The following is a 288,358-nucleotide window of genomic DNA, read 5'->3' as shown; positions in this document are numbered from 1 at the left end:
GCCAGTCGAGTTTTGCAATTTATTTTTTGCTTCAAAATTTCATTCTGGGTTGATTTCTTTAACCGATTTTTTTAAATCGGTGCTTTGCTGATAATTATTGGAGCTACTACGGTTAAACCTTTTTTTTCCGAGTGAAGCATCTTGAATTTGAAACTAAAAAACGGTCTCTATAAACGGTCTCTACGAAGCTCTAATCTATAATCTGTCTTTTTTCGAAGTTTTCTTAAATTCAAATCTATTTCTGCATTTGTTTAGGTAAGCCTCAGCTATGGTATGTTGAACCAAAGAAAAAAGTCGCTGCACTCAGCTGAGTAGCAGATATTAGCAGCTAATGTCACTTTTTTATCAACTGAACATGCTAAAATATGTTGGAAAAAGAATTTCAGGATGACACAACAGAAATTTTTTTTTTCTATCCCCACTCACAAAAATGAACTTTTTTAAAAAATGATTTGGTTGAGACAATAATTTACTTTTTAGTAAAAATATCGAAAATAAAATAATTTACCTGAAGAAAAATAATTTACTGCCTAAAATTCCCCGTAGAGCTAAGAAAGAGAACGGTTTTGGGAAACGTTTAGATTGATGTGCGGTATATATAACACCGCTACCTGAATGAAAACATTGGTGCTCCTTGTGGGCGAAAACTAAGAGGTGATGAACGAAACACAAAACCGTTGAGAAGCCGAGGTTTATTCACTCTTCATATATGAAAAAGCAAGTTTAACGGTAAAAAAATTTTTTTGAGGCTGTTTTGACCACGATTTTCGCAAACCTGTGTAGCTGTTGAGAGAGAACCAGATTAATTTCCTCCCATAAGTTATCCTTATCAATTTGTAATAATATGTTGGAAGATAACAGAAGGCACCATTTAATTGACAAAAATTTCTCTTTGTATTCAGTCACAATATCCAAATCGGGCAGTAATAAGCGATATAATTGATGTATGTGTAGCGCTTCTTTCGTGTAGTTTCTTTTTTATAGTGAGGTGAATGCAAGTTATATAAAAAGTCCCTGTTTTCAGTTCGTGATCAGTTTCTTGCAACTGACCACATTAACAGTTCACAAATTCACAATACAAATATATAATATAAAAAATCAAACATATACACAAGTACAATAGCATACACAAATTTAAACATACGTTACACAAATACAAACATACAATACACAAATGTATGCATATAAAACTAAAATATATAGTATAATAATAGACAATATACAGTATAATAAACGAATGTATACACACGTAATACAAACAAACACTTTGTAGCCTCAAGGGATTGAAAAGTCCTTCCAGAATGCCCAAAGGAATTAGTTATTAAATATATTTTTTTATAGCAACAGCATTATTATATTTATTAGGTATGTGTTGAAATAAATGCATTTTGGTTTTGTATATTTTTGAATGAAGTTCATTGCTTATTGTGAAGCTCAATATAATGTAATTATCATGCATCTCCCTATCATTGTACTCTTTACTTGTACTGTGCTCAATACTTTTTTTAATGTATTCTTATAATACATTCATCAAAAATGATTTAAATTATTGAATTTATAATAGTAATTTATTAGTATTTTCGGAATACCAATAAATTAAACAATTTTTATTTTATTGAATGCATTGGACTCGCATAAGTATAGACAAGTCCACAAATTAACATGCACGTCTCCCAAAGGAGTATTTAAGAAGATGTAGATGGGAAGTATCACCTAGTATCACAACTGTAGACGTTCGTGAAATGCCATGAATCTTCCAACGTGTACGTGATTCACTCCGTCGCCGATGTTACGCCTGAATTGCAGCTGGTAGTGGCTCATTTGAGCATTTGTTGTGAAATTTTCGGTAATAAAGGTTCTTTATCTTTTATTATTCGTCTTGACTGTGTTTTCCATTTTCGTCACGCGGGCGCACTCTTGCTACTTGCCACTTGCTTCCCGATCCTACATGGTATGGTGAAAATTGTTTGTTTTGGCGAGTTCTATCATCCCTTAGAATTCTGACCATCGGTTTAGTTGCACCCTATATATTTATTTTCGTCATCTGCATCTAATTTGCTGTTTGAGTATGAAGACCTCTTATTATTCAAAGTTCAATGCCTTAAACTTTGAATAATAAAACCGATACGAAATTCAGCTTTCTTTTCTAGCCGCTGAATTTTTGCCTAAAGTAATCCGATGATTATGCGGGACATAATGCGAAAAATTGTTCGGAGAATTAATTCCAGATTTAAAAGATCAAAATAATGCATTTCCAAGCTATTTTCCTGTGAAATTAAAATTCATTTTTACGAAAAATTATCTTCGTGAGGAGGGAAAAATGCATTTGCATTTGGAATCGGTGGTCGAAAATACATCAAGAACAGCTGGTAGATTCAGAGCAATTTTTCCCTAACGGAAAATTTTCAGGCCTGTGCTATCAAGTTGTATAACGTTCTGCGACAAATCAATTGCTTTATCACGGAAAAGTATCTTTTTCCCGATATTTTTTTTATCTTTGGCTGTAAAAATATGGCATGTATTCCCCTCCGTATATTTTGAGTCTTGTAACTTTTATATCAGAGATCATTGGCACTCACACTGCCAAGGAAAGGGTCTCAACGTGACGTCTTCAATAAAGTTTTTAAGAAATTTTCTACTCATACCACTCATTTAAAATGTAAAAAAATATTTAATAATCTCCGGCAGAATCATTAAGAATCACTAAAAACAATACAAATACTAATATTTTGATCACCACTGCAGACAAGAATAAGTATAAAAATCAAACAAAACCCTAAAGTCTTAGAATGACATCATCCAAACAACACGTGACCATGTTAAGGTGACCTTGAAATCGATAGTGGACTCATCGTCCTCCACTGATGTGCAATCGAGGGTTGTCGATCCTAATAATAATACTAATAACAAATCAAATGAAAATTATTCAAGAAAAATATCATAAAATAATTAATCAAGTAACTGGTATTGAGTGCTGACGACTTCACGTGAGGGACTGTATGCACGAATACCACGCGTTTGTGTTCCACTAACCGTGCAATATAGAGAGGCAAGTTAAAAGTTGCGTCGTATTACATGCAAAAATTTATTACACAAAAAAAAAAGCAAAGAACAGAAGAAATTCATCAAGGGATCTTATATCCATTAGGCCACGAGGACGCACCCAGGCGCACGAGTGGTGCAGGGGTGAGATGCTGTCTTACCCCATGAAGGTTACCGTGAAGATCCGCGGTTTCGAACTGGGGAAAAACATACAAAAACAAGTTCTTTACCTACTGTCTCTGTGGCGACCGCTGATATATGCCACCTTCATTTCCCACTTAACTCCAATAACAAGTAAGTTGCCGTATGCGATATCCCTGTAGTTGGAGTGTGGTAAAGTAGAAGGGATCCATACTGGTGGATATATATACATATATTATATGAGTATACAAGTGCTGTGATCAATTGTACGATTTATGTATAACACATCGATGAAAATAAAAGGAAAGCGTGAGAAAAACAAAAAAAGCAAGAAACGAAAAAGGGAAGGGAGAAAACAAAAACTCTACCGTCCCACTCCACTCGGAAGCCATTTGCTGAAGTTGAGAGTCTAATGCCTCTACTTCAGTGCCTCACATGACACAGTGCATGAACTACGGAAGGAAGGCAGAGTCATGTCTCCAATGGTGTAGATCAGTTCCCCAACCGTTTTTGTCCTATCGCCCCTTCTTTAGAAATTTTTTCTCCCACCGCCCCCCAAAGCAATATAAGCCATAGAATCCTATGTTATACCCGTAGCTTCTACCACCCCCACCCTGGAACATTCCATCGTCCCCCACGTTGGGAATCACTGATGTAGATGGCAGCATACTTTAGCCCGGTTTGCAAGGGGGCCTGGGTTCGATCAGAACCTCCTAGAGATAGGCCTCCGCATACTACTCGTGACGTCAGCAAGTAGTTCATTTTCTATCATAATATTCAGGGAAAAAAATTCCCTGCTCGTACCAGTATCATCGTTGCGCGGAAAAGAAATAATCGGGCTTGGAATTGGCAATTTCTACATTCCACATCCAATCACCATGCGGTATTTTTTTGAGCCAACCAGGAAGATTCTACGCCAAAATAAGAAGAAACGAAATAGGATGCTGTGGTTCAAAATGTGGCAAACTTGCTAGTTAGTCTTAATGACGTTACATATGAACTTGGCAACCCGTGCGGAGGCTTTCTATTTCTAGAAGGTGCTAGTTCGAGTTCCGGTGGAGATCAGATGATTTTTCTAGCCGAGCTCAATTCGACATAACATCCCGAAAAAAATATGTGTTTCCTTAAAAAATAACTTTTTTCAAAAATCGAATGTTTGTACATTGAACTATCACATCGGTTTTTCCATCAAGCCATAACAAATTTATACCATCGAATCACCAAAGGCCTTTCAAACAATTATTCGTTATAAAAATATATAAATTCGTGTGAAGTCTGGATATTTATGAAATACGCAAAATAAGCTCTTTTGCTGCGTAAGAGCATCACACTATCTTCCCATACGTCCATTATTACACAATGCGAAGTCTATGTCTTCACGCTCTGCATTGTCAGTTTCAGTTATTTCCGGATAACTGAAGCCATTTAAATTATTCATATTCTATGTAGAGAAAGAATGATTTGTGGTTTCATCCAATCTTCTAGCCAATACTAATAAACATTCCCCTTCCTTAATACAACCATTTCTAATAATAATTCATGAATTCTACAAGAATCTCTATAACGATATCAACTCTGATTCTCCAATGACATCAATACTTTTCTTTACTTACGGATTCGTCGTCTCGCGCCTTTTCGTGAATTTATTATTATAGCATCTTAATCAAAAACACCTTACGCATCTGCACCTCCCACGAGGAATATAATTCTATTTATATCGGCTGAAGCAATGAGATTAAAAGCGTGAATCGGAAACTCAATTTTTGAGATGAATCATATATCAAGATTAATGTTTAGTTACTACAGAAAATTCTCATTTTTACGTAACAAGATTGCAATAATTTAGTTCCTCTATTTGCAAGTTCAATCAATACACACCAATTGGACATTTTCTATGTCTTAAATTCATTACATAATATATATACATGTGATATAAACTGAAGAGCCAAAAAAACTGGCACAGGCATGCGTATGGAAATAAAGAGATATGGAACCAATCATAGTACGGCGCTGCGGTCGGCAACGCCTATATAACACAACAAGTGTCTGGCATAGTTGTTAGATCGGTTACTGCTGCTACAATGGCAGGTTATCGAGATTTAAGTGAGTTTGAACGTGGTGTTATAGTCGGCGCACGAGAGATGGGACATAGCATCTACGAGGTAGCGATGAAATTTGGATTTTCACGTACGACCATTTCATGAGTGTACCGTGAATATCGTGAATCCGGTAAAAAATTAAATCTACGACATCGCTGCGGCCGGAAAAAGATCATGCATGAACGGGACTGACGAAAATCATTAAACGTGACAGACGTGCAACCCTTCCGCAAATTGCTGCAGATTTCAATGCTGGGCCATCAACAAGTGTCAGCGTGCGAACCATTCAACGAAACATCATCGATATGGGCTTTCGGAGCCGAAGCCCCACTCGTGTACCCTTGATGACTGCACGACACAAAGTTTTACGCCTCGCCTGGGCCCGACAACACCGACATTGGACTGTTGAGGACTGGAAACACATTGCCTGGTCTGACGAGTCTCGGTTCCAATTGCTTCGAGCTGATGGACGTGTACGGCTATGGAGACGACCTCATGAATCCATGGACCCTACATGTCAACAGGGGACTGTTCAAGCTGGTGGAGGCTCTGTGATGGTATGGGACGTGTGCAGTTGGCGTGATATGGGACCCTGATACGTCTAGAGACGACTCTGACAGGTGACAGGTACGTAAGCATCCTGTCTGATCACCTGCACCCATTCATGTCCATTGTGCATTTCGACGGACTTGGACAATTTCAGCAGGGCAATGCGATACCCCACACGTCCAGAATTGCTACAAAGTGGCTCCAGGAACACTCTTCTGATTTTAGACACTTCCGCTGGCCACCTAAATCCCCAGACATGAACATCATTGAACATATCTGGGATGCCTTGCAACGTGCTGTTCAGAAGAGATCTCCACCCCCCTTACTCCTACGGATTTATGGACAGCCCTGCAGGATTCATGGTGTCAATTACCTCCAGCACTACTTCAGACATTAGTCGAGTCCATTCCACGTCATGTTGCGGCACTTCTGCGGTCTCGCGGGGGCCCTACACGATGTTAGGCAGGTGGACCAGTTTTTTTGGCTCTTCAGTGTATATATAATATATATACAAAGAACACAGAAAACCATGTTTATAAAGATACTTCAATCATTGAAGTATTTTTATAAGCATGGTTTTCTGTGTTCTTTGTTCCGTTTTCGAGGAACGACTTCAGATCGGAACGAGTCCGGAACAATAGGCAGCCTTCCATGTTCGGACACGAATGGATTTCCACTTCATATTCCACACACACACAAACACATACACACTTCGATTCGTGATATATATATTTGTATTTATTGCATTTCAAAGGATTCTCCCCAATCATTCGAGTCTCATGTACGATGTCGGTAATTATTTTTCGGGTTTTTTTTGATAGAAAAACAAAATTACATTCTGTCACGGAAATGGAACAAGTACATAGAATGAAATCGTTATGCCTATTGATAACACATATCTCTTTGTAAAATGTTTTTTAATCGCTGTTGTTGAACATGCATGTAAGGTTTCCATAAAAGTGTATTTTTCCAACCGTGAATTTTCTTTACAGTAATTTCCATCAGTAGAAGACTTGAATAGGTACTTACAAAGCATGGCGAAGAGCAAATAATACACTCTGAAGATCGATAGTTCGAATAATTTGTATTATATATGACCTCACCACATTCTCTCTCAACATCTGTGTATTTTGGCTCCTTAGATTTGTATTCAAAAATGTGAAGTGTTAGAAACTCCTTTATATATGTAATCAGTTTTACCGATTTGTATGCACATTTTTAACTTAGTTTATACTTAAGCGCTGACTTCGAAGCAATTTGTTTGGGATTTTTAAAAATTTGTGCAATCTGTTTTATTCATATTTTGGCATCAGGTGATAAGCGAGGAAGAAAAGTGCTAAGCCCCGTAATAATGTGAAACACTTAGAAACTAGTTAAAAAGTGGAGTAGCCTAAACTATATGCAGTCAAAACTGAAAAGTAACAACTTTCTCCATTTTAATCAAGAGCAATTCAGAATATTATTTAAAAACGCGTGTTGTACAGTTGATCCTTCAGGTGGTATTTGAAATTTTTTTCCTGATCCGCATTATAACTACAACAGTAGAAATCACTAAACCTTCTATAAATTGCCGCTTATTTTCATAAAGAATATTAATTGTTCCGATAATGTCTCTCACAAGCACTCGAGATGGCAAAGAACGAATCAGTTCGAAGGACAACACAGATTTACTTCACATAACAGCTATATACTCGTATTTACAAATAAAGATTTGATGAAACACGCTGAAACAAAGACTTCTCTCTCACATACGAGATATCTCGTCTCTTCAAGAAATTTCAACAAACTCCTAGTTCTCTCCCGGCGGTGCAACTAGTATATTGAAAGAGAAACGCTTCGAGAAAGAGTTCTACCATATTCCTCGTAAGATCTTTACACTTCTTTTGGCGCTATGACATCGCCAAATCATCGGGGCTGTCGCCAGACACCGATGATTTGGAGAAAAATTTTTGCCAAGTTTGTCATCAATTTGGCAAGATGTACAGAAAAATACATTAATGGTTATTTACAGGCAAAAAATGACATTATAAATGATAAATAATGATTATTTACGTATATAATAGTAATATATAATAATTAAAATATATGGTATATATTATTATTATCATATAGGCTATTAGCCGGTGGGTTTTTTTTTCAATTACTGGGAGGATTGATAATGTCATAAACCATTGTAAGAGCATATACATGTCTGAAAGGAATTGTTAGGGAACCGCGGTAACCCCAAAAAAGTATATATTCCAAATTTCATTGTTGAGGCCGAAGAATCATTGTTGCCCGACAGTTTTTATCCCATTTCGGGCATTTCAGCCCAGTTCTGACGAACGTTTAAAATAGTCTACCGTTCAAGTCGGGGATCCGTTTGGTACGTATGCAAAATTTGGCGATGATGAATCTAAAATTGTAGATTTGTATGGAGAACATACACACAGAGAGAGATACACAAAAAATCAATTTCATATATATACATAGATTATTATAATAATATTACATCATATATTATTTTATAATAATATACAGTATAATAAAAAATAATTTTCGTACCAATACGTGAGCTGATATAAATGGTTTCCCTCCAACATATCATAAAATAATAATAACAATAGATAAACAAGGAAAGAAAAACACTCGTTTTCTGTTATTTATGCTGCACGTATAATGGTATACAACCTCGAAGGGAAAAGAAACACATCCTTTTACACCTCCTTCTGGCGGACATGAAATACATTAAAGTCCTACTCCATGGGACATCTGAAAAGTGTCCGTTAACGGTGAGTGACTGTTCGGGGAGTTTCCATTGCATTTATACAATATAACGATAACCATCCTGCCTAGCTGATTTTTGTACCTAAAGCCATCGATATTAGAGTGACTTTGCGTTTTACGTACAATAATAGAGTCGGCATCACATTAATCGATAGCAAACAAATGCATGCACAGCTTTTCTTATCTCTTGGAGATGTGCGCGCTTATGATAATAACCCTAGAGACAAAATAGATGAGAATTGGAAGTGTTGGTGTAAAATTAGTTTTTTAGTATTTTCATTCATAGTCTAAAAAATTTCACATTTATTAGAGAAAGGTTGAAAATGTAAAGATTTGGATTTAACAATATACTAATCATTTAATTTATTATTTTTCGGGATTGCCACTGTCACAGTTGAATCGAATGCATTTTTTGATGAGCATTTCTCATATTATATTAAAATTTTAGAATTAACCGCGAAATTTTCATTCCTATTTACACTCCTCCATGGAGCACCGAGCACATAACATATCGCTCCTCTATGCAAGTTATTTTTGTAACATGCGTGTATCCATCCGTGTTTCAGGCAAAACTTAGATGGTAAGATAAAAGAGGTAACTAACCACCTGATTGAAAAAAGTGAAAATTTGAAAATTCATGCTTCTAGCATGAGGGGGAGGATATAATGTCCCATAAATTCGTAAATAGCTTAAAAATTTACAAAAATTAAATGTATTGCTTTATTTGAATACGGTTTGCAAAAAAGATTTCTCATGAAGAGCGATTATTTTTGGTGCAGAAAAATATTGTCAAGTTTTTGTCGATAGAGAGCGCTAAAACTGTCGGAAGTGATTGGACTTGAACTTTTCTTCAATATCTTCTGAGTCCTAAACGTTCGACAGCTTCAGATGGTGTTTCTTGGCTGAGGTAAAACAACTTCGCCAAATTAGTGCTTCGTCCATTAATTATCACAATAAAAAGCTTACGTAAAGGGAGTAGCCGGAAAATTCGAAAATGAGCTTGAATGCCGCTTTGAATTTTATAAGATACCGATTTGCATTTCTCCAGTGATTTTCTTTTTTACTGAGAAACGTTTGAACTAAAGTTTTTCCCCTGTACTCCAAAAAACTCTCCTTCGTGAAAATGACTTTTTCGTGAACCACATTCAAATATACCAACTCCTTCCATTTTTATAAATTTTTCAACTATTTATGAATTTATGGGACACCCTGTACATGTAAAAACACACTACGAGAGGGAAACAAGTCTCATTATTCGAAAAAATATTTTTTTCTGATTAATGGATACGAGTGACCATACGATAGATCAAGTGAGCAAATATTGAAAAATTTGAAGTGATTTCACCATCCTCGAGACGAGATATTTAGAAGGAACATACAACAAACACCACCAATATATGAAGTTAAAGGTATTTTAGTTAAAGTCAACAGAGAACCAAAAAAAAAAACCCTAAATTTCTTGAATATAATTCCATTCGACCGCCAATATATCTACTTTTGCATAATTACATTTTTATGGAAATACCGTGAAGCTTATGTTTCCGAGATTTTCGTAATATCGAACTTCCCTCATTTGTGAACTTAATTTAAGAGGTTTTTGAATTGATTAAGAGAGATCGAATATCTCTCTCTCTCTCTAACACCAAGCTGTTAATATTAAGGCATTTCCTTTTTTTGACCATGGATATAGCCTACGAGGGATCTTATGTAATCGATGTGAGAGGAAGCCGAATAATTATGCAAATACTAATTCTTCACATTTTCAAGTGAGATGAAGCACGAAATGAGGTGCGTCGTATATATTATAATCGCACATGCTCATATATAAAGCCCATTGCACCTATATGTGTTTACATCATACTGAATATGCAGCTCATGTAGATTCAAATATGAAGGGTATATTGAAATCTTTTTTGTTAGCATCTAAGCTTCGTATTGATTCATTACGAAAACTCTATTCTCACTACGGTTAGATGATATATGCAAATATTTCATTGAATTTTTGGTGGCATACGTATTGGGGAACTTCCGTGGAATCCTATTATGGGTCGTTCTTTGAATTGTTGGATTAGTGGAATATTAATGCACCGCGGGTTGAATATCTATGCAATTATTCCCACGTAATATCAGACTTTTAAGTTCTTGATTTCAATAACCATAATTCAAATTGACTTTCCAAAATGTTTTCGGATGACGTTCATTAATGAAGATTTTATACGGGGTGATTCCATACTTACACTTTTTACTGGCGGGCCGTTGATTCTATAGGCATAATTACAATTGGAAAAAATATCCGAATAGCGTGTGGAACACAGATATGCCATTCATGTTGCAAGGTGTTGTAGAAAAATTGACTTTTTTTATGTACACTCTGTCCTCAGAAAGGAAATTAGAAAGTTGTTGATATCGGAGGAAAGTTGGGAAAGAAAAGCAGAATCTAACGGACAAGCTTATTATGCTGTTCTTTCCCACCTTTTCTCCAAATTTTAAATTTAAATATAACAGCACCTAGACGCGTGGAATGTTTTTGCGGGCCTCAAGAAAGACAGGACGATAACTTTCTAATTTAGTTCTTGAGGACGGGGTGTTCATATAAAAAAAAATTAGTTTCTGTATTTTAATAACTGTACTAGCCCTTACAATATGAATGGCGTATCTGAGTTCTACACGTTATTTGGATACTTTCTCTAATTGGAAGTATGCCTCTAGGATCAATGGTTCGCCAGTAAAACGCGGTAGAGGAATTATAGAATCATCCTCTGTATGTTGTCGCATTATGTAGGGGACATTATGAAATTTAAAACAAGAATCTCGAAAGCCACGTCATTGGCGGAGATAGACATCAAAGGCTGGGGGGGGGGATGATGATGCTTATTCATATGCATGTATATGCACCGGCTCCGTCATTGTCGCTAGGGGAATCGGCCCCCCCCCCTCCCCCCGTATCTCCATGCAAGAACCAACTGCAACCACGTGAGAAAATAAAACTATAGAGTAAAAGAAATTAACACACCACTCAACTTTGCCAAATGTAAATTTCGCCAAGTATTTCACTATGAGTGCGACGTAATGGTTCAACACTTATTTCGACTAATCACGATACGCTAATTTTGTATTATGCAGCTAGGGATATAGGGTTTGTTCATACGTGTCCCGGGTTACTATTACTAACCGTAAGCTACTTAAGTGAGCTGGAAATGTGCCGCAAGCTATGCAAGTGACCTTTAACAGCGCCGCAGGTTACTTAAGTGATCTGCAAATGTACTGCGAACAATTTGAACGAACTTAATGATCTGTAAATATATAACGGACCACATAGGTGCTCTGGAACTGTGCCGCGGATGCTGCAAGTAATTCGGAAGTGTAAAGTGACCGTACAAGGACAGGGTACCAAGATTAAAACCGCAGAAAGACTGTGTGTGTGTGTGTGTGTGTGTGTGTGTGTGTGTGTGTGTGTGTGTGTGTGTGTGTGTGTGCGCGCGTGTGTGCGCGTGTGTGTGTGTGTATGTGTGCATGCGTGCGTGCGATTTCTAAAGTCAATTTAGACGAGTAAGTAGAATCAGTAGTAATTTTTTTTTCAAAACTTATCGAAGACGTCACCTTGGGACCCTTTCCTTGTTAGTGCTTTAGTGACAGTAAAAACTCAGTACTTCTGTGGAAAATTCCATGTGAAAACTTAAGTCTACCGAAAGTATACATATTCGTATCTCAGACAAATTTTTTCAGGTCGTCACCTTTCACGAATTTATCCATTCAGCCATAACTTCGTTCGAAAATTTAGTTTTTGTTTTGTGAAACAAAATATACGTAGTAATAGACCCCCGAAGTAGACATTTTGATGAATTGTGGTGCATTTCAGCAGAAAATTCCTCTATCTCATTCTTATAGTTTTGTTCAATCTATGTTTAGAGACGTGATGTCTCCCACGATGAGTGCTTTCTTTTCTCCGAAACTAAGAAAAGTGGAAGGAATTTAAGCGCACGACAAAAATGCCGAAAGTTGTGAATATCTTCCCAGGATAAAGAGTTAATGGGATGTTGAAGTGAAAGAGAACGATATATCCTTTCATCCTAGGATTAAGGAATTTACTTCAACGTAGAAGGTTTTTGTGTTTGCATTAAGAAAAACGTCTACCGGTGTAGAATATTCTTGTCCTATTTAGAAGCAATACTTACTACACGACTTATTTCATGTAGTTGAGAATTATTGAAAAGAAACAGAAAAAAAAAGCGTTTCCAGACAGAATTAAGTATTTAACTTTTATTCAAACGTTGATGCGATGAATACTAGAAGTGATTATTTTCCCCGAGTATTTTCTTTTAATAATTCTCTACTCAAATGTGGAATTTTGAAATACTTCATTTGCATATAATATGTTTAGATGAAAGTAATTTTTCGCTGTGTGATATTAAGAAAGAAACAATACAAAAAAAATACATTGAATAGAAAACCCACCCCGATAATAATTATATTATATTTTATATTATATTATATATTATATATATATATATATATATATAATTATATTATATATATAATATATACTTTCATATGCTGAGGAGTCTGGGAACGAGGGTTCTTTAACGAATATTGGTTTCCAATTTAAGAATTCCTCTGATTCCTTTGTCAATTTTACTTTCCTCCACGATGAAATTCTATTGTATATACAATCTATATATTACGGTAAATGTGGATAATCGATTATTATGCATACTTACCAATCGTCTTGGTAAGTAAGTATGCGTTAAGGGGATAAATTTAACACTTTTGCTGGTGAATATGTAAAATTCCCAAGCGTTGTTGGTGAATTTGATAAATACTTGAAATTTATCGCCTTTATCTGTGATTATGCATAGTGTAACATGCGAATTTGATAAATGTGAAAAAAAATCCAAATGAGTGTAGTACGTGTGATGAATGTAGTCGGACCCCATATATAATAACAAATTTTGCGATCGTACCTTGATAATGCGATGCAACACATGTATGAATTATCATGTATGGTATCATCATAGTGTCATACAGTAAGATTTATCATGTTTACCAACGACACGACGCTTGGGTATTATGCATAATCACCGGTAAGAGTGATTAATTTAGGGAAATTTATCAAATTTACCAAAATGCTTGGTAAGTATCTGTTTAAGTCTATCAGGATGTCATAATGCAAACTCGAGAGCACGCGTAGAAATTCAAGATATTTTTGGACGAGCCTCTGGAACTTCAACAGCTTGATTTATTTGAATAGAATGTTTCGTGATCCGAACGTACAGCATCAACGACAACCTGAACATTGTTTCCCATGACATCTTTTTAATGCGAGGCAGTAAAATCTCGAGTTATGAGGGAAACGGAAGGGTAGAGAGAGGGTGTTTCAAGGTCGCACGGGACTAAAAATACATCCAAACACGTACAGGTAATGGTCAGGACGTGATGGAATATTGTAATTAAATATGAAATACGACGAGCAATTTTTCATACTTATTTGCATCGGAATGCCGCGTTAATGAGAACAGGCTCGGACGTGTGTTCTCCTCATCATTCAACTCTCTAACATCAAGGCATGACAAAGAGGAATGAATATCATCAGCTACCAGTGATATACATTTGTTTTGTAATATGCGATGCATGTTTTCATGAAAAAACATTCTTTCTCCCGATTTTTTTCTTCCCTCTCTCACGCATTTTATCACGTGCTGTCACGCAGAATTTACTGGTTTTTAACCGAACACGGATACCACCTGGAACTGAACGTGCTTATTTTACTGTGTTACTTTATTATGCTTAGCGGGATATGATGTATAGTCTTGAGAGAGAGTATCAAATGACATCACGAGCATAATTAGCGATTTAAGAGAAAATACCAGAATGACAAAAAAAAGCAAGAAAGAAATACAAAAGGATGCAAAAATTAACGAGGTTGGATGGTCATGTAGAAAACGTTTGCGTGCGATAGAAATGCCCCTACTAGAGTATCTATCAACCACGGTCCTTCAGATGTTCTTCTTCACAGTCCTTCAGATCATGTGCACTTGCTTGTGTGTCAGCAGATCCCTGCAGGAGAAGTTAAACTGCAGCAAGTGAATGGCCGGCCTTTAACGAATACATTGTGTTATTATTATGTTGTTAAGAGGATAAATGAAGATTGTTGGCTTTCACCGAGTTCTGCTGGTCTGATACCTATTGAAGACATATGGGATGCTGTCAAGAAAGATGCATGCTCTTAAGATCCTACTCCTGCCATACAATGTGGGAGGCTGAGCAGAGGTCATGCATAACTTCGATATTTCATGGGAGATGGGGACTCGCTTACCTATTTCAAGGGTAAGATATCTCGTCCTAGAGTAAATGAAAGAAATGCATTCGAGAACCCTCTGTTCTTTTCCTCGTCGAGAAGTTTCATCAGTGACCCTATGAATGGGGATTTTTACCCCTTTAACTCAGCATTATTGTTTTTTCTCTCGCAATGGTTTGACGAGAAAAATCAAAATAACACGCAAAATGTGGGTAAGGGTGGCTTATGTGATTGAAAAAGAAACGGAATTTCTGCTCCTACCAAAGTTTTTTCTGAACTGATCTTAACTGATCACAAACATAGCGGTTTAATAGAATTATCACTGGTACTTCAACTACACGTGGTTAATATTTGTTGCCAGAAGCCTGTAAGTAAAAAAGCTAAACTTATTTCCCAAAGTCATGTCTGCGATTGTGGCTTCCAACACTTCCTTTACTACGCCGCATTGCCACCGTCATCAAAATGAAAGAAAGGGATGCCATCCGTCTTTTGTGTGTGACTGATATTACTAATTTCCATTCTCACAAGATTACGCTATGACCAAGACCGTATTTAGGCGTGTAACACATATGCAAATGCTCAGTGACAAATTTTTGGATTACAGTTTTTTCCAATGCTTTTGAGGTTTTTAGCAGGTATTTCCTAAAGTCAACGGTTGCAGAGATAGAGGATGAAACCCTGAAGGTTTGGAGAACTTGGAAGTTGTAGAATCTAAACCAGTACTATTCAACCTATTTCTACATACGGACCGATGAAATTAAGAGAATATTTTCGCGGACGGGGGAGAGAAATAATGAACTCGTAAAAAAATAATAGTGATGGCAAAAAAAATCCCAAAATTCGGGTCCTATAAACATGTGTTTCCAATTTTATATTCTACTAATTGCGGGAAACAGCGTTGAGCAGGGACTCCTGCTGCCCGACCATCTGTTATAGTTCTTGAAGTAAAATTTGTCGGTAGATTTAAAACCGATGTGTAGCATGAAAATTAGCAATAGGCTACATCGTAACGTTATGATACCGGTATCAATTTTCTTTTATGTTTGCCGCAGATTTCAGGAACCATTCGTATTCAGAATATGAATATAGCTGAACTTGAAACTTACGAGCGGTGCGGTATTTTGTGGTAGGCAACTCACTACGCATTTTTTTGTTAATTTTTTGTGGATTTCAACAGGAGTTTTAGTGTAACAATAATGCGCTCTATTGTTATACACAAGAGAAATAGCTTTACGTTAGGAACACTTGCACCTATCAAAGCCAAATATTATATAATTTATGTATAAATAATGTAAATAATGTATTATGTATAATTCTCAGTCAAATTGGTTGTTGTTTATGAACTGGTGTGCAGCATGAAAATTATTAATACGTGGTATGATGCCGTATATTGTTTGTTTTCAACTGTTTACGGCAAAAAAAAAAACCGTGAGAGCTGAGATCCAGTATATGTTAAATTTTACGATTATACATATAATTCACAATTTCTTCTATTTAAACTAATGTATGGATGCTTTTTTTATTTTTGTCGGAATGCTCAAAACACTTTGTAAAGGTTTTCGATACTTTTAGTTTGTTTAAATTTGAGAAAATGTTGTATTTTCACATCAATATCCAGTTTTATATAATGAGCAAGTTACTTGAAAAATATATACTATACGAAAATTTGAAACTCACTCTTTCCCACCAGGGAAATAATTTGATACAATTCACGGCTCTTCATTATCAAAAATCAAATTTATACTGTTTTTATTTGAGAAAACAACAACAGTATTAAATCTGCTGCTCTTCAAATACACGAAACAAAAAAAAACAAAAAAACTACAGTCTAAAACTGGAAGCTCGACTATTTGCTTTCTTTAAATAGCATCGAATATTTGGAGAATGTAAATTAATGATTGTTCGGTGAACAATAAACTGATGCAATAAACATGTATATTTTGTTTTTTGTATATCGTATACTAAATCAAAAAATAATCTCACAAAAAATCGTATTCATTGAATTCCATATCGAAAATAAAAATATTCAAACAGTAATCGGAATTTATACGACATCGACTACGAATTTAAGTTGCGTTTCGTAAATAGCAAGCATTAAAAGTATTTTTCAAAAGTTCTCATTTATTCAGTTTTCAAATCCATTTCGGTTATTAACGGGGAAGAGGGGAGGACGTTTACATCACGGTACTCCTTCTCTTAATAATTGTGGTCTAGCAATCTCTAACTTTCTATGAAGTGAAAAAAAAAGCAAGAAGGAACAGATGAAGTATCTGCATATTTTACGAATAAAATACGAGTATGTATTCGCTCTTCTTCAAGAAATTTCGCAATCGAGCGAAAGAAGGCAATGAAACCCGTGTTCATTAAACATAAAAGCGGAAGTCAAAACCTCTCGTGTTTCAAACTGCAGGCTCAGTCTTACCAATTAGATAGACGAAAAACGACCGAACAAACTTTTGATAACTTTTATTTTAAGAAGACAAGCCTCCACTCACAAAAATGATAAGATAGTAATACGTATACAGGATGTCCCAAATTGTTTGTACAGAAAATAACTCTGCAACCGTTGGTTTTAAAAACGTACCTTCAAGTTCAAAAAGTTTTCAAATGATGTGCAGTTACTCAAAATCTCAAAATTTGTTTGAGGGGGGGGGGGGGCATATACATACAGAAATTACCTTTTTATACACAGTCTCCGTATGGTATTAAATTACAAGTATTATAATGTGTAAACCTCGCTTTAAAAAGTCATTTGCAAAATATTTCATATTTTTAAATGCCGTATTTATCGAGATATTAAACATATGAAATCATCATTTGTAACTTTAGGCATCAAAAAATCATCATTTGTAACTTTAGGCATCAAAAAATCATCATTTGTAACTTTAGGCATCAAAAAATCATCATTTGGCAACTTCTCACTATGTTGGCAAGTTTTCACTTGCCGAAAAGTTGTTACTTTTAAAGACTGTACGGAAGTAGAATGAATCCAACCACTTTATTGTTTCGTCCCCAATAAGTAATAGCAATTGCATTTTTTTACGATTATTTTTGCAATTTCGTGATTTTTACAACATTAAATTTAATTTATGTTCCGCGATTTGTGAACAACTCTCAATCATTAGCGATAAATGCTGAAAAAACTTCAAAACCAAATATCTCCTTGATTATTGCATTTAAAAATATGCCATTTTTTGTGAATGACTTTTTAGAGCTGCATTTGCATTTTATTAATTGGACGTTTCAGTACGCGGCGACTTATAAAAAGTTTCTTTTTCCTTTTTTTTGTATTATATATACGACCCCATCAAACAAATAAATTTTCTACGTCAACTGTATGTCATTTGAAAACTTTTTGTAACTGAAAGCAGTGCGTTTTTAAAGTCCATGTTTGCAGAGATATCCACTAAGCAAACAATTTTGGACTTACTGTACATATACATGTTGCTGCCAAAGCCCGAAATTGTCCATTTCGTGAACTGGCAGGTTCAGTTGACCCGGCCAATGTCTGAATTCGAACTTTCACCTTGCTTTGGGCGGCATCTACATATCGATCCCTATGATTTGACGTCATCGTCATGTTGACGTATTTTTTTGTGATAATTATGCCCATTTATAATTACCCATAGCTAACCATAATTATCATGACAACCCTAACGATCAAATAAATCTGAATATTGATATACTGTGATCCATATACAGTATAGGGATGTAATGGGATCGACATATAGTGGCCGGCCAAATCCCAGTGGAAGCCCAAAGTTCGGACATTGGCCGGATCAATGGGCCAGCCAGTTCGTGAGCTGGACAAATTCGGACTTTGATTCTAACATATACACCACATATATCCATTCCAGGGAAGGAAAACTTTGGAAACAAGTTCTTTACCTACTGAGCCTGGGGCGACCACCGATAGATGCCGTTGGAAATTGGCGTATGGGGATATGACCGTAATTGGTGTGCGGTAATGTAGTGCATTGTGTTTTTATGTATATTAACGTTTTGCCTCAATTGTCAAAATTTGTTGTTTCCTGTTATTTTATATTTTTTTGTTTTGACATAAAAAATTTCTTATTATAACGCCATTCCTTTTATTTATTGCATAGACATTTGTTTGCCTGTAGATTGTGAACATGTACTTTTCCAAAATCCATTTTGATTTTTCTTTTCTATATGAAACGAATTTATTGATTTGGTTGAATTTTGAAATATTCTTAAGTCCAACTAAATTTTATACGAATCGATCTATTCCCTTTATTTATATGACGATAGACCTCCAAAACGCGAACAATACCAATGCAAATGTTGATGCATTATACCAGATTACACTAACCAGCCGATCTCAATAAAATGAGTAAAACACACCAGACAAAAACAACCTACTCGCATATAATCAATCCTCTGAAGTAAGTTAATATGTGAGATATTTATATGCCGATGTGTGAGAGGATGCACGTTGCGTAAAAGCACGGGGGGAAGGGGGGAAATGTTTTGGATTTCAATTCTGGTATATTTTCGTTTTGTTGATAATTACTTTTAAAAATACCAACAAAATCTTTCATGCTTTTAGTCTTTTCGGTAGTTTAATGTTACGTTGTGAAGAAACAGGCGTGACGTCGGTTACAAACTACGTCATAGCTCTTTTCTAGCTGGTTGTCGGAGTGAAATTAAATCATTGGTGGTGGAAGAGAGAGAGATTATTATGCAAATTCTCCGGAAAAACTTTAAAATGAGGTTAGAAATTTACTATTTTGTTGGCCTTTACGAAGATGAATATGAATGGCCATGGAAGCCTAATTCTTCACGTGAGGAGAACTCACTACAAAGAGATGAACTTAAAAAGCGTTTTATCTTGAAGAATAAAATTATACCAGTGCGAGCAATTACTAAGAAGAAAGAATTCGGAAGAGTTTTTTTTTTGTTATAATGGTTTTGTACGTGTGAAGAGCTATCCATACGTCAAAGACTATCCACATTTTAGCCATGACACATCTTTACATTTGACCCACTGTCTTTGTTCGTACATGATTGGAGTAAATGCAGCTGTGGTGGCATAATCAATGTTTGATCGCGGTTTGAACATTTTTGAACTTGCAAAAAAAAGAGTACATTTATTACGATAGATAATGGAAATATAAAACGGTTTTAACATTTTTTTTATCAGTTCGCAGTGATGAGCAGAACAAACCTTGCAAGGGGGGACGACGTCATTCTCCGCTTCCATACGAAGGTTTTTAACAACTGACTATTGCGAAGATATATTTTAGATAAAGAGAAAATTCAACTGCCCCTGCGGGGAATCGAACCCACGTCCTTTCAGTTTCCGGGTGAACGCCCTAGAAAGTCGCCATCTGATGACAGCGTCAGCAGTTGTGAGCTTGGCCTGAATCTGGTCCGGCCGTCCATGTACGGTCCCTTTCAGTGTACACGAGCTCCAAGGAAAGATTGAGAGATTCGGTGCCTCTGTAGTCTAGAGGTCTAGGGAGTGGGTTCAATTCCCCGCAGGGGCAGTTGAATTTTCTCTCTTTCCAAAATATATCTTCGCAACATCCAGTTGTTAAAAGCCTTCGTAGAGCAAACCTTACCGTCACCACAGTGTTGGTCGACTGAAGTTGGTTTCCTGTGGTCCCAACTACGAGTCGCGAATGCGAGTCCATCTCCTAGATTAAAAATTGTCTCGCCACAGAGAGCAACAGGCCTATAAAAACGTGCCATTATTCAATCATTAAACTTCACTCATAATTAGAAATCAGATGACAGTGTACTACACATATCAAACATTATACAGAAACAACTTTACGTTAGGTTCACAACAAGGACACGCACATCCCAACATGTACCAATTCGGTAGAGGTTCACAGAAGATTGTGGACGAAGTGCATGTGTGGTTTAGCAGTAGTAGTGTTGAACAGACGATCTGTATTCATTACTGTTGGCTGCGATACTTATTTTAATTCTCTTTAATGCTTCTTCTATTACGTTTTCATTGCTTTGCGTCTTCAGTTTTCCGCTTAATCAACTAACAATAACTACAGCTATTTTTCTTAAAAGGTAGAGCCAATATGACAATACCAATGACATATGCGAGTCAGCTCCCCAATCACTGAATTATCATCTTTGGCAATGATTTACTATATTTGTTTATATATGTACAACACAGTTTCAATGTAATTGGTATGCTGCTTATAGTATTACAATAGAAATTTAGTTTTCATTTTATTTCAAAAAACTCGACTTAATGGGTTTTTTCAATGATTTCTCCAGTAATTAGCATCCTAAAAACTATAAGAAACACTAATTATTTTTAAGAAAGTTTTTTCATCGCAGACCTGTGTTATTATTCGTATGAACAGAATAAATTACACAAGGCATACGAAATTATCTTCTTTATTCGAGAAGCAATGTTTTTGAGCGTACAGAATGGTAAAAAAAAAATCATACTGCATTAATTTTTTCATGCCGTGTTCGCGTATAGTTCTTTTTGTCGTTATGTCGGCATGTTGCAATGTTCCATCTTACATTTTAGGCAGTGACATCTATTGACTAGAAAGTTCTTTTAAATTATTCACTCATTCTTTCCGGCTTTCTCTTCCTTGTAAAGCTCATTCTTTATAATTTTACTTTCTATTCGCTAGAGTCACCACTTAAGATATACATAATAGATACGAGCGATATTTTTATCTTCTGCAGTGCACGCGTGTGTGTTGTTCCGTTCAAACAACCCACTCTCACAGTATCTGAAAAATCCGCATCAAATATTCAGTACGTACCTACGCTGCAAGCAATAAAGTTAGCTATAGTTATATATATATATATATATAAAGATAGAGAGACATCTATATACGTATATGTGTGCGTGTGTGTGTGCGTATGTGAGCATACTACACGGCGATAGGTGGATGCTTCTCTCGCTGAGGATTGTACGTAATTTATATTTGTACTCCGGGTAACAGGGACGACAAGACATGAAATTTTCAGCAGTTTCTTTCGTCTTTACGGAAGGTTAATTTGTTGATCTGCTCGAAAATAAGAGGGCAATGAATCGTTTCACTTAGTGATTGAACCTTGGCTGTGGTGGATAGAAAGCGAATCTATACTCGGCGTCGTGTAGGTACCCGAAAAAAGAAAGAGTCTATTGTGAAACAGCATCACTATTAATGATTTCTGTATCCGGTGGTCACTAAAAATAAACGCATCGATTGGAGAAAGGGAAAGGAAACGCTTAATATGTTGTGATTTCGGTGGATCGCTCGAACAATTGCTTGCTCGGATGTTAAACGCACCTTAAAAATATTCAACAAATAAAAAAGACACGGAATATAAAAATTATTTTAACGTTGATATGTAAATTCTCTCTTCCAAGGAAATATCTATGTAAAAAACTGTACAGCATGTCCCGAACTGTTTGCACAGCCAATATCTCTGTAACCATTGACAATAGAACGGGGTTCGTAGGTTTTTGACGCATGACATTTTTTGACAATTTAAACCACTGTTTAAACTGTCAAAAACCTCAAAAATACTGCTTTTCAATATAAAAATTCTCGCTGATAATACACATATTGATTGCGTGTAATGGTTGTAGTCAGTATGGTATACACAGAATAGATATTATTGAAAAGTAATTTTCTGCTCGCTATACAGACTTATTTTGGACAATATATACGGTTTTATTTTTGTAAAATATAAATTTGAATAGAGCGCAACGTAAAAGCTGAAGGAGAAACTATGGAACTATATATTCGATGTTTTTCAATTCAAGACGATTCTCGACGTCCGAAAGTTTCTTCAACTGCTCACATATGTGTATTGAAATAAACCATTTGCTGTACGCTTTTCATAACAGATAGGTCTTTAAAAAATTCCTTTATGTCGTATACGTAAGGAGATTTCTGTTATTACCAAATTATCTAGGTGGCCACTGATACTTAAAACAATATCCTTATTGTGCATAACATTAAAATCTATCTAGCAATCAAAATAACAATTTGTAGGACTAAAATGTTCTTTAATTTGGCAGTGCTAGCTTGTATATATGATGCATAAGAAACTCCTATTTCTTATTCTTAGTGTAAAAGTAAATATGACTAGGTTTGACTATGATAGGGCATATTTACTATATGCCCTATAGCCACGTATAGCCGTGGTTCCTTTTTGCAATTTTGGGTCAACTAACGTCGGTCGTTTAATTGCATTATCTAACCCAATAGGTAATTCATTTCTATATTTACTAGCATTTATCATGTGGCGATTTCCAGCTGAAGCTGTATTTTAAACGTACAAATCCATGCTTTGGGTATCAAGTTCAGCCAGCTGTTTTTCTTTTTCTTTTGAATGAAAATACTGGATTTATACAACCTGAGCTAAGATATTTTTAGGTGAGAATAAATGAGTTAAATTAGTGTGTTGATAAATGCTGTACGAGAACGAGAATTTTTATTATGAAATAAAATTTTGGACATCACAGAAAATTTTGAATATCAAAATAGAGAACATTTTATACTCAGTAATTATGCAGAAATTTAAAACATAAAACACTTTAATCCTCATAAAATTAAGCTTTTCTTGTGTGCCATTTGACATATCTATCCGATTAAAAAAAAGCTATTTGACAACATTGACACTAAGATTTTGACTATTTTAATACCGAATAAGTTTCTGAGAAAAAAACTAACCGATGTCTTAACCACATATATTTCGAATAAACAGCTCTACACTTAGTCAATTGAACACAGGTAATCAGTAGTTTAGATAAAATGTACCATAAAATTATATTATGCGTTTTAGACGTCTGTCAAAAAATTTCAAAATTGCAAATTATAATTATTATTTTGTTTTAGCGCACTGTGAATATTGTAGTAAACTGTCATAAATACTGTGTTACATACGATGTAATAAAATAGTGTTCAAAATTAAAACGTAATATGAAAAAAAAGTAAGTTTCCCATCACGTTATATACCTATTGTGTTCGAAGCATTATCCAAAGGCTTTCATTTAGATTTTTGGACGGTTTTTGTGACGGTTTAAACCAGTTTTTGGCAATTGTCGTGTCAAAAATCTAACCCATCTTTAGAAACATACTTTCATATTATAAAAAAGTTTTCAAATGGCGAGCAATTATTTCAAATCTCAAAGTTCGTTTGAGGGGTCGTATACGTAAAAAAATTAACTTTTGAAACAGTCCCCGTCAGCTGTGAGTTCCAATTATTGAAATGTATATCCCGCTCTGAAATGTCATTTGCAAAATATTTAATACAGTAAAAGTCGATTATATAACGAGTATGGCTTATAAAGACTATCCCGATATAAGGAGTGATTGTCAAGGAACTAACTTTACGAGAAACATCCGCGAATCGACAATTTTTCCTGTGATTGTAAGCTGTCGTTATAACGGAGTTCTAGTGAATTTTATAAATACAATATCTATCGAGATATTTGCTATTAGATATTTGCAATGTTTGTCGAGTGGTTAGGGAACTAGCCTCTGACTATGCAGATCTGGGTTCGAATCGTTGCACGGCAGGGATGAAATTATTCCAAAAAAAGTAAGTTTACTAATAATTTCCTTGGGAATACGGGCTGATCACGTTTTAAAGAATACAAAAGGTATTAAAATAAAATCATTACGCTGTGAAAAATTATCACTGTGCAGGTACGCTTTCATGGGATCAAAGGTTGTCATGCTTATGGAGTATATGCAGATAATATGAAATCAGCTACATCTTTTTTATTCACAATAAATAACAATTACATTTTAACAACTATTTTGACAATTACAATATTTTACAATTCATTAAAATTGTATTACAATTACAATTTACATTTCGCAATTCGTGGACCGCAGCTTCAACCATTGGAAATTGATACTGGAAACTTCAGTCAAAATATCATCATTAATATTGAATCCAAAAATCTACAGTATTTGTAAATGACTTCTCAGAGCCGCATTTACATTCATTAATTGGAAGTTTTAGCACACGGGGGTCTGCATCTAATAACATAAGTCTATATTAGAGATATGGCGGGGGTCACGAAAAGGAAAATATAGTCTAACGTTGGGGGAAACTGGATTAAAATAGGTTGAAAAACACTGAATTAGACTTATGAAGATCATGTTTTTTTTAACACTTCTCTCTTTCCAAATATGTTACGCCTTACTCGTGTAATACGCACGTAACATCATCCACTTTGGATCGCAAGAAACACGAAATTTTGTAAAATATGGCATATATATTTTTTCTGTAATTATATATATTTTTTTTTATAATTTATATATATATATATATATATTGTAATTTTATTTTATTTTGTTTGTAATTTTAATACCGCGTATGAGGCTCTGTAATGTTGTCACTCCTTACATCATCGTGAGCTACATAATAATAATATGAAGTAACGCCCAGACATGTTAGTCTTGTTTCAATATAGTGTTACAAGTTACGTCAGTCGCAATCACACTATGAAATGTATCAATTTCGAAGAAAAGAAGGAAGATCTCAAATTGTTATTAGTAAGATAATATTTCAAGGAAATTAATCATTTTAAAAAAGGGTTGTTGGTACAAAATATATTTTTTTTTGAATTCGCGAAAATAAGGAACTTTTGTTAGTAATTACACATGAAGGAAATATCAGTTTATAAGCTATATAAGCTATGATTCTATAAGCTATAAGGGGAATTATAAATGGCGATTTGACTAATTTTAGATTTTATTGATAACTTCATTCTTCCGAATAAAAAAAAATATATCTCATTATCTTCACGCTCAATATATTACTCACTATATTAATCACTCATTATATCACAATTATATCTATATTTTCCACTCAAATAAATCTTCTTTTTTTAATTTTAATTAAATTCAGTGATAATATTATTCGGGCTTGTAAAATATTGATTCGATTATCTATTATTCAAAGTTGAATGCCCGCTTGGGTATGGGGAATTTGAAACTACTAAAAGGAATACATAATTCAGAAAAAAATATTACAGTTAAAAACATTTCCATGATTAGTTAAATTAACTATTTTAGAATTAATGAAAGAGAAATTTCAGAGTTAATGAAATCTTTCAATAATTTGAAGCTAGCCCCTGTTTGATTCGAGGCCCTGGCTCAGGCCTCGTGCGCCCACCCGTTAAGAACCCACTGACTAGTCTCACAAATTTCGAAACGCTAACACTTTTTTAATTAGAAATATTTAATGAGCATTAATTATAGACCCATGGGTTGCGAAGTTGATTGTGCTGTCGATTTTGAGCCGCTGCTAAATAAATGTTAAGAACTCCTCCCCCCTACGGAAACAAAAGATTTGCTGCTTTTACGAAATTCAGAATATTTAAGAAAAAACAAAAATTGAGCCAAACTCTATTGATAATAACAAACAATGTAACTTTTTGCGAAGGTTTTTAACAGCTGGTTGATGCAAAAATGAATTCAGGAAAGAAAGAAAGTTCAGCTGTGTGTGTGTGTGTGTGTGTGTGCCCTTGCAGGGATCGAACCGACGGCCTTTCACTTGTTCCAGCACATTCCCTATCCGTTAGAGGTTCCATAGGAATAGTAACGTGGGAGTGTGTCTGGTTTTTCAGGCCTCTCACTTGCCGAGTGAGCGCACTGGACTACAGAGGCAACGAATCTCAATCTTTCATTAGAGCTCGTGTGAGCTGAACGGCACCGTATATTGACGGACGAACCTACTCAGGCCAGGCTCACAATTGCTGACACTACCACCAAATGGTGACTTATCCATGAGTAATGCCCTATCCGCTTTCCATATAAAGTTTTTAAACAGCTGGTTTCCAGTCTTCTAGGGCGCTCACCCGGCAAGTGAGACAACATGGGTTCGATTCCCCTCCAAGGGCACACACAGTTGAGTTTCCTTTCTTTCTAAATTCATGTTCGCATCAAAACCTTCCTATAGAAAGAGAAGAGAGACATCATCCTTGAATGTAACTCTTACCTAACTGCTAAATTTCCATTAATTTAGCACAAAAGTATGGAAAATCTGGACTAGAGATGTATTGATCAACGAAATCTGGAGATTTCTAAACGGCTCACAACGTCACTTCAGGAGCTTATTTTTAAGAGAGGGACATTTCCATTTTTTTTCAAAATTAAATTTTTAAAGGTTCCTGAATCTTTGGGATGAGCTCTATCGGATTATGCAACAAGGTCGATTTCAATGGAAATATTTTTGGTAAAAATTACGGTGTTAAAGTCGATCGTTTCTACCAAAAACGCGAACATATTCATTTCTTTCGGTGATTTTTGGTAGAACCTCTCGATGAAAAAAGGCCACCCATGGGACCTACAATTTTGTCCCCGTTAATGGATAATAAAATACATCGAGTCCCGTCGATGTAATTCGAAAAAGTGACGTTAGTGGAGGTGTCCGCTAACAGGAGTGTCCGTTACGAAAGTGCCCAATGTAGAATGATCGTATTTCTTATGTTAATGACAAGAGTGCAGTAAGGGTACCTTTCTGGGCTAGGTAAAACCTTCTAGAATCAAGAGGTGACGTAGAAATTTCCAATTTTTTAGACATGATCAGTTTCAGTTTTAATCAAAAGGTGACATTTCCACTTATTTTCTTCCAGAACGGAACATATCCAGAATAAAAATTTAATTAACTCCCTTGAATGCTGATCAAGAGAAACATAGTATTTACATATTCTTCTATCATGCCCATGTACTATCTGGTGGACTATTCTCTACTTTTGTAAAGCAAACCAATTCCGAGGGAATACGTCTTTTACTTCTACTGTAAATCTAGCAAAATTGGAAATGTCCGCTTTTGAAAATAAGCTTCTCACTTAATCTAAGAATCGAACAATAATCGAACACGCAATGTGTTTATTACTAATTGCAGAAAGTTAATCAAATTTCCGAAGGGTGAAAAAAAAAAGAGATATCTTTAAATGGAATTGAAACCCTCTCGAGAGTACGCTAAGTGTCTGGACAAAATGCATTATCTACCTATCTCTGATCGATTTCTCATAATATACTTTATATCTACGCGAACTGATAACGACACGGATCTAATTTATTTCAGTAATGGAGCGTATCTCAAAGCTCCGCGAGACTGAACTTTCATTAATTTAGTGTTTAGCGATCTTATTTCCATTTTGAAACTGAGATGTTCTTGAAGTTTTAATTGAGCAAGCGTAAATCAGCTTCTAGAATCGGGAAATGGGTCGCGATTCGCAAACTGATGTCAGATTCAGGTGCCGGAAAATTTTCTCTCGATCCCGTAACACCGCAGATTTGTTATAGTAATGAGGTTGCTGATACTTTATGTCTCAAACTTCTTTAAAGGCTGAAATGCTTAGATATCGTAGGAACGTCATAAATGTTCATAAGTATCACAAAGAAACCAGATACATTTTATATTCATAGACAAGAAAGTGAAATTATCATATCACACGTGTAAAATAATCTATACATATAAAATAACATATCCCGACTGACTGATTCATTAATTCATCTTCGCCGAGCCGAAACCGCTGAAGCTCTAAACATGAAATTCAGTGAGTAGTTTTATTTCATGATGAAAGGACTTACTGAAAAAAAAAGTATTTTTGAAATTTCACCCCTAAAGGGGTCACAAAGGCTTTAAAGGTTGTATACAGGCATAACGTAGAGCCGATGCCACTGAAACTATAAATAAGAAATTCGGTCAGTATTATATTTTATAGTGCAGACATTCACTAATACGGAATTTCCGAAAATGCAAACCCCAAGGGAGAGAAGGATAGGTTCAAATGCTGTATGTGTGTGTGTGTGTGTGGGCGAATCATCGCAGAGTAATTTTCAGATTGCCGAATCCACGTGAGCGAAGCCGCGGGTAACAACTAGTCATAATACATGTGTGAAATAATCACAGTACATGTGTAAAATGGTCATGATTTGCGAAGCATTTACCAACAACAATCCGCCGCTACGCCATTCACCGATAGGAAAATTCACAGCTGGGAGAATTCACCGATAACTGTTCATCATCAGTGAATGAGCGATCGAGTGATTCAGCAAGTTATGTTAATAAGTGACGAGTGAAGTAAAAGACGAGTGAGTGAAGTGAAAGTGCCCCAATCAGTAACTTTATGAGCAGCCAAGTGGGTGGGTGAATGACCATATGAGTGACCGATCGTATGAATGATCGAGTGAGTGATCATTTGAATGACCGAGTGAGTGATCATTTGAATGAACGAGTGAGTGATCATTTGAATGACCGAGGAGTGATCATTTGAATGACCGAGTGAGTGATCATTTGAATGAGTGAGTTATCGTATGAATAATCAGCCACCGAGTAAGTGCGTAACCATATTAATGATCGAGTGAGTGAGTTACCGACTGTATGAGCCATATAAAGAGTGACCGTATGAGGGAACAAGTATTTGTGTAAGTGAGCGATCATAAGAATGAACAAGTGAATGGCGGAGTGCAACTGTCGGTTCGTGTGGGAATCTGGCTGGGCTGTAATCGTGAGGATCAAGGTTCGGACCCCGTTGACGCATAGTGGTGATCGGCTAAAGCTGGATTCCTGCGGTTCTCGAACTTCAAAGACGAATGCGAGCCGATCTTCCATTTGAAAATGTCTCTCCGCAGAGAGCAGGCAGACCTTCCACATGGTACTAAGAACTGGAATACGTCAGAACCATGCATATACATACATTCACACAGTACGTTCTGACAAGTAGAAATTCCTCAGAGGAATGTATACGAGGCGCATGTTCGGTTAAGTGGTAGTAGTGAATGGTGGAGTAACCGAGCGAGCCAGTAACCGAAATGAGTGACCCGGTGAGTTAATGAGTGAAAGTATGAATAAGCGAGTGAGTATGAATTTTGCTCACTCAATCTCACTCACTTGCTCATCCACCCATTCAATATGTCAGTTGGTGCGATGAGTTGTTCGTCTTATTCATGAATGGCGTGGCGTAGAATTGTTGTCGGCAAGTTTTCCGGCGATGGATTTTATACACACGACTAATCAGTATCGACTGATTATTCATGTATTTCTGGGAGAACTTTAAAATGATCATGAATCGCTCCGTTTCGAATAAGACGTTTGTAAAATGCTTTAAAAGATAGAAAAAGCTAATTTTGCAAACAGCCCAGAAAACGTTATATTCTCCAGGTGTAATGTAATTTCTTTTCCCAAACGTCAAATACTAGTTACCTACAATAACGAAGATGTGCTAAGGCGTTTATATGGCGAAAGGGTATCCCTGATATGGATCGATTCGTCATTGTATATTCCACTTTACATATACAGATTTAGTTCAATTATATATTCAGGGTGCATAAGCAACACGACGTGCGGCATTTCACTGGCGAACCGATAGTCCTCTAATCATGCTTCCAATTAGAGAAAGTATCCAAGTAACGTGTAGTACTGAGATATATGCCATTCGTGTTGCGAGGGGATGTGGAATTATATTAAAATAAAACTGGTAACTGTTTACACCTTCCCCGTGTATCCAAATGCAAATACAAGGCCACAACAGGCAAAATAAACGAGGTGGCTGAGGAAAAGATGCGCATAACAAATATGGATGTCATGTATTTCTAAAGTATAGCAACTCCCCCCCCCCCCAACCGAAAATGCAATTACAAAAACTATAAACAATATATATACATGATAAAATATTATACAATGCCCATAAAATGTATTTATGGATGTCTTATTCTAAGCATGGATAGCTTCTCGATTTACCAAATCCAATTCGAAAGTTGTTGCCCTGTCTCTCCTGATGCCATCTAAATAAATTTCATGTTTGTGCAATATTTGAGATATTTGAATTCGGACAACGGAGGGAAGTTTAGAAAAACCATTTTATCCGCATTTAACGGCGTTTTTTCAGGAACTTTCCTCCGGTTTTCGAATTTGAATATATCAGCGAATTCACTTAGAAAAGTTGAATTATTTTCAATTGACATCAGGAGAGACAGGGCAAAAACTTTCGAATTGGTTTTTTGAGCAGCACAAAGTATGCGTAGAAAAAGACATTTTTATTTTAATAGCAACACGTTGCCACCCAACATGAATGACACATATCTGAGAGTACTACATGTTGCTTGGATACTTTTCTAGTTGGAAGCATGCTTCTAGGGCCAACGATTCTTCAGTAAAATGTCATATGCCCTGTTACTCATGCACCCTGGACATTCTATTCACAATTTCCTTGTTCTATATGACTTTAATAATTCGAGAAAAAAAATTCGTGACATTATCATCTACTTTTCCTAATACTTTTATCCATTATAAGAAGAGGAGTTTTTACGATAGTACATGAGGTTTCATTACAATTATCATCCGGTATCAAGATGCCATACTGGTACAAACAGCTATATTTGTCGCATGTAATCTTCACAATTTACCCGTCCTTCAAGTAGTATATCTTACCTATATTTACGAAACATGCAATCGATCCCCAGAATGATCGTTATTCAACATTTTCTAAACTTTTTAGAGGAAAAATAAACAATATAGAATACTAGCTATAATACCCGGCGTTGCCCGGGTTTTCTTCAATGAGGCTTTTTTTGGATCACGTGATATCTCCCTCTCTTTTTCTTGAGGGACGTACAAACCGTGTCCAAGTTAACCAATATGGCGACTTCCTGCGCGATTCATGAAATAAACAAATCTAGATTTACACAGAAACGTAGAAATGATATATATTTTTATTTTTTTAAGGGGCGCTAGGTATTTCGACCGCCCCCCCCCGAACTTCAAGTTATCCATCTGTCTGTTCCAGCTTCCAAAAATCCTTAGTTAAAGCTGTGGAATTTTTTCGATGCACTTTTCACGGGCTCATAACTAATTTTAAAATATCCTAACCCACATGGATTTATGCAAATAAATATCAAAAGAGACAATATGGGGACATTAATTTTCATACTTGAGAAGATATAAATGAAATCAATGACATTGCTTGAATATCCAACTCAAAAGTATAGGTTTGGCATATTTACTTCATATTTAATCTCCTGGGCTTCGTATATCTCTAAGCGAACTGAATATTTTAAAAATCGAGAACTCAATACAATTTTAAAAATTATTGATGGGGTGAAAATCCCACTAATTTCCGCATTTCTACAGTAAAATCGACAATTTTAGCACTGATTTCTATGAGGATCACCCTTTTCCTGACTCTCAAAGCGATGCTGATGATGATTATGACGTCTATTCAAAAAGCCTCATTACTGAGAGTATATTGAAAATGTGGCAAACCATTATAAAGGCATAAACTATCATACATATACTAACAGGATTAAAGAAGTGACAAACCGTTGTAAAGGCATATACACGTCTGAAACGCATTGCTAGGGAACCACGGTAACCAAAGTAAACGTTCGGAAAGTGATTGTTGAGGCCCAAAAACCATTGTTGCCGGACAGTTTTTTGCCCATTTTGGGCATTTGCCCTGGGCTGACGAAATTTTAAAGTAGCCTATCGTTCCAGTCGGGTCCCATTTGGTATATATGCAAAATTTGGCAACGATGGATCTAAAATTGTAGATTTGTATAGAGAAAATACACACACACAGACACACAGACAGACAGAAAATCAATTTTATATATATAGATAGAAATGGTTAAAGAGAGCTGATGTGATTATCAGTGATTATCCATAATCGCCGATTATATTATGCATAATCAACAAATCATCTCTGTAAGAAGTTTTCATAAATTTGAAACTTTTAACGGTGATTATGCGTAATTTTCAAGTAAAGTTGGTAAGTATGATAAATATGTGAAGAACGCGTGCGGAAATGTCACTTAAATTCAACCATTTATCAGTATCACCCGTAGATGATGGGAGCGCTACACATATGTTGCCATGAAAATTAAATTAAGTTTATAAAGAAAAAAAATATGTAAACATAAACAATATCACCGATCGAATCCATCATCCTAGACCCAGTGTTTCCCAAAGTGGGCAATATCGTCCTCTGGTGGGCGATGGAATGGTCCAGGGGGCGATAGAAGCTACAAAATATCAAATAAGATCCTTTGGGTTCGCTTGAGTTGGGGGCGATGAGCAGTGGCAGCGGATGCGTTTCGAAACTGCAGGTGCTCGTCTTTAGTTTTATATCGGAAATTATAATTTCTGAATTAATTCTGGGGGTGCTCGGATCCATGCCACAAATTACCGTGGGTGCTTGAGCACCCACAGCAACCCCCCGACTCCCACGCCACTGGCGATGACAGAAAAACATTTCTGGAAATGGGGGCGATGGAACAAAAAGTTTTTGAAACTATCTCCTAGACCAGTGATTCCCAACGTGGGCGTTAACGATGGAATGTTCCAGGGGAGCGGTAGAAGCTACTGGTATAACATAGGATCCTATGGATTACATTCCGTTGGGGGCGATGGGAGAAAAACGATTTCTGATAGAGGGGGCGATGGGACAAAAAAGGTTTGGGGAAAATATGTCCTAGACTGATGTTTGAGCAAAATGTTCCGTAAATTAAATTAATTGATGAGTTATCATATATATATACTAATACGAGCTGGGAATTACACAAAAATACCGGTAAATGTGAAAAATTCGTTAAATTTATCAAACATAACAAAGTGGTCTGAGAGAATACATGATTGTTGGATTTATGAAATTTACCCTAATATATATTTCTTAGAAACCATCAATTCATGTTTCCATTTCACTTTCAGAAATGCATTTATAGCTAATTTAATGTGTAAATCAAGTACAAAGAATTAGCAAGATCATAATCTACTGGACACTGGCTGAAACATTTTTAGAAGTGGAAAAAAAAAATTGGCTTTTGCCGGACATCTTCAAAATTGATTCATACCGTATCCTTTCAATAGCCGGCATGCCGCATAACTCGAGGGACATAAGCTTTTTGAATGTTGAGGTTTGGTCTGTTCCCGACATGGCGGGAAAAGTAAGGTTTAATAAGTATGACAATGTGCATTTAGTCAATTCAATGGATTTTTGAAATAAAAATATAATGTTCAAGAATATTCCAGAATTTGTGATTCAAATTTTCCGGCCTCTGGATCTTTTTCGCTGTTTCCTAGCTCTCAACAATATTTTCCATATACGAAAGAGGGATCATCCCCTTATGAATATTTTTAAAAATTATTTCGAAATCTTCGGTGGGCCGGATAGAAACTATAAGCAAACAATAATTTGCCTCTAATCTACGTATACAATCATAAATCAAATATATGATCCGATATCGCATATTAAAATCCTAAATTTATATTGAAATCATAAATCGAATATAAAACCCATTAATATCATCTATATAATCATAATCGTTGTCATTTTCGATTCAATGAAGCTGTTCGATTTTTCCAAGACTCGAATTATTTACCAGTGAATTAAATAAATTTTTCGATCCATAAAGAATGAGATTTTTGTAGATTGATACACGCGAATAGTAAATCCATGCTCACTCGTGTCTTTCTAAGAAAAGTAGTCGAGAGACCTGTCTGACGACTTGAACATGTTGTATCAGTACCATATAACAAAAATATATATAGAAAAAACGGGACTACCCAGAAAAAAAATATATATATCTTTTTTCTTACCACAGTCCCGACAATACACGAAAATAAAAACTCGATCGTACAACTTGTTGACAGAAATCGAATTCGATCACAGTGACATGTAAAAAGAAAAGATATCAGGGCAAAAAATACAGAAAAAGAACACAGTCTTTCTTCTATCTCATCGATAGCCAAGACAACCATCGGGTCCGTCTCTCAGATCATGTTACGGCCATGATGAAGTGTAGATAGGAACAAAAGAGAAAGCAAAAAAAAAAAGAAAAGGAGAGAAGTAATAAAAAAAAAATAGTTACGTGCTGAGAATGGTTCGCGTGTAAGGTATTCTTAGGTTACGCCACTTACTCGAATTCCCAGTTTCCTCCTTTCTTGTGATCTTAAAATAGCCAAAAGTACAATAATAATAAAGAGGGGAAAAAAATGAGGATAGCAGCAAAACAAGGCACGTAAGGGGACAACGGCTATTGACTGCATACACACATTACGTATTAACAAAGAGAAAGGACAAGGGCTTAAGTTCTATTTTTAAGTATCAAAGGCTATCGTCTTTATGTTCTCGTCGTAAGAGAAGTAATACATTAAGATAAGGACAAAGAAAGAATATAAAAAGCATGGGAGAAGAAATATGCATTTTTGCCTTTTAAGGGTAATTAACATTGTGCATTAACATAGGAGATGTAAAACGTGGGGTTGGGAGGCAAACCTGCTGCTACTTCCGTATATGGAGTTTTGCCAAAACATCAATCTCAAAGGAAACTGGGAGACTTCCCTTTCATGTTTTACTTATGGTATTTTATTATTATTATTTTAAGGTGTTGTTGTTAACGAACGTTTGCATTTGGTGTAACGATCTCTTTAGCGAATATATATTTATCTCATAAAAGTACTATCGTAAAAAAAGCATTATTTATCATACATACTCTTTGAATCGACGCTCTCGTAAATATCTCATTCTAAAATCGATATAAGTTCGAAGCGAGGTCAGGCACGTGAGATATTTTGGTAGAAATTTATACTGAAAGTAAATAATTATGCCTGTGACACTCTCTCCCAATCAGTTTTTCATGGCACTTCAGGGGAGTTGCCGATGTTTCTTGTTGAAAAGCAGGGGTTTTTAGCCTTTTGTGGTTCATGAACTCTTTGCCAACACTAAGACGAAGGCCAAGGCCCACCGAACACCTTTAAAAAATAATGTTCTCCACATAATCACGTAAAAACAATAGGTTAAGAGCTGTCTCGACCCTTGAAGCCGATGTTTCAAAAATAACTTCAAAAAATATTTCATTCCATTGTAACAAATTTCAAGAAAAATACGGTTTTCTTCCGGGGTATTGACATTTGGAATTCTCTGCCATTGAGTGTTCGAAATAAATCATTAGCATTGTTCAAAATCACTGTGTTAACTATCTCGTGAAAATCCCTTGGAATGAACAGTGCGCGCGTGCTCCTCTGTACGTATGTACAAAAAGAACTTGTTGTTATTCACTGATATAAAGGAGGTTTTCTTTTCATTCACCATCCCCTTCATTCGCCAAAAAATTATTTTCTTCAAATATTATCTTTGTGAATCTTTTTCCCTTTATACACATTCTGTTTTTTTTTTTCAACACATGTTCTCTGTAACCAAACTGTTGAAGTGACAATAACGGATTTTCTTATCGGCGTGGGGTCTTCCATTCGTGTCGTTATCAGTACGCCTACTTTATCCATACCTTTTTATCTCTTTCCCCCACATCAACAAGCCTTGTGAAGTGACTAACTTGGTCGTTCTTAGAAAATTATTCTTTTCGCTGTCTCATTCATCTGAACTAATTATACAACCGATTATGAGCTTTTCACGGAAACTCAGTTGAAACACCTTTGATTGTGAGAACATTCCTTCTTTTTCATTAACTGCGGTTAGTAAAGTACTGCAATAGCGATGTCACATTAACAAATTAATGAATGGGAAGACAATAAATGAAATTTAAACAAATATTATGAAATGAAAAATTAATTTAACGTGATATCAAATTTCCTATATTAAACAATAATTAATTCGACAGGTAAATTTGAATGGAAACAATAACTCGATTTGGTTATATAGATAGTTAAAATCAAGTGTAGATTCTATTTATTTTAATTTTTGTTTTTGTCTAGCTTTTTCTCTCCTTTCTATATTATTAAAAATTTGTCATTGATTTAAAGTGAAAAAAAAACCGTAGCATGAAATTCTCTTATATCAGCTTTTGGTTGCCATAATTCATTTTCTAATTCAATAAATAAATATATTTACACCTATTTGGCCGTCAAACCAAAAGATACCCAGGCCACATCGCCATATGGCAATATCGGCTCAATATCACCTATTTGGCCGATATACTTCGTTCTTTTTATCTTTCTTTCATGTCGAAAGAAATAAGAAGATATATGTGTTTCACTCTTATAAAGATTTCGTCATAGGGTCGAGAGCATTTTACTAGCTTTTAGCTACAGCTCTCTTCTCTGTCCCAGCTTTCTTCATCACATTATGTGAATTAACTGTTCTACCCCGTGCCCATTCAAATATTTTTTTTCTTTTCCTTTGCATTTTCTTTCAAATATTGTAAAATATGTAATTTTTAATTGTAAACTCTAATTTTTACAGTATTGTCGTAATTCACTGGGGACAAATAAATTATGTTATGTTACGTTACGTTAGGTTACGTTACTATGTTATGTTATGTAAATCAAAATCGAGTCACTCGGTAAATATGTAATTTCAAAAAAAAAGAAAAAACAGTAAATTATATTGCGAATGTATACAAGTATCGTTCACTAAGGAGCAGTCCAGGTTGTGGTGTCGCAGGGACTTCTTCCTCTGATAGGGCTATCAATAAACGGAATAGCTTACCTCCGGGAGTCGTGAATTCTAACACAACTGAAACGTAATAATTTAAGAAGAAGTACGATATACACGTTGGGGCAAATCGAGAAGCTATGCATACTTAGAATTGAAACAACTATAATATATTTTTTACGGGCAGTGTGCTATATATTATTAATTATTAGTTTTTCTTTCATGATATATGTTTTTATATTGGGTTGCTCTATTTTGTAAATATTTGACATCCATTTTTTTTTTTTTTTTTTTTTTTTGGCATAATTCTTTCAGCCACCTCATTGGACAATTTGTCTGTTGTGGCCTTTGTATAGAGAAAAACACTTTGAACGCGATTTTCTCAGATTGCAATTTCTGAGTTCAAAAGATTGAAAGGAATATTTAAAAAACTACTGCGCACAACACACAGAAATTCTAGAGTTTTGCAGAAATGCTTATTCAACATGTGTTAGTAGAACGAACGTCGAAGTTTCATATCTGACTATTCGTTAAAATTTTATAAATTTTTAAAGCGCAAACAAAAATATATCGAGAATATTTTTAAAAATACCTCCTACTGATCAATTGCAGAATCGTATCTCAGAAAATCGTGCTTGAAATGTTTTTTTCTCATATACATTTCTCATATACAATTCACTCTGTAATTTATCACTTCTTTTATTTTGAAAGAAGAAATCAGTCGATTGACAAGAAATTTTATGCATTTGATTTGCAATTTGATCAAATAGTCATTTTTGAAAAATCTCCTTCCGTGGTCGTGACATCCCTTGATAGTTTCTTTATTGAAGCTCACGGACTCTCTGATACCTCACCAAGAACTCCGCGGACTCGTGGCTAATAACCACTGCTATAAAGGTAACCAGTGCCACGAGATATTCGAAATTCCATTCTTAAGTGTACCATGGACGAGAAAAACATAGAAATCAGTCTCGATTCGAAGGTTGGTCGTGGACCCGTTATATACAAGGCGATTGTAATTAAATTTCCTGTCCTCTGAATAGTTTTTCTCATAAACTACTCATCCGAACACTACCAAATTTTCAGGATATCTTAACGAGACCATGGGAGAGAGGTTTAAGCAATAAAAATACAATTTTTCACCACCAGGTGAAAAAGTGGAGCTTTTTATTGAATTTTTCCTTTTCCCATGGATTATATAGAGTATATACCACGTTTCAATGGAATACGTTCTCCATAACGAGTGCTACATAGGTCTGAGCAGTGTCAGTATATTGAAACTACTCAGAGCTATATAGCGTGCATTCCAGGACGTATCCCATTGAAACTTGGTATACACGCTTTTATAGTGCATGGGAAAAGGGAAAATCCAATGAGAAGTGTCATATTTTCACCTGGTGGTCATAAATTGAACTATTTTTTTATTTCATAAATCTCTCCCCTTCATGGTCTATTAAGATAGCCTAAAAAATTTACTGTATTCGGGCAAGCGGTTTCTAAGGAAAACTACTCACATAAAAGTTGATTCCTGTGAGACCCTGTACCAAGTGTCTGTAAAAATCCATCTCTTTCGTGTCCAAACGTGCCTGGAATTGAACTCCGGTCTTTTTCAATCTGGGCAAGTGCACTAACCAATACACCACACAGACACAGCTACTTCTTTTTTCATTTTAAACACGCACAGTAACGTGATGCAGAGATCAGCGTATAGCCTCCACCGGGAATCGAAACCCGATCGCCGATTTGTGAAGTAGAGATAATCCAAATACATTGCAAAGCTTGTATGTGAAGAGGTTAGTTAATAATAATTAATCATTTAAACAATGTGCATTATATGTAGCCAACCTGTGTAGAGTTGAAGGTCATATTCGTGATTTAAAACTAATTCTGTAATTAAGATAATAAAATTTATCTTCTGCATTATTTCGAAGGTATTGTGAAGCTCTTGATCATATTTTTGTCCTACGCAATCGTTTAAGGCCTATTAGACCGGTACATTACCGCACCATTTAACGCCGATTTGAAACTGTTGCGCTTAAATTCAGCTTCTTATCAATTCCGTTGTTTTCTGAATTTTTTCCTAATTGAAAATAAAACTGTTCAACGAATAGCTGGTAGGCTAACCATTGTACTTTTTGTGCAGCTATGAAATTTTGACTAGAGAATATAAAAAAACTCTGAACACTAAAAACGATTTAATTCGGAAGGAATGGCTAATTCTTGTCATGGTATTATTAATTTATGAACACGTGCGTATACCTGGCATGAGAAATTTGCTTTCGACACATTAATTATTTTCGAAACTTCTTTTTCTTCATGAACTGCTGAAAAAAAAGAAACAGAAACATTTGGCTATCAAATATTCATTTCTACATTTTAAGTGAATTCTTTTTTTTTTTCCTAAAAAAACATTTTTACCGGGAAAAACAGAACTTCAACAATAATAATAATTTATAACAAAATGTTATAGAAAAAAATTATTGGAACTAGAAAAGTAATGAATAGTTTTTCTGTTGCAGACAGTGATCATTTTTCCTAGTTACACGTGTATTTCCCTAAGGCGACAGACTTTTTTTTTACCAACTAAATATTTCCTGTCTGCAAATAAATATTTAGTTCAAGCATATCTAGTAATCATAGAGCCATCAATAGTAAAAATGTGAAAAACGGAAATTCATTTCCAAGTTTTAAGAGAAAGTTCTGTTTTCTTATCACGTATATATCATAGAATACATTAATATTTTCGAGGGGGGCAAAAAAATCATTTTTAATTAAATTACTTCTACGAGAAAACAGATGAGGAAAAACTAATTCCTTGAATCACATAATAAAATAGAATTACACAAAACTTATGATTGAATTTTCTCCTATGTAAAGAAACTTCCATTATGTGTTCAATGTGTGAACTTTTTCAAAATAATTTTTCTTTGTATCTCATGTAAACTTATATTATTTCCTTTTCATTCACGTCTTCTTTCATTAAGACATTTTTCCGACTTGAATACGTATTCAAGACCTCTCTGCCTGTAAATACCCTAAAATATAGCGTCATGAAATCAAACTTAGTTTTCGCTTCAAAGATTTTATATGCAATATACAATAGACGTATATGTTAATGATTTCAGAGGATAGATTGACAGTAGAAATGTTATACATACTGCTCTGAACAATTGGGGGATATGTATTACGCATTTTAATGTATTAAAATTATTTATTTAAATTTATTAAATTTATTTATTTAAATTTATTAAATTTATTTATTTAAATTTATTTATTTAAATTTATTTATTTAAATTTATTTATTTAAATTTATTAAATTTATTTATTTAAATTTATTTATTTAAATTCATTAAACTTACTTATTTTAAATTTATTAAATTTATTTATTTAAATTCATTAAACTTACTTATTTTAAATTTATTAAATTTATTTATTTAAATTCATTAAACTTACTTATTTTAAATTTATTAAATTTATTTATTTAAATTCATTAAACTTACTTATTTTAAATTTATTAAACTTATTTATTTTTAATTTATTAAAATTCATTTGATGACTCTTTGTGAATATATCTAACAACTCTTTGTGAATATATCTAACAACTCTTTGTTAATATTTTATCAATATGTCAATATGTAATTAAAATGTTTAAAAATCACAATTAAAAGAAAACTAAATTTTCCCTAATTGTTTTGATGTCAATATAATGGACACAAAACTTTGCTTATATCCTCTTTTTTCCTTCCACATACTTTCTTCACAAAATATTCAGGATAACGGCCAATGTCGTTGCCGACAATTACATAATGTTTACGAGTATAACTATTTAGTTGCAACAATTATATATTCAGGATGATGATTTTAAATGGATCTCACGCAGTGATATTTTAATGAAAAAGATTAGAAAATATGCGGTGATTATTTACAAATTCAAAAACTTTTGATGTCGATGAACATTTTTTTAAAGATTTATTTTACGTATGGTTATATTCAATTATTAATTATGCAACTTGTACTTGGGGAAGAACACATTACGAGAACACTCGGAGATTAGACGATATACAATGTGATTCCATAATTTCCCTTGCCGCATTTCACTGCTGAACCGTTGATCCTGTAGGCCTACCTTGAATTAGAAAATGTGTATAAATAACGTGAAGACTTCAGATACGTCATTCATATTGTAAATGGTTCGTCGGCATGTCGGTGCCAAAGTGATGGTCGGCTGAAGTAGGTTTTTGTGGTTCTCACTAATACGAGCTGATCTCCCCTTTGAAAAGTCTCGCCACAGTGAGCAACAGGACTAAAGCAATACAAATATACAGCCATTACACTCAGCTCATAGCTCGAAATATAGATGGCAGCAACACTATAACAAGCATTACACTGAAAAGAACTTCACGTTAAGATCACAACACTCAGGAGTACACTTAGGAACTCACTTTAGGATCACACACACACACACAGCTTCAAGCAATATGATGTGAATCTACTTTATTGTCTCTGTAATAATCACTATGTCAAGCAAATCTTCAAACTTCTACTACTTCACTGTACACGCACCTCGTACACATTTCTTTGAGGGATTTCTTACGCTGTGGTGGTCGAATGGTTATAGTGACGGACTCGCGATGCGAGGATCCGGGTTCGAACCACACAGTGGTGGTCGGCTGAAGTTGGTTTTCTGTGGTTCCCAACTTCAAGGCGCAAATGCGAGCCGATCTCCCCGTTAAAAAGTCTCGCCACAGAGAGCAACAGTCCTACAACGATAAATCATTCAATCATAACACTTCACTCATAGTTAGAAAAACTGGTGGCAGATGGCAGCACTACACATAACAAACATTACACAGAAACAAACTTTACGTCAGGTTGCACTACACGTACACGCACATTCCCGCATGTACTGATTCGTTGGGGGGGGGGGGGTTCGTTGGGGGTTCCGCGGGGGGAGAGTGCATTTGTGGTGTAGCAGTAGTATGTAGGGCCTCCAAAAAATGGCTCGGGGATCCATGATGTTCTTAAGTCAGCCACCTCGTTGGGCAATTTGCCTGTTGTGGCGTTGTATTTGTATTTGAATCGGTACAAGCCAGAACAGAGTTGTATGTGTGTACGTATACGCGTGGCCTTAACGAATTTATATTGTCACAGTTGTGCTTGTTCCGTGTCTCTGCTGGTACTGCCATGTGTCTCCCATATTCTCAATTGATAAACTTTTCAACTACATCCGCAGCCGGTAGGAATGCTATTACAGATGAATTGTCGTTGCTCTAAATTGTTTCACGGTGAATTATCGTAGATTCGGAAATTCTTTATTTCTCACAAACCACGGTACATTCTTTCACCATGAAAACTTCATCATATAATTTATGATTCTTTAAATTTTTTAAAACTTTCAGATTTTATCTGCATACTTTTTTAAAAAAAGCTCCCAATATTTAAACTCTCTTAATATCATGTATTCTACCATAACTCTCCCACGACAGAGCAATGAAGTTTCATGTAGTTTAACTCATTTTTCTGATTAAACTTCAATCGATAAGAATTTGAAATAAAATGTGTAGGGTAGCAGGGAAAGATATTACACAGAACTCATTAATCAAATACCATCTGACTTGGATCATAAGCTATTCGAGAATATTAATGAAATCTTACGTAATCAGGAATGCTAATGAAATTTTTCTCTTGGCTTTTCCTCCACACGTAGTATAATAATCGCAGATGACTTTTCTTTCATATCAAATTTCTTACTTTTCTCCTTTTTTTTCTATTCCCATTTATCCTTCTTTTGCATTTATCTTGTAATTTCGTTCTTATGATTACGACGCTCTGGTCTCTTACGGTGCGTCTTCCGTTTTTTTATAATCCCTTTAATATATGGATTCTGCATCACCCTTTGATCAAACAAAAACTTAATTAGACGACTTGAATGAGACATGCGTATTGAATGAGGTACACGTTATAATATAGACAAGTATAAAAGAAAATTTTCTCGTCGTGACCTAAAAGATTTAAATAAATACTAAATCAAAGTAATTTGAATTACAATTTGTTCGCACATTGATCAAATCGCACTGGACATTTTTCATATGGGAATCGAAGATGATTATTGCAATTATGAATTTTTCTTAAAAAACAGAACTAGACAGAGTGTTTTAAGCAAACTAAAAAGAAAAGCTTAAATTTGATTAACTGGCTTTCTTTTATTTATCGCCTTATGAACAAAAAAAGTCTGTTTATTTAATGAAGTTGGCGCACAATCGTGGCCTATCATGATTTCCTTTTAGACAGATCTGTTTCGTTTAAGAAACATTTAAAAATTTTTCTGTTCACTTTAGGCAATCAATTGTTTCTTTATCTAATGCTATGGGTATTTTTATACGATTTAACATGAGCATTTAAGATTTTGATTGTTGGTTATTTTTTACTATAAGTTTAGCTTCAACAGCATGCAGTTTTTTCAACGATGAAATTTACCCCTACTTTGCGCAATACTTTAAAAATCATTTTAATAGGAAATTTTCTATTAAAGTATGTAATATCTTGGTGTTGAGAGACACACACATGAAGTTTCAAGATATTTGAAAATTTTTCCTTATCTGACAAAAAACTTAAATTTGAGGAAAATATCATTTTAATGGAAAAATATTAGCATAAATATATGACCATTTGATCATATTACGGTCATTTTCTGCACACGAGGGCTAATTAGACTGGGACCTACAATTTATTGCCGATTCCGAACGGCAGCCTTTTCTATACTCACCGAGAAGTTGGTGCGCTAACCCCTCGGCGTGTGACTCCCTGCTGTAGCAATCTTTGTGTGGTCATGTCGCACTACTTGTTGTATCCTGTGTCAGCAAAGAAAGTTTCTGACAAGGACTACTACGAACCGGGTATCGAACTCGCGACACCTCTAAACATCCTTTGGCACTTTAGGCAAGTATCTTATCGACCTGGGCTACCGTGCTCCATAAATATATAATGCCTGCGAGAAGTTCGTATTAAAATATGTTAAAATATTTGTAATGCAAGTATAACAGAAACTCAGAAACGGACGCAGAAAATTTTATACTTGAAAATTTAAATATATCGGATACCGTTAGAAGGTAAATTCAGTCTTCTTCTTTCACGCGCGCGATTGTCGTTTTTCCTTTCTTTTCATGTAGTGTGAATTTATTCGTGTGATGTGATGTTAAAACCTTTTTATTGCGTGTTACCATCGTCCACTATACTGACAAATTTATCATCATATTTATAAGGTGTTAGCCAAATGAGATCTATTTGAAAAATTGTTTAACCAAATCGATACTTTTTGTGAAATCTGGTAATTTTCTCTCCTCCATTGTTAAGTGAAATCTTTTGAGGGAAGGTGCATACAGTGTCTGGTGTTTATAACCTTGCGTCACGTTTTGTTGATCATATGTTGATGTATAAAATATGATAATATTTTTGAGTTATTTTAAAATTTCATCGAAACTTGTCACCGTAAAAAGCTTCAATGAAGAATGTAAAAAAAGGTAGCTAGATGAAGGTGGCTGGTGGACACAGTAAATAATAACAACGATTAAATTAGAAACTTTTTATAAAAATAATTATTTTATGAATTGACATATTAAACATAATTTGTGGCTGCGGAAATTTTTCTCTTGCATTACGCTGAATGTTCATAGATTTACTTTAAGTTGTTACAAGAAAGATTTCGATGACTTTGAAATTTATCCCACCCCTGCAATAATGTGATGGCATGCATATTCAATATAACTGCACTGGGGAAAAATTACTGCGAGATTTTAATAAAAATTCTCCATTATAACGGAGATTAAAGTTTTCGATTTTTCCAAATTTTTGCCACATTAAGGAGTCAAAAATAAAAAATTCTCAAATTTTACTATAATTGAAAGCACGGTTTAATATAAAGTCTGGTTTTTTTTTTCATAAATATTCCTTAATCCTAATTCTCAACCTTTTTTTGACTCGCGGGGCCCTTTTAAGTAGAAAAATTCTATGGCGGAGCCCCGTATATGCCACCTTTTTAATTATTCATCAAAGTTACTGATTTATTTTTACTATTTAAAAATATTTATAATTATTTTTTTAATTTTACTGTTTTTTTTGTTTTCCTCGAGTGGCCGCGGAGCCCCTGGAAAGTGCCCAAAGTGCCCCCAAGTGCTCCGCGGAGCACCGGTTGGGAACCGCTGTTTTAATCTATTGCAGTGATGATACTATCATAACTAAATTTTCCTTTTTATACATAATCATCATAAATAAACTCAAATGTTTGACCGTTAACCAATGACTTTTCAAGTAATCATCATACTCTAACTGTATCTAATACAGATTTTTTTGTTTTCTTCACATTTATAAAGCCGATAAAATCCCTTAAAGCAACACCATCGAAATCCAAAAGTGAAGTATTTATGTGAATTTGTTTTAAACTGACGCTTTTTTGCGCATGTATTTTATCGCGAAAAAGTAAAAACTCACAAATTATTTTTGATACTCCACAGTCATCAGATAAAATACTGATTCAAAATGCATTTTCAAGCAGTAAAAAAGTTATAATCCATAAAGGAAATACAATACAGATATTTATTTATCACTTAAACATGTTTCCATTAATTTCTTTACAGTTTTTTCTTGGAAATAATTTTTTTTCTACTAAAAAAACACAATAAAAAGCTGCATTATGTTATCTTAAAAACATGTCCACATGGAAAAACGTGACACCTTTGTTCATTAACGAGATCAAAATTAAAAATTTCAAATGAATAAGATCATAAAAAAGATGATTAATATTGCATCTTTAATTAATACTACAATTTTTTTTTCCACACGGGGGAAAGAGATATTTGTATCAGATAACAATTAACTGGCATAGAAATTATAAAAAAGAACACTTGTAAGAAACTTGGTCAGACATTAAGAAAGTAATATCAATTAAATGGAGATTTCTAGCAAATAATTTGATGAAAAAAATATTATAACCCAATTTCAATTAAAGAATTCAGAACCTCGAGAGGCTGATAACGATAGAAATTCGTCTTTAATACTTCGTTTTCTTAGTAGGAAATTAATTTAAATTTTCAGTCGATTCATCTCTTCATGATCAGGGATACCTGAATAGAAGAAATGGGGGGGGGGGGAAGAGAGAGAATTGATTTTTCGCTTTTCAAAAGTGTTAACCGAATAAAATTTTCCTTTTTGCCATTCTAAAAGAACAAAAATAAATTCAAGCAATTTAAAAGATGTTGCATGAATTAACATTTGAGGGGAGAAATGTGAAAATTATTAATTAAAATACAACTTATTTCTATTGGTTTAGAATTTATTCCTTTCACATTTAAATGGTTTCCTTTCGTAAATAACGTTTAGAATTATATAAGCATGTTTTTGAGTGGAATAATTGACGAAATTGTTGTGGATAAAAATTTTGTTATCAATATATTGGATATTCAAAAAAGAAGTTCTCAGCAGCAATGCAGTTCCCCAATGCTGTGTGGCAGGGGTGCGCATCCTCCGGCCAGCTGGTCAAACGTTACCAGCCAAGGGGGTCCATCCGGCCCGTCAAAGTTGTTCTGGTAGGAAAGCATCAATACACACGAATAATGTCCAGGCTGACCATCATCTTTCAATTAAAATACGCGATATCGACAAAAAAGTTGTCAAGGCAAGTAAAGTTGGCACCTCTCGCTGAAAAATCGTCAATCGCGGAAAATGATGATTACTGTAAGTCAAAATTTTATTCATCAAAAATGAGGAAATTCTAAGCGAGCCAACCTAGCAGGGCTGCCACCAGGTGGCTACGTTGTCGTCCTATACTATGGAAAGAAATACCTTGGAAGAGTTGATGTGTCTTGGTTACCACAATAGAGGAAAGAAAAAGTATTATGCTTGGCCCAAAAGAAAAATTTGTATAAATTACCGCTTGTAGTGAATGATGTTCCTTTGCCTGAGTTCTTGTGTTCTTAACGGTGAGAATGAATACTTAGTGGACATGAAATGCTTAACTTTGTTGCTTACTTGCGGTACCAATGCATTAAGTAAGTTTTGTGTTTTAAAATGCTATGATATTAACAGTAGGTAGGGAATTTTTACCTTGCTCATGTAACTTAGTTACTCATTCAACACAATTTGTTCATAACCTACGTACTAATGACCATGTCCAGCTGAGATTTTTTTCAAGTTTGGAATACCTACGTTTGTGATGTTAAATTAGAAGGCTTAAGCTGTGAAAAAAATTGAAAAAGACAACAAACAACTCAGTTGAAAGAGGAAACTATTAAAACTGATTTAAAGACCAAGTTTGCAACGACTGAGACTGCTTTAATGGCCGATTTGATGGCTCATTTGTTCTACTGTATTTGAAAATAGTCTTTGAAAAAAAAGTGGGGTTGGTTGGCTAACTTGACTTGATGACTTTTAAGCACTCTCAACGTCTGAATGTTAAGCAATCAGGAAAGAAATAAATACCATAATGTCTAGCCGGTGGATGCGTGTACTTTCCGTAGACACAATCAAAATTGTCGTAACTCAACCACACTTGCCCTCAAAAATAACAAACCACAAGCCATTGCCAACTAGCCCCGGTTTCCCCTACTGTCAATAATTTTGCTTCACATTCGGCAACTTCCAAAGATATTTATCGAAGTAAAATTTTAAGAAATTCGTGAAATCGTATTTATGTTCTTAGATATGCTATCGTTTATATATTCTGGAAATATTCGAAACATACGCTGGGTAAGCATTCTCATACATGCACGTGTATAATCTATCATCTCGACGTGAGAACAAGATATATGGTGCAGCATAGGGATATAAATTTATTTTTCATTTACTGAGAAACCACTTGTTTGCGTAAATCGCCCACATGTGTGTTGGAGCTCATGTTCGTCTCCGATCTTATAAACATACAAAATAAAGTAGGAATATTTTCCCAGGAACACAGTGTTCACGCCCCTTCCATTGCTTACACGGAATATATTGTTTGACAATCAAGCGTAAAAAGGTTTTTCTTGGAATAAAATAGCTTTTTCCTTTTATTTATTTTTTCTCTCCTTGTCAGTGAACTTGATGCTGGTGACCGGTTCCAGAATATAAGGCGTCGTGTGTAAGCATTCTCCTCACGTACCAAGATGTCATACAACGTCGCCATAAAGATCGTAGCGTTCGGTGAGAAATACATATAAGGAATAAGGGGAAAAAGCACGGTCGGGGGATAGAATATCTGTGCACTCAGCCTCAGAACGGACCTGTTACACTATCCTAAAAGCCCCATGTGACGGAAACGAATCGATTTTCCAGGAACTGCGAGAATCAGAATCGAACAAAAAAAAGGGGGGGGGGGAATGAAATCGATTGGAAGAAACCGCTGAAGAAGGTTAAGAAGAAACAATAAAGCAAGAAATAGGCACTATTTGTTTCTTATTTTCTTAGGATTTAGTCTCTATGTATAAAATTAATTTCTTCTGTCGAAAATTTCGAGCATTACACCCTCCTCTCATTTCTTTAATAATCGAGATAATTTTCAATAGATCGGAAAGTTTTGCGCCAATTATTTTTATGCTCTTAAATCTAAATTATTTTTGAAATTCATTTTTAAAATATATTTAATCCTTTAGTGGACAATCATTTAAATATCCAGAGGAAAAAAACTTTTGGTGGGGGGAGGTTATACTAAGAAAATGAGGTACCCTGAATGCCATTACATAACAAAAAACAAATTGTCAATATTTATAAAATTATGAGATGTTGCACTTCAGACTGTATTTGAATTATTTGCACAGATTTAAATAGTTTAAAAATGTCCGTTATTGTTTGCCAACTTACTTTCCCCATCACTGTTGAAGAATGCACAGCATTATATCTCCTTCAAACATGATATTGCCCTCTAAAATGCGATGATCAAATACCGTTCTTGCTTGGCTTGCCAAGATAAAAGAAACGTGTACATTTCAGACATTCTGCTGGTTATTCAAGAAACTTCATGAACAGCTAGCTCCCAATGAATGATTCAGAACTGCTTAGAGTCATCAATAACGAACTAGTTCAAAATATAAAGAGTGTCTTTACGTGAGAAATATAAAAAAAAACCCATATTGCTTTTGAGAGCATGTAAATGATTGAAAGGTTTTTGCACAATACCTGTTTGAAGATTTAACTATCTCATGTTGAATCTAAAAGATTTGCTCTTTTGTATCTAAAGGGTGGTATCACAAATGGGTGCTTAATTATTTCGAATAGGTCATAAAAACAAGTGCGTAAAATTTGGAGTAAATTTAATTAAATTTTGTTCGCCAGGGATATTTCAAGATATTAGTCGTGACGAAAAACAAAGTTGGAGAAAACGAGAAATGAAAATAAATGATTTCCTGTCGACAACCATATTTTTTTTAATTATCTGAATAGAAAAATAACTAAGAAACATATTTTTATCCTGTTTGTTTTAAAATATTTTACAAATATTTCGCTATTTTTTTAATCTAAACAAAAACAAACTAATCGTTATTTTCAGGATTTTGAACGTCTGTATCCCCTTAAATGTCTCAGACTTTGTGGGGGGGGGGGGGGGAAATTACAAAAAAAGCGAATGAAATACAATCTGAGAATGAATACAAATAACTAACAAGAAAATAAATGTATCCACCAAAATCTCTTGATCAATAAGTTTCATGACCGTGAATTCACGTGCACGTGTCTCCAGAATTAGAATGAAACTGATATACTCATTTCTTTTTTACGAGCATTTTATTATTTATTTCAGGAAGAAAATAATTGGATTGATACAAGAAAATGTAGTGTTTTCATTACCATTAATTATTCTTTTATAATTCAGAAAAAATGTCAATCCTTCCATTTTCTTGTTCATTATTTGACTATATTTAAATGATTTTATTCTTCGATTATTAGGAATCTAAAACGTTTTTTTTTCTTTGTGTAAACAGGTGTTAAAGAGATTCCTTTTGGTTATCAGTGATGAATATATATTCTATTAAAAAAAACTTTTATCAATCTTTTTGAATAAACTTGACTAGTATGTGTATATTTTTTGAGAAATTTGCAAGTAAAGTTTCTAGATTAATGAAAAAGAAATATTTTTTAAAAGTTTTGGGAGAATCATTCTTCTGCATATCACAAAAATAATCAGCGATGAGAAATAATAATATGTTAAATAAATAAACCACAGTGTTTTTCTGCCTTTGGTATTTCCAATGAATGTGATACTTGAAATATAGAATGTTATTTATGAATTCAAGGTTTGTGATCTTAAAGCTGAAACATTTGCAATGTATTAAAATAAATAAAATTAATATGCATCTTTAAATAAATGAACTGTGGAAATTACATTATTTTAAGAAGACCAAAAGTTCTTTCAAGTAAGCTAAGAAAAAACATTTTTTGCGCGCGCGCTGAATGCTCTAAATACACAAATTGATCCGAGACTTAAAAAAATATGGTCAATTCTTTGGTATGATTGCTTCAGCTTTTTTTACCTGTACAAATAAAAATACAAGGCCACAACAGGCAAAATGCCCAACGATGTGGCTGAGGAAAGAATGTCCATAACAAGTATGGATGCCATATATTATTAAAATACAGAATCCCAATTAAAAATGCAATCGCAAAAACTGTAAACGGTATATATATGTACATGATAAAATATTATACAATGCCCATAAAATGTATTTATGGTTGTCTTATTCTAAGTTTGGATAGCATCTCGATTTACCCTAACATTATTTCTTTTTAAACGTGCCAATTGTGTCAGAACTTACTACCCCCCGGGAGTAAGCTATTCCATTTATTAACAACGCTATTAGAGAAAAATTCCCCGCGACACCGTAACGTACATAGACTTAAGATATAAATAGACCGCGCACGCTATTCATAAAACTTGTCGAACGTGAAGAAAAGATGAGCAGTATTGTCAGGGAAAGAACAGGTTCTGCGCTATTACATTTGGCGCGTTTTCGCAGAAGCTAGGATGTTGCTGTAACGAAATTTGACTCAATTCGATCAAGTTGATGAACACTTTCCTTCATTTTTTCAATGAATTTCACTCATTTTTATGTGAAATATTTAGGGAGTATCAGATTTGAAAAAATAAATTCTATAAAATAAACAAATATTGGAAAACGGAACAACGTATATGTTGTAAAGCCTAATTCATTTATATTTTTAAATATTCTCTTCATTCACTTTGTCGCTTTTAATTTCGAAAATTTATTTATACTAGGGGTTATTAAAACAAAAATATATCTTTCCAGAACATTACAATTACTCTATATACTCATAATTAATGTATAATTAATTATAATGCATCATATTATGTTATGTAATGTAACACATTCACACTCATACCATATTCAGTCATGAAATAATATTCAAACAATAAGAAAAAGTTTCATTTCTAACATTCCTGAAAAACCTTTTATAACCTCATCACACAAAACTGTAAACACTTACAATAATATTTCAGGATTAAAATAGATTTTACTCAAGAAAATTACAGAATCTCATCATCAATTTCTCTAAATTATAAGAATTAAAATTCCATGTAGAGTATATATGTAATAATTTAAAGTGTGTATATATATATAATATTTTAGGATATAATATTTCATATACATAACATAATATTTACACATGTCACATATATATATATATATATATATATATGACATATGTAATCTCTTCGCTCCAAAAGTATGCATATGTTAATCTTAATTTAAGGTATTAAATCGTTTTTAGAATGATTCTTTTTCAAGATAACATCTGAGGTACACAATATATGACTTCAGGTCTTAGTACAAATATTGACTCAAAAAATCAATTGAATAATTAATTTTCTTGTTTGAAGCGGCAATTTCACATACAACAAACATAAATTAATGAATAAAAAAATTTCTTTTCTGTAATAGTTTTATGTCAGGTGTGAAGAGGGGTAAAAATACTATTATTTTTAGAGGTTGTTATGCATTTTTATGCAAAACTGCAATTGTCTAGGGGGGGGGGGAGTTTTCCTCACATTCTATTTAAATAGAATATTTTTCATAAATTTCTCCTTCTGAAAAGCGTATTTTCTTCCAAGTTGAGCAAAACTCGAATGAACTCACTAGCTCGCCAAATCTCGCCAAATCTTGCGGAGACGTATATTTCAGTTAAAACTTCATAAAACTCACAATTTCAATCATTTATTGCCAAAAATTCTATTAAAACATTTAATAATGATTCATGACATTTGAATTTTACCAAAACTTGGAACTTTAATTGAATTAAATCAAAAATGGAGTCGTTAAAAACTGAGATTACGTCAGAAATCCATTGCATCGTCAATTTAATATTCCAATTTTTAATTTATAAGAAGAGGAATAAGCAAAAAAGTATTCCCTTGTGAAAGGATACTGGTCCCCCTTTCCTAAACCGCTCAGAACATCCGAAAGCTGCGCAAGTGTTGGCCATTCTAATCAAAAATAAGACAGCGCGTGTAGATCGTCATACGAGTAGCCATAAGGAAAGCATTGCCAGCGAGATTCCCTGACCAGCCTTTCGACCGGAGTCACGTGACTCCGGATCTTTGCTTCACATTGTAACCCCTCGCGCGCACTCTATAGTATTATTACTCTGTGGTAACGTAGAATTGTTCCTTACCAATCAATATTGGTGCCCCTTGTAAAAGCAGTTGATTGACAGTGTTCTAATAATTCATGGTCCATCCTATCCACCACGTTGAAAATTTTGATCACTTCGATCATATCTCCCCGACGCCTGCGTTCATCCAAATGTAAACATATTCAAAAAAAAAAGAATTCTCTCTTCATTACTCAACAATAAGGACACTCGTATCTTTTCTCTGCACCCGTTGAACCAATTCTATGTCCCTCTGTAGGTATGGTCTCCAAAACCTTACAGCGTACTCCAATCCGAGACGAACCAAGCCTCGGAGAAGCGGAATGATGACTTTCGAAGAACGGGAAGAGAACTTTTAGAAAATGAAACCGAGCATTCTATTTGATTTTTTGACCACCGCTGAACAATGTTCAGAAAACCTAAGCCGCTCGTCAATGAGAATTCTCAAATCGGTCACCATAGTTGCATCCGGGATAGTGACACCATTCTACTCGTAAGAACACCGTGGGTTGTACGAACCAAAATGAGCGACCATGCACTTGTCAATGCTAAACTTCATGCTCCATTCCTTTGCCCATGTTCTAATAATGTTCAAGTGGGTCTGTGAGCAACTCCCTATCGCTTTGATTCCCAACTACCCCTATTAGCTTCATGTCATTTGCGAATTTGCTAACAATCCCATCGATACCCTGATCAAGTTTATCGATAAAAAGTGAAAAAAGTATGGGGGCTAAAGACACTTCTTTGAGGAACTCCACTAGTGACGTCTAATCCAATCAGAGAATTCCCCATTCACCATAACCCGTTGTGATCTATTTCTCAACCACGATTCTATCCAATTTAGCAAGTTGTCCCATTCACAATCTCGAGTAAAAATGTTTCAAGAGTTTACCATGTTAGACCCGATCAAATGACTTCTGGAAATCAAGGTAAACTTCATCTACATTTTTGCTCTTACTCAAAGCCTTAGTCATGTGATCATAGAAGCAAAGGAGGTTAGTTACACATGACTTCCCCTTTCGGAAGCCATGCTGATTATCGGACAATACACTATTCTCGTCTAGCCACTTCACCAATTGATTTTTGATAATAATTTCCAAAATTTTCAAGAGGAAGCTCCTCAAACTCTCTGGACGATAATTGGACACAGCCTCTCTCCTACCCTTTTTAAATATCGGAACAACATTAGCAAGTTTCTAATCCCTAGGGACGATACCCTCAGCAACACTACTCCTGAAAATCTGCTCTACTGGCCCCAATAATTCATTATTACATTCCCTGAAGACCCTAGGATAGATATCCTCTTGTCCTGTTGCTTTGCTCGCACATATATTTTTAGAAGATTTAGGACCTCCACATATTCCACTTGAATAACGTTGAGGATTTTATCACTGCGTGCAACACCCGTACATTGAATATCGTATTATTTACTAAAAGCCGACGCGAAAATGTCATTGAAAGCACTATACATACCTACATTGCTCTCTACCCTAGACCCTCCTATCGAGAGGGGTAATTGCCCCCTTACATCCATTACTAGTGCATACCAAAAATGATTTTATTTTGGGTCGGAGCCATTGTTGTCTGCCAACCTAGACTCAACTTCTTTTTAACTATCCCTTATCGTTTTCTTCAACGCTCTTCTTTTATCAGAAACAATGACACCACCTCATCCACTTTTATACTCTCTGAATGTTCTTTTCTTTTCAAGATAAAGGTTACGCACGCTATCCGTGAACCACAGATGGCAGGATGTACAAACACGCTTTTTTCGAACAAAGGGTATGACGTCGGGCAAAACAGAGGACAGCCTTTTGCACCAAATTCTTCCTATTGACTTACCACCCCAACTGTGACTCCAACCGGTCTTTGAAAACTTCTGCTAACCTCTCTCTCAAACATTATTCAAACATGATCCTGATCGATAAGATTACTTTTAGATTACTTTATACATTTCGGCACTTCCCATTGCTGCACATCGTAATTCGTGCCCAGGATTCATTTTGAACAAAGAATTCAAGTCAATAAATTCTTAAACAGTGAATTGGGGTGGATGATGATTTTTCACTCGGCTAATATTTATGAAATCAATAGATTTTCTGGATATTATGCCGAAGTAAACTTGGGAAAAAACGCCACTTCTCTCCACTGGTAATCGGACCCAGGACCTCTTGCATACCGGGTAAGAGCTTATTGAAAAACAGTAATGTGACTTGCTGAGTAGAGATGGCAGCCTATTTTTTGAACTTCAGCTAATGGCCTCCAGGTGGCGGCAGAAAAGATGGATGATGATTTTTTTGCTTGGCTAAGATACATGAAATCAATAGGCTTTGTGTGGATATTTAAAAAATCATCATTCATCTCTGCTGCCTCTTCTGGCAGCCATTAGCTGAAAAAAAAAAAAAAGAGGCTGCTGTCTCTACACAGTAAGTCGACACTGTTACATGTTTCCGAAAAAAAAGAATGATATATTTGTCAGAATGCAAGAGATCCTGGGTTCGATTTGCGGTGAAGAGAATCTTATTTTTTTATGTTCACCTCGGCATAATATCCGGGGGAAGGCCTATGGATATCAGTCAATTAATGTATTGCAAGAGAAAGATTTTCACGAATAAAACATTAGGGGAATGAACAAGTTATTTTCATTGTATGAATTAGACAGAGAGTATTGATAGAATTATACATTATGTAGAAAAGTCTGTGTCGCTTCTTTTGTTTCCTCACGTGTTTTTTTTTTTTTTTTTTTTTTTTTTTTTGCACTTCTTCGTTTCTTTTTACTTTCTGCTTCCAAATAATTAAAGGCATTTTATAGTGAGGAAAATTGCAACGTCTTCATCCACAAGAAAAGAGACATGTTTGCCGAATAAACCATCCGTATGAGTAAAGACCAAGGGAAAAATGGCTAACCGGCAAAAGCTTTCGTGGGTATATGTGTGACTATCCCAAACATTTCCACATTAATTTCTGTACAGCATTTTCACAGTTCCCATTGAGTTCTGATAATAAACTTTTATGACTGTTTAATATTTCCTATACAATTCTGTATTTCATTATTGGCATATCATCGAAATAAGCGTTGAGTGCATAATCTTTCTGAAGTTATCACTATGAAATTGATGAACGGTTTTGTAGTGATTACTAGAATGATAGTTCCCAAACATTAATCGGAATTTACCCACCAGATGAATTTTTTGAAATTCGGGATGTGTCTCGAAAACACTGGGAAATTTTTGAAAATTAATTTTTCCGCAGTATGTTGATAGTAAAGCTTCGGACGCTGAAAATACTGAATATTAATTAGCTCTTATTGCTCACAGTTCACACTTTTCGTCGTTTACTGTTTCTCGTGATCCGTGCATAAGATTCACTTTCAACGAAGAACGTAGGTGAATAAATTCTTAAACAGTCCATAAACGTGTTGCGGAAGCTCGATTTTCACCAATAAAACTTTAGGATCGGAACACGTTATGAGTTAGATAAAGGGTGATGAGAATTATACATTATCTAGAAAAATATTTGATTTGCTTTTTTTGTTTCTTTACGTTAATTTTTTTTACTGCACTTCTTTGTTTCTTTTTACCTTCTGTCGTTCCCCCAAATCACACTAGGCAGCAGCCATTTTGTATCTGGCATCAATTCTTATGTATTTTTGGGTGTAGAATCCGAATATGCTAATAAAAAAGCGCTAACACGTAAAGTTTTTTATGTAATTAAGATTTTTAAATATATTTTTTAACGGTTTTTGGGTTGCTTGTGTAATTTCGTGATGAAATACATTTATAAAATTAAATCTGTGACTATCCTAAGCTATTGTAATCACACATACTACACAGTGAGTGTAATTTGAAAAGAACTCAATCACAAATATCACATAAATCTTTCTAAATAGCAAGCTGAACTTTTGAGTTCTGGGTAGGAAAAAATGAAGCTTTCTGCTGAAAGAACGAAGATTCAAGTTTCAGATCAAAAAGTGACAGTTTTTCCATACATTTTGATATGCGGAATTCAATCAGTGTGTGTGTTTCAATATAAAAAGGCTGATGATTGAAATGGGTGATTAGTATAGCCAACAGGAAGGGGGTGACTGTTTATTGATTCAAGTAAAAGCAGCTTAAAAGCAGTATTATTGTATGCTTGTAAAGACTTGCAGTGCCTGTGGCTTATGCAGTGGACGAAAGAGAAACATATGAAGTCATGACTCTGCTACAGTGGGGAAATCAGATATGAAGATCATTAGTGTGCTGCAGATATGTTGTGATGGTTGTTGCCCTTTTTACATATTCACGGGGTGGGTTCACAAAATACTGCTGCTGCCTTTTCTGTCTATGGGACAGCAGGGACACCAAAAGCCACTACGAAGCTTAGGAGTGGCCCGTAAGAAAATCATATATTATTGGAAAAGACAATGTAAAAGAATACTCCACTGGTTGAGCCATGTAACAACATTTTACTTTCACTTCATATCCAGTTGGGCTTAATTGAGAATTTCATAACAGCTCTTGATAAAACTCAGTTCTTAATCATCCGCAAGTTCGAAACATTTTCAACTTTCCTGATGGGATCCAAGATGTCACTATAAATTCACTTTTTCCTCTGATTTCTTTCGAAAATTTTAGGTGCTTTTAGTGATTAACAACGTGAACGTTTTTACCAAGGCATCCTCACTATGGAGCATCGTTGTCAGACATATCGGAACCCTTCAATATGATAAAGTATTACTGTTAGTGTCAAGTCAGGGAGATTTATGATGCACTTTACAAGAGGAAAAACAGTTTCAATTTCATCTTATTTTTCCAAATCAAATGAACCTAAAACTTTTGAAGTATAAGGTTCATTTTTGTATTTTTTTACTGAATTTTTTACTGAATTCAGCATCCCCAAGTTAGATAAATCCACCTATTTGTTAAGCAGATACAGAAAAAAAACTATTATATTGACTAGTGTAATTACAGGTATCTTAGTAAGGAAGGAGTAGTTGCAACAACGTCTTCATCTACAAGAAGAGACATGTTTGCCGAATAAATCCTCTGTGTGTGTTTCGTTTTAGCGAAGACCGAGGGGAAAAATGAATAACCGACAAAATCATTCGTGGGTGTGTGTGTGACAAATATTTGCAACATCGTCAAATAGAATACCTAATCTCCAATGGCAAAATATAAAAAAGAAATAAAACGATATATTTCATGAAACGTTAAGGAAAAATATGTAAAGAATATGACATATATTTACACGGATATATTCAGAAAATTATCCAGCGGTGGATGAAATGAGCTACACGTGGATTCTAAGAAGCTCATCGATTTTTCTGTTTGGATTTGCTTAGGTGAAAATAAAGGAACAGATTATTTACTCTGATAAATAATTCAAAAGACTGTTTCAATTAGTTTATTACTCCTATGCAAATAGCAAAATACGAATGAATAATTTTAGAGATATTTAAATTTTGAAAAATATTTTTCTCCTCTACTTCAATTTATTTGACTTGAGATTCGTTGCCCCTTTAAAATATTAAAAAATTTTTTCTATACTCATAAAAAAATTAAGATTTTCATGCGACAAAAACCATTTTATTCATTTCCAGCTCTGTTGATAGCCAAATAATATATTGTGTGACCCATGTTCAAACATGAGTTAAACGCATCGAATTAGTTTAATTCAGTGATGGCATAAGAGTTCTACTTAATGCTTTTGCGAATTACGAAAGTCTCACTTGTATATATCCAGTTCCGAACACCTAATTAACCGCAAAACTTGAATAAAAAACAACAACAACTAATAGCATTACGGAATACAAAAATAAATCAGAGCAAGTAGTATATATATAAACATATTGCTATAAATAACCCCTTTTCCCCTCTGCTTCTCAGCCTGTGCTGTGTTTGTGTATTCTCTAAAATAATAGTGAATTACGAGAAGTCCGAAAATAATGTTATTTCCTCTTAAGGACTGAACATATTTCGTTGTAAAATTAAAAATTAAAATATAATATAATTGGAGTTTTTTCATTGAATTTGGAATGGATTGTATAGATTTCGGAAACACCAGGCTAACTATATTACGTATCGTTGTATTTAGAATGCTTATTTCCGACTCAATATTTCAAAATGTTTGTCGGTAAAAAAAGAATTATACCGATTGATAGATTTCATATCTCAGGGAAACATCGTATTGGAAATATTAATGATATATTTAAATAGCATATTTCTCCATAGCAAATACGGTACCTGAGGTGTTTGTATTGTACTTTAGAACTAATAATGTGATTTCAAAACCCGCATTGTTATTTTGGTACAATGTATTTGCATTCTTTTTTCCAGGTTGCATTCTTCAATAATTTAGTTGCTTTATATTATCATTCTTTCTCTTTACTGCTCTCATCGTAATTTGGCTAGAATAAAAATTTGCTTGTAATGGAGGTTTCATTGAATTGAATTGACGGTACAGCATTCGATACGTTGGTTTCTAAATGCCGTTTTCATGCACGTTTCGTTGATTTTAAAACCGCCTTTGACTCTATTGACCACTCTACAGTTTTTCAAACTTAAGAAAATTTGGGTGTAAGCAAACATTTTATACTTTGATCAGTCTGACAGATAGCATAAAAGCTGCTCTTTTTTCTTGTTACATAATCAATATAATCAATCTTGTTAAACTGCTGGGGGAATCTCACATTGTACCAATTTATACGAACTCCAAAATTTTGTACATTGTCTATTTTACAACGAATGTACGGTTGTCCTTGCGGTTTCTCCTCTGCATGCACCGGCAGAGAAAAATCTAAATTTCGAAAAATTCCTGCTTTTATAAAAAATTTAAAATTAATACCTGCAAAACCAAGCTTATGTTTTTCAGAAAGAGAGGCAAGCTCGAAAAAATCTGAATTTTTTTTTGAGGGCCAACCTTTAGAGGTAGTCGCAAATAACGCACATTTGGTTGTTTCATTTTCCTACTCGGGTCATTTTCATTGGCAAAATTAACTTTTCAATCAAAAATCAAATCAGCAATTAATAGTTTTACCCATTTTAGCTGAGGCAAAAATATCCATACCCTCTGTAGCATTCAAACTCTTTCCTTATCTTGTTCTTTCAGTACTTTCTTACGGTTTGGTGATCTGGTCCTTTTCTTATCTTGAGAAACTTGAACAGATCTTTAAAAAAGAATTTGTCAAAAGAATTTTTCACTTAGACAGAAAAACTCCGTTACATATGGTCAGAGCGAAACTTGGGCAACCTCACATTTCAGCACTTCTTACAAAATTTATAGGCCTATTAGGCCTATGAGGCGAGTAGAATCTAAAAAATACAATTGGCTTGTAAATTTGTGAAAAATAATTTATTACAGTGGGTATTGTTTTTTTAAGGACTCAAGTACCATGCAATACTATATTCCCATCATTCCAAACGCAATTAACACCTAAATTTTAATTGCGTGGCTAATATCTAGAACAATAATTTTGCTCCCCACTACAAACAACTTTAAAGCAATTTTGGTCTTGAAAGCTACCTCACTGACTGCTATGCTCCGCCATAATTTAAAAGAACTCTCTCGCAAATTCCGTTTTGGTGAAATAGGTTGTTCATAAACAAGAGAATCTTTGAAATCAGTTCGCAAGTTTCGTGTACATATTTTAACTCCAATAAATTTGAAGCCTTGGCTCACGTACTAATGGCATGCTTAGCTTACAATTCCTTCAGATGCGAATATTTCGGCACACCCAGACATACAACCTCTTTCATTGCCTTTCTCAAAAACGGTGAACCAAAATCAAAATCAGCCATTCCATATGCTGTCTAATATAAATATTCTTTAGAGACCTTTTTGTGGACTGAATCTTTCACTTTTTTTCTTTTCTCTCTTCACTGTTTTTTTTTTTTTCAATTTTTACTCACCAACATGACATGTTGCAAACAATATACGCATATTTTACTAACCATAATTATTTAAGCTATAAATCTCGCAAACAGAAGAGTTTATTTATAATAACTACTTTTTTTGTGTTTTCTGTAAAATGATTATTTGCGATTTCTTCTTGTACTATTCTTGTCGCACTGTATTTGTTATTGTTTCCATCTATTGCAGAGGCTTTTTGCCTAAATTAATAAAGATTATGATGATATGTTGGTTTCATAACCATTCTGGCTACAATTGCTGCATATGCACCGGTATCAATTTCTTTTTAATGGAAAAAAATATAAGTTTCTGATTACTTTCTCTTTTATTCTCGTGTCGTACTCAAAATCTTTTTTTTTTTTTTCAATGTCTTTTTTTTATTTCTTAATTCATTTATATTTTTTTTCGTTCAACTGCTTTGAATTCGGATTTGAACTTTCATTCTTGGGAATTGGTATCTATGAAAGAAAATTTTCTAATAAAAGTGCAATATTCGCAGATATTAGAATTCAAAAATCGGAGGAAAAGTTGGAAAAAAAACAGCGTAAATAATGGAAATAAGTGTTTTACGTTAGTTTTTGTTGTTCTTTCCCAACTTTCCCCAATCAAATATCTAAGCAGAAATTGCACTTGGAAACGTGAAATTTTTTTTGTTGGCCTCAAAATAGACAGGAACAAAACTTCCTCTATGTGGGTTTTTTAAAACAGGGCGAAAAAATAAAATGTGTTTTTTTTTTTGAATTCTAATAAGTATGCAACCCCTCTGAATATGAATGGCGTACGGTGTCTGAGTTTCAAAAGTCATTTGGATAATTTTTCTGCAGGTATGCCTTTAGGATCAACGATTCGGCAGTAAAATACGGCAAGGGGAATTAAATAATCACCCTGTATATTTATAAAAAAAAAACCCGTACAAGTAATACACACCAGCAAATACTGTAATTATCATTCAAAAACATAATTAAAATAGTTATCATTTTTGATCCACACAAATACCAAGTTATAGAAGATTTTAGTTACAGAAATTATCTGAATATTAATAATCAAGGCTCACGTTACTTTTGTTGAGTAAATGAGTAAGAGCAATCTTTTTTTCGACATGCACGTGCTCTCCCCGACATGCACGTGCTCGCAAATATTGAGACACAAAATGCAAAAAATATATATTTAGAATGACAAAAACAAGACACACAAAAATAATTTTACTTGGAGTAAACTTATTTCTAGGTAACCTAGTGCCTGTACTAGTCACCGACTGTTGTTTTCATGGCAAACCTAGCGTGGAATCTGGCCTGACTCAGTGTTGGCGTAATACTCTCGTCCCAACGGAACACGATAGGCATATCAAGAAGAGAAGAGACGGATAAATATATGTATATAATATATTAAAAAAAAATAAACATGGTTATATCTCTCTCATGGGTTTAATTCTATTTTACTCTTTTTGCTTTTCGAATTCTAGCACGATGCTGTCATATTCAAAGAAACGTTTTGTAATTTGAAACACCTTTCTATTTCCCTATGAAAAATAATGATAAAGACATTCCTATATATCATTAATAATTAATGTAAATAATTAAGATTTTTTTGGTCGATGTTTTAATGTAGATAAGCAAAGTGTTTCTTGATAATGGAGGGGACAAAAATTTTCTTCCCTTTCTAAAGATAAAGCTTATTAAGCGCGATGTCATTAGTGGAAAGCTCGAATTTTCGAAAAGATCTCCTCTAAGTATGTGTTAGCGTAATGCATTCCCCATATCCCACCGCACTCTGTATCACTGTGATGGAAGAAAAAAAGAAGGAAGCAGATAGAGAAAAGAGATTTTAGGTTAAAAATAGAGGAGAAACCATATATATATTTAGAATTAAAAAAAATTGTCCTGGAACAAATGAGTAAATCAATGGACGGAGCAATGTTAGCCTCTAATGAATTGAGACTGGTTTTACGTAATTGCCTCTGAATGGGGTTTTAATGTTGGGTTTAGTGGCAATGAGTGAAATCGATAAAAATCACTCTGGGAATCTAAAAAAAAAAAAAAGAATAACTGGGAAGACGTGTTTCCAAAAAATACTTTTATAGGTATCTTTCATTTTCTTAGACTTTTTATCAAGCTTTTAATATAAATTACTGATTTGAAGAAAACCTCAAACTTTTTATGCACTTTCAAATCTTATTTTATTTTGATTGAAAGCTTTCAATTTTTTATTCTTCTCAGATAGAGTTGTATTTTTTGTCTTTTATCAGATGATATAAAATGAAGTGATACACATCATTGAATGTGTTTTCTAGAATGCGTATCATTGCTGGCCTGTATTGCGTGTTAATGTGTTATGCCAAGTATAGGTCCCCGATTATCCGACTGAATATAATCTGAAGAGCCAAAAAAACTGGTACAGGCATGCGTATGCAAATAAAGAGATATGGAACCAATCAGAGTACGGCGCTGCGGTCGGCAACGCCTATATAACACAACAAGTGTCTGGCATAGTTGTTAGATCAGTTACTGCTGCTACAATGGCAGGTTATCGAGATTTAAGTGAGTTTGAACGTGGTGTTATAGTCAGCGCACGAGAGATGGGACATAGCATCTCCGAGGTAGCGATGAAATTTGGATTTTCACGTACGACCATTTCAGGAGTGTATCGTGAATATCCGGAATCCGGTAAAAAATTAAATCTACGACATCGCTGCGGCCGGAAAAAGATCATGCAAGAACGGGACTGACGAAAATCATTAAACGTGACAGATGTGCAACCCTTCCGCAAATTGCTGCAGATTTCAATGCTGGGCCATCAACAAGTGTCAGCGTGCGAACCATTCAACGAAACATCATCGATATGGGCTTTCGGAGCCGAAGGCCCACTCGTGTACCCTTGATGACTGCACGACACAAAACTTTACGCCTCGCCTGGGCCCGACAACACCGACATTGGACTGTTGAGGACTGGAAACACGTTGTCTGGTCTGACGAGTCTCGGTTCCAATTGCTTCGAGCTGATGGACGTGTACGGGTATGGAGACAACCTCATGAATCCATGGACCCTACATGTCAACAGGGGACTGTTCAAGCTGGTGGAGGCTCTGTGATGGTATGGGGCGTGTGCAGTTGGCGTGATATGGGACCCCTGATACGTCTAGATACAACTCTGACAGGTGACAGGTACGTAAGCATCCTGTCTGATCACCTGCACCCATTCATGTCCATTGTGCATTCCGACGGACTTTGACAATTTCAGCAGGGCAATGCGACACCCCACACGTCCAGAATTGCTACAAAGTTGCTCCAGGAACACTCTTCTGACTTTAGACATTTCCGCTGGCCACCTAAATCCCCCAGACATGAACATTATTGAACATATCTGGGATGCCTTGCAACGTGCTGTTCAGAAGAGATCTCCACCCCTCTTACTCCTACGGATTTATGGACAGCCCTGCAGGATTCATGGTGTCAGTTACCTCCAGCACTACTTCAGACATTAGTCGAGTTCATGCCACGTCGTGTTGCGGCACTTCTGCGGGCTCGCGGGGGCCCTACACGATATTAGGTAGGTGTACCAGTTTTTTTGGCTCTTCAGTATAGAACGGACGTAACTCGGATAATACGAACCTTACGGTTTATTGAAATACAGTCGAATCCCGTTTTACAGGATACCGTTATAACGAAAATCTCGTTTTAACGGACACTCTTTTGACCCCCCCAGATAAGTTTACATATGGGCAATGAAAAACCCTGGAATTTCTTTGTAACGAAAGTTCGTCATAACGAAGGGATTTCTCCTGTCGCTTGGAGTTCGTTATAACAGGATTTGACTAATAAAACCGTAAATGGTAGAAATAAAAATTTATTTCTAATAATTATAAACAATGTTCCTGGGAAAATTTCTCGCTTAAAAGGATCAAATGAATGCATAGTACTATACAGGGTGTTTCGTTAATGGGCCGACAAACTCAGAGGGTTGTTAGTTGCCTGCATTCGTTTTTTCGCGATTTTCACCCTCTCAGCGTGGTTTGCGACACCATGTTCCATTGCGATTTTTGTTCCTCTTGATGCCTACTAACAACCCCCTGAGAGTTTGTTGGTTCATTAACAGAACATCCTTTTTATAAACAACATGTAATATTTTTGCAGTGTTCAACATTTAGAAGATTACTTTACGTACTCTAAAAATTAGTTTTCCAATGCAATCGAGGAGATTCTTAAATTATTCATGGAGCATCATGGCACTCGAGAGCATCAAGTTTGATATGTTTGTTTTATTCAGGTTTATAAGTTTATCTGCCTCATAGTCATACTCGTTCGAAAAAAAGAAAAACAATTCATTCATTTCCAAGAGTTTCGCTAGGCAACGCATGCGTTTCTAAAGAAAAGCCTTAGCCTATATGAGTGAGATATGCTGCTATGACGGTCAACTCTGTGAAATGAACTTTGGTTTCAAGGTGTATTAAATATTTTCAGATATTCGTCAAACAATACGTGAATTTTGACAAAATACATATTTTTTTAAACAACTATAAATATCAAGCTCTGAACATATAGCAAAGATCGTAATTCATTGCACAGCTAATATTATCGGAAACGCTGTTGAAAATTGTCACGAAAATAAATTGCATAGTTTATGAGAAATTAAGTTCCGAGTGCAATTAAGTAACGAAAAACGAATCATCAGAAAACACGTTCGAAAATTATTTGTTGACTTTGAAACCATTTCCCCAAATGAATTAACTAGGCTATAACTTCATTTTTACTCGTTGTTTGCATAACAGTAAAATAATTTTGGATTCCCTAAATGAAATTCTCTCAAATAAATTTTAAAAAAAAACAATTTTCGTAAAATTCGTCATTTGAAAGTATTCAGTTGCCTTAAAAATATATTTTTTTTATCGCAGTTATTATATACATTCGGTATTGTATAAACGCGTATCTATCCCTTCTTCAAATATGTCAGCAATCGTTGTATATCGTTGTATATCGTCATTACCAAAGAAATTAAAGAAGCAAAGTATGTATAGTGAAACTTCGCTACAACGATACTCGATATAACGACAAACCCCTCTACAATGATCATTCGTTTGGAATTGCCTATAGTCTATTATCAAGGGTTCCTCCTGATATAACGATATTCTCCTAACATAAACTCCCGTACCCTGATATTTTTGAGGAGATTTTGAAATCGCTATAGCGCGATATTTTTTTATATTTCGGTCGTGTAATATCCATCACGATGTATTTTTAAATCCGTCATTTATTTTAATTCTTCCAAGGATGTCTAATAATATCGGTATTTGGTACCAACTGGACAGCGAAAGTGTTAATGAAGTTTTCGGTTTTACCATTTTTCTTCTGATACAACAAAGTGTATTGCGATGAAAGAGGCAGTACTCTCTCAGAGAGGCAATGTATCTGAACTTTTTATGAACTAATCAATTAAAATTTTTTGCTTCGAATAAATACCCAAAAAAGAGCATTGTTTGGTTATGCTAACAAAAATTTGAACAAAATGTAACAACTGCATATAGCAATTTGATGGCAGGTGACAATAATGTTTCCTCTTGATACAGCGCGATAGACCCTCTGAAACATTATTTTTCTCGGTCTGCAGAATATCGTTATATCGAGGTCTCGCTTTAATATGTCAGCGTCATTTCCAAAGAGAAATAAAGAGTGAGAATGCGAATTTTTTTTCTGTTCTTTTGTTTTCTTTCCATTCCGGTGAAAACACTGTTTCGAAACATGATAAACCAGTGTGATAAGTATTTATTATTTGCCAAATAGGAAAAGTTCTCTAAAACCTGTTTTCAAAGAACAAGCCCATGCCACGAAAGCCACTTTAATCCTCAAAATACGAGTACAGAAGGATTAGACGCGCGGGCGTTGGTTTCTCAACATTCGCGTATACGGCGAGTTTTGTGCTAATCTCATCGACAGACAACTTTGATGTCTAATCTTCGCAACTTCCGGGTCATTCCATTTACTTTCATCACCAACACACCAGCCGCACACACACACACACATACGCGTCGTCCGTTGCGCAAACCATTATTCATCTTCGTGACTCTTTTATTTGGTGAAGGTTAAATTGCGACGAGAAAACCAGAAACACTACTCATAGTTGTCGTCAGTAACAGAGCGAGTGGATTTAATTCGAACGAACTCCCCACGCAAAGTCAAATGCACCAACATATTTCCTCTAACATCGCAACCGCTTCTCGCAATTTAATAACGTATCTACGGGCATAAGAAAAAACAAATACGTGTCGAGTATCGACAAATGCAATATTAACTGCATTTGCTGCGCTTATATATTTTATATAGCTGGAAGACTAGAGAAAATCCCTTTGGAAACCGAAACATTATTTTTCCAGTCTCTGATGGAGTGAATACTTAAGTATTCTCACACTCTGAAAAAGTGAGCTCGATTGAATAACATCTGCAGTTTTTCTAGTATTTGAGGCACGAAATTCACATAACATTTTACTATTTGAATTGCCTATGGCATTTTACTTTAATTTCGAATTATTTCGAAAAACATTTCGTTTTTACTTCAATAAAATATGAGCAAAGTTTTTTTCATATCTCGCTTTCTTACCTTTTAAAAATGATCTCATTCGTATCTTTGTTGATATCAATTGCTCTAATTGGTTGAAATTCTTAAAGATAATTCTGTAATATACGGAGATATCCAATGTTCACAGTTTAAGCAATTAATATGATGGTGATTTTCTTTCATATAGGTTTCATTTGAGAATATGCAGCTCTTTCTATGCCCCGCCCCAAATGATCAAAATTTATTTTTTATGCACAAAATCTTTAAAAAAAATTTTAATATCGGAAGAAAATAATTTTATATATATATTATTATAATAAATTTATTTTAATTTCAATGCTATTTTGGAGAATAATTTTCAAACTTTCTCTTCGATCATTTTTGTCGCACCGTGGTCATTTTTTGCACAAGAGGGCCAATTAGACCGGGACCTACATTTTATTACCGATTCCGAACAGCAGGCTTGTTTTTTTTTATACTCGCCAAGAGGATGGTGCGCTAACCCCTTGATATGGGACTCCCTGCGGGTTCAATCGTTTTTGTGGTCATATCGCCGTTTCTGTTGTACCCCTGTGTCAGGAAAGTTTTTCTGACAAGGACGAACCGGGTATCGAACTCGCGACACATCTAAATATCCTTTAGTACTTTAGGCGAGTATCTTATCGACCTAGGCTACCGCGCCCAAGCTTTCTCTTTAAGAAATTCATTGCAATTCGTCCTCTAAGCCATATATGTTCACTCCGTGGCTCTTGAGGTTAGCTGATATGGCAAGGCACCTCAAACCTAATTTTGTGAAAATGAACCAAGCAACACATTTACACATCGCTTGAGTGACCCACAAGTGGCACAAATCCAGAGAATTTAAGCGTGCACATTCACAGATCACTCAAGTGACCTGCGTTACAGTTCCAGAACACTTAAGCGGGCCGCAGCACATTTGGAGATACCCTTAAGGGACACGTGGCACAGTTTTAAAGTAATTAAGCTGCCCGTAGTGCAGTTCTATATCGCTCAAGTTATCCGCGGCATATTTGCGGATCGATTGGGTGACGCGCGGCACAGTGGCACAGCACTTAAGCGGCCCGGACACATTTACACATCACTTAAAGGATTCGCGGAACATTTAGAGATCAGTAAAGTGGCTCTATGGAGGACTCAATATGGGTGAAATATTAGTTCATGTGCCCCCAAGCTCGTTTTTGGCACACTCAGTAAAGATGCCATTAAGAATGTTTCATATCCCTAAAAGGGCTGAACACTTAAGCGGTTAAGCATCATTCAAACCACCCCCCCCCCCGTCGTCAAAAGTCAGCAAATCCGGAATCATCCCCCCCCCCCCAATCGATGCTGGCGTATTTTATGAATGATCCCATATACACGTAACGTATAAGGTAATTTTATAATTGGAAATAAAAAAATCAAAATTTTAGGAAAAACTTATTAAAAAACTTATTTTTTTAATTTGTTATTATTTTTTGAAATTATGATTTCTTTACATGTAAAAGTACGCTGCATCGCCAAATTCAATGGATGATTTTCCTCTATGTATATATATATTTGATTCGTTCATGGTAAATCGTCTTTCATTGCTACAGGCATAGCCATGAAGAATAAATTTTATTATTTATGCGCAGATACTTGACACTATATCCTTTTTAGTCCTGAGGGAAACTTTGAGATTTTTACATTTTTTATACCTGTTTTTAACTTGAAACTACTTAAAATTAGTTTCTAATGACAGATGTGTATAAATAACTTACTACCAAATGTGTTCACAACTTTTACAAATAATTTAAAGGTGTCTTTGAGCATTTCATTTAGCTAGGTGGAGTTTTTGCAAACTACTGTCAAATGTCTCTTACAGGTGACGCCAAGACAAAATAAGGTATATATGCATGCGCATACATTACGTATAATACTAGTATAAGTGAAAATAAAAACATTCGTATAAATAGTATATGCATGCATGTATTCATTTGATGCGAGTTGCCATCATTTTGTTAAAATGGATAACCTACATAAGCTTATAATACAGGGTGATTACATAATTGTCTTTGCCGCATTTTACTGGCAAACAGTTGATCCTAGATACATACTTCCAATTAGGAAAAAGTATTCAGATAACGTGTAGAACTCAGCTACGTCATTCATGTTTCAAGAGTTTGTATAATTATCATAATAAAAGAAAATAATATTCTCTAGGATACCCTGTCCTTAAAAAAAAACAATATTCACTGAGATATTGAATTTCCAAATTCAGAAGAAAGTTGGGAAAAAACAGCAAAAACTAACTGACAATGCTTCTTATTTATGCTGTTCTTTTCCTACTTTCCTCCGATTTTTGATATTCCACAATATCTCTGCGAATATTGCACTTAGAAACGTGCAATTTTCTTTGTTGATCTCAGGGCAAAAATTTTCTAATTGGATATTTGAGGACAGGGTGTCCGTATGAAAAGTTAATTTTTTTTATTTTAATAACTATACAACCCCTTGTAACATGAATGACGCATCTGTGAGTTCTACACATTATTTGGATAACTTTTTTTTTTCTAACTGGAGGCATGTTTCTAGAATCAACGGTTCGCCAGTAGAATGCTGCAAGGGAAAGTAAGTAATCGTCCTGCATAACAAAACTATATCATATATAATGAAAAAAATAAATTATACATTATGCATATATATATTTATTCCAGAAGAGATAAATTTCAACTGCAGCCGTTGCGATACATATCTCATATTGCATTGGAGAAACCTCACTGAAACACAGAGAAGTTTTAATTGCGCATAGCTTTAAACTGGAAATACAAATACAAATACAACGCCACAACAGGCAAAATGCCCAACGAGGTGGCTGAGAAAAAGATGCCCATAATAAATATGTATGGGGGGGGGGGGGTCATATATTTCAAAAATACAGCAACCCAATTAAAATTGCAATTACCAACAATATATATATACATGATTAAATATTATATATACAATGTCCATAAAGAATTCTTATGGTTGTCTTTCAAGAACTGATATAAGAGTAATATGGAAATGAAATTTCATGTTCAAATTAAAACAATTAATTTATATACATGTGTTTCAAATGTTTTGAAAATTGAAAAAAAAATTGATTACGGCAGTAATTTTTGTAGATATCAATAAAGATTATAATATTGAAAATAATAATAATCAGAATATTTTAATTAATAATATGAAGTAGCGCTCTCTCTTCATTTCGTATTTAAACTTTCGGGTTTATATGAATACAAATACGGAAGCAAACAACCATAATAGGTAAATTTCCCAACGGTACGACCGAAATAAAAAAAAATGCCTAAAAAAATATTGGTCACTTTAGTTTTTATTTCATTGAATTAATTACTTTATGTTCCCCAAATTTAAGGGCTATGTAATTTATCAATTACAAGAACGTTTTACTTCGAATACTATCAGAAATCTATGTAGCTTCATGCATAAAATAATTTAGCTTCTTTTCCATTATATGCTAATCAGAACAGCCGAAATAATAGGTAAATTATCATCCGAGAGACTCACCATAATTATTAAAATTAAAATGCGACGTCACATACATTCAGTGATGTCAAATACGCACGCTATTCCTAGAGAGAGCATCGATAAGAAGATGGAATTAAATATATATAGGCTTCAAAAAAAAGAAAGATAATGCATAGCGAATTAGGGACCATTCAAGTATTACGTAAGCAGATTTTTAGCCATTTTTGACCCCCCTTTCCTTGTCAGCAAAATTACGTCAGCAGCTTAGAATATTTCATGTCTTCAAAAAGGGTGGTTGATGACGTAAGCAACCTTCAAACCACCCCCCCCCCCTTGTCATCAAAAGTCAGCAAATGATATTATGCATCAAGAACAAAACTTGCCATAGAGCATGGTATCGCAAACCATGTTCGGTCTGCGAAAATGGCAAAAATACTAATGAAGGGTGTGACGTAGAGTGAGACAAAAGGGCCAATAATAAGTAAGAAAACCATTCATTTGACAGCGTGATTACAACACAGGCTGTGATGTGCATAAAATAAAGTACAATAATAGCTACAAAAAAAAATTAAAATAAATATGTACCAAAACCATTTACTCGACAGCATGATTGCCATACGGCCTGTGCATCACAGTTCAATGTCAAAAAGTAGACGAAGAGAAGTGATTACAGGAGGTTTTGTACTGGTTATTTTACTTTATTTTGTACACCACAGGCTGTGTTGTAATCATTGTGTCAAATAAATGTTTTTTGTTTACCTATTATTGGATTGTTCCAAAGGCTGTATTTCTGTGATTTCCACCGACGAAACGTGGTTTGCAATTCCATGTTCTACGGCAATTTTAATTCCTCTTGATGATTAATATCATCCCACTGAGTTTGTCGCCACTTCAAGGCGACAAACCCTGTATATCTGTGTTTGAAACTTTTTTAAATATTGAAAAAAAACCCTGGTTACAACCGTAAATTTTTTAAATAGTAATAATAATCACAACTAAATATAATGATTATCTGCATGTTTCAATGAGTTTGTTCAAGATTATACAAATACAGAAGAAAGAAAAAGACACCATTACAGGTTAAATTTCCAACAAAGTGGCTAAACTGAGTAAATAAAAATAAGAAATTTCTATAAAAAAATATGGATATCACTACTTCGATCATTAATGTCATCGAGCAATTTTTACTCCGCCATCTTAAGCTTTCCTATCATTTTTCAATTATATCAACGTTTCAAATCGAATATTGCAAGAAATATATGTATCTTCATGCATAAAATAATTTAGCCTCTATTATATTCTACGGTGAATCTGAACAGCCGAAATACCGAAATAGTAGAGAAATTATCACCCGAAACGCTCGACAAAAATAGGTGAATCAAAACGTGACGTCACACATCCAATGACGTCAAATACGAATGCTAATCCTGGAGAGTAAGAGAGCATCGATAAGAGATGCTAGAAGCAAATAAATATATTTATGCTCCCAAGATTATAGGAAATGCATATCGAATTCGAAAAAAGAAGAGAGAGAGAATTAAGGTATCCGATTACGTTGAAAACGTTAATTTCAGAGAAAATACAAATTTTTATTTTTATGGAAGCCTAATTTCTTGTGACACTAAAATTTGTCTTTTTTTTTATATGACGCTTAGAACCGAAGTTACGTCCTGTTTAGTGTGTGTAGCGTTTTCACATACAAGTATCTCACGAATAAAAACTTTAAACGCGTGTTAAGAAGAATGCTGCTATTTTTGACATTTCACTTGAGTTTCAAACGTGATTTCTAAAAATATATTTATTGTACCATTACGAAATTTTAATATGATATTTTGCTATACATCGTTAAGTTTATGAATCAAAATCTATGGTCTATCGCACATTTATTCGTCTAATCACAGTAGTTCATGGACGATATACAGAATGGAATTTAAAAAAATTCACACGTTCATCAACAGATTTGAGTGTAACTTATATGAGCATACCATATAGGCTTTTAATACTTAAATGCTCTATTTTTTTCGAGATGATAATTTTTTTTATAGTTTGTATTTTTCACATATGGAAAGTGTGAAAAATCTTTTAAAAGAAAATCTATCCCGAATTGTAGGGCTTATACAGGGTCTTATTGAAGGCGGGGATCCTCAAAAAATCACCTATAAAATAAATCTATTAAAATATCGTATTTTAAAAAAAACTAAATTCTTTGTGATTCAAACTATGGTATGAAAAAATTCGGGTTGCAAACTTCAACTAAAGAAAAAAATTCAAGCAATACATTCTAACAAATCACAGCCACACATGCTCTGCAGCTAAAAATTGTTGTCTTCGTCGGCAAATAGAAAATATAAAATGGAAATATATAAAAGGACCTCAGCTTACTCAGCTTATGTGCAAAGTCGATTCTGAATTTTTATCTTCAAACTGGCTGCAGTAATGAACGTCTAAAGCAGGGATTTTCAACGTGTGGCCCGTTGGCATCATTTGTTCCTTAAAGGTTTTTGTAGTAGCCCACCGATAATTTTTTAAAAATGGTTGAAGACATTGAAAAAATAATAATTTTTCAGAGTAAATGAAAGAAACAATTTTTTTAAATAAATGAAAGAAACAATTTTTTTAAATAAATGAAAGAAATAATTCCGAAAACAAACTGGTGAAAACTTAGAACTTGTGAAACAAATAATTTCAGATTTAGTGAGAAAAAATAACTTACAAATCAATAAGAGAGAAAAAATGTTTCCTATTTCTGATAAAAATTATTTCACAATCAATAAAAGAGTAATTGCATAATTGTGGAAAACGAAATGATTTCATGATCTCAAGTGAATTCAAGAGGGAAAATAATTTTAGAATTACCGATTACTTTCTTTAATTATTTTGTTCCTGTTTAATTCGGAGCCCCACTGGCCTCTTCTGTTAAGATGTAACTAAATTTCATGAGTTGGTGGCCCGCGAACTTCGCGGGAAGTTTCAACTTGGCCCACCATTCTGAAAGGTTGAAGACTCTCCCTCTCCCCCAACCCCCTGATGTAAAGGGTCCTTTGCATATATGCAAAGCTACGAATTTGAAGGTTTCATTTTGGTTCATAACTTGCACCCTCAATAGCTGAATGTACTGTGAAAATAACAAAACTTTCCTTTCACAGAATTTTTCTGCAATCGTGTTTCGAATATTACATGAAAAAATTTAACATAAAAATCCCGTTCCCATAGAAAATGAAAAAAGTAGTTCAAAATTTTATTATTGTTTTCATCGTTTCGGGACATTTTATAAAAAAAAAAAGTGTTCTCGAACGTAATCGGGGGGGGGGGAATAGTCGCTTTAAAATTGCGAAGATTCGTACGGATAACAAGTGTCGAGTGCGATCGTGATTGAGCTAGATTAGATAACAGAAGAGATCGGGGAAAAAGGAAAAGAGGGAGCAAGAATGAAATCTCGCAAGTGAGACAGATGAGAATAAAAAAAAAAGAGACAAGACTCAACCGGTGGTAAAAGCAGGGCGCGCTGCTTGCTCTGCTCGCAACCCATATACGAAAAAAAGAAACGAAAGGGGGTCTTTTTAGTGAATGGGTTCCACATCGCGTGGAGCGCAGACAAACCAGAGGATACCGCGTGGGCGAGTTGCGTTGACGAATAAGCGGCACCAACATTTCCATTTTTCCCCACACCGGCCTATCTGACCTTTTCGCCGACGAGCCAATAACAGAGCTCCGACGATTTGCGCAAGCCGTACGTTTCCGTAGGCTTCAACTCACTCACTCTCTCTCACATACACACACACAAGAAACCAACATCGCGCAAAACTCGTCTCTCTCTCTCATTTCCCACATACATACAAACACGCAGAACTATCTTTCCTGTGTGTGAGTGTTTTCGTCTTCACGTCAAATACAATAGACGCTGTGGAAGAGCCTGAAGCATCAATCAGCCAACTGCTACTCGATCGACCGGACCCTTTTTTTTCTGCCCCTGTTGCCGTTTTATTATTATTGTCGTCGTCTTTTTTTTTTTAAGACACAATAACGAAATTAGTCGGGTGGAGAAAGCCGTTTTTCCACCGATACACGAAAAACTGCCGGCGAGTCGACGGCCAGCGGCCGCGAGAGTTCTTGCAGAGAAGCACCGAATACTCCTCAGGGAATTTGTGAACGCTTGAGAGAGTAACGACGTGAAGGAAGCATCAAAAAATAGGAAACGAAACATTTTTTTTTTGCTTTTTTTGGCGATTATATTAATGGTTTTTGTCCAAGGAAATAATTAAATAAGATTCTTCTCTGCATCTGTTTTTTCCACCGACACATTTTTTTTGCACAATATTTCTTGAACGTCGAAAAAAGGTTAACGGAAATTTTGAACCATGACAGGATATCCCAGTCTATTTTTCTTAATCTTGTTGATGTCTTTGGTCGGAGACATGAGTGCGGCTCAGGATCCGAGTTCCAGACAGAGTAGAAGCAATCTGTTCGCTGCTCTGAAACCTCCTCCTAGACACAGGAAAGTGTCAACGTCTTCTCTTCTGGACTCTGTCCAGCTCAAGGAATCGGACCTGTTGTCGAGCGTTGTTGACGATGAGGAAGACGATTTGGACAGACAGTATCGAGTGCCCTGGAAGGACTTAGAGAAACCTGCTTCGTCGTCCCGCGATGAGAGGGGAAAGAGAGGCAAGAAGGGGCCACCGAACGGATCGGGTCCTGGTGGTTCCAAAGGCGGTAGCGGAAACAACAACAAGCCAAAGACGAAAAACTCACCTTCTAATATGCCAGTTGCTGTTGGTACCATCACGGCTGGGAGAGATACACGGAACCCTCCTCATCGCTATGATGTTCCGCTAATCGGTAAGTTGTTTTTTTTTTCTAATTCTTGCTTGTGATTTTTTTTCTATTATGTATTTAATGCATTAATTATAGAAAATAAATTATACTTCTGTGCCTAAGATGCATAAGATGCATAATATAAAAAATTATTCCGATAAATTTTTGATAAAAATTAATATGGATGTTTCTTGAGTGTTTGCAGCTGTGGAGTCAGATATATAAAAGAACTTTCAATTCAAATTTTATATGTTACGAGAGTATGATTTCAGGTTTCAAATTGAAATAGAGAAGTGTAGTAGAAAATAAACCAAGAAAAGGAAAAAATCATTATTTTCACCATTCCGAATGAATTACCATATAAAGTCCGATTTTTTTCTAAATTTATAGGAAATATTAAAAGTGCGAAACCTGTTGTCACAGTTGACTTTGATATTTGATGGAGTTGATCAGAAATCCAACATTCTGAGAGATATGATTAATGTTCAAGGTTCAGTTGAAATACGGTTCGAAATCTTGATTACCTACGTAATATTTTTATAACTCTAATATTTCATTTTTTCCATGTGGGGGGTTGTGGGTACTGATGGGGGGGGGCGTACGCAGGATCGATTTATGGAGTGGGCTTAACGAATTTGCGGGGGGCGCACAACGAATTTCTTCTTGAGAATTTTCAGTAACTGACCTTGAAAAGGCCTTTTAAATCAACAGCAATTAATTAAAATGGCATATAAAGGGAGTTTCGATAATTTAATTATCTTAGAGATATTTAGAAATATTTGTAATTTTAAATTACGCCTCCCTGCGTACACCTATGGGTTCTTATAACACTAAATGACCGATAAAAATTTCTGCCACTGATCTGAATCAGTTTCTATCCAAAAGTAATATGCTTACCATTTTTTAACTTTTTTTTTCTTTGTGAGACAGCTATAATAAAAGTCTTCAATTGCATCACTTAAAGAAGATAAAGTTATCTTCCTGGCTGTAATGCGATGCATCAGTCGAAAGGCAAAAAATGTTTCAGTTTTAACATAACAGTCGATACAAATAAGAGAAAATTACGGTACTTTTGTTTTTTGAAATTATTGTTTATGCCAACCGAAGGAGAAGCATGAATTTAGTTGCACCCACGTATGCGAAATTGAAAACACATTACCAACAACTGCGAGTTCGATTGCATGCTGACGTGACCCAAGAAAAATTCCGTGTATACATCTTATTTCTATATCTCTTCAAAAACTAGTTGTCTTTAAATAATGATATTTTTCTTTGATCGTGACTATACTTATCTTTGAAAAAAAGTAGAACTTTTTCTTTGAAACATATATTATTTTCTGTTCTCTTACAAACTCTCGGGAACAGTTCATTGTTTCCAAATATATATATATATTATTTCTCTTAAACTTTTTTTCTGGTTACGATTAGATTTTTAAAAAAATTCTGAATATGTGTGTGTTTTTTCAATCAGCCACCATATCCCATTCTAAGAAATAAGAGAAGTAATTTGACATTTTTTGATCAATATCTTTAAAATTTTCGGAAAAAAAAAATTGGACGGTTGGATAATTTTGGATTTTTGAATGCTATTTAAAAAATTTTCACATTTCTAAACAAAAGTAAGCTTTTCAAATCCGGAATAGACATGCATTATTGCAGCCAATTGAAGTACAGTGTTTTGTTATCATATCTCTCAGAGCAGAATTTCGTATAAATTTTATGAAATATTCAATTTTCGAATATATTTAAATGATAAAGTTTTTCGATATCTTCGTTTAGATTTTATACGTTTATTCAAAATTCTTCTGCCAAAAGCCAAAAAAAAAATCATTTTGATATTCATGAAATTACTATGATTAATAAATTACAACGCAATTTTTTTTCTATACAGCGTTTCTGAAAAAATTTCCATTTCTTGTACCAAACTTTATTCCGAAATTGGGAATCGGATACTGTCTTGTCATATTTTTTCCAACGGAACATTAATTGAACATCTCATTTATGAAATTCGAAACATGAAAAAATTAAAATTTTCATCAATGACGTTTTTTTACGATCTTTATAATGACTCCCACTTATCTTTAGGATATATTTAGTACAGTCATCACATTACGCAATAAGTAAGTCCAGTTCTATTTCACAGAAAAATTCATCTCTCGGGCATTATAATTTTTTGTTTATTTTACTTAAGTTTTCAACGTTTTACATGATAAAACTGAATTTAAAATAAAATAAACTTCTCTACCAGGTTTATGATACGATCAATACATCGAATAAACTTCCAAAAGTTTCAAAAATATCTTATTTTTCCAACTAGATCATACCATTAACTACGATAAATCCCTATAAAAAAAAGCAATAATAAGATAAATCATAGTGTCTGAAATCTGTCTGGTCTTGGAGTTTTGTCTTACTTTCAAGACACGAAAAACATGATCCTCTCAATTTTTTTCCATATCTACTATAACAAAAAATAAATAAATTTCATCCCATACAGAAATTGATTTTTTTTTATTATATATTTATAACCGTAATATTTTTTTTCCTGACCTTTCAAAGAGAGAAATCCGTCCACATGATGGAGATCCATCATCATATACCTTTGAAGACATAAGAAAAAGTCAAAATTTCATACAATGAACATGACTTTCCTCAAAGAAATTTTTTTGAGAAATAAAATAATTTATTTTCATTCTTTTGTTTTGAAGCTGGATTAAAAAACTTTTTGTTCCGTTGCAAAATATGGAATGTAAATAAGAGATGATTAATATCAATATGCAGTTGTTTATCTTCATGAAAAATATTCTTCCTTCAATTTTTATCCTCTTTATTTTATTATGATTTATTCAGAAGGAGAAAAAAAAAAAAAATTTTTTTCATCTTTTTTTTCGTCTATTAAAGACATAAACCGATTATTATGGAAATTTATGTCGAAAACAAGTTTTGTTAATTCTTTAATTCCATGGCTGAAAGTTTTATAAGGAATTAAAGAACGCAAATGCACACAATTAGTAGTAATTATCTCGATGCTGATTTATTTATTTTTTATTTATATTGAAGAATTGTAACAGTGAAAAAATATTTACAGTTTTTTTTGTAATCTGGGAAAATATTTTGAGACATCATTCATTATTTATGACTCTATCATTATCATTCTGTTTTGGTTTTGCTGATGTATCGATTGAGGTTTCAGGTCACAGTGGTATTTTTAGAATATGGATTTGATATTGGAGGGAAGTACAGTACAGTCGAACCCCGTTATAGCACTTCCCCCTTCGTTGTAGTGCCACACATTGTCATCGAACAAATCTTCCATATAGGGGATTATAATTTACAGAACCCGTTTTAACGTCATCTCATTACAACGCCAACTATTTCTCGGATTTATACAAAGTCAATGTGCTATTTTCCTAGAAAACTTCCAAATTTCTTCTCTTCTTTCATTCTGCTTTATTTTATTTTTTTTCGGAAAGGAGTTAAAGATTCACCCTTTTTTACTCTGCTGTTATTTTCAGTCAGCATGACAACAGCTGGATGCAAATGACTTATAAAGAATAAAGATTGGTGTGGTGAGTCAAAAAACTCAAAAGAAAAAGGGTGGATAATGGGACGGGGGGTCTAGAAAGCACATTTCTCATGTATACCGTACTGCAATTTGTTCAACATTACCAAGATAAGTTTTCCACCAGTGCATGTTTTTTACACTCTGGTCATTACATTCCGAGTGATAGAGGTAGTCATTAAGAAATCATCTCCCTCGATTCACATCGAAAAACGAGTTGTTCTTCAATACCTGAAAAATTGGAAATTTGTGATTACCAAACATGTACGGGGATAAAAAGCAAGGCAGCCATTATTTTCTTATGTTCATTTTGAACATGTGATTTTCATTTTTTTACTTGTAAAATGTGTCGCTAAATTTATGCAGAACTAGAATAATTTCAAAGGTAAGTATATGGTTTTCTTAAATTTTATATCAAGAAATATTTAAGTAACTTATTAAGTAACGCTATTCGAACATGATCCGATATAACGCCAAACTCGTTATGGCACCCAAAATTATTTAGGACGGATGGTGGTGGCGTTAGAAACGGGATCCGACTGTATATTAAAAAGCGTTGCCGAAATATTTCAAAGATTGATATATTTAGTTATGTTTGTATATATATATATATATATATATATATATTTATGTATACAAATTCAAGGATTTATAGATACAAGGTTCCGTATTAAGACTTGCAGGACACCCTGTATAGATAAATCCGTTAGATGTGGTATTAATACATGGATGAAATTCATTTCTAACAAATCAGAAAATATTAGCAGGAAATAGCTGAGATATTCAGCTGTGAAGATGGTATTTATCTTTTTGACGTTTCATCAGTTATAGTGGATGATATCTGTTAAAGTGGCAAGATGTCAATGAAGAGATGCTATCTTCTCTTGTAGCAGTGATTCTCAAAGTGTGCGTCACGACTCCTAGGGGCGTCGCCAGCCTTTGTCAATGACGTCGCGGTGAGCTGTCGAGATTGATGATTGCCTATTCAGAGCTTTGAAGGGAAGGTTTTATTTAGACTATTGTGGAGAGCCGCGGATAAACATTGTTATGGCAAGAGAGCCACAGATGGCAAAAGTTTGAAAGCCTAAGTGTCAGTGGGTATAGTGACGGGGAACATAAAATATACAGTTTATTATCCTTGTTGAATGTATGTAAATACGAGAAATGTCCGTACTCTTGTTCTCGGAAATTCAATTTCTAAATATTAAATGAAACTCCGGGGTTATTTTTCTCGATCGTAAATTTGTTAGTCTCATTGTCTTTTCAAATATATTATTTATGGAACATCTACGGAAAGTCATAATCAGCCAAAACCTAGACCTACAAAATTAGTCTCAGAATGATTTAACTTCTTTTTTTTTTTTGAGCTTCACTTTCAACCAGATTACGCAAATTGTTGTCAGGGTACGATGTTTAAAACCTGAAAGGGTTTCTCAGTTATTTCGGATGATAATTCACGGGAAAAGATCATCATAATTTCTTAGAGATTGTATTATGAAAATTCCATCGAACACCTACAATAAGCTGAAAGGAAAGGCTTCATCTTAGAATCTTCAATTTCTCCTTAGAACCACTGATTCCTAAATGTCTCGTCCATATCCCCACTCTCCGCCTACAACGTTCCTGTATCATAAAATATTCATACTTTTATTAATATTTTCATATACACTTCTCAAATATATTTAGCTAGACACTTCTAAATCTAAAAAACTCTCGCATGCCTTATTATGGGTGGATCGAGCAAACCTTGAGAAGCATAAGTACGGACAAAGGATCAGGATCATAAGCTCTCCCTTATGAAGAACTACAAGGCTGATTTTAATTAAATTTCCCGTACTCTGAGTAGTTTTTCCTCGCACACAAACTACTCATCGGAATACAGCCAGGTTTTTTGGATATCTTAATGAGAGTCCATTGAAGAGAGATTAAAGAAATAGCTGAATTTTTGACCGCCAGGGAAGAGGTTGGTGCTTTTTTATTATGTTCTACATTTTCCCATGGTGCATATAGCTTATATACCAAGTTTCAATGGAATACGTCCTCCCTCCAGAATGGGCGTTACATAGATCTGATCCATGTCAGTGTACTCATGGGTGCTACATTGGTCTGAGCAGTGTCAGAGAGTATTGAAACTACTCGTACGGTTAAGTCGTCACGTCGGCTGACTTGTTTTCTGTGGTCTCCAACTTCGAGGCGCTAATGCGAAACGATATCCCCGTTAAAAAGTCTATCGACAGAGAGCAACAGGTCTACAATGGTACAAATATTCAATCATTACACTTCACTTCTGAAATATGGATGGCTGCACTGAAAAATCAGACACACAACACTAAATACGCACTCAGACTATTATGTACACACACTCACACTTCCGGCACAACTCACTCGGTAGTAAATTTCCCACGACGATAGACCGGAGTTGTTCTTGGTTTGAAAGAAATAAAGAAAAGGAAGTGGTAATTTTTTTTTAAACATATTTTACACTCCCATGCCAAACCTAAGTTTATAGAGGTTGCGAAAAATACAATATTTGTACTGTTTTTAAACCGGGAAATTGCCGTTTCACAAATGTTTCACATACAACTGAATATGCCCGAGAAGATTTATTAAGAACCTCTGTGCAGTCAAAAATTGTACATCCCCATGCTCAGCTTAATTTCATGCAGGTTGAAAAATATAAGAATTCAATTTTGATTTTTTTTTAATTAAAAATTTATCATTCTGTGCAGTTGCAAATATGGCACATACCTAAATACAGCCAAGGTGTGGCTATGTATATGCACCTGATCGAAAATAAAAACGTTTCAACCTATCCGAGTAACTCAAATGTCCGAACGCAACCATCACAAACAAAATTCAGTTCACGTTTGGATGTTTTTCCCATCTCTTTCTCTCAACCCCTTCTTATTGAAAATCCGTCTCAAGGATAAGGACCTGCTGTCCTCCAAAGCGGTTGTTACAGTAGTGGATGAATGAATGAATGAATATGAATGAATGAATAGGGGGGAAATAATGTTCTTCTTTCTGAATGAAATTCTCTCAGCCGGTAGAGGAGCATTACCAGAGCGTTGAATTTATTCCGGCACGTCATCTCACGCTTATTTATCGCGAGCGTTTCATTTCCGTAAATGATCCTGAAGTAAAATCGAGTGAAAATCATCAGCGGCACGACATGATACAGCATGAAAACAGAAAAAAAATAGTGTTCGTTGTCGTCTTCTTTTCGAATCACGCATCGGAAAATCGGAATTGGGAAATCGGTTTTCGTTTGAGGCATTCACACGAACGAAACGGAAGAGAAAAACATGAAAGGGAACACAAGAAAAAATCATTTGTGACCTTTTATATATACGTCGACGGAAATCGAAGCGACCAAGAAAAGAGACTGTTGTGGGGAAAAAAAAACCTACAAAGATCCGTTATCATTGACAATGCATCGATTGCTCTCGTTAAAGGTTTGATACTCTTACCGCAAATACCGAGAGATTTGTATTCAATCCGCACGTTTTTGTCGGCAGAAAAACCACACGGCGCTTTTCGAGTATTGAAAGATATTCTGGTCGATATATTAATGCGTTGTGAACTGATATTAATTTTTATTTAAGGAATCCGGTGTTAACTCTCTTGGCACTTTTCTATAAAATGGTAGTGAGGGAACTTTAACAACATATTTTTTAAATAAAGTGTCACAAAATTGGGAAAAAACAATAACTAATTTTGCTTTTTTCTATGAAGCCTCTTTTATGTCAAATTTTAAGCAAATGCCATGTAATATTGGAAACACGACTGCAAAAAACTCTATGCATGAAATGCTTTATTATTTTCACAGTACACTAAACTAGCAATGGTGCAGGTTATAAATCAAATTTTAAAGGGTACGCTCGTAAATTACGCACAAATCTGTTGATAATTTCGTTTAACGTATTGCGCGTGTATAAAACCTAGACAAATACATATGATAGACCTTAAATTTTGGTTTATAACTTTAACAATACATGCCAAAATATCGTATTAATATTTTGTAATGATGCAATCCATATATTTTTAGCAATCATGTTTCAAACTCAAGTAAAATGTGAAAAATAGCATTCTCTGTAAAAAGTGCTTAAAGTTTCTAATCACAGATTTACTTGAGGTAAAACCGCAACAGTAAAGTGGGCATAACTCTGGTTCTAGGCATTAGGGCCATTCAAGTATTACGTAAGCAGATTTTCAGCCATTTCTGACCCCCCCCCCCCTCCCCCCTTGTCAGCAAAAGTCAGCAAAACACTGCCCCCCCCCTCAACTAAATTTCGTCAGCAGCTTAGAATATTCCATATCTTAAAAAAGGGGCGGTTGATGACGTAAGCAACCTTCAAACCCCCCCTCTCCCCCCTTGTCATAAAAAGTCAGCAAATCCGAAACCCCCTACCCTGTCAATGCTGACGTAATACTTGAATGACCCCTTATGTAAAGAAAACAAAGCATGTTTTGGAATTACTGGAGCTTTGATGAAAAATGAATATAAAATAAATCGATATTCTCTTTCCAAGTGGAGTTTTAAACGAGTCGGATAACTTAAATCATTTTGTTGCTGAAGAAATTTAGAAAAATATAATCATTAAATAACATTTTTTACCCTCTCAGTGGTATTGACGAGGTATCTCGCCTGCTTAAAAACTTCTTATTTTAGCATTGGCTGGCCCAGATATTTTAATTTCTCAATGGGGAACATTTTTCTCTTACCTTGTACGACTGAAAAAACGGAGAAAAGCCTACTTTACTAAACAGATGTGAAATTTTGTATGGACTTGGTGATTTCTACTATATCGCAGAGAGGGTTGATAAAATGGAATTAAGGTTACCTTGTTATGAGCTCTCTACAGCCAAAACTAATCATCAGACGACTGCAAAACGTTAGAACTGATTTAATGAAATGATACGAAAGCAATCAAGAGCAAAAAAAATCAGTTTTGACATTCACCGCCAAAGGGTATCTCCACTGAAAGTTGTAGTGTACACGATATTTTTTTTTTCACAAACATGTAAGCAAACCACTCATGTATCCGAGCACCGCTGTGGTGGTCGAGTGGCCATAGTAACGGACTCGCATCGCGAAGATCCGAGTTCAAACACCACCGTCGCTACAGTGGTGGTCGGCTGAAGTTGGTTTCCTGTGGTTCCCAACTTCGAGGCGTAAATGCGAGCCGATATCCCCCATTAAAAAGTCTCGCTACAGAGAGCAACAAGCCTACAACGATAAATTATTTCATCATTACACTTCACTCATAGTTAGAAAAACTGGTGGCAGATGGTAGCGCTATACATAACAACTATTACTCAGAAACAAACTTCAAGTCACGTTTCACTACACGTACAGTCCAAAATGTACCAATTTGCTAAAGGTTCCGCAGCGGAATATGGACGAGGTGCGTGTGTGGTTTAGTAGCAGTAGTGTATCCGAGCATCTACGGCAGAATCATTTACACCTTCTCATTTCTGCACTAAATACTATGACATTTTTTTCTTTAAGAACGTGCTTTGCTGGTGAAAAATGTTTATGAACATCATGGTTCTACACGGAAAAACCATGCAAATATTTTTGGCAGTTGAAGCGGCTCAAAAAATTTCCCCCATACCTTAATTAATACATTTCTTAAGTTTCATAATTATCTGTTGAATACCTACAGTTCATAAAGCTCAAAATAAGGCCACTCTAATTATATGTCCCTTGTATATCGGTTGAAAACCGAGCAATGTTCAGCAATGCTGCAATGAATCACCATAACTTTTAATAGAAAAAATGCTGGCAAACATTTGATCAATGCATTAAGCATTTGTCACTAAATCATTGAAAATGTCTTTGATTTAGAGAGATCACCGGTTTTTCTTTGAGATTAAAAGGGATTTTCATTAACATTAACCACATCAATTAATTGGGACTACTGCTTATTAACGAAGTAGTCGAGATAGCCAAAATAACTATATACAGTCTTTGTCTATATAAAAATAAAATACATATTAAAAAAAATCTTAACCATAAGAAACCAATTTGATATTGTCGTACGATGGAAATAGTTTCGGAACATAAAATTCATCTTCTTCAGAAAATTATAGTTGCTGGTGAGAAATCCGTACGAAGTATTACCCGGAAACTCATGATTTCATATTTATCTGCAGATCGTGTTAAATTCATTGGAAACACGACTAAAAATATATAAATATAATAAAATGAACTTGGCCATTAGATACGAGTGAGAAATTCCGGATGTTTCTGCTCTGAATAGGAGAAAGAGTGAGAGAGAGTTGTGGAAGAGAGTGAGAACAGTGCCTAGGGGTTAAAACTCTTCGACGAAACGGTTACTGGAAAAGGATAGTTTTCGGAACTTCTACAGAAATGGAAGATCCGGATATAAATTGGAAATCCTTGTTAAAGGACATCCATCACTTTCCACGGAACGGAAAACGCCGCTGGGTTTGCCTGCCCTTTCGCACCAACCAACATACACAGATAAGGGGAAGAGAATTGCTTCCGAGACCCCACCTCCCTCAAAATTTGCATATTCCTCTGTGGATATTATCATTGCCTGGGATTATGATAGATTAGTTAGCACCGGCTGATGGTGGTAATTAAAGTTGTTCATTTCCAAGTTGTTTTCAGTCATTCTTTGTCATTTATTACCTGACGTCGGCGTTATTATCGTCTCTATCGCGAGGGAAGTGACTATCCCTATGTTACTAACTATCGCTGATAGTTTTCCAGTCCTATACATACGTGCATCGGTATGGATATTTTCGACTCGTGATAAGACGAGGTGTGAGCAATATTATTTGCTTTCTATCAGAAACTTGAAGGAATAATGTGAGTAATTATGACAGTTGCTGCCTGTTATTCCCCTCCCCCGAGTGACCCCTCAAAGGGGACTCCCATTGTTGATTGTTTATGTTAGTCCCCACTCACCTCTAGATTGTTTATTTTAGATTGTGTGAAAACATTTTTCTCATTTGTGGCAGTATTCGCTCGCATATGCATATATATTCAACGGCACCAATGCTGTAATGATGCAAATGGTCCCACCTCCCAGTACCCTTCAGAGGGACCCACTCTATACAGGGCTATCATTTGACTTGTTGCACAAATATGTACTACTAGTTTTTCTTATTTGACTGCAACCATTATTTTTATATTTTTTTACTTTTGATCCTTTTTTTCCTCTTTCTTAATCGTTTCTTCTTTTTTTCCTATTCCCTTTGTCTTCCCGGTTGGACTACCGGCTAGAGTTTTTCCTGCTAGACCGTGCCCTCCAAGGCACTGAGCTAAAATCGCAAATACGACAAAACTTGGTCATGCTCGGTTTATTCAATTCAGTTCGATGACAGGAGCTCGTTTTTCAATGGTGGTATATAACTTCAAATTTATCCTAATCATTTTTTTCTTCTTCTTTTTTTCTATTATCTTGGCCTGCACATGAACTCTGCTTTAATTCCATTTTTAAAATTGATTCATAAAAAGTAATTGAATTCCTTAACCATGCTTCAAAACCAGTATGATGATGATGTGTCCTCAAATAATTGAAAAAATCACAAAATAAAAGCTCTACACGGAATAAAAAGTTTTTGATGTTGGTCTCATATTTAGTTGTCATATTTCAAATGGATTTGTGAGGAATTACATCGTAGTTTACTTTTTTTCCCTCGTGCATTTACATGCCCGATACAATCCATGTTTTTTAGTAATTATTTATGAAACATTATATTACTTTACTCATTATTATGTTACTTTATCTCGTTCTTTCTTCTGCTTTTAACACTTTTCTCGTGTCTATATCTATTTTGAGTTTTTCACATAAATATATAAATAAATCTCAAAGAGCCTTACAAATTTTCATTCAAGTTTCAAAAAACAAACTTTTTACATTTGAAGAATTATATAAGTGAAAAATATTTTCTTTTCAACATTTTTGAAACTTTGAACATCGTCACTGATTTCTTGCATTTGTTAAAAAATTTTAAGTGCGATCTACTCTACTATATACCGACCTGAAAAATAAGAAGATATATCTACAAAAATGATTTCTTTTCAAGCGTTACAGCAATACACGAAAAAATCTGCACCTTTCGAGAAATAAATCATTCAGGAAATTTTTTTTATGTCAAGACTCCATGTGCACAGTGGCTAATGTGGCACGCGTGGCTTAGGCGGGTCACCCAAGCAGTAATGAACATTTGAACATTTCATCGTTCATTTCTTCGAACGAAAATTTCATCATCCTTAAAAATATACACCAATTTGGTAGCCAATAGTATTTGTTAGTCATTTTTTTGTCGGCATCCGGAGAGACAGGACGACAACGTCCTAATTGAGTTTTTGGGGCACACGGGGACTGTATAAAAAGTTAATTCCTTTTATTTTAATAACTATACATCCCCTTCAAACATGAATGGCATATCTGATCGCTATACGTTATGTGTGCGGACACTTTTTCTAACTGCAAGTATACCTCTGGAATCAACGGTTCCCCAGTAAAATGCCATACGCACTGTCTGCCATATGCACCCTGTATAATCAGAGTAGTGACACTCTGATTGAGATCATCTCTCTCTTGGGATGTTTTTAAATGTATATTATGTGTCTTTATATTACAAATGCTTACTGAAAACTAGAAACATCTCGAATTTTTTTTGTTGGGTGGTACCTTCAGTAAAAACCGTATGTTTTTTTTTTAAAAAATGTTTTCACTTATCAAGCATTAAACAATTTTTTATATAACTAACATTATTCATCCAGTTGTTTTTTTCCCGCTGAACTTGGTAATTTTTAATTTTATTTCTCTCTGAAGAAAAACATCAAAACGCAAATTTATTTTTTAAAATAAATATTGATCACATATTTACTGGGGAAAAAAATTATTTCTATAGCAGATAGTATACCATCATAAGCACACAATTCATTCTGGAAGGGAAATTACCCTTAGACCATCAATTAAAAATTCATTATTCTCACGAACATAGTGTTTGATCAAACATCTTCAATGATACATGCATGATATTCAAGAATGTAGGTAATACTACTGAGAAAAAAAGCTAATAAAACGAAAGAATTCCCATTAGAAACGGTACCAAAATGAAGCAAAAAAAATGATCAAAATCCCCGTAAAAGAAAAAAAACAGTTCAATATTCGTAAATCCTTGCTAATGAAATTTCTTGGAAATAAATCGTCTCCAACTAGAAAAAGTACTTCTTAAATATATTTTTTTTCTACTATTGTTATTTATTATATATTATTTAACCCCCTGTGGGAAAATCCATTCTTTTTGGCAGATGGAGTTTCCAACATATTACTGGAGGAGAACATACGTTTGCTCAAAAAAAAATAAAAATAAATTTTAATCTACTTTTCTTCCTTATTATTTTTTTATACTCTCCCCCAAAAACTTTCATTCGGTAATAATAATAAGAAATCCAGAAAATAGGAAACAGGAATCGAATGTCTTTTACCCTCTGTATGAATCTTTCTTAACTGATTGTCCCTTGGAAGAAGAAGAACAAGAAAATAGATATTGAATTGATGATGAGAAAAGACCTATAAGAGATTATATTTTCTTCTTCTTTTTTATGTTATCTTTATATTTCATTTTCCCCGTTTCGTTTTCTGTTTTCTAGTTTTTCATTCACGTACTTCTTTTTTTGCCCCCGTGTAGAATCTGTCTCCCATGTTGACTGATGCAAGAATTCACATGATTGTTTTATTTTTGTTTCTAGAGGGAAAAAAAATTAAGACTGTTACACACGATTGTTATTTATGTATTAGGTAAAATGTTTTTTATAATCGATGGAACATAAAATTTATATTGAATATTTTTTTTTTTACATTCAAAAATAATTATTTAAACTTTTGTTGTAAAATTTTTAAAGTTATTGATAAACTTTTTGTGCAGGAGAAGCCATAAATTCGTAAATAATTAAAAATTCATGAAAAATTGTAGCAATTGATATGTTTGATTGCGAATTTCGAAAATTTTGTCCTAATGAAGGGAAATTGTCTTTTTACTACGGAAAAAAAAATTTTGTTCAAATTTTTCTTGGTAGGGGACTGCCAAGAAAAATGGATTTTCTTGGTAGGGGACTGCTTAATTTTTCTGTAATTGGAGCTTACATAAGGTATTCATTGGGATTTTTACATTGATAAATAAAATTATTGTTGAAATTGTTTCACCTCAGCCACGAATCCCACGAACGTTTCAGACACAGAAGAGATTGAAGAAAGGTTCCAATCCCAACTGCTAGAACTTTTATGCAGAGATCGCTATCAACAAAAAGTAACCCCCCCCCCCCTCGAGACAATAATTTTTCCGCAAACCGCATTTAAATTTACTTATTCCTTCACGTTTTATGAATTTTAAACTATTTGCAAATTTATTGGACACCCCTGTATATTTTAATTGTATCGCAAGTTAGATGTTAGTCACAAATTAGAAGTTAATAGACTCTTATTTGTCTTATCACCTGTTTCACAAAGTTTTTCCATCACCTCTCAGAACTAGCCAACCCATTGTATTTCATGTTGTAGCTATAATTTGTGTGCGCGCGTGCGTGTGTGTGTGTGTGTGTGTGTGTGTGTGTGTGTGCGTGCGTGCGTGTATCACCCTCTGGGTTTCATTCCATCAGGGAAATCTTTGGAAAACATTGGTTTAAAGCCAACTTCTGACGGCTGAGCTTCCGATAAACTTTTAAAGGTGAAGGAAAATCCTCGTATCTGCCCACATGATTGCGAAACGGCAGGAATAGAACTTTTTCAAGTCGTTTTCAAGAGAATTTCGAATGATTTTGTTTTGGAATTACCGAAGTTATAGGATCTAACTCACACTATTCCCTATCGAGAATTGATCTGAAAACAGTCTTTGCCGTTTACTAGGATTAGGCGTGTTCTTTTTACAGATAATAGCATCAACAGACATTTTATGACGTCTGTCACGAAAGTTAAAAAGATCTCAATTTTTAATTGGGGAAACAAAAAAAAGTCTCCAATCGGTTGATTTTCCATTTTCTTATTATTGACACTCTGTATACAAGACGTTGGAAAAGAAATATTGCATGCCTATTTCTTGAAGTCAAGTATGAGAATTGTGCGATGTAGTTTATGTATTTGAAGAAGAAAAACACCTATTAATAGTTTATTAAATATTTTCATCACACATTTCAAATTTTTTAGCGCCTCTTTCTTTGTAGTTCTACCACTTAGATCCGATTTTTTTCAGAAACTGGGAAAGCTTGAGCCGTTAACCTAAGCCAGTGTTTCTCAACCTGTGCCTATGAGAACCTCTTGCGTCCTGAGATTTTCGAAGGATGCCACGTATAAAAAAACAACTAAAACAATTGGGATAGGCTGCGTCATAAACGCGACCGCAAATTTTTGACGCATGAATACGTTCTTTAGGCCTACTTTTGCGTGGTAGGTACTGAAATTATAATGAAATTGGCATCATTAGATTCTTCTTTGTTGTATCTAATATGTTTTTTATTTGCGTTGCGAACTTTCTGAGATATAGTGTAAAACAATTTCGTTACGAAAGCGGACCGCAAGTCTGATCCCCACGGCAGAAGAGCTATTAAAACCAGAGTGTTATGATTGGATTCGTCCTAATCACATCCACCCGCAGACATTCAAAACACAAATATGCTCTGAATACTTGCTGAGATATGCGTGTTTAAATTATTTCATTAATAATTCACACAACTTTTTGCGAATGTACCCAGTATCGTCAGATGATTTAAAAGACGTATTCTCGTCACAAATTCTGTAACAGGTCATTCAGGAGGCCCCAGAGAGGTGCGAAAGAAATAGGTATGGAGAAATAAAGCATTCAACGCTGTCACCGGCGCGCTGACGAGATATCTCGCCTTCTTTAAAGCATTTCATTGTAGCGATGGCAATTCCAGATACTTTGTAAAACTGATTTCTCAATGTGTGTGTGCGGCACGTATTTCTCTATCCTTTCTTTACTTTGCACCTTCTGAGAATCGGAAGAATTCCTACTTCATAGAAAAAGATATTGTATTTTATATGGGGATTAGGAATATTTTCTATGCTGGTTAAATTCTTAAATGAATTATAGTTGATAAAAGAAGGCCCATTAGTAAGGCCCAACCCTGTAGAAGAAATTACGTTTAGAACCCTATCAAAAGTTAGTCTGAAACCTTCGACGGCGCATACTAGATACTTCGACGAATCAATCTTGACATTGACTTCATTTATAAAATTTTTGTGCATTTATAAATTTACCGCGAAATCACTTTCATAAGTAGAAAGGGTCTCATCCCTGGATAGTTTGGGTCCAGTTAAGGCGTATGGGTTGGAGGGGGGTAGCGCACAAGTATAAAATATTGTCCCACAGAGGTCATAAGCAATAAAAGGTTTGGAAACGGTGACCTACACAATTCCAAGAATATTTTTCCTCTGCCAGTCACCAATATAATGGCTTGTTCTGTATACATCCCACAGTAGAAACGTGGCATATGGCTAAGATCAAACACTTCCTACACAACCAATGCACCCTCCTTGAAAAACTTTCATGCACAACATTAGAAAAATATCATGTGGTAGGCCATCTTGTTTAGAGTGGGTACGAAAGGAAGTAAATACAAATGTGTGGTAGGAAACAAATACATGTGTATTTTTTTAAATACTTAAACAAATACAAAACAAAAACTTAACAATTAAAAAAACAGCATTGTCGCAGAGCCATATAATTTTGCATCTTATAAATATCAACACGAAAAAAAAATTTTAATTTCGTCTAAACGGAGTTGTTATATGTTTTTCTTAAACAAGAGTGAAATTATTTTTACTGGTACAAAGAAAAATGAAAGAAAGAGAAAAAAAAATTGAAAAACGAACAAGATCTCGACGAGTTTTTGGATTGAAATCTTTTTCAATTATTTTTTTGTGTATCGATATAGTTCATTTTTTTTCTCCTTTTACCTTCGGCTAGGAAATGATACCGCACGTGGAACAGGAAAGAAAAATAGAATTAAGAAGATCCATCGATTTAAAAGTGGTTTTTCGTAATTTCATCTTCTCGATAATATCGCTACATTATTTTTTTCCCCTCTACATCTTTTTTCGTAACCGTTTTGAAAAACTATATTTTCCTCTTTATTTCTCGAGCTTTTATTTTTTAGTTTGACAGTCCTTGAGAACTTCTATTTTTCGACTTAAATAAAATAAAAGTAATAATATATGAACTAGAGTGATTGAAATTTTCAGGAAATTTACCACAGAACGCACATATCATAATATAGTGGGGGTTTTTTCTCGAGTAGTAAAAATTAACTGGAAATTTGAGTAGTTTAGATAATATTTCACGTGGTTTCTTTCAGTATGTATAAGTTAAATTTGATTTTGTTACATATATATATGCTTACCCTTGAGCTATAATTGAAAGTTATATTTCTCCGAATGTTCATACAAGTCTATAATCGATATTGTTGCATTCTGCATAAAGATATGAAAAGCTATCACATATTTATTAATTTTGTGGAGATATATGAGAAGGGATTTATATATTCAAATTTTAAATCAAAATAAGTTTTCATATCGTAATAGGCACTTTTATGTTTTTTTCTATAGGTAAAATAATTCTGATATGTATATTATTTTGTTATAGATATGACTTTTAGATGTTATAGATATGACTTTTAGATGTTATAGATATGACTTTTAGATGTTATAGATATAACTTTTATAGTTGCGACTAATATCAATTAGTAGTTATTTATCCTCATGCAAGATATACTTTTTCTGCCATTTTTATTCTCTTTAATGCATTACGATTTATTTATAAAACAGATTTTTTTTCACTCTTTTCAAACTGTTGAAGACATAAACCGATTATTATGGGAATTGAAATAAAATTTATATTTATTTTTTTTATTTCTGATTTAAATCTAAAGGTTTCAATAATAATAATAATAAAATAGTGAATTAAAGAAGCGATGAAGCAATGCAAATCTGTTTATCGTTTAGTGAAATACTTAATCCGTTTGGGATAATATATTTCCTCTTAAAAAAATATCTACTTTTGAAACACATTTTTCGTAAAATAAAAATCTATAATGTTCCTTCACGTAAAGTACCGTGTTTCTTAGCGTAGGCATCTACTACTACTTAACCGTACATTCACTTCATAGAAATGTCTCTGCGGAACTTCTAACGAACCGATACATGCAGAGACGTGTTGTGTGCGTATGCCTGGCCATAATGTATTTATGTTGTCAGAAATGTTATTTTTCCCGTACTTGTGTACTCAAATGTCCATGTTGAATGAGTATCATGTTGAGGATCTACCTGATCTCTGTAGTTTCCAGAGTTGGTGGTTTTTTTTTCGTTTTTTTTTTGGTGAAGTAGGCTCGCATTGGGGCACTGGAGTGGGGCGGTGGTAAGCTGTCCGTCTTCCACTATGAAGGTTACGATCAGGTCCATGGATTCATATCCGAACATAAAACGTCAGAAGCAAGTTCTTTACCTACCGAACCTGGAACGACCACCGATGGATGGAACCTCCATTTCCCACCCAACTCCACTGGTTGAAAATTGCCGTGTGTGGTAAAGTAGACTCGCATTAGTGCCTGAAAGTTGGAGAATCGCAAAAAAATCTGCTTCAGCCGACCATCACTGTGCTACCAACGACGTGCTCGAAGCTGGTTCCTCACGATTATAGCCCAGCAGAATCCCTACAGGACCGCAAAGCGGCTGGCGTAAGCACCTCGAAAAAAAGTGTTTTTCGTTCAGCTGCAAGCACCGCACCTTTTAGTATGAAAATTGATTCCAAGTTATTTTTTTATTTTTGCATCATAGCAACGAATATTTGTCAGATAATGCTCGCTGAATGCTCAGAACCAATTCTGAATTCTTTAAATTCAGTTCAGTTACTTGATACTACTTCAGTGTTATGTGATTATGGTTATAGCCAATTTCCTGGACACAATTTCTTGAAGCAAAAAACAAATTAACGTAGGTGCCGCATTAGTGTGAATCCGTAAGATTCTAAAATCATGTTTCTCAATACCCAAGTGCAACTGCGGATATTAAAAGAGATACGGTAGTAAGAATTATTTGTATTTAAGATGGATTCTCTGAGCTCTTATTCGAAAAAGGCGTAAATATTTACTTTGAGGAAAAATCTAGAATTTTCATTTCAGTGTGTATGCTTATTTCGATAGTCACCGACAAAATTTTTTGTCAATTAAGAGAGAAAGCTTTCCTGTCATCTCCTGAGAGATGAAGATTCTCGGCTCAGTTAACCACTCTCATTTCTCTGATATTTTATTCCGACAACAAATATTTTCTAGAATCTCAGACAAATAAAAACCAAGGGGAGAGAGACAAAAATCAGGAAAACGGATCTTGTAAAGGTTCGAATGAATTTCCGGGAACCATAATAGCACTTAGGAGAGCTATTTCAACATCTTCCGGGACGAAATAGCATAAGAAAAAAAAATAGAACATTTCTAGAGCTCTCTCGCATGTTCCCTTCAAGTTGTGTACGTCAAACATGGATACCCATTAACTGGGCAGGAAAAATGCCTCAAAGGAAAGAGGAAAAGAAATAAAAACGTCTTTTCGTCGTGGAGAAGAATCTAACACTTTTTTTCCGGGATGCAACGGTAAGTTCATTGTATTGGCCACATCTTTTGCTTGAGTGTATAAATGGGAATGGATATTACGGGAGAGGATTACGCAGTTGATTGGATTGTTTATTATGATTGGACTGTTTTACGTGGAATAAATAACCGAAAACATAAAAAATTCGACGATATTCTTTTCGCTCAACCTATAAATATCAAAATATATCATTTTGCAGCATTTGGAATGTTTCTGAAGTCCAATCATTTATGAGAAATTCAAATATTTGCTACTTTGAGATTTTAAAAATGAGATAATACGAAATTTCTTTATGAAATGAAAGGATCATGAGCAGGGATGCTCAACCTTTTTATTCGGTGGGACAGAAACTATTATATATATATATATATATATATATATGTATGTATATATGTGTGGTGACCATATGACCCGTATTTTACGGACTTCTGTTGAAATAATTTTTGCCCTCCCGATTTTGAATGAATTTTACTTGAATTTTCAATTCTTATTGAAATCAAGGAATGGGATTGTTTGTCAAACATATACTTTTTTTTAAGAATTGCATTTTAATTGATCGTGAGTTGCACATGCAGTTCTCGCCATAACCAATTTTTCAGTAATTTTAGCCATAATTGGTATTTTTGTTTCTTTTTAACAAAAATATTTTGGCTATAATTGGGAACTTTATTCCACTTCGACAGTCTTTTTTTTTTTGGTAATAACTGGTGATGGTCCACGAGGATCCAGATTTCTCGTATTTTGCATGAAGGAAATACTGTCAGTTTCATTCTACTAACACTTTTCTACAAGAACACCTTTCGCGGGCTGTAGGGAACCCCTTGGCAGGCCGCATTTCGCCCACGGGATGAAAATTGTGTGCCCCTGATCAGGAGAGTCTCCGACGGGGAAGTTTGGTGAAGTGTGAATTATGTTTTTCATAAATTTTCATTGGTGTTTTTTTTTTGTTTTTTTTTTTGCTCTGGGAGACCCATGCTATGTGTGATCGAGATAAATTTAGTTGCGCTTTAAGTGACCATATTATTCTCCCCCCCCCCCCTCCACTTTTTTCACTTGGACAAATCTTTCTTGAGATATTTTTTTGTAAAAAGAATGTCCTTTGTAAGATGATTGAGTGCAACTGGAGATTTTCTTTTTTCTTCTTACATCATTGTTCCTCAAGCTTTTTACAACTGTGAACCGGACAAAAATATATAAATAGGAGAAATAATTTGCGGACGGACAAAAAATACGTTAACAATATGTAGACTGCATTTTATTTATTAAATCTAAGATTATGTAGCGGCTGTACATAAATTGGGCGAAATGTTTTGCTGACCGGTACCAATCTTTGCACCCAGAGGAGAAGAACACTGCTTTACATTATCTCTTCATCCCGTACATTTTACTGTTCAGCTCCTAATTTAATTTTCAATATCGGAATGTAATTGAAAACTCAGCAGACAGATTTATGTCTATGCACCCCAAAATTTCACAGGATAAGCCGTTATTGATAAGTGTTCTAATTGTGCGGTATTTTTAAAATATCTCACGGTGCAATATATGCCTGGCCGATATCCGGCACCCTAAGGTTCAGCAACACATTATTTGCTTACCGCTGTGCAAGACTCTTATTAGCTGGACGACTACGGTATCGTCTTGATGAAATTCAGTGGGTCTCTGGAGAATTTGAATTTATTACATATAATTCGCTTTAACTCAAGTCGGGCAGTCGCTACACGTGGAGAGCAAAAAATTCAATAATCGAAACACTTCATCAGACGTGTTCACACTCTGATATACACGAAAAATTTACTATTATTTACTTCCATCATTACATTCAAAACTGAGTATTATGTATTAAAGTATATTTCCATAGTAGATTAATTCTAAGGATAGAATCGATAACGTGCGAAGTGGCCCCTTATTGTCGAAGTGAATAATGGAAAACGATTCGGTCGTTCAGAACATCACGATATTTATTTATCCCGGTTGATCCGAGCACGTATCCTCCTCATCCTTCCAATAAATTAGCTCCTTATGGCACGAATCACAAGCTGCGATTTCTCACAGTGCTACGGCTGAGTATTCAAGGACCTCAAAATTTCCTGAGTATAAGTTTTCCTATCTAATCACACCTAATAATAAAAGATTCCTTAAAAATATGAGCACAATATCTAGATGATACAGATTTTTTAAAAATGCATCTATCAGCTAAAAAAAAGTAAGAATTTTACTGAGATTTCCAGTGTTGTGCGTAGGAGACATACCCTCCAGAAACATGAAAACCAATTTCCGATCTGAGATTTTCTACACGATAATCGCATTAGAACCTGTCCTCAAAGGTGCACTTGAACGCAAAGTAAATATCTTTATAGGTACTAAATAACTGTACAATACTAGGAGAGAGATAATATTATATAAATAAATAAATAAAAACACTGAGAGAAATAACAGAAAATGGAATAACGTGTATATAGCGAAGAGGGGGTAGAGAGGAAAACAAAACAGCTCCTCATTCTTTCGGAGAGACTACATATATAAAAAAATACTATTACAGAGAACGCAAAAGCAAAAAGAACACATAAATCCGCAGGCAAAAAGCTCCAACCTTTTCTGGTGAACCACCTACAACACACACACACACACACTACTGCCCACAATACTGCAAAAAATAATAATAATATAAAAAGAACCGTCAAAGTACTTTCGGTCCATAAACAAAGAGGCTCCCTTTAGACCACACAAAACACATACACACACATATGCACTGTCTTCCTGAGCTTCAATATTCTTGGACCTTCCATAATAAATAGAAGATCCGAGCCATATTTATCGCCTGTGATGTTCGTTTCTCCCTTTTTTTTAGCTACTCTATTTTGGTAATGTCCCTTCTACTATATCTGATATAGTATGTATACGACCATGCATATCATGTTTCAAACAATACACTTATTTTACCGAGTATACCCAGTACTAGTTTATACATCAGGTGCTCTTTGAGACATATTTTCAAAATACTGCATGGTGCCTTCCGAATCTGCCGTGAATTTTTTACCATATGGGTAGGTTCCAGAATCCATTCCGAACCATAGAAAATGGTGAAAGGGTATTTCTGTCGTGGCTTTCGTGAATGGTCTCTTGTGTACGGATTCGTGCATAGTCGAACTGGTTTATAACAAAATCGACGATTCTGAGAAATTTTGTCGTTATAACCGAAGTGCCGTTACAATCAAGGTTGATTACGGTGATAATTATCATCCTAATCATAATTCCCATAACATATTTTTTATGGGCTTCTTTTTTTTTCAGCCACTTCGTTGGGCATTTTGCCTGTTGTGGCCTTGTATTTGTATGAAAAGAAGAAAGCGGCAAAAAATATATCGTTATATCTGAGGTTAAGGGACATTTCATAGAATAGTTGGGACGGCCAAAATTGCGGAAATGTCCCGTAAAATATAGATCATGTGGTCATCCATAATACACAAATTTCTTTCCCTCGAGCTGCAAAAATAGCGCATATCTGACCCGTGGACTGAAAAAGTTGTGCATCCCTGTCTTGGAGTATGTAGATATTTTTTTGTATGATACAGAGTGAAGACGAGAATACATTTTAAAAATTGTTAACTAATCAACTAATTGACATAAAAAGGTGTGGTTTTGCACTAAAATGCTTATCATGGCCTAATTTTGGGTTATTTATTTATTTGGTAAAAATTTCAAGTCGGTTATCTACTCCAGAGTTTCCCAATGCTTTTTTCTGAATTTTTTTTTTCTCATGAAGCCCACCCTCCCCCCCCCCCCCACACCAATGTATGCCAACTCATAGGATCCCATATCATACCAATAGCTTCTACCGCCTCCGTGAACGATTCCATCGCCACCAGGGAACGATATTGCCCATTTTAGAAAACACTGATCTAGTCGCGTCTAGAGAAATTCACAATTTGATAACTAAAACACCAAAAATGCTTATAAAATTCAAAAAAAAAAATCGAAGACAAATAACCCAAACTTTTGCAAAATACAGCTCTACTCAGCTCAACAAAAATCTCGTCCTTTCAGACGTTAGTCTCGTAAAAGAAATGATTTATTCATTCATTTGCTTCAACTGACCAAATATTTATCCCACCGCTACTGGCCGAAAACATTCAAGAAGAAAAAAGGGAAGAGAGGATTTCTCAAAGTTTCATCTCTTGGCCATTTTACAATCCCTGGCTATAAGATACTTTCAGTGATCCATGTCCTGCTTTTTACCCCCCCCCCCCCTTCCCCACAACATATAATGTATACTGAGCAAGATGGGGGTTGGATTGATACCTTTCTTTGTTATGCACAGATTTATTCTCCTGACGAAACCCACCGCCAATGTATGAACGTACAGTGGAACCTCGTTTATACGACGAAAGGGCCGACTTGAAACGCCATATAAATGCGTAAGTCACACAACTGATAGTTCTTTTTAAAAAAATGACCTCACCCACCCCCCACCCCAACAAACATACATAATATTATAAAATTCATGTGTTTAATAACGTCTCCAATTCTGGTATAAAAATTATTTTAATCATAGCCGAGAAAAAAATAAACAAAAATTGAATTTTAAAATCGAATTTCAAATTGCATTGACAGAACATCACTGGCAATATTCGAAAGAACTGATAGTGCACGCGCGCGTTTACAATGGAATTTCCGTCCCTCCGGAGAACGACAACGCTGAAAAAATTGGGAGAAAAATTCTGAAAGGACATATGGCCGTCTTTTAAACAACATAAACCTGTTTCTTTGGGACTCGCGTTCTCAAAAACAGGCAACAAATCAATCCTTTGAGTGTTCACTCAATCTTAAAGGTCATATGGATATTTGATATTATTTTGATTGTTTAATATTGGATTTATATATATTAATTTGGATTTGATATTGTTTAATGATGGATATTTGATATTTTCCTATACGTCAACAATCCCCCAAAACTATATGGCTTTTGCGGTGACAATTTTTAAGAGCTGTTTCAGCAACTCGTTTCCGCTTCCACAGAAATCGTGTGCATTTCATGGGTATAAATGACGTTTTTTTTAAAGATTTGAAGTTCGTGTCGAAGTGAAATCGTTGAATAATTGAGGATTTATGTCGAACACATAAATTATTTTAACTCTTTATGTCCGATATTGTGAAAAGTAAAACAAGATGAAAATTATAAAAACTTAAAATAAAAATAGAATTGTAATGATAATAATAAATAGTTATCGAGGAAATTATTTGGTAAGTCATTTTAGTTCTGATTAAAGACAAAAAACAATGTTTTTGAAACAGTTAATTAGTTCAAAACACATTATCTAACCTGGTACTTCAAAGTACAGTCATGATAATTATAAAGGTTTAATTGGCAAATATTGAAATATCCAGAAAAAAAAAGTTTTGAGGAATTATATAAAGCAAAATGAGGTACCCAGAATTCTATTACATGACAACAAAAAATTATTGCCAATATTAAAAAAAAACATGAGATGTTACACTTCAGAGAACACACTGTACTTGTATGATTTTCATAGATTTAAACGTATTAAAAATTTCATTTATTGTTTGTCAACTTTCTTTTGTATCATTGTTGAAGAATGCACAGCACTCTGTCGTCTCCACGCATGCTATTTCTCTCCAAAATGCAAGGATCAAAAATCGTTCTTGCTGGGCTTGTCAAGAAATAGGGAGACATGTTTGAGCTTCTGCTGGCAAGAAACTTCGAGAAATCTCGCGAGTAAAAATCGAATGTTCACCAATTTGTGCTTAGAAGCATCAATGCCGAAACGAGTTGAAAATATAAGAAATTTAATCGTAATAAATGAAAAAAAATCACGTTTTGCTTGAGAACAACATCGCCAAATAAATAGTCAACATGGGAATCAATCGCGATCGAAGCCAAACGTCGTACAAATGGGAAAGTCGTATAAATGAACGGCGTATAAACGAGGCTTCACTGTATTTCATTGTAAACGTCTCCATGAATATTTGATGTGGTTAAGGAATCTGTGAAGGGGAAATACGGATTGTCCATTCAACCAGAATGACAGCCGCATATCATATTCTCACTGAAAGTTTCGACAGCTGGTATGGTCATCCCTCGTTGCATAATCACTATGCGAATTATATATATATATACACACACACACAACATACATATATATATATATATATTTATTTATTTATTTATTTCCCTTTTCTCCACGTTGCACAATTTTTTTCCACCATCTTCTTCGTTTTCCGTCTGTTTATCCAGTTCCTTTTTATTTCAATGGAACATTTTTCTATTTTCATGTTGTGAATGCTTCACTTGTTTTCAGTGTGTTATGCAACCCGTATTTTCTTATCGTCAATTTTTATTTGTATATGTTTAGTTCAGTCACTTTTCTGCCTTTGTTCCCTATCTGTTCACCCGACTTCATGTGGTATTCGTATGTTTTTCTTGTCGTTGATAAATGTCACACAAGAAGAACCTACTGCCATGCTCGAAGGAAGTAAAACTGTCCTGTTTTGAAAGATGGATTTTCAGCTGACCTTATGCCAATAAAAAAAGGCACGTGTAGCCTCGAGCGATCTAATGTCAAAATCAGTTGAAAAGGACAATCTATTATTGGGTATCTAGTACGTCTATCATATCCAGATTTTCACTTTATTCACACATATCTAGGTATACGTTATTTTCTTTGAATGAGATCCCGAATTCAATGGAGAGTCTTTTAGGTTTTTATGTCGCGTGTGTGGTCATGTGTCTTCTCATGTGCCTTCTACAGCTAACGTTGTGCTTCTCCCGACGGCTTCTACTTCGTTCGATAAACAATTGGAATCGGTTTCCTTTTGATTAAATTTCGAATATAAATACGCGTTTCAATAAAATAAATTGAATAAATAATATGTATTTCAATCAATTGAACATCGATTCTTTTTCTTATACGGTGGAAAATTTCCGTTTATAGATTTTGAAGTCGTTATGTTACGATGAAAGAATAGATCGGTAATTATGCACGATTGCCTGTTATGAAGCGTAGCTACCAATTGTTTTGGTAAGTTTGGACAATTATCACTTCTACCGGCAATTGTGTATAAATGAACACAAATAAGATATAATTATGATAAATGTGATGAATTCGGTAATTGGGAATAATCACCGGTTATTTTGCACATAACCAACGACTATTTCGATAAGTTTGATAAATTTCGTTTTTTTATTTTATTTCAAATACATACACACACGATGAGACAATGGCACGCACCACTGTGGTGGTCGAGTGGTTCGACCACTCGACGAATTCCACCGAATTCCATAGTGACGGACTGGCATCGCGAGGTCCCCGGTTTGAATCACGTTGATGCGACAGTGGTGGTCGTATTGTTTATAAACAGTAAAAAAATAATAAAGAGCAAAAACAACGAATAACGATATGAACTTACCAATGAAAATACCAATAAAAAAAAGCAATGAAGACAAAAGGAAAACATATATACTCTTTGTGACCTGTTGGCAAAATCGTTCCATCAACGATTTTGCAATCGTTCCATCAGGTCCAGATGAAATACGTAATTTGAAATCTTTACACAGCGTTGATTACTATGGTATTTTAGATAGTTGTATATAGTATTGCGCGCGTTAATCTAATCAGAGAAACAATCAGGCGGAATACTGAGAGATCACAGTATAAGCTTTTTTATGATAAAATTCAGATTTTTTTTTTAAACAGTGTGTGTGTGTGTGTGTGAATCTTACTGTATTATATCTGCATAATTTAATAATTTAAGTTCTTTATTAATTGACAGAATGTCTTTTGTGGAATTTGCTAATATTAATTGCATTGTTAATGCTATGGAAATAGTTTAAAAAATTTTGGTTGTATTTACAACTCAACGTTACAAGACGAAAGTAATGTTTGTTTTTATCTTTTCTACATTTATTTTCCTTCAATTTAATCTTCACGGCAAAGTGATTGTTGTGTACGTTCTACGTACGGAAAAAATAAATAAACTGATTGAATGAAGAGTACAGAGATGACCTATTTTTTACATATTAATCATGCACTTATCAACTTCATTTGGGAGTTATGTATAATCCTCGGTTAAAGTGGTACAAGTGTAGGAAAATTTATCAAACTTTCCTAGATGATTGGTGAATATGTATGGTAAGCGGCGATTGAGTTTATTTCCGATTTATCACATTTACCGTAGCATAATCATTAAATCATGCTGATTAGTCCAATGAACAGGGAAGAAATTATATGAAAAAAAGACATTCATCTAATTGTTTATGGGAGTTTTCGTTTTTTTTTTAATTCATTTTTTAATATATTATTTAGGATTTTTGGGTTTGTAGCGTGTTCCCAAATGTGACGTGAATGATAACTTCAGATTCAAAAGCCAGTGGCTCCAAGAAATTGCACACGAACATTATACATACATATATAAATCCTAAATAATATATTAAAATGTGATCAATTGGTTAATATACGTAATAACCAGTTATTATGCATACTTGCCAATTGTCTTTTTAAGTTTGATCAATTTTTCACATTTACCCGCGAATATGCATAATAACCTAAGCGTTGTTCGCAAATCTGATAAATACTTGAAATTTATTGTCTTTATCTGTAATTATGCGCAATACACGAGTGTAATTGGGGAATTTCATAAATATGAAAAGAATTCCAAATGAGTCTAGTATGCGTGATGAATATAGTCGGACCTTTATATAATGATAACGAATTTGTCTATCGCACCCCAATAGAATGATGCAATGCATGTATGAATTGTCATGTATTGTATATCATATGTTATGATTTATTATGTTTACCAACGCCACATTGGTACTATGTATCATCGCTGGTAAAATTGGTAAGTTTAGGGATATTTATCAAACTTACCAAAATGCTCGATGATTATGCAAAATAACAGGGCTTATTATGCACAATAACCAGATTTATACCATTTACGGGAACATATATATTAAAAAATGTTCAAATATCAATTATTTAATTTGCACTAACATAAATTTATTCACGAAGCTTTTTTCCGAACGCATTAGTTTCTGACATGAATACAAAATATCGGTGATTATTGAAGGATAAATTTCATTCTTGAAAGATCCGGTGCATACTTTGAGCAATTTTTTAGGTTGATGATTATTACCTTTACCATGCATCAAGGAACTCAATAATGCTTAAATTTTCATAAAATATTTTTCTTTTAAGATTCATCAGAATTTCCGATATTTCTCGATACATTTACGTGAATTATGTTCACCTCTTTGAAGCAAGAACTGTAGCATAATAATAAAGTTAATTATTTGACTTTTTCCGATCATTCCAGAAAACGCGTGAATATTTTAAAGCGTTGATAAAATGATACGAAATGATTTCTTAAAGCAAATTTTCTCAAGAAAATTCGTGATTTCTTCGTGACCAAAGAGGTAATCAAGTAAAATTCAAATCCTTCGGGCATTACACTTAGGTATTTCGGTTAATCAAGAGGGGAAATTTCGTTTCCATGTCCCCATTCTGAAGATCCTGCGAGAAATTGTTTATGCGTTAATCAAGTTAATTCTTCGCAGCAATTATTTCACTCGATTTGCTCTCCCTCCGAATTTGTTTGTTTAGCGTTTTCGAATCCGTCTCTGTTCAAGAGCTCTTGTCTCTCCGAAGCATTTTCGTGACCTTTTCCCTTTTCCACATTTTTGCCTTCACACGTTTCTCCTTGAAAAATTCAATTTTCCGAATGCAAATGCTACTACGCATTCAGAAAGCGATAAAATTTATTCGCGTCTTATCTTTCTTTTCCTATTTAAGGCTTAGAAATTTGCCCAATTTATCAAATGAGTCGGATTTCATTGAGTTACTAGTAAAATTAATTGTTGCATCGGAAGTGTTATGAATCAATAAAATTAAGTAACAATTGGTAACTATAACCCTTTCAGACCACGAGCATTTTTTCTTTTGGAATTTTTAAAATGTTTTTGTATTTTTGATACCCAAGAAATGCATTAATAACAAAAAAATGTTAGTAAATCTTTATTTTTAAAAATTTAATTTTTTGTGAAAAAATAATTCGCTTCATTCAAATTTTTTTCCGGCCAAAACAATGCAGTTTATGTTCATCTTCAAAAAACAAAATTTCCCAGAATTTTGTTGCTAGATTATACACTTTTCCCGAATCACACTTTTCATGAAGACACGTTCTCCTGGAAACCATCTTAACCCTCCCCCCCCCCCGAAAGTTCAACTTTAAGTACTGCCCTCTGATGAGAGCCCCAAAATTCATATATTCACCATATTTGCAGCTAAAAACTTACACAATCCTTTAAGTCGGGGCTCAACTCCCTGAAGTGAAGAAAAAAATCTACAGTGAGAAAACACAATCGCCACATTTGGGACACCAGTGTCTGGGGAGGGGATAATACAGCAGTGTGTGTATTCTGAACATGAGGCTATATGCCCTCCTTCCGGTCCTATGATAGTCTGGGGGGGGGGGAGACCAGAGTCTGGGTGAAAATCAGGTTAAGGGGAGAACAATGGCAGGTAAATAAGTACACACACACACATAAGGCTACACACTGAGAGCTATGGAGAAACAAAGCTTTAAAATGAAGTATAGTGAGAAACAATGTGACTAATCTCAAAATCCAACAGCCACAGCCCGTAGAAATCGGACGACCTTAGCGCATGAGCTCATGACATGGGGCCCAGGGCTACAAGTCTCTGCGTCAGCATCCTAGGACGTGGGTCTTGGAAGCCTTTATCTATAATAAACTTCAGATGCAATACACATGCAAATACAGACAATTACACAACAGGGAGGCTGACAGGACTCGAGTTTTATGACTCTGGGATGGACCCATGTATTTTTTTTTAAATTATGTATACAGTTGAATCCTGTTATAACGAACTCCAAGAGACCGGAGAAATCACCTCGTTATAACGAAATTTCGTTATAAAGGAACTCGAAGTATTTGCATTTCTCCTACGTAAACTTATTTGGGGGATTAGAAAAGTGTTCGTTAAAACGTGATTTTCACTATAACGGTATTCGTTAAAATGGGATTCGACTGTATATTAACCATAAAACAACACGGGGGGGGGGATCTGTGAAAGTCTTCACCAGGAGGCCCACCTAAAATCCTTCTCTATGGGATTCACTTGAGTAGTTTTGAAAAAATTTCTTTGAGATGTAGAAGAAATGCAGATCTCTCCATTTCTATTGTTTTGCGGATAATCCGAGTTGCTCTCGGTCCCGTTTACTTCAAATTATTGAGACTCTATTGTACGTGTATGTTCCCTGACATCTGTCTTCTAAAGACGAAACTGGCAATATCACACAACTTTTTGAAAAAAAAACATATTATTTGTTTTTTTTGGCCTTAATTAAAACTAAAATGACTACCAAAAATTTTTCATGGTAATTATTTCATTTTTCCATAATTGTGGTATTGAAAGGGTTAACGTTTCCCGATCATAAATACTTTTCACGCTCAACGTTTACTTATCAAATTATGGGGAAAGAAAGATGTTATATAGCTCAGCGTCTTTGCTCAGTAGGCGTTTATAAGCGAACCCAATGACGTCACCAATTTCAGAGACCACGTTAGCTTTGCGTGTCTAAGACCCATAGTGAAAATGAAGAGAAAAGAAAAGGGAGGGGGGGGGGGATCTAATTCTAGATGGAGAATGGCGTGATTGAAAGCGTCTCATCATTAATCTTCAAATAAAAGCTTCTGGTCTTCAGCCAGTACGCATATATGTTCTTTCTTCTCTACTGAAAGAGTTCCGTTCTAGAGTCAAAAATAACTCATCTGTTCAAATAACTATTCAAAACTTATTAACAGGTCCGATATTTTTCCCGCTTTACTGAATAGTCTTTCCTCAACCCTTCTCCTTATGAATTCGATGTTGTATTTCTTCCGCTAAAACAACTCCTGCCTGTTGCGTGGGCAACATCCAGAACAAACTCTTGAGGGGTAGTGACCATCTCACGCACAATTACACGCAACCGAGTGATTCATTATGTATGCATATACGTATACATTAATATTTATATTATTATGAGGCGTAAGTTTATTGTTTCGCCTATTTAAGGGGTTTTGTTGAAAGAGCTGTTTTATATTAAAATAAATAGATTATGCTGTATGGTTTTGGAGACCATACCTTTGGAAGGACGTAGAATTTGTCGACTGGGTGAAGAGAAGAGTTGCGCGTGCTCTTGTTGGTTTGAGCTATGAAGAGAGACTTCACATTTCTTAAATATGTTTTCACTGGAAAAACGCAGATGTCGGGGGGGGGGGCGGAATTTACAATTTTTAACGGGATGGATATGATGGACCATGAATTATTAAGACACTTTGACAAATAATTCGAGTATCAATCGAGTACTTTGACAAAGGGGCACCAGTATCGATTGGTGGCCCGGGAGTCTCGAGGTTTCTCAAGTATCGAGCGTTAAGGGACAATTCTAGATTGTGGTGTCGCAGGGAATTTTTCTCTAACAGGGTCATGAATAAATGGAATGGCTTACCCTTGGTTGTCGCGAATTCCACCACAATGGACACGTTTGAAAATAAATGCGATATTGATGTAGGAATTATTCATATATTCAAACTATTCATATTTTGATTGGGCAACCATAATTTTTTATGGACAGTGTATTATTTTTCTCATAACTATTAGTAGAGTCGAAGTAGATAGTAATTGGTTAATTAAAGATTTTGGCTGCTAGCAATTTCAATTTAAAGACAGTGAAACAGGTTTCACGTAGGAAAGTAAAATTTTCCCTATAACGGTTAACTTAGTTCCTTTTTAGATCCATAAATATAGAAGATACCTGGGAAAGTCAATAACAAAATTTGTTGAGATAATTAAACAAAATGGTGTTTAGAGAGACAAGACAACAATTTTCTAACTAGAAGTTAGATGACAGGGAGTACAAATATAAAAATTCAGATTTATTATTTTATGACACTGTATTTTCACTTTCAAAACTGGCACAGGGTGATCCCTGAGCACATTTTGAGCATTTTTTAAACTAGCATTTTCTAAACCATATCTCTATGACGAACGGTTGATGACATGAATACCGAATTAGGATGTACAAGGACACTGCATATATCGAGTGTACACTCTTTCATATGCACGGCATTCTAGATGGGTTGCAGTTACAGTACGCAGTTCCATCTGCTCCTTCGCACGATGCTTGTCATTCGAAACTGGGATGTAGTAGCGATACTTTGTATTGGAAACTGGAATATAGGGATGTATCGAAGAAACTGTTTAAGTTATTCATCATGTGTTGCGTGGTAAATATTTTCCACTAAATAGGTGATGTTGTAAATAAATATACTTCTTAATAAAAAAAAGGTTTTTTCATGTTTTTAAAGAAATTTTAGTGGTTATATATGGTATATTGGAGCTACTGACTTCAAAACTGGTGTTGGTTTGGCCGACTTGGATCTAGTTTTTGAAATAGTGCATACTCCCCACAGTGTGATTTGTATGCTGCTTATGTATTACCATCGAAATATAAATTTCACTTCATCTCAAAAACTAGAGCCAATCTGACAAAACCAATTCCAGATTCGAAATCAGCGCCCCAAAATCATCCTTATATGACCGGAATACCTTTGAGAAGACAATCACTGTTGAGTAGTGATGTCATAGACTAAATGTCATTACAGAGTGAGAGGAGCAATCTAAATAAGTTAATAAAAATACAGCCGACAATATGACTTAGCACCCAAACCTAGCTCAATAGAAGCATTTGGATAAAATAAATCTCAAATTAAAACAACTAAAAAAAATTCTTTGAAAGCACCTGTGTTCGAAATTTAAATGTCGAAATTTCACAACTTATTATAGTATTGCAAATGACCTTTTAGACAATTCAAACACACGCAATTCAAATGGAAAAAAAATTAAATCACCTCAAAATAATCAATCTGGCTTTATAATGAAACAACAAAAACTAATATTAAAATATTTTTCCCAAGCTTTTGATAAATTTTTATTTTGTTTGTTTCGTTTATTTTATTTCATGTTAAAGTAAACGTAAACCCTCTCAAATTAACAGAAACCGTGTAACTATATTCATCGCGGCATCAAATGTCACGAGATACATTTTTTTCAGTGCGATACAGAGAAATTTTTTTTTCTTCATCAGAATTTCTCTTCTTTCAATACATGAAATTAATATCGAATACGAAATTCTTTCATTTGGGTTATTGCTAAAGACATTTTCCGTTGAGAGAGAGAGATTTCCCCCTATTCTGAGATATTTATATACACGTCAGAAAATGAGACTTGGATTAATTTGGAGGAATTGAAATCCTCCTACTTGAATAATTAAATGAAATCCTAGATCACATACTACTCCACTTAATGTAAATTAAATCGCGTGGGAAGGTGAATCCTCCTGCTTTTCTTTTCGAACGTTTTTAAATTCTCGACTTTTGGAATTAAATGTTTAATATAGGCGAATGAGTTAAAGAGTGAAAAGATCAATATCGTTGATCAATGCGTCAACTGGATAATATTGTGAACTATAATGTCGTGACGTTTGTTATTTTCTTAAATTATAAGATAAGAATCTCTAACTACACAGTCGACAATAGTTATAACGATCCCACCGCCCATCCTTCTGCAAAAAAAAAACGCGTCGTTATATCAAAAGTTTTATAAATAAATTATTTTTATCCATATTAAGACCGAATAAGGCTAATACCATATTATTTGTTTCGTCATAATGTAAGCAGTAGCAATGGAAATATATCCGGTAAAAAAATAATAAAAAGATAAGCAGTAAATTAATTTAAGATCCAATTTCTTTTGTCAAATAAACTTCAGGACGAATTTTGTTATTTCTTTGCAAAAAATGAGCGTACCAAGTTCGGAGCTTTTTAATTGAGTAAATTTACTTCGTACTCGTTATATTGGATTGAAAATAACACATGGATAGGAAGAAATTTGAGACTCGGGAGAATTTTGGATCGTGTTTGTTTTAATGAAAGTCGCTGTAAAGCAGAGTAGTTATAATGAGCATCAACTGTATTTCGTTGTTCTCAAATAAAAATTTATGTAATATTCAATATCATGTTATCGTACGTAAATAATTCAATCATTATAATACACAAGACCAGGGGCAAAGGGGGAAGCTCGTGCCCCTGGCGGCAATCTTTGGAGCATAAAAAATTGTAAGGGGAAACAAAAACACACACACACACACCATTATAAAATTACCGAATTTTACAGTTTATGGGACGTAAAAATCAAGTAACCCCTCCCTCCCGTGGCCAGCTGAAAAAGACTAGCTGAGGTCTTGATAATACAAATACAAATACAACGCCACAACAGGCAAAATGTTCAACGAGGTGGCTGAGTGGTAGAATACCTAAATTTAAACAAATCGTTAATAATTTATTTCTGAATAATTGCAATGTTCTAACACTTTATTTAAGCTGCGAATCAATTATAGAACGTGTATAGTTTGTTAACATTATAATATGGAATAATAAATATTATTCCTTCAGTAATTATCCATCTATGATCGTTGTAATAACAATTGCAACATTACCATTGTGAAATTCTGTGTTTTTTAACGATTAGATTTCTGTGTTATTATTTGTATCTGTTCTCATCAGAGTTGCTAACATAATTAAAATGAGGTGAAATGAAAAAAAAAACCAATCGAAATGTTACCAATAACTCGTTGATTCACCAATGCATTTCGGAATTTATTACCAAATAAGTTTCTATTATTTACTATTGGGAAATATTCCTCAATCCCGCGTACATATGATAATATAAATTATATGTGTGCATGTACACTATAGCGCGTTTTATGAAGTTTCTATACAACGATCAAAAAACGGTATTTGTGATTTGTAGACACCATGTATATTATTTTTTGAATTTATAAACATAGCATATAACACACACTTCATATGTATTATTTAAAAAAAAACGAAGCATATGAATTGAATGAAGTCAAAACTATAAAATCGCATTATTCGTTGCGCAAATAATGATTTTTGAAAATGCAAATTTTTGAACATACATGTACCTGATAGCTTCATTCAGATTTTAATAATACATGTCCACATAAATAGCATATTGAAATATTTTCTATCTTTTGTTGTTGCAAACCTTCTAAAATTATGATAGGAATTCGTGTTGACAAATATACTTTTTTTATAAACATCTATATTATCGAATTTCCTTATTTTATTCTCACTCTGAGGATAAACATCTAATATTATGCTATAAATCTTTTATTTATAAGGAAAAATAAAGTTGAAAATATTAAAAGAATAAAAAAAATGAGAAAAATGAAAAAAAAAATGATTGTATATTTTAAATCAATCAAAAGATATCCATATTATACTATCCAGTTGAAAAGAGGTAGCACAAAAATGATAAATAACAAACATATATATATATATATATTCTCGTTGTATGAATATATATGTATTTTATATGTATATAAGTATTGGTAGATATCCGTTTCTACTGCATACAACAATTCGAAACCGTGATCTAATGCATATGTATTATTTCAACTTGTCTAGAGAATTTTCCCCCAGGGTGAATAAATGTTCACAGCTTTTCATCATATATGAGCATTCAAACGGATAAATTTTCGTTCTTTTCTTCTTTCACAAACACGCACGCACACATAGATATATATATATATATATATATACACATATTAAACTCATCTTCCATTATCAGATATATTTTCACGTAGTTTGCATTTAAATTGCTTCTGTTTGAATTTTCATTAAGATCTTGGTTTTTTTTCTTTTCGCATACATTTCTTTCCCCCGTCATCGATCGTAAATGTGAAGTTTGTTCCTTTCGTGCAGTTCAAAGTTATTACATTATTGGCTTTTCTGGTTATATTCGGCGAAAGTATTATTTAAAGCAGTTTTCAAACCAAAAATTTGTCTATTTGTATTTTGGTAGATGTATATAAATTAGTATGTATGTTACGGTAAGTATGATAAATCGTTTATTATGCGTAATCGTCATTCGTCTCGGAAATTTCGATAAGTTTATCTTTTTTACTGGCAATTACGCATAATACCCGTCGTTGGTGAATTTGATACATACTAAAAACATTATAATTTTACCGGCGATTACACATAATACCCAAGTGTACCTGGTAGATTTAAATACTTGGCATTTACCACTGTATAGTGGTATTTTCACAGTTTGGCAAATGGGGAAAAAAAAGTATTCCAAAATGATTCTAGTATGTTTGAATGGGAAAAAACTTGAGCCGATATAGCAAACTCTTATTGAATAAATTTTGTGGCTTTACAATCAAAATCATTATTTCATGATAAAAAAAACCGTTAAATCAAAGAATTTGTTAAAAGGGAGTTCGTTTTATCGGGGTACGTGCGTAAAATTTGTTGAGTAGAAGCTTATTATATTGGGGTATGATTTCAGAATTCGTCAAATAAGAGTTAAAATCATTGATAAAAAAAAGTTGTACTCGTAAAAAACGTTTGTACAGGTTGCCCTTAAAACTTGCCAACCTGTACAAACCACAATAATACAGCTGTTGCTGAACTGATATTCACCAAGTAACCATTATGGACCTGCTGGAAGGACATTCAATGCCCTTGAGGTCAATAGTTTGTGTATTTTATGTTAGAATGTGTATAATATGTATATATATTTGTGTGTGTGTGTGTGTATATATATATATATATATATATATTGTATACATGTTTGTAATCTTCGTATTTGTGTACTTAAAAAAAAGTAAGGATAATTATAACTAAAAACATACTCTCCAAAAAATCAACTCAGTTATTCAAGAATCTGTTCAGAGCATTTACTAAACATTTTCAAGCAAGTAAATCTGCTTGTAGAACGCAAAAGAACAGTGGTTATATGAAAGTAAAATTTTAACCTGGAAACGTCCTGCGCTTTCACTGATAAAAGAGATAAATTTGACTTTTTTTGTTGACTGTGGTGCTTAAGCCAACAATTATGGTTCGAATGGTTCAAATTAAATTTACGAAATTATATTAATTAGTTGCATTAATAATAAACTCGCAATTACCTAATACATTAATTATCACGTATAAGTAAATGGATCATAATATACGTCCATCACATTATACAAATTGAACCGGTTCATAATAATCCAAATAATATCCATCAATCTCAATTAAATGTCAATAAAGAAGGCAACTGTTAATTTTATATCCATCAATTTATTAATCTGGATTAGCATGACTCTCAAATAAACTCTTCAATTACAATAATGGTGCGATAGTCATATACTAATATGACAAATGATAAATGTTTCCATAATTATTTAAATGTCGTTTCAACCTCGACTGTGAATTAAAAAAATATATGTTTATTCATTAATTGGAAATGGATTGATTTTATGGTCTATACTAACACTGCTCCATAATCAAGATTGCACAATAATGACAATGCGAGTTAATCACCTACCGGTTATAAAAGCTAATTATTTCTATAATTATTTAGATTTAATTTTCTTCACTGCTTATTTTAAATAATGGAACCCACGAATTTTACAAGTTTGTTCAGTTCTGTAAATTAGTTAATTTTGTTTTCTAATTGAAAAAAAATACTCGAACATATGAGATTTTTGAATTTCTAAGAAAAGAACTTTTCTTTTCTTTATGTTTGAAAGCGATGTTCTCGATGGAATCGCAAATAATACTATACTCTCATAGAAAAAAATTGGTAAGAAAAGCTTTTGCGAAAATTGTGGAAAAATCGAAAAAGCTCTCTTAATTCCAATTAGAAGTTTTATCCGAGTCTTATATATTTTCATTAGTCACATTTTTAGCAGACACTCGAAGACGCATTTTACGTTAGAGTCTATTGCGTTTTAAATTAGTTTATCGAGAACGTGTTTAATTATTTTGCAACTCTAATTAAATTCATTTTCGCTCGCATTCAAAGACAGTTAGTATACGTACAATAAACAATGTCTGATACGGATATACCGATATACATATATATGGGATGCAGGTATATATAGGCTAGCTAGGGAGGAGTATTTTTCCTGCACTGCGTCTCCATTAGAGTTTGTTCGAGATTTTGAGAAGGAAAGTTTTCAAAGAACATTAATCCTTTTGCTGTTCAGCATAGCTTTTGAAATGGAGGACTCCTTCCTCCGCATCGTCTCGACTTGATGATTATCTCTTTCTCTTCGTAAATTATCATTGCGAAACATCACAAAAGAAGTCATGTTCTTATTTTGGTTTCCAGCATTCCGCACCGAAAATGAACTGAGATAAGAATAGTCCTGCATTCATAGAAATGTTTCCATCTCTAGGCCAACCAATATATTTAAGTTATCCGGCTAACTTTCTTGTCATTTTCTTTTCTTTAATATGGTACTGGGGTGATCTTTAATAAGATTTTCTGATAAAAAGTGTCCCGAAATGATAAAAACAATAATAAATTTTGGATTACCCATGTCACTTTCTATGGAAAAATCATTTTTATGTCAAATTTTAAGCAAAATTCATGCGAAATTCCAAACACGATTGCAAAACATTCTATGAATCGAATGCTTTGTTATTTTCACTATGCATTTAGCTAATAATGGTGCAGATCATGAAGCGAAATTTAAAAGATTGTATGATATTCTCATAATTTACACCCAAAGTGCTGATGTACGTTTGAATTTTTGGAAATTTCATTCTACATTTCATCTATAAAACACTGTAATTAGACAAATATGTGTGTATAAACCTTAGATTTCGATTCATGACCTTGGCAATATATAGCAGAATATCATATTAAATTTTTTAATGGTATAATGAATACATTTTTAGTAATCGTCTTTCAAACTCAAGTAACATGCCAAAAATAGCGCATTCTTCGTAAACCGCGTTTATAGTTTCATTCGTGGATTACTTGTATTTAAAAACACAACCCCCTAAAATGGACATAACTTCGGTTCTGGTCGTCTTATGAGCAAAACAATCCTGTTTTGGAATCACAAAAAATAAGACTTTCATAAAAAATAAAAATCGATGTTTCCTCTCAAAATGGCGTTTTCAACGTAGTCGGATACCATGAGATCATTTATAGAATAATAGCAAATCAACTATATTGATAAACCTACATTATAGCAATTTGTCGAATACACATTGTGGATAAGAAAGTATTGTGAACACGTTTTGAAAATTAATAACAAACAAACCGATCGACATGAAAAGGTACAGTTTGCATTAAAATACTTTTTATGGCATAGAGTGTTTTCCTTTTATTTAAAAAAGTTCAAATTTATTCACAGGTGACACTACAAAACAAAAAACGCGATAAAACACTTAGAATGCAACATAAACTAAAATGTGAATAACTGACTCGTCTGGTTGCAAAACTCGTTAAGCGCCAACCTGATTTTTTTTCAGAAAGTGGAAAAGAAACTTTCGTAGAGTGTGTTGTTTGAGCTGACTGATTGAAATTTAAAATTTTAACAATATAAAATTAACATTTTAATTTAAGTCAGCTCGAAATTTACTCTACAAAGTTACTTTTTCAATTTCTATGAAAAAAAATGTGGTTGGCGCTTAACGAGTTTTGCAAGTGGTCGACTCAGTTATTGTTTCTGAATGCTGTAATTACGTTGCATAAAATTATCACATTTCAATATTAGTGCCTCTTTTAGCTCGAGCTACATCTGAACGGGTGAAAATGTGGTCATGTTGAAATATGGTAGTTTTATGTAACAAATTGCCACAAACATTAATTAGTCACTGTTTTCCTTGCATTTTATGTGTTATGTCGAGTTTTTCCGTTTTACAGCAGCACCTGTGAATGAAATTTATAACTCTTCCAATTTATCGAAAAAACACCTGGTGCAAACCGCACTTTTTTTTCCAATCGGTTGATTTTTTATTAATTTTCAAAATGGGTCCAGGTGTTCACGTCTGTCCTGCATTTCAAGGACATTTTTTTCAACAATAACAAGTCAACCATTGTATAAACCTACATTATATGCCTGTATTGAATATATAAAACTGTCGTTTCTCATACCCCCAAGGATTGGGACTGACAGGGTTCTCGGGGCAAATATTATTGTTTGTGCTTTTTTATATACACTATATAGGGGGAGCTAAAGATCTCGGCCTAGGGGTTTGGGTGATCAGAGTGGCTAAAGTGATCTTGAAATGTTATAAATAAGAAAAACTAGAAACATTTGGAGTTTAAAAATCTTTCATTTTTTTAACCATTATTTTTTTGACTGAGATTAACCACTTGCCTGGCATGGCCTTGTCACACTCGGGCATTCGCTTTTTCCCGGAATTAATTTTCCCGAACGTAGAACTGGCATCGTAATCTTCGCCCTCAGAGGACGCTAACGAAAAGCAAAATATTAACTAAATTCTATACAAACGATATGGCTTCATGTAACAGTAATAATAATACATATCTAGATACATATTCTTGTTGAGTTACAGTGGCATAATCTATCTAAAAACTAGATTATTCATATTCCATGAAAAAAAATTCAAAAAAGAGCTTTTGAAAAAACAATTTTTAATTTCAAAAAATGCCAATAAGTGAATCAAAGTTTTGAGATTTTTAAGTTGAACAATTAATTATAATATATTTTCTTATACTTGTCTGTTATTCACTCGGCCATAGACACATGAATAGAATAAAAAATTTTAAAAAACTGACATTTTCTGTAGAGGAAAGAAATGAAAAACCCATCAGGCAAGTGGAAAAAAAATTGAAACAATTATGTCTCTTCTGCAGAGGCAAAAAAAATCAACATTTTTTGAACAGATACTGTTTTTCAACAGATATTTTCTGGATATTATGCCGAGGTGAACTCGGAAAGAAAAATCATCTGGTCTCCGCAGGGACGCTTTTACTTCACATTCTGAATTTTTCATGCCCCAATTGTAAAAATAAATTCCCTTAATAATACATGTATCGTCCGCACATATTTCAGTAAGATAGCTCAGATACAGGAAAGACAGGTATCTATTTTTTTTAAATTACTTAAAATCCCAAAAAAAAACCAAGATAGTTCGATGCGTATTTTGGTTTTCCAATCACAATCTAATCGCGATCTCTAGTCACGATCTACGATCCCAAGGCAAACCAAATTTAAGATGAAGATGAAGCCGTCTGAAATACGTTTTTCTGAAGGGATCGTAAACTCTGAATGATGGGAGATGGTTTTTTGTACTATTTTTAGTACTGCCTGGATCAACAGATGTACATACACATTACGAATATATCTATACACATACGTATACATCAACATTTAGAAAAAAATTCCCTTATATATGTTGTAAGATAAAAAAAACAGGCAGGAAGAAAAAGAATTCACAGAGCTATATCTACGGGTCTTGAATAAGATTACCGAAATCTGTAGAAAAAAAATATATGTCCCCTTTTTTCTTTTCCAAAGAACCTCTAATCCTTGATGAAAAAAAAAAAAATATATATATATATATATATAAAAAGAACCCTTCAGCAATTCACTTAAAATTCATGGAACGTTTACCTTAAAGTAACGAATGAAACGAGGAGAAACTCCAGTTTAACGTTGGAAGGGTTGTAATTCCAAACATGGTTTAGTAGGACCATTCCGAAAAAATAAAGGTCTCCTTTTTTTCATCTTATCTTCTAAATTGAATTAGCATTCTAATTTTGATTTATCTGCTAGGTTTGCGTTGAATTTTCGAAGTAATAAATAAATTCAGAATACGTACTTTTGTATTTCGTATCACTCTCCTGGTTTTGAAAATTATAATACGAAATTTTAAAATGTAATTTGCATCATTTAAATATAATATTGTTTGTTTCATTTCGTTTATTTACGATTATTATAAGAAAGAAGCAGCAAGTGCCTAACGTCGTTATATTTTAATTTATTTTATTAGTAACGGTTTCATAATCAAATGAATAATTTTTCGAAAAGGAGCAAAATTATTTAACAAATAAAATAAGAATGAAAATGGAGGATTTATTCTGTTGAATGAAAATTCCCTCTTTTTACGATTTTTTTCTCATTCAGTCAGCATATTTTACGGGTACAGTATAAATGTGTCATTACATGTAATAAGTATAATAAAAATATAGTAATGTTATAGGTAAATATAATGTATTGATTGGAAGGATTGTAATTCCCAACATGGTTTAGGACCACTCCGAAATGTCTCTTTTTTTCTCATCTTATCTTCTAAATTGAATTAGTATTCTAATTTTGATTTATCTGCTAGGTTTGCGTCGAATTTTCAAAGTAATAAATAAATTCAGAATACGTACTTTTGTATTTTGTATCACTCTCATTGTTTTGAAAATTATAATACGAAGTTTAAAATGTAATTTGAATCATTTAAATATAATACTGTTTGTTTCATTGAATTTATTTATGATTATTATAAGACAGAAGTAGTAAGTACTTAATCTCGTTACATTTTAATTTATTTTATTAGTAACGGTGGAATTATTAAACAATAAAATAAATAACTGTTCAAAAAGAGTAAAATAGCCCAATGGAATGTTTCTCAACCTTTCGGAAAACAAGGACAAGTGAAATGTCTGAAGCAATTTTACGAACCAATTGTATCCCGTATTAAGGACATTTTGCTTGTTCCTGTTTTTTTATGCTTCATTTGTCCCGTTTTCTTAACGATACTTGTTTGAACTTAATACTTATGAATAAACACTAAAGTCGTAACACCCACAGTGTTTCCGTAACATAAATTACATTATTATAATTATAGCAAATTTTATGAATGTCCATCTCACATATTTACCAGGTTTACGGTTTTTTCCGAAATTTTTAACCATTTTAATTACTATCAGTGATTGCGCTTTCTTTTGGCAGTGTTTTTTTTATGGCAATTGGCGATGTCTCGTATTTTACGGATTTTTAAGATCCAAGTTTATCGAATTTTCCTGAATGAAATAAGGTCATCGGATCATCTGAATTTTTTTTCATTATAAATACTGTATAAACTTGTTAACTACGATTTGTAGCAGCCCCTTATTTCCACACCTTTCAGAAATTTTATCAGAATTAGCACATTGCATTTAAAATAATGAATTGCTATTTTTGGCAATATTTATTGATGTCCCGTATTTAATATCACAATTCCTGCATATTCTCCTTGATGATGTATGAAGATATAGTTTTTTTATTTTTTTTTAAACCCGCCTATGCGTATTACTAATATCAATTACGACGGGTAAATAATTTTATCAAGTCTGCCTGTGGACTACATTTGTCATCGTTGCGGACCATAGGTTGAGAAACCTTTATGAATAAAACAAAAATGAATGAGAGGACTGTGTTGTGTTGAGTGAAAATTTTTAGAATTTTTTTCTCCATTCAGTCAGCAAATTATACAGGTATTAATGTGTCATTATATATAAGTATAATACGGGGTGGGCGAATGTTTCCGACGTATTTTAAAAATTAATAAAAAATCAACGGATTGACATAAAAAGTTGTGATTTGTACCAAAATATTTATCCGTCGAGTATTTTTTTTAATAAAAAATAAGGAAGTTCAAACTTTCACACTCGCACATGCTGTATCATGAAAAACGCGATGTAACACATAAAAACGCTGCACAAACTGTGCATAACTAATATTTATTACGATCTGCATTACATTGAACTATTACATTTCAATGTGAGTGCGGTTTTTACTTTTATTAAAGTTGGTTACCGCAACTTTTTTTTTTTGCCACTGTAAGTTTGTTATTTAGCAATTACGACAATCATGCAAACAAACGTATTTTACAGGAGAGGAATCAGAAATCAGCCAATACTTAGCAAGTACTCTTATCATATATTTCGCATACCTTTTACGACAGGGGGAACATAACCAAGGTTCCTTGGATAGGTTTCAAGGGGACTGTGAGCTTCAATGAGAAAACAATGGACTTCTGATATATATAAGATAGGTGACTTTTTTCTTAGCCCTAGATATAAAAAAAATCACTCGACACATAATATCCAGAAAATATGTTTCCTTGAATCAGTTTATTCTTACTACATTACAGTGTGCTAGATATTCTTCTCTGAAGAGGTACGCGATCATCATTTTACTCGCAAAAGGCGACCGTTGACTTCATCCCACCAGTAAAAGCAGTGGCTCGCAAATTTTTTATTACCGTGATCCCTCTTTCGATATTAATGAGACACCCTCCCCCATTTCGGCAAGAGTTTTATCAGTGACACCCACCCCTTCCTTCTTGTTGTAGTCAACATCATTCAAAATGAAAATGTGGTACTGCGCTGCCATTTGATACTAGATAATTTTCTTGATTTGTTTCTATGCATTCATAAATAAACTATAAACATACATTGGGTGCGGTAGCACAGGTCGATAAGATACCCGCCTAAAGCACCGAAGGATGTTTAGAAGTGCCACGAGTTCGATACCCGGTTCATACTTATCAGAAACTTTCCTGACACAGAAGTACGACGACATGCCCACAGAAAAAGATTACTACCGCACGGAGTCCCACACCGAGGGGTTAGTGCACCAACCTCTGGGTGAGTATAAAAAAAAGCTTCCGTTTGGAATCGGCAATAAATTGTGAGCCCCGGTTTAATTATCGATCATTTTATCCCTCGTGTATCACGGCACAGGAGGGATAAAATGATCAAAAAAACATATATCTGCCAATCGCACCAGTAGAATTTTATTATATTGCATAATACACACTCACATGCTACATAACTGAGTTAAGAGTTAAGGAATTATATTGATTTGTTGTATTTTTATTTAATGTGCGAAAGAGGGAAATTAATTTCGTACAAATTTTTTTTTTTGCTTTTGAAAATTTCCTCACCATCCCATAGTTCATGGACTTTTCGAATGACAGTTTTAAAACCCGTATAAAGAGTCAGTGAAACACAAAAGTTTAAGAACCTCTGTTCTACGCAGTGGTATCTCGATCAACATACGTGAGCAAATTAGCCCTTTAATAGGCAAACATTTAAATTACCAGGGATGAAAAAATTTGAAAGCTTACATTATGCAAAAAGGGGGGGGGGTGTACCCTGAATTCGCTATTACATGACAAAAAAAAAACAAAATTATCAATATTTAAAAAAAACATGACATGTTGCACCGATTTGATTTTCATACATTTGAACGTATTAAAAATGTCATTTATTGTTTGTTAAGATTGTTTTGTATCATTATTAAAGAATGCACAGCAATATGTCTCCTCTCACATGGTATTTCTCTCCAGAATGTAAGGGGTGAAAAATCATTCATGCTTGGCTTGTCAAAAAATATGAGACACGTGTGTCTGTGGGCCATTCTGTTGGTATTTATAGAAACTTTATGAACTGCCCATGAGTAAAAATGTTCAGGATTTGATTAGAAGCTGCTCAATGTCGAAACTTGCTCAAAATATACAATGTCTTTGTTTGAAAAAATGTAAGAAAACCATGTGGGTTTTGGGAGCAACACCGTCAAATAAAAGGTTAAGTTGCAAGAGCAAAAAGCATTCCCTGGAAATATATCAGCTTCCGGGCAAATATCGGCTTACGAACTTGAAACAACCAGAGAAAAGCTCATTCCTCACACGAAAGTTTTCGAAGATGTCAATACTAACAATGATTGTATTGTGTACTGTATATGTCTCGTACATAAAACCACTACCTCAATGGTAGCAGTTATGCTACCAATTCACTAGTGTTGACATTGTTCAAGTTTGAAAGAGAATATTAGATCTCCATTGCATTATATGTATGTATGTATTTTGTATGTAAAAGTTTGTTTGGAGATAAAAAATTTTCATGATGCTAGTAAATTTTACTAACAAATTAAACTCGAAACTCAAGGTAAAACTGTGTAGCATAAAATTATACAGTCATGCTCAAAAATTAAGCAACAAACTAATAATTATTCATTGGAATAGTATGAGGATCTGAAAATAAATCGCTATTGACCCACATCAACCTACATGTCTTCACTAGAGGTTCAGAGATGGGAGCGCACTAATGAGATGACATCCTTGCACCATATGTTCACGCCATTTCTTTCTGTCACGGGACCAGATGCTATGTTTATGGACGATGATGCAAAAGTTGACCAGTTTGTGTCGTCGAACGTTACATTCAGTCTGAAACGTTGACTCGTATGGAATAGCCACACATTGCTTTTGACTTGAAAACCCAATAGTGATTCACTATTCATTACACATCCATTGAGAACATCAACTGCTCTCCATGGACCTTCCCAAAACCTCGGTGAACTGTTAACAAGTTCTTCGCTTAAATGGTCCCTGATACCGCAAAACATCTTTGATAATCTTATTATTGGTATGGATCGACGTTGTCGAGCCTGTGTATCCAACATAGGTGGTCATATGCCTTGACTCAACTTCTCCACTGAATGTTTTGTGGCTAAACATATGATTGTTTCTTTCTATTTTGTATCTTCTATTTTATTTTGCTTCACCCTATGATCTGTGTAGCCTCCAACAAAAAAGAATTAAATAATTCGATTTTATAAGCATTTTTAATTTTGTTGCTTCAATTTAGAGCATTAGTGTATCCATCATTGAAAAACATATATATAATGTTTTTCCCGTACATAAGATTAGATTAGCGATGAGGTTGAACAAACATGTATCTCATAATTTGTTGGTTCCTTTCTATTCCTCCTGTTTGTTTTCCGAGAGCTCCAAACGTTTCTTGTATTACACAAATATTTTGCGATTGTTTACACTATCTGCTGCTCGTTATTTTAAATGATGCGAGGATACAGTGCAAGCTAATACGATTAAATTTCAAGTTTTCCAAAAACAACTACATTCTTCTTTTAACGTTGTTATACAACGACCCATTCCATTGATTAGAGTCATCTCAGTGAAGTTTTAATGAGTCCATCCTAGATCTTTTTTCTTCTTTTTTTTTCTACAGAGTCGGAATAAATACATCAGGGCCGTGAAAAGAGCAATTTGTATTTCGTTGTGTGTATGTGAGCGTGTATTCGAGCGCGGGAGTCAAAATGACTCCCAGATGAGATTCCGAACATTTTATTGCCTTTTCCGTGAAGGCTTCCCATTCAATTGGTTGCTTCCCTTCCATGACTTGCTTCTGTTGGTTTTTGCGTGGGTGTCTTCTTATGACCATTCAGTCGTTTGGAAAGAGACCTACCGTGCACCGCTCACAACTTTAGTAATAAACTTTTTTTGCATCGCTTACTTCTGTTTCACTTTATTTATTTTGTGTTGCTTTTTTCCTTCCCCTACAATTTAATACTGTTTCCCGCTTGTTCGACCGAATTCTTTCATCAATTCCCGATTTATTTCTTTACGTGTACTTTTCCCAAGAATAAAGGAAAATTAGAAAATAAAGTTTAATTACTTCATTAGTTATTCAATGGAAATTTTTTTTCCTCAGTACATTATGCAGCCAAACAAAGGGCATTTGATAAGCAAAGAAAATCTTTATCAGATAGCACCACGATCTTTTTTCAAATGTATACAACTGTAAGTATGACTCTTCACAACTTGTTGCAACAACTTAGAGCACGACTCTCTTTGTGGTTCGTGTTTTTAAAATTCGTTCCAAATACGTGTTGTAGCAATTACTCTGAAGATGTATAATGATAAGTGCCATGAAGCGAAAAAAAAAAACCATTTTTATTTAAAATAGATTTTAAGCTACACAGATCAAAGCTGGGGTGGAATAAGTTCATGCAGACTCTGCTCCATTATTAAAGACAATTTATTTTTTCTTCGACTAATTTAAACAGCTCGCATGTCTACCGAAGATCTTCCTATGCGTCCGTTTCAGGCCACCGCTCTGGAAAACATTGAAAAAGTCCACGGTATCATCATGGAAGATCTGAGATTGAAATTGCTTGAGATAGCTGATGGTGAACATCTCAATAGAACCGGCTCACCATGAGGAAACATTGTGTAAGGTGGGTGCCACGATGGCCGATGATTGATTGAACGCGAATCAAAAGACATTTCATAAGAAAATTTGTTTGTATCTAAAAGCTTTCGGCGTTGATTTTTGGCTGTAGGACAAAATATGGATCCACCACTACAAGCCAGTTAAAGCAGTGAATGAACCGTGGTGAAACGGCACCAAGCAAAGCAAAGACTGTTTTGTGTGCTGGAAAATTGATGGCCACATTTTTTAATGATTTTCAAGGCAATGCCTATATAGACTACCTCCAGAGGGGTTAGACATTAGTAAGAGAACAAACATTATGCCACACTTTTAAAAATTTGGAAAAACGTCTGCCTGCTGGTGAAGAGGCCATTTGGCTCAAATAAAGTCCTATTTCACTAAGACAATACTCCATCTCACAAATCCATCATTTCAATGGCCGAATTGCGTGAATTAATTTTTGCACAAATGTATCAACCAATGCATTCTACAGATTTGGCATAATATGATTTTTTTTTGTTTCTTAACTTGAAGATTTGGCTTGGTGGAAATTTTTTTTCATCAATATAGATGTCATCGCAACTATAAATGACTACTTTGAGAAGCTAGAGAAAACGTGATTTTCTGACGGTAAATTCGGAAACCATGTTCCACAATCGGAAAATCATTGAAGAAAATGCGTGTAGTTTGGAGACAATGGTAAAAATAAAAGAGTTCGTCCAAAAAAACTTTTTAAACACTCTTTTTAACTTATTTTTCAAACTTTGTCATTCTAGATACAATCATAACAGTGATAAACATAGAATTTTAAATATTTTAAATTTTCTTCCTTTTCAGAGCTGTCAAGAGTGCTAATTCCCTAAATGAAATAAAATAATTTTCTTTACTTTCCTTTGTTCTCTCATAGTTCTCTCAATTACCTTCTTAAATATCCTATACCGATACCTTATTATAACAATTATGATACTGTCAAATTAATATTTCTCACTATAAATTAATTTATTAAATACTTCTTATTCCTCAGATTGTTGAATACTGCGAGACTGTTGAATTCCACGAGCATTATCAACGTTTTAAATAAGGAACGTTTTGAATGGTTTCTTTGAAACCAAATTATATTTAATATAATTCGTTTTGTTGTTTTTATTGGTTTCGTATAATTTGATTTGTGGCTCAGTTAAATCGAATTTTTCAAGCTGAGCATTAACAACAGTTATTGAATAAACCGCAATTATTGGACGCGGAAAGTGCCAAAAGCATTTTTCATTCTGAACGGTAATGCGACAAATAATCGATAGAATCCAGAGTATTCACATTGTTTTAGCTTTCCTCTTCCAGCCAATATTTTCCAGTATTTCGTAATCTGATTTCATTTGGGGGATTAAATTTTATTGTATTTTACTTTTCACGTAATCTAAACAATCGTGCAAATGGTCTTAAAATAGAGTAGTCTTCAGAATCGCTCTCATATTTTGAAACACAAACTTTACATGAGGAATGAATTGACGTAAATAACACTGTAGTCAAAATGCATGTAATATTTATTTACATACATTACTTGTGAAAGGCAGGTTCAGTACTTATATGTATAACAAAGAAAATACAGAGATGTGCTAAAAATGAATAAATGAAGCAGGTGAATATTAACTATAAAAGAAAAACAAGAAAGTTTTAAAGTTTTAAAAACTTCACAAGTTAAATCAAAATTACAATTTACAAATTTAAGTTTTGAAATCACAACGACAATCAATATACTGAAAAAATATTTTTAAATACTAAGAAGTTTTTTTTTAATTTTTCAATGAATTTTTTTTTATTTATACAAAAATTGCCACGTTTTCAAGACGAATAAATTCAATTGGTCGAGATTAATTCAGAGCCGTCATCACACGAATCACACGAATCAGTCGTGGAGGGGTGTTGTTTATGTCTGGTCGTCCGAAGAGTTCGCCTTTGTATTTGCTGCGTCCGAGTGGTCTTTGGATACGAATTGTTGGGGAGCCATATATTGCAAAGTGTTGAAAGTCTTGTCACGACTGAGATTAATAAAGCCTGTCCAAGCTGACGAAATAGGTGCCGTGTTTCTTCCATCATTAACGAGGAAATTCTGGCATGTTCTGATGAAGTATCCCTCGAGAAAATTCAATTCAGAATTGTGTGTTGGTTTTTTAAAAACAAACGCTTTATCAAAATCAAAATAACGTGAACGTTGGCAAAAGTGTTGGGCAATAGCCGAACTATCCGTCTGTCCCTTCTCAACATGCTTTCGGTGTTCGAGAACTCGAATATTTAGATTTCCCCTAGTTTAGCCAATATATCCATTTTCGCAATTCTTGCATGGGATGAAGTAGATACTAGATTCTTTGGATGGTGAAATAGGATCTTTCAGACCACGAGATCCTGATGACGGCTCTCCATTGAAGAGCCGAAACGCGTCGACCATTCGACCAATTGAATTTATTTGTCTTGGAAACGTAGCAATTTTTATATAAATTAAAACCAGGCAGAGTTTCTATTTTTTTTTTTTTTTTTTGTTATAATGAATTTTTTGTTCATTTAGCTTGTTTTAACGAATTTTTCATTGTCACAAGTCAAAATTCAAAAGTCATAGTTTATGCAGTGATGTATTACATCAAACAAAAATAACGAACTGTAAAGAATCGCATAAAAATTCTAACATTGAAGTTTAATATTGAATAAAATTATAATATCTATTATATAGGCTGGTTTATAATCACTAATAAATTATAAACACTATAAAAGTTTTACAAAAATTATTTTATAAAACTTGACAAATGTAACTAATAAATCTATTACAATCGAGTGAATGCAATTGATAAGCTAGCTTATTGGTTTTATTTGTCGAGTTTAATAAAAGAACTTTTACAAAACTTTTGCAGTGTAATATTAGAAAAAATTCATACTTATGTAGTAATAACAGATTACACAATTGGTGAAGTAAATATTGTTCTCTCTCTCTCTCTCTTAAAATAAAATTGAAGTTGAAATAATATTTTATTGTAAAATTGTTACTCAAAATAATCATATCATTACTTAAACTTGAATCCTTGAATCCTACACATAATTAGGCTGGAATAAAGCATTAGCAAACTTTAAGTATGAAAGTTTTATTATATAGAAAATGACTATAATTATTTTTAAATGATATAAAGATTGAAATAAGCACATTTCTATTGTTTTTTCTAAACGAGATTCTTCTTTTGCCAGTATCAGGATATTTATAGAACTGGCGGTCATTGTGATGACGAGATTTTTCAAGAGATTTAAAGTGGGGGAGAGCCGACTCGAGACGTCACCATTACCCTAAATCAGCTGTCTCTTCTTATTCTTTCACTTTGGATTGGATCCAAACAGGCAATGTGCCAAAAATATCTTTTCCCATCAGCATTGATACAGAATGACTGTGCACATTAAAAATCTTGACCTTTCACTCGTCATTTTGAACTATTCATGAATGAGTTCTTCATCATTGATACAAGTTTTGGGTGCAAAGCTACATAGATATGCTCTCATGAATTATAAAAACTCGTGTAATGACAATTTAAGCTCCTATACAAAAGATTAGTTATGACATGAACACAGATCTAGTTCTCGCAAAAATAAGAAAAAAGTTCTTTAAATTTTCTTTAATTTTAAAATTGAAATTCAATTCAAATAAATTGATAAATTAAGCTCAACATGTTCATAATTACATATATTTTTTAAGCTACAAGATTACTTAAGCCTAGCGTTATTATTATAACATACTTTTTGAAATGTAACATAGAAACTTACAAACAAAAAATACAGTTCTACTTGAATGAAAATCGAAAATGGAGAAAATATATTTATTCTGTTTGCAGTGTCATGTCTCCCACTCACCACATAAATTTCTACTACTATATTAACTATAGTGATAAGACTATAGTCGAACTAGATCGATTAAAATTTTACGCATTTTTCAAGTTTTCTATTTAATTTACTATTAGAAACACCTCTTTCTTTAATTCCGAATTGTTTTCAAATGTTTCGGATAATTTCTCTCAAGAGAGTTGGAATAACTTCAACATTCAATAACTTCAAATTTCCTCTATCAGTTTTCGTCAAACTATTCAATTCCAATGGGAAAGTTTAATCACTTTCAATTGATAACTGCACTTCCCACCTTGACCTGTCCAGTTGAAATGTTCCGAGAGCGATTTTATATTATACCCCTAATAACATTTCACTTGTTCAGTTAATTACAACAAGAAATAATTAAAAACCTCTCAACCATTTATATCTTGCAAAGTTGTACAAAAATTTCCAAAAATGAATAGCTTTGATGCCTCTTGATTATTAGTTTCTGATTTTGGCAAACTCGAACTGTTTTCGTAAAGCAGGCCTTAAGCTTAGTTTATGACAAGGGACTCTGCAATTCTTCAAGAACCTAAAGGTATTCTGATTACAGAAAACTTTAATGATGTAGCAGATGATATAACTTTTGAATTCTAAGCGAATGTTAATGATAAAGGTATGATTTCAGGATGTGAAACTTGTTGAAGAATATAGGTATTAGGGTTTCGATGATGAGGACTTAATATTTATCTAAGACATCCACAAATTCGTTTCTATCCCAACAATTTCAGAAGCTAAGAATAAGTCCGACAATATTAGACAGTTTGTTGAAAGTAAAAATAAAGTGATGAAAATCATATCTTTCATTTTTAATATGTTATTCTACAACTAGTACGCTATTTCACAAAGTGTGTTCCAGCAAGCGAACGAAAACAGATAAAACCTTCTTTAAAGGGTCTTACCTTTTAACGTGGGCAAAATGCCGCCTCAAAGAGTATGCTCTAGAAGAAATATCATTACAAATACAAATACAAATACAAATACAACGCCACAACAGGCAAAATGCCCAACGAGGTGGCTGATAAAAAGATGCCCATAAAAATATGGATGTCATATGTTTCAAAAATACAGCAACCCAATTAAAAATGCAATTAACACAAATTATAAACAATATATACACATGATAAAATATTATACAATGCCCATAAAGAATACTTATGGTTGTCTTATTCTAAGTATGGAAAGCTTCTCGATTTACCCCAACATGTTTATCGTATTTCTTTTTAAACGTGTCAATTGTGTTACAATTTACTACCTCCGGGGGTAAGCTATTCCATTTATTAACAACCCTATTAGAGAAAAATTCCCTGCGACACCATAACCTTGCATTGTCCCTCACCAATCGATACTGGTGTCCCCTTGTAAAAGCAGTTGATTGGCGGTGTACTAAAAGTTCATGGTCCATCCTATCCATCCCATTGAAAATTTTGAACACTTCAATCATATCTCCTCGACACCTGCGTTCATCCAATGTAAACATATTCAAAAAATGAAGTCTCTCTTCATAACTCAAGCCATGTGTGCCAATAAGGACACGCGTAGCTCTTCTCTGCACCCCTTCAATCAAGTCTATGTCCCTCTGTAGGTATGGTCTCCAAAACCTTACCGCATACTCCAGTCCAGGACGAACTAAGCCTCGAAAAAGCGGAAGAATGACTTTAGGAGAACGCGAAGAGACCTTTTTGAAAATGAGACCAAGCATTCTATTCGATTTTTTGACAACCGCTGAACAATGTTCAGAAAACTTAAGTCGCTCGTCAATGAGAATTCCCAAATCGGTGACTCTAGTTGCATCCGGGATAGTGACACCATTCAACTCGTAAGAGAACCGTGGGTTGTTCGAACCAAAATGAGCGACCATGCACTTATCTACGCTAAACGTCATGCTCCATTCATTTGCCCATGCTGCAATCTTGTTTAAGTTGGTCTGGAGCAACTCCCTATCGCTTTCATTCCCGATTACCCCCATTAGCTTCACATCATCTGCGAATTTGCTAGTAATTCCATTGATACCCTGATCGAGTTTGTCGATAAAAAGTGAAAAAAGTATGGGGCCAAGGACACTTCCCTGAGGAATTCCACTTGTGACGTCTGTCCAACCAGAGAATTCCCCGTTCACCATAACTCGTTGCGACCTATCTCTTAACCACGATTCTATCCAATTCAGCAAGTTGCCCCCTATTCCAATCTCGTGTAAACGCTTCAAGAGTTTGCCATGTTGGACCCGATCGAATGCCTTCTGGAAATCAAGGTGAACAACGTCGACATTTTTGCTCTTACCCAAAGCCTTAGTCACGTAATCATAGAAGCAAAGGAGGTTAGTTACACATGACTTCCCCTTCCTGAACCCATGCTGATTATCCGACAATACATTATTCTCGTCTATCTAATTAAATATATTAAAATCAACCACTGATTTATTTCGTAGTTGGTGCTGACGTTTTCGATTGTTGGTGAAACGCTATGCAACACAATGTTTGAAAACATTTTCAATTCTTACTTCTTTGCAAATTTTCAAACGTTATGGAAAAAATACTCTTAAGGGGACTCACTACTTTTGTATAAAGTAGAATTTTGAGAAATGACTTCAAAAATATTTCATTCAATTGCAAATAAGATGCTAAAATTTTCGCGTCGATCGGTTAATTTGTTCTTCTATAATAAAAGAAATAAGTAATTAGTTATAGTGTAAACAGATACAAGAAAAACACTTAGAAAGTGATCCGTAAGATAAAAAGAAACTACTGCAAAAGAAACTGCAATTTTGCAGAAATGTTTACCCAAAATGCGTTAGTAAAATAGACCTTGGATTCAGCAGTTTACTAATGTGAAGTAATTTAAAAAAAATGGGTGAATTTAGATTTTTAAAATTTATAAATTTTTCAAATTTTAAAAATTTATAAAATTCTAACGAATAGTTAGATATCTAAGTTCGAGATCGATTTAATAACACATGTCCAATAAACATTTCTGCAACATTTCAGAACTTTCGGCACAGTAGTTTTTTTAATCTTAAGGATAAACTGCAATCTGAAAAAAAAATGTATACGTTTTGTGTACGTTTATACTTTGATTCATTATTTATTTCTGTTATTATATGGAATAATAAATTGACCAGTTGACACGTAGTTTTTGGTATTTTATTTGCAATTTAGTGAAATATTTTTGAAGTAATTTTTTGAAAATTTGACTTTACGGGCAATGAGAAACCTTAATGTTAACACGTTGTGCGCACAAATACCATGACTAATAATTATAAATTGATTCTAATTAAAAAAAAATTGTTTAGTTCTTCACAAATGAGACAAAATATTTGAGATACATCCACATAAGATTCATTTATACAACTTATATGTCATTTATTTATTTTTAGATTTAAAATGTGAATTTAAATTTAATAAGAGTTAAAATACAAAATTTCAATCTTTTGCCTCAGTTGATGGACTGAACGGTTTTGCCTATTTTGAATTGACTTTTATTCAATTACATTAATACCATGCTCATTTACCATTTTATACCATACCATTCCATCATATGTGCAAGAGGTTAACAATACACACACTTTTTCCCCTAATGTTTGAACATTTGCAAATTGTAGTTGTCAGTATTACAGTTTTTCCGTAGGATGTTTTTTCATTCAATATCCAACGTGAAACAACAAATGTTCGTTAAATCTGAATTTATTTTAATATGAAATTTTTCATAACATTTACATTTGATGATAATGATTTACAGCTTATAAACAACCACTTTGAGCATATTTGGGTTTATCATAGTTGCTTGTTATAAACAAAAATACAATATTTCATGCGTTATTATAACGAGTAAAAACTCAAGGGAAATCCTTCGTGAAATTCCAGATGCATCACTAATCCTTTCATCGAGAAACTATATTCCTATTAAAATATTTTTGTAAAAAAATCTATAGCAATTATTTTCAAAAATCATAGATTTAGCAAATTTTAATATGAAGCATTTTTAATTTATAAATCCCAAATACTATTTCAGAAAGGCATTCTTTAGTATCACACATTAACTTGGTAGTGATAAAAAATTCATTAATTATTTATTTATTTTTATTTAATCAATTGTATTCAAACAAAACAATAAAATATCTTCAAACAACTCTATTTTTCGATAGATTCCAAAGGTAAAAACATCGATCATCAGTACATACTAGAAGCTATATATATAAGTATTTTTCCTTTACTATCAACCATCATTTCGAGTATAGAAAAATGTAAGAAAGCCCCCATCTATCAAGAGCTCTTTCTTAAACCCAGTTTGTCTACTTTAGTTTACAAACCTTTACTCTTATTTATCTTTTGTTTTACTTTCTCATTTTAAACATGTTGTTTTCCACGGGAGAAAAAAAACAAAAATACATCTTTTTTTCTCATCGGTATTTTTCTTTCCAAAGGTTTCAAATGATTCTTCCACGTGTTTCCCAGAAAATTCTCAAAGTAACATGTTTCTTTAAGAATTCCCGTGCTGTTTTTTTTTTAAACTCCAAAATAACAGTATCTGTCTCCTTTTGTGAGAAAACTTTTTCGATGCGTAAGTAAAATACGGAAACTAGTAAAATACCACACAAATGCGGGTGTATTACATTTAGATTTCGTTTCCTTATTCTTAACCAAAAGAAAAGAATTCACCCCCATTTCTGTCGCTTTCTATGGCACAGAAAATAAATTATAAAAAAACGGTAAATAAACCAAAAAATCACGGGAGAAGAATTTGTTGGATGGAAATGAAACGTATTTTGTATTTCTTGTTATTATAATATTTTTCTTATTCCTTCAAACCAATTTTCAATGGGTTTTTTTCCTTATATATATGTAAAAGAAAAGCTTTTCGTTGTATATCAACAAAACGTTTGAAAATTCGTGTGAATGGAAACAGGATGAAAAAAGAAATATGTTTATACAGTTTTTTTCTCCTCGTGAGAATCTTCATGCCTTGTAGCTATCAATATAACAATGTAAAATGCTTTGTATCAAATTTAAAAGAAGGGAAAAGATATTCATATACATTCAAATTCTTATTTCATTTTGATCAGAACACCAAAATATATATATATATATATCCTTCTACTGCTACTATCGTACTGAACGATATGATAAATACAAAAAAAAAGTCTTTTTTATCTGGGGTATTTTTTTTATGTGAAATAATATTTAAAATTTGTGGTATAGTTGCTATACTGAAAAAAAAACCCCATCATACATATTCGACTAGAGTATTGTGATATCTAAAGAAAAACTTATGAATTATTTTGCTGGAGTGATTGAATATTTATATTATATATTGAATATTATATATATTCTCTCTAAGATATTTGAAAGTTGTGAAGAAAAAATATTTTCTTGAAATTAAGATATTAATCTTAGAAGGAATGGTAAAATTTAGGATTGATTTTAAATAATATCAATTTGTTCACATCCTGTTTCATCATGTTTAATTATTTTAACTAAGCGCTCTCGCACACCTTTCAGCATGGTCAAAAAATCCCCTAAAACTATGCTCTGGTGGGAATATCATTAAATATATTATTTAAAGATTGATTTATTTGAAATTTGGGACTCATATTTTGTATTTTTATATGCTATGACAATAGGATGTTTAACATATTTCCAATATAGATTTTATTAATTTTTTTATTCTTTTTTTTTTTTTTGCAAATTTTCAAATATTAAGAAAAAAAGGGAACTATTAAAACCTTGCTCGCATGGTAAAATAGCATGATATCAATTTAAATGTATTAAAACGATGATAAGGGCACGAGGTGTTTTCCGCGATTCGTGTGCTCGTACTCCTCGGCGACATTCGCTGTGTTTCTCGCAAGAGTTTGGTAAATTTTATAAGCTACTAGCTATAATACCCGGCGCTGCCCGGGTTTTCTTTAATGAGGCTTTTTGGATCACGTGAATCTTTCTCTATCCATCTGCCTGTTTCAGCTTTCGAAAATTCTTAATTAAAGCTGTGGAATTTTTCCGATGTACTTTTTACGGGCCCATAATTAATTTTAAAATATCCTAACCCACATGAATTTTTGCAGTTCAATATCAAAAGACAATTAGGAGACATTAATTTTTATGCTTGAGAGAAGATGTAAATAAAAAGTTGAAATCAATGTTATTGCATGGATATCCAACTCAAAAGTAGGTCTGCGCAATTACTTCAATTTAATGGGCTTCGCATACAGTATCTCTAAGCGAACTCAATATTTCAAAAATCGAGAATTCAATACAATTTTCAAAATTATTGATGTGACAGAAAACCCCACCAAATTTCCGCATCTCTACAGTAAAATCGGCAATTTTTACACTGATTTCTATGAGGATCACCCTTTTTCTGACCCTCAAACCGATGCTAATAATGAGTCCGTAACAATTGTTCATCGTGCTTTTCGACGACAATACCCTATTGTTGAACTTCCTACCGCTCAGAGCATTAGGCGATGATACAAACAATCCCGAGACACGGATGTGAAGTGAAATCCCCTGGCCGTCCCCGCATGTTAGACTAAAATGTGGAGCGCATCCGACAGAGTTTCGTACGTAGTCCACAGAAATCTACTCGCAGTGGATGCAAACATACTCGAAAAAGTTTAGGACGAATTTGACTACCGTATAGACACATATACCGTGCATCCCATGGTGGACATATTGAGCACCTTTAATTTGTTGTGAAAAACTTTATTATCAGCCATGTAATGTAAAATTAATCTTTATTAATGTCTATGTTCAATATTTTTCGTAATATACGCATTTCAAATTCGGTGTGATTCTTTTTGAAACACTCTGCACTTGAATGCATTTTGCGAAAAAGTTATTCGTACGAAAGGGGATTTTTTTCTAGTGCAGACAAAAATGCTTTCAATGTTTGTCGATAGAGGATGCTGCACAAAATTAAATAACTGTAAATATGCAAATCAGAGTCCTATAGAGTGCAGGGTGCACGATTAACAGCTCATTTCTGAATTTTCCTGTTACTGGCGTTTACAAAATATTTCCATTGTGTTTTTAATATTTGTGTATAAAGCACTATTGATGAACTGGTTTTGCCTCGGACCCCAACCGCCGCCTGGAGCTTTAGGAATGTTTCGGACACAGAAGGGATCGAAGAAAGTTTCCGTTTCAATTACTCCTGGCGGACTTTCATTCAGTGCCCTCTATCGACAATCATTATTTTACCATATTTCTGTACGAAAGAAATTCTTCGTGAGAATGAAATTCTCGCATTCAAAAATTTATCCATTCCATCAATTTTTATAGCATTTTATGTATAGTTTATTAAAATTTTAATTTGACTTCAAATGGAAGACAAAGTGGAAATGATTATCATAGCAGTTATTAAAAAAATACAAGACACGAATTGGAATCGCAAGAAACGATGACACGATAAAATATTTCTGACATTTTTCTCTGGCGTCAAGAGAAGGGGAAAAAAGAGGAGAACGCGTTTTATCCACGTCTGAGAGGTTCGACGGAAAAAGGATCAAGAGGATGAGACATTCCCGTGACAGCTTGTCCAGAGCTACTCTCGTCACAGATATGAGAGGGTCATCTTCACGACAAATATATTCGCTTTTGTAAACTGCTAGTCATCAAACACACGACGTGTCAATGTTGATGGTGTCCCCTTTTTTCGAGAGTGCAATCGACCAATCAGATAACGGGCAACGACGACTCGAGTAATGCGGTTGACCTCGCACATCATCTCTATATCATTTCCTTATACTTCAAGAACCTCAGAAAAATAGTAATTTTTCCTAGCTATCAATTTATCTTTTCTGAAATATTTCCCGTCTTTGAAAGTACCGCTAATTTTCTTACTTCAATCGGTATCGCCGACAGTAGAAAAACAGCGGATAAACTAGAGACTCTGAATTGATATAAAGAGTGTATATAAATATAAGAGGAAAATGAAATGTTTTTACCTTTTTTAATATCAGTATTGAAAACTTGAACATTTCTGCCATTTGGTTATTTTTAGCTGAACCGTAAACGTCTACTTTCCTCCCCAAATAAATACTCGTGGCATGAAATATGGCGTCGAATGAAAATATATCAGGTCAATCAATTTTAAGAGTCGTTGAAAGAATTCTATAGATAAAGATTACCCTTTCACTTCCATGTTGTCATGAAAACATATCTCAAGTAAGCATATCTATGTCCAATTTAAATGGTAGAATTCAAGTGATTGTTAATTGCTGGATAAATATATATATCTTATCTACATTTATGTCCAGCAAGGTTAAAGGGTCTCGTACTTTTCACCTCCATGCAAAACTATGCTCTAGTAGAGATATCATCAAAAATGCTATTCAGCCATTTATTTCACATATTACATATATTGTGGATTATACAGGGTGTTCTGTAAGTGCTAGCACGGCCTTCATCTTATCAGCCGTCAAACGTACAGGTATGATTTCAGTTTAAAAAATGCTCAACAGGTGTTCAAAAATTACCCTTTACCAATTTTGAGAGTGGAAATACAGTATGTAACAAAATAAATAACCAAATTTTCACACTGTCCTCCCGTGCTTTAATTCCAATTACGAAGTCGTTGCCCTGTCTCTCTTGACACCATCAAAAAAAAATCCCATGTTTCTTAGAGCGATGCACAGAGATATTCGAATTCGAAAAAACGGAGGAAATTTGGGAAAGAACAGCATTGAACTGAACAGTGGAATGAATGTGCTTTAAGGCCAATTTGCACCAATGCAAGGCAAGATCGGATGATTGTGCGACAGGTCCGAACTTCCCTAACGACATCATTGTTCACTATCCAACGTGCTATAGCCTCTTCCGTACCATTTCACGGTGCTTGGCTGAGTCAGGGTTACTCTCACAGTGGCCTCTAAGGCATTTGCCTTTCACCCCACAACATCGGCAGAGTCGTCTTAGTCGACGTCCTAGTGTCGTTGCCGATCATCATGGCTGCCACAGACCGGCATAACATAGTTTTCAGCGATGAATCCCGCTTTAATCTTGGGGAAGACGACCATCGAACCCGTATGTGGAGAGGCCAGAGTCAGTGGTCCCAATCAGGCTTTGTTTTACATACAGCCATTACCCCTGGAGTGATGTTGTATCTCTTACGACAGCAGGTAGCCTCTAGTCATCCTGCGTTTACCAGTTCAACGATATGTTGATGACATCCTGTCGCCTTACTCTTCATGACACGTCATCCTGGGGAAATTTTCCCAACAAGACAATGTCAGACCAAATACGGCTCGCATATCTCTGGACTGCATCCGTGCTGTTGATAATCTTCCTTGGCCAGCAAGGAAGACTCTGTATACAGACATAAATATGGTAGTTGTTTTTTCTCACTGATTATTTTTTTTTTAGCCTCAGATCATTCATTATTTTGCTTAATTTTGTCGCACCACGGTCATTTTCTGCTCACGAGGGCTAATTTGACCGGGACCTGCAATTTATTGCCGATTCCGAATGGCAGCCTTTTTATACTCACCGAACGGTTGGTGTGCTAACTCCCTCGATATGCGACTCCTTGCGGTAGCAAACGCTTCCTACGGTCATATCGCCATGGAAGAACTAACAGAACGAACCTCGGGTATGGTGAATATAAACTTTGGAGGTTTCCATCAGAGGACAGCGCTTGAAGTTGAACTTTCAGGGGCTTTTAAGATGCCTTTTTAGGAGAAAGTGCCTCCAGGGAAGTGAGGTTTATTACATAAAATTTAGCAATGAAATTCTGGAAAAAAAATTGTATGTGAAGACGAATATACCCTGCATCATCTTGAATGTAAAAATTTGAACAAAGTTAATTATCTCTTCAAAAAAAATTTTAATTTAAAAATAAATATTTGCTAAAATTTATGTTTTCAATGTATTTTTGAGTATAAAAAGTGCAAAAACATTTTGAAAATTCCGAAAAAAAATGAATGCTCGGTCTGAAAGGGGGAAGGGGAGGGGGGGATATCGAGGTTTCACTGATATATATCATCTAGTATAAATTTACCAGCAACGCACTAATTCAATAATTTGCAGCCCTGGTGATTTTTACACACGCCTACGCGATCGCCACCCACGTCAATGTCAACAACAACAACTACCACTACTACAAATTCTCCTCTGTTTGTGTGAGGGAGAGAGAGAAACTATTTCATCACATTCATACATACATACACATCTCTCTTTTGTGTTATGATGGCGACGCTTGCGAAACGCACGCATCGCAAGAAAGCGGCACATCATCATACATCCTCTAGAGAAAACTGGGCAAACTCTCGAAGACGGAGAAAGAAAATGAAGGAAGAGAAGGAGGAGGAGAGAGAGAGAGAAGCACCACACACACAACACAAAACGCTTTAGTTTTGGACTCCCCTTAAGGCGCCCGGACGGAGCCCAGGCGCCACTGGGACCTCAGTCGATACGGTCGAGACGAAGGCCACGAACCACTGGCGCGAAGAGGCTGCCATTACGCCCCCGCAATCCAACGAAGGAACATTTATAGATATACTATATATGTATGCATGTATACATACTCATGTACAATACGAAGCAGGAATAGTACATATATATACAATGATGACGCGTCTAACGAACGCCTCGGCTTACGAACTTTTCGGCTAGCGAAGTTGGTTTTTTTTTCGAGATACAGTTGATGCCGCTTATTATAATCATGGTTATTGTTATCAATTACGCAAAAATGGAACGAACCAATATCATATTACGTGAATAATTCATCTTTTTCTGTCGATAATATTTTTTGCGCATTCTGAAGCCAAAGTTCAACCAAACTTAGCTAGAAGGTGTTCGCTCACCCTTCCTTTTATCGACAAGCATTTCGTATTTAATGTCGCAAACAGTCTATAGTATTTGCTGTGATCCATATGCGCATGGATCTGCTTTTGCAATGGCCTTCCAATAGTTAAGGAAAATGTATGACGAAAAAAAAAGCCCTTTTCTTCAATTCTTAATTAGTTTCTTGCAGTTGACCAGATTGAAATTTATTTTTCCAAAGTACTTCTCGAAGGACCCCCTTTTCAACCCCCTTTTGCTCCGATTTTATATATTTTGGGGTGGAAAGGGGAATCGGCATCTATTAGTTCAGAATATATAGGAATGTTTAAAAATATCCGTACAGAAAATTTTAAATGAACAATTAAATGCAAATCAACACAAAAATTGGTGAAAAATCAACACTGAAAATAATTTCAAACTAATGAGGGAAAAATCTCGAAAGTAATGGGAATTTTAGACGATAAATTCAAAATAATTGAAAGAAATAGTTCCAGCACCAATGAAAATTCATAATAATTCATGAGAAAAATAATTCCAGAATCATTTCTTTGATCAATTCCGGATTAATTCTAGATTTTCAGTGGCGCTGGACTTATTTCAGTCAATTATTTCTAATTCTTCAACTCCAAAATTTTCATTAGTTTCTGGGTTTACTCCCTATAGGTTAAAATCGCCTTCAGTGCTGCATTTTCTCCAATATTTGCGTTAATTTTCATTTAATTGTATTTTTAAAAGTTTTTGTATGGATATTTTTCAACATTCCTGTATATTCTAAAATAATAGATGCCATTTCGATCCCCACAAAATATATAAAATCAGGACAAAACGAAGTCTTAAGTATTGTTGTGCCCCGAAATTGTTGAGACACATCTGACCATGCTAATATTCACGCACTGGACTCCGCGCCTGGTAAAGGCAGCCCAGACTCTCAGTACCAAACACTGTCTGAAACTCTAGAATCCTTTCCATCTGCATGTGTGAGAGAGAAACGAGTTTACTAGGCGTATATCCCATATTCCAACACCTCACCATCTCACACGCTGCTTTTTTCCTTCGAAAACCCGACTGCATAAAGTGCATTTAGTGTAAAATGAAATGATGTTTAGTTTTTTCATCTTCCCCTTTGAATGCTCCTTAATCCAAATGTAAAACTGTTCATCTCAGCCTTTGGTCAGTATTTGTCGTTTTTTACAGTGATTTTTAGTTTTATGTAAGTTATACTTTTCAAAATGTTGAGCTGTTTCTTTAAAAAATTCAATGATTTTCCATACAAACCTATAGAATATCACGTTTCGGTTCACGAAGTTTCCGGCTAACGAATGTGATTCCGGAACGAACTATTTTCGTTGGTCGAGGTTTCATTGTATATATATAGATGCTTCTGACGAGAGGGGGGGGGGGAATTGTGGGGAAACCCTGATGATGTAGTCTTTCCACCCTTTTGCCGGTTCCATCCTCCAGTCTGTGCCTCCGGGTGGTAGAGGGATACCGAAAAAATGGATAAAGGGAGGAGGATTTTTCCCCGCCTGTATTCATTCAACCCATGTGCCCCAGACTCATGTGTTTTCGTCCCTTGTGTGTCAATGCCATCCTCTTTTATTTTTATCCCCTGGTTCTGCTTCTAATCTTCCTTGTCCGGGTTCTTTCCCAACCCGATCACTGATCAACTGTTTTATTATAAGCAGAATTTTAAGCACGTGTGCTCCTGTTAAGGTCAATTCCTGCGTTGAATGGCGTCGACACGTTTGATGAGGTTCAGCCCTACTCACATGAATGAGGTTTAAGTTTTGTGTGGCAGTAGTGAGCAAAGTGGATATGGGACATTTTTACTTGGACGAGAATAAATTCACTTTACATACAATACACGCGTCCGTTGTATCCTCGTTCACCGCCAGTATTTTCTGAAGTGATGTTGAAAGTATTTACCAGACATGAAATTAAACTTCAGTTTTACGTTAGCATTCCCTACGTTTTTGAGATGTTTTTAAGTTTTTTTAAGTTTCAAAACCGAAACTAATCATAGTCAGTTGACTGAATATGAATAATTTATGATCAATTAAATTAACTGAAAACATTCTTTGGAGGTTAAAATGCAAAATATAGACTAAGCTCGTTATAACAACTATGTGTTTTTCTGACCATTCCATCACAACGACTAGTACGATAAGTCCCACTTGCTTTCCTATTCATACCCTGTTATTTTTCACCCAGTAACGCCTACGAAGACCATTTAATCCAAATAAAGCACCCGAACTCAGAGTTCCCCCCCCCCCTTCGCAAAGAAATTAAGAAAATCCGTACTTAAGTGTGTTTTATTTTCACCTTTGATAGATTTCGGTACAACAGTACGCGCATGCAATGAAACCGCGTATTTCAGTTTTACGTTCTATTATTTTAACCCTATTCAATTACCTACCCTCATTTTCTACCCCCGTTCTATTATTTTATAACCCTATGCAACTCATTGCAACTGCTTACATTCGAACAAAATGAATAATCAGTTTGTATTCCATCCACAAATATGGATTTTTTTTTTAAGCAAATTTTTTAAACCTTCGATATAATGACTCCCAACATAATGTCTATTTTCATTTTATCGATGGGGTCGTTATAACGAGCGTCGATTGGGTATGAGTTATTCAGGTGAAACATAGCTAAAGCTGTGAATAACTCAAATATACGATGAGCAGGTGACAGCACTGCATAGCCACAGAGAGCAATCAGGAGGAGAACACTTGATAGATAAACAACACGATAGATAGGCATCATGCATAATACAACACGCCATAATCAGCTGAATTATTGGCTTCCGAATTCGAAAGAGGCTGCAACTCTTGTACACATATAACCATTCCTCGGACACAAACTCCACCTCAACTACAGTGCATATACACAGTACATGACAACATGTACCAATTCGTCAGAAATATGCTATCACTGCATGGCTTAGTATTTTTTTTACGGCGAAAGAAACGGGGTCAGCCGCAGATACACATCAAGTGGCAGAGTTCTGGCGTTCATTAATTCAGACACACATCAAGTAGATAAGAGATAACGTTCAAGGAACAAATGGTGTTCATTCAATTACATTGTAGTGTGATGGGTGTGTCAAAGCGTGATTGGATGTGTCATCTCAGAGAGATATCGAAGCGTTCCCGAAGTATCGGCATATCCAGAAAGTTTTATTATAAACAACAAAACATTGTCGCTTCAGACGAAGGTAACAAAAATAAAATATATAAAAACGAACGCCAATCTGAAATCATATAACAGATAAATAAAATGTAAACAACCAACGCCAATGGACAATCAAAATTATAAACAGGATTATAAGCGATGAAGTCTGGTAGCCATATTTTGAACCAGCAACGAAGAAGAGGTGGTCTCGAATGGGGACATAAGCTAACTGAAAGCATTCTGCGAAGGTTTACCAATAGATGGGCTGTTCAAATAAAACGTAGCCAATGCTGACAATAACTCGACAATAACTCAAATATTTTATAAGCTGAACAACAGATGGCAACACTGGTTTGGTATTTTTAGTAACGGCATAAGAACGTAGTCAGCCACGGATAAACGTTAGGTGAATTAAGGATAAAATTTGAAGAAAAAATTGTGTTCACTGTACTGCAATTGTATGATGTACGAGTTGAGGCAATTATAACGTGGTGGGTTTGAATTTCAATGCAAAGAAGGTGCATAAATTATTATCATTTTTAAATCAAGTTTGAGCAATGTACAAAGATCTATGTTTGTGACTTGTGATGAATCTTGGTGACATTATTTGGAACCAGCAACAAAAAAAGGTGAATCTCCAATACAGATATCCCGCGTCATCAAAAAAATGTTTGCAAAATAATTTTCTTTGGTGTCAAGACACAGCCCTAACGAAGTCTACCGACTTACAGAGAGACCTCAGATATCAGAAACTTTTGTCTTTCAAATTTTTTATCCTTTCAAGTTTTCATTTTTACTGCGATGACGTCAATGATGGCTTTATTAAAGATTTTGAAATTCATGACTTGAAGGATAAATCCATTCGTTGTTTTGGATCAGGTATCCTTTGCACAACATTGTTTGCAACTGAATGCAACATCTCTAGAAGAATGTTCATCACGTCCCATGCTAAACTACCTTTATAGATTTCCCAAAGTTTAGGATACCACCAAGATGACGATTTCGTATATAAAATAACGCTTTAAAAACTGTCGTATTTGTACAGCTGTTGACGAATAAGATTTTCCTGCTGTGTGCAACTCCTATCACCGAATTTGGTGCTTATTTTTTTTAGTCATTGGTCTTATGTCTTTGTCAGTTCATATACTGAATTTGATATTTTTGTCTTTGGATCAAGGTACACATGGTTTTGAATAGAGCTAGTTTAGTTATGGCTATGCATACGAGTATGTTGAATAAAAGTAAATGTATCATGAATTAAGAAAAATATACGGATACTGAAAAGTAGTTCTAAGCAAAATAAAAAACCTTTTCAAATGCTGATATAGAAAACAAAATTTTCTTATATTACAAAGAATTTCAAAATCAAACTTTTATTCATTTTCAAATTGTCATTGCATCGTCGGAAAACATCAACAGAATTTCGAAATTTATCATTGTATTTTCAAAATATGAACTTTCATTTCTATCTCAATGAAAAAGATACAATTCAATTTCATTTCATTTCAAAAGTATCTCTATACATTTCTTCTCTTTACCTGAATTTTCAGGGATATATAACAAATATTCTTTTCGGATAAAACACTACTTTTTTTGGAGCATCTCTAGTGATACCATTATTCTCTAGATTTTAAAAAATACGTTTTCTACGATAAAAAAATGGGTAAAAAAATTCTTTTATATATTTATTTATTTATCTATCTATCTATATTAGAGGATCAGGTGGTGGATTCAACTGGCGTTAATATCTTCAAATACACTCAGGAACCGTTCTTTCATCTCCTTTAATCCCTTAGCTTCTGATGAAAAATGAACGTATATTATAAAAGATATGAGAGAAGGATTGCGGTGTGTGTGTGTGTGTGTGAAGAAACTCCAAATGGCTATCAAAATAATGGGGGCTGTAAACCTTTGAATCTTTACTTTTGAGTGAGAACTAGATAGTCTCCGACCAGATGCCACTAAAATACATAGTATTTTTCCCCTATTCTTTTCAAAAAAGTATCCATCCCATTAGATTTCAAACTCCTTAAAGGCATTCTTGTCAATGAAAATGATAATACTTTTTATCAGTTTTTCTTTTTCCATTTTCATTTCAATGTGAAAATAGTAGTTCTTAACTTTTTCCGTTTATTAAACTTTTTTTATTGATTTCCATTTTTTGAAATTTGATGAAAATATTTATGACATCAAATAATTAACCATCACCCGAATTTTCAACATCATTTTGGATATTCTCGAGGAATAATTAAAACATAAATATAATAAATATTATAAAATAAAAGTTAGATGTTTGCGGAATTAAAAACCAAAAAAACTGATGTTGGCTTCTTTGCAAGTATAAGAATATTGCAATGAAGAACGTTTTACAGATCGTTTTACAGACACGTTATACATGGAAAGTTTTTTCCAATGAATTTACAGTAATTTTTTCCCATAAGAAAGACAGCTGCCTATATAGCTTTAAAAATTAATCTTCAGTGTTATTGCTTTCAAATTCACTGCATATCCGATAACTTTTCTTTCTAATGTTTTAAATTTAACGGATTTGCGGCTTTTTCAATTCATGATTCAAGTCCACAATTTTTATATATATGATGACTGGTTACTTATTCTTTAGGCGACACTATGGAAATCATTAAACCTCTTCCACAATGCCATGCTTTTTTAATAAAGACTTTCTTTCAGTTCTGAAGGGTTCCAAATACCACTTGTGAGATCTTTCAAATAATTGTATATTTGATTAGAATGTATGTTTTTTGTGATTTTGTTTTTAATTAGAGTAACTTTCCAATATAATTATTATACTTTTAATTAATATGCTTTTTAATTAATATACATGATCTTTATTTAATTGAAATAATTAGTAGTTATATTTTTCCGAAACTTTTTCTTATTTTCATGCGACAAACAATTGTTTTATACGTATTCAAGATTTTCTTCTGTTTTTTGCGTTCTTCAATAAAACTTACTTGTGGTTTGTAGGTAATAGCTTAGCTTACCTTAACGTGTAAAAAACCAGGGCATTGATTGCTACACACAATAATATTTTTTCTCTCTTATAATTTCACTATACGTACTGCTAATAGTAATATCAGTAGTAGAGATATTATTGAATGAAACACGTTCACATCTCAGTGGCTTATTTCCCTCAAATTACGGTACTTAAAATAGAAGACAATGAAAAATTTATAAAACACACACTATTTTCTCCCACACAATTCTATTCATTGCTTTGACCCTACACGTTTACATCAAAAGGAGATAAAATATTTGTCTACTTCCAGTCCAATAAACGCATTCGAGTAAATTTGTACGTCGCTAGTCAAGTCCAATGAAAGGACGGCTTTCACGTATTCAGCACCATGAATATCTACGAAATAAATACGTTGGAGTTTCAGACATTGGTAGGGATAAGTATATAGTGATTTTCATCGATAACACACATCCCATGTGAGGCCTTACAGAGAAGGCATTCGATAAGCTACGGCGAAAACTGAAGGAGTGAGAATGGGGAAGGGACTGTACAAATTTTCATTCCGAGCACCACATTCATTCATCGATCACTGGGCGTGAAAGCAAAGCGACAGAATTGGTTGGTGGAGGCGAATTACTAACTAAGCCTTTTAATGTTGACACAGAGCCTGACACCAAGGGTCGGTCATCACTCGATTCGGTGATGAGAAACGGCGAGACTTCAGATATTCGTGAATCCTCTTCATTATCTGGAGTCGCATACCAAATACACTCTCACTCACTCTTACTTTTCTTTTTTATTTTACGCTCTCTTAAATTTCCCATATATGCACTCGCGTACATCTCTTATTAGATTCTTGACTCTCTTTCCCCCATGATCATGAGGGGATCGGGCAAAAAGTTTTCGATAATCTATCTGTAGATATAATTCTATATTGGAGCCCATAACTGGATACAAATTCAAAATTTTATCACGATTTTTCTATGAAAAGAATAATTACGATCAAAAATTAAGTTGAATAAATCACACTGCTCAACAAGAATTTTTTTTCATGTTCCAAAGGAAATTTTATCGGTTTTAGGGTATATTCGACCGCTGATTTAGAAACTGGCTGTTGGTTTTGCCAAATTAGCTCGAGAAAGTTTTCGAGAAAATTCACATTCCAAACATTTTAAATATAGTTTGCAGCCACTAATTTTTGCGTCGAATTTTTACTTTCAATTTTTTTATTTATCTTTCTAGTTTATTTGATATATTATTACATTTATATCATGATCAGATAGCAGTCATCTTTATTTATTGATATCAAGTATTCACCTACACTTCGCACACTTCGAATATGGTTTGTATGCTACTTATGTATTACTATTGAGAGAGAGAGAGAAATTTAACTTCCATTTTATCTAAAAAATTAGAACCCGTCTGACAAAACGAATGCCAGATTTGGAATCAGTGTCCCAAAGTCACCCTAAAATCACTGAAAAAGTCTTTGAGAGCAAAATCAGTGCTGAGCAGTGTTATCATTCTTACTTTAATATAATATATTATTCTTTCTCGTAGTCTTTATTACAAATAAATATCGTAAATTCCACTTAATGATGTTAACTAATGAAACATGCACCCAGTTTTGATATAAAATGATATTCTCATTTATTTATTTTCATCTCGTTTCTTTGATTACTTCCAACGGACCAGTCCAAGAAATATTTCTTTTTACTAAATCTATGTAATTCATATACTGTTTGTCTGATTACCTTATACTATATTCAATTTTTAAAAAACGAACATCAATGGACTTATACTACTTTTTATTTAAAAGTGGTATATTTACAATAATTTTTATTTAACCGATTCATCAATATCATTTATTCCGAATTTCCCGATGTAAATCAATCGGAATGAAAATAATTGAAGATATAATGCCAATATAAAATTCTGTCATCTAATGTTGGGTTTTTTTTTACTTAACTCATCCAAAAAGACACTATAGGAGCTGTTCAACTAATACCATCTATCGATCAAAGAACATTAAATAGCATGAGAATTTAATAAACGTAATACATTTAGAAAAGAAATTATTTCTTCAAAATCAATGACAATATGTAAAATTTGTGGCATAATCTTGTCAGTGGAGTATACTCGAAAAAAAGATGTTAAGCACTTGATAAAGAATTACAAAAATTGAACTTCTACATTACAGATCCAAAAATAGCACATGATTTTGAAATTTGATTATTCATACTTTTTTATAACATTTTCTTTTCTTGTGAGCTTTTTTTTTCAATTTCCGATACGAATTTAAATTTTTATTGCTAAAGACAGACAATAGATATAATCTGAATTTTTACTTCAATCCATACTCCTTTACCATCAACTGGAGAAGAACATCACAGTTAAGGATTTCTCATGTTTTAACTTACATTCTAACATATATAAATTCTTCAAGGCTTATCATTCAAATCTAAATACTCTCTGATAAAAGGCTACAGGCATAGACTATACACAAATAATAAAATAAAAAACGTAACGTATAAAGACTTAACTTTTCAGAAACTTTTGCAGCTCTAAATTATCAGTCTAAGGATAGGAAACGTATTAAGATAGAAACACTGTTTTTATTTTGCTTCTCTGCCCCTGATTCGAAACGAACTCTCTCAAACAGTCAAACGAAGGGAAAAAAAGGATTCCGATCTTCTTGAACTCGTTTCGTTCAATACGAACAGAATGGAGAAAATGAAAAATTCATTATCTTTTGGTGGGTGTTTCATGAGAGCAGGGAGAATGTGGCCCGGAAAATGAAGCGGAAGGAACAGAAACAGGTGCGGGAGAAAGAGGAAATTGACATCAAAAGATCACAGGATGAGTGACCCGTGTATCTATATATATATATATTATGTGAGGAATCCCCCCTTATATGTGCACACACATGTGTGTATGCTTTTTTTTTCATCCGACCGCTGCTACTACATTTAGGGAGTGTTGTTTCGACAATGAGACACGTTCATCCGTCAGGAACAGAGTGAAAAGAGAGTCTGAAATAGAGTCGGGTGGTAGCAGGTGCACCATCAAACCCAATGGCAGGCGGGGACATATAAAACCGAATAATAAATGGAAAGCGGCTATGCTTTCTTTTCTCTCTCTCTCTCTCTCTCCGTGTAGAAGAGAAAAGGAGGGATGTTCCGGAATATAAGAGCTTTATTCCGGGTGAAGGAAGGAAGTCGGATTTAGGATCAGGAAAAACATCAAAGCGGGAGCAAAGAAAAGTCTTGGAAATACAAAATAACACCATTGAAATCCATTCTATGCATTTTTTTACGTTGAAATGAATCTTTCACATGTATCTCATAATTCATTTCAATTAGTTTTAGCAGTGGAAATGCTAAAAAAAAAATACAGATGAGTTCATATTAAGAGTAAAAAGAAATTATGTATATATATTGGATGTAATAAAACATTTTCAAATTGAATTCACAAAAATATTGCTTGGTGTAATATTACAGTACTCACTGTAAGGGTCGAAACCTTACAGCAGGAGTTTTGAACTTATAGCCCGCTGGCCAATTGTGGTCTTCCTACCATTTTTAAAAAATAGCTACCGAGCCAAAACAGTTTTTGGGTCCTATAATTTCATACTGGTTACATATTTCGAGACCGATTTCGACATCCAAATGGTATACATAATTACAGAATTCACAGAAATACTGAAACACACCTTATAAAAAGAATGATTTTAGAATTATGGAAAAATATAATTCCATAATGATGAAAATTTATAATCAATGAAGAAATAGCTACAGAGTTACTGGAAGAAATAATTACAGAACTACTGGTAGAAATAATTACAGAACTGCTGGTAGAAATAATTTCAGAATTATTGAGAGTAATCTCAGAATATTCAAGAGCAATTTCAGAATTATTAAAGTGTTTATTGCAATTGTTTAATATAATTCATGAAAAAAATTAAGAACTTTTATAAAAGAAGAAATAATTTCATTATTAATGAAATTAAAAATAAAAAATTTTCAGGTTTATCAGGACAGATTTCAGATTTGATGAACCAAATAATTGATTAAAAATTAATGAAACGAAGTAATTTGAAAATAAATCAAAATTAAAATTTCAGGAAAGAAATAAATTCAGAGTAAATGAAAGTGTTCACAATAAATTTGGGGAACCCTGTATAATAATCTCGAATACCACAGTATGACTTTATGGCTCCGGGCTTCTTGGAAAGTCGAATTTGGTCCTCAATGTCTGAAAGGTTGAAGACCCCCTGCTTTACGGGCACAAAAAAGACGATTATCCATGTTGGTAATCTTGAGCCGAGGTCAATATCAGAAATCAAATATATCAGCAATACTGTCCTCACTATAAGGGTTAAAACTAGAGACTGTTCTCACTATAAGGGTTAAAACTAGAGGTTGTGGACAAAATTGCTACTGTCCACAATCTTGAGAGGGTGGCAAAATCAGAAATAAGCCAGATATTTCAGTGTTACGGTATTAACTGTAAAACCCAGATTATAGAGACAATTGTCCCAGTTGGCAATCTTGATGCAGGGACAGAATCAGAAATAAATCAAATATGTCAGCTATACGGTACTTAATATAAGGACCAGAGAAGAAGGGTAAAAGAAGCAACTGACCGGTTGACAATCTTGAGACGATCGGTGGCAAAATCAGAAATAAATCAGATATGTTAGCGATACGGTACTGACTATATATACAAGAGCCGGAACCTTAAGGTGGCAAAGCGGGCAATAGCATGGTTGGCAATCTTGAGTCATTGGCACACACACACACACACACAAAATCTGAAATAATTGAAATATACTCAATATAAAGACCAGAGAAGACGGACAAAAGAGGCAATTGGGTTGTCAATCTTGAGGCGATGGTTGCAAAATCAGAAATGAATCAAATATGTTAGCGACACCTGTAATTACTGGAAGGATGTAGCTTACCTTTCAGGATTACTGGAGTAATTGCTCTCGTCGACAATCTTGAGGCTACGAGAAAATCGGAAACAAGTCAAATATGTTCGTATTACGGTATTGACCGTAAAAGCCGAAATTAAAGGGGAAAGAGACATTTTCTCCCGATTGGCAATCTTGATGTAGTGACAAAATCAGAAATGAATCAGATATGTTAGTCACTGAACAGTAGAACCAGAGGGATCACAGCAAAGGGGTAGAAGTGAAACAAACCAGGTATATTAGCTATACAGTGCTCACTGTAAGGACTTGAACTGGAGGGGAAGGGAAATCAAACATAAATCTAGTATGCCAACGATACGATTCTCACTGTAATGGCCTAAACTTGAGGATGCAAAGGAGCAATCGCCTCGATTGGCAATCTTGAGGCGCTGGCCAAATCAAAAATAAATCCAACATGTCAGCGATATAGTATTCGACCAACGTAAGGGCCAAAATGAGAGGGGCCCAAGGAGAAATTTCCCAAGTTGGTAATTCCCAGGCGCTGGCAAAGTCAAATATGTTAGCGATACGATACTCCCAGTAAAGTTCAGAAATATAGTAGAGACAGTAAATGTATGCCCGGTTAACAAGCTTCAGTTATTGGCAATATCAGAAATAAATCAAATATGTCAGCCATAAAGATGGGTATTTGCGGCGCACTCTAGTCCTTTTGTGTTTCATAATAGAATCTAAAATCAAACAAAAAATACCGAGCGAAATTTTTAATTTCACTTTTGTACAGCATTGGCGAACCTACACCCGAATGCATGATACACTCAAAAAGGATTGTTTCGTAAGTTTAAGCACATAGCTGCCCAGAGTATGAGCACCATCTGGTAGATTTCATTCATAATAATAAAAAGATCTTACATTAGCCAATTTAGTTATTTAAATATTTTAGTATGCATCAATATAATAAGTAACAACTGTGTGCTAAAATGCCGAAAATTTTGGTCTTTCCAAATATCAATATTATTACCAAAAAAATCTGAAATGATTCCCACTGAATAAAAATAATTTAAATACAGCGAAACCTCGATATAAATATATTCTGCGGACCATGAAGAAATACCGTTTTAGACCGATTATCGTTACATCGAGAGTCAATATTGTCATCACGTGCTACCAAATTTATGCTGTTATTGGCGTCTTTTTCTAACTCTGCGTTGTTAGTACCATCAGAAAATGCGCTTTAAGGTAATTTATTCTTCCTAAAAATTTTAATTAATTAGTTGATTAATGAAATTGATTCTGTTGATTCTGATGCATTGCCCCTGTGAAGAAGGTTATCGTATCACTTTCGTGTTTTATGTTTCATGTGGTGCAAAGCACCGATGATGACTTTTTCCGAAATATAAAAAAATTAAGTTGCAGCTGATTCAAAATCTGTTAAATATGTCGTTATAGAGGGATTTATTGTAACAGAGGATATCTTTGTATTGAAAGGTGTTTAACGTTAGACTATAGGCAATTCCAAACAAAATTTGAAAAATACCGTTGCAGAGGGATGTATCATTATATCGAGTATCGTTGTAACGATTTTTTCACTGTATATCAATACACTAACAAATCACTTGGCATTTTCCAAAAATAAAAGTGTTTTTTATTCAATTCAAACAAGCTTATTTTCATTTTTACTGATTAGTCGTACTATAAATCAAACTTTACCTCGAAAATTCATGATCATTTATTTCCATATAGGAGATTTATTTAGGGGAAAAAACGATAAAAAATATAAATTTACTCGATTTACTCGTACTTTTTCATTTTTACTAGAGTATATAGATCAAAATAAAAGGGGGGGGGAGAAAATGGAATGTTCTTTTGTATTGGGAAGATGTTCCATAAATAGAAATCTAATAAAATTCATCGTTTTTTTGGGGAGTTTTTTTTCCAGAGATTTTTTTAATGTTTTTTTCATTGAAGGAACAAGTAAACTTGCAATGAAGGATGATGTCAAAGCTTGTCTTAAAATTTTTTCCTCCTCTTTTCTCGTATCGGAATCGAAAAGTGATTTCAGAATTCTGGGTCTGAAAATCTATTTACCAAAAATAACAGTTCTGGAACATTTCCCCCTACTTTTCTTCTTTTTTCCTGATTGTTCATCTCTCTTCTTTTACTTGTCTCTCCTAACGTTTAAATGATGCTTTTATCCCATTTTTGAAATTTTTTTTTCCTTTTCATAATAGACAAAAGAGTCTTAGGTAATCAATCAAGCCTATCAACATCCGTTTTTTTCCTCCAAAATAATCTGATTTCCCCTTTCCTCTATAAAGACAAATTCCGTTGTAAATCAATTTCTCTTGATGAGTTTTAATTTTTTCGGTTTAATTATCAGTAATAGAAATTGGATTTTTTTTGTCGTAATTAAGAGAAAATTGTACTAGACTTATTTTTGGTGAATATTTTGCGTAATTATGTTTGAAAAAAAAAGATATTTCATTTTTGAGGAAGATTACTTCTTTGTATCGTCAACGTAAAACTTTTTATTAATCGATATTTATGAATAAAGTACGATAAGAGGATACTGTATTGACATTTAAAAAAATAAATAAATATTTGTGAAGTATTTCTGAAAGGATTTTTTTTTAATTTAAAATTTATATTTCGATAAGTTTTATTTTTAGCCTCATCTATAGTTTGCATACTTTATTAATAGAACTAGTTTAAAGCCCAATAAAACAGCTTAAAAGAATGTTTATTCTTAGTCCAAACTAGACATATACATTGTAGACGGCACTGTCTAGGTGGATAATTTTTTATGAATTTTCTTTTTTACCTGTTTGTACAAAAAGTTCACATGTTATATATTTACAAAATTATGCAACGTTAAACAAATTCAGTGAAGCCATTTCACTCTTTTACCGCATGACTGAATTAAGGGATAATAATGTTTGCGAGCCCGACAGAATTCACAGTGATATTCAGCTTCATATATGATATTTCATCCTATAATTTATCATGAGTTCAGTGGTTCTCAAATTTTTGTCACTCGTAGCTTTCTTGCCCAATTTGTGGCTATCTGAGGCTTCCCAGAATATCTTAATAGATATTTTCACTTATATATTTCAGGGGAAGGATAGGGAGGGGTACCATTAAGGAACCCTTTGACAGTAATCAATGCGCGATTCCGCAAAACTTGTGCTAGTCAGAATCGGAGTCCTAAACAAGAAGGAGCTGTGAAGGAGCTGTCTTTTCCCCCCGTGGTCGTTCGTGTAGGCTCCACTGGAATTGTACTGCCCCCCCCCCTTGTCGAGATCTTTGCTTTTTCTCCGGGTTACTTTCCAGAAATTTCACCAGTCATAAGTTTTTTGATGGATTTCGGTAACTTTAGGAGATGTTTAGCATCCTTCCCTTCTCTATAGCTTCTGGTGGGGCTCGATAGTGAAATTGTTTTATACGCTGGCAAGAGGTGGCGTAATATATTGTTGTTTGTTGTAGTTTGTTTTTTTCATATTGAACCCCCCCCCCCCTTATTCCATGTCATCCGACGAAAATTATTTTTCTTTAAAAGCCTTTCTTCTTAGACATAATATTTATTTTTAAATACGATGCACGTGTCAGTGCAAAAACAAGAATCTAAATGTTATAGAAATTCAAGTTTCAGATTCCCATCATACTTTAAATTGGAGTGGTAAAAAAAACTGGTAATCCATATTACTTGAATATACTTTATTTGCATATGGAATGTATTTGAAAAAAAAATGTATTGTGGTTACTCATACGTATGTTCTGTTATTTCGCCATCAAGTGTTAAAGTAACTATACCAGTCACTATTTAAATGCGAGTACTTGCGGTATAATCTCTCTTTCTCTATCAATGAAGGTGCCCTGGTGAATTTACTCTGGCCATCTCCACACTCCCCTAATTCGCACCCTTGAAATGTCTTGCGCGCGCCTCGGAACTCTTCGGACGTCATGTCATGTTCTAAAAATACTTTCAGACAACCGTCCGATCTCGTTCGTAAGAATTGATCTCTCTTTCTCGACCCTCTCGCTTTCTTCTGCCCTCTTCGTTTCCCTCGTGCAACCAAAATAGTCTCTGGGAAAAGATAAATAAAAATAAGTGAGTATAAAAAAATTACTAGAAATAAAATAAAGAATTTATATATACATTAACAAAGATACCCGTACCGTATTGTCGATGGATGCGGAGAGATGCGCAAGAGCATGGTCAAAGCATCGCACTTCTGCTATTGGTCGAAAGAACTTCTGGTTGCTCCACATCGGATGAATGGGCCAAATCAATAGTCAGCGAGTGAAGAGTGTGGGATCCTCTCTCTCACTCTCTCTTTTTCGTACGACGTCATCCCATTGACGATTTTTCCGAGGGCCCCCATTCAGGAACCTTGTAGTACTGCTACCGTTAAAAAGAGAAGGGAGGGCTATAACTTGGGCCCACAATCCTTTGCGTTCGCATATCAACTCCCTTTTTCATTTACTCTAAAGGAAAGAAATTTCTCCAGTCATCACATACTTTTAAATAACCTATTAATATTAATCACAGTTAATGTAAGTTATTAGATAAATTAACTGTTTTTATATACTGTTATTATCATATTATTAAACATTAAAAACTCTGGAAAAAATTAAAGCTTAAAAAAAACATTTTAATTTTTTTATCTATAGCTGTTTGTACCCAGAATTTTTACAAAATTGTTCTGCATTCGTTTTTGACGCTGATTATAATTTTTTTTTATTATTATGTAGATAAAAATTCAAATAAAATCATTTTTATTTATCTTATAATGAAATAATCAAAATCAATATTGCTAAAACACATATTCACCATCTAGAGATGAAAAAATGTCTGTGCAAGAGATAGAAATAATTGCATTTTTTTTAGCAATGCCGGATAAAAGACGTAAAATAAACAAAACATAGAAGAAAATACATATAAAAACAAGCAAGAAAAAATTCTTAATATTAGGTTAAAAAGTGCAAACTAAAATAAATAAATTATCGCCATCGTATAACTTAGTATAAAAATTAATCATTTTACATTTTCAGTATTTTCATATTATGAAATATACTAATAATATTTTCTTTCATTAAAGCGTCAAAAACGAATTAAATTTTTCAGTCTATAACTATTTATATCTTGAATTTTTCACTGAATTTTGCCACATTCATTTTTTTTATTAAATGAATGTGTATAATATGTCTTATATTTTTTTTGACTATGGAAAGCAAATTACAATCAAATCAACTACATTTGTCACACATAGAAAAAAACTAAAATCTATATTGGAAAAACACATATTCACAATCTTGAGATAAAAAAAAGTACCCATACATGTGATAAAAATAATTGCATTTTCTCAGGAATGCCAAATAAAAGATCTAAAATAAACAAAACATATATACAAACAAGACAAAATTCTTAATGTTAGATTAAAAAAATACAAATTTATTAAAAAAACCCACATATATACGAATACAAACAAAACAAGTTATTTAGTGTCAGATTTTCATTATCATATATTCAGTCTCACTGTCTTTAGTTCATTCCAAAGAGAAGGAGGGCTATAGTCCTCCTACCACGATATGAGATTTGGCTACGGCACGTCATGTCACGTCAAACGATTCTATTTTATCCTAGTTGCCAATCGTGAAAGCTCAGTCACTGATGAACTTTTCTCGATGTGCAATCGTTTTACCAAAAAAAAATTTAATAAAATCATCCGACGTGACGTGACATGACGCAACGAAAATTCATCTCGTGGTCGGAGGACTATATTACTCGGGCCCACAATCCTTTGCTTTCTATTATCCTCTAATTAAACTCCCTCTTTCACTCTGATACCGGAAAGAGCTTTCTCCAATCAGACACATTTAACTAATATACCGATACTATTCACCATCATAAAAGTTAGTGTAAAACTTGATCATTTTTACCTGTTTTTTAAGGTAATAAAACTATCTAATAATATTCAATTGTTGATTTATATTATATTCATTTATTACAGACAGTTTCAATGTGATTTGTATGCTGCTATAATTAAATTTCAATGGTAATATATAATTACCATTGAAATTTAATTTTCTTTTTAACTCAAAACTAGACGCAATCTGACAAAACCAATACCAGATTAAAAATTAGCACCCCCCAAAATGATTCTAAAATCAATGAAGTATCTTTAAGAACAAAATCGGTGTTGAGCAGTGTAATAAATAAAAATATAGACCTAAATGTGATTATGATAATAATAAATTATTATTATGTAATCATCCCTGGTTTATCATTTCATTACTTTTAAACGCAAAAAATATATATATATATTGTTTTTCAAAATATTGGTAAAGGCAAACAATATATCTAACTATAAGCCACTTGCGGTGGCTACGCTGATATGTATTTCCAAAACACAACCTCTAAGCTTCCAAGTTAGTGTTTCACAAATTGGGCAATATCGTCCCCTTGGGGGGGGGCGATGGAAAAGCCCAGTGGGGTGGTTTAATATAGGATCCTATGGGCTGGCTTGAGCTGTTGGGTGATGAGCAAAAAAATTTTTTGAAGAAGGGGGGACGATGGAACGAAGTTCGGGAAACTATGTTCTAAATTATCGGCTATGAACGTGTCACACAATGTTCAAATATGAATTAATGAATTCGCATTTCAATTGTTCAGAATTTGTTATGCGTATTTAACAATTCTGTAATTGTGGAATACAAAGAAACGGTGATTACGTGAAAATCAAATTTTAACATAGGAAAAGTGTGGCAACTTACAAAGAAAAAAATTTTTCTTTCTTCGATATTCTATGTCGACTCTGGTGCTTACCCCGAAAAAAACGGGACAACATAAATTCCTTATATAATATCCACAAAAGAAAAAAGCAATGTTAGAATAGTGTATAGTGTGATCTCTTACGTTATATACAGAATGCAATATTTGCTTGTATTTTACATATCAATTAATTTCTGGTTCCAAGATACAGGGTGTTGCATAAATTGCCAAATGTATTAAAAATTCATGAAATTTCCAAAAAAAATGGTGTATTTGAATGTGGTTTACGAAAGAAAAATTCTCACGAAGAAGGATTTTTTTTAAGAAAAATTTAGTCCAAATTTGTGTCAATGGAGGACGCAGCACAAAAGCAAATTACAGAGTTCCTTTCCTAAACTTTTCTTCAATCTCTTCTGCATTTGAAACGTTCGTGAAACTTAAGCCGGGCAATTCGTGGTTGAGGTAAAACAATCTATCAGTGGTCAACGATCACAATAAAAACCTTATATAAGCATCAGCTGTCAATAGTGTACCCTGTTGTCTATAAGACTCTGGTTAGCATTATTTCCCTTAATTTGATTTTGTGCAGCTTCCTCTATGGACAACAATTTAACAATTTGAATTATTTTCTACAATTTGAAATGAAATACGTACTCCATCATCGGAGTGTTAATGATAGAGAAGATTAGAGCATGGAGTTACTTCGAACAACGGCATCATCACAGTATTACCCAGATTAGCCCGTCCTTTCGTAATTAATCGTGTATCAATATCACAACCCGTCCCAATTCACCAAATAAAATTTAAAGCAAAAAAAAAATTTAAGTCTACGTAAATACCAGTAAATATATATGTGAAAATACCAGAATATACATAAAACATTTTCTGGCATGTGCACACATTAGTACATTTATGTCTATGAAAATATTTCGTTATTAAACCAATAGAATTTCTAGATATCATGCCCAGGTGAACTTGGGAACAACGTTCCGTTATCTCTACCGGGAATCGAACCCAGAACCTCTTGCAACCTGGAAAAATGCACTGACTACTATACCACAGAGGCGAGATTTTCCATTTATAACGTGTTTTTCCCCTTAAAAGTAGCATGATTCGCTAAGTCGAAATATTGTAATCTTGTAATCACTCCCAATTTCATCGAATGGCCTCCTCAATGAACTTGCCTGGTTTGCAAGAGGTCCTTATTCGGCTCCCGGTAGAGACAACGGGGGACGCACTCTTCCCCAAGTTCACTACAACATAATGTCCAGAAATTCTATTGCTTTGATGTATCTTGGACCGAAAATCCTTATCCATCTCTACAATTCCGTTATTGATTTTTATTTCGTCAGTTTTCATCTAAAAACAAAGAACAGATGAGGGAGAGAAGCAAAAAAAAAAAAACATTTATATTAAACGTATATATCGTCACTTTTATCGGGTAAACTATCAATTACAAGCGTTTCCTCCTTCAAAAAGGCCACATACACACAACACATAGTAGAAGATGTGTGATCGATAGAGAATACACTGTCACTAAACGAGATTAAGCTGTCAGTGTTGAAGATCCTTGAGGAAGATAAAGTGTGCTTCATAATCCTTTGTGGTTCGCTTTACCGCAGCAGGAAGCAACAACTAAACAACGGGGACGAATGCGATTTAAGAACATAACCCGTTTTCTGAGAATGTTCGGCGATTCTTTCCGAACAAATTCGTCCTGGAAACAATGCGACGTTTATCTATAACTAATACACAAGAAAAAAATCGATCACGAGAGGGAGATATAACCTACTACCAACCGATTCTCTGAGGCTTGTCCTTCCCATTAAGTGATACAAGGGATGAATAAATGAGTGCTCCACCAGAAGACGTCTAGAACCTTTCCTTCTTCTTCTTCTTCTTCTTGAACTAAAAATACTTATACGATATACGGTTTTTTTTTTCAACTTTCATTCAGAAAACGGAAATAATATGAACCGTAAAGAGAAACCTGAGAATGAAATAAAGATACTCAAAGGGCCACATGACAGTTGAGTACTTCCCTGCAAGACATGCACAGTGGTTGTGTTTTGTAAATAATTAAACAAATATAGAATCATTTTTTCAATTTAAAAAAACTTATCATGTACAGGGTGCATGAAAAACGGGGGCATGACATTTTGCTTGCAAACCATTGACCCTAGAGGCATACTTCTAATTAAAAAAAGTTTCCAAATAGCGTGTAATACTCAGATATGCCATTCTTGTTCCGAGCGTTGTATAGTTATCGAAATAAAGAAATTAACTTTTTTATAGTCTCCGTATGGCCCAAAACTCAATTGGAAAGTTGTTGTTCTGTTTCTTCTGATGCCAACTAAAAAAATTACATGCTTCTAAGTATAATATCCATCGAGATACTCGAATTCGTAAAACGGAAATTTGGAAAAACAGCTCTAAATGCGGAAAAACATTTTTACCTGCATTTAACGCTTTTTTTTTTGCTATAAATTTTCTCCAATTTTCGAATTCAAATATCTCAGTCAATATTGCACTTAGAAACGTGGATTTTTTTTTGGTATCAGGAGAGACTGGGCAACAACTTTCTGATTCGGTTTTGGAGCACACGGGGACTATATAAAAAGTTATTTTTTAAATTTTAATGACTGTACAACTTCTTGAAATATCAATGACATATCTGAGTGCTACACGTTATTTGAAAAAATTTTCTAACTGGAAGTAATCCTCTAGGATCAACTTTTCGCCACTAAAATGCCATATTTTCTGTTTGCCTGCACCCTGTATATGTTACGGTGAATGTATGGGGAATTGGTAATTATATATATGCATTGTGACCGGTTATTATGCATAATCACCAATCGTCTTGATAAGTTTGACAAACTTGCCTACATTTATCACTTTTAGTGTCCATATCTTGTTTCTCTCGTGCTTGATGGGTGCACTTTTTATATATTTTGCCAAATATCGTCAATCGACTGCTTTGACAAGGGGACACCGGTATCGATTTGTGAAGGACAATTCTAGGTTGTTGTAAATCGAGAAGCTATCCATTCTTAGATAAAACAACCATAAATATTTTTATGTGCATTGTATTATAGTTTACCATGTATCTACAGTCTTTAGTTTTTGTAATTTCATTTTTAATTGGTTTGCTGTATTTTAGAAATATATTACATCCATATTTGTTATGGACATCTCTTTCTCAGCCATCTCGTTGGGCATTTTGGTTGTTGTGGCATTGCATTTGTATTTGTATAAAAATTATATTAAGTGGAAATAAGTATCATAAGGAGAAATGAAAATGTGTCCATTATTTTAAATCTTGTAATGTTGGCTTGCTTTACATTTAAAAACATTTTTAAACAATTTTAATCAATATCACCAATCAAATCGTTCATCCTAGACTAATTTTTGAGAAAAATGCTGATAAATTCAAGTATTTCATAGATGATTTATTGAATTTACCAATACAAAGCTGAGAATTTGCGGTATATTCAAAAAAATTTATCAAATTTACCGAAGTGTTTGGTAATTATGCATAACAACCGGATTTATCACATTTGCCATAATATATATATTTTCTGTGTTATTATCCTGTGGGGAAAGCCAGTCAAATTTTTTCATAAAGCTCTATGTATGAATTTTACAGTGTGGATAAATATATTGCCCCTTACAAAACCTGGTGATAATATCAGGTTATATCGCGTATAATCTTTTGATACTTTATCAACTACAAACATTTGAAAATAAAAGATAGGAAAAAATGTCTTACTTTCTTATAAAAAAGATGCATACATCAGAATCATGAAGTTTTTTTCCGGATGATTTTGACTTTTATGTTTCCTCCGCATTTTGTCTTGTTGCTTATTCATGATAAGAACAGTTTGTGTATTCGCTCACAAACAACCTCTAGAAATATGCTTTTTTTCGCCTCCATGTTGCCCCTTCACAGGTTTTTTTTTACCCTTATTTTCCGTTTGGTGATTCAAGATATTTTAGTATTCCACCCACGAAATTCGTAAGAAGAAATGAAAAAAACCTTATAATGGGGTCATGGTGTAGCATGCAAAGTGACTTCGAGAGACGTACGAAACCGGTACGAATGTGGCCTCTTGAGAGATACCCTATTTTCCTAAGGGAATAGATGAACGAATAAGACTCGACCCTCTCAGGATTGAGAGTAAAAAAAACCAATATCCTTCGTACTAGTATCGGGAGATTTCGCTATCGTAACAAAGACGCGATAGTACCGACTGTATGCAAATTTTTGAATTGTATGTGCAGTTATAGTTATCTCGGTACGCCCGCGCGCGTGTGTGTGTGTGCATGCGCTCCAACTCACTGTAATCTACTCTATTCTTGGAGGAAAGAGCAGAAGGAAACCGAATAAGTCGTTCCTTCTCCCAGAGAATCATGATAAGGAAATGCAAACTCCGCAACGTGCTCTTCAAAAGCATTGTATGATTTCATTTCCTTCTAAGAATAGATTATGCGTATCTATGAGCAATACATCATATACATATAGCGACAACTTAGTCGCGATATGTATATGATGTATTGCACTAATATACGTTTTATAGGAAGCAATCAATTCTGAAAACAATTTGTGAATCTGGAAATAACGAAAGTATTTAATATTGGGGTGTTTGAAAGATATTTTCTGAAAGAATAAAAATTATACTGTCGATTCCGACATGGAAATAAAATACCAAAAACTTACAGCATATTAAGTCGTATTAATCACGATTTTGATTGATTTTGAACATAAATAAAACATAAATACGACGTTATTCAATCTCAAACTCTCTGCGAGTATACTGTAGTAATTTCCCGTGAGTATGTTGGCTCATGATACAGTATAAGGCCTTTAGATCATTGGAAAAGACATCCATAAAAAGTTTAAAACTCATTTTTTATTTCATGAATTGGGGAATAAATAACCATAATCACATGTGAATAAATTAATGTTCCCGTACAACAAAAACCAAGAAAAAATAAGCGAAACAGAATTGCTTGTGAAACCATCTTCACTGCAGTAAACGTTATTTTCAGAAGCAGCAAACTTTAAGGAATTGGTATATGCAATAATCTATATGCTAAAATTTATTTAATAATTTAAATGATTGCCTCAAACATAAATACATATAATTTTCTTCCCCACACAATGGAAGTTATTTGAAAATTTTAAAGATTCTGTATGTTTTTCTTACAGCCGATATACTTATACATGTATAAAAAAATAAGAACGAAGTGTTTTCATACATATGTTGAGAAAACTAATTGAAAAAGGCGAAGGTACAAACATGTCATGTGGTTTGCCATTGTTCGTGTAAATTTTTTTTTACGTGAGTATAAAAATTTACTTCGTACTTATCTTTTAGACGAAGGTGTATATGTGAAAATTCAATTTTTTTTCCTCTGACTCCCCATTTAGTTCCATTAGAATTTAGGCTTCTGCATGAAAACACGTCACTCATGACTTATTATCCCGAGCCTAAATATGAGCAGAACTTTGATGAACATGAAAATCAATTTAAAGGAAATTAAGTGAAGATTGTTTCATCTCCGTAAGATAATAAATTAGGTTATATGTAAGACATTAATATGAAGCGTTCGTCGAAATATTTGGTGATTCAAAACAGAATTTAGTCACAGAAAGTTGTTGCCCTATCTTTCCTGAAGCCAACAAAATCATTCCACGTTTCTAGGTACAATATTAACTGAAATATTTGGTGAAACGCATTCCAGCTGCATTTTTTCCCAACTTTTCACCGTTTTTTGATTTCAAATATCTCAGTGAATATTGTGCTTAGAAATTTCGTTTTTTTTTTTCGGCATCGGGACGTACAGGGTATCATTTTTCTCATTGAGTTTTCAACTCATAGTGTCCGTATAACAGGTTAATTTTTATTTTTCAAATTCCAAATTTATTTTATTTGTTTCCAAAGTTAAATAAGACATAAAACAGTCAAATCTCAATTTTCACTTCAATAACTATACAACTCCTTGCAACATGAATGACGTTCTGAGCACCACACGTTATTAGAATACTTTTTCTAATTGGAAATATGCCGTAAGGTAAACGGCTCACCATTAAAGTGTGGTGAGTGCTGGTAGCAATACACCCAGTATAGCGTTTTTAATAAGCACACTATACTGAGATTTACCCGTTCGAGTACTGACCCCCTGTATTACTGATACATTGAAACCGAACATTCTATTTGATTTTTTCACCATCGCTGAACAATGTTCAGAAAACCTAAACCGCTCATCAATAAGGATACCCAGATCGGTGGTATATCCGGAATAATAACCCCATTCAACTAATGTGAATGATAATACTATTTGCTACTATTGCTGCAATTATTTACTGTTTACTGCAAGTATTATTTTTAGGTAATAATATGTCTATTTTTACTTACAAATCCTTTTTTTTTAAGAAAATAAATTCGACGTATGCAAGAAACCAAAAATATCTTATCAAAGCATACAGTGTTGCATAAAATATTAGTCAAAAATAAAATTCTAACAAGTCTTTTCACGCGATTCCTCTGAATTATTTATGTCTAGCACTTAGAAGTTTCTGTAACAATGAAAAAATGTTTCAACGACAAAATAAAAAACTTTCTTTTCCTCTTTCCTAATGGCGTCGTTTTTTGTTTGCACAGACTTTTAAGAGATGATTTCTTTTTTTTTTTGTTCCATTAAATGTATATCTAAAATGCAGAAGACAGCAATCAAAGTCATATAACAGTTTCTAAATATAGATTTCTCTTCTCGCAAATGCTTTTCTAGAAATAGATACTGTTTCGAATCTTTCTCTCTCTCTCATATTCAGGGGCTTCAATCTAAACGATGTCATATGCAGATCGTCACTTTGTGTTTACGAACAAATTTTCAATTTCAACCGTTCTTATTTCGTGAATTTCTCTCTATCTGCATTTCCAAAATTTTTTTTCTATTCTTCTACCATGAGGAAAAAATGTCTGCACTTTTTCCATTTTTGTTCTATTTTTCTTTTTGTCTGCAGATTGTCATATAGAACACTTCCATGCATAAGAATAAGTCATGCATTTGAATATTTCAGTTTAACTCTTTCTTGTTCAAAAGATTCGTTATATATATTTTTGTTGCAAAATTTTTTATCCTCCATTTCCTAGTCTTCCATAATTGAACAAAAAAAGGCGAAACGTTTGTATTTTTAAGTCTGGAGTAGCTTTTATTTTGAGAAGCAATTTCGTATTCAATGTGTTATTATTCAATTATCGGTGAAATGTTTGTATTTTTGAGTCTGCAGTATTTTTATTTAATTTGAAGAAAATGTTTCGTACAATTTTTTAAAACTATTGGTACAATTTCGTCTAATAATAAATAACATCTTTTTATTGTATGAAACTATCTAATTTTGCATCAAATCAATAGTCTTTCTGGATATAATGCCGAGGTGAATATGGGAAAAAAGTTTTCAACGGAACTTTTTTCGGGGATCGAATGCAAGCGCACTGACCATCATACCCCAGAGCTTAATATACGTGGAAATAATTCGTTGAAATATCGGTATTTGAAATTCTTGATTTTTACAACTTTTCAAGTGTATGAACGAGAATGAAAAATATCAAGAATTCAATCATTTATATCTCGACAATTTTTCATCTTATACTAAAGTGTATGCTTATTTATTTTCGTGTTTCAAAGAGAGAAAGGAAGTTCTATAAATTATATAGCATTTTCTAATTGGGAGGGTGGTACATTTGTCAAAGCAAGTGGGGATATATATTATTTATTTAAATGTGTTAAATTTATTAAAATTTAGTCCATCTCACATATTTTGCCTTAAAACAAGCACAGTAGCTTGACTTACTGAGTAGAGACTAGCCTCTCTTAACCTCAACAAATGGCTCCCAGGTGGTGGCAGTAAGTCTGGAAAGTCTATTGATTTGATTCATTTGAAAGTCTATTGATTTGATTCATTTGAAAGTCTATTGATTTGATTCATTTGAAAGTCTATTGATTTGATTCATTTGAAAGTCTATTGATTTGATTCATTTGAAAGTCTATTGATTTGATTCATTTGAAAGTCTATTGATTTGATTCATTTGAAAGTCTATTGATTTGATTCATTTGAAAGTCTATTGATTTGATTCATTTGAAAGTCTATTGATTTGATTCATTTGAAAGTCTATTGATTTGATTCATTTGAAAGTCTATTGATTTGATTCATTTGAAAGTCTATTGATTTGATTCATTTGAAAGTCTATTGATTTGATTCATTTGAAAGTCTATTGATTTGATTCATTTGAAAGTCTATTGATTTGATTCATTTGAAAGTCTATTGATTTGATTCATTTGAAAGTCTATTGATTTGATTCATTTGAAAGTCTATTGATTTGATTCATTTGAAAGTCTATTGATTTGATTCATTTGAAAGTCTATTGATTTGATTCATTTGAAAGTCTATTGATTTGATTCATTTGAAAGTCTATTGATTTGATTCATTTGAAAGTCTATTGATTTGATTCATTTGAAAGTCTATTGATTTGATTCATTTGAAAGTCTATTGATTTGATTCATTTGAAAGTCTATTGATTTGATTCATTTGAAAGTCTATTGATTTGATTCATTTGAAAGTCTATTGATTTGATTCATTTGAAAGTCTATTGATTTGATTCATTTGAAAGTCTATTGATTTGATTCATTTGAAAGTCTATTGATTTGATTCATTTGAAAGTCTATTGATTTGATTCATTTGAAAGTCTATTGATTTGATTCATTTGAAAGTCTATTGATTTGATTCATTTGAAAGTCTATTGATTTGATTCATTTGAAAGTCTATTGATTTGATTCATTTGAAAGTCTATTGATTTGATTCATTTGAAAGTCTATTGATTTGATTCATTTGAAAGTCTATTGATTTGATTCATTTGAAAGTCTATTGATTTGATTCATTTGAAAGTCTATTGATTTGATTCATTTGAAAGTCTATTGATTTGATTCATTTGAAAGTCTATTGATTTGATTCATTTGAAAGTCTATTGATTTGATTCATTTGAAAGTCTATTGATTTGATTCATTTGAAAGTCTATTGATGTCCAGAAAGTCTGCTGATTTGGTCTATCGTGTGCCAAGAAAAAATCATTATCAGTCAACTGCTGCCACCTGGAAGCCATTCCCTGAAATCACGAGTCTTCCACTTAAAAACTTATCAAATATCTGTCAAAAAAAATTATATTATATTTTTACTCTCTTAATAAAGTTACTGAGAGAAATATAAAAAAAATATAATGCTTTTTTATAATGCAGTGTAAAATATAATTATTTTGCACTGCTCAAAAAAACTATGAAGTTTTATGTAATTGTGATTTTCAAACATTTTCATATGATTTTGATAAAATATTGACAAGTAGCATTGTTAAGTATTCACAAAAAGTTGTGACGCAAGAGTTAATCTACTTAATTTTAATAAATTTAGCACATTTAAATTAATATATACATATCCCCTACTTGTTTTGACAAGTGTACCACCCTCCCAAATTAGAAACTGTTATATAATTTATGAAATTTCCTCTTCTCCTTGATACATTGAAAATAAATATACACTTAAGTATAGGATGAAAAATCGTCGAGATATAAATGATTGAATTCTTGATATTTTCCATTTTTTACTTGTAAAAATTACCAATTTTCAAAAGAAATACATATATTTCTTCCTGTGTACACTTAAAAACTTGTAAAAATTAAGAGCTTCAAATATCGATATTTCAACAGATTATTTCTATTTAAATGTTAACGCATTAACTTCATTTCGATAAATAGATGAAGCTTTCTTATTAGGATCATATGAAACGCTTTGTGTTGATCGCCCAATTATAAATTATCTGCTGATATGTTTTTCTATGTTTTATTTCAATTTTGTGGTCAGAAACAGAAGTTTTATTACATGAAAAATCAGTCGGTATTTATTTCCTAATCATCTGTTATGTTCTGAAACATCAAGTATCTGGTCGTTAGGGTTATGATAGCATTATAAATTGATATGTATATTATGGATTTTTTGAAGACTGTTCGGCAGAATCAGTTGTGCTATATAAAAGAGTTCTGTGAAAATTTCGAAATGTTTTCGCGAAAATACAGAATTTTCAGGAATAATGCTGCTTGAATTTCGAAGATATTATCATGTTATCCACAGTGGTTCGAAAACATATGATTCTCCGAAATATTTCACACAAAACGAATTAGATTTTCAGAATCGAAAAAAAAAAGGCTTTTTCTCCAGTCAAAGTAAACATAACACAATTCATACGCGTCCGATTCACCATCACGTATTATCTTGTAAGAATCCACACATTCGCCATCACCTCCTACGTCATCATCATGATTCAGGAAGTGGCACTCTATTTGATTCTATGGAGGTCTCGAGGTGGTGCCACGAACTCGTCTCATCCGGTTTTTTCAACCTTCCACCACCACCGTTACCAAACAACAACAAAAAAAAGCCCTCATTTATCGAACAGAGGAACGAAAATCGCATTCTATTCATCGTACGGAGAGCCAACCCTCCCAGTCTTTTCGAGTTAATGGGTCTACAACGACGATGTCGTTCGGGAAAAGAAACTATAGAGGAGAGTTTTGGGAAAGAAGAATTACAGAATGAAACATGGATCCACATTCAAACCCGTAACCATTACAGACACCCACGCAACTGCGTTCACACACACGCATGTGAATATATACGTCCGTATACATGGGGAGGAAAAAGGAATATAAATCATTTTCTAATCAAGACTCCATTTTTCTATGGTTGTGTGAATGTGTTGTTTCCCCTTGTTGTAACAACAGCCATATCATCTTTAGAACGTCACTTTTATTGATTTATTATTGATTTTCCTGCATTTTAATTGACTTATTGCTATTTTCATTCCAATGAAAAATGAATCGTAGATTTGTGCAAGAAATAGATGAAATTGAAATGTCTTTTGTGCGTGTGCGCTGGCGTGCGTGCGTGCGTGCGTGCAAGTGTTTTGTATTAGTATTGGAAAACTTTATATAAATTTATAAGTAATAATTTTTATATAAATTTATAGTAAGTAATTTATATTTATACAATGTATTGGAAAACTTAATTTTCTCTTTAAATCCGAAATTCAGATCCTTTTTGTTGTAGTCTATCAGAGAAATTGAAACTAAGTACCATTCAAACAAAATTTTGGCTGTTTCAGAATTTAACTCGATATTTGCCTTTGTTGCTCTCAAAATCAACATGATTTTTTACCGCTGTGGTGGTCGAGTGGTTATAGTGCCGGACTCGTGATGCGAGGATCCGGGTTCGAACCCCACAGTGGTGGTCGGCTGAAGTTGGTTTTCTGTGGTTCCCAACTTCAAGGCGCAAATGCGAGCCGATCTCCCCGTTAAAAAGTCTCGCCACAGAGAGCAACAGTCCTACAACGGTAAATCATTCAACCATAACACTTCACTCATAGTTAGAAAAACTGGGGGCAGATGACAGCACTACACATAACAAGCATTACACCGAAAAAAACTTTACGTCAGGTTGCACTACACGTACACGCACATTCCCGCGTGTACCGATTCGTTGGGGGGTTCCGCGGGGGGGGGGTGCATGTGTGGTGTAGCAGTAGTAGGTAGGGCCTCCAAAAAATGGCTCGGGGATCCATGATGTTCTTAAGTCAGCCACCTCGTTGTACAATTTGCCTGTTGTGGCGTTGTATTTGTGTATTTGTATTTCCTTACATTTTCCATGTAAAGGTGTATATATTTTAAGCATTGGTTCGTTTCGGCATTGGTGCTTCTAAACAACTTCTAAACATTCAATTTTTACATGCAAGCTGTGCGTGAGGTTCCCATAATTACCACCAGAATGGCTCAAAGGAATGCGTCTTCTATTTCTTAACAATTCAAGCAAAAACGAGTTTTAACCCTTTTGGAGAGAAACACTATGTGTTGAGGAGACATACTGCTGTGAATTCTTCAACAATGATAGTACAGTTGGCAAACAATATATAAAATTTTTAATACATTCCAATCTATGTAAATCATATAAATACAGTGTGTTCCCTGAAGTATAATATCACATATTTTTTTTAATATTGACAATAAAATAGTTTTGTCGTGTAATAAGCATTCAGGGTACCTCATTTGCTTAATTTAATCTTTCCAACTTTTTCTCCTTCGGATATTTCAATGCTTGCCAATTAAAGGGTCAAGTCTGTATTAATTTTTAATTTGAAGAAAATATTTCGTCAAATTTTTCATCCACATTCAAACCCGTAACCATACAGACACCCGCGTCCATACACACGCATGTGAATATATACGTCTGAATACTTGGGGAGAAAGAATATAAATCACATTTTAATCAATACTCCATTTTTCCGTGTTTGTGTGTGTTTTTTTTATTTTGTTGTAACAACAGCCATATCATCTTTTAAAGTACCGTTTTCATAGATCAATTGTTTGTTTTTTCTTTCATTTTCATTGACTTTTCCATTCGAATGCAAAATGCATCGTGAAACTATGCAAGAAATAGAAGAAATTATAATGTCTTTTGAGTGTGTGATTATAAGTATTGGAAAACACTAATTTTCTTTCAATCCGAAATTCAGATAAAAAATTTATTATATTGTGTGAGTGAATTCAAAACTGATTACCATTCAAACTGAATTTTAACACTTTTAGGTATTTTTGATATAAAAGAGATATAAACTAATTTTCCAGACACTGCATTGGCAAACCTTGGAATTAGTGAGATATCTTACTTAAAATTAAATACCTTAATTTCAAATTGAATACATTGATTTTAATTACATTTTTCACAACATATTTTTAAATAATTTTTTACACTTGAAAATGAATTAAATATGTATCTCAGTTTTCATTTAATTTTCAAACATAATTAAATCAAATATCCTAATTCACAAAAGTGATGATTATCAATTATTGTGTCATATCTGGGAATACATGTCCGTTTATTAACGTTTAAAAAAAACAATTTTAGACTGGCACGCTTACGCGACACACATTGGTTAGTTTTCATATATATATATTTTGAAAAAATATAGATACATTATATGAATGAGTCACATCTTTTTCTTCCAGATATAAGTTTGGGAATCTGCTTTCGAAAAGCTGATCTTAGTCATATGAGAAATTTTATATATATTTGTAAGTAAAAATATGTTGACCTCAAGTCTACTTTCTTTCACGGTTAGATCATGAATAACATAGATTACAACTAATATACCTGATGAATGGCTCACAATTAGAGGGGAAATAATTTTTTCTTCTCCTTATGGAAAAAACTAATCATTCATCGAAACTAAAGTAGTAATTTTTAACTTTTTTTCTCACTTTTTATCAATAAAAAAATTGGTATAAAAAATGAGCTTCCATCGGGATATGGAGATAAAATAGATTTTAAAGATAAAAAGCTATATACAGGGCAGAAAAGATGTTGCTTAAAAAAGAAATTATTCAAATTTATCTCTTTTGTGACATCTTCGTTTGAGAGCATTTCGATCGACATTTTGAATGCGGCATAACTAAGAATGATAAATAAATATACTGAGTAAAGAAAATTATTCATTTCTTTTCGAGAATCGTTATTGTTATTATTATACTTTTGGTTTCATATCTATGATGCATTGAACATCTTGCAGTATATTTTTTTCGCTGCTGTCAATTTATATCTGGTTCCATTTTTTCCAAAAGTATGTAAAAAAAAAAGTTATCAACGTCGTTCTTAATTACTTGCGCCTGATATAAATATTCATGTGAAGAAAAAAAGTATTTCACACAAGAAATTTCCCAGAGGTTTTCGCACGTTATACAGAAAAGATAAATTTCGAAATTTTCATGGGAATTAAATATAGATTTGTTTCTGTGTTCAAACCACTTTGACTGAAATATGAAATTAATATTAATCTCAATATTCTTACTTAGACAGAATATTTTCTATAATATGTATGAGACGATGATGTTTAAAGGAGTTTAAATTTATAAATACACATTTTCCTCACTTTAGCATTTGATGGGTTGAATTGTTGGGTTTTATAATCTAAATTTTATTCAACATCTGATGTTTATATGTTTTGAAATATTGAAATGGATAACAGCAAATTTATTTGCTAATATACTTTAGGTATTTGTTCAACTCAAAACTTTTTGTGAATAAATTGAATTTAATATCATAATAAGGGGGTAATGAAATTAACATGGGGAATTCTGAAAATATAATTTATTGACATTCTATTTTCTAATAAATAGAAGAATATAGGAATTTATGGAACACAACTAATAGTATTTTGTCCATTTACTCTATCATTGATGAGTGTGAAACGATGATCAAGACTTTTATACGGCAAGTAATGGCAAGTTATTCATGGATTTTCAACGATTTCATATGGATATCCACAAATAATAACATATAAGTACTTTAAGTGATTGGAAAAAGAGTCCATACAAAAAGTTAAATCTCAATTTTTTGATTAAATTTATGTCCACCAAAAACGATTTGTCCGTATAACTGTCTTCACTGCATTAAAGTCCACTGTGAGCAGACGCCAACATTAAGGCGTTGATTTCACCTAGTGTTAAACATTATCACAATAACTTATTTAAAATGGTTGTTTTAGACAAATATCTACATAGTCGGCTTCCAAGATTCAGTTTGTCTTCTTACAAGCAGCATACATAAACATATATCCATAAATTGAGGACTGAGTATTTTCATATAGTTGGGATATATTGAGAAATGTATACATTCTGTATACAAATGTATAAAACTTTCCACACATTCTGTATACAAATGTATAAAAACTTTCCATACATTTGAGAAAACTATATATTAATACGAAAAAGAGGAACATGCAAACATGTACATGTCATGTACAAGTTTGCATGTGTGTCGCGATTCGTGCGTAGTAGTTTATCAAACATGAGTAGAAGAGTACTTCAGCCTTCCAACTTTTGGATTCAAGTGTACGGTGTATGAGCACGTGATTTTTCTTCCTCTGCATTTAATTTAAAGAAGTTAAGCCTAATCATGAAAACGCAATTTTATCCGTGACTCATCGTCCAATATCCAAATATTAACAGAACTTTATTGACATGAAAATTAATGATAAAATTGTATGTAAATTTCTATGTATAAATGCCTATATTGTTAGTATGTAGTTTTGATTTTGTAGAAAATGAGAAATATTTTAATTTCTCTGAAAATTCATGATAATGGTGTCACAATCCAACCACGTCTCAGTTCTAGAAATAGCGTCTTACTTATCAATGACATAGATTTAAAATAAATAAAAAATAATTACTATTTTTTCCTGTTAATTTCTAAAATAAAGTATTGTTAAAAAAACACATGCCTTTTAGAACTTTTGTAAGAAAAAAATTAAAGCTGAGCTTCTCAATGATCAAGAGACAAGGGATTTTTTTAACTCTACCTTCTTTTTCCCTTGTTAATTAAATTTTACTACAGAAAAGTACAGCAGATAATTCTTTAAAAAGCACACGTTTTTTTCCCGTTTTTCTTATCTGTTGCGGTTCGATTTTTTCTACAGTTTGCGGACAAAATTCCATGTAAATTTAACTGCAAAGAGAGGTTTGCTTTTTCCTTCTCGGAGATGTCTTCTAATGAGCTTGAAGAAACCAACGATATATACGATAAGAAAGAGAGAACAAGCGGTCTTTTACTTACACTCTCCCGTTACTCGGAACAGAATGTTCAGCATGTGGTTTGCCAGTCGGTGAGTAAAACTCCAGCATCTCATGGAAATGATTAATGAAGCGGTCGGTGGCAACAAATCTCTTCTTGTTGCTGGTGGAGGTGGACGTCGATGGCAAAGTAGGGAGGGTTGATTCTCCCGGTCTTTAATTAAGCAGAAAATGATCCGCTTGCTGTATAAGACTCCAGTAACGAGTGGAAATTGAAAGGAAGGATATGAAAGGAAAGAAAAAGTGAAGAAAAAAGATCAACAGTAAATGAGGGGAAAAATAAAATCGATCAGGTGCTGCGTTTTCTTCACGGAGAAAACATCTGGCTCTTTGAGAGAAAATTGCAAAAGAACGAATCGGCAACGTAAGCATTTCATCTAAATTTGAATTGAACACAGTGGGGAAATTTGATGTTTTTGCTGTAATGGAGGTTAACTGTTGGAGAAATAGCAATTGGCAATGCATTAGATATTTTTCAATACATTCAATGAATTATAATACCATTCACAAAATACTATCAAAACTTATCAACCCATCAAAATTAGATTGGTTTTTACTAAGGATGATCCGATTAATCGATCTAATGCTAATCACAGTTAAAAATTTTAGGTGAGTTAATAAACTCGATTAATCTGATTGAAATTCGATAAAAATTTGTGTAAAAAAATTCGTAATTTTAAGTAATTTGTTAAATGAAACCGATCAAAAATGCCTTAAATTAATGTACTCATATATACCAGTTTGGATACGTGACAATGTTTAAAAATACTTGAACCAATATTTTGATCAAGTTTTCCGACATGGTGAAATACAAGTCAATTCAACGAAAATTGATGAATTCAGTTTTAAATTGGAGTTTCAGAAGATAGGACTAAAATCTGTTGTCTCCTCTATGAACAGTAGTTTTTTGTATCCTTGGAGGAAAAAAGCATAATTCCTCTTTTCACGTGTACCATTCAAAGAACGGTTTCTATGTAGGAAAATAAGTAACAGTATGATCATATGTAGTTTCAAAATTTGTGATGAATCAGAAATAACCGATTTAAAAAAAACTAAAGCAAGCAGTATCAATTTATAATATTTAGTTACGTAAAATATTCCATTAAAATTCGATTAATAAGTCGTTTAATCGATTCAAAATTTTCAATAAACCAGTTGAAATTTTTAATCGATATATTCCCAGCCCTATTTCTTATTAAAAGAAATGGTTTCTTTCCTGTATTAAAATTATTCTATCCAATGTATGAAATCTATTTACAATTTATATTGTCCAATTTTTTTATGTCAACCTATTTTGTGACATAACCATCGTGTTATACATGTACTAATACATATGCAGATACAAAATTTGAAGTCACAACAGGCAGATTACCCAACAAGGGTTACTGGAAAAAATTAAGAAAGAGGAAATTTTAAGAAATAAAATATTTAAAAATTCAGGTGTAACATTAGAAAAATAGTCATAAATATATGGTTGATCGAGAGTTGTGAGAATATTTCCAAGTTTAACTAAATCACTCGAAGATATTTGAAACATGATGACAGAAATAAGCTATAATTCAAAATAATGCAAATACAGATACAACCAAACTGCCGAACAAGATAGCAGAAAATAAATGTCCATAAAATAACATAGATATCCAGAAAAATTTCAAAATTCAGAAATCCAAAATTAAATGAATTTTCATTGAACAAAATCTATAAACTATGAGGAAAAAGTAGATTATATTGAGACAAATTAATGAAAATTTGAATTAAGAATAATATTTTAAAAAAAAATTTTTTTTTTAATTAGTTCCATTTTTAAGAAACTAAAAATACTTCGAACTTAAGCTCTGATATATTCGTATAGAAGAGAAAAAAAGTAAATCTTTCTTACAATGGGTTTATTGTTTGTGACGGTTGAAAGAGAAAACGAGTTTCTCTGAAGAAGGTAAGATTAATGGTAATTTTATTCGTTTTTATCGGAACATATCTCACGCGTAAATATTGTAATATAAAGCAATAACAAATTATTCTTCGGCTTATTTAATTTTTGCTGGAAACAAACTGAATACACGAACCGAAATCGGATACAAGTGCGTAAGTAAGCTGTAACGGAGGGTAAGGGATATATCTCATGCATTGTATGCGTAATCCGACTTGACGTTTTGATCGTTTAATCCGATTAGCGGCAGCAGGAAATCGACGGAATTTGAAACTACCGAGCTGAGACTTTCAAATTCGACACAGATACGGACAAATAACAATTACTATTAACTGTGATATTTTCAGGGGGGAATATTCGCAATGCTTAGAAAAATTTCCAGAAAATAAAAATGATTCAAAAATATAGAAAAAAAACAATTCGTTTCATAACCACGCCGAATTATACTCCACATACAATAATGATATTATGTTAAAGGATTTGAAAATCAAAAAAAATATCAATATATTTCATTTCATTTTAATTGGAGTTATTGCGATTTAAACAATAATATAAATGTATTTTGGGAAAAATATTAAAAATCTGTGTAAAATACGGTAAAAATGTGATAAAAAAAATCTGGCTGTTATACATAATAACATTGAATATTGAAAGACCGGACACACCCCACTTCACATCTCTCAGAGAGATATCGAAGTCTTCATTAAGGATGGATGTGTCCCGAAGTTTTAAAAATCACAAATAACATAGAGCTGCTTCTCAATGGCAACAAAAGTAAATTGATTTGTGGCTTCAAAATCGTAAAATTTGTTATCATTACATCGGGGTCCGACTATGTTCATCACACATACTAGACGCATTTAGAATTTTATTGATATTTATCAAATTCACACCGGTTATACTAGGGTATTATGCATAATCACAGATAAAGGCGATAAATTTCAAGTACCTTTCAAATTTACCAACGACACTTGGTTATTATGCATAATGACCGGTAAACGTGATAATGTTTATCAAATTTACCAACGACACTTGGGTATTATTCATATTCGCCGTTGAAAGTGATACATTTGTGAAACTTACCAACGCGGTAAGTATGCATAATAACCGGTAATTATGTATAATAACCATTATAAGAATATTAATTAATTAATTATGTATAATAACCATTATAAGAATATTAATTAATTAATTATGTATAATAACCATTATACCGGTTATTATATATAATAACCATATCTTTATCACATTTCCCGTAAATATATAAATTCCCCTCAAGTGATTCTGAAATTCAGCGCCATCTTTTGGCTTTTAGCGTAATCTATATGGTACACTCGATTTCTATTTAAAAATTCTTGTAACCATAAAAAAGAGAGCTTCCATTTTATGTTTCATTTATGAGAAGCAGGGATAGCTCTAGTTTAGTTTCAAATAAGCAGTTATAACATATCTCCATCTTAAAACGGCTTTTATTTTCAATCCTGAGGCGTTTTCTTCTTTCTAAACATTATTTATTTAGGTAGATATTTGTAGATACCAGAAATAAGGAATAAGAACTTATTATTATTTCCTATACAAAGACCACAACAGGCAAAAAGCCCAACGAGATGGCTGAAAAAATGCCTATTAAAAAAATATGGATATCAAATGCACTAGACTCTGGACTATCCAACCTAGAGTGGTAGAAGGGTATGCAGGATAGGCTGGAGTTCTATAATATTGCTCACTTCATACCATACCCCATCCATAACATCAGAAACACCCTTTTTACACAAAACTCTCTTTTATTCATATTTTCTGACCTCTAAGTACAGGCGAGCACTTTATAAATGTTTGTTATGTACTGTACGCACGTTTTAAAAATTTATCATAGAAAAATTAAGTCCAGGAATAAAAGTGTTGTATCTATTTTAAGATAAATTTTATAATGTCTAACATAATTGCAAAAGATATAAAATCATGTACGCTGCATAGTTTGAAGTTATACACTTTTCATCCTGTAAGCGACATTGACGAGATATCTCGCTTCCTTGAAAGACGCTTATTTTAGCATTGACAATCCCAGATCTTTTGTAAAGGTGATTTCTCAATATGGAACACTTTTTCCGATATTTCTTAATTTGTACCTGCTGAAAATCGGAAGATAACCTAGTTCTCATTAAAAAAGTTAAAATAAGCCAAATATTAACGTAAAGCGTAGGCTTAGTTCTCACAAATTTTAACTTATTCCATTAACAAGTGATTACATTAGCAACGCATGGCACAAAATAAATTATTCATCATTTTATTACGTACAGGGGTTGTACGAAATAATATGAACACCTGTGAAATGAGACAAAATCTTTATTAATAGGCTGTTGGCCCTCCTTTTGCATTAATTACAGCTTGTATCAGTCGTGGGATGGACAAATACAAGTAATGCACTACATTCACGGGGATACGTAGCCACTCCTCCTGCAAAAAAGTCACTAATTCAGAACTTGTCTTTGGAGGTGGAAACCTACTGTGTAGTTTGGCCTCCAAAATACCCCACAAAGGTTCAATTATATTAAGATCAGTTCCCTGATCTTAATATAATTGATAAATTGATAAATGCAACACGACGATGTGTTGCATTTCATCATCGTGTTCATCAAGCCAGTCTCCGACAATTCCAGCAGTGTGAACGGGTGAATTACATCTTGGAACACAGGTTGAAAATCAGGGAATTAATATTGCACCATTGAATGAAGATGGCCGGCCAAAATACTGACATAAACCGATGTTTTAACCCGCCCATCCAGGACATAAATGGGCCGATACCATGGTGAGACATGACATACATTAATTCTTATTTTCTATGAAAAGATAATTTAACCAAGGTATATATATGTGAACAACATTCTATTAATTTACTGTTTATAATTTACATACTGTTAACACTGATATGTAAATCTTTTTACTTTTTCTTAAGATATTGTTTTGCTGAAATCGCTTGGAACACATCTAGCTTCTCTCGGACTCATTACATATGTTTTACGTTCGTTGGGAACATCGAATTCGCCATCACCGTGACCGTTTTCAAATCACAAAGTTCTATATCCTACAATGTGAAAGTCAGTTCTTTCAAGTTTTTGAAAGACACTTTCTCAGGCTTCATCCACTCTCTAATTCACATGTTTTACCCTCAACCTGTTTGGAGCAATCCTGCCAATTCTTAACGTAATTGACAAAAGTCAGTGTTATGTTCGGAAAAATGCTGTCATTGCAAAACTGTGTGGATCGCAGAATGCTTATACCCGTGGGTTGAAAACAAGAATTTTATTCAGTGCGATTTTCTCTCACTCTTTCGAAACAAGAATATTTTAAGAATATTTTTTTAGTTGCCTTCGTTCAAAAAAGAAAGAATGGTTAGAAAAATGAATGAAAAAAGTCTAAACTGATTTTGGGTAAAAATCATCGAATATCTAGGTTGAGAAACATCAAATTTCTAAGTTCAAAAAAACATGAAATCTTTATGTTAAAAAAATCATTAAATGTCCAAATTTAAAAAAAAGGAACAATAAGTTCAATAATGTCCACATTGAAAAAAAATCGAATTTCCAAGTAAAAACCATCAAATTTCCAAGTTAGTTATATCAAATGTCTGAGTTGAAAGAAAGCATCGAATGTCCAAGTTAAAAAAACATCGAATTTCTAAGTGGGAAGAAAAGCATCAAATTTCTAAGTGGGAAGAAAAACATCAGATTTCTAAGTGGGAAGAAAAGCATCAAATTTCTAAGTGGGAAGAAAAGCGTCAAATTTCTAAGTGGGAAGAAAAACATGAAATTTCTAAGTGGGAAGAAAAACATGAAATTTCTAAGTGGGAAGAAAAACATGAAATTTCTAAGTGGGAAGAAAAACATGAAATTTCTAAGTGGGAAGAAAAGCATCAAATTTCTAAGTGGGAAGAAAAACATCCCATTTCTAAGTGGGAAGAAAAGCATCAGATTTCTCAGTGGGAAGAAAAGCATCAAATTTCTAATTGGGAAGAAAAATATCAAATTTCTAAGTGGGAAGAAAAATATCAAAGTTCTAAGTGGGAAGAAAAGCATCAAATTTCTAAGTGGGAAGAAAAGCCTGACAAATTCTTTCGGATTAAGAGAGCCTCCAATAATAGAGCTCGCTTCTATGAAATCACTCAAGTTTTTAATTAATTTTTTTTTTTACTTCTCTATCCGTAATCATTTATACTTGGAGTGATATTGAAACATAAAATCAGAACCAATTCATATTTGGTGTAGCGATGATTTTTTTAATTCCGTTATCATTACAGACAATACGTTCTAAAATAATCATTTCATACTTCAACAGGTAATCATGCGATCACATTCAGTCCAAGCCAGTTGCAATGGCAATGGAAAACGTACATACTTACGAAATAGTTAGCAATGGCCCGACGCACACGTTATTTCACTACAAATTCCCCCAATCTTCTTATTTCATCCTTTTCTTCCTTGTTAGCAGTGAGTAGTGCATTCTATTCTTATTTTCTCTCTTTTTTTGCATCTACCCACTTCTAAAAATAGCCAAAAAAATGACATCTAAAAGCAATCTATCACGAACGAACCTATACAAGATTATGGAAAGAAGGGCAAAAAATTTCCACCATATATATGACAAAATTTTTGTTTTTTTCCCCCCGGATACGAAATCCCAATGCGATACTTTTTTCTAAATTTCTTCTTATACCATTTTTTAAATAAAAAAAATTTGTTTCGGTCTTTCTTTAAAAAATTTATTCTCTCTCAATATGCATTTCCAGAAAATCCCATATTTGTTACGCAGTTAGGGGTGCAGTTGTTCTAGCTATACGTTATACTTAGATGTATGTATATTCTCAATATCACTGTATTATGGTGTCGGTTTTTTTCAAAAAATTCAGGCCATTCAAGCTTTAACATATTCTGTATGCGTACAGAATTGCCCGTATTTAGTTAGTGCAGAAAAAATATTCAATGTTAAAAGCAGTCCTCAAATATTTTACATGGCGTAGTGATGATGCAGGCACGATTTGTATTTTCCATGTTCGAATGTTAGGTAATAATTTCTAGCTGTAGTTCTGGAACGATCTCTGAATATTTCAAGTATATCAAAGTTCCGTACGGTCCTTGAAAGTCTTTGAAAAAAAAAAGTTCATTTTCAATTATTCGAAAAGTCCTTGAAAAATCATTGCAGTCCTTGAAAAAAAATGATTTTGAAGTGATTCTAAGTGCTTGAAAATTTATTTTGCTTTGAATTTCTTCCATCAATTTTTGTGCCCTCTCAAATAAATCCCCTAAACTATGTTCCGCTATAGTGAAAATGAGTAGAGCAACAACGATGAGTTACGAAACATTGTAAAAACAAGACATATAGCCACACATACCCAAGGTATTTATGTGCTTAAAAAATGTTGCCTACAATCTGACAGAAAAACACTGTGCCAAAGTAATCAACTCACCCGGCATTTTGGTACAGTTGTTTAAGGATTTCAATAACCGCAGGGGGGGAATCTTATGTGCATTATATAAGGGGTCTCTCCTACCTTCAACATAGTAAAAAACTTTTCTTATGTAAAAATATTATTTATCCATTGATTTGTTTCAAATGTTTACCACATATATATAATTGTGTATGCTATCCTATGCTTGTATGATATTTTACATACCTCAGACACTTAATCTTTTAAACATTTTCAAAGAAACGCATTAAAGACAGCTTGCGTGGATGATTTTGAATAAGGCTGAGGCAATAAAATATATGACAATCTTCTTCATCATTTTATGAATTGAACAGTTTCTTTTATGTTGAATAATATTTATTCAATTATATTGATTTCATGTAATTTTTTCATGTGTGCAGGCTGTTTTAATGTTGTTGTTTTTTTTAAATTAGTAAAGATTAAGTATTGGGGATACGTAAAACTTCATACTGCATAGGACAACATACATAATCAAATACATATGATAAAAATTTGAAATAAATCAATGGATAAATAATATTTTTACCAAAATATTTCCACATAAGAAAGTTTTTTACCATGTTAAAAGGTAAGAGACCTCTTTAAAATAAAAATACGGCGATTCAAAATACATTTATAACCACGAAACTCAACAAAGACTTGTTATTTTTACTGACCTCTAAGAGAATCTTTTATTCACTACCCCGTCAAGAACTTTTCACTCACACCTGAAGAAAGTCCAAACCACATTTACTTACCCCGAGAAAAGAAACATAACAAGAAAAGACACGTAGAAAACATCTCAGTGTATCCCTCCAGAAGATATTGTGAAAGATGGTGTTTTATTCCGATGGGAAATAACGAAAATAACGCGCTTTTACTTGCCTGATAATGCTGCAACTTGAAGGCTGAAGGTGGGGTGGTTGGAAAAGCATCCCAAAAGTTCACAATGATGGAACGTTTTACCTCTTTTTCCACAGGAGTCCGTTTTAATTTCCCAACTGGCCCGTAATTTATGAAGCGTCACTGACTTGCATCAAGAATCACAAAACTCCAAGAAACCCCCTTTTTTTTTTACTTATTCTGTTCTTTATAGTAAGAGAAGAGTAAAAATTTCTCCAGTTGAAATGGGTTCATTTATTCTAATCAATTGGTGTGGGTGTAAAACTAATGAATATACTTTGGCATTATACAAAAACCAAAAAAGAAATAAGTTTTCCAATTTTAACATGTACTGTCAATACGTTTGTGTCGTACATGACCACAACCAATGAGAATCGTCGGGTAGCCATCAATAACTTTTACGATCGCTGCATTCTCAGAACTTTCCGATCGATATCAACAACAACAACAACGGTTTCCAAACAAACAAAACTCAACATAATTCAAATTAAAATTTGCCCGAAAGATTTTCTTTTAATTATCCATTAATTAAAGTTTCGCTTGGGAAAGTTTGGATAATTGACGTAAGGAGAGGATTTGAATGATGGCTTTCGGAGATTGTGCAAAATGAAATTGAAAATTGTACTTCGATTTTGAGTTCATTCTGGTCATTTCCCCTGTTTTTGTTTCGGGAATCAATTTAAATGGGTTGCCTCCGGATTGTTTTGATTGGAAAGAGAAATTGAGTGTTTCTCTCCAATAATTAGGTTTGGATTTTTAAATTATGATCGAGTGCATCTTGAGAATTATCAATCTCCAGTCGTTCATAACTACAGTTTAGGTAGCCGTTACAGGTTATCGAATGGTTTTATGAAGAAGAATTTGTGAATTTTTTGTTCAATATAAACACATACATCGCCTGCACCATAATATTCCGAACTGGTTTTTTTTTTTTTTTTTTTTGGTAGTCTTGTTGATTTCGCCATCTGTCAAATATCAATCTGATGTTGTATATACTGGCAAATGTTGTGTTGTTTGCATTTTCTGTTAAGTTATCACAGTTCAGTATTGTCTATATATTCTACATTGTCACTTTTATCACATAAAAGCAGAGATAGGAAAAAGCTATCATCACAGTTTTTATCCTAAAATGGGAAATTTCAAAATAAAAACATGAAAATCAGTGTGATGGATCATGGCAGTTTCATAAATTACCTCTTGCTTTTATAAGTAGGTCTCATATTCTTATGACCTACTAATTCCCTGGACGGATCATGCTGATCCCTTGGGAATACATGAAGACCGCGTTATTTAAAAAAAAAAAAAAAGTAGGGTTCGTATTCTTATGACCTAAAGAAGAAACGCCATTGCTTATCTAATGAATAATAAAGCTTAAAAAAGACCTTTAAAAATCCTGTCAGGTTTTTTAAAGGTTAAAAAAAATCAGCAACGACATTTCATCTTTAGGTCATAAAAGTCCGAGCCCTACCCATAAGTTTTCAATACGTAATATCCAGTCTAGAAACAAAATTGCAGTCCCTCTCTCTCTCTCTCTGCTCGTATAAAAAAATTGACGAGGTAAAATAAAATTACAAGTGTATAACACATAGGCAAATAGCACAATTTAAGCGTACGAGCATATGAATGGCATCATATAATAACTATTGAACATGATTTTCGATAGATGGCGCAACACATAAGATAACAACATCTGCTACAACTTTACACTTTATCGTATATAATTCCCGTCAACATTCCTTTGGTCACTTTCCAACTAATTGCTACATTCCGGAATGTGTGTTCTGGGTGTATGTATGGCCTTAATGTAATTTTGTTTGCAGAATCGGGAATGTTTCGTGTTCTACTGATGCTGCCATCTGACTTCCGTATTTTGAAATGAAGACGGAAAGTGCCTGAATTTGCATGTTATATAAGTAACACAGCAACAACACAGAACCAGAGACAGAAAAACATTAAGTCTAGAAAATTTTTGTACGGTTGATATGAAGTTATCGTTGAGCAGAAATGTCGAGACATCCTGTGAAACAGGTCTGCGAAAACCTTCAACTTCATTATTCAATGTTCTTCAAGTAAATGTTCGAAGTCATTTTGCACAAAATGCGTAACTTTCTTGACTGCTTTCCTGGTCTTAATCTATTTTATACATATTTTACTACTTTCATGTTTCTTACACTTTGTTACATATCCAAGAAATATTGTGACGTTTTCATTTCATTAGTGCGAGGGAAAAAATCTTTGTGTTCCTACAAACGTGTCTTTGAACACCGTAAATTGACTCCATCGTAGATTGAAAACATAACCATCTATTGAACTTTTCCGTTAAAGTGCCTTTTCGTATGCATTCAATAATTTTATGGTACAATTAACTTCACTTTTTCCTTGGAATTGTCTGAAGATATTCAATTACAAGGAAAAACTAATTTTTAATGACGTCGCTAAAAGATCGCTCAATGTTAATGACCCAGATGTTAAAAGAGCTTAAATGAGCAATATGCATTCTATAAGGGTTTGATAACGAGTGCTAATTTCTGCTAGAGCAAACATCGTCAATCCCATGTCTTTATATAGCTTGAAAAGTTCTTGCCGAAGGCATATTAGAGAATTACCACTTTTCCCCCGTATTGAAACTTTACTCTTTTTATCTCGCTTCCTTTGAGAAAACTGCATCTGAAGTGGGAATCTTGTTAATTACGAGTAAATTTATCAGCACTTTCCTCTTCATTACACGATGCTTCAGCAAGCACTCAATTTCAGATAGCAAACTTTATCATTACATGTATATCTAAGAATCAATGCTCATGGCCTTCTCAAAGGATCTCGAGTATTTGCTTCCAATGAGAAATGAAATCTCAGAAATTCAAATTTTTGATTATTGTTGGTATTGGAAATCGCGGTTATGTTTTACCTCGATACTTCTCAACGAAAGGAATAGTCAGTTTTCACGCCATTAGTTTAAAGTTTAACATCATTCCAAGTTTAATTTGCATAATATTTGATTAGATGCGTCGAGTAGTATGCGTGTGTTGCCACCACCATTATTACTTATGAAGAATTCTTGAGAATAAATTACTGATTCATACTGTTGCAGGAAACATGAACGGGCTCGTTTAACATCAAAACTTGAAAACAAAACTAACTAAAAAAAGCATGCCATTGCAGCAAAAAAAAGCTATCAACATCTGATATTTATAGGATCGAGTGAGCTACGTGACAGGCCCGTTATCAGACATACAGCATTGAGCATTCCCTCAGATGCATTTCAAAAAAAATGATCAGTCCTAAGGGAAATTTCAGTAGTTATTGATACTATGGATTTGACTGATTGCGAAGATGAGCTTTGAATTGGAAAATAAAATTCATTTACCGTGTTGTCCACTCATATTGAAAACTCATGTTATTGAGTCATTCCAAACTTTTTGATAATTGTTATCACTGATCGTTGAAAAAGTATAACTTACTTTTATTCTTCACATATTTCTTTTTTTCCATTTCAACTTTAAGGTATTTTTTGGGGTATTTTCAAATGCCTGCCTTGTACATATTAGCTGGTTTTTGAGACGAAAAATACCTGCGGGATTTTTGATCACTTCACTTCTGTGAGTCATTTTCCATATAGTTTCAGTGTGATTTCCTTCTATGGCTAGTTAGTATGGTAAGAAAAATCCCAGTCTATCTTAGGGAATTCGTTTCGGTTGATATACTCAAGAATGTGGCCTTAAAAGTAAGTATATTTTTCGGTTCATTTAAAAAGCATATCACTTATTCAACAGACAAGTTTTTGCCTCGGTCTATTTTTTGGTTGATATGGGCCTTTATGACAAAAATGCGGATAGCATTCAAAACATTCCATGAAATCCGTGGTTACCAATGTCATACGATCACAATTAAACTGTGATATTACGAATTGTTAGAGACTATCCGATTTCTAATCACTTCAAGTAACATATCGAACTGCGCAGCATTATTTTTTTTTTAAATAACGTTATCTTCACGTATTCCCTAGAGATCCGTAACATCTGTGTAGAGAACCATAGGGGTTGTAGGCATCCATGCCGAACCCAGATTAGAATCCAGTCCTACGCAGCCGAAGGCTAGCATACTAACTACTCCATTGCCAGGTGGTTCATCGTCGGCTACCGAATCTGGAGAAAGAATCTTACACTTCCAAATACCGCAGTATAGTTTAGTGGTCCTTTATAATATCAAACTTATTTTTCCCCTTTAATCGCCTTTTAATTTTAAGTAATTTTTCAAAATTGTTGGTGCGCGTCACGGTTATTTCTCCCAAGCCATACCTTCATTCTGGGCTAAAAGCCTCAGCTCAAAAATTCACGAAGCTATCAAATAGTTTATTCGCGTGTGAAACGTCATAAATATTTATAAAGTTCCATCAACTGCCTGAAATAGCACTTTTTACCACCCACATTGAACGCAAGTATAAATACAGAAGAGTAAATAATCATTTACCTAATATAATCACAAAAGTAGATACAACAAAAAAAAGCAAATAACTTACGCTGAAAAATACGAAATTCCTGACGCTTTCGACACACTATGGGTGCCGTTTTCATAAGGTAGATGCAGTCGAATCCCAATTTAACGAATCGGAAGAAATTCGTTAAATCGAGGAAACCGTTAAATTGGGGTTAAATTGGTCAGGATCATAAATACACTCAAAATGACAAATTTTAAAAGCTACTCATCTTGGGGGTTTGCTGTTACAACTTATTTCTTTCTGACAACACTTAGAAAAAGAAAAATATAAACTTAGGAATAAAGTCAGAATGCATGAAAAAACTGCTTAATAAAAGTTTGTTTGATACGTCCAACATTTTTATCAAATTCTTTCGAAATTGCCATTTTTTTCGCAAATCGAGAAATGTTTTCTCCTCGGATGTGGCCCGGTCAAGACAAGTACCCACTTGAAGTAACTTTATTGTTTTACTGATATCGAAACACGCGGACAGCACAATGTTTTATGGTATTGGTCTTACACCAATTGCTGAAACCTTGCAGAATACATTCTGAATGGCTTTATCGTCTCCTTTACTCAAAAAGAACAGATTCTTCTTTCTTCCCCCCCCCCCACTTTTTTTGTCTCTTAAAAAGGGCTGAGAGTCAATTCCTGGGAAGAAAAATCTTCGGATTGTGGTTTTGGATGACGAGAAATAAGAAAATAAGACGAGAAATCATTTTGGTCAGTTCAAAGAGTATTCGTTATATCCAGTTTTTAAATTCGTTAAAGTGGGAGTTTAACTTCTATTTTCACCAGAATTTCAGAAGTCGTTAAATCGAGGAATTCGTTGAATATATCGGAGTTCTTTAAGTCGTTGACTGTATAATATTACTACTATCACGCTGACGGGAGCGCTACTTGGGTTGGTTACCGAATCTCAACTCCCGGTTGCTCAGTGGAAAAACAAATTTGCTCAAGTCAAACGTTGCGGTCAGAATGAAGCTGAACGCCTGCACGTAAGTCGATAGACTCGCATGTTTTATAGTATAATGATTACGATATAGTAGATTTTTGTCTTCGTTTTGCCACAAAGTATTTCTTTTCATCATCAACGGATGGTTACATCTGTCCTTGTTCGCCCCCATGTTAAGCAGCTGCCACTCATCTCTATCTTCGGCTTCGTTCTTTAGTTTGTTATAGCTCAAGCATCATCAACCCATTGCTCGCGAGCACAACGGTGCTCCCTGAAGCACGGAGTTCTCGATGCTTGTGTCCCATTTAGCGCTCGCGAGCACTTGATCAACGTTCCAATTAAATATATTTTACAAATTGCGCGCTGGAATTGAAATCATCCTGATTTCATGCATTCGTATGTCGAAATTGCCGAAGAGGGTGCTCTTCTTTTGATGATTAATACAGGCAGTGCTCGCGACTAAAAAAAGTTTGAAGACCTCTATTATAGCTGGTAAATTCCGCATCATTTAGCAGCGTTGAAATCCAGGTGACTCTGAGCCTTTTCCCCTTCAATCCTGCCTTCCATCACATTTAACAGAAATCCGCCGTGCCGGAGGACATGCCTAAACCAGTGTAGGCGTCTGTATTTGGTCTTTTCCAGAATTTGGTGATTTTCTTTTCTTCTTTTTTTTGCGATGGAAATACACACAACAGCAGCTGAAATATTCAGACAGTAAAAGGTTCCTCTCTACTAACCTCGTCAAAATTTTTCCATTATATCCTGCAAGACCTGTACTAAAATCTCTAGGGGGGGAAAAAAATCACGATATATCTCTGAATATCAACCTATAAATTATGTATGCATTATGGAACCGCGCATGCGCATTGTAAGATAATCTACACAGTGACACATTCGATCAGAAACGAGCCACCACAAATACTAGAGAAAGAGAAAGAAGGATAGTTTATTCCCGCTTACTGAATAAACCGCCATAAAAATACATATCTTGATACGTATAGGAAGACCATCATTCCTTCTCTCATCGTCCGCAAGAGAAACGGGCAGATAATGTATTCCGAAGAGAGAGAGACAGAGGAAAAAGGAAAAAGAAGTGTTCCAAGTCCCCCATCATATCCATTTTGTCTCTCATCCTCCATCTTATGGCTCCTTCATCCAGGCCCCTTTAGGCTGGAAAAGCTGTCGAAATGTTTTCCTTGTTACACTATAGAGATACCCTCTCATCCTCATGACATTTAGCTGGGTGATAGATGGCCCTGTTTATGAAGGTAGATGGCCACGAGCAGAAAGATAAGAAATAGATCCGCCTTATTCTTTTTTTTCCATTCCTGTCTGATCTTTTTTCTTTTTACCATAACTCTTACTCGCGAAATTTTAAGCCGCCCCCCCCCCCTCCACTCATCGACAGCGATGTATTTATCTCAGATTTTTCTCCCTTTCCTTATCTTTAAGTTAAGATATTCATCATTGCATTAATTAACAAGATTTTTCCTCCGAACTCGTGAAGAGAGGGAGCTTTCCTTTTTCCTTTGGTATTAGAGGCTTAAGTGTTCGATCGTAATCCGATGACTTTCTTTACGGAATCGTGTTCCGATGTGTCAGATGGTGTCAAGAGCTTCTCAAAACGTTGGTTCAATTTTATTCGATTCAGAAAATATTGTGTCAGAGCACGAACTCTCGTTGAATTGTCTTGATAATTTTCTTTCCGAGTGATTAATGTCGAGATTTTCATCTTTTCAATCACGTATTTTTCTCGTGGATAAGGTGATGTCAAGTGATTCTGTTCGCTGGCTGATTGATGGTGTTCAAAACGTCTGTTCAATTACATGTTTAGCTTTTTTTCTTGTCCTAAAAATGCATTTGAAAGCTGGATATTTGTTCTAATTACCGTAATATCGAGATGTAATTCTTTTTGAAATACGTCAGAAGATTTGAAACAGTTTTTGTTTGAAGTAAAGTTTTATATACAGTAGAGTCTCGAGAAAATTTGAGGTGCTGGAATTTTTTGAAATTCCTTTTCAAAAATTATATCTTTCTGTTTTCACCAAGAATGTTTTTTTTTTTTTCATTTTTACTATAAATGGGGGAAGTATTGCTTTGAATGGGACTGGACATAGACTAAAGGGGTCTTGGTCTCTACGTTGGTGTTTACGGTGGGCCCCAAGACAATTTTTCAGTGACTCTTCTATTGTAATTTTATAGCATAAGAAAACAAAAATAAGAACATATTTAAACCCAACCGCTGGATCCCAAGAAGGCCATGGTTTCCGTAGCTACAATCTTTAAGAAATTGAGCCGACGAATCAAGAACAATAAGAGTTAATGAAATCAATAATAACTTAAATGAATTATATTTCATAAGTTTAAGTTTTCAATAAGTTTATATAGTCATAAGTTAATATAGAGCAAAATATACCTAAAATATTGACGGAGCACCAACCCTGTGACGGGCCTATATTTTCTAAACTTTTTACTTTTTTATATTTACCATAAAATCAACATAGAGATACCCTCTAATCACCTATGAAAGCTGGTTTCCATTGTGTTTCGGATGATACGATTTTTCAGTAATCCAGGGTGATCTCGGTTCGATTTACCTCAGGATTATCGAGAATCTACAGTACTTAATATATACGGTCGGACCCGATTATAACAAAATCGGAATAACCAGCAAAAATATTCTTTATACACTAATTTCGTTACATTCATACCAGCTTGTTAAGCATAGATAAGCAATAAGAAATTCACGGGTTATATAAAAACTTTGATGCACGTGAAAATTCGTAATATCTGCATTCGTTATTAGCTATTCCAACGGTATATAGCATTATAACTACTTATGTTTTAATAATAAAATACTTCATTGCAGGCAATTTTTCTTTTCCTTAATAATGACTTTTCGAATTTTTTCTTTACAATGTCGTTGAAAGTGATTATTCATCACATTTACTGATATAATATTGAAAATCATTGTTATTGCCATATTTTGAGATTTCACACTAGCTCTTCAGTAAAATGCGGGAAACAATTCTATCGCAAACCGTGCGTAGTTAGACTTCAAATTTGTGCGGTCAATTTCCATGCACACTGAATATGTGTACTGTGTTTTGCTATTTAGGCTTTTTGTAAATATATTACATGGTTTTACTCTCTAACCATCTTCCTAATTTTGCTTTTGGGATCAAAGGGCACTGCCTGAACGAATTCTGAAACCTCAGAATTTTTTTCCCTGAACCTTCCTAAATAATTTCTAATATTGACTACGCTTTCTAATATAAATCTACATTTTATGAACAATTTTTTTTAATGGTCGATTTCAAATGCAAAATCATTTTGAAATCTGATGATTTTTCTTAATCACCCTGTATACGAACATCAAGGACCATACAACTCGCTACACTTCCATCTTGCATAAGGGGCACCATGTACATTAAAAAACAAAGCAAATATTTATATGATATTTAAAAGAATTAATATCTTTTTAAGTCAATATCACCTAATTAAAATCGTAAGAGTACGTTTACTGACAAAAAACTCGGAATGTCCTTGAAAACCGGTACACATGGTCAGATTATGTTGTGGGAGTCGTGAGACTTATGGTCAGCGTTTGTAGGGGCGTCAATGAATTTTTTGGTCAAAAGGGAGGTCGCTCTTCAAAACGTTTGCACACCACTGGTCAAGAACACTCACTCGGCAAGTAAAAAGACGTGGGTTCGATTTTCCGCAAGTTCAGTTGAATTTTCTCACAAATACAACTATAATATATTTAATATTTATATATTAAATTATATAATATAATTACATATAAAATATATAATATAATTACATATAAAATATATAATATAATTACATATAAAATATATAATATAATTACATATAAAATATATAATATAATTACATATAAAATATATAATATATATTTAATATTTAATATAATATATTTCCCTAAATACATCTTTGCACAGCCAGCTGTTAAAAACCTTTGTATGGATAGTGGAGATTGACGTCATCTTTTTTTTTGTTTGATAAGTATATTTCTGGGTTGTTAGGAACTTCATCGGAAAAAAATAACTGAATATTTCAATTATCAATAAGGGTTGGAAGTAAATATATTGCTTAAATATATTACCACCAATCTTAACTTCAAGAAATTTTCGATGATATCCTTAACCCTAAAATATACAGGGTGTAAGCGAGAGATTATAAACGTTATCTAGTGACAGCCAAATATTTTATATTCAAATACCTTGATTGAATTGAGATACACGTGTGTATGTGCGTCACTGCACTTTATTTATTTATTCATCATCCCGCGATCAGGATGTAATATCGACCAGATCGAAATGAATTCATCTGACTAATGTTCTCACAAGGGGAGGAGATTGGTACATTGCAAAATCATCTACGAATTCAATTATGCATACCATCGAGTTTCAATCCTCCGAAGTAATCCGACATTTCTCAACATGACGACGAAATACAGCAGAGATGGCATCGCCATTGTATATCCTCTCTGCAGTTACAAGTATTTGGATATAATCTTATGACACTCATATCTACATATGTTTGGAGTGTTGTAATAAGTGTGTGTTGAGAATAAGTTTCAGGTACAATTTCTATAAGATATACTCTTTTTAACTTCCGTGAATGTTTTCATGACAATTTCATGTTACGGCGTTTTTCGTGCTCTTTTCGTATCTAAAAACAATTTTTTTCGAGAGCAAATGTATCAAATCGTATTTCATAGGAATTTCTAAAAAATTTGAGCTGAGCGGCAATGATGGAATGTCTCTTCAATTACTATTTGTCCTCATGTTAAAAATTAAATACATCATAATAGTTGTCGATCGTGTTTCGTTTTGAACATATTGGCGAGGACCTGAAGTCACGGATCCTTTCCATATGTGAGGGATCTTTTTCTTTTCTCCTTTTTTTTTCATTGCTATTATCCATAGCAAACTCTAAGTTGCTCCGGAGATCCGGATCCGTTGCTCTCTGCTCTATCCATAAATTCATTATACCAGGATATATGGTAAGGGCTGTTTCATCCTTTTGAAGTCATTCGTGCTGCCTTTTCTCAGTGGGCGTGATCTCGGAGCACTGCGTGACGTCATGCTCAAACACTTTTTTAGCAGACAACATCAGCACACGAAACGTGCTGAATTGACGTGACTTTTTTTACATTTCAGTTGTTTATTTCACTGTTTTAAATGAGTTATCTTTCGTTCATGGTGGGGTTTTAGTGTCACAGGTATGCGAGAGTGGTATTTCTATAATTTTTATATTCTATAAGCTAAAAACTGGATAAAATCTAGGAAATAGCTGTTAAGGTATAACACCTCGAGAGTATATCGTTTAAAATAATAGTAATAACTTTTCTAACTTTCAAACATTTTTTATTAGGATTATTTTTTATACTGATATCTCATTATTTGGTCAAGTAAAAATTCAAATATTTTGCTATTCAATTCGTGATCGACCCATGAATCGCCTCTCAAACTTTAACATTTAATACCTCGGTCACTAGTTCTCGAACGGTTATTTAACTAGTTTTGTTTGTCATACTTCGAGATCAAAATTTTTTCTAATTAGCACAGTAGGGCCCTGGGGAAAGACAAAAATTTAAATTTTGTAATTTTTTTAAAAATATAATTTGTACCAAATTATATATAACTATTTTACCTCATCTCTAGAACTTTTTTGCAATTGGAAGTTCTTGTCTACGACAAACGTTTGTGAAGAAAAAGATCTTGGTGAAAACTTACTATATATACGCTATGTTTAAGCTTCGCCTTTATCTGAAGGTACGTCTGAAATTCACTTAGGCTGGTATTACACTATAAAAGTTTTCCAAAAGTCCTTTTATAAAACTTGAAAAATTCAACCAATAAAATTATCGGTTGCATTTGCTCGAATGTAACCAAAGAGCTTTATTGGTTGAATTTTTTGAGTTTTATAAAAGGGATGTTATCAAACTTTTATAGTGCAATACCGGCCTTAGACACCACTTCTAAAAATACGCGCTGGTCAATCTAGAGCTGTCATGGTGCCACAGCTGCATTTTATATATGGTATATATTAAATATATATATATATCTATATGGTCAATTTAGAGACCACCAATTCGTACGAAATAATTATGTAATTATTCATAAATTCGTCCCATAAATTCGTAAATAACTTCAAAGTCATAAAATTTGAAAAACTTGCTATATGTGAATGGATGTAGTTAACGAAAAGTTTTAGGTGCCAAAAAAGTAGTTCAAATTTTTGTCGATGGATGACACTGCGTGAAAGTAAATAACTAGAAATATGCAAATCACAGAGTCTTAAAATACAGAGTGTACAACTAACAGCTCATTCCAGAATTTTCCTGTTACTGGCACTTACATAAGCTTTTCATTGTGTTGTTGACATTGGTGGATAAAACATTATTGAAGAAGTTGTTTTATCACAGACATGAGTTGCCGGATGAAGCTTTACAAACGTTTTGGACCCAGAAGAGATTGAAGAAAGTTTCATGTCCAATCACTCTTGCCGAACTGGTCTACAGCTTTGCTCTATCGGCAAAAATTTTAACTAATTTTTTTCTATACAAAAAAAAAAGTTCCTTGTGAGAATAACTTTTTCGCAAACCGCATTCAAATATAGCAATTGGACTTCAAATTTTTTTTTTAGAAATTTTTAAATATTTACGAATTTATGGGACACTATTATTTACCTTGTATTATTAGCCTTCGATTACTGCCTTTCTTTTGCTGTAGATACTCGCCTTAAAAATATTTCTCCTAAATTCGTGCTTTTAATCTCTTTTACGGACAGAATGTCCACCATCAGATGATGGTCTGGAAAGGTTCGCTTGTCCGTCTGCAGATCGAATGGGCCGCTACAGGTGTATAGATGATCACATGCTCTGCGATGGCTTCATAGACTGTCCGAACGCCGAGGATGAAGACAGGATGTCCTGCATGTTCTACAAAACGGTAAGAAACGTCCTTCATCTTCCATTTGTTCTCCTCTTCGAAATTCCATTCATTATTTAGTTTTTTCAATGTCCTCTGGAAATAGCACAAGATGTAAATTAGCTACATGTCAAATACAGTACCACTTGCGAAGGGCCGGTCCTAGAAATTCTGCTGCCTGAGACGAATAATATTTTGCCACCCTAAAGATACGACTATCTGAAAAGTATTTCTTCACCTCTATTACCTTGATACAGTGGTTCCCAAAGTGTTGGTCATAACCTCCTTTGGGGAGAGGTAACGTTGATGATTTAAGATGTCGCGAGAGAATTTTCTAAATAAAAACGGCCTGATGTGAGTAAGCATATCAAATCTCTTCTTTGTGGGGGGGGGGGGAGCATTCCATATAATGAATGCACCTGTTTACCTTTTTTCCTATGGGTTTTGGAAAAATGTCTGCTCCTCAAAGTTTTAATGGAGGTATTTAACACATATATATCGCACAATTCTACATAAAATTTACTGAAAATAATTTGAAGAAAAATCTTATTCAATCAAGTAGATATCAAAAATATGGTTTTGCCCACTTTTATTGGAAAACATGAAAATTAATATTTATTCTGAATCCAAAGACAAAATTTACTTATTGATAATCCAATAATCACTTTCCTCATTTCCTAGTTTTTAAAATCGTGATTCTCCGCGTAATGTTGCTTACATGTTGTCGTGTGGCCTATACATAAAGATTTTTTTTTTCTTTTTTTTCCTACTGTTTTATTTATACGTTGCTGAGAAATTTTGTGGTGAAGTGACATCCTTGAGTTCATACGTTTATGACCAGAGGCGTACGCAGGAGAGAACAGGGAGGTGCCGTCCCTTCCCCAAGACAATCAAAAATTAAAAATATTTTCACATATCGTAGTAAAAAATATCGGAAGAAAATACCTTTATATACTGTATGTTTTATTTATTTCTGTAAATTCAAAATGCTTTTTGAAGGTTAGTAGCTCAAAATTTTCTGGGGGAGAGATTCCTTGTGCTCCCCAAACACAATTTGCTCCCTCTAAAGATCGATCTTGCGTACGCCAATGTTTGTGACCAGGGTGCAGGGTTCGGTAATGTGGTAAGTACAGTGCATCTCGGGTAACGCAAATTCTATCACTAGTCATTGTACCGCTTGATCATTGTTTGGCGCAGCATAACCTTGATAATCCTTGCACCAATAAAAAAATAAACTTCAATCCAATCCGAAGATGCGTATTCATCCCCGAATGGTTGATGGCACACATCGCGGAAAATCCGTCGGAAAGTATAATATTTATTTTTGGTGAACAGCTAGCACCTTTTAAAGTTTGTTCCGTGAATTTAGAATCACGATGTGAAAAAGACATCAATAAAATAGAACCCTTTCCGCCACCTATCAAACAAAACACTGCGGAAAAGTATTGCATTTTCCTGCGCTTATTTATCCACTCGTGCTTTCCCTTCAAAATTATTTCGATGTATAAAACTTCGCGCGCACGGGAGTGAAAACACCGTCATGATAAATACCGCCCTGTAATCATGCCGCCTCGTCATCTCATGCCTTATGCCGGCCCTGCACTTGCGTACAATCTTTCACTCTTGCTGTCTTACTATCACTTTTCTACTTCTACTTCTTAGATGTAGTTATGTTCACATAAGCCACATCTACTAGACATAATAAAGCTTCATCAAACACGTAATACGTTTTGGTGTTTTCTAGTACCAGTGGAATTTACTTGAGTTGATGTCGAAATGAGCCCAATATCATTGTCATAAAATTCAGGACATTCATCGCTTTCTTTGTATCAATATGACACGTGCAGATAAAACTATACTCAATAGTGATTTAGCTGCATTTAAATTCTTCACACACACACAACCCATAAATACGATTCTCGACTAGGAAACGAAAAGACTACTTTACTTTTGCCGAATTTCTGTAGATGCTAATTAGACAAAACCACTTGGGAGAATTTTCACAAGAGTTAATCTCTTTTGATTCCCTAAAGATAGTCATGAAGTTGGATGTGGTTGGACATCGTGGTCCATCACGAGGATTAAGATGAGTTGTCGTTTGATCATCAGAATCTTCATGCGGTTAACTGTAACCACATAAAATTTGGCGAAAATAATGGCAAAGAGTTTCGTCAAGTTGGAATCAACAAAAAGTTGCTAAACAATTGTCCTTTTAATTTATCAATCCTTTTGAGGAAACTTTTGTTAAACACAAACAAAAAAATGTTGTCCGCTAGTGTCACTATATCTACTCAACTAAAGCGTGATACATAGTAGAAATAATCTTGGCACTGTAAAATTCAGTTAGCTATAACTGGACTGAAAATATAGTCTCGAGGAAAATACAGAAACTCGGGATCCGCAGATATGAAAAATCACAAATTGTTGCCAAAACATATGCCAAATGTAAGCAAAACTGCCAATTAAATTAAAATTAATGGAAAACTGCCAATAGCGGAAAATAGAGTGCCACTGCAAATTGCACTAATTATGGCTAAAAAGATGAATATTCATATTTTTAGTCATAATTATCATAATGTGATTTTATAAAATATGGGAAAATATTTTTGTTAATTTTCTGTAGTAATCATTTTAACCCTAGATTTCCGTAAAAAATTAAAATTTAAGAAGACTTCGTTGAGATTACTACTACTGAACTACTTCTCGTTGAAAATACTGTTGGCCCTCGCTATTCACTGTTTTCGTATTCACGATCCCCATTCCAGTTTTCCGGAAAACACCGTTGTATTTAGTTCTCGTATCGGAACAAAATACAAATTGTACGCGTTACATAAACGTTTTTAAAAACCCCTTCTGTATATTTTCTTGTGTTCATGTCCTCTATACGTCTTCCACCTCCGCTAACATTCAGCTTCTTGATTGGATGTTATACCAACATTTATGGTTCGCTATACACATTACTCAATAATGATAGTGCAGGCAATCGAAGAAGATGCAAATGCAGGAAACGCCTCAAAGTCATGGATGAATTTCACCGAGGCAATTAGTGCCGTTGCAAGAACTCTGAAAGTTATAAATATGGGAACAGCCACCTCGCGTGGGAGGAACTTTCGGCCGTAATGCGTGCCTGAGGACACATCTACGTATTTCTGCAGAGCTAGCCGCAAAGGTTATGAAAGGCATTGTCACATTAGCGAAGCAGATGGATGAGGGGGGGGGGGGGATAAAATGATGTGGACATAGAAGAAATGGGTGAATTAACAGATTAATTCAGAAATCTACAGGGAAGGATTAATCTAGCTGACTGCTCCTGATTCCACCTTCGAGGTGTGAATGCGAGACGGCCTCCCCTTTAAAAAGTCTCACCACAGAGATAAACTGACCTACACCGGTACAAATGTTCAATCATTACGCTTCACTCATAGATGGCGCCGCTGAAAATTCAAAACACGACACTAGCACTCAGATTGTTAGGTACTTACTCACTCACACACACTTCCGGTACATCTCAATCGGTAGTAAATTGCCCATGGTGATATACAGGGTTTGTACTCGGTTTGAATGAATCAATGAATGAATGACTACTCCTGAAATCGAAGCGATACTCTATCAAGATGATCAAGATTAAGAAGTGAAAGACATGTTCATTATGAGCAACATAGCGGAAGGGTTTCGTAAGTATAAATCTGCAGTAGATTGTTTCCATGACATAGACCCATCTACGATATGTTTTTCCTATGTAGAATAAGTGAAAGAGGAACCTTGTTACCATACTTTTTCTTTCTTTCAAACCGAACAAGGCACATTCTATATCGACTTTAACCAATTTTAGCTATTGCCCCGGTCAAGGAGCGGGATCGTGTCACAAGTTACCAGCAAATGAACTGAAATCAAGTAAAAGCGGCTAACAGACACTATAATATTCTTTTGAATAACATCGCCGAGAATCACTGGGCTCACCTTCTACTTCTGTCGCACAATGCAGATATAAACAAGATGTCTAAAAAAATGGTTTGTGGTTATTCGTTGAAATTCCGTATTCTTTGTTACCACCGGATCGTAACCCCCGCGAATATTGAGGGACGACTACATGAGAAAAAATCTGAACATTTTTAATGAAAGTATTCGGTATGGTCAAAATCATAGGAAAATACGGAAATGTAAAGATAAATACAGATCATATGGTCATCCTATGTATAACAAGAGATGAACGATATTAATGTGTTCCATTGCCAATGTCCTAAATGTTCAGTTATGTGCTCAATATAATAAAATACGACAATATGCACAGGGTTTGCACAAATGAACGACAGAATTTTAAAAATTTATATTTTCAAGACTATTACACATAATATAATCTGTGATATATATAAAAGTAAAGAAAAACATTCAAAGTATTTTTTCGACATAGTTCAATACATGGCAACATTTCCGTAGAATGCAGTGATTGAAATTGACTGGTGCATTCTTTTTTTTTTCCAGTTACAAATTTCTAAATGAAAAAGCTTTGCATATTCTAATGCACAAGAACTTTTTTCTCTCGTTATCAAAATTTTTAATTTCAGACACAGTGTGAACGTGTCTGAAACACAACTACGGAAGTAATGCCATCTATTGAGCGATGTTGGTTAAAAACATTGCCTGTTTAACTTTATTTTTATGTATCACAGATTATATTTACGTGTGATACAGTCGAACTTGGTTAATTTGAAGTCCAAAGTCACTGGGAAAAAAGTTCGAATTATGCAAATTTTGAATTATCTAATTAATCTATCTTAGATCTGTAAAATAACTACAAATCGCAACAATCATTAACATTCAAATGGAATAAAAATAGAGTAATTAAAAATTTTTATCATCAGTTATGAAACTGTTTCCCAAATTTTATTAATTTATAGCTGCTACATCTGGAATCTATTCTGGAATCAGCCTCACTGCAGAATTTCTTGCCCATGTTCAAAGCCTGATTTACGGAAACAGTTCATGATCATCCGTTATGAAACTGTTTCCCAAATTTTGCTTAGCATCCTTATGCTATCAAAGAAATATACTTTCATTAAACCTTGATCTATTCTATAGGTTTAACTCCAAAGAAAAATGTTGAAATGGGCATTATTTTAACTCATATATAATTATATTATTTTAATTCATTTTAGCACTCTTTTTTTATCGAAAAAAGAGTAGAGGGAAAGAGAAAAACATTTTCGAACTTTTATTAATCTTTAAAAATTTGTTCTTTAACAACTTGATCGAGAAAAGAAAAGTCTGGCTTCTTGCAGAGTAATAAATACTAGTAAAAACTAGAAGTAAAAAACAATAATAAATCAATAATTATCGTTAACAAATCGGTAATAATAGTTGTATGGCGAAATGAATAGAATACGATCAGTAAATTAAAGCTGATTTAACCCTCCGTATTTGGGGTTCGGACGATTGCCCTCAAAATGGAAGGGTTTGAATTTTTAACATGTTGCCGCAATAAGTCGATTGCCCTCAGTATGAATTCGTCAATGTAGGTGGATTTTGGAACTTTTCAAACATTTTATTTAAGTATCTAGTAATCTATGCAAAATTTATGTTCAATTCAGTTGAGAAATTGGAAAAGCGCTGTATTTCTACGCATGTCAAAAAGCGTTTTTGTTAGCGCCCTCTGTTGTTGACTTTAAACATTCATTTCTAAATTGATGCATATTATAGGAATATGTTTATCTCTCTCCTTTTGGAAAAATAAATTGTGCAAGTCACTATTTTTTCAATAAAGTTTGTTGAAATCGAGCTCAATCATAAACAAAAATGTTATGAGGTGAAATATCGGTTAAAATTATTTTTTTATTTTATTGCGATGGATAAGTTTTATTTTTTTGCATTAGTTTCGGTTTCAGTTCCTTTTGCGTATCAAAATAAATCAGTTTCATTTTTTTAGCGTCATCTCTACCTTTGAATGTTACTTTTCTAATTTTTGAAGTACAAATTTTGGTCATATTTTTTTATTTTCTCTGGTTTCCCCCATCCAAGGAATTAATTTCTTTATAACTTACAAAATAATTGATTATTTTTATAAGTTCTGCCGAGTTATAAAATAACCGAACACAGTGAAATATTAGTTAATATACGATGTTTCTTCTACATTGACACGAGATCGAACCATTAAAATAATGTTAAAAAATTAGTGCAAACGACCTGTCGAACTTAGGGTGAGGGCAATCGACTCATTTTTACTGAAGAATGAACCAGCGTGAAGGCAGTCGTCTTCCTCCCATAAAAACGTATATCATTTTTTTTTTTTTTTTTTAAATTACGCATGTGAATGAGTGCTGTTAGCGTATTTTCAATTCAAACACTACATCAGAACAGCAATTTAATCAACTAGAGTGCATTTTTAATTAACTTTAAAATAACTAAGGATGAATAAAATATAAAAATATACAGTTTGCCTTGATGTTAATAATTTTTATAAACAGATTAAATTTTCTTCAGCAAACATGAATAGTTTTACCAGGAATTATATTTTTTAAACCCCTCAATTCTGAGTGATTTAATAAAGCTCTGAGCACGTAAAATTTCGGCAGCTCTCAAAAAATGACACCAACAAGGAATAAACTTTTTATAGTTAAAAAAGTATTATAGTTACATAACCGTATTTTGTACTGAAATGAGACTAAAAAATGTACTATGTACTTTCTGAAATACTGAAAATATTGAGGAAAAAATTTGTATAACGGTTTTTTTAACATGGTTGCCGTGTATATTCAAATGTGCACGGGGTCATTGAAGGATTAAAACATTTTTCTACTAATAACTAAAAATGAAAAAAAAATTCAAAATTAATAATAGCTCTTTAATTCTTTTAACGATTTATAACAAAAAGAAATCTCAATAAAATAAACACTCATTCTCTCGAAGGATATAATAAAATTTTATGAAGAAATTTTAATGCTATAGTTCGTATTTGTTTTTATCTAGAAAACGAATGAATAAATAAAAATTCAATTTAGTTACTAATGAAAATAGTCTTTAAAGTGGTTTTGAAAATCATAAAGTTAATTTGTTCTTCTTTTGTAAATATTGAAGACTTCTCCCCGAATTTCCCTCGATGGTATTTAACCTTACTCCTCCGAAATCCAGAAACTAAACTATAAAAAGTTGAAATTGGTATTAAGGGATTTAATTCGTTATGAAATATGTGAAATGGCTTCCTTTTTTATGCTGTTGATGTAAGTTTGTCTTTTTTGTCCCCGTTGGCTAGTAATTTTCAGAAAATTGTAAAAGAAAATGCTGGGAAAAAAAAATTTAGAAAATCTAAGACTTTTGATCTGTAGTATACAATCTAAATCGAGAAATATGTTCTTATTTTAACCCTTTTATAAATTAATTTATATTTTACAATTTGAGATTTACTGTGCTAATTTGCCGGGTTTTTTTTTTCTACCACTTTCTTTCATTGTTTTTTCACTTCACTTTCTAAACTTTACTGTTTGTTTTAATGGATCAGAATATATAAGAAAATATTTGCCTTTCCTTTCCTCATATTGGGTTATTTGATTATCAAAACTTAGCTGATAAGCTGTCAATGAGCATATTTCATTATTAATTATTCAATTATAGCTTACCATCAAGTCGATTCATACTGTAACACGAATTCGAACACTACATAATTGAACTGTTTTGCATCCGAACTATTTCTCCCTCTACTTATTTCTATCTACTAACTGAATTAATAACGCGACGAGTACTTCGTCAACATTCTTCTTGATGCCTTCAACGATGCCCTTAATATTTATCAGAATATTTTTGTGAGTCTTGGTAGTGTGCATCGTATCTAGAAATGTGTATTTGATTTATCCAGTAAGTGCTACCATCTATCTTCTGAATCAAAAGCGTGAAATTTGGGAGTGACTGTGTATAAAGGAGAGATTCTTTTTTGCGTTGTGAGTTCATTGCTTTCTCTGAGGTTGATTCTTTCTGAAGAAAAGTTTAAATTCGCACCTTGGACTTGGAAAAATCATTAACTATTGGAATTTTACCATATATAGTTTTCAGTCATTAGATAATTACTGACCTCAATTCAGTTCTTTCGAAAAATAATATGGGTGCACGAACTCTAGCCCGTTCGAGAATTTTAGCAGGAGACCTTAAAATAATGTTTTGGAAAAAATCTATCTGCAACAAAGAACAGAAGAAACGTTGTATGCCTTAATTGAATATAGAATTTAGCATAGTACTCTGTATTTGTATTTATTGTATCAATTCGGTCTGAATGGGAAAAAACATCTTGAAGTACACTTATATATCCTATAACCATATACAGGATATCCAAACATAAAATATATCCGTTTCTCGTAAAACAATACTTTTACGAATAATTTTCAATTTTTAGAGAAATTCATCTATCTTCAGAAAAGAATAACACCCTGCTATCATTTAGAACACAAGTTACAAGTGCACGGCAAACAGCTTTTCTCAGCCAAGTGCCATTATTTGATAATCGATGTAACTTCATTATGTAATAAATAAGCCACATGTTTCACGGAAATTTTCGGCAGTATTAGTTGAGCCTATCCCTTGAACAAAGTCCAACGATGATATAAGCTCTACTTAGTAAGTATTATCCATTAAATAAACGATTCAGCTCGTCATCACCCAATATTGGATCTTACTGTAGAATGGTGCTCTCCATCTATGGTCCTCTCACCCCCATCAAGCTAATGAGTACACACACAGAGCACGATTCGTGTGCACTTCCTAACGGCAAATTCTGCCTCCTTCTCTCTCTCATCTGACTCGCTCGCGACGTCCTTCACCGACGGTTCCATCACCTAATAGCACTTCCTTCAGCTTCTCGCTGAGCCCATTGCATTTGAAAATTGCTGTATTCCATTCGTCCTCAGCCGTGCAATGTCTGCAGAAATTGGGGCCTCTGGAGACGCGTTAACCTATGCTGCTGCAATAGCAGCTTGTCGTATAATCCTTCCAGCCTGCCTCCTTCCTACGCGACAACTTCCATTGCCTCACTCTCCATCTTTCCGAAGATGTAACGGGGGCTTTCCTGGGCAGAGCGAACGGAACCATTAGATGAAATTACTCTTAAGAGAAGCGGAGAGATGTTCAACAAAACAACAGGACTGACTATATCGTTAACAACTCGTTTCGTTTCCTACATGCAGCTGCTGTCATAAATTAATAAGTGAACTCGTTGGTTTGTTGTAAATCGCATCAGAGACAGAGAGAAAGAGATGTTGTATGTTTTCTTTTTCCTAACGGATTAGTGGATCCCGTCTTTGATCGGTGGGAATAATGACTTATCTATGAGAATGAATAGTCAGTTTGGAAAAAATTGGAGTACATAAATGTAGTAGGGGTGTTTTATGGAGTATTACTATGAAGCATTGTTCAGTATTTCCTTGAATCACTTTGGCTGTCACAAATATCAACTAAACGTTATCGTTGAATCTATATCAAACCGTACATATTGTTTCTATCTGCCATATGAAGTAGTGAAAAGATACGAAGGTTTTGATATTTGGCTGATTCGAAGATGAATTCAGGAAAGAAAATTGAAATCCCCCTGTGTGGATTGAACTCACGTCCTCTCACTTGATGAGTTGGTGCGCTAGACACTACGCTGCAATGGCAACAAACCTCTTTTCTTAAAACTCGTGTGCGTATGAGACCGTCCATGGACAGTCGGATGTAACTCAGACCAAAGCCTCACATTAGTGACGATTTAAGTGAGAGTCTGCATTTAATGCTGTTTTTCCCGCAACTTTCCTCCGTTTTTAGAATTCGAATATCACAGTGAATATTGTTTTTAGAAACGTGGAATGGTTTTTCTTTTTCTTTTCTTTCTTTTTCTTTTTTTGTCATTTGGTGGCATCAGGACAAACAAGGCAGGTCTTTGAGTACACGGTGTCCGTATAAAAAGTTTAAAAAAAAATTTATTCTAATAACTATAAAACGCCTTACAACATGAATGACATATATGATTATACACATTATTTGGATTTTGGACTACACATTATTATTTTTTTTAATTGAAAGTATACCTCTAGAATGAACGATTCGCAAGTAAAATGTCATGCGTCCTGTTAACTATGCACCCTGTATATAGCCACGTATCAACGTTGGGGACGAAAAAAATTGGTTTGGCTCCTATCGGATCGTCTGACTTCAGCACATCGGACTTTGGCCTTACCTCTCGTCCATTTCACGAATTGGCTGCACTTCGGATTAGTCAGAAACACATACATTTCAACATAAAATGTAACGTAACTTTTATTGGCAAACTCATCGATAATTCGGAAAATAGGTGGCACTGTAGAAATATTATTAAATATGATATAAATTTCTTACATTTATTTATTTTATCACATACAATATGAGAAATAAAAAATCATATTTAATATGGAAAAAAAAGTTGGGATGCTCCCAGACAAATGCAAAAATTTTGGCGATGCTTGTAGTACGTATATTAAAAATTACATGTAATGATCTATGACGGGTGTTCGTGACCTTTTTGTGTTCCACGGACCCTATGTGCCAAAAAAAGACGAGATCCAGGGTATCTTCTTCACCAATAAGATAAAGGTCACTGACCCCTTTACAAAATAATATTCAGCCTTTACCCACTTCGCCCGAAAGGTACACGTATCGCACCCAGGCAAGAAAAGTGACATAACTCAAAAATTCACGAATTTGGGTTAACTCCATATTCAAAACAGCAATCTTTTTCTTTGAAAGTCAGTAATATTGACATTCCTGTAACTAAAAAACTAATCAGCAAAAGTTTCGTTGTAGTAAACAGTCTTTTTTTACTGAAAAAGTGAAGTTTATTTTCGTTATTCTGCAATTTTAGGTTTTTGAGTTATGTCACTTTTCTTGCCAGTGTGCGATATGTGTACCTTCATATTTAACGCTTTAAATGGTTTTAATGATTCTTTTCTCCTAGAAGACTTGAGGTATGCGCGAGGGTGCTTAACTCAAATGGTCCTAGTAAAGATATCAATTTAAAATAATTTATTAATCAATTTCAAAAATTTCTTTTAAAGGGCATTCTAGTGTACAATAAACACAAATCAATCAAAAAAAATTTTCAATAGTCCAGGTTTTATCTAAGGTTTGAAGACGGTAATAAAGTAGAAGCAATAAGTTATTGTTTTCTAATCCATTCTCACGGACTTCCCTGAAACATCTCCAAAGACCCCCCTTGTTAAGAAACCGCTGCTCTATAACGATATTACATTACCTTCTCGCCCTAATGTACTTTTCCTAGTGTTAGTATATTCCATCCGTAATGATAATTTCTTTACAACGATTCATTTCTCCAGTCCCTTTGAGTATCGTTGTATCGGCTTTTAACTGTACATATCTAGGTAACTAGTATGTATGTAAATATATTTGGTGTTGAGACTACTGCATTTTTCCAAATTTAAATTGTGACTATTTGAATTGATTAACATTAGATCATAATATACTGAGTATTAATTCTAAATAGGGAAAATATACGTGAATGTGTCATCTATTAAAACATGTTATAACTCTACTTTAATCTCCTGCTTGTAATAAATTCCTATATTAAGAGTATTCGTGTTTAATAGAGGGTACTTATCAACGATTATGCTGATCTCACGAAATATAAGGCAATTATAATCATTATTTGCATCATTTAATATAATTTTTCTTTTCTTTTCTTTCAGACGAAAGCTCATCTAGATGTTCTGGCTGATGCTCTTCTACGGTGGGCTCGTGGTCGTTATTGAGAATTGAAGCAGCAGCAAAAAAAAAATCCCAATCAGTTTATCCGCGGCAGCGCCAAATCAATTATAAGAAAATTTAAGAAAAAAAATCCATCCGACCTTTATAACCACCACAGAAAAACCTATACCCGATATTGTGCATCCCAAGTGTGGAAGATGGATCCTCTCTTCCCGGAATATAAAAACAAAAAAAATCAAGGAAAAGCCCGATTCGTTGTCATCCCAAGGATTAGTGTGGTTGTTCTTCATATATAATAACTGAATATTTAAAAAATATATATAATATTATATATATATATATATTTGTTTTTTATCATTCCATAAAAAATTTATCATTATTTTACTTAATTGTGATAGTATTATGTTCACCGAATTCTTATGTGTATATATATATACGTATTATACTACTACAACATGTATTACTTAATTAAGACTACGCTATAACAGCGCGACAATGAGATATATGAAATATAATAAGAATATTAATATAACAATATATTTTGAGATATGTGTTGGTTTTTTCGTTTTTCCAATTATAATGATGTTTATTATTGTTATAGCTGTACGATGTATATTGTGTATAAGGTTTTTGTTTCCTGATTAATTATTGATATATAATATATATATATAAATATCTGCAAGAGTGAAAAGGTGCACATCTGCATGAAGCATGGATAAAAAAAATTATGAGTGCGATATCATTCCCTCCGAGCTTTGTGATGGAAAAGTTCATCCTGATGGTGGATGATAGGTGTTCATGGGGCCCGGCATGTGAATTCAAATAAATACTTAAACACACTTTTGTTTTTACGTAGGAATAACGCAATAGAACTACGTATGTGATAATAGACTTTGGTGTTGATCCGAGTGCATGATCTATCTTAATAAACATCACTATTTTTTTCACATTAAACTAAAAGGAGATAGATATCAAATTATAAAAAAAATTTATAAGATGCAATGAAATGAAAAAGTGACAAGGGTCGCAAAAGAAAATGAATAGCCGAATTTGCTGTGTTATAAAAGACAATTTGGGCCATGTTACGTGTCAATCCAAAATGCATGAGCTAACAATAGATATTACTCAATTTTTTCCCCACTAAACCGAAAAGAGATGGATATCAAATAATAAAAAAAAGCTATTAGGTGTAATACACAAATGTGACAAGGGTAGCAAAATAAATAAATGGCCTAATTTTTCTCTTTCACACCAGAAAATGTGGGTCATGTTACGTGTTCACAAGAAGTTTCATAACCTTTGATGAGAATCAATACGAGTTTGTTGACCAGTCTATCGCTTCTAAGTTTGCTGCGGTGTCACCAGGACACAAAGAAACTAACAATGTTTGGCCTCTGAAGGTCATGCCAACTATCTTTTTTGATGACTGAGGATACGGAGCCACTGTCGAGATCATTACTCGATAAGAAGCATCTCGAGTAGGCTGACCGTCCAGTTTACTCTTACAGTTTCAATTTGATCATCATCTTCCTTTAACAAAGATCTCGATCAGCCGGGGTTCTTGATTATCTTCTTTAAAATGTAAGCCATTTCATTGCCCTCACGGACTTGGGTACCTCTGGAACACTTTTTATTCGAGAAATATTCAAATGTAACAAGAAAATCTTCAAAATTACGTAATATGGTGATCTACCAAAACATTAACACTCATATAAGGACTCATTACACTCACGTTGGCTAGCGTACTGAACGTTGTCAATGATCACTGCTGGATAAGCTCGTTGAACATAGAACCACCGTCTACAATTAGGTGTGCAGTAAAATATTTGAAATTCTTCATCTTGCCAATAATCTATAAAACAAATGTTTTAGAGTTGCGGGTATTGTGTTTTTGTTCACTCAACATATGCCCAGCAAATAACCATTCTTCTCGCTAAATTTCACTGGTAATACTGGAACACTCAGCCTAAAATTCGGACCTATCAACATGATACTCTCACCAGGAGGGGGGGGGGGGGGGGGGGACTGCTCGAGACAAAATACTCACTCATGCGAGCTCTTCAGCGCCCCTCCAGCGTATAAGCTGAAACAGTAAAATGACCGAAACCCCCCCCCCCCGAATTCGTATACACCAGTGGTTTGAACCTCTAGTCCGAAAATTAGTTTCCTCTGCACACACACACAAATTATTTTATCTAATATATTCATATTTTAAGTCTTACAGGCAAAGTATTTTTTTCCAAATTTTTCTGTAAATATTTGTTCCTTCACTCCTGATTAGCCTTTCCTGATAAGAAATATTGCTTACTATCACAGAGCAAGGCTTACTTTGAGAACCCGCCGACATGCAAAACAATGATGGTATCTTCAGACCTAACTGGTGCATATATTTTATCTACAGCGACTTTTGTCACCTTTTCATTTGATCAATCTCCACCCTCATTCAATCAATAAATTCTGAAAAATTAGAATTATAAAATTTAACAGCGTAAAGACAGTGAAGATGTCATGATATATAACTCACAGAATCTAAATTTTTAATCCAATTTTTTGAATTAAAAATTTTCTTGTCAGATCGAAAAAGAAACTCTTTTTTTCCCCCGGCAAACAATATTTATCATATTTTAACTTAAATGTTACATCATAAATAACATTCTCCCAAAAAAATAAAAATCTTATGGGTGTCCTCGAAATGTTTCTGTGACTGGATAGCTCAATTTATTTTTGTTATGCTCTAGATAAATCGTATTTCTATTTTTTTACCTCACTTGACAGCATTCCGGTCATCATTTCAGACTTCGAATAAGAAATAAAATATTTAAAAACAAAAAAAAACAGCGTGTTGTGTCTACGACTGAAATCTTTCACCGATGACGAAGCACAAAAATATCTATCTATATATCACCAGTTGACCGCTTGTCTGGACACTGCATTAGTGATATTAAATGGCCATTTCAAAACCAAAAAAAAAATATGCCCTACATAAAATTCTGTTCCTGACAAGCAAGTGCCAGTAGAGAATATCCAATATCTTATATTTTTTTTATTTATTTAATTATACATCAAACTTTTCAAGACTTTTCTAGACTTTCTTAAAAGAAAATAATAATACTAATAAAAGAAAAGTAAGGGAAAGAAATGTCCACTTTCCTGTCCACTCGCCAATTACTGATAATGATTTGTTTCCAAAAATAAATAGAAGAATTTCCCAAGGATTTTTCACGTCTATTTCGGGATTTTTTATGCTATTTGTGTGATAATACTTTGTATAATCTCTTGAAACTCGTTAAGGGGAAGCGGATAAGTCCTATCCGTCAAAGTCACATGTTCAAATCCAATACTCTATAAAAACATGGTGGCTAAGAGCAATCAAATATTAATGGAATTTCAAAATAAATAAGTATACCATTTCCTCAACCAGAAAAATCATATACGTAATAATACAAAAAACGTAAATAAAAGTATTTACAGTACTTTGTAAATCAAACTTGATTTAACTGTATAAACCATGCATGATATACCAACTACGCGCTCTCTCTCTCTCTCTTTCTTTACATTATGTTATGAAAAAATTGAGAAAAATTACTGGTGATCGAGGTGGTTTCATTAAGTCAATTTAGAATATAGAATTTTTTAATAATAATAATAATACCAGATTTTTTAATAATAATAATATCAGATTATTTTAAGTAATAATAGGCAGATTTTTTTTTTAATAAGAATGATAGATTTTTCATAATAACAACAAGTTTTTTAAATAATAATAGCAAAAAAATTTGATAATTATAATAAGTTATCAGATTTAAGTTATGAGAGAAGTAATTAGATTTTTTAATAATAATAACAGATTTTTTCACACTGATAATAACACATTATTTCGCGCCGTAAGTACCGCAATCGGAAATGAAATCTGTTCAACCTCCATAGAATGTAATTTAAACAATATTAGAAGGAAAATGCTCCGATCGAATTCTGAATATTGTAAATAATATTCTACTGTTTACTTGAGAGTGTTTAGAACCAACCCTTGGAGTTTAAATAAATTTAATTTAATTACCTTCACGCTTCCGATATCAGGTTTTTTTTTTAAACCTTAAGCAGATAGCCCTAGTTAGATACGCTGAAAAATACTTTCCTTGTTGATAATTAATTCTGAAATTTCATCATTATCAGTGATTATAAAAACATTCTTACAATGACTTACGATGCATAGCTCAATAACAAACATTATTTATTTTGAAAGGGAAGAATGTATTATCTGACATTTATAGCTAAATGATCATAACTTTCCATAATAAAACCTTTTTTTCATGTGATTTTAGAAATTATTAATTTTTTTTTTTGTTGAAAATTCATATTTAACGAATAAAACCCTTTTTTTCGAATTAAAGAGAATATCCGAGAAAGAGAAAAACCAATTCATATAAATTTAACATTTAAAAACTTTTAGTAAAATATTTTAAGTTCATGAATACATGCATATGATGCATAAACAAAGCGTATAAATCCTATTTAGAGAAACAGCGTGAAGTAGGAAATCGTAATCTTTTAAGGATTAAATATATAAGCAAGCATCATATTATTATTCTCTCCTTCATTTTTCTGATGTGTTTGTCTTAATCTCGAACCGGATGTTGTTTCCAAAAAAAAAAGATTACTCTCTCTCTACCATGTAGTCTTGTAATTATCATGTGCGAAAGGGAATGATAGTATTCATATCTTATATTATAGTTATCATGACTTCGCATTTTTATGTTTTCGAATCTTATTAGACGGGAAGTAACTCCTCGACAGTTTTTACTAATTTAATACATATTCATGAGCTCTCACATAGTTTTACTGGAATAATGTGTTTGTCAGAATATATACATCAATTTCGCATTGGTTTACAGAAAAAAAAAATTTTACACGGTCAATATAATTTTTTTTTTCCCCTCCAAATTCTCAATGGATAACTATTACCGCCATTTTGCTAATCAATTAAGATTTAAATCAATGAATTATTGAAGTTTTATTTTTCTATATGATTTTTCCCCTATCTATTAACATATTATAATCCCTTATCCACAGTAAAAAAAATATAATAACTTTTGTTGGCTTTCGTTATCATTGAAATATCATTAGAAATTAAGTAACGGCCTACCTCAGTTGACACTATAATACTTACATGTACAGCCAAACTAACACTGATAACAGCCAATCGTATTAGTGCAACTAAACTGTGTCAAAATGTACAAAATTAATGTAAAAAATAAAAATGAAATATCTCATAATTTTTTATTTAGTTTTTAATACTTTTAGTTTTCAATGAAGTTTTTAGTTTTTATATATCTTTAGGTATTTAGGGGTTTTTTGTGAAACCTGATTTTATATTTTATGTACGGTATTCTAGATTTATTTCACTATACATATTTCTTATGAGCGTTGTTGTTAGTATTTTATCATTATTTTTTTTTCTTTCTCTCCCAGCCACTTGGTTGAAATTTTTTCCTGTTGCTACCTTTGAATTTGTATAGTATTTAAAAATTATTAAAGATTAATTAATGGCATACCTCAGTTTTTAAACTACATATAGTGTGGCAACGGAAAGATGGCTTCTGACCTTGTATGGCCTTCATGACGAAAAAAAGAGGATTCATTCTTCAGTAAGGAGAAATGGTGAAAACAGAAAATAAACATCCTCCAGAGTTATAGCTGGAGTTCTTTTCCCCTCCATTTCTCCTTACTGAAGAATGAACCCTTCTTTTTCGTTATGAAAGCCATACAAGGTCAGAAGTCATCTTTCGGTGGTCACACTGTACATACACTATTGTAAACAGCGGGTTGTTTAATCGTACGAAGTACAACAAAACTGTGTCAAGATGTACAAAATTTATACAGAAATAAAAATGAAATGCAGTAGAGCGTCTGTTAGCTTTGAAAAGTCCAGCTTCTTATCTAGAGCTGAAAATGATGTTATTTGTTACTATGATATGTATGTTTGAGTAGGCCTAATTCGTTGAATTTAGATCCTTATTGGCTCCATAAAAAACATTATTTGCCTTACTTATATGCCTAATTTTTAGAAATTATTCGCGAAATGCGATATTTCTATATGAAGTACCTAATTTTGATTCACTCGTTATCCAGATTTTCTCTAAACCGGCTGACTTACAGTCCCAATTTGGCCGGATAAAAGAGATTTCACTGCATTAGAAATTTCACCTAGAACAGATTTCCAATCACAATAACTTAAGAATTAGTTTCGAAAGAATTAAGTTATAATTTTATTATAAGCATTTATATAATGAGGATTTATGTACCAAAGAATTGGGTAAGACAATAAGTGCATACACAGTAAAACCTCCGTAAGTCATCACCCTAACAAGTCGTTACTCCGGTTAATTCGTCATTTTTGTTCGGTCTCGTCTGGCTTCCATCGAAAACAATGTTATTAAACCCTGGGTTACTAATTAGTGTAAATTAAGGAAATACTGGTATAAATTGTATGTTTACCAGTGTATTTAACCATAATACAGTTAGATGAATACTAAACACTTAAAAAATTCAATAATTCGTTTTTTTCTTTTGTTACCTATCCTTTTTTTTTAATATTGTAGTTTTTTAATTCATATTTTGAATAATGCATCAACAACAACCCTGTCCCAGCCCTAAGGCCATGCAGGTAAATCCGTAAATCAGACGCTGCAGCCATATTTTGATAAATGGTGTATATTTTAAATTTATAAACATTGAAACTGACGGCACTTCGTTTAAGTCGTCACTCCACTTAAGTTGTCTTAATTTCTCGATAATTTGAGTGACGCGACTTGAGATGTTTTACTGCATATATATATATATATATATATATATATATATATATTATTTCTTACAATATACGAAATTATATACTGTATATACTCAATTTCATGCCGGGAACCCAGACAACGTACAACTGACTGCTTTTACGGGAAATGTTCGTCGCGCGTCTATTTTAAAATTTAATTTCCCCTCCCCTTTCTTTCTTGATTTTATATTTTCTCTTTCCCATCATCACAAATAAATGTGTGTAGAACTTTATACAATTTTAGCAACGATTCGATGAAGATGTCGAGTAAAAAAAAAGAGTGATGATGATAACAATTATTATTATGAGGACGATGATAATAAACGATAACTATGGTCGCATAATCACTACTTTAGTCTTTCAGATTTTTAAATGTAAATTCCTATCCTAAAAAAAAAAAAGAATTGGAGAATAAATTCCTTTGAAGATATAAGCCCCAGTTTTTCCCTCCCACTATCACCATACCAAAATGAATCTTTTTGAACGTCTGTCCGCAACCGTAACGTCCTGAAGTCCTATTCGAGTAAAAAAATAAAAAAATATATTTATTATTCCGTGTTATTTCTTAATAATAATAATGTCCATATAAATTTTAGAACAGAAAACGAGCTCTAGGGTCAAGCTTTTCCCTGAGTAAATGTCATTTATATATACATATATAGTTATATTTATATGTGTATATATATGCAGATATATGTTAAATATATATATGTATGTATATTGAATGATTATTCATTCCTTGATCCTCCTTGATCTACATATATGCATATATATATATGAATCACAGCCTTCACGATGAGCAGCTGATATTATATCCTATGTGTTTATAATGTGGAATAAATCCGTCTGGTGTATGCGTGTTATCTTTTCATTTTATGTAGTAAATACTGTGTAAATATCTTATATTTTGTAATTCATGTGATATTATCGTTATTTTATATTTTTGTTTGAATATTTTATGATTATTATCGAAGAGTATTTTCTATTTTTTTTTTTCCAATAGTTCCCCCTTCCCCATTTTTGAAGACTTATGCAAGGGTTTTTTGCGTGTTTCAACCAACTTACTGAATTGTGATAAAGAGTAGTAAATATACAATGTATATCGATATTCTTTCTTGTATATCTTTTCCCTTAAATTTTCGATGGATTGTAAAAGTGCATTAGGGGAGAAAAGCTCTATTATTGCTGAAATGCATGGTTATATGACTATTTCCGAACCCCTTTTTTCCCATTAAATGTATTTCATAGGATATCTAAATTTTGTTAGTAACCCGCCTTATTCCTATGCCTTGCGTAAGTCTTCTTGAACTTACTTCAATATAATAAAATAAAAAATTGTAGATTTAAAAAAAAAAGGAATTAAAAATTATTTGAGCAAGGTGAGATATTGATATGGCGTAGTGTATTTTCGTTCATTATCAAAGGCGGACTGATATGACATAATTCCTCGCTGAAGTAATGAAAGAAACTCAAATTAAATATGGTAACTATTGAGGAAAATCGTTGCGTTCGTTAATAGTTCGAAAAATATGTATTTCATTTTTATCTCTCCCCCAAGTGACATCTAATTTGCATAAAAATTTGCATACGAATTGGATGGTCGGTCTTCATATCATTACATGCATTCCAAAAATTACAACACCATGAATATTTCGATTTTCAAGATTATAATTACTACTGTCTCTAAAATGCACGAGAAGTCATAGTAGGGGACACGAAATGGTAAAATTATCATTTTAAATTAAATTTTGACAATATATATACATATAAATTTAGTGAAGCTATCAAAAAAATGTCTCTAGATTACTTTTTATTTTGGTACGTACAATTTTAAGCATATAAATCAAGAATTTTTCTCGTATTATATTCTTAGTGCTACAAAGTACGTGAGCACACGCTATTGGGTAATCATTTTTCTCAAAATTTCTTCAAAATTGGTAGAATTAATCACAATCAAGCCATTTTGAATTAAATACCGGAAATGGGACTAGTTTTTGGAATTAATATATGTTTTCGTAGATAATTTCTTCCAATATTTTGTATGATGTAAATTCATTAATTTCGTAAAATATTTTTTATCGTGAATCTTATCTAGTCAGTAATCAGTTAATATTTATATATTAACTGATATTTTAACTGGTATTATAAGAAAATACAATTTAATGATGATCCGTTCATACAGGCACTGTTAGAAATGAGACATGACTTGATCCTTAATCAAAAATCAAGAATAACCAACTCAGGAAATTTGAAAAGAGATAATTATAGGGTATATATGAAGATAGAGGGAAAAAACAAAAGAAAAAAAGCCGACTTTTATTAGTAAACTGCACATGAGCTTGTCAAAGAGAAAAAAAAAAGTCCATTTCATTAAGAACCACCGTAATGAGAGTTTATTGACCACATGGGTCAATGGAATCTTTGCAATTCGTTCAGTTGTACCTGAAAGAAATTTTCAATCTATCAGATCTCACTTTGCTCATAAAAGAAATAAGTATGATATGGAATACTCGCGAAAGATATTGACGGGGGAAAAAATGAGATGAATCGCTATTTATTTCGGTGAAATACGATGAATGCAGTAAAAAAAAATAAGAAATCTATTCCATCAAAGTTCAACGGCTAACAGCAGTCATATCGAAAGAGAAAATAATTAATAACACTAATTCGGTAATGCGTTTGTTTGCTAAGCTTTTAATATATTTTTTGCATGTTCAATAGTAGTTTAATGCTATATCTTATCGGAGATTAAAAACCATTCGCGTAAAATACGCATCTTTTATTTCTTGTCTCTCGCTGTATATTTTGCGATTGTAGCTCTATTTTACTGATGACTTTTTTGATTCTTTGAAGAATATTCCCAAATACTTATCAATTTTTTTTTTCTTTTTGTTCCCAAAATGTCAAATATTCAGGCAGTCATTAACCTCTATTTTCACCAAAATTCTAAAGATGAATAAAAACCAATAAAATTGTTTTACAAAATGCAATATATTATGTTTCTAAATTGTAATGATGCACATGTTAAAAATATATTTTGGAGTTTGTTACTATATTTATGAATTTCAATGAAAATATAGTTGTTTATGGTCATTGCCATAGAAAAATAAAAGTACTTTTTGTAAGTTGTATATGTTTCATACTGAGTATATATGTCAGTATATATGTCAGTTTCATACTGAGTATATATGTCAGTATATATGTCAGTTTCATACTGAGTATACTCAGTATATGTTTCATACTGAGTATATATGTCAGTATATATGTCAGTTTCATACTGAGTATACTCAGTATATGTTTCATACTGAGAATAAAAATTTGCTGGGAATTGAGAAAAGCGATTCCGGAAACCTGGAAAAAAAGGCAAAAGGGCAAATTTCCTAAAAAGTAGGAGGAATCTCAAAATGATAATAAAAAGAAGAACGTCTGGTAACCCTATCTTCAACCCCCCCTTCCTCCATAAGGTTTAAAAACTGATTTTCCTTATGCCTTTGAAAGGACAAATAAATTGCTAATTATTTGCAATATATTGATTGTTTAAATGCCGAAACGGCCAATAAATGCGAAGCATTTGATATGATGCTGAACATTTATATTGGTGAAATATTGATCTAAAATTTGATAAAAAGTTATTTCGCTTCATAAAACTATCAGAAACCTTCAAATTCGTTTCCGAATTCATCAAAGGAAATCAATAAATAATTGTTAAAAAAGGAAAAATTCTGGATGCCGACAAAAACCATGTACAATAAAAAATAAAGTTAATGACTGCCTGTGAATTTTTACATTTTCCTTTAATCATATTATTGTAATAAATTTACATTTCCTCAATTAATTCATTTCAAAGACTTGTGATGATAATCATTTATTACCAATGTTATAATTATTAGTTTTTCTTTGTAAATGTAAATTTTATTTTCGATGTAAATACGTTTTAAATACATCTGACTTTTTTTTCTGTCAAAAGTTTAATTATGATAATTATAATATTTATTATGATGATAATAATAATAATGCAAGAAGAAAAAGAATTTTTCATTGTCGACTCAAATTATTCTTTTTTAGAGGCGAAATACATTTTTTATGACTTGACTTTGACATGAAATATTCAAATTCAGAATCGTGTTTGAAAAGACCCTTCCAAAATACAACATATTATTACCTCTTCTATACTTAGGCATACGTTCCCTCACTGCTTAGGAATAATTTCCCGTGTTTCAAAATGTTGTGCGCATATCTGTTTGTATTTGTGTAAACGTGAGTACGTACAAAAGATACCGTATATTCGCGTACAATATTATATATATTTATTTATTTACTGTTCTTATAATAATGATAGTGGATTTTCTCGAATTTATGTAAATCGTTTCCTGTAGTCGTTCCATGTTGAGTGTGAAGCTCGTATGAAAATATATATATACATATATATTTGAAGATATTCCGAGCATCTCCAAATGAGTTTTTATTTATGCCTATTTCTCCTTTCTACACGCCCTCAATTTTTGGGATTTATTTTTTAAAATTATACTTCCCGTGATAAGTAATAATAAACTTACGAAACATTATTGTCATTATTACTAACTGCGGATGAAGAAAAATCTCGTCTTTCACAGAAAAATTAAACAGCAGTATTTGCAATGTCAGGAAATGAAAAAAAAAAGGATAATCACCACTGAATGAATGAACGCCAGAACTTTACTACTGGACTTATCCCGTTGCCGAGATTTCCTCCAGCCCAGCTTCGTGGCAGAGTTCGGAACACTTTATTTTGTGTCAAAAAAAGAAAAGAAAAAAACATGACACAAAATTTTTACAACATATTTTCCCCGGACAATTGGGTACTGTGTCGATAAACAAATTTTGTAGTGATTACAGACGAGATGTGTGTGGGGTTGGGAGTTGGAGAAAAGTTTCCGGGTTTCGTCAAGGCGGATGAATGTACGCATATTAGGATGGAGGTATATTTGAAAAAAATTGGAGGGGCTCCAAGCTATCTCATCTGTTACCTTAAATTTTTCATATTATATACACAGAATACAAAAAAAACGAAATGAGAATCTTGGATAATCACCATTGAGAAAAGTTCATGATCAACTCTAATACTAATGCGAATACAAAATCTGAAATCACAATAGAAAAATTGTCCAACAAGGTGGATGGAAAAAAAATGAAGGAATAAAAAAATGAGAAACATAAGAGAAATACTATATGAAAATATGTATACGAAAGAAGAAATGATATGGAAAAAATTCTATGCAGCAGAAGCTTCACGTGCTATCTCGCTCATGAACCTTCACATTGAAGCATTAATCAACTGCCCTTTTACAAACCGAATAAAGATTCATTATTTTCCTTTATTTCCTCTAATTATTTCAGCTTTAAGATATCAACCAAGAAATTACCGAAGAAAAAAAAAATTATTTTTTGGACTCGCTGGCTATAGAAACAAGATCAAAATTAAAAACGAAAAAAACTAAATTTTATCCAAGGATGTGTGTGATGTCACTATCCACAGGAACAAATTTAACAGCTGGCTGATGCGAATATATATTTAGGGAAGAGAGAAAATATTCAACTGTGTCTTTCCAGAATGGAATGGAACCCTCGTCTTCTTACTTACCAGGTGAGTGCCCTTGACCACTGGACTACAAACTTAACGAATATCTCATTCTTTCCTTATAGATCGTGTGCACTGAACGGTAGTAGTCTAGTGGTCTAGGGCGCTCACCCAGCAAATGAGAGGACGTAGGTTCGATTCTCCCGCAAGGGCAATTGAATTTTCTCTCTTTCCTAAATATATCTTCGCATCAGCCAAATGTTAAAAACCTCCGTAACTGAATTTTATTCTTTCAGGAAAAAGGGTGATTTAAAAAAAAAAATTTGGCTTAATAAAATAAAAAGCATAAAAGTGCTTTCGTAAACGATATTTTCTTCATAGCACATTTTATTCACCGAAGTGCTCGGTAATATTCCGAAATGAAGACGTTTACAAGCGTTTTCCGGACTTTTATCAACTCGCCTTGGTGAAACCTACGTCTTACTGGTTAAAACCTCGGGCTTTTATCGTAACGCATACAGTGCGAGATGTAATTATAAGACACTCTTAAATTTTAGTGAAATCACGAGAAGGAGCGAAGTAAAAAATATCAAAAATTCCAAGCTGTTTTATGACGGCCCAAAATAGTGGGAATTTAAAAAAAAAAAATTCGCATTATTTTATGGAAAAACAAAAAATATATCATAGACAAAATTATGACACCTACGGATTTTTGAGGGAAAAGTAAAATAAAACTTAAACAAAAATTTATGTACAAAAATTGATTTTCTGTCTGTGTGTGTTCTCTATACAAATCTACAATTTTAGATCGATCGTCGTCAAATTTTGCATATATATCAAATGGGATCCGACTTGAACAATAGGCTACCTTAAAATTTCGTCAGAGCAAGGCAAATGCCCCAAATGGGCAAAAAACTGTCGGGCAACAATAGTTTTCGGGTCTCAACAATCACTTCCGGAAAGTTAACTTTGGTTACCGTAGTTCCCTAGCGATGTGTTTCAGACGTGTATATGCCAATATAATGGTTTGTCACTTCTCTAATCCTGTAGTATATATAATACTTTGTCTTTGTAATAGTTTGTCCCTTTTTCAATCCCCTCAGTAATGAGGCTTTTTGAATAGACGTCATAATCATCATCAGCATCACTTTGAGGATCAGGCAAAGGATGATTCCCATAGAAATCAGTGTTAAAATTGTCGATTTTACTGTAGAAATGCGGAAACTTAGTGGTGGTTTTCCCCCCGTAACATCAATAATTTTAAAAATTGAATTGAGTTCTAGATTTTTGAAATGTTCCATTCGCTTTGAGATATACGAAACCCAGAAAACTACATATGAAGTAATTAGCCGGACCTACTTTTGAGTTGGATATCGAGGCAATATAACATTGAACTTTTTTATTTACATCTTCTCAAGCTCGAAAATGAAAATGTGTCTGTATTGTCTTCTAATATTCAACTGCATAAATTCATATAGTTTCGGTTATTTTGAAATTAATTATGGGTCCGTAAACTACATCGAAGAAATTCCACAGGTTTAACATTTTTTGGAAGCTGAAATATGCGGACGGGTAACTTGAAGGGGGAAATCGAAATACCTAGCGCCCCGTAAAAAAGGGGAAAAAATTCATTTCTACATTCCTTTAAATCTAGATTTGTTTATTCCGTGAGTCGTGCAGAAAGTTGCCATATTGGTTAACTTAGACACGATTTGTGTGTCCCTCAAAGAAAGAGGGAGATATCACGTGATCCAAAAAGCCTGCACCGGGTATTATAGCTAGTTATATATAAATTTGCCAAAATCAAAATCAATATTTTGTCCAACCACCTCTTGCTATTAGAAGAAAAAATGTGATTTGGTATCGATTCAACCAAATCAATGAGATTGTCGCAAGAGATATCGTTCTAAGCCTGTGATATGGAGGCTTTTAGATGCTGGATGAAAGAAAATTTGCTTTCTACCTGCGTGTACTGGTCTGCAAAGAATATCCCACAAGATTTCCATGGGATTGAGGTAGTGTTTCCCAAAGTGGGCAATATCGCTCCCTGGTGGGCGATGGAAAGTTCCAGGGGGCGATAGAAGCTACGGGTATAACATGGGATTATACGGGTTCGCTTGCATTGGGGGCAATAAGAGAAAAAATTCCTGAAGAATGGGGCAATGGGACAAATGGTTTGCAAACTATGAGTTAAGGCCAGGGGAACGAGCCAGCCATGAAAGAACATTGGTGTTTTCTTGCTTAAGCCACTGTTCTGTGTGACCTAGCCATGAATTGACGCATTATCTTGTTGGAATATGCAGTCCTCGCCGCAAAAAAGAATTTCTTTATATATATATCAAGTTTCTCCTGCAAAAGTTTTACATAGCTTTTTGAGTTCATCATTGACGGCAGAAAAACTAGATTGGTTTTCACTTGGACAAAAAATGCTACCAAAACCATCACTGAACCACCACCCATTTGACGGCTCGTTAACAGCTGCGTTGCAGACCTCAAATCATGTCAATATGAATGGAAACCCCCTGGACCATCAAGATTGAATTTTTTTTCATCGGAAAGTGTAACGGAATACCACTGATCCAAGGTATTAGTGGTGCATTTTGCGAGAGCCAAACGATCCTGTTTGTGTTTCAAAGTTAATAGTGGTTTTCTCTTCATTTTCATGAATTTTATGTTACTTGTAGAACTTTAACCGCTTAAAATTTTTCGCTGCAGTTTTAAGGCAAGAAATACCATGCACAACCAGGCTCTATCACTAGCGTGATTTCAACACCGGCAGTTTTAGGGCAGATTTTACATTTCTGAGCGGCATTTTGCTCCTTCCTGCTAGAGAGCAAACATTGCGCTTTGTTCGGGTACACAACCATGGGGTGAACCCAGATCTTTTTTTTATACAAAGCCACAAATTTGCACGGTTTGAAGCATTTGTGCCGGCACATTGGGAATGTCCAATTTTATTTGCTATCTACATTTTAGAAACGCCAATGCCATGCAATTGCCAGATTTCACTTTCTCGCAGTTCTGGACCCCCTGGCATTTTTTCTACTGAAGAGGTAGTTATAAAAGAAGGTTTCTGTTTATTGGTTGAGGTAACGTAGAGGTGATAAGGAAAAACGATTGGCGTATTAATTACTTAATACACTGAACTTGACTATGGACTAGGTTGGTGAATTAGAATAGTAATGTTGGTTTTGTTCGTTGATAACGTGTGAAGAAGGCCAATATTACAAGACTGATAATATTGTTACGAATGCTTTTATCTTCTCCACATTTTTAGTCAATTTAATTTAATTTTTATTGAAAAATATGTGTAGTGCACGTATCATGTATGTGTAAAAATAATTAATTGGTTTAATGAAGAGAAGAAAAGTTACAAAAATTTTCCAGATATCCATCAGACTTTCCAACTTTACCTGGGAGTTATGTATAGTCGCTGATAAATGTGAATAAATGTAGTGAAATTTAATCAAACTTTCTTGATCGAGACGATTTGTGATTATGCGCAACCACCCCGTTGTATCACTTTTACACACACAAGAGACACACACACACAGCAGCATATACATTTTAATATTAAAATGAATAGGAATATATCGACCGAAGCCAAATGTCGTATAAATGTGAAAGTCGTATAAACAAGGTTCTGCTCCTATTTTGTACCTCCCCATTAGCGGACACTCCGTTAGAGGACAAATTTTTTGGTCCCACAGGTGTCCGTTATAGAGATTCTACTGTACTCAAGTTTCCATTATTGTGAAAAAATATTCTTTCCATTTTTTTTTTCTTTTTTCGTGAATATTCGTGGCGGCTTATGATTATGTCTCGCACTGAACATGCAATTAGCAGTCGGCTCGAGTGAAATACAAAGTCGCACGAGACTGTGAAAAATATTTGAATGTAGAATATAATTCGGATAAATTCATGAATTTCTCAATCTGGCACATTTTAATTATGGTGGTAATCTGCATCTTTCAGGTCAAAGAAGTAGCACTAACATCTTTCGATGTCCAATAGCTTCCCATTAAATTTCAGCAATTTTTCTTTAATGTCAATATCTGAATCTTCTCAGTCATGAGAAATATTCTATAACATAGACGCAATGATTTCATTTGTTCTGCTTCGATTTCTCTAATATTATCGCTGACAACGTACGTGACCATCTCGAAAGATCTTCAACCAAATTTGGTTGAGATCATAAAAAAAATTATTCAATGAAAACCATAATAAAAAATTCTGTCAATAACTCATTTTTGAATCAAATTGCTCTAATTAAAAATAAAATTGGTCCTATTAAAAATTATATTTCCCCACGTTGGAAACAAGGTCTAAGGCCGAGATTACACTGTAAAAGTTTTGTAAAAGTGCTTTCATGAAACTTGAAAAAACAACCAATCAGCTGATCGATTGCATTCGAGCAAATACAACCGATCGGTTTATTGGTTGCATTTTTTCAAGTTTTATAAAAACACTTTTACAAAACTTTTATAGTGTAATCCCGGCCTTAGAGGCATACTCACAATTAGAAAAAGTATCCAAATAACATGTAGAACTTAGATACGTCATTCATGTTGGCAAGGGGTTATATAGTTTTAAAAAAAAAATACAATAAAAAAAAATTAAATTTTTTATACGGACACGTCCAAAAAAACCTTATTAGAAACTTGTTGCATTTCTCCTGAGACAAAAGAACTCAGTGTTTCTTACAAGGAAAAGGTCCCAAGGTGTCCTTAAAAAAATTAGGAAAAAATTTAACACATGCATCTCACCTAGAAACACATGAAAAGAAAAAAAATAGCGGTGGAATGTAATTATTAAATTTGCAAAAAAATTATTAAAATGACAACACTTGGCTACTTACAATCGTAATATAGGCTAGATGATTTTTACACATACACACACCATAGCTTTTTTTTTTCTTTGCTGTACCTGATAGTGTTGTTTGAATGTCATTTGAATCGCTTCTTAAATTCCTTCTAGGCCTCTATAGGCATTCAAAATATTAGTATTTAGACTTTTGTGAGTAAACCATACTATAATTTCACTGGATTTTTTTCTATTTCTGTAGAATCGAGTAATTTTTTCGAACCCTTTCCTTGTAAGTGAAGTATTCGCTTAGACATTTGAATTTAAAAATCTGAGAAAAGTTAGGAAAGGAAAGCATTAATGAGGGAAAGAAGAGACAGTTTTTACTGTTCTTTCCCAACTTACCTCCGATTTTTGAATTTAAATATTTCAGCAAATATCACACTTACAAACGTGGAATGTTTTTTGTTCACCTAAGGAGAGACAGGGCAACAATTTTCTAATTGAGTTTTTAAGGACATGGTATCCATATAATAAATTAACATTTTCATCTTAATAACTATGCAACCCCTTGCAACATGAATGACGTACCTGAGTTCAAGTTATTTGGATAATTTTTCCTCAAGTTATTTTTATATATAAATATCTTAATTATAAAAATTTAAAACTTTTTCTTCATTATTTTGGAAGTGAATAAATTTCAATAAGGATACACATTCGTGTTTCAGGAAAAACTTAACAAAATGTGGTATTTAACCAGATGATTACAAAAAGGAAAATTTGCATATACGTGCTTTGCAGCAGACGATATGAGTGGTGCATTTTAAATTTGTTAGTAATTATATTTACATTAGGTTGGTCATCCACTGGAAGCTACTGCAAGCGATAAGTCTTAAGCAACATGTATGCTAAAATGCTGTAATAGTTTTGCATATATATACACTGAAGTGCGAAGTCATGGGATACCTCTTAATATCGTGCAGCAATATTAAGAGGGGGGTACCCCATGACTTTTGGCACTTCAGTGTATACAGGTGACATGTTATTGCACATGGTAGCTTTCAGTGGATGACTAGCCTTATACAAGGGTGTTTTCAGAGCAATCAATAATATGGCAGTCAATTTTTAAGCTTGGTTTGATAAATGTGATTTGGCACGTGGATTTGGAAATCTGAAAATTGCTTGGTGACGATTCCAATAACATTTGAATCCCTTGTGACCCCCCTTGTGTGTTACATTTCAAGAAATCCCGTCTTGGCAAGTTTCTGTAAAATAATACTGAACGAATTTCATATTTATAGCTTCCAGCAGTTAGGTCTCAGCAATAATTTGCCCTAAAAAACTTTTAAACCCTTCCCTATGTCCCCCTTACTGTATGAATTTAGAAAAACCATAATTTTTTAAGCAAGTTTTAACATTAAAAAATAATACTGACCGAATTTCATATTTAAAGCTTTGGCGATTTCGGCTCAGCAATTGTCCTATCTAACCTTTGAGTCCCTCATGACCATTACGGGCACGAATTTTAAAAAAAAAAACTCTTGGTGAGCCTTAACATCAAATAAAACTGACTAAAGTTCATATGGATAGCTTCACCGGTTTCACCTGGACAAAATTTTTTGTGTAACCTTTTATGGGTCGAATTTTAGAAAAAAAACCCTGCTTAGCAAGTCTGTCATGAAATAAAACTGACCGAATTTCATAAATATTGCACCAGAGTGGTTTCGGCTCACCATTATTTCTCTGTATAACCTTTGAATCCATTTATATTACCCCCTTTAGGAGGCGAATTTCGAAAAGCCCCTTCTTAGCGAGCCATTATGTCATAAAATAAAACTACTGACCAAATTTCATTTCATAACTTCAGTGGTTTCGGCTTCGTGATGATGAATCATTCAGGAGATATTTTATATATATGGATTATCAGACATACCAAATGATTGTGAAAGCATAGGTGAATATGGAGAAAGAATCAGAGATCTTAAAATCCTATGCAAGACATGGGGCACGGAGCGAAATACAGAGAAATTAAACATTTATTTACGCAAAATAAACATTGAACTCGAGACTGCTCCTCTCACCCACCCAGGAATACCAAATATGTGCTTGGAAAACTAGTAAATTGGATTATGTATAAGAACCCATTCTTAGATAAGTAAAGAAAAATTTATCAAAAATTACATGCAATTCCAATCTATAATTAAAGGTTAAATCTGACACTTAGAGAAAAGAGCATTTTTCATTTGAAAGTTTATTTTAAAAAAACCTATAGTAATAATATACGCACTCAAAATATTTTCCTCCAACAATATCACGACAACAACAAAATTAAAATGCCAACTCATATACAAAAACCACCACGGACTTTAGTGAAATAAATTATATTTCAATTAAAATATTTTGAATAACTGTTACTTATTAAATACACAAGCTAAAAATTAGGTAAAACACTCTTTTGTGCCATAAATTATACAAATTTTCAAGATAAGGTTGTGTAAGTGCATACAATAATGTTGAATACATGAAGAGAAAAACACTTGCCTAGCAGAAAGAAAAACTGTCCAATGTGTCATCCTTTGACATTTAAAAAAACACTGAAAATTATGGATTCCTTTAATCGAAATAATTTCAATGTTTTGTTTGAGGGAAATAAAAAAAAAAAATTGCGATTCTATTGTCTAATCACTTAAAATTTTTTACTCAAATTGACAAACTTTTAAAACGCCTAATAAGACTTCACTGAAAGCATGAAAGAAATTAACATACCTTCACAAATATCTGATTTTAACCACTATGCCTAAGCAATACTAACAAACAAATGAGAAACAACTTGAATTTTGCTTCAGCGCAAATTTTTCAACACTGATCAATAACTTTAATTATTCTGGAAATTTTGTTTCAGTAAGTTCACATTTTGATTTTTTTGTTTATCTGCCAATCTACGATATGATCATGAGCAGGATAGAATTCCTTAAAAAATAAAATTTCCTATGTGTATACACATCTCTAATACAGAACATCCAATATGCATAAATGAATTTTAAATTTGAATTTTTTTTTTTTATTCTGTATACGCTTACACTGCGATCATACAATATCGATTTTATATCCATAATATATTGAAGAAATCTTTTTTTTCTTTACAAACATCAACCAAAAAACCTTTAATACATGAAACTGAATGAACACAGTGAAAAGAACACTGCCAGATGGAAGTAACTATTTTCAGTCTTTCTCTTGATATACACCCTCACGGATATACAAGGTTGATCGGCAATTAGATCTGGAACAAAAAAGGGAAAATTATGACTCATTAACTAAAAATTAATGTTCAAAACTCATCTCAATACATATTCTTTAAGTAAGGGTCTTTTTTCCTCCGGAAGTTTTACCAAAAATTAATAACGCAGTGTAAAAAGGAGAAAAAATACTAATCTTTCCTTTGGGGAAAACAAGCATGTTGATTGTTCTTTGTTAGACTATCATTATATATAGCATGTATGATTATGATTCTATCTATAATTGGTAAAATTTTTAAGCATGTGTTAATTGAAAATCCCTCATTTTTTCTAACATATTATGCCTAATAGCTCAGATACAGTGTTTGGTAATTCTCATAGAACTTAAAGGAATCAATGCATATCATCTTTTTATCAAATTCATTGTTTTACCACAGTTGTTTACATGCTGAAGCAATGTCAATTGGAGCATTTCAAATGGGAACATTTCCACTTTTTTCTAAAATACATTTTTCCACGATTTTTGAATCTTTGGGACGAGCTGTGTTGGATTATGGAACAAGGGTTTACCCCCCAATTGAAATATTTTTGGTAAAAATTACACAAAATTAAATCAATTATCCACCTTGTTCATTCACTTCAGTATGTTTTGGTAGAACCTCTTGATAACGTTGCCCATGGAACCTAAAGTTTTGTCTGCTAACAAGGAGTGTCTATTAATGGATATTAAAATACACTGAGCCCCATCCACATAATTCAAAAAATTGTCCATTAGTAGAGGTATCCATTATGGGAGGTTCCACTGGAGAATGCTCATGTTTCTTATGTTAATGAGAGGGCAGTAAGGGTATCTTCCTGGGCTAAGATCTGCAATTAACAGGCAACATAATTTCTCATTTTTCAGACTTAACCAGCTTTAATCTAAATAAAAAGACAATATTTCCCAATTTCCTTCCGAAATAAAACATTCCCAAAAAACAAATGTAGATAACTCCCTTGAATGTTGATCAAGAAACATAGTATTTTAATATTCTTCTACCATTCCTATGTGCTACCTGTTGAGCTATTTTCTACTTTTGTAAAGAGAACATAATCCAGGGAAATATATTTTTTCTTTCGCAAAATTTAACAAAAGTGGAAATGCTTTCTTTTGAAACTAAGCTTCTCAATTCTGAACTAAAAATACTGATTTAAACTTATTTTATATATCCACTTATATTATATATATATATTATTATATATCCACTTATATTATATATATATATATTATTATATATCCACTTATATTATATATATATATTATTATATATCCACTTATATTATATATCCACTTATTTGACAGGTACACTACCAATATGATGTATTACATCAAGTTCCATACAACTTATGTCAGCTACCATTACTCCTTTTTAAAATAAAATCATACACAAATACGATCCCGGTTTAGTCCAGCAATTCTCAACTTACGCTAGATTGATAACTTAAAGTCACTTCAAGAAAATAAATCAGTGAATGTAATAAGTAATAAATAACAAAAATAAAAAGTCTAACTATAGCAGTAAAGTTCAATGAATCAAAGAGCCACTGAATGGCTCCAAAATAGCGCAGAAGTCACCTAGGGAAGGCAACACAAAGAATGTTCATTGAGGTGCTGGGGCAGTGTAAAATTTTTCACTTATTTCTATCCCCTATCCCACAAATTCAAGAGTTAGGAATACCACAGCAATGACCGATATGGAGCATACCAGATTATTCTCACACACTTGTGATATTTTCAGGTAACCATGTTTAACAGTGTTTTGACAAATAAGAGCTTTGTCCAGAACACATTTATTTTCGTTCCAGGGAGAATTGTTTTCTATTTAAAGTGCAATGTCACGTTCCTAACCATTACCAAATTGCTCAATGAAGCTCTCTTTGCATGGGTATGATTGACTTGATTAAAAAAACTTATCACACAATTTATCTGCTGCGGCACAAACAAACATTCCATTGCTCCCCAATCATTATTAAACCCGTCCCACGATATCCATGAACAATGTCAAAAATTGAAAATGAGTGACATTAAATACCGTCCTTTAAATTCCAGGAATAGTGTGCAAATTTTGAATATGCTTACATTATCGATGTCTTCATCTCCACTGACTTCATCAAACTCAATGATGTTGTCATCTTCCTCTTCTTCACCAAAGTTGACGGTGTCATTGATCTTGGCTGCAAGTTTTCAAAATTATATATATATATACATATATATATTTTATATATAAAGCAAATGCAATGCTCAAAGTATAGATCAGTGGTTCTTAACCAGTTGTATGAGAAAGCAATCTCACACTTGCAGGCTTAAAAATACTCAGCGATACAAGTTATTGCTTCAATATAACTTGAATAGATTACGGGAGGTGCATGAATTCTGATTAAGATTCATTGAGGATGCAGTCTGGTAAAAAAAAAAAGGCTAAAAATCACTGATACTGATGAATGATTAATTTGTTTTCAGATTTTGCATACAACAAACATGAAACCTATTAACATGTGACTGTCTAGACCAGCAGTTCTCAACCTTTTCAACCCATAGAGCCCTTTCTAGTACATAATTTCTATGTTGGAGCCCTGTAGGCCTATTTTTATTTACTCAAAGTCACTGACTTATTTTCATTATTTAAAAATATTTATAATATTTGTTTTCAAATTTACTGGTTTTTTTCCTCGAGTGGCAGCGGAGCCTGACATTCACATGGAGCACTAAGGGCTCAGCAGAGCGACGGTTGAGAACCGCTCACTGGTCTAGACAAAATAAGATTATATGTATGAATTTAAAACATTTCAAGTCTCTCTTTCAATCCATAGCCATGTAAATTATAAAACATGCACAATCAAAGTGATTATCCCTGAGGAAATATGAAGTCCAAAAGGAAAATCAAGTCTCAAACACAACACATGCAAAGCAGATTCGATAGTTGTCATATTCATAACAAAGCATTACCATGCTCAGGAAGTTCTCCATAAGTTTTCAGGTTTCGAGCCTCATCAGGATTGTATTTCAGAATCACGTCAGCCTTGGCATCTTGGTATTCCCTCAACCCGATCAGGATAATATCGCCCTGATTGATCCAAACCTTCAAAATAGAATAAGTTAATTATTGGCAAGATATATTTGAAACAGTAAAAATGTGCCTTTAAATCTATGACACAGCGCTTCATTACAAAACAAATTATTAGTGTGCAAAGATTTTAACAACTGGCTGATGTGAAGATGAATTTGAAGCGAGCGCTCACTCAGCATGCGAGAGGAAGTGGGTTTGATTGAATTTTCTTTCCCAAATTCATCTTCACATCAGCCAGTTGTTGAAATCTTCATATGAATAACAGAGCGAGATCTTCAGAAATTATTAAGGGATAGAGGAGACTTAAGCCCTAAAAAATACATCACAAATTAGTTAAAAACCTGCAAAATTCAGAATTCTTTTAACCACTTCATGGCACCGTTGTGTTTTTAGCAGGGATGAAAAAATCCCAGGCACCAAGTCATCATGGTGACTAAAAAATTGGGATTGACACCTAAAATTTTCTATACATTGTTGTTAAATTACGGTCAGGATAACACAAAATTTTTAGAATTCATGTCAGCCAATCTATCAATATAGAAAGGGGCAGATATCTTGGAAAATTTTAAATATTTTTTGATAGATTTTGCGATTTTTCAAGTCATGGGTTCTCGGGCATAAAACCCTAGCTCAATTAATATTTTAACAGGTATATAAAAAGTACACAAAGTTTATCACTGAAGCTAGACTCCTAGGCTGTAATCTTATGGAGGGAAGAAAAAAATCCCCAACTGAGAAAGAATTATATATCCTTGCATAGATTTTTGCAGATATTGAATCAATTTATTCAATTACAAATCCATTACCTTTTTCCTGAGCTTTCCTCGAATATGGCACAGCCTCTTTGCCCCATCAAAACACATTGCCTCGAGCCTGCCATTGCCAAGCATCTTGATCACTTGTGCATATTCTACATAATTAATCAAAGTTATAAAAAATTAATTTCTTTTATTACAAAGGAGTTTTTAGTGTGCATAACTCGATAACAAAGCTGAAATCTGTTATATTAATAAAATCCTTTGGAACCAAAATTTCTCCCATAGTGACAATGTTAAAGTTGAAAGCTTTGTGATAATTTCTAGAACTTTCCTCCACTTAATCGAGTATTGGAATTCATGTGACAACTATAAACACACATCACTATGTAAGGGGGTCTATATAATATTTTTATTGGCCGAAACATTGAGTAAAATATGTGAAATTTAAATGATGTGATTGTAATTATGTGTGAATTCCGTAAAATATGCTAACAGGAAAAAAATTATGAAGAATCCAAAATTGTTGCATAATGTCAAAGTTATTTTCAGTGAATTTAATTATTTTATTTTTTGTTTAGCCCATAGAAGGTGCTAACTTTCCAAATAAAAGATCTTTAAAAATTTACACAAATGCCATGGCTTCATTACAATGTCTTAAAATTAAAAAAAAATGACAGAAAGAAAGAAGTTGTTTATGAAACAAACTGAAAATTTTGAATGCAATAATATAAAAACTCAAAACTTAAATTGCCAAAAACGCACTGAATTTCTCAAGCTCTGGTATATCACAAAAAAATGTGGATGAAATTGAAGATTTGCAAAAAAACTAAAGCTCTTGATAAGAAAACAGAAGAGAACATCTAATTTTGACAGTGTCGACCAATTTCTATTGCAATGGTTTTTATGCTGAAAAGCCAAAAATATGTCAATCAACCTCTCCATGATTAGGCAAAAACCAGACGAAATATCCGAAAATTTTGATTTTCTCCCTCAGCATTGGGCTAATTTGCTTTTTTAACTAATTTCGTCCAATTATATATATCACTATATACACTGAAGAGCCAATAAAACTGGTGGACCTGCCTAATATCGTGAAGGGCCCCCCGCGTGCCTGCAGAAGTGCCGCAACACGACGTGGCATAGACTCGACTAATGTCTGAAGTAGTGATGGAGGTAATTGACACCATGAATCCTGCAGGGCTGTCCATAAATCCATAGGAGTAAGAGGGGGTGGAGATCTCTTCTGAACAGCACGTTGCAAGGCATCCCAGATATGTTCAATAATGTTCATGTGTGGGGATTTAGGTGGCCAGCGGAAGTGTCTAAAGTCAGAAGAGTGTTCCTGGAGCCACTTTGTAGCAATTCTGGACGTGTGGGGTGTCGCATTCTCCTGCTGAAATTGTCCAAGTCCGTCGGAATGCACAATGAACATGAATGTGTGCAGGTGATCAGACAGGATGCTTACGTACCTGTCACCTGTCAGAGTCGTATCTAAACGTATCAGGGGTCCCATATCACGCCAACTGCACACGCCCCATACCATCACAGAGCCTCCACCAGCTTGAACAGTCCCCCGTTGACATGTAGGGTCCATGGATTCATGAGGTTGTCTCCATACCCGTACACGTCCATCAACTCGAAACAATTGGAACCGAGACTCGTCAGACCAGGCAACGTGTTTCCAGTCCTCAACAGTCCAATGTCGGTGTTGTCGGGCCCAGGCGAGGCGTAAAGCTTTGTGTCGTGCAGTCATCAAGGGTACACGAGTGGGCCTTCGGCTCCGAAAGCCCATATCGATGATGTTTCGTTGAATGGTTCGCACGCTGACACTTGTTGATGGCCCGACATTGAAATCTGCAGCAATTTTTTTTTTTTTTTTTTTTTTTTTTTTAAATAACGTGATCCCCACGTATTCCCAAGGGATCAGCATGATCCGTCCAGGGAATTTGTTAGTGTTAGTAAACATCCATGCCCGAACCGGGATTCGAACCCAGACCTGCACAGTGAGAAGCTAGTTCCCTAACCACTCGACTGCCAGGCGGCAAAGAAAGTCGTAGAATTTGCGGAAGGGTTGCACATCTGTCACGTTTAATGATTCTCGTCAGTCCCGTTCTTGCATGATCTTTTTCCGGCCGCAGCGATGTCGTAGATTTAATTTTTTAGCAGATTCCCGATATTCACGGTACACTTGTAAAATGGTCGTACGTGAAACTCCAAATTTCATCGCTACCTCGGAGATATGTCCCATCTCTTGTGCGCCGACTATAACACCACGTTCAAACTCACTCAAATCTTGATAACCTGCCATTGTAGCAGCAGTAACCGATCTAACAACTATGCCAGACACTTGTTGTGTTATATAGCGACCGCAGCGCCGTATTCTGATTGGTTCCATCTCTTTATTTGCATACGCATGCCTGTACCAGTTTTTTTGGCTCTTCAGTTTATATTGTAGTATAGCTGCCTTTGGAGCTGATATTTGTATGTTACTATGAATATTAAACTTAAAATTTTATATTTGATTCATTCTGCTCTAATATATTTCCGCTCGGATAATATGTTAATCATATATATACAGTATATATATTTTTTCAATGAAAATCAATGATACCACAGTATGAAACAGCAAAGTAATTATTCTCTGCAGAATCAGATTCCCTGCTTAATTGGATATTATATTACGGAATAATTGATATCCATTTGAGAGGGGCAAACTATGCCTTACAGTGAACATGAAGCATTCAAACATTTAATGCTAATTATTATGCTAAAGACTTGCTCTATGATGAAAACTGAAGTGCGATCAATGGTATTACATACTGAAAGATTAGGTTGATCAGATGTTTAAAAATGCCCAAAAACATAACTTCCTTGGAGGAGGATAACATTTGATCCACTGTACCACTGATTCTTAGATATATTAACCAATGGAAATGTCGAATGAAAGTTTCAATGCAGGTAAACCTACATTGTTGTTTTTTTTTTTGTGTTGACACACAACAGAAAAATTACTTATTTCCGGTTTCTGGTTATAATGTCAAAGAACTTTATTGAGCTGAAGTTTCACACAAACTTTGTGAACTGCTAGTTATAAAATATTTGGTGAGAATGGGCTAGATGTCCCAATTCTGCTTTATTGAAGTCTCCTAGGTCAGGGGTATCTTCAATGAGTTGAGCCCAGTAGACCACTTGCCTGCCTTTAATACATATTTGGCACAGCTTCTTGGTCCAAAAGAAAAATGGAATGGTCATTCCTCTTCCTGAATCTTTTTAAAATACTGAAATAAAAGCTGTTTCAAACAACAAAATAGATAAAATTTCTGTGTTTAGTGAAATCCACCAGGGATCTGTCCAGCTAAAATTTTGATCTATAAAAATATAAAAACACCAAAGTTGGGCGTAACAAAATGTGAATAAAACAATACAAACCTTGTCCATCTTCTTTGAAGACCAACTCCCTCTTTTCGGCTTCATTTTCATTCTTTCCCCTGCGCCTGTTTTTACCTCCCTTTCCTATATTTCAAGATTAAATGCTCATTAAACTTAATCTTATCAAAACAAGAAATACATTATAATTCCAAAGTTTAGACGTGACACATCATTAAGCACATGCTTTAGATCAGTGGTTCCCAACCTTTTTTAGGTTAAGGCCCACTAAAGCATCCTTGAAATCCTGATTCTCCCCCCCCCCTTCCCGTAATTTGGACAAGGGTACCTCCTTTCTCCCAGTGGAACTTCATAGCCATAGCAAAGTTTTCAATGTAAGAATACTTTTTTGCTTTTCCACCTTAAATTTCAACACATGCGGTCTCTGCTACTCTTCCATTTGTCTACTTTTACTTAGTCAAAAACACAGTGGGTTCTTAATCATAGGTCTTTGGAGAGGGGAAAGTCAGTGAGTTTGTCCGTTTCAGACAGAAAAACAATTAACTCAATCATTGTCCAGCGTCTCGTTGAGAATAAGGACTTACCGGGCTATAGTCTGCCATTTCTTTCCAATGTTTCATCTGCAGCTGTGACGGGCACCTTCAGAGGCGAGTCTGGTACTATTGATCACAGAGGACAACAATGTATAGCAAGTGAAGCTTAGAAAGTTGATAAAAAAGGACACCTCATCACACTCTGTAAAACCTGACCCGCCTCTGAAGATAGATGCCCGTCACTGCTGCAAGATACAGCATCGAAAAGAAATAGATCACAGCCTAAAAGCCCAGTTAAGTCCTCGCTCATAATTGACTCAGCATTTTTAGTGCCATATACAGAATAATATTTTGTAAAGGAGTTCATAGGCCTATCCTTTATTTTTTATCATTTTAAGAGTAGGCCTACATGGGGTCCATGTACTTTATCTTACTGGTACAAATTTTCCATTGAACACAGAACATTAAGAACCCTTAGTCAAAGCCCTTTCACTGAAAGAGAAAAATGAAAGAAATCAATAAATTGTTTAAAAATCAAAAATTTGAACTGATATAAAAAAATGGAGTTCGGAAGGTTCCACAAGCTCTCATAGGCAAACTCGTATACTTCCCCATCTCATTAAAAATCAAACTGCCCCACATTGGGAGAATCACAATTTTAGACTTAAAAATATTATATAAATATTTTCAAAATACTGTTTTACGGGGGTCGACATGCAGCAGATTGACTAAAACTTCTGGTTCCCAAAATTAAAAAGAATATTCCCAAGCTCAAATTTTATTCTGAATAGAAAGTTAATGATAGACATTTCAACAAAAAAAAAAAAAAAAACGACAGCTATAAATCAAGATATGACCAAAATAAAATGGCTCAGAAAAAACCTAAGACAGAACTTGAAGCTCGCACATCAGAGGAGAAACATCCACATTATAATATTGAGTCGCCCTCATGCAGTGTATTTCAAATTAAAAAGGGACACTCTGACTCTCCCCTTTCAAACACACAAAGTCAGGAGGTTGTGTGTTAATGACCTTATATTTGTGAATAACTATTGCACCAAAAGGCTGGACATGAGTCTGGCCTTCAACGCATGGCTTACAGTAGTGGCCCTCCAAGCTCTTTGGTAATATCTTGTGGCCCACAAGCCACATTGAAATATCAAATGTGGTCCAATCTGTGTGAAAGGTTAAAAGCACCTGCAGTAATGTAACTATATGACACTATGACAAGCGCCCAGGACAGCGACTAAATGCTTTGTCAGTGGGAGCGAGTACACATTTTGACATCTTCCCTCCCCCTTGAAATACCAAGGTGAGGTTAAAGGGTGAAATTCGGTCCCTTTGGTCTAGCGCCTCGGGCACCAGACCCACGTGCTCTCCCCTAGTTGCAGTCCAGCAGGTGCCTTCAACCTTCGACACAGCTTGGGCCTATTTTGATATGGTTTATGGACTACTAAATGTTTCCAAAGAGCTTGAAGGACAACTGCGGGTCATGCATTGAATACCTGGTTCAATGGTCATTCACAAACTTTGGCTCGCTTTTGCTCCTCAATCTCCCTGTTAAAAAGTCTCACCACAGAGAGCAACAAGACTACAACTATACAATTATTTCACTTCACTCGTAGTTTAAAACATTGATCCCAGATGGCGACACTACACATAACATACATTACACAAACAATCTTCACATTACGTTCAAAACATACATGTACATTCTGACATGTACCAATTCGATTGCAATTATGCAAAGTGGAGAAATAACCGTGAATGGCATGTATACAAGGTTAAATAATAGTAATAGTGGTTCCCAAATATTTGGTCCTGAAATAAATACAAATACAACGCCACAACAGGAAAAATGTCCAACGAGGTAGCTGAGAAAAAGATGCCCATAATAAATATGGACGTCATATATTTCAAAAATACAGCAATCCAATTAAAAACACCATCACAAAAATTATAAACAATATATACACATAAAATACTATACAATGCCCATAATGTATTTATGGTTGTCTTATTCTAAGTATGGATAGCTTATCGATTTACCCCAACATTTTTATCGTATTTCTTTTTAAATGTGTCAATTGTGTTACAATTAACTACCTCTAAGGGTAAGCTATTCCATTTAATAACCCTATTAGAGAAAAATTCCCTGCGGCACCATAACCTCGCATTGTCCCTTACCAATCGATACTGGTGTCCCCTTGTAAAAGCAGTCGATTGGCTGTGTACTAAAAGTTCATGGTCCATCTTATCCATCCCGTTGAAAATTTGAAATACTTTGATCATATCTCCTCGACATCTGCGTTCATCCAATGTAAACATATTCAAAAAATGAAGTCTCTTCATAACTCAAGCCCTGTGTGCCAATAAGGACACACGTAGCTCTTCTCTGCACCCCTTCAACCAAGTCTATGTCCCACTGTAGGTATGGTCTCAAAAACCTTACAGCATACTCCAGTCCCGGACAAACTAAGCCTCGAAAAAGCAGAAGAATTACTTTAGAGAACGCGAAGAGACCTTTTTGAAAATGACACCAAGCATTCTATTCGCTTTTTTGACCACCAATGAACAATGTTCAGAAAATCCAAGCCACACATCAATGAGAATTCCCAAATCGGTGACCCTAGTGTTGCATCCGCGGTATAGTGACACCATTCACCTCGTAAGAGAACCGTGGGTTGTTCGAACCAAAATGAGCAACCATGCACTTATCAACGCTAGTGTTGCATCCGCGGTATAGTGACACCATTCACCTCGTAAGAGAACCGTGGGTTGTTCGAACCAAAATGAGCAACCATGCACTTATCAACGCTAAACGTCATGCTCCATTCATTTGCCCATGCTGCAATCCTGTTTAAGTTGGTCTGCATCAACTCTATCGCTTTGATTCCTGATTACCCCCATTAAGTGGTAATTGACAGTCACTGGACCTGGAAGAACTGTTGCTACAGGGGGGTCCTTTATAGAGCTGCTATTGTCAGCGCCATCCTAATTCATGTGACCCACCGGGGCCTCGAGAGAAGAGGGAGGCCTCAGGAAAAATTACAAGTTAAAATTTATTGAGAATTTGCTAGGTAGGGCCTCAGAAAAATCACTTGGCCCGGGGGCACCATGATGCTCTTAGGACGGTCCTGGTTATTGTGTGTGTATCTTGGGCAGTATCATTCATGTGGAAATAAAATTTCCCCAAAAACTCATGTTAAAATGAAAAAAAAGGAAGGTATAGGGGGTGAAATCAAAACAAGAGGTGGGATGGATAGAGAATTCAACAACACACAGAGAGTTCTCAGCATTGCACGAATGTATTAAATTAAATGTAACAATAAATATATACATATTTATATCGAATATTCGAAGTAAACAAAATTCCAAACCCTTGTTTTTAGGCATGGTCAATCAACTGCGATTTGAATTCGCCGAGAATGGATGAAAGATATCGACGCTGGGTTAAAAAGATTCGCTGAAATTTGGTGGAAGAAAATGACTCGGATTCCCTCGCTTGTGACACTATATCTCTGAATGAAAAGTTCAACTCAAAACGCAATATGTCAATTCACATAGCAGAGTCGCATTAAATGGGAGCACGGAATGGAGGAGGAAAGATGCGGAATTCGAGAAAATTGTTTACTTCACATCAGCATGTGGCCCCTTTGTCATTTTTCACTGGGAAGATGTTGCTGATGACGTAACACGTTATTTTTGGAGGATCATTTGATGAAACTTTCTCTCTCTGTTTTTCTTTTTTTTTCAAACAGAACGCAACTCAGATCTTTCACCATCGAGCAATTTACTACCGATATAGTTGGGCCGGAAGTGTGCATATGTATCGAAAAGGGTTACTAGACGTCTTCCTCTTGATGTCATTTCCATGGAGGTATTATCTAGTGGAGATGGGGTGACGCTGCAAAGATCAAATGATTCCGGGTTGCCTTTTCCTGGCATTTATCGCGTTTTCCATGCGGCACAAACAATGCAAGTTCCTAGTATGCTTTTCTATGACAATTTTCTGAACTTCGGAGGCCTCTCTAAAATTTCGAAATAATTTTAAATGCCAAATAATGTTGCAGATAGTTGGACTATATTACCTAGAAAAGATATTATTTGAAACTTTTTAGTATCTATAAAGGTACGTCCATAGTGCACCGCTTCCCTCTTTATCGCTTAAACCGCGGCAGTTGTAGAAACCAAGATGATCCAGCACGATTCTAGCCGGTGGTATAGTGCACCGCTCGCGGGAGCGTCCGCCTACATGATCAGTTTGTATCATGGAGCTATCACGGGGGATCTATCATATTTTTTTTGTTGACAACTGATAAAAAATATTTATCATAAAATTGAAAATTAAAGAATGACGAATGTCCATGAAATGTATAGGACTCGCATTGAAGTTGTAATGGATTTAGTGTAATCAATAATTATAGTTAATTAATTAATTGATGATAAATCGGTGATTTCGCTTTTAGTGTCATAGCTAATTGTCGATTAGAAAAACAACAATTAATCGTTACAAAATTCCGTTGGATTTAGTTTTATCGTTAATTAGTTTATGTTTAGAACCGATCACGCCCAGGCTTTGTCGCTTTTGCGATGAATTATAAAACTAAATCCAACGGTATGGTATTCTGATTAATTAACGATATCGCTTTTATTATGTCATAACTAATTAACGATTAGTATAAAACAATAATTAGTCGTCATAACAACTCCGTTGGATTCAGTATGATCATTAATGATCTTCAAGTAATTAACGATTTCGCTTATATTATGCCATAACTAATTAACGATTAGTGTTAACAACAATTAACCGTCGCAAACACTCCGTTGGATTCAGTATAATCGTTAATTAATCATTAATTCAGGATAATTAACGGTTATACTGAATCCAACGGAGTTTTTGCGACGGTTAATTGTTGTTAACACGAATCATTAATTAGTTATGACATAATATGAGCGAAATCGTTAATTAATCGGATTCAGCAGATTGAGTTAATTATCCTGAATTAATGATTAATTAACGATTCGCCTTTATTATTTTGTCATAACTAGTTAACGATTAGTATTAACAATAATTAAGCGTCACCAAAACTCCATTGAATTCACTATAATTCTTAATTATCCTTAATTACTTAATGATTAATTATTTCGCTTTTATTTTCATAACTAATTAACGATTAATATTAACAATTAACCATCACAAAATCTCCGTTGGATTGAGTATAATCATTAATCACCGTTAATTATTAAATGAAGATTTCGCTTTTATTATGTCATAATTAATCAACGATTAGTAATAACGATAATTAATCGTTACACAGACTTCGTCGATTTACTATTCCATTATAAAACAAATACTGAATCCATTTTAAGGTGCAATTAGTGAGCCGGTCAAGCGAAAAAAATAAATAATAATTCATTCCGGTTAAAGCGGGTAAAAGCAGTTTGAGCCGGTAATAGCAGGTAGTCGGGCACACTATGGCACGACCACCTAGATAACCTAGACCTAGATAATTGTGTAATTTAAGATGTCATGAGTATGTCCGCCCCAATGAGTTTTCGCGATCTTTTTTCAGCCGCGATAAAGCGAGAAGGGGTTCACTATGGACGCACTCTAATGCAATTTAGTGGGTGAAAAAACGAATTCATCCAAGCACTATATGTGCATAAGAATGGATAATATTGTGGTTTCTTCTCCATTCGTATGAGTATTTCACACTTTTGAGTCGTATTATATTCAACTACAGATAGGACAGCATACACAAGTGGTTCTGAGGTCAGGGTCTCTGACTTTAATATGCTCCCCCCCCCCCCACCAGGAAAACGAAAATTTCTTGAAGGGACTCCCCTGCGATTAAGGTCTAAAATGTTTCGTCAGTTAATGAATCTCGTTTTGGGACCCAAAAAATCATGGAGTCTCAAGAGTGGGGCTGGCAGGGCTGCAACTTTGGGGCCCAGGGACGATTCTCATTATTTTATTTTGTTTTTTCACACTATAAATTCAGTATTGAGAGGGGCCTGTGAAAAGTCTGGTATGGGGACACGTCAAAGGTCCCAGCCTATGGGCCTTGCTCCAGGATGTGGGGGACCGTATGGGGCTCCATACCCATATACTAGCCCTTATACCAATCTACATACTTCTGGAAATCACAGTTCTATATTTTATTAGCGGGGGTGCTGTATCAGGGCCGTCTTATTAACAGCTGTTAACAGCATCTTGGGGGCCCCTCCATGCAAAGTGATTTATCTGTGGACGCACCTAGCTGGAACTACCTTCATTCAAATTTATCATATTTTATTTACACACGAAAAATACAATCAAGTCTCATTATCATAGGAGCAGGGAAGCCCTTTCTACACGCGGGGCCCAGTGCAAAAAACATTAGGGAGCCAAGTGCGTGTCCAAACAATTTTGTGACATCAAAAATGTTTAGAACCCTCTTTGCCCGATTTTATATATTTTGTGGGGATAATTTTTCCACTGCCAATGAAAATTCAGAATTAACGAAAAAAAATAATTCCAGGATTTATTAAAGAAATACTTCCAGAATTGATTAAAATTTAGAATTAATGGAAGAAAAAAATTCTGGAATTGATAAAAAATTCAGATTGAATTGTAGAAAAAAATCTAGAATTCATGAAAATTCATAATAATGGAAGGAATTATACCAGAATTAATGAAAATTCAAAACCAAATGGAAAAAATAATTTAAAAAGTGATGAAAAAAACAATTGTGTTGGGAGGACTTAGCTCGATGACGTCAATACGCCGCACGGTGTAGCGAGAGAATGCGCATATTGAAACGCAGTTCCTTCGTAAACTCAGAACGTAGGCCCCAGAGTGGACGAACGTTTTTACAAGGATGCGATTTCTGAGGCCCGGAACCAGTGGAATTTTGGAGGTTCCCTGAATGAGCCTATTAGTGAGGGAGAGAAGTCAGCCTAAAATAAATACATCACATTAATTAAAGTGTGTAGTAGCTGCAAAATATCTATGAACATACATAAAAACGTGAAATACAAAAAATAATGAAAAATCGGGATTGATGACAATTTGGAATTAATGAACAATTCCAAAACTATCAAAAATTCAGATTTTCTGATAAATTATTCCCTGATTAATGAAATACCAAAATTAATAAAAATTCAGAAGTAAAGTAGTTCTCTCCGTAACTAAAAAAGATAAAGATTGATTTACATAAATTAATGAAAATAAAGATGGAAAAAATTAGCGCAAATTCAGGATGGAAAATAATTAATAAAAATTCGGGATAAATGAAAATTATTGAAAATTCGGGATAAATGAAAATTTAGAATTTGTGAAAATTTAAAATTTAGAATGAATCACACACAAATATATATTTATAGAAATTGGAATCAATGAGAATTCCAAAATTAATAAAAAATGATCCCATAATGAATGAGAACATTTAGAACTGATGAAAAGTCGAAAGGGATGAAAGGAGTGATGATAATTCAAAGGTTATAGGAGAGGATGAGGCATCCCCTCCTTTTTAAGCGTAACCATTTCAATAGGGCTCGTAACAAAATGTCTGCCCCCTTGGGCTCCGAGAAGGCATGTTACGGCCCTGTGATTACCATGTCATGAGTGGGGTTTAACTGAAAACTTACTGTACCCTTTCCTTTACCTAAATATTTCAGCAGCTATTGGCAATTTCATTAACAATTAGCAACATCCATGGCCATGCAATTATCTCTGTCTTGTATCGTTTTGGATATTTTTTCAATCCAAATCTATTGATATAACGACAACACATATCACCTTCAGCACCATTCGTGTAGTTGAGACCATCGACTGTAGGGAAAAGTTTAGACACTAGGGAATTTTCACACCAGGATTTATTAATCGATACCCGCGATGGTAGTTATCGATTGCCAGTGTTCATGTCTCCGCCATTTTATAATAGTACGCCCGATAAAAGTTAATAAATTGCGCACATTTGTTGTTTTTTCCCCTTCCCGGAATCGTTGATTAATATAAACAAACATGGAGGTCGTTCGGACCTTCAACAGCGAGGTAAGAATTAAAAATAATACTTCGATTAGTGCAACACATTTGTTTATGAATTGTTCGGATTGCCCTCAAGCTATTTGGTTTCAGGGCTGTGCTAACCATTGGGCATAGGTCGACCCCCTTCATCAATTACATGAAGTGGTGTCTATTACAGCTCTTGATTAGAGAGCCAGCGAACTTTATCAATCAAATGCACTTTGATGATGCAACCAATTAAGTCAAGAAGCTAGTGTTGATATTTATGTAAACGCTGTCTATGATTTCAATGTAATCTCATTCTCCCTGGATACTCACTTTTTGCCTTGACGGTTCTAGAGGGATGTTATGAAGATTTGATTCACAAATTGATCAATAACAATTGTGAAGCAATGGACAGCGATGCAAGATTGTATTATACAGTTGAGAATGACTTTTCTAAGATGGTGCAAACTTTGAAATATTACAGTATGTTCTTTGTAATGATTTTATTGGTTTTTACTTCAGCCACGGATATTCATATTTGTTTGTCTTTTTTTGATACTTAGCTTTCCTCTCTGTACGAGACCAAACCTCCGGTCTCGAAGGCGAAGATGACGCAAGTAACGAAATCGGCTATAAAAGGCTTGAAATATTATAAGCATATAGTGCAGAGTGTGGAAAAGTTCATCCAGAAAGTAAGTATTGCACACTTTATATCTGTCATTGGTCGAGCATTGCTTGAAATGTGTTGAAAATTTTCTTGGAAACATTGGGAATTGGGCGTTTAGTTTCTGGGATTGGGTGAAATGCAGATCACTTGTGGGATAGCTGTATCTTTGATAATTTGACAATATCTGTAGTTAGGTATGTTTTTCCCGAGCTGCACAAGCAGAAGCTGCTATTTACACCAATGGTGTATATATAAAACTAGCTATAATACCCGGCGCTGCCCGGGTTTTCTTCAATGAGGCTTTTTTGGATCACGTGATATCTTTCTCTCTTTTTCTTGAGGGACGTACAAACCGTGTCCAAGTTAACCAATATGGCGACCTGCGCGATTCATGAAATAAACAAATATAGATTTACACAGAAACGTAGAAATGAATATATATTTTTCTTTTTTTAAGAGCCCCCCCCCCCCTCCCGAACTTCAAGTTATCAATCTGTCTGTTCCAGCTTCCAAAAATCCTTAATTAAAGCTGTGGAATTTTTTCGTTGCACTTTTCACAGGCTCATAACTAATTTTAAAATATCCTAACCCACATGAATTTATGCAAATAAATATCAAAAGAGACAATATGGAGACATTAATTTTCATACTTGAGAAGATATAAATGAAATCAATGATATTGCTCGAATATCCAACTCAAAAGTATAGGTTTGGCTAATTACTTCATATTTAATCTCCTGGGCTTCGTAAATCTCTAAGCGAACTGAATATTTCAAAAATCGAGAATTCAATACAATTTCTAAAATTATTGATGGGGCGGAAAATCCCACTAATTTCCGCATTTCTACAGTAAAATCGACAATTTTAGCACTGATTTCTATGAGGATCACCCTTTTCCCGATTCTCAAAGCGATGCTGATGATGATTATGACGTCTATTCAAAAAGCCTCATTACTGAGAGTATATTGAAAATGTGGCAAACCATTATAAAGGCATAAACTATTATACATATACTAACAGGATTAAAGAAGTGACAAACCGTTGTAAAGGCATACACACGTCTGAAACGCATTGCTAGGGAACCACGGTAACCAAAGTAAACGTTCGGAAAGTGATTGTTGAGGCCCAAAAACCATTGTTGCGGACAGTTTTTTGCCCATTTGGGGCATTTGCCCTGGGCTGACGAAATTTTAAAGTAGCCTATCGTTCAAGTCGGGTCCCATTTGGTATATATGCAAAATTTGGCGACGATCGATCTAAAATTGTAGATTTGTATAGAGAACACACACACACACAGACAGACAGAAAATCAATTTTATACATATAGATGTTATTTCACAGACATATTAAACAGAGCCGTGCTAGAACGTCAATTTGAGAGAATTGAATGACGATATTTGTGATTTGATGATACAATAATTGTTTGTTATAATACCCATTTTGTCTCGCAACTCTCACTCAAAGTGGCAGAAAATCCAAATATAAGACAGGAATTTCTTTATTGTGTTGATATCGGAGATGTCATGGTTAATACCCGGCGTTTCATCAATGAGGATTTTTCGATCACGTGATATCTCCCTCTTTTTTAAATTTGACCTGTAAAGTTGGGGGAGGGGGAAGTTCAAAAGTTGTATGGGGCAATTATCGCTGAGCTCAAACAGACATAAATATGAAATTTGGCCAGTATTATATTTTATAATATAGACTTGCGAATACAGGATTTGTGGAAATGCAACGCTGAAGGGGGTCATGAGGGATTCAAATGTTATTGAAAGGAACCGTCACCAAGCAATTTTGAGATAACCAAATCCACACAAGCGAAGCCCAAGTAACTGCTAGTATAATGTATTTTCTAAAGGAAAGTGTTGTAGCAGATTCGGTAGGTTTTTGGATAAGTATTGATACCACAGTACCTGCTTCATAATCGTACATGACAAATAAGATGTGAAGTAGAAATAACATTTATAACAAAATAAAAAATTGAAAACAGTGCTTATACAATATATATATATAAACAGTTATGCAAGCAATATTACTGTACCATTAGATTTCCAGCTTAAAACCATCAATATGATGAAACAATTAGGCATAACTCAAAAAAAAAAAAAAAGAAATAAAATGACCTTTCGAAAGATTTTTGATTTAGTTAGACATTTTTTTTATATTCCACTAGTATTTTTTTTTTAATGGTATTGAGTATCGTAAAAAAAAATCTATAGGTATTTACATATATATCATTATAGAACTTGGGGGGGGGGGGGGTTTGGACAGTTTTTTCAGGCATTTATTGACAGTTTAAATTGCATGTCCTGTCCAAAACCCTAACCTTGGTAGTCCCAGTATATGGGTTGCCAAATTGAAATTCTCAAATGAGTCATAATATATAGCAAAACCTTGTTAACTCAACATCCTAATAAGTTGTCATACCGGTTAAGTCATCATTTTTGTTGGTCCTGTCTAGCTTTCACGGATAACAATGTTATTATAAACCCTCTTTTACTTATTTCTAATTTCAGATAACTTGTCAGTATTGAAAAGTTTGAGCGAGAAACATTATTTCTATGGCTTCCTTTAAAGAAAAAGCTTGATAACAACATTGCCATATGTTCAAATTTTGAACATATGGCAATGTTGTTATCAAGCTTTTTGTTGCTATGGTCACATTTGAACTTCAAATGTGACCATAAAGGCCTTATGTACTGAAATGTCTTAAACATTTATACAGGTCATACTGAAGGACCATTCTGATTCACACAATAGCATAATAAGCTTTATTCTACAAACTACATTAACATAATAGCCATAGAGAAATTCGACCGACTACAATGGTTGCCAGAGCAGAATCCACTACAAAACCAAACAGCGTGTGCATTTCCACATCACGAGGATCCGGGTTCGAACCCCACCGGCGCCACAGTGGTGGTCGGCTGAAGTTGGTTTTCTGTGGTTTCCAACTTCAAGGCGCAAATGCGAGCCGATCTCCCCGTTAAAAAGTCTTGTCACAGGGAACAACAGGCCTACAACGTTACAAATATTCAATCATTACACTTCACTCACAATTTGAAGTATAGATGGCAGCACTGAGATATCAAAAACACAACACTAGCTACACACTCAGACTGTTAGGTGCACCCACTTTGTCTCAGACTCTGCCACGAAGCTGGGGTGGAAGAGATCTCGGCAACGGGATAAGTCCGGTGGCAGAGTCCCTGGCGTTCATTCATTCAGCGTGTGCAGTTCCGAGCTTGCGCTTTGCATTGTTCCCAATAAGCTGTGACCAAATGATACATATATATATATATATTTAACATGTACCAAAACGGAATAGCTCCAGTAAAGAAAGTTACTCCTAGAAAGTTCATTTGTCGACTGAAAAAACAAAAGTTCTAGAAACTTTAGGAACTGTTCAAGATGCACCCAATTTCTGAATTGTCCCCATTAATTTAATTCTTTAAATTTGAACAAAATATATTTATTGAAAAATCAGATATTTATAAGTTAAGACCTAGTGTGTGCTGCACTCTATCTAGGAACCCCTTAAGCAGCATTAAAATTGAAAAATAAAACTCACTAGTCCGTAGGACCAGTGAATATGAGAACCTACTGATCTGCACACATCTTGACTGGTCTCCTAAGGGAAATCTGTTCTGAATAATAATTCATTTCTCTATATATATATATTATCATTTAAAAGAGTGATATTCCACCAAGAGATTGCAAAAAACCACAAAAACCAATCAGAACTGTAGTCAAATCTTACGAAACCTCCACTATTAATTATGTTGCTTATTGTCAGCAATAAATATTTATCATTCGACATTTAAGTGGCTGAGACAATATAAAACAACTGTGAATCGTTAATTCTCCCATAGGGGACCAATTTATCACTGCACAGAGAGGACAAAGTTTTTCCCTACTGGTCCTGCAGGCTATCACAATTTTTTTCTCGGTGGGCCGATTGTTTAATCAGTGGTCACAGACTAGCAGACTACCAATGATTACCTACCTAATGAAACACTGTCTTAAGCCAAAAATTGGACTCCTGTGTTTGAGTTCACCTTTAATTTATATCATGAATTATACTGATAAGTGTATCAGTGTATTTTACCATATAAATAAAATGCTGAAAGCTTAAAAAAAGGTAAAAGATTCGGTTTTTTTCCTTTTGTAAACTAAAAATTTGTTAATATTGTTATTTTCATTCATAGCTTAATTTTTTATGTTACTATGAAATTATACAATTTTTTACAATATTCCACATCAAAACTGACAGAACTTCACTTAAGTCGTCACTCTACTTAAAAAAGCTGCCATAATTTTCTTGATAATGTGAACAACGACTAAACAGTTTTACCGTTTTACCCTGTATCGCCAATGAATAATACAGTGCTACCTCAATGATTGGCATCTCTACATTTATTCCCCCCCCCCCCCCCCCGGTTGGCTCAATGCTGAATTCAATGGGGAGAAACCTTTTAACTCGACACATGATGACCACACCCTGCTTCAGTCAACCTTGATTTATACTTTGTTATCACAACTCATTTTCAGAAATCGCTTATGTGTGGATCAGTTTACAAAAATTTTACAATATTTCTTCAGTATCTGTAAAAAATTTTCTTAATTGTTTTTACTATTTGTTTATTGATATGTGTCAAAGATTCTTTCCCCCCCCCCCCCCGCACATTTTTGGATAGGGTTGCTTCCCGTTATTTCTCTGTTTGGAACCTTTTGCACTTACACAAGGCTTTATGTAGCTGAAAGGCCATCCTTTGCACTGTGCAAATTGAAGAATTATCCAAAACAATTATAGTATGTATATAGATATAGGTAAAGTTGTAGATTTACACCAGTGTTTTCCAAAGTGGGCAGTATCGTCCCTGATGGGTGATGGAATTGTCCGGGGGGCAATAGAAGCTACGGATTTAACATCGGATCCTAATGGGGGCCACTTGAGTCGGGCGATGAGAGAAAAAAATTTCTGACAAAAGAGACGATGGAATGAAAAGTTTAGGAAACTATGATTTACACAAAAGATCAAGAACATATATATTAGTAACAAAAATTTGCACATGATATCGAACAAAGACTAAAGGTAGATTTAGTGTTAACCAGGGTGCACCAGGAGAGGGACTACAAACCTACAACCCTGTTTGGAACCTGAAAACCCAACTTGTGGAGTAACCATAGACAAATGTGAATATCTGTTGTTTTTTTTGAGTGAGAGATGGTTGAGAAAGTTTGATCAAGATGTGTTTTAAGCACGGTTGGTGCTTTGGACGTCCAAAATTGGTTAATATCACTCATATAACTGTTTAAATAAACACTGTTTTCAATTTTTTTAGTTTGTTGTAAATGTTATTTATACTTCACATGTTTTTCATGTATGATTATGAAGCAGGTACTGTATTTAGGACAGTGCTTGTCCAAAACCCTGCCAAATCTGTCCAAACATTTATCTTTAAAAAATTCATTATATTGAAGGTCCAAATATGCATAGCCACAGTTATAGTCATTGCATTATTGTGAAACTAAACAAATATTATTTTTTACTACATACCAATATAATGATGTGAATAAATATCAATGGTGTAGTGTTTATTTAATGCAAATTGTTCTATTTTGACTTTTCAAACTTTTTTCTTTAAATTTTCAAATGAACTTTCTATTTTACATTCTCAATTTTCAAAAACTAATAATAAATAAAGGAAAATATCCGAAGAAAATGAGGTCACTATGTAGCACCTACACATGACTAACAGAACACAAGTTCACAAACACTGATTACGCCTACATGATAAAAGACCCAAAATTTTTGTTAAATTTAAATTGTTGCTCTTATGTGAGTGGCTAGAAGCTAATATTTCACCAGATAAATTCAAGCTATATTTACAATTCTATCACATGGGGACAGCAATAAGAAAAACACTGGAAGAAGGCTTATCAAAAGACTGTCTTTAACATATTGTTTTTTTATTTTCGTGTCCCCCCAAGTTATGCATCAATTGAAAGAATATTTTCAAATTTTGTTATCTTAGAAATCATCTTGGCACAGATAACGCAGCTAAATTAGTTATGTGTTAACAAATGTTAAAAGATGCAGCTGCGCTTGATTATTAGTGTTCGATTATTACGTAAGTTTAATTTCATTCTGTAGTCATATATATCTATTGTTTTTTTCTAATTTTCATGTGACAAATTTCTATCCCATTCTTGTATCTTTCATGTTTCCATAAATCTAATATTTAACTTCAAGACAGTTCAGTTTTCAATTGTTTGATAACCTGATATCAGTCATATAACCCTTTGCACATACTGTTTTGAATTTCAAAATTTTATTATATTTAATGTAATTTTAATATTATAATATAATTTATATAATATAAAGTTTATTATTTGATTATAGAAGTTACCTCCTCATCAAATTGTTAAGTTTTTCACTTATAGTTATAAATAGGAGGTTTTGGACAGTATTCTAAAAACCACGGTAAATACCATGGTTTTTACCGTACTGTCCAAAACCTTGCCAACCCTGGTTTCAAGTGAGAGGCGGAAAATTATTTCTAACAATTGCACTGCTCATTCACAAACAACAGATCTTCCATCAATTAAAATGTTTATTCCACCCACTTCAAGATTTATTCTCAATAAAATTTTTCACACTGAAAATTACAGATCAAAACATTTTAAAAATTTGTAGATGACGGAATGTAGAATTGTTCAACAATATATAGGCACATGTGCACAGTTGTCAACTGCTATGGATAGTCTAATTTCTATGGACTGGTGCTATAAACTAGAGAGCTACGGGAGATACTTTCATTACTACGCAAATTGGTTTTAAAAAAATTGGGTCTTTGAATTTCTTGCTGTGTTTTACTTATTTTTACTATTATTATTTTGAATTGCACCGATCTTTACCATAACAATGAATTTGTATACGTATGTGAGACATTTCAAGAGGAGACACACTCTGAGCCGATCTGTTTTGTCTATGCGGGGAATGTAATCTGTAAAGCTGCATCTAAACCTACCGCTCTACTCGATGCCCAAACATGGAAATACCTATTTTCTGTCAAATCTGCCCCATGCTGTGGGCTAAAAGCAGGTTTTTAAGTAATTCAGTGAGGTGGGTCTAGACCATAGTCTCCCAAACTTGTTCCATCGCCCTTTTCTTCAGAAATTTTTTCCTCTCATCGCCCCCCAACTCAAGTAAACCCATAGGATCCTATGTTAAATCAGTAGGTTCTATCGTCCCCTTGGACCATTCCATCGCCCACCAGGGGGCAATATTGCCCACTTTGGGAAACACTGGTCTAGACCCAGTTTCATTTACATGGGGGACTCTGCGACCTCGGGAAGCTGATTTAGGAGGTGGGTTCATGTGGAATGAGTCTTATAGGTTCCAGTGCCAATGAGGTGCTGTATTTAATGAACTTTTATTTAAAATTTAAAAAAATTGTGATTTTTTTTTTTTTAAATTGTACTAGGATTATTTTGCCCTGAGGGTCCCCCCCTTTAGCAAAGTTTAACATTCATCACTACTGACAAGCTTTAAGCCGATGTTGACATGTATGCATATATGAAATGTTTTAAAAAATTGTTAAAGGTAAAATGAAATAAAAACCTTGCTAACTCAACATCAACTTAAGTTGATATGTTTTTTGATCTCCTTGGGGTCTTTTGAGTTATCGAGGGGTTCCATTGTATATCAAGTTGCCAAAGGGACGTTGTTTGTGGCAACACGTTATAGCATGCAATGACAGGAAGCTGCCACAATTTTATTTTTTTTACTACAGCTTTCAGAATTGATAATTTGTGTTCTAAGCACACATCTATTTTCAGTATGCATTGGTTGTTATTTATAAATTTTTAAAGTTAGCCTGCAAATTTCTTATGTACGATGAGCCAGGATTGGTTTGTGATGAATTAATATTTTTAAAATTAATGTTTGTTTCCAGTGTCGTCCTGAATACAAAGTACCGGGTCTTTATGTGATTGATTCAATTGTGCGACAGTCCCGGCATCAGTTTGGCCCTGACAAAGATGTGTTTGGGCCTCGTTTCTCAAAGAACTTTGTTCCAACATTTCAGAACTTGTTCAAGTGTGTGGATGAAGATAGGGTGAGTATGCAAAGATTAATACAAATTTATTACATTACTGTAGTTTCGTTGAATGACTCGCAAAGACAATGCCAGATTCAATTTATATGGAAGCCCTATTTTGGCCCACCGTATGGCCAAAGTGCCTTCTATTTTTTTAACCTGCTCAAATCTGTTGTTACTCTGTGCACAGAAATAGTCTACGCTCATTTTTATGAACCTGAAAAATTAGTTCATAAAATTTAAAATTCACAAATAAGTAAAAGGTGTAAAGGAATATTACAGAATTTCTCCATGCTGTGAAAATCAAGCGAGGGTAGTTTTTGTGAAAGTTGAGGTCTGGTCCGTTCCCGAGATTGTGGTAAATGTGAGGTTTAATAATTATCTCAATTTACATTATCGAATTCAATGGATTTTTAGAATAAAGATATTTGAGAATTTTCTCAGGATCTGTGAAAATCAGCTAATATGGGGATTGGAATCATAAAAACATGAAGTTTGTAAAATCAAGTATAGATTTTAGTATGATATAGTGCAAATTTCATGGAGTTCGTTAGGCCAGGATTACACTATAAAAAATTCATGAAAGTTCTCTTATAAAGCTTGAAAAATGCAACCAATTATCATCGGTTGCATTCGCTCGAATATAACTGTTAAGATCTTTCACTAGCCGAAAACTTTGTAAGCGAGTGATAGAAGCCATTTGTAAGCTGAAGTATACCTAAGATGGACACTGTATGAGGTGGAAACCTGTCTTCGATGGAATTAGAAAATACTTCCTTCGTTTGTTAATGTTTTTAAGTGTGTAAATAATATAATGTTATATATTTCAATCTCTTGATGTTCAGTTTTGTACAGGTTTCATTGTACAGGGGGATCCAAAAGTTATTACAAAATAATTTCTGAAATTCTGATTGTAAATGTAAAATTTTTCATTGACAGCAGGACTATACTATTCAAGATGGAATTTTTTTTATATTTTCCATGAGCACTGATATTCTCAGTGGTTCTTTCTTTTGGTTGTATGATCAAAGTACTTTTTTTGCCAGAAGCAAAGAATTTTTATGATTGAAAATGTGAGTGTGCTTACCCTGAGAAAAGGGGCCCAGAAACGTGGCAAAAAGAATACACACTTACATTCGTGCAAAAGGCTTACATTTTAAATACATATTGTAACATTTTGAAGCAAACTTTATTTTTGTATCCTCAAATGTTGTTTCAATTGAACTAGTTTTTTGATTGATTTCTCGATAGAATTTCAAAAATGAAATATTTTAAAATTGGTTGCATGACTTTTGGATTACTCTGTGTTATAGAATCGAAAAAAATGTGATGTAGGGAATTTGGGTTTGAACTCATAATCACCAACAAAATAGTGATTGAGGGCAGGTCATCCCACAAAGTACAAGCAAACCTGTTAGAAAACATAGAAATAATAATAATAAAAAGTAACTAGAATATATATATATATATATATATATGGCTATACCATCATTTTAAGAACCTGAATGTTAAAAAATATGTAACTTGATGTTAAAAATATTTCTTTGAAAAAAAATTCAGTTCATTTCTGGATGGTGGGAGCATGCTGAGGGTTAAAGGGGTATTGCCTGTGTGTTACAAGTTAAAGGTGTCCAGGAATAAAAAAATTGAGCTTCTATGTCTTATCAGTTTATATAAACTTGTGAGGGGTGCAAGAAATGCAATATAAGAACCTGCATGCAATTATTTTCAAAAGAGGTGTGAAAGTGTAATTTGAAACTTATAAGAAAGGGGGTACAGGAATTTGAATTAAATCACAAGTATAAACAGTATCTTGTTGAAAAGTTGTTTAGTTGATTGAATTTTTTTTTTCATAATTGAATGATTCTACAAAACTACAATAAAATAAAACCAATGCTCTGAGATTAGTTACATGGACATGTTTTTTCGGGTTTTAAAAGTGGTGTTTAAATGATCTTTATATTAGTTTTTTTAATATTTTCTATTGCAGTCAAAGATAGTGAGAGTGTTGAATCTTTGGCAGAAAAATGCAGTTTTTCCAAGCAATGTTATCCAGCCACTTTTGGATATGGGAAATCCAAATGCTCAGAATGAGTGTAAGTACAAAAAGCTACTTTACTTTTATAAAATATTTTCTGTACCACATATGTTCAATTTATGGCCCTCGGAGTCATCTGATGTGGTCCGTGACATCAAACACACATTTGTAAAAATATAAACTAACAGCATATTACCAGATCACTTGATCCAGTGACCTACAGAACATTTATAAATCACTTTAGTGACCTGGAGTATTGTCCCAAATTTTTCAAGTGTCCAGCAGCACATTTACAGATCAATTAGGTGACCTACTGTATATTACAGATCACTCAAGTAACATGGGACACATTTACCGATCACTTTGGTGATCTGGGGTGCTGTTCCAGATCGCTTAACACTAGAAAGACGGATCACGAGAGTATACCTAAAAAGACGGGATGGGGTCAAAATGACCCCCATAGTTTTTTGCAATTTTCGGATACCTTAATGTTTCAAATCACAGTATATTATTTTTAAAACATAGAGTAATAACACAAAAAACAGGATGAAACCACTGGCCTGTTGATATATTTTGTTTTTATCTAACACTCAAAGCATTCTGTATAAATCACCTCTCGATGCACATTTGCAGCACACTGGTTTTTTTGCATTGCGTACAAGATTGAAGTGTTTTATTGAGTGTGCAGTTCCTTTCCACTTAGCATTTCTGCGTTTTTTTGTCTCCATCAATAGGTGTTATGCATCTTATCACATTTTGAATTGTAGTTTCAAGTTGAAATACTCAGCACGCAGTTCTTCACATAACTGCAATATGTAAGTTCTCAGAGTGATTTTTTTCTTGTGACTTGTTGTTTGTGCAAAATCCAAGCATTTATCGTTGACATATCCAAAATGTTAGAAAATACATACACTAGCCAGCAATGACTTCCAGTCTTGGTCGTGTATAATTGCACCATTTGATCCACGATCTCCATGTTTAGTTTCGGTATTATAGGCAACTGTTTCTGGTGTCTTTTTTTCGATAAGGTATCATTTCTTACGTTTCTTATTTCTTAATGGCATTCTATTTTGTACCAACGGATGCACCATTGGATAAATAATTTTATTTTTATTTGAATCTTCGCCATCAGAACTGCTACTTGCTTCTCCACAGTTCCACAAAGGTAGATCTCATGCTCTTCTGCACTTTCATCATCACTGCTTCTAGATTTTCTCTTATATAATCTTTGCAACTCCTGGATTATTTCTTCTTTAGTAGATATACGTTTTCTCGCAATTTCTAAACTGGTTGAAATAGTCACGTGCACTCAAATTTTCTGCGTCCCAGGACAAACAATTTATCGGATAATATGGAAAGAATGCTTGACAAAACCCAAAATTACACACCTGCTGACGGACACTTGCAAATAAGAATGGGGAAAAAAGAAAAGTCACACGGAAGGTTGAATGCAAAAAAAGACTCAGGTGCAAAAAAAAAAATTTCAGGTGGTTTGGTTTATTCTTAGCAGAGATATGCAAGCTTAAACAGCGTGCAAGGTCATAATGACCCAGTCCGTCTTTCTAGTGTTAAATGGCCTTAAACTGGAACATTTTCACTTCAGTTAAGTGGTCCACGGCACGTATCCAGATTACTGATGTGTTATGTGGCCTGCTGCACATTCCCAGATCACCTAGAGGATGTGCTGCTCATTTCCAGTTCAATTGATTTACCCATGGCAGTGCTTCTCAAACCAATGAAGTGGCCCACACTCTCCAAAAGGTTCAGCACTCTTGCTTTATACCATACATACTCAACCCGGCAGAGTTATCTGATGTAGTCCACGACCTCGAACCTAATTTCATAAAAATGAACTGAGGGCTTTTTCACATTGACTAGTATCATTTGGCCTTCTTTTACATGATGGTCATTGAACAAAGAATGTCCATTCCACCTAACACATCGGGGGCTTTTCATTAAAGCTTCCACTATAAAAGTGCCCAAATGTTGCCTTATAACAATATAGAAACATAATATAGATTAAGGCATACATACAAAAAGTACTAAATAAAAAGAAAATTTGAACACTTGAGGTACTTCATAAATATAATAAAAAAATATATAATATTCATAAATATAAATAAAATATATTTTATTTTATATTTTAATTCCACATGCAGCAAGCGATGGTGTAACTCACAACAGCAAGTCAAAATCTGCAGATTTATCTGCATGGAAGAATTGGCCTCAGGGAAGTGACGAGTCTTTTGAAGACAATCACCAGAACTTTGCAGAGGTAATGTTTTTTTTTTAAATTTAAATTTTATTGATTTTCATAATTATGATTTTAGAAGCAGGCATGAAATCTTCAGTAAAAATCAGTGTGTCTATGAATATATGGTGGAATTTTTTGAATAACTTTACGAATATTTTTTTTTGTAGGTGTCTACTAGGAATTTAGAGAAATTCACAAAAGCCAATTCAGCGGCTGACTCTGTTCAATCATCTCAATCAGCTCTTCCTGCAAAGAATGATGCAGAGCCTCCACAAGAGGAAAATACAGTAAAATTTAACAAGGTTTGTTTTTCTCCCTCCCACTTCACATTCTTTGCAATTGAAGAAGCATAAAAATGTTTTTACTTCCATTTAGAGAAAGGTTTTAACCTTATGACTCAACTAATCAGGTAATATTTTGTGTTGAAATAAATTTTGGAACTTTTGATAAGTTGAAGCTCCCCAAAGCAGAATGTGCCAAAATCTGTCGCAGAACAATTCGTGCTACTGCAGAACAATTTGGAAGAATTTTAAGAAAAAGTGCAAAAAGCCAGTCAGCCGAGGGCTCGTCACAGAGCAGTGCTGAACATTCTGCTCTGGGGTTGAAGTTTATGCTATGTGCCATTAACAAGCTAATGTTGAAGTTACTTATCACTTGCAATGAAAAGTCTCTGGAAGACAAATTTGCTTCTATCAGACCGTTACTGTGTGTTTTTGTTATCTTAAACATAGATTATACTATGAGCAGTACATAATTGTATTAATTTGTAATTTTTTTGTGTGACTTATTACAAAACAAATTGTATGGGTATGTGTGTATGAATACATACATTTGCTTATAACATACCCCCCCCCCCCTGGTGATTTGAGGATTGTATGTTATACAAATACAACGCCACAACAGGCAAGATGCCCAATGAGGTGGCTGAGAAAAAGATGCTCATAACAAATATGGATGTCATATATCTCAAAAATACAGCAACCCAACTAAAAACCAACATGTATGCTATCAGCAAGGCATTGAAATTAGCTTATATGGCAGTTGATCCATGCACAAAGTGCATTCAGATTGTCCCAGACGAAATAAGTTTATGCAGCACTTAAATAAATATAGAATGGATGTAGTTTTTTTTTAGTTGATATCTTCTGAGGAATTTTGAAAATTCATTGGAACTATGAAGGGCGTACATACTTGCAGTACGTGACGGATATATAGAACATGCATGCCTGTTTATTTTTTATTCAGTTTATTTCACTGATATTTGAGTTTATGCTAATGATTTTTATTCAGCATTAATACAACAAATTTTGAAAAAAAAGCAACTTATGTTCATAAATTTTACTTCTTATCAATGAACATGATTTGAAGAGTCTTTCAATAGGTAGAGATTTTGACACTTCTAAAACAATGCAGATTTCTTCTTCTACCAATCACAACATTAGCTCATCACTGCCATCTATCAAGTAATCCAAAAGTTTCATAAAAGTAAACATTCACTAATTTGAAGAGCATATTTCATGTGCAGAGTTTTCACAGAAATACATAGAAAGACAGAATTTTTTAAACACATAATTTTAATATTAGAATTGTCATATTATTTACTAACAGGTTATACTTTTTAGCTGTAGACCATTACAGTGCTAATGCAATTATTTACAGTTAATATAATTATTTTGACAATAAATTTTTCATCATAAAAATTCCCTATGCTTTTTGTAAGAAAAGCATACGAATATCACCTTCATACAATACATGTTTTACAGATAGGGTCAGTTTACAGCTTAATTTTTTCCAGTTTTTTTGTTCACAGTATTTTATATCTGAATTATTTCCTAGGTTGGGAGAGTGTGTTAAGTATGTTATATCCACAGTGTATGTTTTTAGCAGTGTGTGTAATAATAGAGTTAAAATATATGGAAATGACTAGGCCAAAAATCGAGGATTACAAAACTGTATATTATATCCAGGGTATGTTATAAGTGTACTTGACTCTATATATTGTACATAAGTGTATAGAATGTTACATGAGCTGCTTTATCAGAAATGGAAATATGTCATTAGAAATTATTATTGACCTTTTGGAAGGATGAGTAGTCCCTCAGAGGTGCCATTGTACTCAAATTTACCTGAGTCTTTGGACCCTGGTTATTTGCAAAATCTGGGTCCTTTTTGAGTGAAAGTGTGTTTCTCTCTAAAAAATTACAGCGTGGTCCCTCCTCCCCATCATTCACTTGTGTATCCCTGTGAATCAAGTAAATAATTCACTTCTAAAAAAATGTCAAATCCAAAGAATCATCAAAAAAGGTTAATTTACCACTTATAACTAGGTTCTTTTACTTTCATTGTCTACATCTACAGTAGAAAAAGCTTGAAAAGAAACCCATTAACATAAACCAGTCTATAAATTCTCTTCTGGCTTATTTTCCATTTCGGAAAACCTTAGCTCTTTAATAATATCATCTGATTAAATTGAAGGCAAATGATGCTGATGCTTATTCATATGAATCCTTGTGAAGGGATTTTTTGATGGAATGATTTTCTTTTCCCTTGCCGAAGCTCTGACCTACCACCCTTTAACTGCCACACATTTTCATACCTGAATATGGTAGCTATATCAGAGCATTATTGTGTTGGTGAAGCTTAACAGTGTGCTTGTGTGTGTGTCCAGCAATTGACTTGTTTTGTGCTCAGTAGGTGGTGTCCCCCCAAACTGCTAATGTGTAGATTTGAAACTTGGTATAAATATTTGTGTTGTAGGTCTGTGTAATTGTCGTGACTACACAGCTTTTTCTACACAGAGGGGATAGATTTTCCAACAAGTTGGAAAACCGTAGAAAATTGTATTATATTTAGCTGATTACCACTGTGTAATCGTGAGTTCAAAACTCCAATTTTTGCTGAAGGTATAATCCATGGAGGGGGGGGGGGGGGAGGTGCATGCCAACTTTTTTTTCAAAAAGATAAAAAATTAAAAATACTTTTTGTAGAAAATTAAAATATGAGAAAAAAATTCTTATTTTATCTGTTGATTTAAAATAGTTTTTGAGTGTTATTGCCCCAAAATTTTTGTGGAAGAAATCCTTGTGCCCTTTCCAAAGGCTGATTCTGCATACACACCCCAGATTTTTACGATGCTTAATGGTGAAAACTGCATAATGACTAGATGACAAAACTGTGGATATTCAAGGTTGAGGTTTTACAGAATTGGTTCCTCTCCCAATAGTCGCGGAAAATATTTTAGAATTTGAACAGGCATACAATCCTTTATGATTTAAATAAATAAATAAATATACATTTTCGCAATCTTGTAGGAACCAAACTAATTTACCCTCTCTGAATTTACGCTGTCTTTGAATGCTCGCAGAAGTACCTTGTACAGTATAATTGCATTTAGTATTTCCATTGCGTTGTAAGTATGCAATTCGACAACAAACTGTGTGAGACTGACACTTCCTTTTCAAGTGGGTGTTGGCTTTATTACCAACAGATAATTTTACCCAATGCCATGAATTTCTTCACCATAGTGCTCTGAGAAAGATTTTTCGAGATGTCCCAGTGTAACACAACCTGTATATAAGAACAGTTTTTATTCAATATAAAATAATGAAGAACCTGATGGTGAAACCAATGTATCGTATCCGATTTTTCAAGGTTATTTAAATGCTGGAAATGTGTGAGAACTGAGGATCATGTCTTGGCATATTGTCAGCAATTCATTAATTTTTCTGCACCTTATTTTATAAAAGTTTTTTTCCCTTAAAAAAGTTCATAATGAATGTGACTATTTTGTTAGAAACTATTGGATTTTGACTATGGAGATGAAGATGAAGAAGATGAAACACCAACAAGAAATGAAGAGGATCAGCTAGAAAATGCTCCGGAAAATAATCCATTGGCCCTCAGGTATTTTATGAACCATTCCATTGTTTTTGTCCTGTTGTTATTTTGCTATGTCTTATTTGAAATCTGATGTATGTTTAATTCAGGTTAGGATGCAAAAGTAATGATTTAGCTCTTCATTTATTGAGGGAGAGTTGGGAATTCAGTGTCTTTATTCATCAAGATTTTGACCATGTTCAAGAAGCTGTATCTGTGCTACAGCAATTCACACAGGAAAAATCTTGATGACAAATGAAACCTCATTCATAATAGTTTTCAACTTCTGGAACCAAAAGGTAGAGAGCCTAATTTACACCTTCATACCAGAGAACTATTCTGATTCATTGGTCTCTGTTTTTCTTTTGGTTCCAGCAGGTGAAGACTGTTTGAAGATGAAAAACACAGATTGGATCAAGAATTCAGTAACACCCATCCATAGCTGCCAAGTCTCCCGAATTTTTCGGGAATCTCCCGAATTTTAGCTTCATCGCTCGACCTCCCGAAAAGTTCTTAAATCTCCCTAATTTTTACGAAAATCACAAAAATCCTTAATTGTCCCTAAAAATTCCCTACTTCAGTAAAAAAAATCCCCGCTTATGAAAACAATCCCTAAGGAATTTCTTGTGGGGCATGAACTTTTCCCCTTTCGAAATGACGTCACACGTCGTAAATGGGGAAATTCCCTTTTTAAGGAAGTTTTACAAACCCTCTGATGGTAACAAGAAAGTTGTTTGTCTTATCGTGCAGGGAAATGGCTTAGCAGCCAATAGTCCTGGATAATAATCGAAGATTCTAGTGACGCGCATATGGTCAAAATTTCTTTTGTTGAAGTTACGTACGTGCGATATAACAAAGCATGAATAATGATAAGCAAAAACATATTTAATCAATTTTAAAGATACTTATTCCGATGAATTTCCTTTCATCAAACGTTCCAGAAGAGGGCCGACTTTTCCTTTTTGTACAAGTTGTGTTACGGACATAAACATCGGTCATGGAAAGACTGCCATCATCACTCGTGAAATGGAAAAAAAACCCATCAAGCAAGTGTCACAAAAAGTCAGTGTTCTTCAAAAATTGACGGTGTTTTCCTTCATCTTCCGATGATTTTGGGGTCATTCGCGCAGAATGTTTGTTCACAGCGTTTCTGATTGAACGCAATATTTATTTTTACATCATTGAAGTTTTGACCTCCAATTTCACTTGTTTTTTGCGTAGGAATTTTATTCCCAAGGGTTTAACTTCCATGTGTGTAAAATCCCTGTTTTAATTTGACTTCAGTAGGGATTTTATTCCCTATGCTTTAACTTTTATGTTTGGAAAATCCCTATTTTATTTGGAAAAATCCCTATTGTATTTATTAGGGAGTGGTTTTAGCATAAAATACGGGTTTGCGCGAAAATCTCCCGAATTTTCATTTTCAAAAGTTGGCAGCTATGCCCATCAAATACCATCAGTGATTTCATGATATCTGATTATTGTATCTCATACTGATCCTACCAAGTGATTGTAGAGTCGTGCTAAAAAAATTAATCAATTGCAAACCAGCTGCTATCCGCTCTAAAATAGTGACGATGGGATTCATGTCTGAGGTTTGATATGGATCTGTGCTGGAGATTCATACATTCAATGTCTTGATGTATAAAATCCGCGGCCAAGGGCATGGGGGGGGGGGAGACTTGGGGGTCTGGTCCTCCTGAAATGTGAGAAAATGACAGAAAAAAGGGAAAAAGATGGGCAAATCTATTGTTCTATCACTTTGGCCCCCCCCCCCCAAAAAAAATTGAAGTGCCTCCCGAACGAAATTGTCCCTGTCTGCGGCCATAGCCAAAGATGGCTGCAGTACAATGTATTCGTACGATATCTGCACACATTTTTTCATAGTGTCCAAGCAAATGTGTGTAATTTTGCTTTTGCAGAAATAATCCATTTTTCTACTCGTATTGCAAAGATTGAATGAATCTAGGTTTATAAATACATAATGAGGAAAGACATGAAACATGAATTTCATCAAGTTGATGTAAATTTGTATAAAAATATTCATGTAATAATCTGTTATAAGTCAGATGTTCTAATTTTCTGAAACAAAGAGGGGAAAAGTAATTTGACACTTTAAGAAACATTCAATCTACTTTATGCAAATTTTTTGCTGCTCAAGAAGAACTTTGAAGATGAAAATAGAAATTAAAACTGTACCCTTATAATTTTGGCTTTCCAGCTTGAGAATTTCATGAAGTGCTCTCGTAAATTTTTGGGGTGTTCTAATTTTTTGTATAGGATGTGCAAATGCATGGCCCTAAAATATTTATGTTGTTAGAGTTGTGCTTGTTTCAAGTTCTTACTGGTGCTGCCACTGTCACCCATATTGTGAAGCAAAGACTGTAATTGCTCGAATTTTCATGTTGTGTAAGTATGCTGAAGGTTTGCCTGCTCTTTGTGGAGAGACTTTTTCAAATGAAAGACTGACTTGCCTTCACGTATATGTGACACTGGTAGTGAATGTACCATGTATCAAAATGTAGTCTAACCATGAATGATAATCATAGATGAATACATACATATAATTTTTTATGTAGAAATAATTAATGATCATTTGATTCTTGTTCTCAACATTTCATATTTTGAAATAGTGATTTTATATTGATGACTAAGCTGTGTATGTTCTTAATTTAGCATGGCACAAAACCTGTTGTCTAATCCAGAACTTCTGAGACAGTTGCAGCAAATGCAGCAAACCATTCAGCAGAATGCAGCGTTTCAGTCAGAATTGCAGCAACATACAACAGGAGAACCTGATGTTGTAAGAGAGAGGTTTTCGCCTGATCCACCAGCAGAACCTGTTTCTATTCCACAACCCACAGTATGTTCACCATATTGATTTTATTCTATTTCTATCTTGTAAGCATACAGTTTTTAAATTATCCAAGTATTTTTTCCTAAAACATTGATCCCTGTATGCTTAACTTTTAATTTTTTTTAATATAGAGAAATTGATATAGAAAAATCAGTCTCAATGTGAAAATCCCCATAAAAGATGGATTTAATTTTTAGAGCAAAATAAGATTGGCAATCTTATTTTACTTCAAAAAATAAGGAATTTTTCAAATCTAAGATTGTATTCTATTTTTTAGAATAAAGATTTCTCTTTATTCTAACAACAGATGAAAATTATTTTTATCCTTGGCTTGAACAAAACAAAAATATGAATATATACCGCCCTCAACTTCAGGTTTAACTTAAGATTGTGGTACTTTTTAGTGAGCATATTTCACCCTGCCTATTAGGAAATGGCTAGATACTTTGATGCTTATTGTACTGTAATATAGCTATAGCTTATGACAGAGCTTCTCAAAATTTTTAACCCGTTTTGCTACTTTCTGTTATCAGCACTTATCTGTGGCTTCCTAGAGCAGTTTAAACCTTTGAAAACCTTTTGTCTGGGTGGACCTGAAAAAGGTTGGCAGCACACAGTTTGAGATCCCTGGCCCACTGTGTTTCCAGGCATAGTCAAAGTACTCTGAAACACTTGCTTAATTAAGCATTTAATCTTTTTTTGATCATTGGGTATATTTTTTTTAATAATAAAATAAAGAAAACTCAATTTCATTTGAATAATTTGAGAAAATTTTCATTTCTTGACTTGAATTCAGTAAACATGTTTTACAATATGAACTCTAATAACTGTGCATTGTTATTTTTAATTATGCAGCAGCCGATCAGCTCCATTCCCTACCCAGATTCACTTCCTCCAAATGTCATGCCTCCATTTCCATTTGACCAATCAGTTTCTAATATTCCTGCTCCACAACCACAGATCAATAGCAGGGCCAACGAATGGATGATGGATCCAGTTGATATGGGATACCCACCACCACCACAACAGCAGCAGCAGCCGCCTCTTACTGCTGCTCATGAAAATGATATTATTCAGGCCAGTCAGATTGACGAAGACCACAGAGTGTTGTATAGCATGCCTGGTGAGCCGCCTTTACCAGCTCTTCCCCCACAAGATTTAGATGAAAGATCATTAGTATTGCCGATGGTGGAGGAGCAGCAAGATGGAAAGAATAATTCTCGCTCACGGTCTGATTCAAGATCCAGAAGGTAAAGGTTCTTAAGAAAATCTTTAAGCACACACAGTAATACAGGCCCTTGCCATTATGTGTCGAAATTTGTCAGTCTATGATGAGTCACAACTGTTTTTAGATGGTTCATCTCATTATATAGAGCATGTTAGACATATTGTGATCCAATACTCCATTTAAGTAGAACAGGGTCAATTGAAACATGCTTAATCAATACACTTTCCCCTTCACAAATCCCCTTTTTCCTTTTCAATTTAGTACCGAAATTTCCTGCATAGTTAAATTTTTTTAATGTTTTGGCATTGAAGGGAAGAAAAAATCACCATAGCGATATCAGCAAACATGAATTGAAGAAAATCCTGCAAGACTTGGCAAACTATGCCCATCTTCATTGTTCCTTAACACCTTGCTTGAATAGACATGCTACCACTCTGTTTACTGAATAATCTGAAAACAACTGTCGGGCTACTCCTGATGGGAATGCTAGGCAGTACAGTCAATTTTTAATGCGTATAAATATAACTATTTCTTCCTTAAAAAAACGGCTCAATTGTATGACAAAATGTAATTTAGAATCTTATTTGCTCTTTCTATTTGATTTGCTGTTTAATTGAGTTTGAAAAAAAAAAGTTATAGATGCTGATGGGTCAACATACCATAGAACCAAGTGATCTGAATTAGTGATACAGTTACCCACCCTATATGAAACCGGCTAAAAGGCTTGAATGACTATTTAGTTATTCCATAAATAACTCACATTTTGAAAAATTCCATAATGTGCAATAGGACATTTTTTCTCATTTATTAGTGATTGAATGTAATTCTAACATTGTTCAGCTGAAACTGTTCTGATATAAGTTTCATCATTCAACCTAACACATAAGCTGTAATTGTAAGCCTAAAACATTTTCTTTAATTGCTAATGGTATGTAAAATGCTGAAAAGTATAAATTTTAGTATGCAAATGAAAGATCTTCACACCTTTAGAATTATTAGCAAAAATTGGAAAGAAGTTTTTCAACAAAGGATTGCATATATACAAATTGTTTTTGCAAAGCAGGCATTAAGCACTTTCAGGAATTTAAACAGCATTGCTGATTCCAGAACAGTAAAATAATGTAGCAGCTAATATCACTTATGGATCTCCACATAAATGTTAATGGCTGGTGATAAGCTTTAATTTTTATTCAAGTCTGATTTTGTATTGATGACTTTGAGTTTTTTGATTTATTCAAACATTTTTTGCCGGCCCTTTTAATTAATTCAATCATGTATGAGAATGTATAAGGAATTTTGTTATCTTAAACAAATTTCTTGTACGTTAAATAGTGTCCTTCAGGGGAAACAACATTGTGAAAATTTGATGCTCTTGAAATTGAATCTACCATTTGAACTTCCTGTGAACTTACCTAAGCTGTTATAGAATTCTTTTGATTGATAGTTATGAGTAGAGCCCAAAAGTTCAGGCAAAATGCCATTAACAACTTTTTTGCCTATTTCAAACTTTTTGGTAAAAATGCCTTTTTTGAAATTTTTGTGCCATAATGCATATTTTAATACAGTTTTAAGTTTATTAGTGAATTTCAGGGGCCATAATCTGTAAAACTTGGATACTTTGAGCATTGAGAACTTCAAAAGAATTGTTCTTTTTAAAATTTTCCAATTTTCAGTATTAATTATCAGAAAGTATTCCCCACTTCCAGCCCCATTTAGATGCAAATGAGTGATCTGAGATATTGATGGTTCAGTGGCATTAACTTTGCTTTGACCGGATCACATTAGATGTGAATGATTTTGTTTCAGGTGAACACAGTCTGTGTTAGAAAAGCAGAGGGAAATAAATTTTTGTTCCTGGACATGCTTCACATATTGTCTCGCTCAGCCTTTGGGCTGCGTGTGTAGCTGACCATTGACTGTCTGAAGAGGTCATAAATTGATGTCATGGCTCACACAAGGCGGGGTAGGAGCAGACAGGGCTCTGGGGCCCGATGTTGTTTTTATTTTATTTTTTTTACACCATAAATGCACTGCAAACTATAGCTATTTATCAAACATACATATTTAGTATTAGATTAAATTGACCCGAGTCACCCTTGGGTGTGTGTGCTAGATGCGACCATGCAGGACCTCACGCTTGAAGGACTCTCACATACTCTGTAATACAAAAAAAAATTAATTATTTTCACAAAAGTAGAAGAAGATAGTCATGTTTCAACTACAGAAATGATAATGATTATTCCAAATAATACAACAAATAAACAAAAATTATTTGTAGTCGAAGGAGCCCCACAGATCGTTTTCTCTACCAGCTCCGCATCTGGTAATAGTGGTCCTAGAATTGGCCTAATCCTGAGGGTCCACTAACATTTTATTTTGGGATTGAAGTCAATTTAACTTGGATAATGATTCAGTTATTATAAACTATAATTAAAGCAATAGATGGATTAAGTGCAAATAATTTTTGAGCTAGTTTTTGGACCCTTAATACCTTTGTTCTTAGTTATTTTGTCTTCCTTCCACAAATTGTAAATGCCTTTGTTTTAGTACCTTTTTGCCTGTCTATTTAGACCATTTTTAAACTTCCTGGCTCTAGTTATGAGATTAAAAATGTAAACTAAAATTGAGGAGTGGGGTGGGCTTTACCTTCTTGTTTCGAGGGATGTTCTAAATCCAAGCTCTTGAATGTGTTGTCTGTCATCAACAATCATACTCAACAGTATATTTGCAGGGTGTGCAAAGAATGCATAACTTTCTCAATTAATGTATTAACAACTTGAAGTAGTTTGTCAGATAAATACAGCAATGTTTGAATTGCTAGAAAAACATGTTTAGGGGCTGTCAGTAAAATAAATGTTCTTTTTTATGTTGAACCACACAGGCATGTATGATTTCAAGATGAAAGTAACTATTTGTTTCAAGTCCTCAGAAGGATTGGGCAAACTTATATCCAACCTAAGCACTCTATTTGCCACAGTTAGCCATCTAGAACGTGATAGAGGACCAGGATCTAGAATTGACAAATCCTTTGTCTGGACAATGTCCCAACTTTATTGCTTTGGATATATCTAACAAATACTGCTGGTCTTTGCTCAGCATCTTTTTGTCTATTTCTGGAATCAAACAATCTACAGATTCATACTTTACCACTGGTAGCTTTCCACACTCAATAAGCTTCTGTCCAATGGGCCCAGAAAAGTATTTTGGCCCTGTGGTTGCACGGAAAGGGAGTTCTTTGAAGTGCAGTGACACATGCTCCACTGTAGTGGTCTTCCCATGTTCAGTTCTAGCTGACACATAAAGCCATTCTTCCAGCCAGTGTTAGTAACGGTGCCGTCACACCTGATTACTTTAGCTTTTCAAGCGATATTTCAAGTTCCGGCAGATGAGAAATAATGCTTTGAGTTATGTAGGTTGAAGTACTTAAAGAAGGAGAAACATGTCCAATGTAAGTTGATCCAGGTTCCTGAATCAGAATAATGGTCTTTTCTGTTCCCGTGAAAATGTTTGTTTACTTTTTTGACAGAAAATTTTTTCGGAAAGACTTTTTTGGCCAGAAATTTCTTCATTAGGTGTGGATGTACACTTCAAATTAATCCTGACACGACTCTTTTCTCTTCTGATTTTACATTTGTCAACCACATTGGAATAATCTGTCATTTATCATTCTGTTGTCTTGCAGTACACTTGAAGCTATGGCAGCAGTTGCACAATCAGACACATCAAATCGATCAGAGTTTAACGTTGTTGGACTCAGTTTAACTCTCATCTGCCAATGGGGTTTTTTTTTGACGATTTAGTTAATTTAAATTCACCATCCTCGTCATCCGAAACGTCAGTGTATAGTGCTCTTGAGGTTCTATAATGTATTCTTCAGCTTCGATATTTAGGTTCACATTGTGACTGGTGAACATTGAAATATTCACGATGTTTTTATTTATTTTATGTTGAACCATAAATAAAAACAAACTATAGCACGTCAAACATGAATTTTTAAGTAATATTAAAAAATTTAAGAAAAATGTTCAATTTTGTCAATTTCTGTAAACTTCCAAGTACGATGCGTGAACAGAAGCTATCAACCGATTAAAAATGTTTTTTTCTTATTAAAGGAGGCAACTTTTCCGCGCTATAGCGATTTGAAAATAAAAACATTTTTTAATGCCCACCCTAATGCCTATGCAGGATAACTTCCTGCAATTTTTTTGCATCCAACAATTTCATCTGATGGCCTCTTATCTCATATATACTTTTTACTTAAGTGTAAATATATCTCACGTGAAATAAGGTTTCTCCAACTGAGACTGTTGCTGTCTTGTAAATTTTGATTGAAAGTTTTCGGGTTTTCCTTAAAATCATAGGTAAATGTCTAGTAAAACTGGTAGCTGAAGAAGAAACCCTTGAGTAGCTAATAAGTTTTAAAATATAAAAGAAAAAAAAACTATTCAAAATTAAATTGTCTGCTGTTAATTTGATCTTAGGGTACTTCAAAAAAAAAAAAAAAATGTTAATGCTAAAAATATTTTTTCAAGTTTGAATGTTGTTACATCTTCCTTGATTCAACACACTCTCATATTATGTTATATAATCTCACCTACTTTAATTTTCTATCTCCAGGGCTTGACAAATGAAAAAAGAACTAACAAACAAATTAGGTGCAGCTAAATATTTTTTAAAAGCTAAGCATTTTTTTTTTCTCCGAGAAAAATGGTTCTAAATAGTTTTCTCTTGGCATTTCCAGGACATAGTGATCCTTTCCTGTGTTGGTAGACTTGTTGATAAAAGTTTACATTTCAAAAAAAAAAAATTCCCCCATTTCTCTAATTTAGCTATCATGCATAGAACACTTTTTAGCACCAATACAATTTTTTTTTGTGCAGATGGTGACCTGTCATCCGGGATCTGCCAAGCCCTGTATATTGTATATAGGTCTACCTGATAGCTGTGATTTTTTTCTCTTTGAAAGAATTGGAAATGAATTCAGAAAATCATTGGATCAATGTTCATAATTGCTGGAGTTTTAGATAATCAATAAAAACCAGATTTCTTTAGATTGAATATATTGATTTATTTGCAGTATGGGTTAATGAAATAATAAGTGAGTTTTGAAGCAGTGCCTTTGCATGATTTTATTTATTTTTACACAGAAGAAGCAAAATGTCAATTGTGTTTTGAAACTGTCATATTTATGTTGTGACCGAAGGGAAAGATGTCTCACATACTTTAAAATCATTTCATGTGTGCAAATCAGCTGCATACTGCATTATGTCAATTTCACTGCAAAGCCAGAAAATTATAAAACATGATTATTGCAAGGCCTCACGAGCAAATTGGTTTCATTGCACATTTTAAACAATTTTGTTACAAGCTCTTTGGTGTGTTTGTGTGAATTGTTTATAGAATGTCATGAATTATTTTTTTTTTTCTAGCAGATTATTTATACCAAGAAAATATGTATTGTTTTTTTCCTTGTAAAGATTTCTCTTAGTGGGGAGCAGAAAATTTCAACTCCTCATATACATTATTTATACGCATAATATATTCTTATGTGGAAAGTATATTACTATACTTCATAAATTCGTAATTTTACTTTTTTGTGGCAGCATGTAGAAGGTACGTATAGGAAAAAATATGCTGTGCAGAAAGTACCCGAATCTTTTTTTTTCTATCTGCAGTCAATCGGTATCGGGGAAGCATGTAGAGAGGAGTTATTTTTGCATTGTTCATTATATATAAGACTTTTCATTTACTATCTAATCTAAGATTAATTCTTTCTCTCCAATGCTCAGCATTATTGATCATGATTATGGTCATGTGAGCACAATCATAAAATAAGTGGAATTTGGAATGAGGGGGGGGGGATACATTGCATGAAGGTTAATATTTTCTCTTTCTGTAAATGACTGAGTTATAATCAGTTGAAGCTCTGGTATATTAGAGGAGCTTTTTCATAGAACAACTAATGTGGAGTTGTCACGGCGTGCTTCACAGGGAATTCAAGTCTATGTAGCTTATATATATATAATTTACATATGTAAAGCCTTTCCATTGCTACAAGATAACGAATAAGGCATAAGATGAACAAATTTACTTGAACATTTTTTATACTTTAAGTAAATGATAGAAATGAGTATACATGTACTTGGAATATTGTTTTAAGATTGTATTTGCAAGGAATTGGAAAAATATTCATTTCTACCCTCAATTTAAAATTGATGCAAACATCATTTGGGACAGTGGTTCTTAGCCTTTTCTCACTCGCAGAGCCATTTTCAGTGTATAATTTCTATGGCGGCCCTGTTTAGTATATTTATATGGCGGAACCCTTTAGGCTTCTTTTTTTTTGTTTGTTTATCAAATTTACTGATTTATTTTATTATCCTCAAGTGGGTGGAGAGCCCTGGTTAAGAACCTCTGATTTAGGATGATGGAAATATGGATACATAATTTATGAAGTAAATAGTTATTTTATGAAAAGATTGATTTTTATGTTCTAATTATTGTTCTAGCCCCCCAACTTACATGTATTGTCTTGTACATAACTATATATATGTAAGTTTAGGTATAAATATCTTGTATACCAGTATATATCTTATAACAGGGTTCAAGGAAAAGTGCAAGGAAAATGTAAAATAGTTGAAAAAGAGTGGGGGGGGGGGGACTGGATCTTGAAAAACATTTGGAATTTTGAGGTTTAATATTGTATTTCTTTTTGAAGGAGAGAATGTTATTGTGTTTGTCAGTTAATCATAAGTGAGTACAAATTTCTTGAAGGGGGGTGGGGATCACTGAGGGTGTATATAATGAAGAGGGAAGGGAATATTCAGCTTCGCTATGCCAAAAATGCAACTTTTTCATTGGGGAGGGGGAATGATAGCTTCTTTGCCTCCCTCTCATATCCACCTATACGGTAGATGGCTCTTCTGCAAAATCAGTAGTCTAGTAGTAGGCTATCATAGTTTTCACTCATGGAACTTGCCATCACTACCTATTACATATGTAGAAAATATTTCAAATCCACATATTGACCTAAAAAATGCAGCTAATTTTTATTATTAAAAAAAATAAATTTATCAATATTTGGAAGGTTAGATTGAGGGAAATTGACTTTTAAAAGTTTTTCAGATAATCTTGCATCTCGTACAAATTTATACCAAATATGACAAGTTATTAATATGTGCTTGATTTTTTTTCACACGACAAATCAATTCATCTGTTAAAAGTTGTTTTGACATGTAGAATAGAATCCAGTTTTTTTGCTGTCTACCGCTATATGCAAGTGCTCTACCACCATGATGGTTGTCACCGGGTTCACAGATTCAGTCCTGGGAAAGAACACAAGTAACAAGTTATTTTCTCTAATGAGTTTGAGGTGACCACCAATAAATAATGGCTTCATTTCCAACTCAACTCATTCAGTAAGACAATTGCTGTGTGCCGATATGACTGGAGTTGGTGTGTGGTAAAGTAATAGTCTATTTTTTTTATTAAGTAAGGAGCTATGTGTATGCACCAGTGTGGATGTGGCCTCATATTAACTTTTCCAATGTTCGTTCTTGGTTATATACTCAACCAAGTTACTTATTATTTAATCTAATTCAGTGGACTATCCCTACTAAATTACTTCTGTGTAAGCGGGTCCCTTACACACTATGAAGAAATTTTTTTTCACTGATTTCTTGGTTGATATCTCAGGGGTGCAAGAGCTGCGCCAATTGCGCCAAACTGCACCGAAACGGTTCTCTTGCTACACGGTGCGCCAAGGCGCCGAATCCCTGCGCATTTGCGCCAATTCTTGTTTGTGGTTCGCGGAGGTACCACTAATGCACTGTAGTACATCAAATGCTCTTAATTTAGGAAGAAGGCGCATGAAATTGTTGTTCACGGGACGCGTTCTTTCCGAGACACGGAAAAAGATACGGGGGGGGGGGGAGAATTTTTTTTTCACTTCCCACCATCTACCACAGTCGCGTTATCTCGTGACCTTGGAAAGTAGTTATACTACCTTGAAGTATAAAGTCCTGTACTGTTATTGGTATAACCGGCGTTCTATCAAAGTCCCTGAATAAATATGCCAAATTTTCCGATTTCGGAGACCGTTTTTTCTCCTGCTGGTTATAGGCTATATACTGAAAATAACGGTAATTTCGCGGCTGTCAACCTGCGTTTAAAGACGGCATACATCGAAAAGGTGATTGGTTTACTCGTTTAAATTACCGAAATTTTTCGGAGATCGTTGGGAAAAAATAGAATCTGTAAAAACTCCAGCAAAAATATTCATAGTTTTGTCATCTAGCCACTATGCGGTCGTGTGGTTATCGTCAGCTGTTGCCGATTGTAACAATTTCACATCGCGAAAATCCGGATTTGGCAAACGAGGCCGGCTCGAGGGAAAAAAATCTCTACCCATGCAGAACCTTTTTTTTGGCGCTACTGACCACATGTTTTTGGTCGACAAACCTTTTTTCACCCTTTCAACTCCATTTGGCACCCCTCCTTGAGCAGCGCCCAATATGGCCGCACGGTCCGCCACTGCATTGGTGGGGGAGGAGCATGCTCACAATAGTCAGAGTTTGTACTAGGAGCATGCTCATTTTACCTAACTTCTGCGAGATACCTAATATATATTAATGTCCTACCTTTCCAAAACATGTTGTTGGAGAGAATGAAATATTTGCACCCTTTCTTGTTTTTCATACTCCATCTCGTGCATTGCTGGGATGGTAGATTACTCCCTCACGTATTGCTGAGAGGTTGTTTAACATTGTATCACCAACAGAACTATTGATTATGTGTGATGAATGGGTTGCACTACAATCCAAACAATTACAAGAAGTGAAATCAGTTCAGCGAATAGATAGATAGATATTGGGCAGACATATTCAAACTTTGTAACTTTGAAAGCTGCCCGAAGTTCAAAATTTTGCCAGTTTTGGTGAAGACTTTTTTATCTTCAGCATATGGTAACACAGATAGTGAAAAAGAGTTCATTGTTAACAAATAAATAAAAGTCTGTTCAAACATTGAAAAATCTGTCCATGCAATGCTTTAATGTTTAATGGAATAAGACACAAAATCTTATGTTCAAGGGCATAAAAAATAGTCATGAGATGCTGTACTTCGGAAAGCGAATCGTGATTCGTAATCTATTAACATGCTATTGGTTGAGAAATTCTTTAAGTAAATAAGGTATTTATATTTTTCTCGTTTTTTGCATTTTGATTTTAAGTTTAATAATTCCTTTAAATTCTGTGAGAAGCCTATTTTTTTTTTTCACGGAAACTCTTATTATATTCTGCACACACTTTTTTTGCTATATCAGGAGGAATAAGATTTTGGTGTTCAAGCCGCAGAAATTCTTGCTGCCTAGGTTTTCAGTATGCATGTTGCTTAATTTGAAAAGAGTAATAATTTTTATTCGTCATTCGTCGTTTTATTAATGACAGAAAAGATAATTCAGAAAAAATTTAAATGGATTTTAATTTGTGAAGGAAATTTATTTAGAATTATTTGTTCCAACCATTTTTGGCAAAACTTTTGGAATTTCACAGAAAAATTACTCCTTATATTGCAGATATAGTTCGTGTTTAGTTCTGCTCCAAAAATGAAATTTGCTGCTCCGAAATGGATGAGGGGCACTTGCACCCCTGATATCTCAAAAATAAAAACCAGCAGAAAAAATAGGAGAAAAAAGTGATGAAAATAAATTTGAATTGCAATTCACCCTTCAAGCAGTCGTTATGTACCATTGTTTCCAGCTAATCACAAAATTAGACACTTCTAGAACAAATTAAAATATCATGTGATTTTAACATGATTTCTTTCAATACAGTGAAAGAGTACATGATAATGTTATTCATGCATTCTGAAAACGTATAGTTAGTTCAAACATTGTTTTAAAATGAAAATTCTAAATCTTGAATATAATGTTTTATTTATTCTAAATTTTTTCAACCAGAAAAACATCTTTAAAAAGCAAAGAGAAATACATTGATATGATATGTTTTAAATAAAATCTGAGAATGTGTGAGTATTGTGGAACTTTTTTTCTATATTTGATTCTGGGGAGCTGGGGTCTGCAACCCATACATTGCAAGCTCTATTTTAATCTATCACAGGACCATTTGTTCAGACTACTTTTCCTCTGTTTATCCTTGCAATAAAAAATTAAGAAAGCATTTTATAAGTATATTATAAAGATGCAGTTGTTTTTGGAAAGTTGATTTTAATAGGCACCTAAAAGACAAAATACAGGTAGATTCGGTTGTAATATATAGGAAGATAACTTAGACGTACCACTTTTGCATAGCTAGCAGGGCCTATGTATTTTACTGGCAAACCGTTGATCCTAGAGGAATACTTCCGATTAAAAAAAGTATCCAAATAACATGTACTCAGACATGTCATTCATGTTGCAAGGGGGTGTAGTTATTAAAATAAAAATGTTACTTTTTATACTGACACCCTGTGATCAAGAACCCAATTATGAAGTTGTTGCCCTTTCTCTCCTGATATCTGAATTTCAATAATGGGGGAAAGATGGGGGGGGGGAAACTACATTGAATATGGATAAAATGGTCTACCCATATTAATGCTGTTTTTTCCCTACTATCTTCCATTTTTCGAATTCAAATATCTCTGAATTTTGAAATGTGGAATTTTTTTTGTTGGCATCAGGAGAGAGAGGGAAAAAACTGTGATTTAGTTCTTGAGCACAGGGTGTCCATATAAAAAGTTAAAATTTTTATTTTAATAACTACACCTCCTTGTAACAGGAATTACATATCTGAGTACTACATGTTATTTTTATTTATTTGGATACTTTTTCTAATTGAAAATATGCCTCTAGGATCAATGGTTTACCAGTAAAATACCATAGACCCTGCTAGCTATGCACCCTGTATTTATAGCACACCAATTAAATTGAGTTGCCAATCCCTGCCGTAGTGTATATCAACGACTAGTTTCACAAGCGAAAATTGTATGCTTAAAATACCTTTAACTTCTCATTGGAAATATAAGATGTGCTTAGTAGGCTGCTGAATCGCTTAGTAATGGTTTGCGATGCAGGAAAAAAATTCTCTCATATATATAGTATATCTTATGCTGTTTAAGTAGAACATATGAGAAATTTTTTTGTTCTTGTTTACAAAACTTAATCTAACTAAATCAGATTCACAGTTACATATTTTTGTAAATTTTATGTAATTTTCACAAGCTGGTGCTTTTTTACAAACTATTTTTTAAGAACGTCTATTTTTGGAGTGTTTAAAATTAAAATGTTGAAAGATAATTTTGAAATTACAGCATTAAGTATCAGTATAAAGTATAATTATGTATTTTTTCAACCAAATGTTTTATAACAAGTTATTTCTTTGATTAGTTTTCCAAGTGAGTGCAATAGCTTATGTTTGTTTTATTGCTATTTTGCAGGTCTGGTAGACACCGAAGTCGATCTAGGTCACCTCGCCGAAGGAGATCTCGTTCAAGATCTAGGTCAAGGTCCAGGAGGAAGAGATCTCGATCAAGAGAACGCGAAAGGGAACGTCAAAGGGAAAGAGAAAGGGAGCGAGAAAAAGAACATGGGAGAAAGAAGAGAGGCATACCTCCCATTAAGAAAAATTTCATGACAGGTATTTTACTAAAACAAATACACACACCTTATTGCTTTGCATATATATATATACAGTATATTTTTCATTATTTTATTCCCTCATTGTGCAATGAAACCAATATCTCGGCTGCAAAATCCAAACTATACCATTAAAAAAATTAATTTTGTATTTCCATCAAATGCAAAGATTTGGTGAAACCAACTGTTCAAATCACTAAATCGGTAGTTATTCTTTCAAATGTGTGCAATATGCAGTATGCCTCATAATATTCTCATATTTGTAATTTTTTTAAAAATTCTTTTAAGCATTCTGCTTCATTTGTGTTTATGTGGATATTATGTTCTTTCATAGCATCTGGTTGACTGAAGTTGATTTCCCAAATATGAGTGACCAGTTTTGTATTCACTGATAGATGCACCATATGTACACATATATTGTTAGATTTTAAACTGGAAAAACACTTTCCCTGGTATATTCCATTATCTGTTGTAAATTCATCTAGGTGTTGACCCAGCAGGCACAGTAGTGAACAGTGGTGTAGTTTTTTAACTTGGAGTTGCGAATATGAGTTTGCTTTCGCTCTCTACATGGAGCAGGCTCTCTTGCTGCATGGCGGCCCATTTCATTGTAAAAATTTCAGAAAATATGGATATCCCCAATTGTGTGGGCAAAATCGGCGACTTACTTTTAAAAATTGCAGATGGGCATGAAATTGTGGGCTTCTGCAAATCTCAATGGATTTGAATGATTCTGGATCAAATATGTTTAGCATGACAAATATGTCCAGTAAATACCATGTATTCGGGGGGGGGGGGGGAGGAATGGGACATTTCTTTAGAACAGTTAGACAGCAAATGATAACAGAAGATATAGGAATGTCCTGTAAAATCAGTCAATGATCACTTTGTTTTCTTATGTTTGTCCATATTATGCCCGTAAAAAAATTTAAATACACAAAAGTATTCTGTTTGTTTAGGAAGTTATGGAATTTTTACCTTCTGAAGGTTGGCAGGTTTATAAACACTTACAGACACCTGCCATTTTCACTTTCAATTTGAAAGGTAGAGGGCAGTACTTAAAACATGAAACATGCACTCCTTAGACACATATACATACCACATTTTTTTTTTATCATACACAGATATTTTAAGAGTTCCCCAGAGTAATTTAAGGTGAATGTGTAGTTTAGTGTTAGTACAGCAGAACATCGATAATGTTGCCAATCCAGTAATCTGGCTGTTTTAAACAGGTTTTCTGACTCATGAAAGAGAAAACATGTTACTGTTGCCTGTTGTGTTGTCACACATGTTTTGCTGTTTGTGTTGTCACACATGTTTTGCTGTTTGTGTTGTCATACATGTTTTGCTGTTTGTGTTGTCTCACTAACATTTGTGTATTAGAACAGAACACAAGTGTCTCAGAACTGTGTCCACAAGACGCAGTGCAGACTACATTTGACATTTTATTGAGGTCAGTGGGTCCTAAGCTATAATATATGTTACCCAAGTGCTCTGCGGTCCATGCATTGAAGAGAGTTAAGAGTCACCTCTGGCTAAGTTGAAAGAATTGAGAGCCCTGGGTAGAGATGCTGTTGTTGAGTAGGTTTTAGTTTCATCTGTAGTCCTCATGGGTGGTCCAGTGCTTCATAAATAACCACCATGATTAAATGTGGGGATAAATTTTGACCCTTGCAACGAAGGAAAGTTTTATTTAATGCAGCAGTTAATCTTTTCTGACTCGTGGAGCTTTTCTTAGTATATAATTCCTAAGGTGGAGTCCTGTAGGCTCTGTTTTTGTTTATTCATCAAATTTACTGATTTATTTTATTTTCCTCGACCAGCCATACAGTCCCTGGGAAGTGCACATGGAGCCCCAAGGGCTCTGCAGAGCATTGATCGAGAACTACTGATCAAATGTATGACACAATTCTTTGAGTCAGCATTTTCTGTTTAAGTCTTGTCTACATAATTTGGTTTCCCTTGTAGTCCAGGTGATAAGTTGAGGTCTTTCAAAGCATTACATTACCACTAGATCAGATGGATATACCACCTCTTTGTTGTGAATGAGAATTCAGTCCTTGAGTCCACCAGGCATACATTTAAAAATTCACGCATGACACAACAAGCACAAACTTGACCTGCTGAATTGTCTGTTTGAGAATTCGGAAGACAGCACTACTTAGAAGCACATAAAAAACATTCTAAAGGAACAAACTTCACACACATTTTTTTTTTTTAGGTTCAGAACACATACATACACATTATAGCATTCATTAGAAGTTCTATACAGAGGTAAAGACGTGTGGTTTAGTAGTCTTTGAGTCCTATGGTTTTCAGTTTCAAAGCGGGAATGCGAGCTGGTCTCCCATTTGAAAAAGTCTCCACAGAGAGCAGGCAGACCTACAATATGATACTGAAATGACATGAAAATTCAAGCATTTCCATCTTCACTTCCAAAAATAGAAGGCAGCCTGAACACAAAACAAGTGCAACTCGACAAAATAAATACATTAGAGCCAAGCGTAAACTCAGAACACACATTCTGGCATGTGCCAATTCATTAGAAATTTTGTGGAGGAATGTGTAGGAAGTGCATGTACGGTTAAGTAGTAGTCTTTCAGTCCTTATTTGAGGACTAAAAATTTTCTATTGTGAAATTGGAATTGGTTTACAACTACCAGGGCAACTCTCCTAGCTTTGGACCATGTGCTATATAAGGATGAGGAGATGGTGCCTATAGGTTCTTTGATAGAACCATCTCTTAATTAGGAGAAAATAGCGTTGAGGGTGATATATTGCAGCTGTGCTAAATTTTAATTATCTTCAATTATGCCACATGAAAATAAGTCTGCAGAATTATTCAAGAGTAATTTACTGTCATGATCTTCTGTTGACTCTATGCTGAATGACACTACAATGACTCCTTTTTTATCTAAATAGACGATTCGGTTGGGCATTCACTCTTGTCCCACTGTTAGTGTGTCAGTGGTCATAACATACTTTCAAATTTAAAGACCAATCTATGGCTTTCCTGTTAATTTCAATTTTTATTTGATTCGATGACCCTTTTAAGAAAGTCCTTTTAATTGACTCTACTTCCTAAAGTAGATTTAAATGATATTTTTAATAGTTACTCTATTCTAAATTTCAGAATTTTAAAAGTAATACATATTTTTCTTGTGACTTCACACATTAGACAGTTCTTAAAGGGCCCAATCTTCTGACAGTGGCCATAGCTTATTTACAGATGTAAAGTCTGTTTTCACGAAACCCACACACATCAGACTTGAACAATTAGCTAATAAAATCTGTGTTCAGATGGCAAAATGTCATATATGTCACTTTTCCCAAAAAATTGAGTTGCTCGCATTTCAGAGTCTTGTTCGTAAATATTTTGGAAGGTGGAAAAATTTCGTCTTTCAGTTTATGAGGAAACAACGGAGGTGAATTCTAATAAATCAAAAATCCACAGCATAGCATTTTAGCAAAATACTGTTTACAAATTTGCCATCGTGAAACTTTGAAAAAGTGACTCATTACATTTTGTCATCTGAGCACAGAAATAGAAAATTTGTAAATGGGAAAGACTTTAAAAGAAATGACATACTGTTCGAGTCCAGAGGACTTGTTCGTGAAATCATGTAGCGATTGTATTTTGAGTGCTTTCATGATTTCAGCACAATGCAGTGCTCACTGAAAATATGGGGAAAAAATCCATGTACAAAGTAAAACATGTCTTCAATGAATCGTAAGGGTACCAATTTTTATGTTATTTCAAGTGTTGTCCTATTTTTTTAAAAATTTGCCTTTTTGTTCCTCTTTTCAGGTTTCCGGAATTATTTTTCATTTTTATGGGGAATTATATTTTCTGCATTTTGAAACATATTTCTTCATTGATATGAGTGTTTTGTGTTTTTTCCCACACATTTACAAATAGCTGTCAAAATTCCCAGAATTTTTTGTTTCTGCTTTTTTTAGTGGTTCTGTTTTAGAGTTGGGAAAAATGATTGTGTTGTGGCTGGTTTTATTGGTCGGAACAGTGGCGCCATCTATTGGGGAAATTGTGATAAGTTAGATGTCACTAAGGATACGTGCACAGATGTCCTCCCTTCTCTGTCATCGAATATGGTACCCTATGCAAGGGACCAAGATTTTTCTAGTTGAACACAGGTTTCCGCTTAATAGAGGTTCAATTGACATAATCTGTAAAATTATGTAACAATCTTGTGTGATTGAAATAAAATAAAAATTAATTGATAATGCAGTTAATTTTTTGATATACAAAATAATGTACATTATTTACTCTATAATTAGTAAATGTTTATAGGTTTTCACAGCATCTGAATAAAACTTCACCCCTCTCTGTTCATCTGCATTGACTAAACTATATGTCCTTTTTGACCTTCTCTGAAATTTTCAATGAGAGTGTCAATATCTGTCATGTCAGGTTCAATTTGTACATTGTCATGCATGTTTATGTAATCCTCAGCACCAGGGCTGTAACTGGGATTTTGGGGGAGGGGGCAGAATGATTTTGCTGCCTTAACCATTGTAAAATTTGATTTCCTACCTAAAATTTGCCAACCTATAAATTGTGCCACTCGAGCAATTGCCTCCTAATTCCAGCACTGCGATCGTGGAAAGCAGCTTGTGTACAATTTTGTAAGACTTGCCTATCATTTGGAAATCCAAATCTAATCATTACACTGATTTTTCCCATAGAGAAATGCTTGCTTTTCTGAAAAATTTTGTTACAATTTCAGAAAGCAACTGCTTCGTTGCTTTTTAACATGGCACAGCATCAATTACGGAAACGGTTTTTGTTGATCTAAGGGTGGCTGAAGTAGAACTCACATTGGGCAAGCGGGAATTGCATTGAAAATTTTGATAGAAACTTCAGAAATTTTTATGATCGTTTGGTAACATGACCACGAAAGAGACTGAGTGTTTGTGTGAAATTTTTTGTTAAGAGGGTACAATTTTCCTTTCCATTTCCACATTACACAAGTTTCCACTAAATAAAAGTTTCATTAAACACAGGTTTGGCTATATTAAAATTTAAACTTGAGATTTAAAGAAGAAAAAAACGAAAATTTAAAAAATTTTTCAAGTTACATTTTATTAAAACTTTTCTTTACTCCGAGATGCTCCCCTTAACTTTCAATGAGCAATATGTGGTGGACAATGCACTTAGATACATGACAATTTTGTGTTTCGGTCTGGTGAGACTGAGCAATAGCTTTCTTAGCTGCAAATAGAGGACTGGAGGATGAAAAATTGATTTTTTAAAATCATTGTACACATATGCAGACCTGCCAACTCTCCGGATTTTTCCTTCTTCCTCCCGCTCTTTGGAGTTAATTTCTCCTGATTTTTGCAGAAAATTAGGTTTTACGCGAGCTTTCACATTGTCGTGACGTCAATGACTGCCGTTGTCATTAGGGAAAACACTCATAGAGTACAGCCGTGGTCATTTTCCATCGAGCAGCAGTAAAAAGTCCTGGTGACTGCATTTAAGCGATTGGCAAAGACGTGACATTGTTTACGTAGCGTTTATCTGCAATCATTTATCAGGGGCATGACCTTGGTTGCCGAAATTGCTGTATAATTGTTATTGTATTCCATCAACAGCCATGCGGTAAACACAAGTTTTTTCGTCAGCAGCTTTGTATATTTTGAAGTTTTTTAATTGTTTCCTCCGATTAAATGTCTTCAGAAAAAAAAAATATAAAACTTTAAGCTATCTATATATGAAGCTTTTAAGAGTTCATATACCCAAGATTATCAATCACTGATAGCATCCACAAAAGGAAACTTATGTTTTATGAACAGTATATGTAGATATGATTTCTCTATTCTGCATGGAAAGGCTGACATGGAATTATATTCTGCTCGGGGGGGGGGGGGAAGGAGGAGGAATGGAACTTTTTCCTTAATTGATTTTAAAAAATTCGAATTTTTTTTTCTCAATCGAGTCTATGAGTGCCGGGGGGGGGGGGGTACCTCCTTCCGGAGAATCTCTGGATTCCAAAAGTTAGCACATCTGCATATGGCTCCTCCTAAAATAAATGACATGTTTAAAATGGCCATGTTCTTTGGATACTTTTTCTAATTGAAAGTTTTGTCGATAAATTATTGGATCAAAAAGTTTAAGGGGCGTATGAAGACTTTACTATACGTCCTGTATATGTGCAATGCAAGACCTCCAGTTAAGGGTTTATATAGTGAATTTTGTGTGTCAAATGAAATTTTCACTGTGTAGGGCCGTAGTGTGTCTTCTCAGGACAGACTTTCTCTTGTTCTCCCGGGAAAGGGTTATGCTAAAAAAAAAAAGAAAGAGGTTTGCCTCCCTCATTTTTTTGATGAATCGTTTTGGAAGTTATTTTCTTTATTATATCTTGAAAGTTATTTCAAACAAGAACCTCAAATTTCAAGAAATAAGCAAAATAAATACCCTTTTTCTTTGTTTGGCCCCTGATTCAGCTCGGGGCTCCAGCCTACTTACGGCCCTATCACTTTAGTTGATTAATAGCACCCACTGAGATTAATGTTTATGTATTAAAAACTCATCTTTCAGTTTTCATTCATGTTTTTTTTCTTCATTTTCAGTTTGTAGTACAACTCTTTGGCTTGGCCATGTTCCAAAGACAATGTCTGAAGCCGAGATCAATACTTTACTGGGGGAGTATGGAAATGTTTTGAGCATTGATGTAAGTTCCATTTTTACATAAAGCATTTTGCCATGTACTTATTCGGTGCAATTTATTTTACTCATCCATGTTTTTTAGCAGGTCTCAAAGGGAAATGAACCACTGCTGTGTAGTGAAAATGTTTTATTATTCTAACATTTTTATTTAGTTTTATTTGCTTACATGCAGTGATCATAAACTGTAGAAGAAAAGATGCCACGTATTTGTGACTGGGTTCTGATAAGAAAGTCGGGCATCACATATTTGTGATATTGGTAGCATACATGTGAATTAAGAGAAAATTCCAGAAAATTATTATAATCTCTCAAGTGCTGAAATAATCACTGTTAAAAAATTATTTGGTGCAGATGATCCCTCCAAGAGGATGTGCATACGTTGCAATGGATCGACGACAGGACGCTTTCAGAGCTCTTCAGAAATTGAAGACAGAGAAAATGAAAGGAAGTTCTATCAAGGTAACGTTTGCAAGAATATTTGGTTTTTATTTTTAAACACTTCTATTCAGCTGGGATGTGCAAGTATTCTTGTTTAGGAAAATATATCAACACAGTAAAATATCCCTAAGGCTTTGTGAGCCATGAAAATGTGGCCATCTCTAGTCACCCTTTAGAGATGGCCAATGTTCTTTCTAAGCTTCATGCTTGGCAAAATTGCTACCATGTTCACCATTGGTGTATATGACAAAATGCCTTGTAGCACACAGAAAACAACGCAGTGCCAGTAAATAAACCAGCGGAAACATTGGTAACCACCAAATGAAAATAACCCTGGGGGGGGGGGGCTCATTCTTCTGAGCTGAGATGACACTTTTTTTCAAAGTAAAAAGTAATCCTGTGTACTCTACTGTATATATGTATATAAAACTGCGTATTTTATTTACTGCCAAAATTTTAAAGTGCTACAAAACTGATAAATTGCTGCTACAAAAATCAATTTTCATTTTCCACCCTGTGAATATTTTACACCAATTTTTTTTTTATTGTTTTAAATTTATTTGTTTATTTATTCATGTTTTCTCTTCAAAAATTGTCATCTTCATAAATCTAATAAATTTTGACATTATTAATGAAAACCATTTCATTCATACATGATGAATTGTATTTATGTGAATTATGAATTTGAATTCTATTTACATACATGTTACTATGTGCATGAAATGAATTGTATCTTTTTCATCTATGATCACCATTATGGATCGTATGATCCCTTGGTGGTTTTATTTGTTCTCAAGATGTATATGATATATGAATAATAAATTTAAAAAAACTGATATTTTTTAAAATAAAAACAGTGTTCCATTTATGGAACATTAGCCTTTAAATGATTAATCTGCAAGACTATGTCAGAAGGTGTAAAAATAAAACCAAAATATTCTGGATCAGAAAGTGTTTACAAACATTTCCGTACTCAGTTCACAATGCCCTATTCAGGCAGTAGAAATCACTATAATCCATATGTGCATGAAGCTACTTTTACAATGGCCTACCTATAGTGAAGACAAATGTAATAAAAAAAAAAGTATTTCTTTCAGTTTAACAGTTACTCTGGCAAAAGACTCTCAGGGATGTATGGAATGTAGTCTGCATTAAAGAAACTATTGTAATTTGCAAAACACAGACAGTGTCAAACTCCTCATTAACTCTTTACTGCTCAAGACGGCCGTACATCAAACGCCCGTAGATGGTCCAAAGAAAAATGAAAACCAGAGTGAAGAATGGTTAAGGTTATTACAAGATAGGAGTAACGACCAATTAAATGAGGCTGAATCTTGCTTTAGAATAATATGAGAGGAAATGGCACGATCAAACATTTCGCAACCTCTAAGTTGCATAACCCATAAAGTTATCAATTGGTTATTATTGTTAGGAATGCAGATTCCTGATGTGACTGCATTAAGCAGCGTCACTGTACTTGAATGAGTAAAAAATGTTGAATTATTATGCCATGGATATACACAATATTGATGCATTTAAAACACAATTTGTTTTGCTTTGGAGGGAAAAACTCTAGTTTTCTTTTCAATTTATTGATTTTTTTGTGTAATATTTTTCTCCTTTTTCTTACAGGTTGCTTGGGCCCCTGGGAAGGGAATGAAAGGCAAAGAATATAAGGAATATTGGGAAATGGATGGAGGCGTTAGTTATATCCCATTTGAAAAATTACCCAATGATGTTGGAACATTGGATTTACTTGAAGAAGGTGGATTTATCGATGAAGATTCCATGCCCACACATTTACGAGGTATGATGCATATCTTGTAATCCCAACATATGAAAGTGTCATGAGGCTTGAGGATTATGAACAGACACATTACAAATTACATTCATATCACAGAAGCCAATCCACTTAATGCTGAATATTTTTTCTTCAAGTCTTATATTGTTAATTTTTTTTTACCAATTTATATTTCTTAAAAATTAGAAATGAGACTGCAACAGAAAGACAAATTGGAAGACATGGAAATCAGCACCATAGAGAATACAGTGAGTAGGCATGGTTCAAAAGACATACCAATGTCATCTGCCCCAATTGCAACATCATCAATGATGCCTCCTTCATCTATGGGTATGCCAATGATGGGAATGCCGCAGATGATGCAACCACCTCAATATGGAATGCCAATGCCTGGTAAGCTCTTCAAATTGAAATAACCAGTTCTAGCTTTCACATTCTATGATATGAAAACAAATTTATTTTCTTGGATTGATGAGATTTCTGTGGTGTAACATAAACAGGCCAGAACATAACTCAAAAATCACATTTTTTTGAGATATAAGCATTTTTATTGTTATTTAAAAACCAATAATAAAGCATACACACAAATACAAATGAAAATATCATACATCAGAACGTTGTTTAGCTATACACGCATATTCAGACCTGCTAACTCTCCAGATTTAGGCGGGGGGACTCTGGATTTTTCATCCCCCCCCCCTCCCCCGCTCTCCAAATTCGTGAAAATTTCTCTGGATTTTGTCAGAAAAGTTTTTGATCGAGGCTATGAGAGCCGGGGGGGGGGGGGGAATTACCCCCTCGAGAGAATCTCCGGATTTCTGGATTCCAAAAGTTGACACACTTGGATATTTGTGCATTTAATCTCACTTCTAATTAGTTATAATTAGCTATACTTTTAGATCAAAAAGCCATTTTTTTGGAGATATCATGTTCTGACCAAACACCACAGATTTGTTTTCTCAATTTGAGAAATAAATTTCAGTAAAATATAGTACATATCAAATCATATTTGAATATAACCTAAATTATTTTAAACATAAAATTTGCTTTTATGAATTATACACATGAAAGCCTTTTGTCATGCAAAATCTATTTTGGTATTTTCGTCAACTATGACTTTCTTAGTATAAGTAATGCTATTTTATTATACGTTATAGGCATGATGCCGAATCAACCCCCAATGGTGGTTCCGTTACCAGTTGGTGTACCTCCACCAAACCCAATGATGATGGTTCAGCCACCTTCTCAAGGGGTCCTTGCAGGTACCCCACTTCCAGTTGGCACAGTGCCACAGATGCCTCATATGCCTATGCAGCATCCAACTATTCCTACCCCATCATCAGGATTAACTAATATAACCACTACTCCATCAAAGTCTGATGCATCATCATCATTACAAACAAGTAGTGGCATTCCTGTTTCAGGAGATGCTACACCAACAGAGGAAGACGGAACAATCATCTCTTCACCGAGCACTACAAATCCAAGCCACACACTTGCAACAGTGATGTCAAATTCTCCTGTGTCTGCAGCACACATGGGGGCACAGTTTGGAACTGGAATGGGCCATCATGGTATGGTTCGACCCATGTTACCGGTTATGCCACCAGTCTCGAGTGCTGGCACTCCAATACCATTCCCTCCACCTCAGGTCGGTTTTGGCTTCCCCCCTCCACCAATGAGACCGGCTGTTCCAAATCAGAATATGGCAGGTGTTATTCCTATGCCAAACTCCCCTTTTCAGTGGCTGCAGAAGGCTGCTAATCCAGCATTTGGTGCATTTGGAGATTCAGATATGAGATATCCCGTGCATGCAAATAATGCTGGTGTAGTGAGACAGCCAGCACCTACTTTATCCCAACCAAGTGGAGGCGGTATGGATACTTCTGGTTTATCAAATGCCAATCAACAGCAAGTATCAACTCAGACAACCAATATGATGCCATTGAAAGAAGCGGTTGCTTCCACTCCAGAGAAAGACAACGAATCCAGAAGGGAAAGTGGAGGTTCAGATACATTCACTGATAAAAATGGAAATAATAATGTACCTCAGGTGGATGCATTTGGAAGGTCTAAAGATTTATCAAGTGATACGAGGAGGCCAAACAAAGATGAATCACGTGATCAGATGGCTAGTGGAGCTTTTGAAGCTGATAAGATGCCCCGTTTTCCAGGACCACCTGACTTCCAGTCAGTTCCTGGGGGAGGAATTCGAATGCCTTGGATGCATGGCCCACCAGGCCCACGTTTTCCTCATGCATTTAATCCAAACGTTCCCCCATTTCCACCTAGGGGTGCTGTACCGAGACCTATGCATCAGCCCATGGATATGGATTTTTTTCGTCACCAGGTACCAAGAATGCACATGCCTGGACCTCTTCCGCCTCCACCACAGCAGCCACCACAAAGATGGAAGAATGATGGGTATTCACAACAAAGAAACCAAGATCGCTATTCAAATCGCAGAGACTACAGAGATAATCGAATGGAAGAGGATGATCAAGGAAGAGGCCATCGTCCAAGAGATGAATGGGGCCATCGCAGAGAAAGGTGGGAAGATACGAAAGGGAGAAGAAACGATGATAGGGAAGATTCTTCCAGAGCTAGAGATCGTGAGAGAGGAATGTGGTCAGATGATAAGAGCAGTTCAGAGTACATGCACACTGAAAATAAATGTGAAGAGAAGAAAGATGCTGGAGAATCAGCTAAAGATGATAAGTCAGTTCAGTCAAAACATAAGCAGAAATCAGATTCATTTGGAGATTTAGCTGCAGACTTATTCAGGTTACAGAGGTATGGGAAAGGCCGTGTATCAATAGATGTTAAGATGAATGTCCCAAAAAATAAGAAAGATGGTAATAATAAGGAAAGAACTGTGAAAAATGAGTGTACAAAGCAAGACACGCCTAACAAAGATGATACTTCTAAAGGGGACTGTAGTGAAACACCATCCACTACAGATTTGGGTAATAAAACTGTTGTTGAGTGTGACAGTGCTCCGAAAGCTGATGAGAGTCAAAGCACGAATGTTTCAGCACCGAGCGCCATCAAAGAATTTCCAGAAGATAATCAAAGCTCACAAAATTCCAGTACCAACTCAGATCCTTCATCAGTCAAGATAATAGATGTGAAGTTGAATAGTAACGAAGACGGCAGAAAGGGAAGGGAACGAGACAGGAAGCGTTCCAGGTGGGGTCGCACGTTGTCTCAAGAAAGGGAATTTCAACAGCAAATGGGTACAGAGAAGAAGTTATTACAGGACGATGTTGCCATTGCTAACTTGCAACAAGGACCTGTTCCTCCTCCTCTTCCTGAGAGTGACACTTCATTAGACATTGCTATGGCACCTACATCAGGAGATGAATTCTTAAAAACTGATACTGATTCTATTTCATTGGACTGTGGTGCAACCGCTGAGCAGTCTGCATGCCCCGATTTGCCAGTTGATGCTGTGTCTGCAGTTCCTGCTAGCAATGATATAGCCCAAGACTCTACCGATTCTGTCGTAGAAGGAGAACCAATGCCACTTAGCTAATCCATATAAAGTGACTAGCACTTCCTACTTTATTACTATTATTTCACATCATTGAGCACATTGCTCAATGGCATTACTATATAAAAATCAGCAGTGCAAGGAAAAAAAAATGAATAAATCTTCTCATGAACTTTTTTGCATTGAATGATTCACTCGGCCTGATCTTCATTTCGACTGCATATACCATGTTGAATATCGATAGGTTATTTCATCAGCTTGAAAAAATTTCAAAGCTTATACAGGAATTGGATTCATTTTTAATGTTATTTACGTACTGTAAGTTTCACAGTCCGGTGTAAAAATACAGTGTACAGTTATGCTGGAATGAAGCTGTTAATAATGTCTGTTTAAGCAAAGTTGTTTTATTTGAATGAAATAAATATGAAAATTCATATTGGAGAGATTTTTGCTAGAGCTTTTCATGTGTTTCGTTCTTCTTTTTTCTCTCTCTCAATCACGTACTACAGTAGAAGCCTGAAGACTGGTGGTAAAATCTAGGGTTTACTCGGGCGAGTTGGAAAAAGCCTAAAATATATATGCCAATGAACGTTTTTATTTTAGACTTTTTAACCATCATTACCTTATTAGTTTCTGACACTTATTTGTTATTTCATAATTATAATTAATGAATTGATTAACCACCATGAGAGAACTTATTACTTCCTAATGCTAAGTAGCAGTTTAATTGATTTAAAATTCATAATGAACAGTAAAAGCCAATTATTAATGATTGACCATTATCAATTTATTAGTTCCTGACATTTAAAAATGAGTAATAATTATCAGTAATGACTAATGGTTAATTATAATTAATAAACTGATGAGCACAATGAATTTTTTTTACATGCAAATTAAGTACGTGATGGGTCTTGATGTGCTTGCTGTGGGAGTAATTATAAACTAATTAATAAATAACTAATTACCTTCAATTATTAGATAATTTATCAATAAATAAGCATTAGGAGCAAATAAGTTCATGGTGGTAAATTTATTCACATTAAAAAACGCTTTCACTGTGTTCACAGTAAATTAGTTAATGATAATTGCTGAGTCATTGCAGGAACTATTCAGGGTGGTTAATAATATAATAAATAAGTTACAATTATAATTGAATATAATTAATAATCACTAAGTGTCGAGAACTGATAAGTTCATTATGGTTAATTGATTCATTAACAGGCACTTGTAAAAAACGAAAACGTTAATAAGCATATTTCCGGCTTTTACCAACTCGCCTTTGTAAAACCAAGCGTCTTTGGCTTTCACCATAACATAAACACATAAAATAAAACTTGTTTGCAGTGAAAAATGACCTAGGATTATTTTGATATTTTTAATGTTATTGTCTGAGGAAGTCACTGATGGACCACAGCATACGAAATACAGTTTCCGAAAGCGACGCATAAAAATTTAATTCATTCATCTCACAGTACACTATTCGCGCTAAAAGGACCCAGGTTTTTCCCGTAGTCTAGGTTCCAGACTCTAACACCAATGAAAATTTTAGTAAATAGGTTCGAATTCTCAGAAGTTAAATTATCCATTTCTGAGAACTGGTCAAACTTGACAAAAAATATAGCTACACTTTTGCTATAAGATGAATATAACCAGAAAAAAAGAATGCAGCGAATATGAAAGAATCTAAATGATGGAGTAAAAACTTATGTCCTCATTTATGTGACGTTTTGCTTTGGTCACAATTACTTCCTATATGTTAGTATGTATTGGTTACTGTGTATGTAAAGAAAGTGATGCACCGGTAGTTATGCACAGTCATCAATTGTCTCGATAAAGAAAGTTTTAATTTCACCACATTTATCCCTTTCACTGGCGATTATGCATGATTCCCAAATAAGGCTGGAAAGTCGGATAAACATGGGAAAAATTTTTAACTTCTCATTAAACAAATTATTTTTACCAGCCCATGATACGTGCACTACACATATTTTACAATAACAGCAAATTAAAATGGGAAAATAAAAACATTATCATTCTTTTAATGCCGGCTTTCTTTACGCATTATCAGCAAACAAACAAACCAACATTTCCATTCGAATTCATCCTGGACCATAGTTATGTTCAGTTAATTCAGTAATCAGTTGACGATCCGGTTTTTGACCAAAAATTAATTATACAGTTTGGAAAAAAATAGTTTGCCTGATTTTCTGTCCATTAATGGGGAGTGAAATACATTAAAGCACTATTCCACGGGACCGGGGGATTAGAAAATTTTCCGTTAAAAGGAGGTGTCTGTTAGGGAGAGGTTCCACTGCAGGTGCACCTTAACTTTAAAAACAACCTGTATATGACTAGTATCTGATACGATAGCCAAGTTTATTACACAATTACGCCATTACTCTTTCAAAAGGCTTCTGTTCGGAATAATGATGGCTGCTCAACATTGGGACAAACCAGTTTTAAGTCGGGTTTTTCTAGGAGTGGAATTTTAGCTCCGGGTGCAGCGTGAAAATGCTGATTGGTTAAAAACCTGAATTCATGTTTTTTGACCAATCAGCGCTTTCACGCTGGCGCACCGTAGAAAACCTCCTGCTGGGAAAATCCGTCTTTAGGACTGATGTACCATTGATGATGACTAATTATACAGTACTAGGATATATCAATTTGAAAA

At 34.0% G+C, this 288,358-nt stretch overlaps 3 protein-coding genes across 3 annotated transcripts; 2 read left to right on the top strand and 1 right to left on the bottom strand.

The window, feature by feature from the left end:
* Nucleotides 1-74,473: 74,473 nt before the first annotated feature.
* Nucleotides 74,474-204,751, top strand: LOC149076251 (uncharacterized). Its single transcript, XM_089245511.1, has 3 exons — nucleotides 74,474-75,658; nucleotides 192,553-192,713; nucleotides 204,386-204,751. Exons 1-3 carry the CDS (start codon nucleotides 75,181-75,183, stop codon nucleotides 204,446-204,448), a joined length of 702 nt encoding a protein of 233 aa, XP_089101637.1. The 5' UTR covers nucleotides 74,474-75,180; the 3' UTR covers nucleotides 204,449-204,751.
* A 19,674-nt stretch (nucleotides 204,752-224,425) lies between these two features.
* Nucleotides 224,426-236,211, bottom strand: eIF1A (eukaryotic translation initiation factor 1A). The gene is made up of 6 exons (XM_089243822.1): nucleotides 235,995-236,211; nucleotides 232,124-232,207; nucleotides 228,743-228,846; nucleotides 227,816-227,948; nucleotides 226,949-227,043; nucleotides 224,426-224,873 (listed from the first exon to the last, which is right to left on the bottom strand). Exons 1-6 carry the CDS (start codon nucleotides 236,008-236,010, stop codon nucleotides 224,868-224,870), a joined length of 438 nt encoding a protein of 145 aa, XP_089099948.1. The 5' UTR covers nucleotides 236,011-236,211; the 3' UTR covers nucleotides 224,426-224,867.
* A 4,284-nt stretch (nucleotides 236,212-240,495) lies between these two features.
* On the top strand, nucleotides 240,496-286,128 carry LOC149076249 (uncharacterized). The gene is made up of 15 exons (XM_089243820.1): nucleotides 240,496-240,652; nucleotides 241,174-241,302; nucleotides 249,239-249,400; nucleotides 251,373-251,478; nucleotides 253,580-253,695; nucleotides 253,842-253,976; nucleotides 257,468-257,577; nucleotides 260,227-260,413; nucleotides 261,263-261,657; nucleotides 273,069-273,268; nucleotides 279,859-279,959; nucleotides 280,307-280,414; nucleotides 282,026-282,200; nucleotides 282,381-282,587; nucleotides 283,352-286,128. The coding sequence occupies exons 1-15, from the start codon at nucleotides 240,623-240,625 to the stop codon at nucleotides 285,727-285,729; spliced, it is 4,539 nt and encodes a 1,512-aa protein (XP_089099946.1). The 5' UTR covers nucleotides 240,496-240,622; the 3' UTR covers nucleotides 285,730-286,128.
* The last annotated feature ends 2,230 nt before the right edge of the window (nucleotides 286,129-288,358 follow it).

Source organism: Pholcus phalangioides, unplaced genomic scaffold (assembly GCF_987345545.1).
Source record: "Pholcus phalangioides strain wild (caught in Gottingen) unplaced genomic scaffold, Ppha-v1.0 ptg000015l_1, whole genome shotgun sequence".
Taxonomy (NCBI): domain Eukaryota; kingdom Metazoa; phylum Arthropoda; class Arachnida; order Araneae; family Pholcidae; genus Pholcus; species Pholcus phalangioides.
Note: the sequence above shows the minus strand (reverse complement) of the source record. Positions and strands in the feature narration are given on the sequence as shown.

Bases quoted from the DNA above. Each gene is read 5' to 3' on its own strand.
- LOC149076251 (XM_089245511.1), top strand. From the start codon at position 75,181: ATGACAGGATATCCCAGTCTATTTTTCTTAATCTTGTTGATGTCTTTG. The intron at 75,659-192,552 runs GTAAGTTGTTTT...TTTTACGGACAG, and splicing joins CTATGATGTTCCGCTAATCG to AATGTCCACCATCAGATGAT. The intron at 192,714-204,385 runs GTAAGAAACGTC...CTTTTCTTTCAG, and splicing joins CCTGCATGTTCTACAAAACG to ACGAAAGCTCATCTAGATGT.
- eIF1A (XM_089243822.1), bottom strand. The intron at 228,847-232,123 runs GTTTGTATTGTT...TTAATTATGTAG, and splicing joins CTTCAAAGAAGATGGACAAG to AATATGCACAAGTGATCAAG. The intron at 227,044-227,815 runs GTAATGCTTTGT...GAAAACTTGCAG, and splicing joins TGGAGAACTTCCTGAGCATG to CCAAGATCAATGACACCGTC.
- LOC149076249 (XM_089243820.1), top strand. From the start codon at position 240,623: ATGGAGGTCGTTCGGACCTTCAACAGCGAG. The intron at 261,658-273,068 runs GTAAAGGTTCTT...GCTATTTTGCAG, and splicing joins TCTGATTCAAGATCCAGAAG to GTCTGGTAGACACCGAAGTC. The intron at 273,269-279,858 runs GTATTTTACTAA...CTTCATTTTCAG, and splicing joins TAAGAAAAATTTCATGACAG to TTTGTAGTACAACTCTTTGG.